The following is a 281,471-nucleotide window of genomic DNA, read 5'->3' as shown; positions in this document are numbered from 1 at the left end:
CACACGGGTCAAGGAGGCCCGGGGTTTGAACCACGGACCTCCCATATGGTAGACGGATGCCCTAACCACTGGGCCAAAGTCCGTTTCCCTGTTTTGCATTTCTTATAGCATTGTTCCAGTGGTGACAAAGTCTCAACATTTTTCAAAATCTGGGAATGTCTTAAGAGATCCCTCATTTTTGAAAGACAGTTTTGCTGGATATAGAATTCTTGATTGACAATTTTTGGCTAGTAGCAGTTTAAATATATTTTTCTGCTACATTCTTGCCTCTATGGTTCCAATGAGAAATTGGTACTCAATCGTATTGAGGGTCTCCTGAATGTGACATATTGCTTCTCTGTTGTGGCTTTCAGAATTCTCTTTTATCTTCGCACTCAATAGTTTTATAAAAACATGGTGAGGTATGGGTCTATTTGGGTTTATCCTGTTTAGAGTTCGTGGAGCACCTAGAATGTGCATACTCATGGCTTTTATTAAATTTAGAAAGTTTTCAGCCATTATTTCTTTGAACATTCTCTCTACTCCTGTCTCTCTTTCTTTGCCTTCTGGGACTCCCACAATCCATGTATTGATATGCTTGAAGGTGTCCCACAAGTTCCTGAGACTCTGTTCATTTTTCTGCATTATTTTTTCTTCTCAGGCTAATTTCAATGGCCTCATCTTCAAGTTCACTGATTCTTTCTTCTGCCAGTTCTAATCTACTGTTGAACCCCTCTAGGAATTTTTTTTTAAACTTATTTTTCTCTTGCCCTCCTAAGATGTCCCCCTTGTCTGTTTGCTTGTTGTTTTTGCTCATTGTTTGCACTCATTGTCTGCTCATTGCCTGTTTATTATTATATTTTCTTTAGGAGGCACTGGGAACCAAAACTGGGACCTCCCATGTGGGAGGCGAGTGCTCAGCTGCTTAAGCACCATCCATTTCCCTAGGGAATTTTTAATTCCTGTTACTTTGGTCTTCAGCTCTGTTTGTTTCTTTTCACAATTTCTATTGATTTTCTCTTTGTGTTTGTCTATCGTTTTTCTGATTTCCTTTAGTTCTTTGTCTGTATTTTCCTTTAGATCTTTCTGCATATTTAGGAGCATTTTTAAAGTCTTTGTCTTGAATGTCTCAGGTCTGATTCTTCTCATTGATAGTTTCTAATGCTTTATTCTCTCCTTTGCCTGGGTCATCACTTCCTGTTTTGGTGTATGTTTTGTAATCTTTACTGGAAACCTGTACATTTTTATAATATGCTGGAATTTAGACTCTGAGGTGTCTGTCCTTAAGCTAGTCTCCAGATAGTGTTACGATAGAGCATTCTTTGAATGCCGGGAGTTAACAAAAAATAATAAAAGAAGGAAAAAAGAAAATCCCTTTCCCAATCTTTTCAGATTGACCTGTGCTAGTATTCTCCTTCAGGCTTTATCTGTACAGTGAGTTTAGAAAATAGCCTCAGACCAAAGTGTAGGGGCCCCCCGGTCCTTTCTGCACAGTGTCTTGCTTTGGGCTGCGCATTTGGCCTTAGGAATTCCCCCACTTACATGGGTATGAGTGGCCCCTTCCCCAGGTTCTCAGGCTCTTGGGCCCTGCACTGCGTGTCCTCCGGCCAGCAAGCCCTTGCCCTGGGCAGCCACGGGACTGTGCTCCCACAGTGTGCCGCAGGACCCTGTGAGCCGCCTTCCACTTACAGGGCAAGTTATGAGTGCTGAGTGCCTTGGGCCACCACCAGAGACATGGGGCCAGACATATGTGTTCCTACTATGTGCAGGAGAATTACTCTGCTCCCTCCAGAACCAGGACCAGGGAGTCGCACTGGGAGTGCAGGCGGGCTGTGGTGAGCGGGGACAGGAGGGCCAGCCAAGGTGCCATGAGATCCTAACCTTTAAAGTGGACTTTACCTTAACTTGGCACTCACCCTCTTATCGCAATCCTTTAACCATTTTTCTGGAGTTTTGAGAAAGATGTTTCTGCCAGTTCTTGCTGATTGTTCAATGTTTCTGTTGGGGGGATGGTGCCCTGATACTTCTCTATTTGCCATTTTTTAAAAATATATTTTTTATTTTTTAAAAGATACTGCGATTGCATAAACATTACATAAAAAATATAGGAGATCCCCATATGTCCTGCTCCCTACCTCTCCAACATCTTCCCATCTTAATGGCATCCTTTATTAGTGTGGTACATTTGTTACAATTGAGGAACATGTACTGGAGTATTGCCACTAAGCGTAAATTGTAGTTTACACTCTCTCCCACCCAATTCTGTAGGTTATGGCAAGATATAGAACGGCCTATATCTGTCATTGCAATGTCATTCAGGACAATTCCCAAGTACTGAAAATTCCCTCACAATACACCTGTTTTTCACTCTCCCTACCCTCAGAACCTCCAGTGGTCACTGCCTCCACATCAATGATGTAATTTCTTCTACTTCTAGAATCACAATAAGTCTATAGTAGAATACCAGTAAATCCACTCTAGTCCCTAGTTCATTCCCCAACCCTGAGGATTATGGGATGGTGATGCCCACTCCACATCTAATTGAGGGGTGGGTCTTCAGTCCCACGGGGCTGATGGATGGGGCTCTCTTGCTTGCAGTTGTAGACTCTCAGTTCTTGGGATGGTCGTTGGCCAGTATCATTTCCTTGTTAGTTGTCCTGGGTGAGTCCAATGAACTGGAGAGCAGGGGTTGCAATTCTGTTGCGATTCAGGGCCCATCTATTTGCCATCTTGATTGAAGCAGGGCTCATTCCCTGCTTTCATTTTGAGGATAAAATCTAAGAAATGGGTTCCTACCCTTAAAGCACCAAGAATTGTTTCTAGCACACTGTGAGCCCTGTATCCATATGAGTTTTTTTTTAAGTTATCAAGACAATGCCCTCCTTTGCAGTGATAATTCACAATAGAAAGACATTTCCCTAGACTGAAGGTTTTGGTTCTTGGGATGGTATTTCTCAAAATGAGGCTCTGGGCCTGGGGGCCCCAGGGGCCCCCTGGACACATGTTTCTGCTGTAAAGGGAGTCTACCTGCTATTCAAGTCTGAAAAAGCAACCCAGGTCAGGGCTTCTTGAAGGGCAGGAAGTGGGGGGCTCCCTTCTCTGCTTTCCCAGCTTCCTTCTAGCTAGGGGTGACTTGCTTTTTTCCTGAGGTCGGAGGAGACTTTGGAAACACACTCACCTTTCCCAGGAAAATGAGTCCCTGCGGAGTCCTCCCGGCCTGCAGGCTCACTCCCGCACCTGTGCTGCGTAACGTGGCCCTAATTGAAATCACATTAACATTATGACTCCATTACGGGGAACAAGAGGCTGGCTGCAGGAACACACCCCGCGGGGCCTAATCAGCTGGGCCGGATCATTTATAAAGGGCTGTGCATCTGCTGGGAGCCTCAGTGTTAAGTAAGGCAGACAGGGGCCTATTCATTATTAACAAGGCTTTCTGCATTTGGCAAGGCAGGAGCACAAAGCCGCCCACAAGCGGTGTCTGAGAGGGGAGAAGCATTAAGGGGCAGACTGCGAGGACCCCAGCTGCCTTGCCTGTGGGCGGAGCCTGAGAAGCCTTGGCCCAGGTGGAGGGGACCCCGTTTCCAAAGCCCTGTCCAGCACGGCCCACCAGGCGGGTGATAGGACAGGCTCAGTAACTTGCTCCAGCTCACGCCGCTACTATGTGGGGGAGTCAGAACTCGAACCCAGGTCGCTAGGGCCAGAGTGCACGTGCTGAGCCAATACAGCCCAGCCCTCGGCGGGTCACACCCAGCCTCCGTGCTCCGCTTGCTCGAGGTCTCTGAGGTGGGGATGGAAAGGAAAGGTTGGCGGTTCAGCTCTCCCACTTGCCTAGCTCATTGGCTGCGCTAACTCTGAGCACAAGGGGGGTGCCAGGAGCTGTGCTAGGCGCCCCAGCTGACCGGGCTAAGGCGCGGCTCTGCTCTAGTGGAGCCTCAGGGCGACTTGGAGACAAGGACCAAGGGGGGGCTTGTTGACTCCTTCACTGTGACGAGGGACTCCTTCATTATAAAGTAACGCGGCGGATCTGTAAATAGAGAAATCAATGAGCTGGAAGTACCTCGTTACAACCCATAAGCACACATCACTAGGCACTAAACTAACTGCACGGGCCTGGAGACAGCCTTGCGTGCTGGTCAGCGTGCAGGCTCTGGAATCCGACAAACAGTTGCAATCCCGGATCTGTTGCCTCCACAGCGTTGCCCTGATCACGTTACTTCCCTTCCTCCTGCTTTCACTTGTTCTGAGCACGAGGGGTGGGGTGAAGGAGGGTGCCCAGAGAAGCAACAGTGACATCTTGTAGGGACAGTTGTGTGCTCACCCCGTGCCACTTGGAGTGGGGAAAGCTGTTGGTCAGTCGAGGGTGGTGGCTGAGAGTCTGAGCTCTGAAGTCAGGCTGGATCTGCCTCTGCCCTGAGTAAGTCCCCATAGGACTCAGTTTCTCCACCTGTAAAATGGGGACAAGACTAGCACTTACCTTGCAAAGAGGATTAAAGGAGATGACGTGCCGAGGTTTAAAAAACCGTGGGTATCATTTTAGAGGAACATAAACGTGCGATGGAAGCGCGCTTGGATTTCCAGCAGCTGTGACCTTAGACAAGTCCCTGGTCCACTTACGCCAGTAAAATGGGGGTGGTACCACCAATCCTATGGGACTGAAGGGGAAATAGCAGAAATGGACAAGTTTTGTAAACAGTAATGCAGTGCCCAGAGGTGCGATTCTCTGTGCCAGTGCAGAGCTTGGTTCTGGTCTCCTGTCCTCCAGGAGTTCCAGGTGGGGCGGGGAGAGGCATTGTGGCAATTCGGAGTGGCTCCCGTGTGTGGTGTCACCTGGGACAGTCCCCTAGAGGGGAGCGAGTGCCCAGCGGGGCAGCCGAGGGCCCGGCCCACCCGCTCCTCCCTGCCCCCCTGCGGTTGTCCACCCGCATGCGAGCAGGACCTCCCACGCCCCCCAGGTTCAAGGGGGGCCGTTTGGCTCCCTTCCCTCCAGGGTGCTGGCTACATCGATCCTGCCCAGAGACTATTTTTTCAAAATACCCTCCTTTATTTTGAGCCAAGCCTGACTTAAGCCCTTTACGTTAAACCATAACAGCTGTGCTGGGAGGATCTCACGGATGAGGAACCTGAAGCTGAGAGAGGTAAAGGACTTGTCCCTGCGCCCAGAGCCGGGCGGCGTGGCCTCTCGACCCCCAGGTGCAGGCTCTAGCGCATGAGGCTGAGCTGACCAGCTCCCCTTCCTACCCGGGAAAGCATTTCCAGACCCTGAGCGGCATTTCCCAGGCCATGGATCACTCCAGTAACGAGAGACGAAAGACCAAGTCGGGGGTCTACCCTGCAGCAGTCTCCTCCCAGCCCACAGCCTACCCACCAGCGGTGCTCGGGGTTGCCGCTCCTTTACCCCGATCTTTCCGTGCATAGCAGTAACGCCAAAGATGACAGTGACCACAACAGCTCCCGTCCACCAAGGCTTACTACGGGGTGGGAGCCGTACATGCTTCGTCTCCCTTAGCCCTGACGCTGGCCGGAGGAGGTAGACGCAGTTGTTAGGCATATTTGACAGATGAGGAAACTGAGGCTTAGAGAGGCTAACACACTCAAAGCCCCAGAGATGGTGCAAGGTAGAGTCAGGATCTGAATCCAGGGAGCGGCCCTGGACTCTTGGCTCCGTTTCCTTGAACGTTCCCTGAGTACTTCGCCCCTGCAGGTTCTGCGTGTGCTAAGCGTTGCACGCCCACAGTCTCGCTGAATCCTCAAAGCTTCCCTGCAAGGGAAGTGCAGCCCTTACCCCACTTCACAGATGGGACAGGGACAGTTCAAAGAGATTAAGCAACTTGCCCCAAAGCACATGACTCAAGTGGCAGGATGGGGGCTTTCTGAGGTCCCAACACAGGCTCTCCAGTCCTCCTGTGCACAGAGGAGGGCCTCCCAGGGCCCTTGCTCTGGAGGTTGCGGAGAAGCAGCTCTGAGAAACCGGGCCCGAGCAGCCCTGCAGAGAAGACCCGGGCAGAGCTCCTTTCCGAGGGGACCCAAAGGACCCAGATGTCTTCACTAAACAGCCTCTGATTAAAAATAGAGCATGCCAGCCTGGCTGCCCAGCCACCGAGCCAAGATCAGAAGGCATTTCCAGCAAGCCTGGGTCTTTTAACTTATTTATCCGTCTGCATTTTTCATCGTTTGCCATTGATTTGCAGGGGCCCTTCCTGAGAGCCCCTCCGGTGCACGCCTGGCAGGGCAGCTGGCCCGCGCCTCCCTCGCCCTGGGGTTCGTCCCTTTTCCTGGAAGGCGGGCCAGCACCAGCTGCCCGCTCAGCGGTCCCCAAACCCGATCCACCGGTACCAGAACGGCCGAGGCTGATGGGCCTTTGTCCCTTTCTCCTCCCCACCAGCACCAACCCACAGCAGGAGGGTGCAGGGTTCAGGGGAAGGTGGGCCTGAACACAGACACGCTCCTGCCTCCTCGCTCACCCCCACCCCCCATCCATGTTTTGCCCCTCCTGCCCCAGGAGCCCACCTCCAGGGGCCCAGCTCCCTTGCTCTGGGCCTGTGGTTGGCAGAGGCAAGGGGTTTTTCCACCGAGGCTCTGGGAGTGGCTACAGCCCTCCGGCCCGGCCCCGCTCCCTCCCTCGTTGCTGGCCCCGGCTGCCTCAGCCTCCCTAGCCGGTTCCCTTTCCCCTGCCCACGCCTTTGTGAAGTCCCTTCCTTAAAAATTCTGCAAAGGGAAGCAGATTTGGCTCAGTGGATAGAGCGTCCACCTACCACATGGGAGGTCCAGGGTTCAAACCATCAAACAGGCCTCCTGACCCATGTGGAGCTGGCCCACGTGCAGTGCTGATACGTGCAAGGAGTGAGGTGCCACTCAGGGGTGTCTCCCGTGTAGGGGAGCCCCACGCGCAAGGAGTGCGCCCCGTAAGGAGAACTGCCCTGTGTGAAAAAAGTGCAGCCTGCCCAGGAGTGGTGCCGCACACACAGAGAACTGACACAGCAAGAAGAAGCAACAAAAAGACACAGATTTCCAGTGCCACTGACAAGAATAAAAGCGGACACAGAAGAACACACAGCGAATGGACACAGAGAGCAGACAACTTGGGGAGGGGGGCGGGGGGAAGGGGAGAGAAATAAATGAAAAAAATCTCCGTAAAAATCCAGCTGACATGAATTTTCTTTCCTGCCAAGACCCTGAGTGATCCACGGGAACTCCTAGTTCTGTGAAAGGCAAAGCATAGGCAAAATAAAAGCTCCCAGGACAGTGCTGCCAGGGACCCAGGAGAGACTCAAGTCTATTTCTGGTTAGAGGACACAAGCCATGCCACTCCCACCCGACACCTTAGTAAGTTGTCTTCATCCCTTTTTTATTACTTGAGGGATAAACAGGAAGGTTTTGTTTTATCAAAACTTTCTTGACAGCTGCTTTGTCTAGAAAGGTCTTGGGGCAGGCAGAATCTCATAATGGCAGAGTGAGCTTGGGTCACAGAACTCCTTACTGGGGCTATGGCCTCCCACTGTCCCTAGCCAGGGTGTGACTTCCGGCAACTCTTATCACAAACCTCATTGAGTACATCACTTGGTACGTTTTGGGCTGCAAGTGATAGAAAGCCTAATGAAAGAGTTTGAATAATGAGGAATTTATTATCTCCCCTAACAAGATATCTGGAATAAGTAGTCCCAGCATTGGCAAATTCAGCAGCTCAACTGAGGGAGGACTCTCAGTTGGCTTCTCTTGGCTTTCTCCCTCATGGTCACAACATGGCTGCCACAGCTCCAAACATCACACCCTTTCATAGCAAGAACTAAAGACAGGAAGGCAAGAGTCCCTGTATTAGGTAGGGCACTGGTTTTGCTTTTATAACAAGGTCCAAAATCATGGTGTTTTAAACAAGATGGAAATGTATTTCTCTGTCCCTTTATAGTCCAGCCAGTTCAGGGTTAACATGACAGCTCAGTGGTGTTGAAGACAGGCCTCTCTATCTTGTTGCCCTCATCTGCAAGCGTGGACAGGGCTCGTTCTAGTCTGCATGAAGGAGGAAGAGGGAGCAGAAGGCATGCCCCTTCTGCTTCTGGGCACAAGTGCAAATGTCACACACATCACTTATACTGACATATCATTGTCCAGACCTTGTCTCCATGGCCCACCAAGCTGCAAGGAAGGCTGGGAAATGTAGCTGAGCAGCATGTGCCTAGCTGAAAAGTCCCCCAACAAGGAAAAAAGAGGGAAACAGATCCTGGGGGACAATGAGCCATCTTTCCACAGTCCCCGCCTCACACCCTCTTTTATAATAAGGAAAACCTTTCCGAGTACCCCCACTACCCCCACCCCCACCTCCAGACTTCCCTTTACGTCTCACTGGCCAAGGTTCACACCACGCCAGGCCGCTATCTGCAAGGAAGCCTGGCCGGGCTGCAGGCTCTGCCGGGAAAAAAGGGCAGGGCTGGCAACTCACGCTGTCTACCGTAAGACACAGCCTCACAAGCCTCATTCTTGCTGGAGAAGTTTTGTTTTGTTTTTGGGGTCAGCAAAGAAAAGGGCTCAGCTTCACTAGGTCAGTGGAGAAATTTATTTGATAGGGGGATATGGGATCTCCCACTTACAGAAGGAAGGGCCCAACCAAATGGTGAAAAGGCCGGGGATGTCTCTGGATCTCAGGGACTGGAAGCAGAAAATCTAACGTCACGGGATGGGCTCTCTCGCAGGCCAGCCTCCTTCCCGTGGGGCCTCGGCAGCCGCATCTGCTCAGGTCGTCCATTCCAGGTTCCACAGCTGAGGGAGAACGCTGTCTGGTCCAGCTGGACTCCAGCACCCTCCCCTGGACCAATCCCCTGTGACCGAGGGGGCGGGGTCAGGTAAGGACAGGGCAGCCCCTCCCAAAAGCAGGACGTGGGCGGGGGGAGGGTGGTGCCCCCAGAAAGAAGGGTCGGAGGAGCCTGCGAGGGTACAGCGGTAGCTGTGCACCTCCATTGCTTACTAAGACGGGGTGGCCTCTGGGGATGGGGGTGACAGGGCCCTGGAAAGCTGCGCAGGTCCCAGGGGAACCTGATCGAACTTTATGTGGCTCATAGTTCTGATGTGTTTTCCCTGGTTTAGGTGCAAATACGGTATTGAGGACTGGTTTTCAAACTGTGTTCCAAGGAACCCCAGGAGGCTGGAGGTGTGGGTTGGGGGTGGGGTGCCCACCCGAATCAGAGCAACATCATTTTTATCTGACTATGCTGTAGCTTCCTCATCTATAAAATGGCAATAATAATAGCAGCTATTCATAATGTTCTTTAGGATTAAATTAGATAATGCATGTTAGGTGCTTAGTGCAGGGCTTGGCACATAGGAAGGGCTCAAAAAATTGTTGGCTAATGGAACTCGGTATTTTATATATTTTATGCAGGATTTTTCTGTAAACCTATAAATTCCCCAATAAAAAAATTTAAAGAAAAAAATTGCTGCCCAGTGTTATTATTTTTTATATTTTACACAAGATACTGAGACAAGGGTTCTGCAGCTGAACCGATTTGAAATGACAGTTCTCTTAGAACAGAGGTTCCAGGAGTCTGAAAGCCTGGCTCAGATGCCAGTCCTGTGCCCTGGCACGCACGTGACCCTGGACACACCGTCTCCCGCAGGGCAGGGCCTGCCGACACAGCGTTCTTGTGCCGCCGGGAGAATGGGCGCCCCCTCCAGAGGACACAGCCTCACACAAGGCATGTGGCTTGGGGGGAGTCCCCGGGCTTTCAGCCCCTCCTGGCTCTCGAGCGGCGCACTCCGTCTGGCCAGCTCCACACGCGGCCGTGTTGCCACTCGGCGTCCCATTCGGCTAGGTGAGGCCCTGCAGCGCCCCGCCCGTCTATTGGGGTGGCTGTGTCACTGGTGATGACCGAGCTGGGGTCCTGCACTCACTGTGCCCTTGCAGGAAGGGGGCGGGTTGTGGCTATCCTGGGTGGGCAGGGGCTAGGGAGGGCGCAAGCAGGAGCCCCGGGAAAGATGAACCGGGAAGAGCTCTCGCCTGACCCCAGGGACTGGTGTGGGGGTTTCCATCTGTCCCTCCCCACCGGGCCTCGCCCTGGGGGGCTGACAGACCCCATTGATCTGCTGGGCCTGGAGAGCCTTTTAGATGAGGCCTCTGACCTTGTGCTCTTCCCAGGAGGGGGCAGGGCTAGGATACCCCACCAGCCCGGGCAGCCTCCTGTCCACCCTCCTGGGGGCTCTGTGCCGCAGGGAGCCCCTCCCCTCCCCACTGTTCCCGGGCGATGGCCCTAGAAGCCCAATGCTGCTGTCTGGGTCTGTTCTAGCTCTTTCCGGGCAGATTCCATGACGGTCCAGCACAGGACTTTCCAGGCATGCCTGGTCCCAAGGATCATCTGGTGGGCTTGTCCCAAGCACGGCTTCCAGGCCTCCCTTCCCTGGCCTTCTGGTCCCGTGAGTCAAGCCGGGGCCCAGGAGTCTGCATTTGACCGGCACCTCCGATGATTCGGACGGACCCTGGAGTTGGAGCGGCCCTGCCTTCGGGACTGAGGGGTGCTCTGCACCCCTCTAGGCTGGATTAGAGGCCATGTGACCTTGGGCAGATGACACCCTCCTGGGTTCCATCAGAGACAAAATGGGGTCAGCGTAGGAGCCCCTTGGAGGGGCACTGCGATGCCAGGCCAGGCCGGGGACACCCGGAGCTGTATCTGGGAAGCATCGGGAGGAGGTGGTGGCCTTGGTCCTGCTGTCGTTGAAATCATTGCTGACCCCTGCCTGCACCATGCCGCCGTGTCCTGCAGTGAAGGGGCGGGGCCTCCGGCCACGTGCACCAGCGCGGGAACCACACAAGCCCCTCGGCCCTGCCTGCTCTCGGGACCTTTCCCCCCCACGCCCCCACACGGTCTGCCGCACTCAACACCTGCCCTCCCCAGAGCCCCATCAGGCAGCCCCATCTGCTTCCCCATCGAGGCTGCTCCGCGCTGTCAGCGCCCCTCCAGGTGATGAGCGGACAGCTGCAGCAGACCCCAGGCCAGGGAGGGGCTTCGGGGAGGGGCGGGTGGGGTGCAGGAGGGTTCCGCGGGGAGGGCCACCCCTTCAGGGCCTGCCCTCGATCTCGCGCCCGCTGCTGAGTCCAAACCCTCCCGTGGGCTTTGCGGAGGTGGGGACGAGCTTACCGGAGAGGACCAGAAGGGCGTGGACAGAAAAGACGCCAAAATCCTATCCCACCAGCCCTCTCCTCCACTGCCCTCAGCTAAGGGTGCGGGGTCCCAAGATCCAGAAACCGGATGTCTCTGCCAGCTCCGCAGCCTGCGGGGGCCTGCAAGCCGCGGCCCCTGCGCTCCCGCCTCTGACAGCACTTTCTCGGGGAGCAACTGGGCAGGTCTGCGCTCCCCACCTGCTGGGGAGCCTTCGCCCTCCCTGGGCCCACCTTCCTCGTCTGTAGAATGGGGTCCCTACAGAGCCCACCCCAGAAGACTCCCGTGGGGACAAAGTACGCACACGGGGAGGGGCACTTAGCAGGTGCCGCCACGCAGGCGGTGCCCCCCTCACACCCGCGCTGCGCAGACCTCCTTTGTGAAAACAAAGTGGAGTCACGAGCCCCCCCCAGCCTGCTGCCCGGTCAGTCTCGCTGGCCCGGTTCTCCCTGAGCCTTCAGCCCGCCGCAGGCCCGGTGCGCACAGCGTTGCCCTCTCGTCCGCAGCCGGCTCCAGGTGTTTTCCGCTTCAGCTCCCGGCACCGCTTGCTTCCCGTGTACAGCAGTACTCATTCATTTAAGAAACCTTCCTGAGCACCCCTCACGCGAGAGGCCCCGAGGCACGTCTTGAAGAACGTGGGCTCCTGAAGCCCGACGGCTCGCTGCGAATGGGGCGCTTTCTCACCCCCACTTTAAGATGAAGCGGGGAGAGCGGTGCGGGGGGCTTGCCCAGGGCGCTAAGCCGAGTGGGGGAGGCGGACGCCAGAGCCCGCGTTTGCAGCGCCGGCTCTGAAGGTCAGAGGCAGGCCCCTCCCGGGAGCGCTCAGCCCTCTGAAGGGCTGTGGACGGCGATTTGTCACCGCTGCTCTCAGGGCCTCCGAGCCCCAGATCCGCGCGCTCCGCTGTGCTCCGGGGGGCCCTCTGCGTCGTCTCTGCTTGGTGTTTTTGTCTCCCTGTAGGAGTGTGAGGGTTCTGAACTGCTCCCGCGGTCCAGGCCTCTTCCCCGTGCTGGGGACAGGTCCCTGGGGTCCAGCGTTTCCACGCCAGGCTGGAAGAGCAGCGGGGAGTGCGGTCACCCCTCAGGCTGAAGCGTGGTTTGCTGGCCTGGCGGGGGAGCGGCCGCGGTAGGCCAAGCCGCTGCCCCCATAATAGGGTGGCTGGTCGGACTCACCGCCACCCCTGAAGGAAGCTCGGCATGGGCGCAGAGTGCCCTCGGGTCTCCCCTTCTCGGCAGCCATGCTTCCGCGGCCGCCCCTCCTCCCGGATGGCGCCACACGATGCCTTCTTTCTCCCTGCGCAGGCGCAGGGCAGAAAAATCCAGCCCGCCCTTTTCCCTTCCCCAGACAGCAACAACAGCCAGGCCTAGGCGGGAAACTCAAGTCTGCCCTCCACCCCAGCAACAGCAGCCACCAATCCCTAAACCCTGCCCCTTCCCCCAGCAAAAGCGACAGCCAATCCCTAACCACCACCCCTCCCCCGTCCGGTACCGCCCACTGACCTTTCGCCGGCAACCAATCAGAACGGGGCGTGGCTTCGACCAATCAGCCTTCCCCAGCCCCTATAAAACTGTTGCCTCTCCCTCAATAAAGTGGACTTGCGTGTTTACCTCATCTCCGCGGTAGTTCTTCTGCCGTGCGCCCTCCAGTCCTGAGAGCCCCTGACAAGGGCCTGGCCTCCCTTGTCCCCAGTTCGTCGCCGGCTTCGCCGGGCGACCCCGTCAGCCGAACCGCGCAACCCCTTGTGAGACCGATCCCTCGTCTGCTGCCGGACCGACCCCTCGTCCCATGTGGGACCGACCCCTCGTCCCAAGCGGGACTGACCCCTCATCCCAAGCGGGACTGACCCCTCGTCCGCAGCCAGACCCCACCTCTACCGACCGAGCAAGCCGCCGCAGGGGAGGACCTCTTGGTCCCCACCCCAGAACGCTCCCTGTTCCGGTGGTGTTTGCACTACGTACCCCTGCATAGACAAGCCCTTCACCCTAATGCACACCCCTCTCGAGTGAACCCCAGGACCACCTTGGCGTGGACCACCCGAGCGCAGGTGGGCTTCAGTCCAGGCTACTGGAGTCCTTTAAAGAGAACCGGAAGCCAGGGGGGCCCCAGGGGAGAAAGGAGAGGACATAGCCCTGTGATGAGAAAGCCACGGAGCCCCGGGGACTGCCAGCAGCCAGCACCAGAGGGCTGCAGTCTCTGGGAAAAGGCAAGTCTTATCAATGTATTTGATGTGGGACTTCTTCTAGCCTCAAAAGTGTGAGCCAATAAATTCCTCTTGTTTACAACAGCCCACTGCGTGATATTTGTCATAGCAGCTCAGACAAACCGAGGCGGTTTCACAAACCACTCTTCCTGCCACATGGTTAGGAAGAAGACGTAGCAGTGGTGGTGGTTGGCATGGGGGGACAGTTGTCCATCTCAGCCCTCAGACTTCCAGCCTAAAGAGGTCAGAGGCTAAGAGCATGGACTCTGGAGCCATACTGCCTAGGTTCAAATCCTGGCTCTGCCATTTACTAGCTGTGTGACCTTGGGCAAGTCACTTAGCATCTCTGTGCCTTCATCTCCCCACCTGTAAAATGGAGATAAAAGCAGGACGGCCCCCATAAAGCTATTGTGAGCATTAATTGAGTTAATACCCAGTAAGGAATAAATGCTTGATCCACTTCCCAGCTCCAGCCCCCTGTGGTCAGCTTGGCCAAGACTCTCACCTGAACAGAGGTTCTGCAGGCCAGACTGAGAAGAACTGGCACATGTTCACAGAAGTCCCCAAGCCACCTGGATTCTGCTCTGGCTGCAGCTGCGCCTCACTGTCAAGCAAACACTGTTTCTTATTCTGAATCAGACCTTGACCAAAGCCCTTGGAATTGTGCTGCCAACTCTTGTCCCAAAGGGATCTGATCTTGTTTCCTGTTTCCTGTCTTCACCATCACAGTGATGAAAAGAGCGTGGGATTTGGAGGGGCAAGTCATGCCTCCAAGCCAGGCCTTCCTACTCCCCATTTGATTCTCCTTCTTCTCTATCATGATGAATCTGAACATCCACAGCAGAGACACGCCTCCCACTTCTCACCACGATGTGCTCCTCCCTTTCACCTCTTCACAGTCCTCCTCTTGCAGTACTCTCTAAAATTACCAAACTTCTACGCCTGACTTTGCTTACTTCTCTCCCTCTCATTATGCTGTGTTCTTGGCTTGGAATTCCCTTTCTACTTTTCTGCATTTGACCAATTCCTACTCACTCTTCCAGACTTGTTCAGGCATTCACCTTCTCCTGGAATTCTTTCTGCAAATGCACAGAGAAGGGATACGTTCGAGTCGGCACTCAGGATTCTGTTGGTTACAAATGACAGAAACACGCATCAAACTGGATGAAGCTCATTAATGGAACTGGCAACAGGTGGGGCTTCAGGCACAGCCGGATCCAGGGGTCTGCATTATGCTCTTGAGACTTGGCTCTGAGTCTCTCAGTTCTCTTGCCCTCTGGGTTGGGTACTCTCATCCAGAGGCCAGAGAGTTCCCCACAGTTCCAGGGCAGTCCTTCTCGGCAAGCTCAGCAGAAGGGCAGCTGCCCTTTCCAGAGAGTTCCAGCAAGTTTCAGGGTTTTTTTTTCTATTTTGGGCCTTGGGCCACTGAGTTGGATTGGTCATCATCCTTAGTGCATGGCACCCTCTTGAAGAAGTTCAGGAATGGTTCTCCTTTGTTTGTAGTTGGTTTATAATAAACACTCAGGACCTGACCATCCAACCCGAGAAGCAGAGCCTTCACCAAAACTCGCATCAGTCTGTGGGCTTCTCCCCACTCCCTAGGTCAGCCTCCCCTACCCAAGGAAAGGCTATCGGGAAGCCTGCTCAGGTCCCGTGGCCATCCCTAAAGCGAGCACTGTGGCCCCTCGGGGGCCCTGGGTCCTGAGTTGTGGGGAGAGAATTAGCCCCACATGCATTAAGTGGGGGATGGATGGTTCCCCAAAGGCAACCTAAGGGGGACGGGATACCAAGTGGGAAAACAAGGGCCATTGCCCTCACTTAGACCCAGGCTTGGTGTCCTGGAAGCTAGTCCTTCCACCGTCAGGTTCAGCTGCCCACCTTGCCCCAAAGCCAGGCTGGAGTTCCTGGCAGCGAGGACGACAGGAGGAGGGACAGCCTAGCATCCTCTCACAGCGTGGAGCCACCACCCGGGACCCCACCCCAGGGGCCAGCACTGAGCACGGGATGGGAGGGCAGGGGTCCAGCCGGGACTGCAACCCAGGGCCCCCACCCACCCCGGCCTGGTGCCCTCCTCCTTCACCAGTCGCCCAGGTGCTGTCCTCACCCTCTCATTTAATTCTCCCCTGCACTCTCCTAGGGGAGACGGTAATCACCCCGTCTTAAAGAGGAGGCGCCTGAGGCTCAGAGAGAAGGGCCTTGCCCAGGACCCCACTGCTGAGTGGGATCAGGCCGTCGCAGGAAGAGCCAGGAGGCCCTTTGCAATCGGCCTGCCCTGGAGCCTAAGAGGGTCTCTGCCTCGGGCTACACCGCAAGCCCCTGCCAGACGACCTCCCAGCCCAGGCCCCCCACTCCTAATTCGGGGCCCATCCCACGCCCCCCACAGAGAGTCTGCCCGGAACACGTGGCCCCTGCTCCGAGGTGGGCGTGGGAACTGGCTCTCCTCTTCTGATTTCTGAACAGGTCTGTCCCCCATTTCTTTATCAGGGCCCCTCAGGAGCCCCCCGAGGCCCTGTCGAGGTCCCACGTGTAAAAATGCCCGAGCACAGCGGGGCTCAGCAAACGGAGCTTGATCCTGAGGTGACGACCTCACCTGTCTCCTTCCTCTGCACCTCGGGAGGAGAGGCTCCCGCGAGCGACGGGCTGTGGCGGGCCTGGGAAGGCCTGGGGCAGGCGGGATCGCGGCTGGGGGTCAGCGTGGCGGCTACGAACGTGGGCCCTGGGGCCCCTGGCGCTCTGGTCCCTGCTCTGCCGCTTATTAGCGGAGTCATCTCGGGCAAATCCCTCAAATTCCCTGTGCCTCAGTTTCCTCCTGGGGACCACAAGCATTGCTGTTTCCTAGGGCTGTTGTGAAGGTCTAGCAAGTTAACCTCTGCGCAAAGTGCTTTGAGTAGTATCAGCATATGGGGAAAGACTTTAAGAGTGTCAGCTAGGACTAAAAATGCTGGTTATTAGCTTTCAGTTTTGCAATCAATTATGTTTGCAAAATAATTATAAATAGATTATCAAGTCATTGTAATTATAAGTTAAGCAACAATAAAACAATTTAAATGCTATGAACCTCAGAAATATAAAATAAAATCAAGGGACCAACAAACATTAGGGGTTGATCACTAATTGCCTCCTTTATCTTAGAGAATTGTCAGTAGATATTCAAAAGTGGACGAAGTGGGAAGCGGACTTGGCCCAGTGGATAGGGCATCCGTCTGCCACATGGGAGGTCTGAAGTTCAAATCCCGGGCCTCCTTGACCCGTGTGGAGCTGGCCCATGTGCAGTGCTGATGCGCGCAAGGAGTGCCCTGCCACGCAGGGGTGTCCCCCCCATAGGGGAGTCCCATGTGCAAGGAGTGTGCCCCGTAAGGAGAGCTGCCCAGTGCAAAAGAAAGTGCAGCCTGCCCAGGAATGGCGCTGCTCACACGGAGAGCTGACACAACAAGATGACGCAACAAAAAGAAAACACAGATTTCCATGTCGCTGACAACAGAAGCGGACAAAGAACACACAGCAAATAGACACAGAGAACAGACAACCGGGGTGGTAGGGGGGAAGCGGAGAGAAATAAATAATCTTAAAAAAAAAAAGTGTACAAAGTAAGAAAGAGGAGTAGGTTTTTTTTTCAAGTTTAGCCCAGAAAAGCAAAAAGCAGACTGGGAGTGTTTGGGAGAAGAGAGAAATTTACTTTTTATTATTTTTAAGCCATACACGTGTATTTGTTCTATCAGGAAAAAAAGTTAAACAAAACATTTTCAAAACAAATAAGTGAAGGTTCAGCCACACAATCAAGCAGCAGTTGAAGCAATTTCTCTTGGTGTGCATTCAAGAAAAGGTGTTCACAGCCCATTATTTAGTGTAAAAACAAATTGCGGAATAATAAATTCACTGTGATGTGAGTTTTGTGGGAAAAATTATACTTCAAGTACGTGAGGTTGGGCATTCAGCAACAATGTCTTTCTTGAAGGGCGCACCCTAAATTGTAACGGTGCCAGCAGCGAGAAAGGGTGGACAAGCGAGATTCTACCCTCCTGCGCCCTGTGGAGTTCTTCTGACACCCAGTGTCGAGTACTTATAAAGAGGAAACATGTAAATAGACTAATGATGCTGAAGCGAGCGGGGTGGGCTGTATTCCCAGGAGGGAAGGCTGACACACGGCCGTTCCCCTGCCCCTGCCCCTTCCACTGTGTGGGCCGGAGAGCCCCACCGCAGCGCGCCACTGCGAAGCTCCTGGAAGGTGGAACGGCGGGCCTCGATGCAGCCCCGGCGGGGCCTGCGACTCCCGGGGCGTCTTCTCTGGCGCCCCAAAACCAGGGCTTGAGTCACCCTGAGTGATTTCCTCACCCAGAGAGGAGCCAACTGGCTGCTGGGGTCAAGGAAGTCCTGAGCTTGCATGGCCCCATGCAAGGTTCTGGAACTGGGAGCAGACAGGCCCAGGTAGGCCTGCGCAAGAGGCCACAGTGTGCGGTGACACGGCGGGCACCGAGCCTGCCTCTAGAGGTTCATTCATTCCTCCGCCAAACACATGTGAGCCCTTAATAAAAAACGTCTGAATTCTTCCATCATCTCAGGCTCCAGCCCTGGTTCTCAGCCCTCTCATACCCAACACCTTCTTTTCATATTAAAATGTGTGCTCTCTCCCTTAATGCCCTGAAAGGAACCGATGAACAACGTAATCCACCTACGCGCCTAAAAAAATCCACGTAATGCCCCAACTCTCACACAAAGGAGAAACACAAAGAACATCGCACAGAAGGAACACGTACGTGCTCAGGCCCAGCTGCCGGGGAACACACGGTGAAGTGGTCACGTCCCCGCAGCCTCCGTTGCACCACTGAGACGGCGACAGCGACAGAAGCAGATGTATGTGGGGAGCTGAGCGGAGACCCCGGCATTCCAACGGTGTCCCATCGGATGTGCTTTTCTGAAATTGCGAGCCACTCTTGGCATGTTCTGAATAAATCTAAATATAGACTTCTCTTGTTTTTGTCTTTAGCTGCATCCCTGGAAAATTCCGTGGATATTAAAACTGTGCAGAGATGCTTTATGTTTACTTGGAAAGCCGAGTTAAAGTCTAGACTCCTGCAGCTATAAACAGATCTTTTCCTCCCCGTGAATGTCCCGCGGCACCTGTGAAAACCCTGTGGATCACGAGGAAGTCCCTCGGGGGGCAGGACTGTCCCACTCTTTGCTGAGCGCTTGCCTTCCCTGGCCCACCACCTACTAGATACAGCTCCACACCTGCCCTTGCTGTTGTGTCAAGGCAAGATGTTCCTACCAGTTTCCAAAGCGTCCCCCGGACTCCGCGCCATCCAGTTAAGAACCACTGCACACAGGCATCGTTCCATGAGCTCAACAGCCGAGGAAACAGAGCGCCCAGGTAGGAGGGGCTCCGCCGGCGCGGTTCAGTCCACCCAGCCTGGCACGCTGCCTTCCCTCCCTTTTATCAGGCAAAGGATGGCCCTGAGAACCCCAAAATGAGACGAGAATAAGTCCCGCCTTTTAATCACCTGTGGGGTAATCCACCTGGTCAGAGGAATGCGTGCAGTGTCAGGGATGTGCAGTGGGAGCAGTGGAGTCAGAGTTGTGCGGGAGCAGCCCAGGTAAGGAAGGGGAACATGCACTGGAGGAACGGCATTCCTGGCCGGGGGATCTACACGAGTAAAGGCAGAGAGGACAGGGAAGCAGGGTCTGTGAGAGGCGAGGAAACAGGCTGAGAGGCGATTCTGACATTGTGTCCAAGGCGCCTGGCGGAGCAGCGTGGTTTTGGCTGGGTCAGCAATGGGGAGCCATGGAGGGTGTCTGAGCAGGGAAGCAGCCACGCGATGACGTTGAGGGTAGAACAATCCCTGGGAGCAAGGAGGGGAGAGATGGGCTGCGGGACTCGTCAGGGAGTATGTCAGACACCCCAGCAGGGCTTGGGGTGGAAGAGGCCAGACCACTTCCGAGCCAGAACTAGCAGCCTTCGTGACAGATGGCTCTGGAGCAGGGCAAGGAGGGGCCTCGAGTGGCCTGACAAAGAAGGTAATTGCTGCAGGAGAAACAAATTCGGGCAGCCACAGCCGGGGTTTGACTTTGAACTCTCACACAACTCGGCATTTGCTTCTCTGTGGGACGTCGCCCCAGTCTTCAGGGTGCTGCACGCCTCTTGTTAATCCCGCAATCTTTTTTGCACGTTTCCTCCTCTTCGAACGGCCGCCTCGATGGTCCTGTCTCAAGTAGCCATCCCCTCTGTTACTCCCAAGAGTCTCCTTCTACCCTTTATAACCCTGATCGCAAAGGGCGCTTATTGCTAGTCTCTCCCTGATTGTTTCTCAGGTCGCTTCTATATGCCCGGGGCCTAGCACTGTGCCTGGCACACAGTAGGCATTTGAAAACGGAGCTCTCAGAGACGTTCTGCTGTCTGAAAGCCTCCCATTGGAGTCCCTTTCCTTGATGTCAGCCCACCTTCCTTTTTTTTTTTTTTTAAGATTTCTTTATTTCTCTTCCCTTCCCTGCCCAGTTGTCTGCTCTCTGTGTCCATTCGCTGTGTGTTCTTCTGTGTCCACTTGCATTCTTGTCAGCAGCACCAGGACTCTGTCTCTTTTTGTTGTGTCAACTTGCTGTGTCAACTCTCCATGTGTGAGGCACCACTCCTGGGCAGGCTACACTTTTTTTTTGCATGGGGCGGTTCTCCCTGAGGGGTGCACTCCTTGCACGTGGGGCTCCCCTACGGGGGGACACCCCTGCGTGGCATGGCACTCCTTGCCCACATCAGCACTGTGCATGGGCCAGCTCATCACACGGGTCAGGAGGCCCTGGGTTTGAACCCTGGACCTCCCACGTGGTAGGCGGATGCCCTATCAGTTGAGCCAAATCCGCTTGCCCCACCTTCCTTTTTAAAGTCACAGAGTGGGGTGCCAGCACTTCTCTCTGAGCTGCCTCATAGGAAAGGATCTATCAGGCCACTGTGGCCGCCCGGGGCTGGGGGAGGGCTCTGTGGACTCTGCCCCATCTGCAGCAACAGGGTGGTGGGAGGCAGGAAGGAGGCAGGAGCCCGGAACTGGGGTCTTTCTTGGAAGCCGGAGGCAGGATGCCAGAGGCGCACGCCCAGGCAGTTTCGGGGCCCAGGGGAGGGATCAGCAGACCTGAGCTCAGCAGGTCCTGGCGCTGCCCGGAGGCCTCGCAGGCCAGCGGCACCCCCCGCCCCTCCCACAGAGCTCCTGGAGGGACCACCGGGCCTTAATAACAGAAGTAAAATGTCCTCAGCGGTGCTGTGACTTCCCACACCAGCCCTGGGAGACCTCCACTCCACGGAGGGGGAACTGAGGCTGCCGGAGGCCCTGTGTCGCGCCCAGGGCCTGAGATGGACAGAGGACGCCCGCCTGCCGGTGGCCACGCTGCCGGCCTCACCCTTCTCCCCGGGCCCCCCCAGGCGCCGTGCACTGGCCCAGGGAACAGGCTGGTGGGGCCCTAGAGCCCTGACGGCCCACCCTGCCCTGAGAGCCTTGCTCCCCCACTGCAAACACGCACAGGAGGGTCTGCCTTTTTATCGCTATCTGCCCGGGCAGGAAACTCGGCCAGCAGAGAGATAAGGAGAAAAGAAAAGAGAGGGGAGGCCTCTCTGGAGCAGGGATGTGGCCTCCTCACACACGGGGAGAAGAATAGAAGGAAATGGCCTCAGAGAGGCAAGTGTCTGTGGCTGGGGCGGGGGGGGGGGGGCAGAAGAGGGGGGTTATCGTCTATAAATAGCTCTAGCCCCATCCCCAGGAGAGGGACGGAAGGGGCTGAGGCCAAGGGGTCTGGTCTCCGTGGCCGGGGTGGGGGTTGGGGTGGCGGCGTCTCGCTGGGACAGAGCAGAGGGATAAGGAGGCGGCTGGCGCGACCCAGGGCCCACCCCACCTGCTCCACGTGGTTGCCTGGCCCTGGAATTGGCCAGGCGGGTCATGCAGCCACCCACGCATTCCTGGATCCTTCTATACCCATCTATCCGTGCACCCATCCCCATCGCACCAGTCTTGCCTTCCTCCAGTGCCGCCCACCCAGCCACCCACCTCTCCATCCTGCCCTCTCCCTGCCCCTGAACCTCCCCGTCGGCTGTCCTTCCCAGCCTCCTCCTTTCTCTCTACCTCGCTGACTTGTCCTTCAGGTCCCAGCTTAGATGCAGTATTCTCAGGAAGACATCCTAGACCCCCTCCTCCCTCCCCAGGCCTGGGGTCAGGAACACGGCCCACAGCCCACAGCCCTCGTCTTCCCTTTCTGTGGCACTTGTCACAATTAGAACCTCATATTTCCTGTCCACAGGTCCGTGGGAGCTGATAATTCTGCAGCACTTAAGATGGCACCTGGCACGTAGTAGGTGCTCAATGAGCTCATCTAGACTCTTTTCCTGTCTGTCTCCTCCCTCTCCTCCCCCTCTCCCACTAAAGTTTCTGAGCGTGGATCCCGTGCCAGGTCTGACTTGCCACTGCCCTTGAGGATGTCAGCATCTAGAGCGGAGAGAGGGCCTGTCCACAAATGGCACGAGGTAGAAAGATCCATGGCATGACAGAGGAAGGAAGAGGGCACGAGAGAGAGACTCTCTGGATGTCAATCAGCTTTGGGCGAGAAGCTGAGGTGGAAACCGGGGAAGGCTTCAAGGAGGAGGTGGCGCTTGAGGCAGTGGGTGGAGGGACCAGCTCAGCAGGCCCAGGAGACATAAGGACAAGAAGCATGGGGCAGCTTTAAGGAGTGCGTAGTATGTGGAGGAAGAAGCTTCCCTGACACCAAGGGAGGCAGAGGATGAGTGATGAAGTAATAGCAAGGGGACAGAGAGAGAGAAACAGAGAGAGACGTTAGAGAGCCGGGGGGCAGCCAGCAAGACAAAGCTGCAGGGCAATTCGGAGACCCACAGAGAGGGAGATGTCCGCAGACCCCGTCCCATGCCGGGGTGTTTGCCGAGGGAGCCAGAAGCGAGTGCAGACACCCGGAGATGGCGTGTTCCGGCTCTGCGGGCGCAGGCTAGCCCGGCGGGTGGCTCGTGGCTGGCTCCGATTCTCCTAGGAGAAGAGGTCATCAGGCCTTAATGGAGCCTGTGAGTCACGCCGGGGGCCGCTGCTGCGCGAGCCGCGGGGGAGGCCCGTGCAGACGGCAACTCCAGCCGCAGCCCTGGCTCCCAGGACGCAAGCTGGAGCCAGGCCCCGGCGCCCCTGCGTCCACCTACCGCCCGGACGCCGCTGACGTGGGGGGCTGCCCCTCAAAGGGAGAAGAGGCCTGGCTGGGCCTGTCTTGGAGCCTCCGGCTGGCCCGGCCACCCCTTCCTCCATCCCCGACCTCTCTGGGGCTGGGAGGGGGTGGTCTGGAGGCTTCCTCAAGCCGGCCGCCTCTTGGAGGTGGCCAGAAGACGGGGAGGAGGAGGGAACAGGAGCATAAACCCTGATGCCACTCAGGATGAGGCGGGGGCAGCCGGACGTGCAGCCCAGGCTCCCAGGCCGAGCGGGAACCTACCACGCGCGGCTGCAGGGCGGCTGGGGCTGGGCTAGCCCTGTGCCCAGCGTACCATGTCTGAGTCTGGCCCAGATCTTAAAAAAACCAAGGCAGAGCTCAGCCTCAAAGTCCAGGGAGAGCAACTTCCCGCTCACCCTCCAAGAGGACTAAAGTATTAGGAAGAAAACAGCTACTGTTGATTGGGCATCACTTCATGCCAGGCACAGGGCTATGGGCTTCTATAAAACATTGGGTCTGATTTTTCAAACAAATATTGTGGCAGGCATAAGAATTACCCCTGTATTAGTCATCTGCTGCTGTGTAACAAATTATCCCAAAGGTTAACACCTTAAAACAACACACATTTATTAACTCGTAGCTTCTTTAGAGCAGGAAACCAGACACTGCTGTGCTGGGTCCGCTGCCTCTCATAAGGCCGCGGTCCAGACATTGGCCAAATCTGAAGGCTTGACTGTGAAAGGACCCACTTCCAAGTTCACTCAGGGGTTGTTGGCAGAAATCCGTTCCCTGTGGGCTGTGGCCAAAGGCTACCCACGGTTCCTTCCCATAAGGCCTCTTCCGCCCGCTGATGGCTTCATTCAAGCATGCAAGTCACGAAGGCAATAGAGAGGCTCTGCTGGCAAGACAGAGGACGAAGTCCCTGCAACGTAATCATGGTCGTGACAGTCCCTCTATGTTGCCGTATCCCATTGGTCAGAAGCGGGTTACTCAGAGTGGGAATGCCAGGAGAGGGACCACGGGGCTTCATCTCGGAGGCTGTCTGCCACACCTCCATTTTATAGCTGAAGAAACAGAACCACAGGCAGTTAAATCATCCAAGGTCACAGCTAACCAGTGGCAGGGCCAAGGTCTGGACATGGGTCTGTTGGACCCCCAGTCAAGAGTGAGGCTGAGCCCAGGCTCTGGTAACAGACTGGCTCTTGGGCCAGTTACCACTCAGAGCCTCAGGGTCTTCTTCTGTAAAATGGGAGTAACAACATCAGTAATGACAGCAAACCTCATACAGAGCTTTCTTTTTTTTTTTTTTTTAATATTTATTTATTATTATTATTATTTTTTTAATTACATTAAAAATATATATGAGGTCCCATTCAACCCCACCGCCCCCGCCCCCCACTCCCCCCACAGCAACACTCTCTCCCATCATCGTGATACATCCATTGCACCTGGTAAGTTCATCTCTGAGCATCACTGCACCCCATAGTCAATGGTCCACATCATAGCCCACACTCTCTCACGTTCCATCCAGTGGGCCCTGGGGGGATCTACAGTGTCCCGTAATTGTCCGTGAAGCACTATCCAGGACAACTCCACGTCCTGAAAACGCCTCCACATCTCATCTCTTCCTCCCGTTCCCCACACCCAGCAGCCCCCATGGCTACCGTTCCCACACCCATTCCACATTTTCTCTGTGGACATTGGATTGGTTGTGTCCATTGCACACCTATGTCAAGTGAGGGCTTAGATTCCACATGGGTACTGGATGCACTCTTCCCGCTTCTAGTTGTAGACACTCTAGGCTCCATTCATACAGAGCTTTCTGTGTACTTCTTTCTTTGGTGGGATAGCTCATTTTATTCTCACGAGCACCTGCATGAGCCCTCCTATTCTGCGCACAGTGAACCATACCATGGCATTCCTCTACCAGAACTGCCGCTCAGAACGAAATCCGAAGTCCTCAGCCTGGCCTCCGAGGGCCTGCAGGACTGCTCTGCTCACTCGCAGCTCTCTGGCCCCCGGCTTCTGGCTGTTTCTGGAACACGGATATGCCAAGCACACCCTCTCCCCTCAGGCTCTTGCCAGTGTGGCCCCCTCTGCCTGGGACACTGAACCCCTAGCTGGATCCGTTCCTTCCTCACTGCCCCAGGGGTCTGCTCCAGGGCCATCTCTCGGAGAAGACTTCCTGGAACCCCTGTTTTAAGTACAATGCCCTCCACTTTCCATCCCCTTACCCTCTTCTTTTTCCTTCATAACACCTGACATTATGTTACATACATTTTGCTTTGTTTATTTATTGTGTCTCCCGCACTGGATTGTAAACTCCATGAGGGAAGGACTTTGTTCACGATCATATCATTAGTACCCAGAATAGTGCCTGAACCACATAAAGGTATTTGTTGAATGAATGAATGAATGAGTGAATGAAAGCATTCGGCCATTGAGAAGCACAGCCATTTTGTTGAAAGTCATCTCTGGCAATTCCATCCAGTCTGGCTGCTCCTCTCTCGTCATTCCTGGTCCCTTCCCTCTGGGAGATCAGACGAGAGCTATCCTCTGAGGATGGCTGAAAGGAAGTCCCCCACCCCGTAACTGCCAGGGGAGGGGCATACCCTGGTATCTTTTATACACCAGCCCAGGCTGCTACCAGCTGCCATGCCTGAGGCCCCCCAGAACCTGGGGCGACCCACCAAGGAGCAGGGGCCTGCCAGCCTTGCCCCCTCCCAGGAACTGCTCTCTGCCTTGCTGCCAAGTGGCCCCACCCCAGGCTGAGAAGCCCCTCGGCAGGTAAGGCCACGAGGCCAGGGGCTGGGCCCCCAGGCTTTACCCAGCAAAGCAGGCAGGAGCCAGGGGGGAGCAAGTGTTCCCTGTCCTGGGAGGACACCCCATCTGAATCCTGAGAGCAGCGACTCCTCCCCGGGTTAGGAATTTTATTTGCAAGCATTATCTCTTACACAATCTTTTAATTTGGTTTAAATAATTCAGTCAGGGCAGGGACTTAAATTTCCATTGTCGAGATGGGGAATGCAATAATAATAATAAAACGCAAATGTGAATATGAATGCAAATACAAACACTAATAGCTTCTTGTATTAGTCAGGAGTCTCTCGGGAAATGGAATCAGCAGGAGATATCTGTCAATAGTAAGCAATTTTGTAAGAGTCTCTCACGTGACCGTGGGATGCGCAAGTCCAGGTTCTGCAGGCAGGCTACAGCCAGGGCTCCGAAGAAAGTCCAGGGAAGGTCCTTGATGAGTTTCCGGGAGACGTTGAAGGCTGAAATCACTTCCCCTTTTAAGACATTCAACTGATTGGATAAAGCCTCACTCATTGCTGACAGCAATCTCCCTGGCTGATGTAGATGGAATCAGCTATCTATGCAGTAAAGTCTCTGATGACTAAAGTCCATAAATGTCCTTGTATTACACTTAGCCCAGTGCTTGCTTGACCAGACAACTGGGCAGGATCACCTGGTCGAGTTGATGCATTTGCTTAACCATCACACTTTGGTTTACTGAATACTTTCCAGGGCTAGGCATGGAGTTGGAGCTTCAGCGAGTCACTCCCTGAATATCTTCTCCACCCTACAGGTGGCCGGGGAGGTGAGGCCACTTGCTCAAAGGCTCACACACGCAGCCATGGTGGTGGAACCAGGTCTTATCAGTGTCAGAGCAGTGATCTCACCTACCATCGCCGAGGTTCCCAGATGTGAGAGTTCATAAGAATCACCCAAGACGCGGGTTAAATGAGGATTCCTGGGCCCCATCCCCTCTGGTTCTGGTCCAGCAGGTCTCTTTGCCATAAGCACCTTGGGCTGTTCCTGTTGGTGTTTTGTGCAGCAGCCACTCCCCCTTGAATCAGGATAAACCAGGTTATGCCACAAAAAGAAAGCAATCCCAACGTGTTAGTGACCTAAACCACTGAAGCTTACTTCTTGCTTGTGTTGTGTGGCCCTAGCAGATCAGAAGGAGGCTTTGCCCATTGATGCCATTTAGGGACCCAGGATAGAGCAGCCACTGTCTAGAGCCTTGCCGGTCACCTTGCCAGAGAGGAGCAAGGGCTCTGGCAGGTCTTACCTCGTCAAGTAAATGCTCTGGCCTGGAAGTGATACATGTCACTTCAGCTCACCACTCACTGGCCAGAACTGGTCACACAGCCCCACACAAGGACCAGGGGGCCAGGAAGTACAATTCTATCAGGTGCCCAGAATGGGAAGAAACAAAAACATTTGGCACACTGTCCTCATTACCACCCTCCCTCCTTCCTGGCTGAAGCAGCTCCAGCTGTGTTCAGGTGTCAGGTGATCATGCCCCTCAGGGAGGCAAGGCCCCGCCCCAGCCCTTAGGGGTGAATTTGATGGGGCAAAGTCATCTCCACAATCCTATTGCCCTTGCCAGGGGTCGGTCTGAGCAAGGGCATGTGTGCAGTTCTGGTCAATGGGACCAGAGGGGAGACCTGATTGGGTGCTTCTGGAAGATTTTTCTTCCCCTTAAAACGGGGCAGCAGGAGGAAGGGCCTACTCTCTTCAGGCCTAGGGACAGTGATGTTTGCACATATTCTGCCCAGAGCTGCTGCAGCCACTTCACCATCAGGAGGTGTGCAGAATGGTAGGAAGAGAGATGGAGGGTCCTTGACGTGAGCACTGAGTGCTAGCTCTGGACTTCTATCTATATGAGAACATGGAATTTCCTTATTGTTGAGCCCACTTTGAGCTGGGCTGTTATTTGTACCTTGGTCCCTCTCTGAGCCTCAGAGAAGTGAAGTGAGGCATCTCAGATCAAACAATGAGCGAGTGGGACTTGCGGAGACTCGGGCCCTGTCTTTCTACTCCGAAGCCTTGTGTCAGGCTGCCTTGGCCTTGGTGGTTTGTATGGGTCAAAATCCCTGTAATCTGAAACCACTTGGCCTCCCGAGCTGCCACAAGCAGGGAAGACCCAGGGGGCAGAACCAGGGCCAGTGAATGCACATTTGAGGGGAGCATCGCGGCCTCAGGGAGAGCCAGGACTCGACCAGATGCAGGGGCAGCTGACCACGGGCGAGGCTGCCTCAGGAGGCGTCCGGACTCAGTTTCTTGCATTGCACAATGGGAACAATAATAGTACCTATCTCTTTGGGCTGCCATGCAGATTGAGAAAATGCAAAATGCTTAGGACCATGTCTAGCCCAAACTAAAAAGCCATAGGCCTTAGCTATTACTGTCATTGTGTGGCATCAGCCTATCACCTCTGTCTTCCGGGCCCTGCGTGGGACCCGCCCTCCTCCCACCTGGAACAGCAGCATTAGCTGAAAACCAGCTTGGGAGGTGTCGCTTAGTCCTTCAATTACAGGAGTTAGTCTCAGGTAGCAAAGCAGCTCTTGCAGTGTTGTATCTTGAAACTCAAGAGCTCCACAGGCATGAATGGAATTCAGGGGAAGGGTCCCTTGGGATCCCCCGCATGGCTGCCAGGACCACCCAGTTTCTCTCTCTCACTGTGTCAGCCTCGCTGAACCGTGCCGGGGGGCCCCACTGGGGTTAGAGGAGCCACGGTTCCAGATGATAATCATCCTTCTAACTTCTGTTTATGCACTGCCTGCTGTGCAGTTCATTTCATTCCTCAAGACAACCCTCCTGGATGAGAGGTATCTTATTTCCCTTTTCCAGAAGAAGATACTGAGGCTCAGAGTGACGAAGTCGCTTTTTCACAGTAAGTGGTAGAGTCGTAATTTAGAGCCAGGGCTCTCTGGATCCAGAGCTTGTGTTTTTCCCCACTTTCTCGTGCTGGCTGAAAAGCAGTCATTTGACCTGACCGGGTCCAAATCATGAACTGGTCCCAAAATTGTGCATTTAATTAGGAGTCTACTGAGCGTGGAGCCCTGTGCCAGGAGCTGTGTTCTAGACCCATTTTGGGGGAGTCATGATTTACTTAGAACAGCAGAGGCTCTGAGAAGCCCTGCTTGAGGGAAACTCTTTACCTTTGTGTCACTACCATTTACACCTGACGACGAGCTCTCTCCGGAATCCCATTTGCTTCCCTTGTACAGAACCCGCTCTGAGAAAGTCCAGTCTAGAGAAAGCGGGTGCTAGGGAGAGGCCTTCCCAGGCCTCAGAACAAACCCGCCCAGCGCGGCCACTTCCTTCACACTGGGAACAGACCTTTACAGGGTCAGTCACTGTTTGTTTCATTCTTCTCCACTGCATTCGTCTGCCTTGGAGAAGCAATGGCTCAGAGATGGCAGAGAGTGAAACGGGGTAGACTCGTGGCTTTGATCTTCAAAAGGGTAAATTACTCGGGAACCTGAATGGTAGAGGCAGTGGGGGTGGGGGTGAGGGGCGGTGAATAAAAAGCTAATCTATAACCCCCCAAGGTGGCTGCTGGAAGACCCTCCCCAAGATTCTGCCATTCAGAACAAAGACTTCTGGAAGCCAGGAGAAGCCCCACGTATTCCCCAAGGACTTTGTCATTGGGCCCTTAAGGGGACTGGGGGGGGCGGTAATCAATCAAAACAGCAAGCAGCTGGAGCCCCTCCCCCGCCATTAGCAAAGGCGTGGAATAATTAATGGTTCAAAAAGCGGGTGGAGGCCTGCTCCTCGCTAGCCTTTGGAGCCTGCTCCTGCCCTCTGCACCCCGCTCTCGTTGTTTTCCCTCTGCCACGTGGCCACGCAAGTAAAACCTGGGCATTTATATTCTATAAAGGGGAATTGCAGCCTGTGAATCAGCCCGTTTGATCACTTTTGAGCCCCTCCTCTCTACCTGGGACCTATGATCTGTTATTTTCTCCCATATCTCGTCCTTCCCTACCTGACTAAATTACCAGCCTAACTTAAAAAAAAAACAACTTTAATCCACCCCCACGTCTCCAGCCAGAAATAATCGAGGAGGCAGGAGGGGGGAGCAAGGTGAGGACGTGGTAAGGGACAGGGGCAGGGGAGCCCTGGCTGATAAGACGGACCTAACTGCAAGGGGTCTGTCCAGGAAATGGAAACCATTCTAAGAATTTTAAGCAGCAAGAGAGTTAAAACAGGAATGAGGTGTTTACAGAATTGTCGGGGGTGGGGGAGGGTAGCTGGAGAAGTGACAGTCAGGGGCTGGCCCTCGACTTTTGTTTGGATGGCTATTAGACCACAGCTGTGATTCAGAGGTGGGGAAGTCACTGGTGCCGCCACAACCAGGCACACGGGTGCCCACCCTTCATGCAGGTGCATCTGACTGTAGAACCTCATTCACGGCCAGAATCCTAGAGGCAAGGGAGTCTGGGAAATATGGCTACTTTACCTTTCTCACTCCCCCAGAGAAGGAGAGTGAGATACCCCCTCCAAGATGTGCTGCGTCAACCGACAGGAGGTTAAACCTGTAGGGTTTTCTTCTTCTCACACATCAAGGAGTCTGGACGGAGGGACGGGGGTTCATGTCGTAACGGCATTAGAGCTGCTGGCATCTCTGCTTATCTTGACCTTTTCCTCAGGTGGCAAGATGGCTGTCACAGCTCCAGACATCACACAGGCAAGGGTGGCAAGGAAGATGGGGGTTGGGCATGATTTGGGAGGAGCCAGTCAGCAGTGTCTGTCACAAGACACTGTCCAGCCAGAAAAAGATTGGAAGCATCTGGAATGCCTTTTCCCTGCACTTTCTCCCTTTTTCAACATCTCAGAGCCACCAAGTCCTGTGCATTTTTACTCCATATGATTCGATTCCCCCAGCCTGATCCATCCTCTTCCTCCTCTGTAGGCTATAAAGGTCAACAAAAGCCTCTGTTTCCTGTCACCTCCCCCTCATCCGGCAAAGCTGACTCAGTCCCTGCCGCAGTATGTTGGATGGTGGCCCCCCAGAACCTGTAGGGCCCTTATTTGGAGAAAGGGTATTTACAGGTAGTATTAAGTCCAGGAGTTTTAGGATGAGATCGATGGATTCTCTGGGCGAGTCCTGAACCCAGGGACAGCTGTCCTTAGGGGAGGATGTCCAAGGGAGAGCTGAGTTAGAGGGGAGCAGGTGGTGTGGAGGTGGAGGCAGAGAGCGGAGAGGTGCACCTACCAGCCAGGGGACGCGCAGGGCTGCCGGCTGCCGCCCGAAGCTAGAAGAGAGGCGGCGAATGGATTCTCCCTCCAAAGGGAACCAGCCCTGCCGACACCCGGATTTCGGGTTTCTGGTCTCCAGAGCTATGAAGGAATAAATCTCTGTTGTCCCAGGACACCAGGTTTGTGGGTATTTTTTACAGCAGCCCTAGGAAAGTAAGACACCTCTTATGTGTCAGGCACTGATCTAGGCAGCTGGAATATATCAAAACAAAGCCCTTTCCTCATGGGGCTTATATTCTAACCAGGGCAACAAGCATCAAACAGTAACCATAGTAAATGAGTAAGGGACCTAGCGTGCTGGTAAGTACTGTGAAGAAAGAAACAGAGCAGGGTAAGGGAGATCAGAGACGGAGAAGGGGGGTGTAATTTTAGATTTGGTGGTCAAGGGTGGCCTCGTCGGGCAGGTGACTATTAAAAGAAGACGTGAACAGGAAGTGGACTTGGCTCAACAGAAAGAGTGTCTGCCTACCACATGGGAGGTCCAGGGTTCAAACCCAGGGCCTTCTGATCTATGTGGTGAGCTGGCCCACGTGAAGTGCTGCTGCGTGCAAGGAGTGCCATGACATGCAGGGGTGTCCCCTGCATAGGAGAGCCCCACACACAAGGAGTGCACCCCACAAGGAGAGCTGCCCAGTGCGAAAAAAGTGCAGCCTGCCCAGGAGTGAGGCTGCACACACAGAGAGCTGACGCGGCAAGATGACACAACAAAAAGAGACACAGATTCCTGGTGCCGCTGACAAGAACACAAGCAGACACAGAAGAACACACAGTGAATGGACACAGAGAGCAGACAACTAGGGGGGAGGGGGGAGAGAAATTAAAAAATAAAATAAATAAATCTTTAAAAGAAAAAGAAGTGAAGGAAGTGAGGGAGTGAGCCTCGAGGACATCTGGGGCTAAAGAGCAGGTCAGACAGAGGGACTAGCCAGTGCAAAGGCCCTGAGGCAAGTGCTTACCTGAAATATTTGAAGAAAAGAAAGTCCAGAGTGGAGTAGGGGGAAAGTGTTATAGGAGAAGAAAGCAGAGGGGAGATGGGCCCTGTCTTAGTTTGCCAAAGGGCTGCATTGCAAAGTACCAGAAATGGGTTGGCCTTCATAGTGAGAAATTTATTAGGGTAAAAGCTTTGTGTCCTTTTTGTTTTTGTTTTGTTTTGGGTGGAGGGTAAAAGCTTCTGAGGCTGTGAAATGTCCAAATCAAGGCACCATCAGAGATGCTTCCTTATCAAAGTCAGCAGCTAGAGATTCCATGGTCCTGCCAGAGTGGGTGATCAGGCATAGCGCTCTTCTCTTCCGCCTTGAGCTGCTCCGCGGGCCCAGCCTCTCAGGGCCTATTTCCATGCCTCTGTGCTCAGCTGATTCCAGACTCCAGGACCCCTCTCAGCCCTTGGGGCTTCTCTGTTTTCCTGCAGTCCTTGCTCTCACAGGGCAGGATCAATCCGGAGGCGCTCCCTTTTCCTGCGTGTCTCTCTCCCTATCTGTTTTTATCAGCTCCAGTAAGAAGGCGGAGACTCAACCTAAGTCACACCTCACTGACGTAGTCCAGTCTAAAGGGTGTCACACCCACAGCAATGGATTAGTTTCAAAAACATAATCTTTCTCTTTTTAGTATTCATAAAAGAACTTCAAACGGTCACAGGCCCTTATGCCATGGTACCGACTTCAGCTTTTTCTCAGCATGAGTAGGAACGATCACAAGGTTTTGAGCTGAGGAACGAGGTGATCTGACTTACGTGTCAATAGCAGCCCTCTGGCTGCAGTGCGAGAAGAGATGATGGGAGAGAGGGCAGGTAAGGGTAAAAGAGGAAAATTAGGGGCTCAGGCAAGAGCCCAGATGAGGCCAATGGTGTGCTGGACAAGATGGTGGCGGTGGAGGAGGGGAGAGATGGTTGAATTCCAGGCACATTTTATGAGCACAGCCAACAGGATTTCCTGATAGAGCAGATGCAGGGTGGGAGAGAAAGCTGTGGGTCCAGGACAAGGCCAGGGGGTTTGGCTGAACAACTGGGCTCAGATTTAGACATGTTGAGTTTATGTGAGTTCAAACTCCTGTTCATCTGCAAAAGAGCTGCCAGAGTGATATTTCTTTAAAAAAGCAAACCAACATAAAGCGCCTAGTTACTTCAGGCATGGAGTCCCAACTCTTTAGCCTGGGTGGAAGGGTTTTTAATAAAATCTGTCCTGTCACATCTCTCCAGCTCTTCTTCTACCCACTCTATTAAGTGCATGCCCTCCAGCCTCAACTGAACCGTTTGTAATTGATTCATTCATGCATTCACTCACTCACTCCCCATTTTTTTGGCATCTAGTCTATCAGACATGGCATCGGGGCTACCAGCCATCATGAACTCAGTAATCTGCCCCCACATGGCATTTTCCTACACCCCAGTGCCTTTCTATAAGCAGTGTCATGTGCCTCAAATCCCAGTCACCCCTTTCTCCCATCACTCTTCTTCCCTTAAGGCCCAGCTGTTAGCCTCTCCTCTGGGAAGAACTCCTCGATGCCCCAGACACAGGCAGAATGGCATTTCCAGAATCCTCCACCTCTCTTGTTATGGGGATTCTCAAAGGCAGGGACCTATCTTTGTTCAGCTCCCTATCCCTAAGTCTGCCCGAGACCCTTGCCAAATGTTTGAATGAATGAATGCATGCATGCATGAATGAATGGCAGCAAGGATTTAGCAGCTTGGCTAATGGTGGCGTCCAGCCTGGCTCTGGGCCCCGCGGAGATGCGCCAGTGTCTGTGGGGTCTAACTTCTCTTTTCGAAGGAACTACTACCAATGTTCTTTTGGGAATTGTTTGGCCCCTGTAGCAGTTTGATATTATTGATGAATTCCAAAAAGAAATATTGGATTATGTTCGTACACTGATTTTTTTCTTCTGGGCATAGTAGACTATATTGGATTCATAGCTTTACTTATTATGTAATTATGCAAACCTCTTGTACCAGGAGGGTGTTAAGTCCCCACCCTTTGGTGAATGGGGACTCACAGATAAAAGGCATGGCAAAGGACAGAGTTAGGGGTTTTTGGTGTTGGAGTTCTGATGTTGGAGTTTGATGCTGATGCCTTAAGCTGGAGCCCCAGGAAGAGAGGAACCCAGGAAGCCTGAACCCTCACAGACGTTGGCAACCATCTTGCTCCAATACACGGAAATAGACTTTGGTGAGGGAAGCAACTTATGTTTTATGGCCTGGTATCCATAAGCTCCTACCCCAAATAACTACCCTTTATAAAAACCAACCAATTTCTGGTATTTGCATCAGCACCCCTCTGGCCGACTAATACAGAATTTGGTCCTGAGGAGTGGGGAAGTGCTTTTGCAATTAAACAAAATGCTGGATTGGTTTTATAAATGGGTAAGGGGTGTTTTTTGGAGGAATTATGAGATGTTTGATGGAAACGACCTAGGTTGTTTTGAAGAGACTGTTGATAGCAACATGGATGCTAAAGAGAAACTTTTATGATGCCTTAGAAGTAAATGATGAAACGATTATTGGAAACTGGAGGAAAGGTGATCCGTGTTTTAAAGTTGCAGAGACCTTATCAAAATTAACTCCTGGTGTTTTATCTAAGGCAAAATTTGAAAATGGCAAGCCTAGGCATTTAGCTGAAGAACTTTTCAAAGTAAACTCAGAGAATGTAGCTTGGCTTCTCCTTGCAGCTTATAGCAATATGCTAGATAAGTGAGATAAGCTGAGAACTGAATTGTTGGGCACAAAGAAAACAGAACAGATTCTGGAAGTTCCAAGCCTCTGGAAATCAGGCTCCCAGATGGTGGTGCCCCATTGGAGGACTTAACTAAACTTGGAACTTATAAATCAGGATTGAAGATGCAGTTATGTCAGAAAGACTTGTGGAAAGTCTGACTGTCTGAAGGCTTGGACCCCTGCTTCCTGCATGCTAAACCAAGACTTTTTGAGAGAGCTGTATGAACAAAACCACTGTCAGCCTGGAATAAAAAGGACATGAAAAGGAGAGCTTGAAGGAGAAATAGCTTCAAGAGGAAAACCTTGGAAGCTGAGATCTGGAATTAGGACATCACCTTGGGCCAAGAGAGGAACCCCACCGTGTGTACAGAGAGGGTGAGTTTGCCCCAGCAGTTGAAGAGGGTGGATGTGTCTGTCCCACGCTCTGGGAGAGTTTTGCTGCCCCAGGGTGCAGAGAGGGTGGAGCACATTCCCCAAGGATTAGGGCAGTTAAGGTCGGCACCCCACAGGTCTGGGAGGGGTGGACCTGTCCCCCAAAGGTTAGGGAAGGCCAGGTGGTCAAATTGTTGCTCTGAGAGAGTCTGTATGCCAAAGGTTAGGGGGAATGTTGTCTTCACATCACTGTGGTAGGGAGGTTAAGAATCTAACCCAAAGATTGGGTGAGGTGTGGCAATCACCCCAACACTCTTGGAGGGAGAGGTCTGGAGCTTGGTTGACACCCAGATGCTTGATGAGGATGGAACCAAGGAAATAGCCATTGGGCAAGCTGGTGGAAAGGGTGGGTCCCCATGTGGTCCCAAGGAGAAGAACCCATCTTCTTAAGAATGACTCCCAGACTTTGAAATCAAACAGAAGATTCCCTGCAAGTCTCCTGAACTGTAGAGCAATCATGACTCATGTTTCCCTCCCAATTTCTCCTTATTGTAATGAAAAGGTTTATCCTTTGTCAATTTGTGTATTGGAAGTAGATGAATTGCTTTGTAAGTTTCAGAGGTCTATAGCAGACAAGACTTTGCCCCAAGACAACCTGTATTTCTTTAAATTGATTGTGATATGGTTTAGTAATTACACTGTAACTGATTTAAGGTTTTTTTTTTTTTAATATTGTAATGTCTTTTTGGAATTCAGCAGGTGGAGTGTAGCAGTTTGATATTACTGATGAATTCCAAAAAGAAATATTGGTTTATGTTTGTAAACTGATTTTTTTCCACTGGGCATATTAGATTATATTGGATTCATAGCTTTACTTGATTATGTAATTATGTAAACCTCTTGAGCCAGTAGAGTGTTGAGTCCCCACCCTTTGGTGGATGGAGAAAAGGCATGGCAAAGGACAGAGTTAGGGGTTTTTGATGTTGGAGTTTTGATGTTAGAGTTTGATGCTGAAGACTTAAGCTGGAGCCCAGGGAAGAGAAGAACCCAGGAAGCCTGAATCCTCACAGACATCGGCAGCTGTCTTGCTGCAACATGAGGAAATAGACTTTGGTGAGGGAAGCAACTTATGCTTCGTGGCCTGGTATCTGTAAGCTCCTACCCCAAACAAATACCCTTTATAAGAACCAAGTGATTTCTGGTATTTTGCATCAGCACCCCTCTGGCTGACTAACATAGCCCCCAAGAGAGAGAGGGTGGGTTCTCAAGACTGGGACCCCTTAGGGAGAAGGGGGGAGCCGGGTGAGGAGAGGAATGGGGAGCTGGGGAGCCGAGTCTGGTCCCAGTTAGTCGGAACCCTCACCACCAGCCATCCCCAGGGCCTCTGAGGAGAGCTGCGGTAACCATGGCAACCAGGCACAGGCGCCAGGCGCGGGATGGAGCCAGGCCATTGGAGGGCCTGCAAGCCAGGCTGGGCTACAGGGCCGCTCTGTGATGTGCGTGCTGGGGAGGGGTGGTCCTGGGGGGTGTCCAGAGACCAGGGGGGTGAACTGTGTGTAGAAAGAGGTATCTGTAAGATGCAGATTCCAGGCTCTGGGTGGGTTTGCCTCGTGCATCACGCAGCACAGGTTTCTCTGGGCTTCCTTCAGCTCCTTCTCTGAGAATCAGGAAAGAGAGGTGGAGGCAGAAGTATAAAGAGTCAGATTCCAGCAAAAGAGAGGGAGGGACCCTGGGAAGAAGGGCGGAAACCCCTCGGTGAGCAAGAGGGAGAGGGAGAGAAAGAGAGAACGAAGAATCAGGTGCCCATATAAAGTACTGAACAACGACCAAGAAAATCAGGGACGTGCAGCCTGGGAGACACACAGAGAGCTGGATGGAGAGACTGATAGGAGGGGAAAAGGCAATCAGAGATGGAGTGTGACAGAGAAAAGAGAAGATGAGCCAGTGTTAGAGAGACAGGTACAAAGAGTAAGAGGGCTGGGAGAAAGCTGTGGGCAGAACGAGTCAACAAGAGGGAAGCAGGAAGATCATAAGCCAAAGAGAGAACAAAAGAGATAAGATAAAAAGAGACAAAAATAACATAAAGAAAAAGATGAGAGAGACAGAGAGAGAGAGAGAGCAACAGGCAAGAAGGGAGAGGAAGGAGATCTGAACAGAAAGACGATTGAATTGGCAGAGGGCGCTGGCTCAGACCCTGTGGCAGGCCGCCGCCCTGCCCCACGTAGGCCATGAGCTCCGCTCCGGGAGAGAGCCCCAGTCTGCTCCAGAACATGTCACCAGGACTTGCTCCTTCCCTCCCCAGGAGAGTGGCCAAGCAGAGAGCCACAGGTCCAGACACTGTGGGCCAGGGATATTCCGTGGGGACACCTAGAAACAGCAGCAGCAGCAGCAGGCCGGCTACGGAAATGCTTCCGGGGGTGGCCACCCTCGCAGGGCCCTCCGTCTGTTCCTCGCATATGCTCAGCGACTTGCTTCAGAACTTCTAGGACTGTATTTACACCTGGGGCTGGTGACAGTCTATGGTTGGGGAAAGGAAGCTGGCAAGGCTTTCCAGTTCAAGGTGGTATTGCCATCGTGGCAGGTTGGGATTTCCAGGCAACCTGCAGCTCCTGCTTAGCAAAATAATAAGAGCTGCTGCTTTGCTTCTAAGAGAGGAATTTCTCCCAGATGGTGGTGGCAGGAAAGAGATTTTCTCCTTTGAAGAACTTAATGTACTATATATTTTAATCCTGTGGGCAAATGCGAGCTGTAGAACACAGTATCTCCTTTTGGCTGTGGCTGCCAGGAAGCTCAGAGCTAAGTTGCAATGACATATATTTAAAACTGGTTTCTAAATCAGAGATTCTTAACTTGAAGTCCATGTATCCCAAAGTCCCCAAAATTGCATGCAAAATTGTGTCTATTATATTTTTCTGGAGAAAAGTTCTTCAGCTTTGTCAAGGTTCTCAAAAATGTTCATGAGCCTTAAAAGGCTAAAAAGGGGGATGGTTGGGGTTAGGCTTGCAATACCCTATCTGTTGGTTCAAGCCACACCCAGAACTTCCCAGGGACAGAGGATGCTGGTGGTCCACCATGGCCCCACACTTTTTCATCTGAGTTACAGAACGATAGGTGCATACAAGATTGCCGGGCTGAACCATGTTTCCCATCCTTTTCTGTACCTGGACATGGACACTGACCAAGTTTGGCCAATAATCTGTGAGCGGAAGCGATGACTGCTACTCCCAGACTGGGCCTTAGGTCACAGGCTGGCCCTTCTCCACTCTCTTCTCCCTTCCCCCTAGCTAGAACCTGACTATGGCAGAGGCCCATTTTCAACCAGGCAGAAATGACAATGACCTCAGTGGAAAAGCAATCCAGAAGACGCTAGGTCCTGTCAACGTTGAAACTGATACTCGAGGGAGAAATACTTTCCCATATTATCCGTCACTAGACTGGGGGGTCTTTTTACTCCAGGAGCTTAGACCTGCTCCATCCGGCACACCGTCTGTGAGTTTCCGCCCTACTCTGAGCCTCGGTCTCCTCATCTTGAATGGGGGATGATAAATAATAACCGCTCTAAGGGTTGCTGCGGCGATGGCACAAGCCAATGCACAGCAGGCTGAGCCAGCACGGGGCAAAACCTCAGGAAACATCCTCACTGTTCTCTGTCTGCATCCAATCTGCCCACCCACTCGCTCCACAGCCGTCCTTCCTGAGGCCTCCTTTCCCGATGCCCCTGCCCAGCCAGGCCCCGCTCTCTCCTAAGGAGGGTCCCACAGTCTACCACTTCTCTAGTGCTACAAAATCAGCCACCCCCTAATTTCGTGGCATGAAATGACCTTATCTCCCACAGTTTCTGTGTGTCAGGGATTCATGAGGGTTTGGCTAGGATGTTTTGACTTGGGGGTTCCTCAGAAAATCGACATCCGGCTATTCCTGGGCTGCAGTCTGTTGCAGGCTGGATGGGGGCTGGGAGATCTGAGCCTAAGACGGCGCCTCACACAGCTGCTGGCTGGAGGGCTCAGTTCCTGCCTTGTGGCAGCTGGCATCCCCCTACTGTGAGTCATCTCGGTGAGCAAGGAGGAAACCAGAAGATCCTCGGTGTCTAGTCCCAGAAGTCATGGCTTCTGCCACATTCCATTCATTGGAAGGGCATCACATCACTAAGTCTGGCTCATGTTCAATGGGAAGGGAATTAAGTGCCAACTTTTGAAGTGAGGAATGCCAAAGAATTGGTGGACATATTTTAAAACCACTACGCACACATTGTCCCTGAGCAGCCTCTGCTTGGGTTGTGAGCAGGTGACGGACATGACTCCGTCCCACCTGTGTCCTTCCCTCAGGTACAGGCCTCCTGTCCTCTGATAGGGTGGTGGTCAAAAGCACAGGCTCTGAAGCCAGTCTGCCTGTTCAAACCCCAACTCTGCCCCTCGGACAACTAGCCCTCGCTGGAAGCCACAGCTTCCTTTTACATGAGGGGAGTGAGCGATAGCAAGGCCTCCTGCTAAGAGCCGTCACGTGGATTGAACGGTTGACGCGTGCAGACCCGGGGCAGGGTGTCTGGCTAACTGCAGGAACCTGATGGCTGCTGGTTATCACTCTTGTTCAAACACAGGGCCCCGTACACAGGAGGTGCTCAATAAGTGTGCACCAGCCTTCCTGCTTCACTATCCAGAGCTTCCCTGTGTCCCTGGGTGCCTCTGAGGGGACTCAGGGCCGAATGAGAGAAAATGGAAAGGAAAGGGCAGGAGTCAGAGAAGATTTAAGTAAAATAAATCACATGGACGCACCTAAGCCCTTCCCAGGAGCACTTGCCTGTCCTGGCTTTCCTGTCCTGTCCTGTACTCCACAGGGGACTTGAACCTGGCAGGAAAGAGGGGGCACCAGGAAGCAAGGAGGAGCCCGCCTCCCTCTCCCAGGAACAGCAAAGCCGGATGAACTCAGCGACGGGCTGCCCTGCGCCCTTCTCAGTGGCTTCGATTATCAGCCGGGACCCTCATTACCACAAGAACAGGCGGCACTTGGCTTTTCCTGTGTGTTCCGCTTCACTAGTGGGTAATCTTCCAAGGACCATCCAGGTCTTAATGTGTCCTCTTCCTCATCATTCCCTTGTGGGGGGTGGCCAGAGAAAGGAATGCCTAGAGGATGCAGAGCTTCCATTCGATGTCTCAAAGTTCCAGTTCTAGGGAGCTGAGTAAAGGAATGAGAATCATCCGTTCATCTGTCCATCCATCCAGCCAGCCATCCAACCATCCATCCATCCATCCATCCAACCATCCATCCATCCAGCCATCCGCCCATCCATCCATCCTATTAACAGGCAATCAGAGAACCCTGCTGGGCCTCAGGATTTGAACGGGGCACCTTCCCTATTTGCTAGAAGTGACCAAGCACAGGTCCCAGAATCCAGACTGTTGCCTGGTCCATGACAAACATTTCAAAGCTGTTTGTTGAATGAATGAATGAATGAATGAATGAATGAATTCACTTCCTTGCTTAAGTCCCCAGCCTCCAGAACTTTTTATAATTTCTAAGATAAAGCTCAAACTCTTCAGTTAGTGTTTTACGAGGTGCCACTACCTACTTCTCTAGCTTTGCCTGTCACCCCTCCCATATCCCATGAAATAAGCATATAAATCCCTTACAATTTCCAAAGGGCAGCATGCTGTTTCTCACCCTCCTCCCTTTGCCTTGGAACACTTTCTTTACCTGTGAACTCTTATACATCCTTCCAGACCCCAGCAAAGCCTCACTTCTCAGGGTAAGGCTTTCTTGGCCTCCTGGGTCATCCATGATGTAAATATCTCCTCTTTGCTTGCTCAGCATGCGTGGCCTGCTGCAAGTGTGACTTTTCACAAGTATGTCTCCTCTACCACTCTGTGAGTAGTGCAGACTCTGGGGCTGGACTTCTGTGTCCCTAATGACCATTGTAGTTTGGGGAAAGTTACCTAACTGCTCTGGCCTCAGTTTCCTCATCTAAAACTGGGGACAGTTTTCACTTAGGATAGTTGCAGGAATTAAATGAGCGAATGAATACAAAGCACTTAGAACAGGTAGTTGTGAGGGTCACGTGTGAGCTCCTGTTGCTATTCCAGTGGCGGCAGTGATAGCTCAGCTGGATTCCTGGGGCCTTATACCGAGCTCAGCACATAAAGGCCCCTCCGGCAGGGTCTTGGCTGCCTGGAAACAGACTCTAAAGGGCTCCTCTGCTCCCAGAGTCCTTGGCCAGGCATTCATGCATTCCTCCATCCAGAGTGTACTTCGTGCCAGGCTTTGTTCTAGTGCAGGGAGTCAGGAGAGAACAAGGCAATGACCACTGCCCCCAAGATGCCTACCTGCGAACATAAGTTAATTGACACAGAATCTTAAGAGATCCTAAGTGATGAAAAATAGGTCTGGAAATGTGGGATTAGGATTGTAGTTTTAGGTGCCCAGGGGAGTCTCTGCTGCAGAAGTGACACTGACGGGAGATTTTAGAGACACAGCAGTGAGCCATATAGCGATCTGGAGGAAGATCATTCCAGGCAGAGGGAGGTGTGAGTGCAAAGGCCCTGGGGAGGGAACCTGCCTGGCATGCTGGTGTTAGAGGAACGGCCAGGGGCCACTACAGCTGCGGAAGAGGGGGAACGGGAGGAGACGATGTTTGGGCAGCGAGGGGGGGCAAGATCAGGTTGGGCCTGCTGGGTCATCGCCAGGACTTTAGCTGTTACTCTGTGAAGCAACAGGGACACGTGCAGGCCTCCTGCTGGGATCCGTGTTCTGCCCTGGTTCTCAGAGGTCTCTGTGGGGAGTGGGTGCTCTGGAGGGCCCCCTACAGCTGACAGAGAAAGGGCCTGGATGTGAGGTCTGGCAGGCTGCAGGTGGCCGGATGTGGAGAGTCGGGGGTCGGCCTGAGCCATGTCCTCAACGGCAATTCAAGCCCATACTCGGGTCTCGAGGCTTCTGTGCTGTGCCCAGACAAAGGTTCCCTCAGGAAGGTGCTCTTTCCGCACCTTTGCGGAAGGAGCTTCAGGCCCCTGCGGCTTGCGCTGGGGCGAGAGGGTGGATGCTCCTAGAGGGATGCCACCTGGGGCAGAGGGCTTGGGCCTCTCCAGCCCCACAGAGTACTACTGAGGCTGGGTGGTTTTCCAGGAGGCCCCAGGAAGAGGAAGGGGACAGGAGAGGGAAAGAGGAGAAGATGGAGGGGTGATCTAGGTAGGGGGACTGTATAACATGTTATCTAAGTCAGGACAGTTTGATTGGGCCCTTTTGGGGCTTACCTGCTCCTTTGAGTTCTTGCTAGTTTGTTCGATTTAGGGGCAGTGGCTCCAGGCTGTAGAAGGCGAGATACGGGTGGTTCAGTGGGGTTTCATCTATAAGAAAGTTCTGTTGCGTTCCTTGGCTTGGCCTCCTGGGAGGGGTGAGGAGCCCCTCATGATTCCCATAGGTGGTCCTAGGGGTCTTTCCCCCCGCTTGGAACATGGGGAGCTGCTGGGGCCGCTTCCACCTTCATGGGGCAGCTTCACGCCAAGCACATCACACAGCAGGTCATCTGCGAGCGCCCCAAAGAGGGGCCACAGCCTCATCTGCGGGAAGCTTTCTCCAGCACAAACACGGTCAGCACTCCAAAAGAATGAGTAGGTGAATAAAACCTCTGATCTGAGGGCGATTACCCGGACTGTGGCATGGTATCTCTGAGAACGGGGTGATCGGTGGCATGGATAATCAAATGAGCAATGTTTTCTTGGCCAGGGAGGATATGCTATTGGATTTTTTTTCCCTTTAGAGGACTCAACTTCCTAATTTGGTTTTGCTAAAGCTAATCTTTATTGATGTTTCGATTCATTCCTTCATTCACTGGCTGTTTTTCAGGCCCCTCCCAGGTGCCAGGTTCCGTGAATTAAACCACACAAGGCCAGTCCACAGTGGCTGGCCCACACGCACCCAGGCGGGCGCTGCCTGCGGGCTGCTCTGCTGTGATCATCAGAGCGCACCCAAGCCTTGTAACCAAGGTCAGCCTCTTACAAAAATGGAGCCACTAAGCAAACATTCTGGGGGAGCTTTATGAGTTCAGCTGTTTATGCTGGGGAAGCATTTCTAAAAACTGCACATGGGGCCTTTTATCCACATTCTAATTGGCTCCAGTCCTCTGTAACTGCGGATAAATCAGGCATAAGCCTGTTTCTGGCTTTATTAGAGGTTTACATATTCGGAATAGAAAGCAGGCAGTAGCAGAGGAGGAAAACCTGGGAAGAGAGGAGAGAAGTGGACACCTGGGCTAAGGGGCCGTGGCTGGTTCTGCAGTAAATCCGTGGACGAGCGTGGCCAGCCTCTTGCTCACTCCGGGCCTCGGGGATCCTTAGTGGGCAAATCACTCTCAGTTATAGTCAAACACTCTCCCCCTCCTCTGTCCTGGGAGTCCTGGTTCCCTGTCTTCCTTCACAAGCTCTCATACATTCCCTACGTGGAGGTCAGCAGGCAAGGCCGCAAACCAAGAAGTAAAAGAAAGCTGACCGCTGTCCAATGCTTGTTAACTCGAGAACAAGATACGCTTCGTGTTTTTCTGGTGGAAGGTCTTGAGGGTCGGCTCGCATAGCGGCACACGGACTAGCTGTCCCCATTAAAGGAGTCAGTCACGATGTGAACACTAATTTGAGTAAATGAATCAGCCTCACTCTGGAAAAATGATGCCATCAAGCAGCATGGATGTGTATCAACACACACAAGCACAGACAAGTACCACTCACACAATACAGAAGCCCCGACTTGTTCATCACTCACACACCAATATACAAGCACGGACACATGCCACCGTTCCACTCACAGGACACACAGACACACAAGCATGGACACGTACCATCTCACACATACACATACACACACAGCCCAGACGTGTACGACCACACACGTGTGTGGACGTGTACGCTCATGCACACACACTGGCACGCACCACCTCTCACACACATGCATGCACACATGGACATACACACATTCAGACACACATCCACACATTGACATGTACCACCACTGAGGCACACACGTGGGATTACCATCACACACATGCAAGCCTGAGCCTGGCAAATCACCAAGGTTTTTTCCAACCTCAAGGCTCTGTGAGCTCCATGGTGGGAACTGGGACCCCGGTGCATGTGAGAGGCCTTGATTTTCTTCCGGCGGGTGTAAGTGTTCCCATTTAACAGATGGGAAGGTGCTGTAACAAGTTAATGCTATTTGAGGCAGCAAGGTAGAGTGCTTAAGAGCCAGATTGCCGGAGTTTGAAGCCCAGCTCTTCCACTTAGCTGTGTGGACTTCATCTAATTACCTAGCCATTCAGTGCCTCAATTTGCCATCTGTAAAATGGGGATAATAGTAGTTAATGCTTGGAAGGGCCCTTGGCACACAGCAAGTGCCGTATACTATTTGTTAGATAAATAATAAGCTGGAGAAGGCCTCTGGGGTCCTCTGCTTTTGTGATCTGTTCCAGGACAGCAGGCACAGAGCCCATTTGTCACTGAGAACCAGCATGGGGTCATTTCTTCGTAGCCTTGTCACCTTGAAGGGTATATTTAGGGGATGGAGGCTAAGTGGGGGTGAAGAGAGAGGAGAGGGAAGGAAGGCGTGGGGCAGGAGGAAGAGGGGCTGAAGAGAGAGGGAGCAGCCACCAGCCTGTGCTACCTAGGTGACAGGAGCTGGAGAGGACTCCCGTCCCCTCGAGGGGCCTGTGCTGACACACGGCCCTGTCACCGTGACAGCCAGGTGCAGCAGCTCTGTCCTCAAGCCTGGCGATGGCCTGGCAGGGATCCAGTTTCTTCAGCTCTGCTCTCTGCAGCTGACAGGCACCCTAGAAGATGGAGCAGACACCAGAATGACAGGAGCAGACTGGCCCTCTCGCCGCCACTCCCAGCATGCACCGTGGTCACTTAGCTTCCTGGTCGGAGGGGACCCAGATGCCCACGGCCTGAACTTGACCTCAAAGCCTCGGCTGCTGCAAACAGAGTGCCCAGGACCCTTTCTGGCCCTGGGTGAGTCACTCTACCTCTCTGAACCTCAATTTGCTCATCTGTAAAATGGGGGCGATTCTAATAATCACAGAGTTTGGGGAAGAACAGAAGAGATAATGGGCATGAGGTAGTGTGAGTCAGAATACAGAGTCCAGGCTCTGGAAAACCACTGCCTGGGTTCAAATTTCAGCTCTGCTACTCACTGTTGGTGATCTGGGGAAAGTTACTTAACTTCTCTGAGCTTCAGTTTCTCCCTCTGTAAAATGGGGGCTATGATAGAGCCTTCCTGGTAAGATGGTTGGGAGGAATAGAGTTACAATGTTTAGCAAAATGTCTAGTGTCCAGTAAAATCACTTGGCTTGTGGCCATCATCGCTTGGCCTCCCTTTAAGCATGCAGTAGACAGACTCACGCATCAATGTGACTTGGTCTACAAGGGAAATAGATACAACAGTCATTTCTTTCATACTTACTGTGTGCCCTGTGCTAAGCACTTTCCATGTGTTATTTCAGTTAACACCCACAGCGGTAGTTACTCTCTCCTTTTTGCAGAGAAGGAAACTGAGCTTCAGGGAGGTTGAGCTAGTTGCCCAGGGTCACGGTCGGTCGAGATTTTAGCTCGAGTCTAATCTGCTCCCAGAGTCCAACAGCTGCATCATTCTGACAAGTCAAGGAAATTCATCTTAATTGCCTCTAGAGACCCAGACGAGGTGTCCACTGCACACCCGCTGCTGAGGCTCTGGGGGAGAGGGGACTCTTGGGTATTGCCCGAGGTCCCTGGTTGACTGATTGCCTCCCCGTTCCCTCTCCTTGGGAGAAGTCTGCATCCGAGAGCAGAAAGCCTGGACAGGAGAGGCTCTGGGGAGGGGGAGCAGACGTGGGCACCTAACAGTTCCCAGAGGGAAGGGGCGTCCTCGAGCAACTGAGGCTCAGAGGGCAGAACACGAGGTGGGAGGTTTGGCCCAAACTCCCCTAAACTGACCTCCCCAGGCTGGGGGTCTTAGGTAAGGGGCATCTGTCCCACTCCTGGCTCAGCCTCAATGTTCTCATCTATAAAACGGGGGTGTTGCTGCATCGGGCAAGTCTTACATGAACATTTCTCTGATGGTGTTGATTGTCCCCCATCAATCATCCTTTTGAGGGTGGGGACCACCCACATTCTTGGTTCTTATTCAGGTGTGGGTGTCCAGGTACAGAGCTAATTCCCAGCCCATAATTACACCTTCACAGATACCTGTTGCGTGACTGAGTTGTGCCAGGTGCTCTGGGTTCCAGGCTTGTAATCTCAGCCTCTCTACACAGGTGATAAAGGTGATAAAAAAAATACCTTACATTTGTTACATGCTCTCTGCAGAAGTCCCTTTGCAGATGTCACCTCCTTTAGTGTTTTATAACCCTGGGGACAGGTGTTAGCACTTTACTTCATACACAGTAGGTTCAGAGATGTTAGGCCACTTGGCCAAGGCCACAGAGCAAAAAAGGTGAATGCCAGTTCTGGCCCCCAGGTCTTCCAACCTTCGTCCTACCCACAGCTCTCTCCCTGTGTTCATGGGCATAGGCTCCCAAAAAGAGAAAGGATTGAATCCCAGCTCTTTATTAGCTGTGGGGCTTGGGGTAGATGTCTCATCCTCTCTGAATTTCTCCTTCCATATGGGGGTATTTGGAGGCTTAAGTGAGCTGGTACTCTAAGGGCCTTATCACAGAACCTGGCATACAGTAAGGCATTCCTCATGTTAAAGATTAGGCATTGAAAGCACAGAGAAGTGAAGTAACTTGCCCAAGGTCACACAGGTGGCGAGCAAAGGAGCCGGGTTTTGAGCATGGGTCTACCTAACTTTACAGCCTGAGCTAACTACTCCATAAATGGCAGGCACTACTATTGATTCTCAGTTAAAAAAGCAAAGGAGCAGGATGAAGGGTCCCGTCTGCTTGCCCGGCAGAATCTGCCCTTGCTGTTTCTGGGGACCTGCTTTCTGGAGGCCGGGCCTCAAAGCCCTGGGAGGAAGCTCTGCCCCGGGCCGCTCCGGCAGAGCCGTCCAGACTCTAGCTCTTTTCCTGCGGCGGGGTGGGGGTGCCGCACGCCATCCCTTCCTTTCCCAGCTCGCGGGCCAGCGGCATTCCTGGGGGTGGAGGAGGACCTTGGGGGCAGGCCCTTGGGCCTTGGGCTGAAAGCACTCAGAGGCTGGTGCTGCCTGCGGAGAGCTGCTAGAAGAGAAAGTGGGGGAGATCCCCAGACCCCGCAGGGTCAAGGACATGTCCTTCAAGCCCCTAGTTGGATTTCTTGGACTCACAAAGGATGTTCCTAGCATTCGTGAATTTATTTATATGAAAATCATTGCAAAGATAAACAAATTCAATCACATTTAGTTGTACATTTAATGAACTGTCATTTTTTTGGAAATGATTGCAAATTACATAAAAAAAAGACAATTCAGAGAACAAAAAAAACCAGGGGAGCAATGATTAAATATTTAAAATGCAGACTACCAGGAAAAGCTAGGCTGTGAGATCAGCCTGTCTCCTGGGAAAGCGCTGACCGGGCCAGCACCGGCCAGCGGCAGACCACACAGCTTCACGTCCACGTTCACCGAGCACTTATCCCGTGCCAGGAGCCTTTCCTACGAATCCACAGCCACCCAATAGCAGAGGAGTCGTTACAATCCCCATTTCAGAAACGCATCCACTGAGGCACAGAGTTTAAATGACTGGCACCAGGTGGAACAATTAGGAAGTGGCATCTCACACCCCCCAGAGTATCCTGGTAAACCAGAGACCAGCAAGGCAGGGCCCCAGCCCTAGAGAAGCTCACAGTACAATCAGCCAGGATGTCAGAAATGTTGGAAGTGAGAGGTTACCTCTGCCGGGGCTTTCAACCTTTTTTTTTTAAGTGCAGGACACTTTTTCCTTGAACTCTGAGGTGAGACACCATCACGCAAAACAGATGAAAAGAGAACCTGCTCTGGCTGAAGCTGGAGGGAGATTTCCCTTCCTCTCCCCTGGGTCTTCAGGCACCTTCCAGCAGGACCTTCTGGTACAATGTGAAACCTGCTGCTCTCGTCCAAATGCCTCATTCTACAGATGGGAGCACTGAGGCCAGAGAGGGGAAGGGATTGCCCAAGCTCGCCAGGACCGGGGCACGGGTCTGTCCGGGCTGGGACTCTTGGCTCTGCGTCCTGGATGAGTGCTCCCGGGAGACCGGCATCCCCAAGTCACCCCTTGAGGGCCCTGCTGGGCTCTCCTTTGTCATCTGGATGGCCAGAACTAAACTCTTGGGATCCTTCGCTTTAGACAAATAGTACTTTGTGCCTGGTACACTTAGAATCGCGTTTCCCCAAATGGGAGGCATCAGGGATCTTTAAGGAGGTTTCCACCCCTGGGCTGGGCCCTCAGCACTCGTGGCAGGCCTGCCCGTCCCTCCCTTTCAAGCCTTCCCGCTACAAGAGCGAGAGCCTCGGTTGCTGCCACCGTCCATAGCACCTCCCAGCCCTTGCCCTCGTCACTTTTCAAGAGAGAGGGCGGCCTCGGGCTCAGCTCCTCTCTCAGGCTGGGGTGTCTTGTTAGAATTTAATAACACTGTTTTATTTTCAATATATTTTCTTTTTACAGTTACCTTCTATTTATAGTAATGTGATGCTGATTTTCCATTTATGGTAATGATATAACATTTCTTTTTAAAAGCAAGCCCATTTAAGTTAAAAAAAAAAAAAACACAACAAACCAAGCACAACCAAAACAGGAGTTGATTTAAAGGCAGCTATTAAGCAGACGGCCCTATATGGTGCAGAGAGGGCAGAAATTCTCGCTGGAACAGGAGAACGGCTGAGCTCCGGGGCACGCTGACATGGAAGTGGAGCTAGCCTCCCTCCAGATGTCGGAGTTGTCCAGCCCTTCACCTCCTGGGTACTCTCTGTCCTGCTCCCTCCTGCTCAGACCCTCAGAAGCTTTGCGATCCTCTCTCTGGCCCCCACCTCCCCTGCCCCTTCATCCTTGCTGTAGGACGACGCTGGTTTTCTCTTTAAATTTACCTGGCGCCTTTTCCAACAGCATCCCACCAGCGCAGGCCTGCAGGGCTGCTCAAGCATGGAGTTTCCCTCTTACCCAACCCTGCGTTGGCAGCTCAAGGGGTAATGTGGGGCCCCGAGCCCCTCGAGTCTTCCTTTTACAGGAAACGTGCAATCAGAGATTTTTCTCCCTGTGGGGTAAGCACTGCTCACCCTGGGTCCTTTTTTCAGCTGGCCATCCAGGGTTTTTGCTCCCAGCCACCAGAACCCTCTTTTAGCCCCTCCTCGGCCTACCTGGAGAGGCAGTGAAATGGCTGAAAGGCCAGAGGAGCCTGAAGTCCTTAGAGGGACCTCTCCTTTTCCTGGAATGTGGGCAAGGCCAGGCAGTGACTTCCTGCCCCTGGAAGCTGCCCTGAGGCCACATCCACAGCATTCATACGAGAAAGGAGGCCCCACTGCCTGTCCCTCACTTAGGGCAGGTTACGTGGCCCAGGGACCCAAAGTGGGGAGGGGCTCAAGGGGAGCTTGTGGGGGCTTGGGTGTCCTGGGGCGCAGGAGCTGGCACCAAAAGGGAGTGGCCGAGGGAAAAGGCTGAGGGAAAAGGGCAACCGGAGGCCCCATCCTCTGGGCAGTCACCAGGCACTTCCGCCTGGGGTGTCAGCTTTGATCTGCTCTCCCAGATGTGGGGCAGGGCGGGGGCCTGTTTCACAGAGGAGGCAGGGGTGAAGGGGGGCCAGGCCTGGTAAGCCAGGCTGGGGAGGGGTGAGGGGCGGCGGATGTAGTACAAAGAGGAAAAGATAAGGCCCCCTTTCTCCCTCCCTAAAGAGTCCCCAGTCCTGAGGCAGGAGACCAGAGCCTGGCCGCGAGCCACCCAGCCATGTGCTTCTGGCCGGCGGTGCCCTCCCAATGCGGCCCTGGCCAGTCGCCTCTGTTATCTGCAATAGCAGGAGACAGCCCCGGGGAGGCAAATCCCCCTTGCTTTCTACGTGTGCTGCCAGGACAGCTCCTCCCGGCCCTGAGAGCAGGAGGCCAGGGGTGACGTCTGGGTGGAGGGGGAGCCCACCCCCAGCCCTGCCTTCAGATCGGGGGAGGGGGGCAGCGTGAAAGTTTCCCTGAAATAAATACTTCGGGTCTAGCAGGCCACTCTCCCCACTCCCCCCACAGGAGTCTGAATTCAGACGAAGACAGGTCCCCTGAGCCAAGTGGGGAGGCGGCAGGCGGTCTAGGAAGGGCAGAGGGTGGCCCCAGGGGCCCCTGCTGACCCCAGAGCCAGGCCTGGATGCTGGACTGAAGGAGACTCGAGGCAGAGGACAGGCGGGGGGCAGCTCGCCAGAGGAGACGTGCCTTCACCGCGGCCGCCACAGCAGCGGCGGCGGCGGCGGCGGCTGGAGACTGAAGGGGAGGAGGTTTGGGGAGGGGAGGGACGGAGGGTGGCTGGGAGGTGGGGCCGGCGGGCGGGCGGCCGGCTGCAGCTGCTGCCGGCGTCTCGGGGGCTCCAGGCTGCGCGGCGGACGCAGCGCCGAGCGATCCACAGCGGAGCCGCGCGCGGCCGCCCGAGCCCCGGCCCCGAGCCCCGAGCGAGCGCCGCCGCCCCCGCCTCGCGCCAGCCGCGTCCCCGGACCCGCGGCCGCCGAGGAGCCGGCGCCGAGCAAGTTGCGCGCGCGCCTCTCCGCCCGGAGAAAGTTTCCCCCGCGGCCGCCCGCGGGAGTTGGCGCGGGGTCCGGCCGCCGCCGCTGGAAGGTAGGGGGCTCCGCACTCCGCGCCCGCGGTGCCCGCCGCGCGCCGCGCCGCTCCGCTCGCGGGGACTCGGAAGGCCAGCGCGCTCGCCCCCCGGGAGACGGCGCGACGCGGTGGGGGTGGGGGTGGCAGTGGAATGGGGGCTGGGGAACCCCAGGGCGGTCGCGGGGAACCAAGTTCTACTCAAACTAGCGTTGGGGTGGGGGGCAGAAGAGACCTGCTGGCCCCAGATCACTGCCCCAGATCTGCGGCGGGCAGGGGCCTTCGCCCGAGACAGGTGCAGCGCCTTGTGGCCCCGAGCGCTCGGGGTGGGTGCGTGGCGGGGAGGGGGGGGGGGGTGTCAGGAGACTAGAGGGAGGGGGCAGGTGTGATTTCGGGGTTCTGGGTGTCGGCGAGGACTGCGCCTGGAATGGGCGTGTGTGCGACCCACTGTCCTGTCGGAGGCCAGGTAGGGACTAGGGGGTGATTGAGGAGGGGGTCCGCGCCGGGAGGACTGTTGAGCCCGGCAGGGGCGCTGAGGGCGGGCCTCCCGCGGGCCCCTGGCAGTCGGGCGGGCAGGGTCGCGGCGTTTTCCTCCCGGGCTTCCCCACTCCCTTTAAGGCGTGAGCGGGTTGGGGCAGCGGAGAGTCGGGGGAGGGCTGGGGTCTCGGGGCGTGCGCTCCCAGGCTTGCTCCGCTGAGGTGGGCTCGCGCCGGCTCGGGGTTCTGGCTGGATTGAGGTGAGTTGACTCCCGCCAGGGGGCGCCTTTCCCCGGCCCTTTCACCCACCGTAAGGCGAGTCCTGACGCCGGCGAGATAAAAGCACCGAAAACGGGAAGACAAGCTACGGACCCTCCAAAACACGCGGGCTCTCCGGGAGGAGGTCCCGTCCCTCGGCGCCCGCCAGGGGCTTGGGTGGCCCAGTTGTAATTGCAGCGTGTGTTGGGGTGCTTGGTTGTCCCGAGGTGGTTTTCCTTGGGGGTGCTGGCTGGGTAGCTGGGCTGAGTAAAAATTCACCCCCAGAAAAACCACAACGAATAAACTTTACACTAACAGCGCACTGGTGTGGAGAAGGTGGGATGGGGAATTAGCCTTTTGAGGTTTCTTGAAGTTGATGAAACCCAAACCACTGAGTGTACCCTTTTGACCCCTCCCTGGAGCGGGCAGGGTGGAAGTCTCTGGGTGTCCCCTCTTCTCCCCTTCTCTGGGCTTCAGATGACTGGAGCAGAGGGTGTGGGGATGGGGCCCTTACGGTCTTTAGCAGTCAGCAATCTCCGAAAGCCCCCCCATCCCAACCTTGGGTCTGGGGTCCACAGGCCGTCTGCATCCAGTTATCTCACAATTATTGGTGGAACTGCTCGGCGTCCCCCTCTGTCGGAGCCCAGTGTCCCCGAGCTTTGAGCCTGTGTGTTTGGGCTGAGGCCTTGGAAAGCAAGACGTCTGCTGGCGTTCGTGAAGGCTTCCTGTCATCTTTGTCATGTGTGGGCTGTTTGACATTGAAGGGACACTGGAGGGATTGTTACCTCATCTTTCTCTAATTCCCTCTCTCCCTTTCCCCCCACACCTCAAATGAGTACAAATGAGCAAATCAAAGAGCGTGCAGAAGCCTCACTGTGGCCGGAGGAAGCCGTTTTTTTTTTTCTTCGCTCTTTCTCTGGCTTGTTGGACAGCCCCCTCCCACTTCCTCAGAGTCCTCTGCGGAGGTGATGGGGCTGGGGCAGTCCCCCAAGGAGAGGGGAGGCTCTTGCAGGGTAGCCACCAAGCGTTTTTGTTGGATGCCACCACCATGCCTTAGGACCAAGTTGCCATACAAAAGATCAGCATTATTTGTATTTTGAATAGAAGAGGAGGCTGAGAGAAAGAGTAAAGGGTGGAGAAAACCCACTGTCTCTGGATGAGTCTGCGAGACATTCCATGGGCCAGAAAACAAAAGGAGTGTTTTGTTTTGAACGACTCTTGTTTTTCGGCTGAGAGAAGCGTGTCCGCCAACAGCCCTGCCCTCCAACCTGTGTATGCGCACTGGGGGCGTCCAGAAGGCTGGCGGCAACTGTGCACTGGGGTCCACTGCTCCTTTCTGCTCCCCCCACCCTGCAGCCCACCTGCACGGAAGAGAAGGGGGCATTGAAATTCCTGGGGACTTCTAATGGCAGCGTTTGGACAGAGGATATCCTGTGCGGACTCGGACTTCTCCCAGGCAAACTCTGAGATGTCTGATTCAGCAAATTTCAAGGCTCGGGAATTCTGTCGACTCGTCCTCCCTCCCCCTGTCCCCAAATCCCTTGAAATGGCCGGCCCTGGGGATGTTGCCGAAATGGCCGTTATGCAAATGAAAGCTCTAGGACACTTTCTAGAAGCAGAAGTTAGTTTGGAGTTGGGCTTAGGACATCTGAGCTTAACTCAAGAAGGGATCGACCTCCCCTTAAAAAAATCTCATGTCAACCTGGAAAAAGCTCCCTATGAGAGTATGGCCCTGGAGATGCTGCCGGGCCTGGCGACTTAAAATCAGGAGCCTAAGCTCCCGAGGTGCTGGCGGCGCCCTGTGCCCCCCTGCCTCCCGTACAGGGGAGGGCGCTCTCCCGGCCGCCTCACCCCTACCTCGTCCCCTACACAGTAAACTCCTGCGGTGAGTGCAGTCCCCTACACAGTAAACTCCTGCGGTGAGTGCACGGCGCGTTCACACACCGCAGTGGTTTGGGTAGGGAGGGTAAGTCGGTGGCCGGGTCCTGCTGGGAAGTCCCACGTTGCCTTTCATTCTCAGGCCCCACTCCCTCCCCTTCCCTGGGAAGGGTCTAGGTCGGTGGCTGGGCTGCCCGTTTTAGGGGACCCCACGCCCAACTTCCAGAGGGCCCCTCTTCTGGCCTATTTCATCAGCTGTTGAGAAGGAAAATCAGGAACATTTGTTCGCGCTCAGCTGGGGCGCAATGACGGGAGGAGGGCCTTGGAAACAGGCACGTTAGTTCCCTGGAGCAGATGACACTGTGGATGGGGCGTTTCTGCAACCTGATGCCACTGTGCAAACGTACCAGCTTGGGCTCCTCCTGCCGCACGGGCTGGCACCTTGGACCCGCATCCTAGCTGAGATTCGAGGGGAGCCTGCGAGGAGTTCATGGAAGAGTTTTCTAAAAGGAGAGGAAGATTGAGATGGTGAGGCACAGGGCGTGCAGCTGCCAAAGCAGACCTTTCGGTGCGCGTTGTTTTGAGGTCCAGCCTTTGTCTCTACCCAAGACTGCCGGTTCCTTAAGTAACTTGGAGAAGAGCAAAAACATGTTCACTGGTCCTGTGCGTGCGTGTGCTGAGAGGCAGCCGAAGGGCATGGAACGGTTAATAAGCACAAGGATTAGGAGACTGTCCTAGCCTTGGTTCTGTTAAAATGGAGCTGGGTGAACTTGGGACAAGTTCACTGTCCCTCAGTGAGCCTTTTCTTTCCCTTTTTCTTTTGAGGTTGAGCTGCATGGTGGTATGACTGCCTGGGTACGAATGTTGGTGTAATCCTACTTATTAGCTATGTGACCTCTGAATCAACCCCTGGGGCCTCAGTTTCTTGATCTGTGAAATGGAACTAATAAATAATATCTCACTGGGTTGTTGTGAATAGTCAATGAGATAAAACCTATAAAACATTTAGCACTGCACCACGGCACATGGTAGGTGCTCAACATATGTTCACTTCTGTCATTATCATTATTACTATTGTTGTAAAGTAATAGGATTCTAGCTTTGATCTGTTCCAGCTCTGATATTCTGGGACATGGTGTGTGTATGTGTCAGTCTGCTTTTGGGATGGGAAGGCAGACAAAGGTGAAAAAAGCAAGTTGCTTTTTTTCCCCCCCTCTCCTTCCCTTCCTCATTGAGAGAAGTAAATCTTGTGATTATTCTCATGGTAGCCCCATCCCCGTGGCAGGATGCCCAATTTGACGTCACTGAAAAAAATCCTGGTTTCTAGCACTTGAAGGATGATATTTCATCAGCCAGCGTTTGCCCATCCTTTCTCTTCCACCCTTTGTTTCCCGCACTAAACCATAATACAAAGACCATATGTGCAGATAATGAGTTTAGACTGATAAACAACTCCCAGGTTCACCCAAATGAAAGGCTGTCTTTCTAGAAGACAGTTTTGGCCTTAACATAAATAACCTAGGCCTTCTATTACATTGCATTGAGTCTGACTGGCCCTGCTTCCCTCTGGTCTGTTGCAGGGATATGGGCTGGGCTAGGTCTGTGGTCTAAGATTTTGAGCTTTATCAGTGATGTTGTCTGGGTGGCCTCCTCCGACTGCTTGGGAAGGGACCACAGCCAGGCTGCTTCTCTGCCTCATCTGCCTCCAGCAAGGCCGTGAGTGACCCCAGGGATGGTCATCGTGGTGGCCGACATCTAAGGAGTGCTCCCTGGGGGCCAATAGCTAGACAACACTTCCTTCTCCCCTCTGCCCGCAGGGTGGATCACCCACATTTTACAGTTCAGAAAAATTGAGGGTCAGTGGCGGGACTGGCATCTGACCCGAGGATGATTGCACTCCCAATCCTGGGCTCCAAATCACTTTGTGGTATCTGCTCTTCTCTGTTCCTCTTGTATCAAAACCTCCTGTGACCCCCCATGGTCCCAGGAAAGATGGCCCTGAGCTTCGGTTAGGCTCCCTCCTTTCCACTTTGGACCATCGTCAAGGCTTCAGTCGCCTTATGAGATTCTCACTTTTCATCCTGCATTGCAAACGCAGCCATCATGGGGACAGTGAGGGGTAAGAGTTTTTTGGGACATGGCTGAGTGCAGGAGGAAATGATTCTGTGAAGCACTGAAAAGTTGTAATGGGAAGAGGATGCATGTTGGAGTCACAGATATGAAACAGAATCTGGTTTCTGTCACTCACTGGCTGTGTGGCCTTGGTTTCCTTATGTGTGAAAATCAGAATAGTACCAACCATGCTACTGTTAAGCTAAGACACAGTAGCTGAGACAGCAGGTGACCTCCACAGCTCAGTCGCCTAACACAGCTGGTTCACCTCTTGCTCACATTCCCTGTCTTAACATGGCTCTCTGCTGCACACACTGTTACTCAGGGACCCAGGCTGATGGTGATTGCCCCGTGCTTTGTAGTTGCACCTTCTGGAATATGTGGCCTCCAAAGATACTGCAGAAGGAGAAGAGAGAGATGGAAAAAGCACACTAACTTTTAACAGCTTTGGCCTGGGAGTGACATATACCACTTCAGGTCCAGTCCCTTGATGAGAACTAGTCACATTGGCCCCAAACCAGCTGCAGGGGAGGCTGGAGAATGCAAGGAAGCACGTGGATATTTGCTGAGCACTACCCTCTTTACCTAAGAGAGTGCTTTGAGGATTAGTTGAGATGATGCATTTAAAGCTTCTAGCATAGAGCTGGTATGTAGTTGGTCTCTAAAACATGGGAGCTTCCTTTCCCTAATCATCCCTGATGTGTGTTATTCTTTATAGATTAAAGACTGTGTATATGGAAATTATTTCAGTTGAGCCTCATGACAGCCTTCTGAGGTAGACCAGATGGACAGACCATGTTGCGCCCGCAGCACACTGGAGGGAGGTGTGGCTCAGAGAGGCCTGGCCACTGGCAAGTGAGCATACAGTTTGGGAGTGAACTTTCTGAAATTTAGTGCTCTGAGGACTTTTTCCAGAACTCATTCCAGCTTCTTCCAGAACCGACCTCTGTCCCTGTCTCCTCCCCCCATTCCCTAATGATGTGGAGCTTCTGTATTCATCTTATGAGTATGGGTTGCTGGGGGAGGGGAGACTGTAGAGCCGCTGAAGGGGAAGGAGGCATGAGGTAGGGAAGCTGGAGCTTTACGTGTTCCTACTGAAGGCTGTAGGACTTTGGGCCTCACAGACACTGCGCGGGAAACTGCTGTGCAGTTGAGCTTTGAGATATCTCCCCGACATGACTTGGGGGGGCCTGTGGTTCCTGCCTCTGCAGCCCAGGCTGGCCTTTCACTTCCCTGTGGCATGGACAGGGAGGGAGAGGGAGCTCGAGGAGGCTTTCCAGCCTCGGTTCAGTAAGAGGGCCAGGCCCCTAGGCTTAGCACGCATTCATCCTCTGAGCCTCAGTTTCCTTCTCTGCCAACTGGGGGAGAGGTGTGAGGCTCCTCGGGCGCCTGGCTCATAGTAGGTGTCTTCCTGCCTGCCCATCTCTCCTCTTCCACTTGAGGTGGGCACACCTGCTCCGACCTCCCGCCTCTTGGACCAAGAGGGGGTGGGTCCCCGTCCCCAGCAGCGTCAGGGCTGGGCTCCCATGTTAACACAGATAAGGTCTCCGTTGGAAATGGGAGCAGAATTTGGAGCCCAGCTCTTGGACGGAGGCCCGTCTTTTCCTGTCTAATTACCACTTGGAGCAGGGAGGGCTGCTGACTGAGGCTCCCCTCCCTCCCCGCTCACCCGAGTTGCTGCCTCTCGGCTGGGACAGATTGCGGCAGGCGCTCGCTGGCCAAGAGCGGCTGAGCCTCCTGCGGAGCGGCCCCCGCCACCTGGTGCCCGACATTTAGCGCTCCTCCCGGCAGTGCGGGCCGTGCGCTCAGCAGCCACAGCTTTGCAGCCCGCGGGAAACGAGGCATCTCTCCATCAAAACGGAACCGTCACCGAGACAATGGGGGGCGGATGGGGGGGATTTACAGCCCTGGAACCACTGCACTAGCTGAGTGGGCTGGAAACAAGAAGGAACTCGCTGCCCGAGGCTGGGCTCCTCGGTGACCTGCCCCCCATTCGGGCAGGACTGAACGGGCACCTGGTAGCATTGAAGAGAGGGGACTTCTGGGAAAACTGTGTCCAAGACGCGAGGGAGACTTCCTGACTTCCCTGGAGAAACCTGGGACAAGGCAAGGCATGGGGTACACCTGTGGGTTGGGCCTTCTGGGATCCCTCCAACAGGCCTCATTTGCTCCTGCCCCCCGAGCTCGCTTCTGCGTCCCCCTCCCACCTCGCGCCCACGGGCCGCGGCAGGGGCTTTGGAGCCCCGTGGCAAGTGTTACTCACATCCTCAGTAGCCCTACCTGGCGGACTCTGTCATTACTCTGCTTTACAACCAGGGAAACGGAGGCAAAGAGATTAGGTCATCTGCTCAAGTTCACACAAAGTGTAAGTGATCCATCAGTTATTGTCTACTTTTCAACTTTCTCATCCATAACGTGCAGATTTACACCCACCTCCTAGTTACAAAGCAAGACAAAAGTCTGCAGCAAACCACACTCTAACCAGCCAAGCATTTGTCAATTGCTGTCACTCCTCCTTACTGCCTCTCAGGGGCCCTGGAAGGGCTGGGGTGATTCGTTTGGCCTCAAGAAAGAAACACCAAGATGGGATCAAATGTTTTCTCGACTATGACCTGAAATGACTTAATGCAGGGCACTGCCTGCATCCCTTCACCTGGTCTTTCTGGAGCTGCCCGCCGTCCCTCCCCTTCCTGGCTGATAGGAATTGTTCTTGCCTGATATTTACTCTGGCTTCACCTTTAGCACCTTTTGCGCTGGAACCCCGTGCCTTTTGCAGGTTGGTCTCTTCTCCCAGGAGCAGCGTCTGGGCATCTGCAGCGGGAGGGGGCCTCGTAGGGCTTAGCGACTGATTCTCAGCTCCAGAGTCTGTCCCTGAGAGGCCCAGGAGGGTTTGGGGCTCAGCCAGGGGAGGCTGGAGGGTTCAGATATGCAGCCTTGTCCTGTGCAAAGGAAGCATGTCGTTGAGGGGTAGGCGGGCAGCTTCTGAGCACAGCTGCCTGGGTTCCTCCCAGTTCAGCTGCTTCCACACTGCGTGGCCTCTGACAAATGACTTAACTTCTCTGTGCCTCCATTTTCTCTCAGAGGGTTTTGGGGGGACTAAAGGAGATTCAGATGCATAAATGTATCTCTTAGGATGGAATGTGGCACACTGCAAGTATTCCATGAATATTATAATTACATATATAAGTACTTTATCATCTGTTACCCCTGGTAGAATGAGGGCAGAGACCTGCCCACCCAGGTGTAGCTCAGCGCGTGGGTCGAATAGGTGTCCAGTTCCTACATGACGAGTGAGTGAATGAATTCTTAGTAATAGTTTCTCTGGATCCTTGAGTTCTGTTTCACATCCTTCCTTGCTTTGCACCGAGGTACTCCCCATAAGCCCTCCTGCATGGGGGCACAGGGGAAGCCAGGGGAACAGACCAATGGGGAGCCCTAGGGCACGAAAAGCACACAGGAAAGGCGCTTTACATAGTCTGGACTTGGAGGATGAGGAAAAGCGCCTGGAAGAGTGTCATCACCACAGGGAACAGCATGTGTGGCGGCTCAGTGGAGAGATCCAAATTCAGTGTTGGGGCTTCTCCCCTGACTTATGGGCCGGCAGAATGGCACGGTCCACTAGAGACAGTCCCCCACCTTTCTAACACACCAAAAAGAGGCCTGGGTTCTCCAGCATCATTGCCCAACAGGTGCACCTCATTTTGGGGAGCCCGGATCTATGGATGTGGCAGCTGGATTAGAGGGCCACTGTTCAGTGTTCAGACACGTGAACTTCAACATTCTTGTTACTCCCTACTTGTTAAAGAGAACACTTGCCTTCCAGAAGCTCCGCTTACACACTTTGTCAGGGAGACCATCTGTCCAGTAATGGGCTCGTGTTGGCCACCTGGCTGGAAACCCGTCAGTGGGTTCTCAGATGGGTTCAGAATGCTCTCAGGACGCCTGCGCCCTCTCCCCTAATCAGGCGCGACTCGTCCCCTCAAGCCCACCTCCCGCCTTCTTTCCTTCTCCTGCCTCCACCCGCACAGAGCCCCTGCACGTTCTCTTCCTCACCCTGCAATACTTTCCCTGCCTCTCTAGCTCCCCAACTCCTCCTCATCTGTCGAATCCCGACCTCTGCACCGCCTCCTCAGGGAAGCCCTCCCTGACCCTTGAAGGAGCCAAATTCCCCGTCACGGGCTCTGATCGCTCTATGAACCCCTTCCTTCTGGTGTTTTGTCACCGTTGGGAGGCCGTGTGTTTGTTTCTGTGGTGCACACCCATCTCCCCACTCTAGTGCAAGCCCCGGGGGGCTCAGCCCTCACCCCAGAGACCTGCAGTGTCAGGAGAGGGCAGGCTCTTCTCCTTCCTACCCTCCATCTCCTCCTCTGCAGGTCAGGCGTTTTCAGGTGTTTGGTGATAATGATCACAGCTGGGACGTCCTGGGCACTTGCAGTGTGCCAGGCGCTTACGGCTCTGGGCTCGTCCGATTAGAATGGCTTACGGTGTGGACTCGAGCCCGTCTGGTTTGAGTCCCAGCTTTCCCACTCATTGGCTCCACCTCCTCAGGCAAGTTACTCAGCCTCTCTGGGCCTCATTTTCTTGACCATAAAATGGGACTAAACAATGCCTGCTTTATTAAGTTGTTGTGCGGACTAAATGAATTCATTCGCATCAAGCACAGTACCTGGCACACAATAAGTATTTAACGAACATTAATTATCGTTATTAATCCTTAGCAGCCCTTCTAATTCAGGACTATGATTGGCACAGAAAGGTTTAGTCACTTGCCCAAGATCACACAGCTGATACAGAGGTGTAGAAATGCAAACCCAAGGTGGTCTGGACCCTGCTCCCACCCTGTAGCATTGCATGGCCTATTTCCCAGCTCCACTCCTCTGCGGGACTCCAGGGTCCTTCCTACTGGAGCTGGATTGTTATCCCAGAGGAAATCAGGATCCAGATAGGCCAGAGCCTCTTACTGGCCCTTTGCTTCCTCGCAGCCCTTAATTTCTTGAACATGGCAGCTGCTGACCTGCATGGGAAGCGGGGCCTACCCTCCTGCACCCCGAGGGGTGGGAGGAAGTGGGGGGGGTCTAAGAGGTGAGGGAGATTATTGATTCCAGGGCTTTCTCCCTCTTTGTAACTTTTTGTTTGTTTCTTTGTTTGCTTGCTTTTCTAAGAGGTATCAGTGGCTCTTTGAAAATAATCATGTTTTACTGGTGAAAGGCTTAGGAAAAAAAAAAGCCATAGTAAGAATATATGTAACTAGAACACAAGCGGATTCAAAAAAAAGTAACTCCCATCTTCCCCTCTTGCCCTGCCCCCGGGAAAGCCAGTGTTCCCAGCTCCTCACCTCTCCTGGGTGTTCTCTCAGGTAAGGAGCACATACGCGTGTCCATCGTCCTTTCCCCCCACCGTTCCATCCGCGCTACCCTGCATCTTGGAAGGAGAGCCCATAAATAAGAGGGGTGCTAAGGGGCAGCTCACCCGGGCCCCTCATTCCCCTGGGGAGCTCTGAGCCTCTGGGCAAATCATGCAGCCACGATGATGAGTGGGGCTGTTTGTTCGCCACTCCTGTCTCTCGTTGGTGGAGGGCTGTCCATGGGGACGTCAGCTTCCCGGGGCTTGCTGTGCAGAATGGGTGGAACGGACGGAACGACCCAACGGGTGCTGGCGGTGGGGGCTATCAGAGCGAGCAGCACTGTCCCCCGGCCATCAGGGATCTCCAGGCAGGCAGGGGACGTGGGAGGGGTACACCTCATGTGCCTCTGCTCACCCCCTCCTTTTTCGTGTTGGCTGCATCGTATTCCACTGTCTGGATGGCCGTGATGCGTTTGCCTGGCTTCCAGTCCATCGACTGAAAGTTTTTCTTGCACGCACCCCTTTCCTGGCGTTCCGCCAAGCACTCAACATGGGGGGACTCCCTTCTGCAGAGGGGCTGGCTGGGTCAGTGGCCATCCTCTCCCTGAGCTGCGCGGCCTTCTGCAGCCTCTTCCTGCCCCCTGCCCTGTCCCACGCGTCATCCCTCGGAGCCCGCGGGCCTGGGCTAGGTAGGGTCTGGGAATGAGCCTTTGGGGCCTTTTGGGGAAGGGCTGGAGAGGGGGAGGCCAGAGGGTCATGACAGAGGGCTGTTTCCACCTTCCCCCAGTGTGCCATGTGGGCGTTGCTCGGCAGATCAAAGGGCCCTTTGCTGTTGTTTTATTTTCCTTTCCAGAGGCTCCTTGCTGGGAATGCCGGCTCTGCAGCCAAGGCAAACAGCCCTGTGCCTGCTTGTCCCGCTGGAGGGAAGGGCTGAGCGAGGAGGTGCCTGGGCGCTGGTGCTCCTGGGGGCTGGGGCTGGACCCCAGGTGGGCGCTTTTCCCAAGGGGCGCTTCCCTCCTTCCCTCTTCTGAGTCTGGAGCCAGTGGGGACGTTGGGGCCGAGTTCAGAGCCTGATGGGGTTCCAGGAGGACCGGGGGCCTGAAACTTGGCGGTGTCATGGAATTGGGGAGCCCCAGAGAGCTGGGCTGCCTAGAACCAGCCTACCACTGGACCCCGCAACAGAAGCGATGGGCAGAGCACTGGACTAGAAGTCCAGAGAGGCAGAACCTAGCCCTGGTCTAGCTCTAACTCGCTCTCATTTCTTCTGTGGACTTCTGATTTCTCGTCCCCGCAGGGGGGCCGATGTGGCTCGTGTCCCCCCCCCCCCCGGAGAATGTGCTCAGGAAGCTGAGGCATGGCTGTTGATGGAAGTGGGGGTGTTGTTTAAATAAATTAAGAGCGAAAGAGGAAAATCCATCGGCTAGCATTATTTTCAATAGCTGAGATGATATGCATAACATTTCCTCCCTTTCATTTGATAATTTTCCCTTCTCAAAGTAGTTTGAAGAAAGAAAAGTGTCTGATGATTTGCCACACAATGAGCTCAAATAAAAATATTCTTTTTAAAAGTCCCGTTGCTATGTAATTGAATTTAAATAATGAGCAATTTTTGTTTCCAAGTAGCCCAGCCACTCACAAAGGACTATTCAAACCTGTTTGAGAAGGTTGAGCATGTGCTGGTGTGCATGTGCAAAGAAACATATAAAGACCCCACTAATAGAGACTTCTTGGCAAAGTAATAAAAACGATAATAAAATTAAGTAAGGTTACATGTGGACGTTCATGCAAGTCTGCTGGCGAGAAATAGAGCCACACATTGCTATCGAGGATGGGATTGAAACTGAACTCCCTGCTAAATGCAAGTGTTCTGAAGGCAACTACTGAGTCTGTGTGGTATTTTAATGGGGGCTGGAAGCGAGGGAAGAGAATCTGGCTTCTGGAGTCCCTTGGATCTGGGTTCAAATCCTCGCTCTGCCACTCACCTACTGCATGACCTTTGACAAGTTATTTACCTTATCTAAGCCTCAGTGTCCTCATCTGGAAAGAGGGCACAGCAGAACAGGGTCCAGTGCCTAGCTGGGTACGAGCGAGCCTGAGAGCAGTCCGCCACAGGCTCAATTCCCTTCCCCTTTCTCTCCAGAAGCACAGCGGAGCTTGTCCATGGACACCCACAGCCTCATGTGTTATCTTCTTTGAGGCTCAACAATCTGATGGGGGTGGGATTTTTTTTTTCCCCCCATTGCAAAGAGGGGAAATGGGAGGTGTCGAGGTCATGGGATTCCCGAAATCTCCCAGGTATGGGAAATGGGAAGGATTTGTCTCGATTTTCACAAGGCGGGGCCCTTTCCATTGTGAGAAATGTTTTGCTCGTCACAGGCAGAAATGGGTTCCTGATGTTGTTTCTTACAGGCTTGCACTCATGCATTCATTCATTCTTTCATTCGTTTTTTCATTGAGTGCCCTAGACTTTTACTGAAGATTTGAGGGTGCTGGAGGTGCATTCCCAGGTGTCTGCATCTCCATCCAGCCCAGTGCACAATTGAGAATGAAAGGTGAGCCCTTCCTCTTAAAAGCCTCTGGGCCGAACCTAGCGCCAAGAGTCTCTCCCGGCCTCTGCTTCTGACCGGGTGTCCCCCTCCTCTCATCTCCCAAGCGGCTCCCCCATCAAGCCCTTCGAGTTTGTCATGCAGAGGGTCTCTGCTCTCCTAGTGGGTTCTCACCGGGAGGACGCCCTGCTCACACTGTCCTTACGCAGAGCCGTGAAGGAGAGGCGGGCCCCCTAGTACAAACACTCCCCCTTCCCCAGAGGCTCTTCCTTACAGGTCCAGTCCAGAGTCTAGGGCCTGGGCCATCTAGCAGGCCGCCACCTCCCTGGGGCAGCAGCCTGCCCTGGACCTGCAGAAAGGCAGGCTTCACGGGGCCCTGGTGCCAGAGCCCACGCTCCTCTCCACGCTGCCCAGTTCGCTGAGCCTGACCTGTGCCCTGATACTTTCTTAAAAAGCATTGCTCTTAAGAGCCTGCCTGTGGGTAGCTGCAGATTTTCTCCCCACCCTGACATCTGTTTTCTCATTTCCCCTGTTGGTTAACAGGGGCTGTGATGAGAAGTAGCCTGCCCCTGCCCCTGCCCCTGCCCCTGCCCCTGCCTCAGGAAGAATTCAGGAGCTCGTGACGGGTATGTGGGTTCCTATGCCGGCACCTGTGGCTTGCAGCAGGGCCCTGAATCTGGGTCTGAAGGCGTCACCAAGGGTCACGTGGGACATCGGTGTGATGTTGAAGGCAGAGGACAACCATGCCTTTGGGGTGGGGAGGAACGGGAGTAGGTGAGGGCCCTTCCCGGGCTTCAGGAGGTGATGGAAAGGGAGCCGTGTGGTGCAGTGGTCAGAGCCGGGGCCTGGGGTCGGGCCACCCTGGGTGGAGTCCGGCCCTCCACTTTCTGGTTGTGTGACCTCTGGCAGGCTAAGTCCTGGGGCCTCCTTTCCCTCGCCTGGGACACTAGCTGCGGGCGGTGTCTACCCCGCAGGCTGTTGGAGGATGAAGTGCCTGAGCTCACGCAGGCTGAGCACAGAGCCCGCCAGGGCTGGGCCGCTGGGCACGGCAGCTGGGCCTCGCCCTAACAGCCGAGTCCCAGGGGCCTGGGGAGGTGAGAGAGCCGGGCCTCTGCACACGTGCCTGCCTGGAGCTAGGGATTCCCCACGGTGCCAGCTGCCCTTGGGTCCTGCCTCCACTTCCCGGACACGGAGGGGCGTGTGGGGTGCTTCCTCTGCCCCAGACAGCAGCCCCAAAGCTCTGTACAAGGAAAAGACTTCGGAGCTGAAGATACAGCTGCCCCCGAGGGAGAATACGCTGTTGTAATGCAATCCGAGGACTCAATTTCAGGCACATTTGCCAATAATGGCCTCAAAAAGGCGGATTTGCAGATATTAGGGGACTTTTAGTTTTAAGCTCTTTTCTTTTTTTTAAAAATTTCCAGCATGAGTGAGGGGACTAGAACAAGGAGCCATCTGGCCTGGTTGAGGGGAGAAAAAGAGATTGCTCAGTTTTCATTTGCAGTGAAATGCACTGTGAGTTTTTCTACAAATGTTAATAAAGACGCAAAGTGGTAAGACAGCAGAGGCCTCCTGGGCTGCTGCTGGAAACACCTCCACACGGGAGCCCCCTCTGCGGGTTTACGGGTAGGATCGCTTCAGAAAAGGGCAATTTCCAGCCGTGTCAGATCAGCGAGCTCTCTGGGGAAGCCGCTGCCATCGCCCGGTGAGCGTGGGAAGGACGCCCCTGCACTTCTGGCTGCAGCCTCGTCCTGCCCCGAGGACCCCAGCCTGCAGCCAGCCTGGGCTCTGTCTCGGCTGTTTATTGCTTAGCAGGGAAGAAGGGAACCAGATGTGATTGGCTTTGAGATGAACGGGGTTCCTGTCAGGTTTCTGGCATCGCCCGTGGTTTCTAATTGCTTGCGAGAGGCCCATGGAGTGGGGAGAAAGAACCACGGACTAGAGGTGGGGCTGTGGGTTCAAGTTCCAGCATGGTCATAGCCTAGCTGTGAGGCCTCGGGCAAGGTGCTAGCCCTCTCTGGGCTTGTGTGCCAGCTATAAAGTGAGGGCAAAAGCCAAACAGAATCCAACATACAAAACACCCCAGGGCAGGGGATGATTATTATCTTCACAGCTAGTTTATCAGGGTTGGTGTGGGAGTCAGAACCAAATAAGCTGCAGAGGGGGCCGGGCTTGGGCTTGGTTCTTTCTGTTTTCCCGGAGCCTTCCTGGGTGTAGGAAGGCTGGGCTGCCTTAGATGCCAGCAAGGGCTCCTTGGGGCACATGCGGCAAACGCTTTTCATCTCAAACGCCAACTCTGATGGATGAGTTGGCCCTGCCTTGCGCCCGGATGAAGGGTGGATGAGGGCTGTTATCCCATCCTCAGCAAGGAGGAGTTCAGGATCAGTTATTGATGACTGTCATGGTTGGAGGGGCGTAGAGCGATAGCCCCCAAAGTAGATTTGGAGAACCCAGGGGTGGGGAGCAGAGCCTCGATGCTCGGCCACTGGCTTTGTTGCTGCCTGACCTAGGATGACTGTTGTCAAATGGACTGGATTTCAAAATATTCATGCCAGGGCATCTCTCTCCCTCAGAGACTCGGCTTGGTACTCTGGAGTTGGAATTTCTGGGCATGTGTATTCTAGAGAGGCTGCTGCACTGATTTTAGCCTAGGCTCACCCTCGTAGAGAAGCACCAGCTAAGGTCAGCTGCCGGTGGCCAATTTGGGCTTCCATTCTCTCATCACATTGTGGGTATTAGAATTTGTCCGGGCTATGTTGTGTGAGTTTGTGAGTGCCCGTGAGCTCATAAGGAAAAGGGTCTAGCCAGTGGCTAAAATGAATGAAGCACGCAGGCCAAGGTTGCGAAAAGGCGGCTGTAGGTGGATCTAAGCTGCAGATGTGTTTTGTCTGATTTGCATGATATGTAAAAAAATGAAATTGACCCAACATGAACAGGTTGGGAAATTAAAGTTGACTCTACACATACCAGATGACTCAGCAATCACACTCTTAGGTATTTACTCTTCAAAATTGCATGCATCTGCTTCCCCAAAGCACGTAAAAGACTGTCCATAGCCTCCTAATGCATGATAGACAGTAACTGGGTACAACCCCCATGTCCATCAGCAGTTGCTTCCCTGATGCTTCATCTCCATCTGCTGCAGAAGCTGAGTGAGCAAAGTACCTGGGATGGTGTAAATGCCCCCACCCGTGTAGAGTGGGTAAAAGAGAGGTACAGTCACGCAGTGGAATGCTACAGAACAAAGAGTGAATGCTCTCCTGCTATCAGCAACGATGTGGGGGAATCTCAGCATCATGTTGAGCAGAAGACATCTGATGTGACAGTACCCAGTGTGATTCTGTTTGTATAAGGTTCAGACTCAGCAGAGTGCGTCTATGATATCAGAAGTCAGGGTCGTAGTAATCTTTGGGGCCCAGCGAGTGTTTGGAAAGGGACGTGAGGAGCTTCGGGTTGCTGATTTGGTTTGTTTTCTTATTCTAGTTGGTGGTTGGGCAGGTGTGTTCGGTTTGTGAATATTCTTCGAGCTATAACACTTAATGTTTCTCTAACTTTTCTGGATATCTGCTATACTTCCATTTAAAAATTCTATTATATCAGCAAAACAGAAAACCTTAAAGCTGATTCTAACTGCTAAAAAATTCGGAGCTGTGACGTAGAACCCTGGCCTTCTGCTCCCCTGGCCGCTGGGGCGCTCTGAAGCCCGGGCCTGGGTGTGGTGCCCGTGGGCAGGGGGCCCGCGGCTGCTGCCTCTCACCCGTTTTGCTTCAGGGTCCTCATTGGAATTTGCATGTGTGTCCCATGGCACACGCTTCCCTCCGGGACTCCTGGCGGCCACCAGAGCAAAGGACTTTGAGCGAGTGGTGGAAGGAGGTCTCTGGGTCATGCTCAGGTGCAGTCCTGACTCTACCTGTACTTACTGTCTCCATGACTTTGAGTTATTGAGTCTTTCAGTGCCTCAGTTTACCTATTTGTAAAGCGAGCATCCACATCCAAGGGTTGTTTTGCAGTTAAAAGAAGATGAGAATTAGGAAACGCCCTGCGCCTGGTGGACATGGATGCTTGGTAGGCCTGTGTGTGCCGATGCCCGCACCGCCTGCCCAGTGCCAACCCCTCACGACCCTTGGCAGGGGAGGCACAGCTGCGGGGATGTGGCCGCCTTTGCTGACGTTGGGGTGCGAGACGGGAGTACCCTCCTCCCGGCACAGCCCTGCGCGGCAGGACCCAGCGTGCAGCAGGACAGCTGCCTCTGGCGGGCTGGGGTCAGGTGCCAGGGCAGGCGGTGCCCCCAGCTCCCAGCAGCAAACGCACCAGGTGCTCCCCCAGAGGTGGGCGTCTGCTTCACCTGCTGGGCGGCCGGCACCCAGGAGCCTGCTTTCTCCTCTACCAGCTTGTGGCTCTGCAAGGAGTCCAGGATCCGCCTCCATCCTGCTCACAGCAGCTGGGAGCAGCCCCGCGGGGAAGGGGTGGTCCTCGGGGGTGCAACGCTTCAGCGGGAAGCTTGCTGCTTGAGTCTCTGCTGCCTATCCCAGAAATTGCTTTGTGCGGTTCAGATGACTCCCTGTCTAGAGCCTCAGTAGCCCTATCTGGAAAAGGGGCGTGAATGACACCTGTCTCTCAGGGCTGCTAGAGGAGGGAGTGCTGGTACCGGGCCTGGTTCACCCTTGCTTCGCTAGGGTCCTCCGTATAATCATGAATATCATCTTCACTGTTATTACTGGTGAAGGGAAAGCAACAAGTGGGGCCATGGGAGGTTGGCTTTGGTGTTCAAGGAAGTGGTTTGTAATAGCCTCTTTGTCTCAGGACAGTCTGTTTTGATTTATTTAACTGTGGGAATTTGAAAATGGCCCAAATGTTTTGCACGTTCCTCTCCTGCCCTCTTCGCACTCACATTTCCTCCCACTCACGCACACCCCTCTTGCACGTTCATTCTCATCCATTCACTCATCTATGCTCCCACTCTCTCCCACTTGCTCTCACACTCATCCCCTCACACCCCAGTTAAAGTGCAAGGGGAACGTCAGATGATCCAGACACTTTCCTTGCTACTTTAGAGGCGGACACTGTCAACTACTCCCACACGCGCACAGCTGTTCTCACGCTCAGTCTTGCCCTCCTTCCTCATTCCCTCACTCCCTGCTTCTACCTCTGTCTTTTTTAATCAACCAGTCGCGTGGCTTTGTGACATAGGCCGAATCACTCAACCTCTCTGGCATCTGTTTCCTCTCTCTGAATTGAGGCAAAGCTGCTGGTTTACATATAGAGAGATCATCACTTTCTCATACAGTATCTCAGATGATCTGAGATAAGGTTCTTTCTGCTTCTTAAATCCCATGACCCCTGAAGGAGTGGGTTCGATCTCATCAAGCAGGCAGTGTGTCAACCTGAAATTACTCTTTTCCTGGTACTGGAGAGATATCATTTTATTTTGAGCTAGAAATGAACACGAGATCGGAAGAATTTCTTGATGATTCCAAGATGATGATTCACTTTGACTTTAGAGGAGACACACATTAGAGCATCTCGCTCGGCCTCATTCCTCCCCCTTCCTCCTGATACCCCTGCAGATTTGAATGGGGACACAGAGACAGTGGTGAAGTTGCCACTTCCTGTGGGGGAGGAGTGGTGGACAAAGACCCTTTGTTCCCTGCACCAAATTCACCAGAAGAATCTGCTTCATTTCGGTGTGCCTTCCCATCCCCTCCGAGTTCCAGGGATGAAGAGATCTAGCGTTTATCAAGAATGCAACACATGCCATGGACTGTCCTGTTTAATTCTTGCAACAACCCTCTGGGTTAAGTGTGGCTATCGTTCCCAATTTAAGGATGGTCAGGCTGGGGCAGGTGAGGCTGCATGGCTGGGCTAGCATCACACAGCAGATCAGTGGTTTGGCCACCATATCAGGCCGTCCTGAGTGGCCCAGTGGTGCCAAGGCATGGGTGGAAAGGCTCAAGATTTAAAGGTGGGAGTCTTTGTTTTACTCCGGCTCTGCTGCAAACTCATTTTGAACCTTGGGGAAGTCCCTTTCCCTCTTTGGGTCTCAGTTAACCCTATTGGAAAATGAAACAGAGGAAACACCCAATCCCTAGGCCCCCTCCAGCATGGGATCTGGTGGCTCTCTGGGGCAGTATATTTCACGCAGTGATTGAGAGTCAGGGCGCTGGGGCTGAAGCCCAGCTTAGGAGCTGTGTAGCCTCGGGCAGGTTACCCACCTTCTCTGATGCTTAGGTTCTCATCTGCTGCCTAAGGTCGAGCGAGGTAGAGTCCCTGGGATAGTGTAAGGGCTCGCGCACCTGCTTTTACTGTGGTTTCAGGACCTGTCCTGGCGCACTCTTTGCTACCTGTCATGGCCACCCATGCCCAGAGTTGGAGGAGTTCATCCCCAAGTGTCTTTGTGCGTGGGTCAATACGATGGCTTTCCATAAAAGTCATTAGGCTTAATGACAGGGTTTTTTAACCAAAGCATCCTCTTTGGTGTTCTAAATGCTCACATGGAAAGGACCTGGAGGTGGGTTGTCCAGTGGTGTTTGGCTTACTTTTAGCATTAGGATCCACAGGAAATTCAGCCTGGAGCCCCCCACATGAAACAACTCTGGCTGGAGCTGCCCTGTTGAAGCGGGCATGGGGCTGCCCCCACCCTCCCCGGGTCCCCCGTCCACTTTGGCATCTCGCGAGGAACACCTGGGAAGCCTATTTTGAAAACCTGAGGCTATGCGACAGGGAATGAAACTAAGACCCAGGAATGGGCAGCAGCAGGCCCAGCAATCGGAGCAGGCGCGCCACTAGGATCGCTTTCATCACAGTACCGTTTTCCCTCTTATAAGAGGGCCCTCCTGTGTTTCTAGTCATTGATCTTAATTACTCCCCTAGAGCTGCGTCTTTCAATATTGACACTTACTTCGTGCCTGACGTTTCTGAGTTATTCCTTCTACCTTGTGCACAGCCACAGGTAAAGGTTGGTTGGGCATTTATTGTTAAATGAAGGAAAATTGGGCTTTTTATCTGGAAGCATTTGAATCACAGTGTTTACCCAAATAATGCTGCCTGAGCCTGCAGAGGTTTGGCGACCCAAGAAAATATACTGGGCAAAAAGGAAAAATTGTGACCACAATGAATTCACCAGATGGGTGGTTTGTAGGGGCTCTCAAGAGCCCTATTTAGACGAAGCACCTCTCTAACTCTCTGGGGCCCCCTTTGCAGCTCCCTCCCCGCTTTGGCTTTCCAGACCACGTGGTATTAGTCCCTCAAAACCTAATTTCTGCATGGATTTAGCTGGCAGTGACTCAGTGAGAACCAATAGGCTGGGGGCCCTGGTGAGGGCGGCACGCCTGCTGCCTGTAAAACACTCCGGCAAAGAGGAGGAGCCGTGAAAGATTGATGTTTTCCTGGCCCCAACCGTCAGTTTTAAAGATGGGGTGATGTGGTCCAGAGAGGCTTGGTGACTTGCCCAAGGTCACACAGTGATTTAGAGGCAGAGCCTGTGTCCTTATTCCCAGATTGGGGTCCTTTCCCACACACCCAACCACTTCTTGCTGCAGCCAGGCTGCCCTTGGCTTTGTCATCTAGAAAAACCTTTTCTTCAGTGCCTGTGTGAGCCAAGGGAAACGGAGTGAACCGTTAAGCAGAGGCTGGCTTTTGGAGCACGTAGGTGGGCTTAGCGAGACACCGTCAGAACAGGGAGCGAAGTGGTCACAGGCATGTGTCCCAGTGTGATGGGGACGCTCAAGGATGGTCAAGGCCCAGCTGCTGACCGCAGCGGTGGGTGAGATGCCCGTGAATTCCGCTCCGGGCTGGCGAGGCTTGTGGGGGCTTCCTGGCCGGCTGGGAGCCTGGCGCGTGGGTGGAGAGCCCAGCCCTGGAGGCCGGGCAGCTGTGTTTACTTCTTCCTTTTCCACGTGGGAGGCAGGCGTCTGGCAGGTGCTCAAGCAGCAGGCTCTGGCCCGGGCGCCTGGGGTTCAGATCCGGCCCTTCCTTCTTAACTGTCTGATCTTAGGCTGTCACCTCGTCCTCTCTGGGCTATGTAGGACAGGGTGTAATAGGGTGGTGGAGAGGCCCTACTGCGGTCACCTGTAAAAGTGCTTGGAACAGAGCAGGCTAGGGTAGCAAGCAATCCGCGTGAGCTGTTAGTGTAGGGAATCTTTAAGAAAAAACACTGTTTACTTTTTCTTTTCTGATTATAAAAGTCACTCGTGTTCCTATGCCAACTACCTTAAGATATCCAGTGGTAACATTTTGCCATATTTCTTTCCAGTTATCTTTCACTGAGCGTTCTGGGTGTGTAAAACACTCATATATAGATACAAATATAAAATGCTCATCAATACTGTGGTAGATTCCATCATCTACCCCAACAAAAGACATGTTCTTAATCTTTTTTTTTCTTTATTAAAAAGTTGTGAGTTTATGTAAACATACAGGATTCCCATATACTACTCTATTATTAACATCATACATTGGTATGGAATATTTGTTACAATTGATGAAAGGACATTTTTATAATTGTACTATTAACTGCAGTCCATGGATTAACTTAGTTTTGTGTGGTGTAGCTCCATGGATTTTTTTGAAAAATTTTATTCTGTTACATATATACATTCTAACATTTCCCTTTTTAATTACATTCAGATATATTTTTCAGTGCTGCTGATTACGTTGACAATGTTCCGCTGCCATCACCACCATCCATTAACAAAATATTTCCATCCTTCCAAATAGGAACCCTGCCATGTTCGTAAACTTAATCTGTGTTCCTATGGGCATGAACCCCTTTGTAAATAGGATGCTTGAAAATGTATTAGCAGTAAAGACATGGACTTTCTCGTGAAATAGCATCCTCTGAAATCCTATTTTAGTGTGACCAGACTGAATCAGGCTGGGCCTTACCTCGTATGACTAGGGGCTGTAGAAAGAGAAGCCAGAAGTTAGTGGAACCGAGGAGCAGACACAGGGAGATTGCTATGGGATGGGAGGTGGAGATGCCAGCCAAGGAGCCCCAAGGATTACGGCAAACCAGCACCAGAATGCCACAGACATCAGGGAGAGACTGTGGCCTTGCTGATGCCTTGATTTTGGACTTCTCACTTCCAAAGCCACGAGGCTGTAAATCCTCTTGTTGAGCCAACCCACTGTGTGGTATTTGTCATAGCAGCCTTGGCAAACTAAGACACACACATATAATTACACCTACGCACACACACGTAGTTGGGCATGTATTGTCAACATATAATTTTCATAACATTAAAAACACAAGTCTCACATAAATCTAGAATGAACATGGGTCAAAGTTTTATTTAGCTCATTAACAAAGGAACCAGCAGATGGAAGAGCTGGTTCTCAGAAAATTAGAGTAATAATGGCTATATAGGTATGAGAGCAAGAATGCTGGAACAGGATGGCAGGATTGGATACAAAACTGGTAATGCCCCATAGGGCAATAAAACCATTACCTCGGGGGTTATCTTTTTTTACCAGACAGAAAAGTCTACATGTGTAACTTGTTTAAACTGTGCTTTTAAAATGCAAGTCAAACAAAGTTACATTCCTCTAGAATACCCTAGATAATTAAATAATCCTTGGGTGGGCCTGGTAAACAATTCTCCAATATGATAGGCCTCTCCTTGCCTTATTTCCAAGTTTTGGGTGTTTTATCTTAGCAATATACACGAGATGACGTTGTGTACTTTGCCTTTTAAAAGGAAGTCTTGAGGAAGGACCAGGAATCCCCCACAGGGTGTGACCTGCCCCTAAACCCCCTGGATGTGACGGGAGACATCCCAGGCAGGGCCCCTGCTCTGGGGCGTCCAGGGCCCACCCCGTGTTGCTGTGATCGTCAGTTTCCGGTCTCTCTCCCCATCTAGTCTGTGAGTTCCTTGAGATCAGGGATTTGTTGATCTGAACTGCCTTCCTGATCCTTTCGGCCAGAGCACCTAATATGGTGCTGGCAGAGCACACAGCTATTCCTTCTGGAGGCGCCTGCTGGGAGAGTGACGCTGATGCTCCGAGGCCTGGCGTTTGTCAGCTTGAAGATGAACTGTGCCTTTAGGAACTGGCAAGGGCCCCTCCGACTGGGCCTTGTCCTTCCGTTGAGTCAAAGCTCCCAGCCCCCAAAGCAGAATGACAGCCTTTTCACCACCCCTGTTCCTGATTCTGCCTTTTAATTGCCTCTTGAGGTCCTGGACACGCTCAGTCTAGAGAATCCGTCTCTTTTTGCAAGTCTCGCCTGAGCTCTGATTTCCTGGGAACTTTCTTCCCTAATCAGGGTCTTAAAGGGGTAAAAAGTTCTTGGCTGATCTCAAGCTGGGGAATGGAGTAGTAAGTCTTGAAGGATTAATCTCCACCCTATGAATTTTAAAGAGCTCTTGTTCCACGTGTTGGGAAAACCCATCAAAATGCTAATGGTTCTGCAGTCTCACCTCCTGCGGACCCCTTTCTGCATTAGAATATATTTACATGGACTTGAGTAGGGAAGAATTACAAAGAGTTGGGTGCTGATTGCCCAGATTCCACCGCCACTCTGTGGGTTTTGAAGTCTGAATTAATAGCCCCAGGTTGTGGCAGAAAGGCCCCCTTTCACTCCACTCCTGTTTTGAGAGCCTGGCTTCCTTGCAGGGTGGCCCATCCAGAAACGACTCTATCATAGCCTTATGGCTTTTTAACACTGCGTCTTTCAGAGGCAGAATACCCTTGGACATGTGCTCCCGTATTTGTAAGACTGCACGTCGGATCCTCGTTGGGTTCAAGGTCTGGAACGTGTTGAGACGCAGTTCCTACCCAAGCCAATTTCAACACTGAACACGTCTTCGTCTTCTTGGACTGTGTGCCAGAAACACTGGCTGTTCTTGTGGACTTTAGAATCCTAGGTATCTCGGCTCAAACAGTCTGGTGACCTGAGAACCTCCCAGATCCACCCCTGGGGGGACGTCGCTACCGTGTTGGCTGCCCGTGTCCCTAATGCCGCTGCATGCAACGGGCACCCTGGCTCAGTGGATTGGAGCTGCAAAATCCGGGGTTCAGGTCCCCGTGTGTGCCTGGCTGAGCTCCGTGGCTGTGGACAGGCCCTCCAGCTCTCTGAGCCTCAGTCCCCTCCTATTTGAGTGAGGAGAATAGCACTGGCCCACTTGGCAGAGCAGTCCTGGGGCTCACACATCTTTTGTGTGTTTGTTTATGCGATGACACAGTGGGAAGGGGGTGGGATTTGGAGCTGGACAGCCCGGGCATGCCGTGCTTTGCCTCCAGGGAAAAGTCCCTTAGTCTATAGGGTTTGAGGGACCCTCTGGTATGAAATGGCCAGGCCCTGGGCAGCTGGACTGCTTGCCGTCCTTGAGAGCATGAGTGAGTCTTAGTAGACATAGTTGGTAGGCTCATGTATGTTTGCTGTTGAAAGAGCAACTCCTTTTCTCCGTGAGTAGCTCATCAAAGTTGAGTTACATGGCGGCGGACGTGGCCCAGTGGTTAGGGCGTCCGTCTACCACCTGGGAGCTCCGTGGTTTAGACCCTGGGCCTCCTTGACCCATGTGAAACTGGCCTATGCGCAGTGCTGATGTGCGCGGAGAGTGCCCTGTCATGCAGGGGTGTCCCCGGCGTGGGGGAGCCCCACGTGCAGGGAGTGCTCCCCGTGGGGAGAGCCGCCCAGCGCGAAAGAAAGTGCAGCCTGCCCAGGAATGGTGCCATGCACATGGAGAGCTGATGCAGCAGAATGGCACAACAAAGGGAAAACACAGATTCCTGTGCCGCTGATGGCAATAGAAGCGGACAAAAGAGGAAGACACAGCAAAATGGACACAGAGAACAGACAACCGGGGTGGGGGGGGGTGGGGAAGGGGAGAGAAATAAATTAATTAATTAAAAAAAAATGTTGAGGTACCATGAAAATGCTGCAGTTTGCTGTCCTCGTCTGTGAAATGGGAGCATGTTACTACTCACCGTTGTGGATTGAATTGTGGCTGCTGCAAAAAGGTGTGTGAGAGAAGCGGACTTGGCCCAGTCGTTAGGGTGTCCATCTACCACATGGGAGGTCCGCGGTTCAAACCCCGGGCCTCCTTGACCCGTGTGGAGCTGGCCCATGCGCAGTGCTGATGCGCGCAAGGAGTGCCGTACCACACAGGGGTGTCCCCCGCGTAGGGGAGCCCCAGGCACAAGGCACGCGCCCCATAAGGAGAGCCGCCCAGTGTGAAAGAAAGTGCAGCCTGCCCAGGAATGGCGCCGCCCACACAGAAAGCTGAGACAACAAGATGACGCAACAACAAAAAGAAACACAGATTCCCGTGCCGCTGACAACAACAGAAGTGGACAAAGAAGACCCAGCAAATAAGACACAGAAAACAGACAACTGGGGTGGGGCGGGGTGGGGGGGAAGGGAGAGAAATAAATAAATAAATAAATCTTAAAAAAAAAAAAAGGCATGTGAGTGACCCCCCTGGGAAGTAGGCTCAGTACAGCTGAAATTAGGCCATTAAAATGAGGTCACACTGGAGAGGGGCAAGCCCCTTGTAAGTAGGGGAGGGATGACCCGGAGGGAGAGGACGGCCGCCTAGCAACAGAGGCAGAAAGGTCTGCCACAATTGAAGGAACGCCAGCATCTCAGGCCACCGCAGAAGCCGCGAGAGAGGCAGGGCACAGAGCCTCGCCTCGGACTTCGGGGGATGGCCCAGCCGGCCCCGCCGGCCCTGCCGGCCCCGCGTCTCCAGCACCCAGAGGCAGTGCGTCTCTGCTGGTTCAGGCACAGTTTGCGGTGCTTTTACAGCAGCGCTAGGGCACGAGGACACTCCCGTGCAGTGCCTGGAAGAGGGGTGAAGCTCAAAGGCCCTGAGGGCCAGCGTCCTCCCCCCGCTCCCTAACGAGAAGAGCTAGCAGACAGGGCGAAAGGCCGGGCGGGGCCTCTGATGACCAGGGGTCTCGGGCTCCTTCCTGCTCACTGTGTCTGTCTCATGCAGGTGTGACGCAGATGGGCCCCGAGGGACCCTGGCTGGCGTGTGCCATCTGCAGAAAGGCCCCAGACCAGCTGGGAGGCGCAGAACGAAGGGAGGTGATTATTAATAACAGTTGCGCCGAGAATAATCAGCTTCATGTGTTTAATTTAGGGAGTTGGTACGTCCCCTCCTTCCAGGCCTCTCCACCCTCCCCAAGCCCCCAAGTGCTAATGACTCAGCTTGGGGGTCCTGCATCCGCTGAGCAGACCCTCTGGGGACCCTCGCTAGCTGTGCCCAGAGTGCACGGCGCTGTGCCCACTTACAGGTGGGGAGCCACCCCCCCTCCTGAGCAAAAGTACACCCGTCTTGTTGGGAACATCACAGCTCCCATCTCCCTCCCAAAGTGACCCCAGGGCACCATTAGCAGCTGATTCTGGGACTCATTAAGAGAACAGAGGGCGATGGGGCTGAGTGACAGGGTGGGCACCGGTGGGATGTGTCCGCCCTCCCCGGCGAGACAAGTGCAGGTGGAGAGATGACGGCAGAGACCCGGGATGCGCTCAGCAACTTCCTTAAGGGCCACCGTGGGGACTGATGCAGCAGGAAGTTGTCCTGAACACGCCTTGGCGCCTCTCCCTCTCCCCCACCCCCACCCCATGCCCACCCCCTATGTTGTTAATTTAAATCAAAGCAGAACAAAGCCCCAGCTTTGCTTTGGAGCCATAGACTACAGAGCTTTTCTCTGTCAACAAGCAATGCAGCAGGCTGGCAGGGCCCCAGCCTGAATTCTGGGGCCTGGTCTCAGCCTGGGGGGATAGGCCGAGCTGGCCTCCAGGCTCTCTGAGGAGGCTGCCCCTTCTTGGGGTGCAGGGTCAGGAGTGCTTGTGGTCACAGGGCTCAGAAGAGGGGCTGTTCCACCTAGGAGGCAGGAAGAGGTGTCGCTGGTGAGGGTAGGGAGTGCAGAGCTGGGAGGCAGGGTGGAGGGAGGGAGGGAAGGAAGGGAGGGAAGAGGGAAAGGGAGGGAAGAGGGAAAGGGAGGGAGAGAGAGAGAGATTGAGGCAGGAAAAGACTCCTCTTCAGGCCAATTTCCTTCCTCCCCCCTCCTCCAGGAAGCCTTCCCTGAATACTCCAGTCTTCCCTGCTTTCCTCCTCCTCTGAAAGCTACTGACTTGAGATTGTGGGATGTCAAGAGAATCTAAACCAGTGGTCTCCAAAATCATTTGGAATTTAATATTTAAAATATTCACAAGCCCAGCTGTTGTGGATTAAGTGTGGGACTCTGTGGGGTGTGGGCCCCAAGTATTCTCTGTGTAGACCCCTGAAGCCGGGAGGGAAAGAACCACCGGTCTTGGCCACTGCCCTTGGTACAGAAGGTAGCAGCGTTTCTATTTTACATACTTCCTGTTTCCTCCAATTCTCAAATATTTGTTAAGTGCTGGGCTTGGTAGGAATCAGTTGACATACAGTAGCTCATCCAGTACTTGTGCAATAGGACTATGCTTCTCCACATTTTGCTGTTAAAGAATCTGGGGTTTAGTGGGAGAAGGAACTTGACCAGTGTCACACTGGCGGCAAGTGGCAGAGTCAACATTCATGGGATTTCGGTCATATCTGGGCCCGGGAAGCCTGGTCTGTTAAGCACTGTGCCCCAGTGTCTCCCATCTCTGCCTCCCCCCACCCACGATGCAGAGAGCCAGCAGGCTGGACTGGGGCGCTCACCACCCAGTGCCCTCGGCTGGCTCTCCAGCCATCCCGAGCTTCCTCCCAGGGGCGTCTCTGCAGGGTGCGTGGGACTTCCACCAGCAGCTGTCCCTCCGCCCTACCAGGCGGGTGGCCCATCCTATCGCTGCCCACATGACTGACTGCAGAGTTGGCAAACCACCTCTTGTTCGAACAGGGTTTGACTCAGACACAGGAGCGCTCTGGGCTCCTTGTGGCACTGCTGACTTTACCATCTGGACTGCTCACAGGCCAAGGCAGTAGGGAGCTCTGACCCTCCTGCCCGAAGGCCTCCTCTTGTAGAGTCACAGGTAGAACAAGTGGGGACACGGGGTGGGGCTGGGGGCTGGCAGCGTTTGAACACATGGTCGCTGCCCAGATCCACAGACTCTGGAGGCACCTTCATAGCTGTGAGAGTCTCAGGCCCTCAGGGTCCAGAGGAAACTACAGCAGTAATTAAGAGGAACCCATTGCCTCTCTTCTCTTCATTAACCTTGTTCTGCCTTCCTCCTTACATAGATCTGTTTACTTTCTATCTGTCCTTCTGTCCATCCCTGCAGCTACCCATCAATCCACGTTTGTAATGAACTCTCTGTCCATACATCTGTCCATCTCTCCATCCAGCCGTCCAGCCATCCTTGCAACCAGCCATAGCCCCGTTCTTCCTTTCTACCGTTCAAGTTCTTTTAAGATCTGCCCATGCATCCATGCATGCATGCATCCACCCACCTCTCCATCCTTCCATCTCTCCTAGCAGCTATCCGTCCACCCGGCTATTACTTGCTGAGTCAGGAACTGCAACTACAAAGAAGAATAAGACACTGTCCCCATCCATGAGGAACTTTTTGTCTGGTAGGTGAGAAAAATCACATCAACAAAAAATGTACTCTGCTGCAATGTTGACTTCCCTACAGACAAATGGTCATGGGAACCAAGATAACAGTGATTTATCATGCCTGTGGGGGTCTGCGAAGATTTCTCAGAAGGAATAATTGAAGGAAGGTTTTGAAGGATGAGTAGGAGTTTGCTAAGTGTTTGAGGGAGCAGTGCGAGGGGTGCAGCTCAGGGTTAGGATAGGAAGAAGGTAATTCTTCCTCACAGCAACCAACCGTTGGCAGCCCTTGTCCCCCGGTTTCACCTGTGAGCAGCGGAGACATGGTCAAGGTCACAGAGCTAGTAAGAGCCGTACTCAGGACTTCAACCTGTGCCACTTCAAACCTGCGGGAGGATCTTCATACAAAGCGAGAGCAAAATTTAGGGCTGGGAGGGTGGTGGTGAGGTGGGAGATAAAGAGTCTATCTTTTTTAAAAAACCCTCAAGTGAACCTTGTCCAGCATGGCCACTGTCAGCCAGGCACTCCCCGCCCCCCATCTTCCAACACTGCCTTTGGTTTTTCCTGGCACCAGTCCCCTCTCCTGGCCCTGAACTCCGGGATTCTTTCCTCCCTATCAGAACGCTGACATCCACAGTGACCACCCACCTGCCCCCAGCTCCCAGAGGAGGAGCTGGGATGAGATCTCAGGGAAAAGGGGAAATCCCAAGGCCAGCTGGTTTCCCTTACACAATGCAGATTTGCTTACATGGGAATTCGGATTAGTGTGGATTTTGCCTTTCCTGGCAGGCCTGTAACAAGCTAATCTCCTCTCGGGCTGCAGGAAGGCAGAATTCCACCGGAGACAGTTTAAGGCTGGGGAGTGCAAAACCTGGAGAGGAATTCTGTTATCGACGCGCCTGCCCATGCGCCCTGCCACGGAGCCGGCAGCGCCTTCCCTGCTGGCTGCGGCCTTTAATTTTGTCAGTGTGTGACACTCATCCGGGCTGCGTGGCCAATGGGCACGCTTGACGTTAATACGTGTTCCGAGCCATCACCAGCGCTCAGAAAAGCTCGTTATGCGTTCTGAGCCAGTAAATGCAGTTCCCTACTCAGGTGGGCCCCGGTGCCTCCGAGAAGCCCCTGGGGCAGTGGGGCAGTACACCTCTGCTGAGCTTTGTCCAGGGGACTCGGCTTCCCAGGCTACTGGGAGGGACCAGGACAACTGGTCACGAGGCAGTGCCCTGGCTTCAACTGTACCTCCACGAAAAGGGGCTCCCTCCATCCTGGCGGCCGAGGTGAATTGATCCAGCAGTTTGGGAAGGCAGTTTGTCCTCTTCTGTCCAGGTGTGGACTCTGCCCAGCGGCTCCACTTCCAGGCGCCCCTGCTATGGAAATGCAGGAGCAAGGCCCAAAGATGAGGCACCAAGAGGATATGGCAGGAAGCTGCTAATGGTCTACAAGGGAAATAACCCATAAAGTCTGGTCTCCACGCACTATGGGAGATCTGTATGTCCTCTCACTGATGGGTGGACACGCTGTCGCTGATAAGTGACCTTGTAGAGCAGGTGTGGTTAGATCCCTTGTGTGTAAAAAGTCACAGTGTCTGCACACACGCACACACACTCACAAAGACGTGATCTAGAAGGTCACGTTCCAAAGTTTTTGCAATGGTTCTTTCTCTTGAATAAGATTGAGGTGTAAGGAAGAACTTTCATGTTGGTCATTAGAAATGAAAATTACAGGGAGGTGGCAACCGGCTTTAGTGAGACGATCGTGGTGGCTCCGAGGGCCTTGAGGGTGGTCTCGGGATGCTGTCGGGAGGCCAGGGCTGCGCCCGAGCCCCCGTCCACCGCAGGCACAGGGTGTCAGCTATTTAGCTTCCTGTAGCATTTGGATGAGCAGAGCTCTTCCACTACATACCTCACTTATGCCTAAGGAGATGCATGCAAGAACTTTCTTCGAAATTGCTGCACCGTTAATAAACAAAAGAATATTCAGAGGAGAGTTATAGGGTATTCTATGCAGGAAATGTATGATGTGGTATCACGAGTGGACGATTATAAGCATTTTGTTCCTTGGTGTAAAAAATCAGATGTAATATCAAAGAGATCTGGATACTGTAAAACATGATCAGAAATTGGGTTCCCACTGTGTTGGAGCGATAGATCCCAGCAGTAACCTTGGTGAAACCACATTTGGTAAAGGCATCCTGTGTGGATGGTAGACTTTTCGGTCATTTGGAGACAGTTCGGCGTTTTAGCACGGGTCTTCCTGGCGACTCAAGAACTTGTACTTTGGATTTTTCAATTTCTTTTGAATTTCACTCATTTCTACACTCTCAGCTTGCCACATAGTTTTTTTGATGAAGTTGTAAAACAGATGGTAGCTGCCTTTGAAAGAAGAGCATGTAAACTGTATGGTCCAGAAACAAATATACCCCCAGAATTAATGCTACATGAAATTCATCAGATGTGAGGGGAAAGAAGAACTGGTGTCACCTCCTTACAGCTAAGTTTGTTCACATTAGTGAAGTGCTTTCATCGTTGACTTTTAGAAGTTAGAAAGTATTTGTTCAACCCACCTGTAATGAAAAACCTGCACCATTAAAAATTTGCACATAGAATATAGAACCACATGTATATAGGATTTTCTTCAATCAAGTATAATTCAAAGTAGTGTGAGCATCAGTATTCTGCATTTATAATAGGAGGTCATTACTGTTGCTAGAACGCTGACATCACTCTTAGAAACAGAAGTCGAAACTAAGTTTAAACTTTTAATTATCACTTTACTTGAAAGAGCTTAGTTTAGATACTCATGCAGTATGTATGTATTGTATTAACCATATCATATTTAAGTTATTAAATTCAGATTCTTTGTAACTTATTGTTATAGGGCTGGCCTTGTGGCTTAGTATATTTGAGTAATCGTCAGATATTTTAAAACCTAAAAATACTTGCTGTTGAATTGTTCTTATGAATGGTAGTAGAGAATTCAGTGCTAGTTAGCTTCCAGATACAGTGAATACATTTTGGCGAGTGATCCAGAACTTCAAGCTCTTTTTCTAGTAGTTTGCAACCCTCCCATTTGCTTTGGCTGCCTTTTCAACAGTGCTAATTGTGCATCAAATTGTCTTTGACGATGAAGATGATTGATCCATCTCCAGCACTATGCATCCCTATTTTCTATTTATTGTGTGTACTCACTTAGGTATTAAAAAACATATTTTTTTAAAAAACAAATCAATGTAAGGCCTGAAGTGGTAACTTAATAAAGGTAATTTGTTTATTTTTTGTACAGTTAAAAAAAAAAGAAATGAAAATTACGTATGTATATGGAGGTACACGTATATATGTGTTTGTGTGTGTGTGTGTGTATATGCTTAGAAACATACACACACACATATAAAATGAATTCCTCTGATTGCGCCCTGGTTTGGCCCATGATGCGTGAGGTCCCCCTGGGCTGACACTACCTGGATGAACACCCGAGGCCGAACTAACCAAAGAAAAAGAGGCCAGGTGCTCCGGCAGGCCCTGCCACCCTCCACTTAGCAGGGCGCCCTGAGAACCCCGTCTGTGCAGGTGCCAGGGCGGTGGTCTGTAGAGCAGACCTGAACTCACGCCTCTCCTGTTGGCACTTCTCGCACCGTGGAGAGGAGCTCGCGCCAAGTTTGACTTTCCGTGGCCCAAGTTCTAGTTCCTCCTCTGTCCCGTCGTAGTGCTATGACCTTGGGGCCGTCTTAACTCCTCTGAGCTCAAGACCCTCATTTCGAAAGTGGTGGTACTTTCTCTTGGGGTTGTTGAGGGCATCAGGATGACTGTCATGACCCTTTGAAACAAAATGAAACCTGATCAGGGATGTCCTGTGCAACCCAGCTGTGAAGTGTAGAAGGGGCCTGGGAGGGGAGTGGTCAGGGACCTGGTACCCACCCCCCCGCCCACCCTCCTGGTGGAAAGATTTGCTTTCACGTTTCTTGGTTGTGCACGAGGAAGCCAGCTTCTGGGACTGGCCGAAACCTTGGCCGGCTGGTATGTGGCCTGGACACGGTGATCCTCTCCTATGGCCTGGGTCTCCTGGTCAAGGCGGCAGAAGGGAGGATGCAGGGGGCTGGACTTCCGGTCCCCGTGCTCTTGGGCTGCTCTGTTTTGGCATCATCAGAGACCTCGCTTCTTATTACTCCTCTCTCTATGGATAACATATCATGGAAGTGTTGGTTTGCTCAAAGAGCCTGCATTCATTAAGTAATGATCAGTTCTCTTCCCCATTTTCAGGATTATTCAGAAAGTCTTTTTTTAGCCCAAGGAAAACCAGAGTTCCCACACCGAGTTGATGATATTCTAGCTAGAAGCAAAGAAACACGATGGCATGTTTCGATGAGAATGCTCCGTGTCATCGCATGGACGCTGGACAGGCTTCTGGGCTGCTTTTGGGGCATTGTGAATATTCCCCCATCTGTGGACTCAGACCCCATCCCGGGACCCCTGGCTGGTGTGGGTGGGTGCTTGGTTCTGGCTTCCTGCTGACGGGTTCCCTGTCCAGCTTCCACACCGGTAGAGCGGGAAGGAGGGTGTGGGCGCCTCAGAGAGAAGTGCACAGCGGAGGCGAGGGGTCCCCCCAGAGGCCCCGTGCCCACTGACCATTGCTTCTTACATGTTGTTTCTTTCTCTTCTCCCTCTAGGCTTTATCCTGAAGTCTCCATCACAAGGAGGCCTCAAGAGACCCTTGACACCCTTCAGCTGGAAGGGAGAGGCACCGGGTGGAAGAGGTATGCTCGAACCTGGTGGGGCGGCATCGTCTCTATTTGAGTAAGAGGGTCTAGCCCCCTCCTCGCTCTGTCCGCCGCCCCATTTCTGAGCGAGAAGGCGCTCAGCGTGCAAAGGGGAGGCACAGCGAGAGGACTGAGGCGGAATGGGCCTCCCCGAGGGGGCGGCTGCTCCGCGAGGGGCCGTGGGCCCTGGTTGTTCTTTAGAGGTGACCCAGGAAATGAGGGTCTACAGATGGAAGCTCCAGGGGAAAACAGTTCCTGGGGGTTCACTGAGGGCCTGGCCTGTGTCAAGGACCCCTCCCACGCCCCACCCTGGCCCGCCGCAGCTTCCTCCCACCTGCCACGGTTTCAGCATTGCAGCAGGAAAATGCTGGTCAAGGTGAGCCTCCAATCGGCCACCACATTCCACATTGGGATTGACGGTGGAGAATCTTTGGTCTGCTTCTGGGGCTCTGGGAAGTCCTTTCCTGGGCTTCCCTTGATCCCTGGTGGCTGGCTGGGTGGGCGCATGGAAGTTTCCAGAATAAGGATCTGGGGCGTCCCCGCTCTGGTTTGGCCTCTGCCACCTCGGAGCCCTAAGCATGCCATTTCCCTCGTGGGCCTCGTCTTCTCATCAGTAAAACGGGGCAGCGGGGACTTCGAGCTCGTTTGGCCGCACGTCTCCAGCTTCTGAGGTTCCAGCCCCGGCGGCACTACAGGAAATGGCAGGTGTGGGGGGCCTGCCGGGGCACGGGGCGGAGTGGGGGCCCGAGGAGGCCCGTGGGGAGGAGAGGGGCTGGAGCGCTCCGAGGGCGTCGCGCTGCCAGGCACGGGTGAAGGACGGGGACCCAGGCCCTTGTGGGAAGACCACGGAGCCTGAGAGCAGGCGGGCCTGGGTGTGAGTCCCAGGCAACAAGAAGAGTGAAATAAAAACCTGCGTGGCAGCTTCTGTATGCCAAGGGCAGTGCTAAGCGTGCTGCAGGCATCATCTCACTCAGTCCTTTCAGCCACCCTGCCAGCTTGGCGCTGTTACCACCTCCATTTTAGGGAAAAGAAAACTGGGCCACAGAGAAGTGAAGTGACTTGCCCCAGGCCACACAGCAGGAGGAATGCAGCTGGGATTGAAAACCACTGCCTGAATTACTGTACCGTTCTCGTGTCCTTTGCTTCCCAGCTCTGTGACTTGAAGCTTAAGGTTAAAAGATAACTTTTTAGCTAACTCGCCTCTCTGAAATTCCATTTCCTGAAAACGACAACAACATAAAAGCGGCTTGTTTCCTTGCCTTCCATTTTTACGTTTTAAAATTTGGAATCTTATGAAACCACTGTGGGTCTTAATTTTCTTGTCTTAAAAGCACCTACCTCCCGGGGTTGTTCCAGGGAAAAGGTAAGATGAAGAAGGGGTGTAAGCTCCCCAGGCCTGGGATCGAAGGCTGCCCTGCTCAAGCCCCCTGGGGTGCTCAAGCCCCCTGGGGTGTGCAGGTGGCATTTTCTCTCTCGCTGATTCTGGTGCTGGGGCTGTGAAGTGCTTGGCTGCTTTTCCAGCCTCTGGTCTGTTACCCCCGGTCTCCACGGCCACCCTCTCCCTTTGGGAGCATGCCAGCTGCAGGCTCCAGGCTGGCAGGCTCTGTCCTGGGAGTCTGAGGCTCCAGGCCGTGGCTGGGGGCAGCGCCGAGGAGCAGCGAGGCCTGGGCCCGGGTCACTCTCACGCACAGCGTCGTGCCGCCGGAGCCATCGGCCCTGAGCCTGCAGGAAGCTGCTGCCACGTCCACGAGCCTGGGTCCCTCCTGGTTCTCCTAATCAGGAGAGGGCACTTCCCATCCCCGGAACCTTTCTTCTAAGGGTGTTTCTCCATCTGGTGAAGCTGTGGGCCTCCGTGTACGAGAGGGAAGGAGCTCTTGAAATACAAGAAAACGCAGCGAGGGCGCCGTTGGCTTAGCTCACCTGCAGGAGGGGAGCTGAGGGAGCCGCGCTCCAGCCTTGCCTCTCTTGTTAGCCAGGAAACAGATCAATGTTTCAAGCCACGGGGAAGGAGAGAGGTGACCTCCACGCAGCAGGCGGAGAGCAATGGGGAGAGCTTGGCAGCCAGAGCGCAGAGCCCTTCAGGAGCTTTCCGGATGCTCCGCGGCCTCGGCTTTGGGTCTGTACAATGGGCACGTAACGTGCCCCTCGCTGGGTGGCTGTGAGGCCGAGGCGACGCCTGTGGGAAGCGTCTGTGACACTTTGCATGTTGCCAGCCCCCTTGGAATAACGTAGCCTCCCCAGGGGGCCTCCATGAAGAGGCTTGGGCTGCCGAGACGTAAGGGCTGGGTGTTCGTGACCCGACAGCGGACTACCCTGGAGACACACGCCTCGCCCTGTGTGTGGGGCTGGGACAGGCAGTGCAGGGGGCCTGGGGTGCGTCGGCTCTCTGTTCTGACCTCCCTGGGGTGCGTCCTGGGTGCGAAGGTTCTTCCCAAGCCTCCTTCCCATGCCTCCTCCTTTCTGTAGAAATTAATCACTAAATCCTCCCCATACTCAGGGAGATGTTAATAAGCGCTCCGCAGAGGACAGCTGGGGTCAGAGAAAGTGGAGTGACTCCAGCCCTCACATCTAAAAGGCAGCAAGGCTGCGTTCCAGCACGGGGCTCTCACCTCAAGGACAGTGAGTTTGCCGTGGCCCTTTAATTGAAGGCTGCTCTAGGCCAAGTGCAGTGCTGAGTCCATTGCAGGCATCATCTCACGCAGACCTTTCAACCACCCTGGGATCTCGGCATTGTTATAACCGCCTTTAGAGAAGGAAAAACTGGGCCACAGAGAAGTGAAGTGACTTGCCCAAGGTCACACAGCAGTGACAAATGCAGCTGTAGCTTCATCCCACGGCACTCATGGCATCGTCCTGTGGCAGCACCCCACGGCAGCCACATAGCTCCTCACAGCACCACAGAGGCACTCCTCCACGTGTCCCAGCCACACCCAAGGTGCTGCTGAGGGTCCTCTGGTACCACTGGCAGCATCCACCCAGGCACTGCAGCTTGCCACAGCACCCAGAGAGGCACCCAGGCAGCCGTGAGGCACCCCTGAACACACAGCAGCACCCCATGATGCCCCATGGCACCCCTGAACACACAGCAGCACCCCATGATGCCCACAGTGCACCCCCGAACACACAGCAGCACCCCATGATGTCCACAATGCACCCCTGAACACATAGCAGCACCCCATGATGTCCACAGTGGCACCCCTGAACACACAGCAGTGGCACCCCTGAATACACAGCTGCACCCCATGATGCCCAGTGGCACCCCTGAATATACAGCAGCACCCCATCATGCCCACAGTGTACCCCTGAACACACAGCAGCACCCCATGATGCCCACAGTGGCACCCCTGAACACAGCAGCTCCCCATGATGCCTAGTGGCACCCCTGAACACACAGCAGCACCCCATGATGCCCCATGGCACCCCTGAACACACAGCAGCACCCCATGATGCCCTATGGTACCCCTGAACACACAGCAGCACTCCATGATGCCCACAGTGGCACCCCTGAACACACAGCAGCACCCCATGATGCCCTATGGTACCCCTGAACACACAGCAGCACTCCATCATGCCCACAGTGGCACCTCTGAACACACAGCAGCACCCCATGATGCCCCATGGCACCCCTGAACATAGCAGCACCCCATGATGTCCACAGCGCACCCCTGAACACACAGCAGCACCCACGATGCCCCGTGGCCTAGTCCCTGTGTTCTCCACCCAGCCTCGCACAGAGCTCGGCGCTCGGGCAGAATGGCGAGCCCCGGATGTGCTCATCTCCCTGCCGGCCCTCTGCAGCAGCAGGCCAAGTGAGCAAAGGCGACGTCTGCGAAGCATCGTGCCCTTCCCCTTGCTGAGACGTGACGGCAGGAAGGAGGTGGCAGAGGCCTGGCTGTCAGGGCAGAGCCCATCCCTGGGAGCCGGGCACCTGCTAATGTCACCAAAGGTGCTGGCCAGGCAGGGCTGGGCTTCCCAGAAGACAGAGGAGGCTGGAAAGCACGTTCCCCATGGGGAGGTGTGGCAAAGGGCTCCGTATGTGAATTAGGAAACAGCGTCCTTTCCCCCAGCATGCCTGGTAGCTGCGTGCTTGGTCCACAGCCTCCTCGGCCAGGTGCCTCTGGTGCTACAGCCCTGCTGGGCAGGGTCGTACCAGAGAGGAGCCTCTGTGTTTTGTGGTGGGTCTAGAAGTTACTTCAGCCATCTGTCCACCCATCTGTCCCTACTGAGCAAATTATTGCATTTCCACAATGTTTTCTAGAGCAATGGTTTCTTAGCTATGACACCCAAAGCTGAAGCAACAAAAGAAAAAACTAGGTAAATTGGACATCGTCAAAGTTAACAGCTTTTGTGCTTCAAAGGACACTATCAAGGAAGTGAAAAGATAGCCATAGAACGGAAGGAAACAGGAAGCAGATTTGGCCCAATGGATAGGGCGTCCGTCTACCACGTGGGAGGTCCGCGGTTCAAACCCAGGGTCTCCTGACCCATGTGGAGCTGGCCCATGCGCAGTGCTGATGTGTGCAAGGAGCGCCCTGCCACGCAGGGGTGTCTCCCGCATAGGGGAGCCCCACGTGCAAGGAGTGCGCCCTCTAAGGAGAGCCGCCCAGCGTGAAAGAAAGTGCAGCCTGCCCAGGAATGGCGCCACACACACGGAGAGCTGACGCAGTGGGATGGCGCAACAAAACAAGATACAGATTCCGGGTGCCACTGTCAAGAATACAAGCAGACACAGAGGAACAAGCAGTGAATGGACACAGAGAGCAGACAACTGGGACCGGGAAGGGGAGAGAAAAAAAATCTAAAAAAAAAAAAAGAATGGAAGGAAACGGGTCTCGCTGGGACCTGGGCCCCATGTGTGCAAGGCTCCGTGTGAGGAGTTGAGGAAGAAGAGGTAGCTGTAGGAATAGGAGTTTGCTCCCGAGAAAACGATAACGGCTGTTTCAAAAGGAATGTAAGCAGAGGCAGTTTCATTTAGCAGACACTCCCTTGAGGTCTTCTCATGCTCTCACTGGGGAGAAGGCTCTTGCCCTCATGGGAGTCTTAGTTTAGTTGGGGTGAGAGATACACAATCACAATTAGGGTCAGAAGGAAGGATGTGTGGCAGATGCAGGCGGCAGGCAGGTGGAAAGGGCATGCGTGCGCGTGCGTGTGTGCGTTTATATCCCTCCTCATTGCAAGTCGGGTCTGAGGATTATGAGAGTGCATGTGTTACCAGAAGGCCCAGGTGAAATAAGACAAGGAAAACTAAGCTGATGCTGAGGCAGTTAGTTCTCAGGGCGGGTTGAGTTAAAACTCTGCTTGGTGGGGACGGCCAGGAGAGGTCAAGGAAGGCCCACAGGGATACTGATGGCTGGCGTTGGGCAGTGAAGGATGGGTAGGAGTTTGCTGGGGGAACGACCGGGGAAGGAGGGGCTTCTTGGTGGAAATGGCAGCTTTCCCAAGGCAGTGAAGCTTGAGAAAACCCAGTGACTTGAAGAGATGGCAGCGCTCCTTAAATCTGGAGCAGAAGCTGGAGTGGCACAGGGAGGGGCGGGGTGGGTGAGGTCGGGTTTCCAAGAGTCTTGTGTGCCAAGCCAGTTAGACTCTGTCGAAGGGGAAGGACTTTCACGGGAGAGGAAGCAATCAGATTGATGTTTTAGGACCATCTCCAGGGTGATGGCCTGGGAGACAGTTTAGAGCAGTGGCTCTCAGCCACAGCCACAGCCCAGGACAATTGAACGAGCAGCCCTGGGGCTGGGACCCAGCGGCAGGAGATTTTAAAGCTACCCAGGTGATTGCAGTGTGCAACCAAGGCAGAGAAGGGCTGGTTTTAGAGGAAGATGAGGCACAGTTAGGGAGGCTGGGGGGGGGGGTGCAGTCCAGGGTGAGAGGATGTGGCCCCAAAGCCAAGCCACAGCCGTGGGGGCGGAGAGGTGGAGGTGGAGCTGAGAGGCTAGTAAGGGGGAGAGCCCCATCCTCCCTAAAGCGGGGGAAAGCCTCAGAGAGGCTGAAGTTGGAGGCAGAAGCCAGGGTGGCCCATGGGAGCTTGACTCGTCCCACCCCTCACCGCCCCCTCCACCATTTGTGACCGGGAGGGAGACCTGGCCCGGTCCCCGCTCTGCCGTGCTGTGTGGTGACCTTGGCCCAGGCACTCGGCTTCTCGGAGTCCCTTGCTTGCTTCTCTCAGGTGGATCAGTCTTCTCCACCTGATGGAGCAGAGGCTGGGTGGGCGTCAAATGTGGGTCAGCCATGCCGAGGCCGTGACGTTCCCAGCGGCGGCTGGATGCCTGGCGGAATGTTCCCCCCAGGTGGTCCTCAGTAGCGGCTTACATGCCTCCGGGGCCGCGGGGTTCACTGCCTGCCTTTGCCGCCTGCGCTGCCCGCGGCTGGACCTGACAGGTGAAACGTGACTCCTTGTGCTGAGTTAAGTCTCTCTTCTTATAGGCTGGCTGCTTGTCCCAAACCCGCCTTTGGGGCTGCAGAGAACAAGTGTGGTTTCTCTTCCTGCATTCCTAGCCCACTCTTCCTCACCTGCAGGCTCAAAGGTTGCAGCTGCTGCCACTGCCCTCTGAGGGTCCAGGCACAGGCCCTTCTTGATGACCCTCCTCTGGCTGGACTCCAGCCTGTACCTGGTACTTTGTTTCAGCCCCCAGAGCCAAGGTCAGAGCACCAGTTGTGTTCCGACCCTCCCCGTCCCCAGGGTGGTGGGACCGTCACCTCCCCCTGTCTGGACCTTTTACTTCTACCCGTGCAGCTGGAGCTGGAGTTGGGGGTCCCGTGATCCACATCCTCATGGAGGCACACTCCCCGACTGCTCATTGACTAGGGGGGAGAGGGGCTTACTCTTGCTACGTGCATCTCATTTATAAATCGTAGTGCATCTCATTTATAAATCGTAGAGCAGGTTAGCCCTGCAGGGAGAGCGGAGCTTTGGTGTTCGGTGGGTGCCAGGGCTATTTTTGAGCTAGTTATTAGCTTGGCCATGTGAGCTCAGTTTCCCCTCCTATTAAATGAAGGCAGTCACGGCCACTTGCAGGCTTTGCGGTGAGATGATGGAAACCACACGAGTAGCCCAGAGCCCCGGGAGGGGTCAACATTCCAGAAGACGGCGGCTGGCGCTACTGTCCTCATCCAAACCCCAGCCTTCATTCTTCCCCAGGTCTGGCGCAGGGCACTCCTGCCCCTCCTGGCTGTTCCCCCTCACTCGATGTTGGGGACCGCTTGTCAGGGGATGTGATGCACAGGCCAGCCCTGTGTCCTCCTGTAATTCACAAGCGCCTCTTGGTTCTTTTCTGCCTTTCCTGAATATTTGCCATCCCAGACCTTTTCCTTCTCTTCTTTTTCAACTTTCGTTTTAAATTTGCACAAGGAGGCTCATCCCAGGACCACCCACCCATCGTCCCTGAGCGGGTGGTGGAACTTCCCCCAGGATGTCCCCGTCTCCCTGGCACCGCTGGCTGTGAGCACAAGGCCAGGCAGACCTGTTCACTCTAGGGGTGACTGCTCCTAACATCCTGGGGAGATAGTAGTAAGTCCTTGCTTTTCACTTTAGGCAGCAAAAATGAGCAGAGTGCCCTTAAAAGGCTTTATTATTGTCTTTAACAATCACATATATTGTGTGGTGAATCACAGCTTAAGAAGAACTTCTGAGCAGCCAGTGTGACAAACAGGGAAGGATGTAGGAACCCTCTTTTCAGATGCTTTAGCAGCATCAGGGAGGGCAAGGGACTTTCCCAAGGTCACACAGCTATAAATGGTAGAGAAAGGCCTTGCCTGCAAATCTTCAGACCTAATCTGGTCACGTTCCACCATAGCCAGCGGCCTCTTTTATTAGTTGAGAGTGTGCGAAAGTAATTTAGATATTTTAGTTAATAGGCTACAAATAAAGAAAAAAGACAGCATCAGCTGGCAGTGCTGCTTTGTTGGCTGTTGCGGTTTATTACCTGCCCAGAGCTGCTGATGTACGAGGAAATGAACTGTGCCATTCCTTGTGCTTTAGGGTTTGCAAAGACGCCTGCCCCTGTGGGCATGGGCCGGACCATGTTAGGAAGGAAAGGCACTGCGAGGCAGAGAAAGGAGCTCTGGGCGCCTATGTTTAATCGTGGCTATGTGGCTGTTGATCTGAGGGAGCTCAGGCTAACTCCCTTACATTCTCTGAGCCTCAGTTTCCAGGCCTGCAGAATGGGTGTTGTGATAATACCTAGCCCAGCCCTGGTTTGAAGGCAGATGCCAGATGTGAGTATGAATTCTTTTATTCAGTACGCATTTGTGAGCCAGGCACTGCTGGGGATATCACGGTCAAGGCCAGTTGGGGAAGAGAGACCTGGAACAAGTAAAACGAGCTGTGCACACTGAGTGTCGGCCAGAATAGGCGCTACGAAGAGGAGGCAGGAGAGGGAGGCGCCGAGCATGGCTGGGGTAGTGTGGCCAGGTGTTACTGGAGGGTGAGGCTTGCCATCATCTGGGGGAAGAGTGTTCCTGGACGAGGGGGCGGCGAGGGCGAGGGCTGTCAGGTGGGCGTGTGGTCCGTTGTTGGAGGACCAGCGGGGAGGCCAGGGTGCTGGAGCCAGGCACAGTGTGCAAGGAGAGAAGGTCAGGAGGGAGTGGGAGACCAGCTGGCCTTGCAGTCCAGGGCGAGGACTTTGGACTTGGCCTTCAGTGTGGTGGAAAGCGACGGAGCAAGGAAGAGACAGGACCCTGTCCGCGCTTTACTGAGACCACACTGGCTGGCTGCTGGGTGGAAAACAACGCAGGGGCAGGGAGACCAGCATGGAGGCCGCGTTTAGAACCTGGGCCAGAGGCGAGGTGGTTGGGAAGGGTGAGATGGTGGTGGAGGTGCCGAGAAGCCGGAACGTTCAGGATCTGTTTTGAAAGGAGAGCTGACGGGACTTGCTGGTAGGTTGGATGGGATGAGAAGGAGGGAGCCAAGGCTGACTGCAGAGTTTCCGCCTGAGGTGGAGGAGCTGCTGGGGGGCTTTGGTGGTGGGTGGGGGGCATACCAAGCTCTGTTTGCGATCGTTCAAGTTGAGATTAGCCCTCCTGGTGGAGGTGGCCAGGAGGCAGATGGAGAAGGTTTGCCTGGAGTTTAGGGGTGAGACTGGGGCTGGAGAGACCGATTTGGGAGCTGTCAGCTCATAGAGGGTTTTTCAAACCTTAAGCCCAAATGAGACCACCAGGTTGGGAGCATAGATGGAGGAGAGGTTGGGGATGGAACTGAGCTACGAGCAGAGCGGCGTCCGCGAGCCCTGGGGAGGTTGCTCCTGGCGGCTGCCTGGAACTTCCCAGAGGGCGGCTCATCCAGGTCATCAGGCAGGAGGTTTGCTCAGTGCCCTGAAGAGCTGTTGGGAGGCACGGAATGAGCCTCGCCCTTTGTATTTGCTACCCTTACGCAGCTGGCCCAGATGGGTTTGAAGACAGAGGTGAGCCCCAGGGAAAAATGTCCGAGGACCGTGATTCCAGCTTATAACTCAAAGAGGAGAAAGTTCTCCCCCACAACCACCCCATGGCACCTTCCGCATGCACCAGGGCCCGGCAGTGGAGGAGAAGGGGCATCCACGTTGGGGCCTGCTGTGTGGCTGGATTTGAGGATGTCCATGGGCCTGGGCTGGTGCATAGTCTAGATTAGTCCTGCTTGGCCATCCACCTGCCGGTGCGATTTACGGGATAGCAGTGCCCCTTCCTGGGAGTCCAAATCAGGGCCCTCACTTCCACCCACCCCATGTGAAGCCCCACCCTTGCTCCTACCAGGTGGGCTCACCAGGTGGTGGGTGGCACGGCTGCCACAGGTGCTCAGAGGATCTTGAGACACAAGTGCTGGGAATGGGCTTTGTCAAGGGCGGTCGTTGGCTGTTGGAGTAGATTCTGGAGCTGGCTGAGGGCTGTTGTGGCCACAACAGAGGGGGAACCTTAGGCCAGGAGAGAAGGGAGAGGCTTGAGGAGGGGGCGGAGATGAAGGCCTGTGCCTTGCTCGAAGTTTTGGATAGATCCTCTGACGTCCTCGCTATTCCTTCACCCATTCCTTCATTCACCCAAAGCATTTACCCAGTACCCCTTTGCCCCAAGCGTGAAGCTGTTTATCTCTGGGTTCCAGAGGTAAAATGACACCTAGTGTCTGTCCTGAAGAGCACACAGTTCAGCCCAGATGCTGGACGTAAAACAGAAGAGGTGTGACAGGGGCAGACCTGGGGTAGCCAACACCTGGGCCAGATGATGTTTCAAACTTGCCTCCTCCATACAAGCACAGTATTTTCAGTAATTATGATGGGAGACAAAAGTAATTATAATACTAGGCAGAAAGAAACCCAGATAGGGGAAATTTTCTTTTTGTGAACTTCATCTGTATAGCCATGCCAGAACACAAAGGAATAAACAGTGTAGTATTAAAAAGGAAAAGAGAATGGATTAACTCCCTTTAATTGCATTAATCTGTATTTTGGGAAAAAGAGGAAAAATGACATGACACATAGACCTCCAAAAAAGTGAACCCCACAAAGTGCGGGGAATAGTTTGCAGAGAGAATGAGAGCCTTGGCAGTGATTCACCTTCTGTGCCAACGTCCTTGTAATCACCGGGCTCTCTCCTTGTATGCTTCAAATCGACTGTTTAAATGCAGGAATGTCTAGTACCTTAGGGGTTGGAGATGCGATCTGCTCCCAAAGAGAATCCAAATGATTCTGAATCTTTATTCTCCCAGTGAACACACACAGCAGAGTCTGCATGTGCCAGGGCTTGGCTGTACAAGTGGGTGTTCTCTGAATTATCTTCCATGTAGGCACAATGTTTATTAAAGGATAAGTAATAAAAATGTGTTCATTTGAAGCTTACATTCATATTACTAAAACTCACCAGTGACTGCAGCAATTGTTTGGAACTTCAACCTTTTCTTTTTTCAGAGCAGAGTATTTTATCACTGGCATTATTTAGAATTGGCAGCTTTTAGGTGGTTTTATGTTTGTTTTTAAATTCCCTACAGACAATTAATTCCCCTTATTGCATGGAGCCGGGGCAGCCCGTTCTGACTGGCCCACCCTTGGCATGCCATTAGCAAGGTGGTTCCAAGAGTGTTGTTCTGGGGGTGGGAGCAGGGGGAGGGTGGGAAGGGTGGGGGTGGGAGGGGTGGAGGGGGCCCGCATGGGAACCTGAAGACTTGGAGCAAGAGCCCCTATGCCTGAGTCTTGCATATGACTAGGTGGTTTCCAGGGAGAAGAGATGGAGAAGGGCATAGAGGCTGGGCAGACCTGGCGTCCCGGGGGACTTCGGCTCCAGCTCCTGCCCGGGTTCTGGGCACTTCGGGCATTGAGCGCTCCATCCTCACCACGAGTCTGCCCTGTGGATGGGGAGGCAGGCAGCATCTGTCCTGGGGAGCCGGTCCCCCCTGCCCAGTGGGACCCCTGCCCTCTCCTCCTCTCTCTGTCCCTTGCCCTCTTAGCAGAGCAGTCCATGGAGGCAGACCTTCTAATTAAAAATCTCGTAGATATCAGGAGGTAAGCATCCAGGGGTTTTGTTTTTAATTTCTGCCGAGACTCCCCAGAGAGTCATTTCGGTAGGAAATGTTGCTTCAGAGCTGAGGTTTTCTCCCAGACTTCAAAGACAGGCACTTGGGGCTTCTTGGGAACACATCTGTTTAAACTGAACTTGCACCAAGAGGCAGGCCTGTCCCCAGGAGAGGGATGGGGTAAAGGCACGGGGTGCTGAATCTGTTTTCTGTCTCGGGGAGAATGCCCCAGGCTTGTTCCTGCACCTTGCCAATGTGCCCCTTGCTGGATACAGACTCCCCGTAAATACAGGGGAGTGGGTAGCAGCAGTCAGGCTGGAGACTTGTTTTTTTTTTTTTTAGCAAAAATTTTTTGTTGTCTTTTTTTAAAAAAGATAAATAGATCACACAAAACGTTACAGTAAAAAACATAAGAGGTTCCCATATACCCCACTCCCCATCCCCCCAACTCCTCCCACCTCAACATCCCCTTTCATCAGTGTGGCACATTCACTGCATTTGGTGAATGCACCCTGGAGCACTGCCACATCGCACAGACCATCGTTTACATTGTAGTTCACACTCTCCCCTAGTCCATCCAGTGAGTTATGGCAGGATATACAGTGTCCAGCATCTGTCCCTGCAATTTCATTCAGGACAACTCCAAGTCCGAAAGAGACTTGGTTTTGTGATGTCTGCTGTCCACACAACATCCAGGCCCACGACTCAGAGGTCTCCCCACGCAGAAAAGAGAGCAACCAAGAGCTGGGACAACCGGGCTGCCCCTGCCAGCCTGGCGCACTGCCGGGCCCTCGGGAGTCACTTTCCAGTGGGGATTTCCCAGGTCCTGGCACGTTGCACTAGCAGATGCTCCTTTGCCTTCCCTCCCTCCCTCCCCACTTTCTTCTTTGCTTCCTGTCTCCCCCAGTCACTGAGCATCCACTGGGATACCAGAGATTAAAAATTCCCAATCCCCGTCCTCAGAGAGCTCCCAGTCTGCTAGGAGAACCAGGTTATCCTCAACAGATAAGAAAAATCGAGCACCTCGGCTGCATGTGCGTGTGTGTATGTTTGTGCTACTGTTGTTAAGATCATAAAACTTTACAGGGAGCTTGGAAAATCGAGGGAAACGTAATCACTCAGTCCCCCTCCGGGCCAAGAGACCCGTTTGTTTCCTGCCTTTGTTCACACACAGGTGCGTGCTTGTCAGGCGCCCTGCCGCTGGGAAGTCTGCGCAGTTTGGCTTCCTGCTCTTCCGCGCTCATCGCCTCCCGCTGCCCGGTGGCGGCGGTGGGAGTTCTTCCCGGGCTTCGCTGGCCTGGGAGGGCTCTGCAGGCAGGCCGTCGGGGCGGCGGTGCCAGATTCAGCGAAGAAAAATGCAGGGCGCCCAGTTAGATTTGAACTCACGAAGTCAGTGAGTAATTTTTAGTATACATGTGTCCCAGGTCCTATTTGGGATAGAGATGGAAAAATTAATTGTTGTTTATATGAAATTCAAATTTAATGAAGCTCTGTGTGTTTGAACTGGCAGCCCCACCTGGCGTATCTCTGGTTGCATGGGGTCAGTGCCACTTTATTTAAGGACAGCAAAAACGATCTGGCTGATCATTAGGTGGGAAACACCCTTGCTAACTTGAGTCTCTTCCTTTCTGTCCCTCCCGCCCTGGCTGGCAACTCTGATCGCCACTGCTCTATGGTTTAGCAGACGCGGAGGTCACTGAACCCAGCTCCTTTGGCCCCTCGAGGCACAGCCATCCCTTCCCAGCCTCCTTCTTGGGAGCCTCCAATGACTGCAGGTGCTCGGTTTGCTCCTTGGAAGTGGGTGGAAGGGGCTGGTGGAAGATGGGGGCTAGCACTCCCTCTTGGGCCACAGAGCTGCTTCCTCCAGCACCCACCAGCATGCCTGGCAGCGATGGAAACAAGCAGTGTGTGCTCACTGCCTTGTCAGAGAGAGAGCACCATTTGCACTTGCTGGTTTAGGGCTGCAAACCACAAAGGTTGGTAGCATCTTTCATTCCATCAATGAACTTACCTTCCATTCTAAAGCAGCTTCAGGATGCTAAAAATATAAATCTACATGGCAGAAAGTAAAAAGATAAAGCAGTTGACAAGTCGGGAAAGACAGGGCGTTGCCTTGTGGTTAAATGGACTTTCTGTTGAACTGAGGGTTAAGTACAAGACTCGTTTGGATTCAACCTCTGTGCTGCAAACCTTTCTAAAATGTATTCGCCACTTCCTGTTTTGTCTGAGTGCACCGTAATGACCGTAATCGAACCTCTTTGCTGCTGGAGGTTCTGGTAGGGCACCGGGCTCACTGCTGTAAACGTCAGTCCTCGATGCCTGGACCAGTTCCTGCCTTCGGAACGTGCTGCGTAGGCGGGTGTGCTCTGCGGTGCCTCCACATCCACTGCCGTCCTCTCGCTTCCCAGCTCCCCTGGGGCAGTGGCTTAGGACAGGAATGAATAAATCCACTTTAGGGCCGTGGGCACCGAGTTCCACCAGGCGAAGGATTTGCCCCAGGTCACGTCAGGCTGGTGGAGGTCCCGGGCCTGAAGTCAGCAAAGGCAGCTGGGCTGAATTTGCCTTAATTTAAATCCTGACTCTCACTTGCTGGCTGGAGACCTTGGAAAACTATTAGGCTTCTCGAGCCTCAGTTTCTTCATCTGTGAATTGGGCATCATAACCTTTCCTTGCAGAGCTGCTGCTGTTTAAGTGAGGGAATGATGTGGAAGGGCTGCACATCAGGACCTTCATATATGTGAAAGGAAAACCGTGCCCCTATTCCCCCACCCCCAATAAAATAAGACACGTCCTGGTGTGCCTGGATGCTGAATCTGGCTGCCTTCCATGTTGCTGTCCTTCCTTCTCTGTGCGCCAGTGGTTTCGTGCAGGAACAAAACGTCTGGACTTGGGGAAGCGGCTGTGGCTCAATCAGATGGGCTCCCGTCTACCATATGGGAGGGCCTGGGTTCACGTCCCAGGGCCTCCTTGTGAAGGCAGGCTCACCTGCATGCTGCAGAGAGCAGCCTGGCCCGCAAGCGCCACCAAGCCCGCAAGCGCCACCCAGCCTGCAAGCGCCGTGACTCAGCAAGGTGACACAACAAGAAAGGGAGACAAGCAAAAACACAAAGAATGCGCAGTGAATGAACACAGAGAGCAGACAAAAAGCAAACCGCAAATGGGGGAGGGAAATAAATAAATAAATGCAGACACACAGGAGAACACACAGTGAATGGACACAGAGAGAGACAGCAAGCAAGATGCGAGGTGGGGAAATGAAAAAAAAATGTCTGGGCTTGAATCCCGCCTCCACCCCCTCCTCACTCTGTGACCTGGGGCAAGTGACCTAATACTTCTGGATTTCAATTTTTCATCTGTAAAATGGGGTCGTAATTGTGACTTGCCTCCTAGGGCTGCTGTGAGGATTAAAAGGAAGGGATCTGGGCCTGGGGCAAATGCTTAGAATCGTCATTCTAAGACTTGGTTTAATGAGTGCAGGTTAACTACAAGCTGCCTGGGATTGGATTCGTGTCTTGACCATCTTAAGAAGCTTGAGATTTGGGTCTCAGCTCCCTGTTGATGCCCCAGGAGTTTGCACGCCAGCTGCGGGGAGGGCAGGCGGCCCGTCTCCCTTGGGCCAGCTTCCTGTCTGGCTGATGTTTACCCCTCCCTGGGTGCTCCCTGGGCCTGGGGAAGGACACACCAAGAGCGACCTGCTGGCGACTTTTGGGGACCCGTGCCCCACCACGGACCCTACCAGGAGATGCTGGGCCTCAAATAGCCTCTCTGTTCTGGATCTTCTGTGCTCCCTCCCCCAAAAGTCATACGTTTCTAGCATTTCAAGAAGGCATTTGTTTTTCTCCTCTAAGGATCCAGGGAGCACAGAGGTCTATCTGTGGGAGACCCCTGCACCCTCCATGGGAGATCAGGGTGGGGTGGGGAGGACGCTTTGCCAAGCCTAACCTGGCCAGGGAGGCTCCTGTTCTGGCCTCAGGGCTGCAGGTCAACGGCTCCTTGGGTTCTGCAGGCAAATCTGCTTCAGCTCCAAAGTAAATGATCAGCGCACACGGTGCCCGGCCACCTCCCGTCCTCCAGTGCACACACTTCCAGACACCCTCCAGGGGCCTTTGGGGGGATGGTGGCAGCTCAGTAAATAGTCACCCTGGTATTTTAGGAGAGGAGCGACAGCCTGCGTGCAAAGCCCCGGGGCAGGGCTGCTTTATTTATGCATTTATCTTTAATGGGAAGGCTGAGAGAAACTGCATGGTTTGTGAATATTTACAGGCAAATTACTAGAGGGAGGAAATGAATTCATTCTCTCTCCTCTCCCATGGTTAATAGATCACACTGTGGTGCCCCGAGTGCCTTCCTCCCACATCCCTCCCTTTGCTTTCTTTCAGTTCATTGTAGAATTTATGCCAGCTCTGGAAGGGCAGGCTGGGCAGTGCATCGCCTTAATTTGCCCTGCACTGATTAAGCACCTACTGCATTCCAAGCCCTCATTCAGGTGCTGGGGGTAATCAAGGTGAATAATGTGTCTCACCTTCAGGGATCTCCCAGGCCAGGGGACTGAGAACAAAGAACAGCGCGCTCTACTGAGGGAACTCTGTTCTTTGAGACCTCCGAGGAGGGGGCAGGGCTCGACAAGGAGTGCCACTTGCTCTGGGCCTTGAAGGATGCTTTTCCCAGCCACCCAGGCAGAGGAAAAGCACGAGGAAACACTCAGAGGTGTCAAAAGATGGGACTTAGGGGGGCAAGGGGCCGTGAGGAGTCTGGTGACCTTCAAGCATAGGACCTGTGGGCGGAAGTAGCAGGTAGAGTTAGAAATGGAGGTTGGGCTGGATTAGTTCTATTTTCGAGCTAGGGGAGGTTGCTGGGAAGAGACGCGATCGCCCACAGTTGCCCAGTTTCCGATAGCCAGGCTGAACACACCTCCTCTTATAAGGGACTGAGCTGGGGAGGGACTTAGGGGAGAAGAGGATTTCTCCCTCGTCTCCCCTTTCCTTGGGGCCAGAAGGAGCACTGTGAGGCAGGATGTGCTGTCCCTCCACCCTCCCTTTTCCATGCAGACATCACTAATCATATGTGGCCCAATTGAGTGGGCCGCAGAATCTCCAGTAAAGCATGCTGGGCAGGCACTACCAGTCGATAAGAGTTTGCCCTCCAGATAAAAGGTGGAGGGTCTTAGAGTGGGGAACTAGACCTCAGAGCAGCCTTGGCAATGGATTTGTGTGAGGAAATTGTGCCTTCTCTCTGGGCCTCAAATTGCTCACCTGTAAAATGGGGAGAGGGATAGCCCAGTTGATCTTGGAGGAATTTCGCAGCACTAGCCAGCCACTTGTTTAGCCCCATCATTTATTCATACTCTCCGCAGCGTTACTGTGCACCTGCTAGGTGCCGGCATTGGCTGGACCCCTGGGAGTACCTTAGTGAACAGGTAGCCAAGGCTGGCCAGGTGGCGCTCACAGTCCTGAAACCTGTGATTCTGAGAACATCGAGCATGCAGGCTGACCGTGACTGTTCCAGACAGACAGCAACCAGCAGCGCAAGCCTGCCCAGTGGCTGGGAGGCACGGGAATCCCTTGGGGCATCGGTCACGGTCCCTGGGCCCACACGCCAGGCAGCCGCTCAGGGAAGATGAGATGCCATGGGCTCCAGTCTGCAGTCAGAGCCACGGCCCAGGCTCCTGCTAGGCAAGGCAGGGACGGTGTGCAGCCACCGGTGTCTGGCCTGGGAGCCTGCCCAGGACTTGACCTCTCGATGCTTCTCAGCAGGGAGGAGCTTCCATCTCGCTCGGTTTCCTTCTGGGTTCACCTTTTCCTCCCTTGCTTGCTGCCCCCACCTTACGTCTTGAGGTGTGCCATGGATGCGGGGGGTGGTTCTCTCTTGCTGGCTTCCCACTTTACTCCCATCACGTGAAGGGAGCAGGGGAATTTCAGAACTGACCATGGACTTCTCAGGCCCTCTAATAAAAAATAAAAATAATAGTTAGCTCTCAAATGCTAATATAAACATGAAGTCCTTTTTTTTAGTTCAGTGAAGGCCCCTCCTGGACCTGCTATGGGCAGAGGGAATGGGACAGACGGCTGCTGTTGGCCCTGGGGAAGGGACAGTGAGCCTCCGCAGCTGGGAGCCTTTCAGATCAGGAATGGGGCTAAAATTTGTCCACCCCATGGAGAAAATGGCCTATGCCGCCTTGGCCTTGTTAAAATGCAGTCTACCTTCATTTGCTTCAGATGGGCACGCACACACTTGCTGCATGCTCTGCCTGCACGCTCACCTTCCCATGCACACGTCTATGCACACACCTACACGCAGGCCTGTGCACACTTATGCACACAATTGCACATACCCACACATACCTGCTCGCTCGCCTGCACACATCCCAGATACATGCACACACCCGCCCGTGCAAATGCCTTCACACCTACATGCCTGCCCCCACCCCCTCACCCACTCCCATGTCCTTCCCTGCACACACTCCTTCCTTCACACCAGGCCTGTGACTTATGTGCTTCCTGCTCATTCCCACACACTCACGCATGCCTTCACATGCCGCAGCCAAACTTTGGGCTGACCTTTGTTGTTTCCCAGCTAGAGGCTACAGGACCTTAGGTTGTCCCCCTGTAGCCAGAGCACAGCAGGGTCTCGAGAGAGGGTGGGAAGTTTGAGTCAGGGAACAATCTTGGGCCCAGTTCAACTGCCCTCTGTTGGTGATTACATTTTCTGACCCCTCCTGTTTCATACCTCCCTCTGTCCACCCCTTCATCCATCCATCGATCCATCAATCCATCGATCCATCCATCCATCCACCCATCCACCCACCCATCCATCCATCCCAGCACATATTGATAGCAGCAAACCAGACAGAAACCTGGCCTTTGCCCTCTGGTACTTACCTTCTGATTATAGCTCACTGACCTCATCATTTCCTTTTTGGTTCTGAGTTTTATTAAGGAGAAAACATGGAAACTTGATACTTGTTTTTGGACCCGGAAACTCTGGAGCCCAGTCTCAACCCCTTGCCATCTGTGTATCATGTCACATACCCCCAAGCCTCAGTTTCCCCATCTGTAACATGGGGTCATAAGACCTCATTCCAGCGAGGCCATGGATTCTGGGATGGCAGTTGTGAGCACGGCCTTGAGGACTTCTGTATCCATCAACAAAAGCCTCCTTAAAATGCAGGAGGGAGGGGATAAAATAAACTGACTGTAACCTGCCAGCTTCCTGGTGCTGGGGTGAGAACCAGGGGACGTTGATGAGGAATTTCGAAGTGCTTGGTGAGCCTCTGAGCCTGTCTGTGAAATACCTACGTTTCATGATATCTTGGTGTGACAGGCATGGCTGCTATAACAAAGCGCCATGGGCAGTTGGCTTAGACAACAGAAGTTCATTATCCCTCAGTTCTGAGACTGAAAGTTCAAAAGCAAGGTGTCACCTGAGCCATGCTTCCTCTTCAAGGGGACGATCTGTTCCATGCCTGTCCCCTTCTGCCGGGCACCTGGCAGTCCTTGATGTTCCTTGGCCTGTGGCAGCATGACAATCTCTTCCTCTCTCCAGTGGTGCCCTCTCTCGCTTACCGACCATCCAAATTTCCTCTGCTAAGGAGGACACCAGTCATATTGGATTAAGGTCCCACCTTAATCCAGTTTGTCCTCCTTTTTTTTCTTTTATTTTTTTTAAAGAAATTTTATTTCAACTTCAAAAAATAAAATAGCGGACAAAAGTCAGCTTCATAAATTATGGAAGCATTACTTTTAAAAAAATCCTATCCAACATAACCATCCCAGGGTCCACAGGATGGAGGAATAGAGTATGGATTAGAGTGGACTTACTGGTGTTCTGCTGGGGAACTATTGTGATTAGTAAGGGAAGAAATTGTAGTCGTGATGTGGAGAGGGTGGCCACGGTAGCTGCTGAGGGTAGGAAGAGGGAAGAAGAGATATGATGTGGGGGCATTTTCAGGACTTGGAGTTGTCCTGGGTGATACAGCATGGACAGGTGCTGGAGACTGTGTGTCCTGTCGTGGCCCACTGGGTGGACTGGGGGAGAGTGTGGACTACAATGTAGACCACTGTCCGTGTGGTGCAGCGGTGCTCCAGAATGTCTTCACCAGGTGCATTGAATGTGCCACGGTGATGGAAGAGGCTGTTGATGTGGGAGGAGTGGGGTGGGGGGGGTGGGGGATATATAGGGACCTCATATTTTTTTGAAAGTAACATTTAAAAGAATATAAAGAAGGGGAAAAAATCCTATCCAGGCACATTTATCTTATTTAATCCTAAAAACAAGCTTAATTGTTTCTCCAGTGTTCCAAAAGATGCATAAATAAGCACAGATTAGTTAAATGGCTTGACCACTCTCTCCTTGTTAGTGAAGAAAATGAAAAAAAATAAAGCTTAATCATATTCACATCTCATAAAACTAAACCCCATATTCTTGTTTTGATCCTTAGCATTGATATAGTACCTTCTTTGCCTTTGCTATAAAAATATTACAATATTATTAACTATAGTCTATAAGTCACATTATTAACTATAGTCTGTAAGTTACAATATTACAATATTAACTATAGTCTATAAGTTACATATTACAATATTATTATTAACTATAGTCTGTAAGTTACATTAATATTATTCCCATGTATCATGATATTCTTAACACCTTGTAATAGAGGAACATTCTTGTATTTGTATTATTAACGACAATCCTTATCTACCCCCCAAATCACTGTATTACACAGTCCCTAGATTATCCCTTAGCTGTCTTTCAATTAGCATGAACCTCATTGGCCTCTTTTTAATAATGACATCTGCAAAGACCCTCTTTCCAAATGGTGTCACATTACTGGCCCTGGGGTTAGGACTTGAATGTATCTTTTAGGGCAAAAAATTTCAATCCAAAGCAGTTGAGAAAGGACTGGCTTATCACACACATGAAGGAAAGAGGATAGTCTAGCGCTTCCTCTGAGAGGCCAGGAGCGCAGCCAGAGCTGGTGGCTTGGTCGCAGTGTATCCGCCGCCTCGCTGGACACGGGGCGGGTCGTGCCTCTCGGCCAGTCCCGCCGTGTCTGTGGCGCATAGGCGGTGAAGCCTGCTGGTGAGCGCTTGGAAAACTCTCCTGCCTGGTGCATGCCCAGGGAGCGTTGCTAGATGGGCCCACAGCTACCCCTAACCTGGTCCCTTGGGGGAGGAGGAGGCTCCTAGATCCCGTCCAGATGCTGGGGCTGCGGGGGCCTGGGGGGACCTGGGGGTGGCTCAGGTATAGGACACTGTTCCTGGGCACTGGAAACCCTGATGAAGAACTTCTAGGGCAATGAGCCTCGCGCACTCACGTGCAGAGGGACGACCGTTAGCTTGTGGGTGGCGGGGACACTGTCTTAGCCACCTGTGCTGTCCAGCGCTTGTAACAGCACACAGTAGGCAGTCAACGGAGCTTTGCTGGATGGTGAATAAATGGCCTCTGTGGCAGCATGGCCCATGGCTCGCTCTCTTCTCTTCCTCAGGCCTCCCACGTCCCTGGATGTTAAGTGAAAGAGTCGAAGCATTTTTACATACTGTATCCGTCAAGGTTCCCTGGGGAAACAGAACTGACAGGAGAGTCTGTGAAAAGTGTAAGACTTTATAAAATTGTCTCACACGACCATGGTATGCACAGGTCCAAATTCCGTAGGGCAGGCTGCAAACCAGGGGCTCAGATGGAGGTCCTCAATGAGTTCCCCAGGAGATGCTGCCTGTCTGAAGCGGAGATAGAAATTCTCTCCCAGAATGAGGAATCACTTCTCCTTTTAAGGCTTCCAACCCTTTGGATGAGACATCCTCATTGCTGATGGCAGTCTCCTCAGGTGATTGCAGGTGTAACCAGCCATCTGTGCAATCAACTCGCTGATGATTAGAGTCCACGAGATGTCCTTCTATTACAGTGAGCCCAGTGCTTGCTTGACCAAACAACTGGGCACCATTCCCTGGCTGAGTTGACACCTTAAGCCATACTTAATGGCTTAATAATAAAAGCAGTAAGAGACGTATATATATATTTTCACCTAACAATACTCAGCTGTCCTGTGTACAAGTGGAAAAGTACTAAATCCCTCCAGAATAGCATGTAAATCCATGGGAAATGGTCACTCTGAAACTTGACAGCTTTCAATACTGTGGCATGAAAGTAGTACAACTTACATCGTATGATAAGGGGAAAAGAGAGGGAAGAAAACAAAGATGTTTGTTTTATGCACATATGCAAACATACTCAAAACAAGGGAGAAATTTCTGTAACTGGTCGCGTGGTCAAAATTCCTATTTATCACTACCTTCTTCAACTCCCATTCCATGTTCCCTTTGCCCTCAGCAGGCTGCTCAGCTGGCCGTGGTTCTCTGCCTGGTGGTGATACGGGCTATGGGTGGGAGGCTCTTTGTCTCTTCACAGATAACCTTAACCTAAGCTGTCTGTCCTGACTTGTGGGTGTGGGATGATGAGAGGCTGCAGTCCTGCCCTTGGTGACCATGGCAACGACTCCAGTCCCAGGAGGCAATTTAGCAATGCAAACTCTATACACATACCAGTCAGTCCAGGGAAACTCTGATGGTGGTGATGCCGAAACGTAAGGGAACTTGGACTTGGCCTCGAATGGGAAATATAATATAGCCTGTGCATAAATTCAGAATCATCTAATTCTGTATCCAAGTGTGCCTAGTCTCTAGAAATCCAGTTAAGTGATATGGGCTTTGAATGTTCAGAAAGAATGTAAAACTAAATGTATATTCAAAGTTGCATCCAGACAGAATGTGGTCAAGATGCTAATTCAAGCTCACCTGAGGTGTGGGCGGTATGTTAATTCAAAACCTACCTGGTACTCAGGAAAAGAATAACAAAGAAAGTAGTTTTCTTTGATAAAAGCACCATTTAACTCCCCACCCTGTATAAAAAGCACTTGAAATTCTTGTTCCGGGCTGGAGATTGAAACAGAAAATTCCCGAGTCCAGCCAGCCGTCAATAAATCATTTTTCCTCCTCAAAATCATTCCTGAGTCCTGGCCTTTCTGTACACAAATAATTAAACCTCTCTCAACTTCTACAACCGTGGGGGAACCTAAACCTTCATTCCTGAAGATTCTGGGCCATTGGTAGTCCTTCCTGGATTGGGTTGTTGCGGTTTTCCACTGACTGTAATCACAGGGCATGGTAGTACTTGAAGACCTTAAAAGGAGAGGTGATTTCAGCAGTCAGAGAAAATTCCCACCTCTACTTTAGACAGCCGTTTTCTCCTGGGGAACTCATCAAGGACCTCCAGTACCTACTGCTCAGGCCCCAAAACATGGAAGGCCCCTTGTATCCCCCTGAGCCCCCTGGGTGTCCCCAAACCTGCCATTCTCCATCCCAGAGCTTGGGCTTATTCTCCTCTCGCTTTTTTCTCCACTTACAACTTTTCTGCATGGCTGCTTAATATTTTTTATTCATTTATATATCCATTTAGCAAATACTTGTTGAACTCTGCTGCAACAGGTAGCATTACAGAGTTTCTGGATTCTGCCCTGCAGCTCTGCAGTTCTTCAAAGAGAGAAAAAAAGTAGGTGCTTTTTATTTATTCTGACCAAAAAACGTTCTGAAAGTATGTACCTTCCCTTGCCCTCCCACTGTTCCCCTGAAGCCAGCTTTGGCCCTCAAATGCCTCCTTTGTGTTTTGGCTGACACTCCATCCTGCTTGTGCGCTTTTCCACAAAGTATTTGTGGCCTTGGCAAGGAGTTCTTATAACGTTTGTCCTTTCCTTTGTCTGGAGGTTTTCTCCCTTTCTCTTCGACTGTAGACACCAGGTTATTTGGACTCTGCCAAGCAGAACTTTGGCTCCTGGGGCCTTGCACTCTTGCCACCTGGTAAATGGGGGTGCAGGAGCAGCTGCAGTGCTGGGTGTGGGTGCAACCAGGGCCACAGGCTGACTGGCAGAGGGTTGCAGCACTTGAGGCTTTATAACTACGTAATTTAGGAAGTGACTTGACCCTTTGCTTTGCCAGACTGCAAAGGCGGGTTCAAGCACAGGGCCTCGCGGGCTGCCCTGAGGGCTAACAGCCCCGTGCCTAACGTGCCTAACGGGGAGTGCTGAGTGCTTGTCAGCCGTTATTACCACCAGGTGAGATGCAGCACCTGTAGATGCCACCCTGCAGGCCCTCTCAAACCTCGAGTGGTTTGGAGCCTATAGAGCCTTATAACCCACTGCCAGCTCCTTAGGGCTCCTGACAAGGCCCGGCAAGTGTTAGTGTGATGGTTTCTTCAGGACGGGGAGGAGGTCAAGACTCCTTGGGACAGGCTGGAGATGTGGTAGTGCAGGCTTGACATTGGGTGGTTTCCTCCTCGGGGTGGGGAGAAGGTTGGAATTCCTTAGGGAAGGCTAGAAGTTGGGTGGGATGAGCTTGACCTTGGGTGGTCTCGCAGGGCAGACCATTCCAGGTTTATCTGGCAAAGTGTCAGCAGAATTTAGGGTTTCAGTGTCCCGGACACTGCCATCATCATTGACCCGTATGTCTCGTTTCAGTCCTCAGGATTCTACTCCTTTCTATCCGTGCCCTCACTGGAAGAGCAGACACCCGGCAAAGCTGAGATTTTCTTTTCTGTTGTACTTCTGCTACTTGTACAATGAGATTCTGAGTGGTTTTCAGAGATCTCAAAATCTGTGGCTGCATGAAACAAGATTTTCTTTCAGAGCACTTGTAGAAACTTTCACATCATTCTTGCAATGCTTAAGTTGCAAATTTGAAGCCTTCATCTCATCCCTTTCTTTCATAACTGGATCCAGCGTATTTAGGAACAGCCAGCCAATGTCAGTGTACCTTTCAGTTCCACAAAACACTGCTAAAGTGGTAAAAACACACTCGTCCAGATCCTTGCCTGTTATACACATGGAAGTGGTCATATCCAGTGGTAATATTTTGTGTGTCTCTGTTGCCACCTCGTGCCGTGGACTGTCAGTGGCCTCTTGATTATTGGAAACAGAGACATTAGTGTCCTTGATCCTACACAGCGTAGAGAACTAATTTCAAAAATCCCAGAACCAATTCAGAAATCCCATTTTAAGACTCTGTTTCTCAAGAACCCCACTCTTGGTAATAAACTGCATTAGGGTTCTCTAGGGAAACAGAACTGACAGGAATTATCTATAAAGAGTATGAGATTTTATAAAATTGTCTCACATGACTGTGGGGATGTACAAGTCCACATTCTGTAGGGGAGGCTGCAAGCCAGCGGCTCAGATGAAGATCCTCGCTGAATTCCCCAGGAGATGCCGGCTCTCCTAAGTAGAGGTGGAGATGCTCTCTCCGAATGCTGAGATCACTCCTCCTTAAAAGGCGTTTAACTGAAGGGCAGTCTCCTCAACTGATTGCAGATGTAACCAGCTATCTATGCAATCCGCTCACTGATGATTTTTTTTTTTAAGATTTATTTTTCATTTATTTCTCTCCCCCCGCCCACCTCGTTTTTCTGCTCTCTGTGTCCATTCACTGTGTGTTCTTTTGTGTCTGCTTGCATTCTTGTCAGTGGCACTGGGAATATGTGTCTCTTTTTGTTCCATCATCTTGCTGCATCTGCTCTCCGTGTGTGCTGTGCCACTCCTGGGCAGGCTGCACTTTTTTTTGCGCGGGGCGGCTCTCCTTGCGGGGCGCATTCCTTGCGTGTGGGGCTCCCCAATGTGGGGGACACCCCTGTGTGGCACGGCACTCCTCGCGTGCATCAGCAGTGCAGATGGGCCAGCTCCACACCGGTCAGGAGGCCCTGGGTTTGAACCCTAGACCTCCCATGTGGTAGGTGAACACCCTATTGGTTGAGCCAAATCTGCTTCCCCCACTGATGAGTAAAGTCCATGAAATGTCCTTGTATTACAGTTAGCCCAGTGCTTGCTTAACCAAACAATTGGACACCATTACCTGGCCAAGTTGACACATTAGCCTAGCCATCACAGTTGGGTTCCCATTTGACAGATAGACAGACTGAGGCTCAGAGCGGGTGGGGGTTTGCCTGAGATCCCTTGCTGGTAAGGAGCAGAGCAGAGCTGGGGCTTCTCTCCTGGGAACTGCCTGCCCCAGCCCTCCTCTTGGGAGGGGCCAGGTGAGCTCCAGGAGAGGGGTGGAGGGAGAGGCTGCCAGGGAAAGCTCTGTGGTTCTGTGCTTGGAAATCTGGCACTGGGTGGGTTCAGAGTGAAATTCTGTGATGTCCTCCGTGTTTGCTTGCGTATTTTGTGGTGGCTCTTGTCCCAAGGGTACTATTAGGACCCTCTCCCCCACCCCGGGTCCCGCTGACTGATAGAAGCTGCACAGGGGACCTAGAATGGCGTCAAGGGTGGAGCCCTTTCTCTGCTACCTGTGTCCTGATGTCCACTTCCATTTTTGGCCCTTGCATCATTTCCCTCTGTTACTCCATAGGATGAGCTTAGAAATGCAAACCCTGTTTACTCTTGGCCAGAGCAGGGCATAATTAGGAAGGTGTATGCCTGCTGCCTGAGGGATGGGCCAAGATGGGAAGGGCCCAACAAAGTCATAGAAGGGATTCCAAATCTAAGCAAATCGGGACCAAAATTTCAACTCTTGAAAGTGCTCAGCATTTTCCCCACCTTAGCTCGTTTAATCCTGACGCAGTGCCGTGGAGCCTGTGCTTTCCAGCTTCCCAGTAGGTTGAGGGAATGGGGGCTCAGCGGGGAGAATTAACTCTCACGCAGCCGGTGAGGGGCACCCTTGGGATCGACTGCTGAGTTCCAGAGCCTGAACTCACACCCCCTGCCCCACCTGCGATGCAGATCCTTGCACAGCCACGGCTGGTAGAGCGCCGACAGAACCCCCACAGCGGGGCCGTGGACCCCAGACTCCATGAGATGGCGTGGCTGGCCGAGAGGGGCTGATTCTCACCCCCCTGGAGAGAACAGGAAGGTGAGGGAGAGGAGCCGGCTTGAGGGTAAGAGCCAGGCAGCCTGGCCCTCTTAGCTTCCCTGTGCCTCGGTTTCCTCATCTGTAAAATGTGAATAATAATAATCCACACTCATAGGGTTGTTAGGAGAATTAGGAGATACACTGCATGTCAAACATTTGGCACCCAGCCAGGCCCGAAGCAAACACGGAATAGATACTGGCAGGAGTGAATAACATTTCTGCTCAGGCAAAATCCAGGCTGCAGGGTGACTCCAGCTGGGTTTGGACTACTTTTGAGATGATCCGTAATTACCCAATCTTAAGGCTGCTCTCCGGAGCTCTCAGATGCCCCCCACCTCCCGCTGCTCATCTAACTTGCAATTCCCAGGCTGTGTGTCTGCCCTAAAGCCACTCATTGATGATAGCCCAGGGCAGAGATCGCACTGGCCATCCTCACGCTGGACTTACCAAGGGCCTGGCATAGCCCAGGGGGTGCCCACCTGCTCTCTGTGGCAGGACAGGTGTCGGTATTCCCATTTTTAAAAAAATTAAAGTTAATAGATCACAAGGACTGTTACCTTAAAAAAACATAAAAAAACAAAAAACATTAGAGGTTCCCATATAATCTACTCCCTACCCCCCACCACATCATTTTTGTAAATTGAAGTTTTGGGGGATATATACATCACAAAAAAATGTTACATTAGGGAAACGGACTTGGCCCAGTGGTTAGGGCGTCCGTCTACCATATGGGAGGTCCGCGGTTCAAACCCCGGGCCTCCTTGACCCATGTGGAGCTGGCCCACGCGCAGTGCTGATGTGCGCAAGGAGTGCCGTGCCACGCAGGGGTGCCGTGCCACGCAGGGGTGTCCCCTGCATAGGGGAGCCCCACGCGCAAGGAGTGCGCCCCATAAGGAGAGCCGCCCAGCGTTAAAAGAAAGTGGAGCCTGCCCAGGAATGGCGCTGCCCACACTTCCCGTGCCGCTGACAACAACAGAAGCGGACAAAGAAGCGGACAAAGAAGCAAGACACAGCAAAATAGACACCGAGAACAGACAACTGGGGGAGGGCAGGAAATTAAATAAATAAATAAATAAATCTTTAAAAAAAAAAGTTACATTAAAAAAAATTAGAGGTTCCTGTATATCCTCCACACACCCCACCCCCACTCCTCCCACACCACAACCTCCCTCATCATTGCGGCACCCTCATCGCACTCAGTGAACACATTTGGGGGCGCTGCTGCACCACATGGATAATAGTTTACCCTGTAGTTCACACTCTCCCCCAGTACATTCAGTGTGTTATGGCAGGTTATATAAAGTCTCATTTTGCAGAATGTAAAAGAATTAGGAACTGGCTAGGTATACTTTCATCATGCCTTTTTCCCTGTGAGTCGCACTGGGTGGGTTGAGGCTCTCAGAGAGCCGGAGAACCAGGGGGCATCCCACCTCCGGGGCCTCAGGGGAGTTTCAGTGGTGTGTCTGCTGCACCTCGGCAGTTCCCGGAGCAGCGCTGTACAAGATGAGAGGCACCAGCCACACGTGGTTACAGGACGCTGGAAGTGTGGCTAGTGTGACTGAGCGACTGACATTTTCATTTTAAGTTTCATTCATTTGGATTTAAGTAACCATGTGGCTGATGGCTGCCGGGTTGGATAGTGCAGTTTGGGGAGGGGGTTTCCTGCAAAGAGAAGGGTTTTGCAAGAGCTGGTGGGGCTTTGCTGGTGGCCAGGTTTCTCCTGTACCTGGAGATGCTGGAGAAGGTTAAGGCGGTCAGGTGTCAGTTGAGTTGACACCAGTTCCCTCCCTGAAGCTCCAAGGAAAGAGGAGAGGGCCAAGCGAAAGGAAGAGGTTGCGTGTCTGGCTTGGCCACTCTGTGTGGAGAAAACCCCAAGGAGCCAGGCAGTCGTGCTTTGTGGGGGACCCCCTCCCTGGCTTTCTGCCAAAGCCACACCTCTCATCCAGAGACACGCCAACAGCAAGGGGAGAAAAAAACAAAGATTTGCAGCAACCTTCTACCAACAGCCTCGTGTCAGTCACCCAGTTTCATTCACCCGGGGAGGAGAGCGTGCCATGAATTCATCAATGAATTCTTTTCACAGCTTATGTGTATTTATGCAAGGCGGAGCTGGGATCACTAGAGAAGCTGGGTTCTCCCTTTCCTGCAGAAATAATTCACAGGCGGGGGAATAAAACAACCACGCAATGCCAGATCTTGTAGGGCTTTCCCATCTTGAGCTGAAACAGGGATGAATTTGTCCAGTTTGGAGCTTCTGGAAGAAAAATAGCTCTATTGACTTTTTAAAAAAATTTTATTTTATTTTATTTTTTAATTCATTTGTAAAAAAATATTACATTCAAAAAATATGAGGTCCCCATTCACCCCCACCACCCCCACCCCACCACTCCCCCCACAGCAACACTCTCCCCCATCATCATGACACATCCATTGCATTTGGTGAGTACATCTCTGAGCATCACCACACCCCATGGTCAATGGTCCACATCATAGCCCACACTCTCCCACGTTCCATCCAGTGGGCCATGGGAGGACATACAATGTCCGGCAATTGTCCCTGCAGCACCACCCAGGACAACTCCAAGTCCCGAAAATGCCTCCACATCTCATCTCTTCCTCCCATTCCCCGCACCCAGCAACCACCACGGCCACTTTTTCCACACCAATGCCACGTTTTCTCGATTACTAACCACAATAGATCATGAACAGAATATCAGTAAGTCCACTCTGATGCTTACTGTATTCCTCCTTCCTGTGGACCTTGGCTTGGTTGTGTCCATTCCACATCTATGTCAAGAGGGGGCTTAGCTTCCACGTGGATGCTGGATGCAGTCCTCCTGCTTTCAGTTGTAGGCTCTCTTGGCTCCCTGGTGTGGTGTCTATTGACTTTTACATCTGCTAAGGAAACGGTGCTGAGATGGGTCTGTTCTTTTGTGAACTCGCTGTGTAACCTGGGACAGGTAACCTAACCTCTCTGAGGCTCAGCCTCCTCATCCGTCGAAGGTGGATCGTGATACCTCGCAGGGGGTGATAGGAATTCAGCGAGATGACAAATGAAGCTGGCCTTGACAAGCAGAGACATTCTGTCTCCCCGTGGGCAGTGGATGCTGTTATACGAGGGACAGTGTGCTCTAGAGGAGGCGCCAAGATTAGTGACACTGCCAGCGGTGAGCTGTGCGCCATAAACTTAGAATTATGGTATTTGTGGAATGAGAAGAAAAAAGTTCCCCAGATCAGTAGGAAGTGAGTCTCTATTTTCATAGACTGTCAGCAGGACACCACAAGCATTGGAAGAGGAAAAAACAATAATGGTCTGTGTTTGGAATGTATCTCCAGGGGCCCTGGGAGGGGCAGCCCTGCCCACCTCCTCCCCCAGGGCCCCTCTCCCCTGCCAGTGCCCTTTTCTGAGTCTTTGGGGACCTCGAGGATGGTCTGGCTGGAACGCAGGGGAGCCGGGTCTCTTGGGGTTTTCTGGTCCATCAGGAGGGTGTGTTCATCCCGTCCCCCAGTCGAGACCCTCTAGTTGTTGGTCATGGGGGCAGGAGGGGCTGGGAGAGGAGTCTAGCTGCTCGTGTGTGCGCATGTGTGGGCGCTTGCTATAGGAGAACAGAAAAGGGCACGCCGTCAACCTGGAACCTGGACGGGAAGACCCTCCAAGAGGGGAGACCGTGCGGTTCAGAAACCTCCATCCTTCTCTGAGCTCAGCGTCCTCATCTGCAAACTGGGACTGCGGCTGTCTGATCCTCGGGCTGGAGAGGAGTTCCGAGCAGGGCTGGACACACGCAGGATGGTGGCCGGGACGGGATGATGGGGTGACGTCATCCTAAAGCCAGCTTCCTCTGTCGGTGCCTTCAGGAAATGGCATTTTTGTGTTGGAGGCAGAAGTTTTCCTTCCGTCTGAGTACCCCCATTCTCCTGGGGGGGCGGGGCACCCAGTGCAGGGTCAGGAAGTAAAGGCCGCGCTGGCCTGCACTGCCCGGCGGCCAGCCTTTCCGCCCCAGACCCACGGCCTTCTGAGGGGCCCCGCCCCCCTGAGCTTTTGGAAACTGGGCCCGGGGTGCTGGACGGGCGTGAACGCCAGGGGGAGGAGCCCCTGAGCTCACAGCTCTGCCTTGGGCAGACACCAGGTCTAGGGTGCGAGGGTCGGGGCCAAGCTCACTGCAGAGTGGGGAGAGGCAAGCCTGAGCCACACCGAGATAACTTCCATGCATGTTGTCAGCTAATTGGCTCAGCTGCATAATTACCAATGGACACGTCAGGGCCCCTAAAGAGGCTGGAGAGCTTCCACCTGGCCCCCCAGTGTGGGATCCCAGGGTGGGGACCTGCAAGCCTCGGTGGGAATCAAGGGGCTGTGGGGCGTGTTTCTAACAGGAGTGATTACTGCCCGCGCTGCCACCATCCTCACCTCCTTCTTGTGGGTGCGAGAGGGGTGCAGGGGCAGCCTGGTAACCACTTTGGGGACTGTCTCCTCCTCCTGGCCCCCACTGGGTCTCCAGCCACTGGGGAGCCAAGCACCACGGTCTGGGTGACCTCTGTGGAAAGAGGTGGGCTCCAGAGCAGCGTGTCACATAGTGTTGCTAGAGAGCCTTCGTGATGAGGGCAAGTGCTAAGGCCCTGGGGTCACCGAACCCCGGGCTCCCCAGTGTAGACTCCCTGCTTTTGGTTGTGCTGCCTTGGGCAAGTAACTGAACCCACTGAGCTTCAGTTTATAGTAGCACCTGCCTCAAAGGTTGGTTTCTCAGCATTAAATATGGAGCTAGCATTTTATTCATCTATTTGTAAATATTTATTGGGCACCTACAGTGTACAGCAGACCCTGGTACTGGGCTTACCCCAGAGAACAAAAGTCCCGCCCACCCCGTGGGGCTCACATGCTAACCAGAAAGACGGACAACTAAATATATATTTTATGTAATAAATATTTATATAGATTTTACAAATATGTTTATAATTATTATGCATATGACTAAATATTTATTACTGGCTTATATAATAAGTATATTTAAATATACATTTAACTGTATGCATTCCACATGTAAGGTGGAGAGAGACATTCCGTGAGTGCTGATGGGAAGCCTGTTTCCACGGAGGGTCAGGGCGACCTCTCTGAAGACTGATGTTCAAGCAGAGACCTGAAGAAGGGAGGGGACAAGCCAGGAGTGCAGGCGGGGAAGAGGGAGCCTCAAGGGTAAAGGGCTCGGGGCGGTGATGAGCTAGTGTGCCCAGGGCGTGGGTGTGGAGTGGAGTGGGGGGGGGGGCACGGCAGGGAGTCAGGGTCATGGCCGGACCTTGGAGGTGTTGCAAGCGATGTGCTAAGGATGCGCTCCCAGGTGAGGGAAGGGGAGATCTCAGGAAAAGCCTGCTGAGGTTCAAGTCTCCTGAGCATACCTCAACCCAGCACCAACCACCGGTGCAGTAAAAGTGACGGAAGCATGCATAGAAACTGCAAGTAGGAGAATCCCACCCATCAGCCATGTGGGACCTAAGCCGCCTCTCAATTTAGAGGTGGAGTGGACATCACCATCCCAGGGTCCTCAGGATGGAGGAATAAAATATGCATTAGAGTGGACTTACTGGTATTCTACTATAGAATTACTGTGACTCTAGCAATGGAAGAAATTGTATCGTTGATGTGGAGACAGTGGCCACGGGAGTTGTTGGGGGCAGGGAGAGGGGAAAAAGGGTGTGATGTGGGGGCGTTTTCGGGACTTGGCATTGTCCTGAATGATATTGCAGGGACAGATGCAGGACCTTGTGTATCCTGCCATAACCCACTGAATAGACTGGGGGAGAATGTAAACTACAACATGAACTATAATCCATGCTGTGTAGCAGTGCTTCAAGATGTATTCATCAAAGGCAATGAATGTACCACACTAATGAAAGAAGTGTCGATGTGGGAGGAGTGGGGGGTGTGGGGAGTGGGGTATATGGAACCTCATATTTTTTAATGTAACATTTTGTGTGATCTATGTATCTTTGGAAAAAACAGAAGATAATGAAAAAATTAACACCCTAAAAAAAAAAAAGCCTGCAGAGGGTAGCTTCCGCCTGATCCCGCAGGGGAGCTCTGGTGTGTAAGTTACACCTTGAAGTCTGTCCTCTCCTGATGCAAGGACTGGGCTCTAGACGCCCCATGCCTGCAGACACTGGCAGGGAGGTGGGGTGGAGGACTTGAACTCCCTGCTCAGGGGCTCGAGGCAGGCTGCTGAAGAGTCAGGGGCAAGCGTTTGAAGTAGACACAGGAAGCCTGCAGGTGCCAGAAACGGGCAAGGGATGGGAGGGAGATGGGTGGGCCAAGGGAACCAAGCACCCCACTTCGCCAGGCACTGAGGGTTCCCCAGGACACGGGACTTTCAGTGCTAAATCCAGGATGGTTGGTTGCCGGGAACACCAGCAAGTGTCTACTGCAATGAACTAACCTCCTTTAGCCTCAGTTTCCTCTTCTGTAAAACGGGGATCAAAATAGCACCACCTTCGCGGGGATGCTGGTGGGATTCACCTCGAGGACCCCAGGCAGAGCACACTGCCGGCCTTAGAAGCCACCTGCACGTGTCCGTGGTCTGAGCTTACCCGCTGGCTGGACACCGGGGGCCTCTGAGCCCCTGCAGGATGAAAGCCGGCATTGCCACAAGCCGGGGGTCCTGCTAGTTCGCTGCTGCCACCACGCTCCTCGCCAGCCTCTCGCCAGCCCTTTGACAACTGCCTGTGGCCCGAGGCCCCGAAGAGGAGGAGGCTGTGTCTTTAAGTGTGCAGAACAGCACTGAAATGTTATGACAGTGCATCTCACAAGGGATGCAGTTTCCACGGCAACCCCACACTCAGATAAGCAAGCCGCCTGTATTTTTTTCTGAAAGGTTCAGGAACAGGGTGGGGGAATTAGGCGATCTGTCAGCGGGTGGGACTCGAAAGCAAGAGCCACGTCCATTAGTCCTTGAGTTCTGATTGCTTCATGCGGGAATGAACGTGAGCTGTTAGAGGAGGGGGAAGCCAGCCCCTTCCCCTGGTGCTCCATCCTGTGGGCTCCAGCGGGGGCTGCCTCTGGATGCCCAGCAAGAAGAAGAAGAAAGAGAAAGAGCCCCGGTCAAGTTGTGTTTGAGAAATTGCAGCCCTCTAGACTCCAGCAGCTCTATTCCCCCCCACTCCCCTGTATTTCCTAGTACCCGGGGACTTAAAGACCGAGCAGCCAGGTGTGTGTGTATGTGTTTGTTTGCACACGCACATGTGTGCGTGCACCTGCCAGGGCTTTGTGCTCAGGCATACATGGATTCAAATTCCAGCTTTGCCTGTGCTGGAACATTTTTAACCTGTTGGAGCCTCAGTCCCTTCCCCTGTAAAATGGCGTGGGCATGAAGATTCAATGAGAGAATGTACATAATGTGCTCAGCGTAGGGCCTGGCACACAGTGGGTGCTTAATAAATGCTAGTTTTTGACATTTATCTTGATTAACTGAATTAATGAGGGGAAATGGTGCCATTTTGATTGATACATGAAAGAGGGGTTGTAACTGGCTTTGAGTAGAAATGGGTGTTATCCAAGCCCCACCTAACAGCTGCGGCCACTTCTGCCCTTGGAAACCCTCCGAGGTCCTCCGTCACACTTAAAATCAGATCAGCCCCCTCCCGTGGCCCACGAGGCCCCGCCTGGGCTGGCCCCTGCTGACCTCATCGCCACCTCCCTGCCCTCGTTCACGCCTCTCCAGCCACGGGCCTCCCTTCGTTATTGCAACACGCTGGGCCCGGGCTGGGTCCTTGCTCCAGCTGCCTCTCTGCAGGGAACACTCTTTCCCCACTGGCCCACTCCAGTGAGAAAGGCCTGACATCATCCAGTGGGTGCCACTGCCCAGTCTCCTCGCGCTGATGTGGGTGTCTGGGGTTTAAGATGCTTGCCCTGGACCCAGCCTGCCGGGGTTCAAATCCAATGTCCCACTGCCTACCCGGGGAAGTAGGAGCCAGGGGATTTCTCTAATCCCCAGTTTCCTCTTCTGTGAAATGGGCATAATGATCGTCCTGCCCCCACTCATCCTGCCAGATAGGGGGGCAAGGGGGGCAGCAGGAGACAGGCAGGATGCTACTGCAACAGTCCAAGCAAGCGATGGTGGTAGCCAGCCTGGGATGGATGAATGTGAAGGTCAGACCTGCACCCCACTTCCAGTAAACACACCTAGTGTGGAAGAGTCCTGCGCCTGTGTAACAAAGTACCGCAGACCGGGGCCCTGAAAACAACAGGAATTTATTCTCGCGCGGGTCTGGAGGCTTAAAGCCCAAAGTCGAGGTGTCGGCAGGACCATGCCCCCTCCAGAGGCTCTGGAAAGAACCTTTGCTTCCTCTTCCAGCTTCCGGCGGGTGCCGGCGGTCCTCGGCGTCCTCGCCTCGTAGCTGAGTCACTGTGGTCTCTGCCTCTGCCGTCGCCGCCTTCTCCCCTGTGTGTCTGTCTGTGGCTCTTATCTTCTTGTGAGGACGCCAGTCATCTGGATTAAGGGCCCGCCCTGCTCCACGGTGACCTCATTGTAATTTGCCTAATTCCATCTTTCACAGCCCTCTTCCTAAATGAAGTTAATACTGAAGTATTGGGGTTAGGACTTCAACATGTCTTGTCGGGGGACCCAGTTCAGCCATAATGGCCAGCCTACCCCACTGCTTCTGTCACTTCTGGGTGCCAAGGTCCCTGGGACCTAAACCCCCACTTCCTGCTCTAGGAGCAGGGAGAAAGGTGGCATGTCTGTCACCGGGCCCCCGTGGAAGGGTCAGGCTTCGCCTCTTGAAATCCGATCAGTTCCCAGGAGGGGCGGGGCAATGTGGGGCACACTCTCTTAGCGGGGAGACTGGGCCCCCTGTGCCTCGAGCCCACTGCAGGCTCCGGGGTGCTGATCAGGGCTCCCTGCTCTCAGGCCTCTGGAACGTGGGGCCGCAGCCCTCAGATGCTGTCGCTGTGCCCCCCAGTCCTCGGGGCCACGGCTGCACTTCACCCAGCGATCCCTGCCTGTGTCCCCCCACACCCTCAGGCGCCCCCCTCTTGCCCTCTTCGCATCGCGGCTACATGTCACCCATTTGCCCCAATGCCCAGGAGCCCCTTTGCCTGAGATCTGCTTTTATAGAACAGTGAACTGAAACTACCAGGATGGCAGCAGGGAGGAGAAAACGGAGGCTGCTCGTTCTTCACTAATTCTTCTTGACAACTGTAATTTCATTTTAATTATTTATGATCGTGCTTCACTGGCAAATGACCCAAGGTGTGTGTTCTGTGAGATGGAGAAGTGACGGCAATAAGAGATTTGTTTTTGGCTTTGATGACTTTTTGCTGATTCATGGGAAAGGGATGGCAGGGTCCTCTGTCCCACCCCTCACCCCCCCACCATTTTTGTATCCCTCCGTCATTATTGAAGAATGAATCGTTTTCACACGATGGAGACCTAAAACAAGACCCTGGCACTCGGGGGTATGTTGGTTGGCCAAGTTGCCGTCCCTGGTTCCGGCTGGTTTCCTCTTCCTTTATTGCTCACCCGTCCTGGGGTGCAGCCCCACACAGTATCAGATCGGAACCCCGGAATGGCAGGGCAGGGAGAACATTGGAGATCACGGATCTCCCCCGTTCTTTTTGTCATGAGGGAAATAATGACCAGAGAAGGGCACAGATAAACTCAAGGTCACACAGGAACACGCAAGCCCATGCCTGCTCGGCAAGCACCCCCCACCTCCTCCGTCCGCCCTCCGTGCTCCTGCCCTAGTTGGCAGGTGAAAGCGGCGCCAGGGGTGCTCGTTCAAGTGCAGCTCCCCGGACCCAGCCCAGGCCAGCAAGGGCTTTCTCAAGCAGATGTCACGCACTTTGAGACACCGACTTGGAGGGTACGGCCAGGGCTGTGGCTTCACCAGGTTCGAGGCTGGTGAGGTTTTATGTTATCAGCTTTGGTGATGCCAAGAATATCCTCCGTTCCCCAAAAAAGCATCCTCATCTCATTTTAGACATCATGGGTCTGAAATTCTACAACTGGAGATGCTTTCCTCGGGGTAGGCATTGATGGCCCTCCCTGTTCTTTCTAGTGCAGGGTCCCTGGGGAGCAGCTGGGAAGAACCCGAGGCTTTCCAAAGCCACACCCCTCGTGTCTCCCCAGCACCCGGCACTGGTGGCCCAACCGATTTCTCACGACAACCTCTGAAGGTGGACAGAGCAAGGCTCCTGCCCATTTTACAGATGAGGGCCTAGAGGCTCCAAGACACTGACTCCTCCAACGGCACATGCCAGGGAGGTCACCAAGCAGGACTTGACCCACAGACTCTGGACACTTCAGCCCCACCTGTACCCTGACGGGAGGGTGTTAAGGAATAGAAGAGGCAAGGCTGAGGGGTTGGGGAAGGCAGGTGAGGGAATGAGAGGGGAAAGGCTCTGGTGGGGGGCTCGGAAGGCCCTTGTGTTTATCCATCCGTCCATCCATCCGTCCATCCATCCGTCCATCCATCTGTCCATCTGTGCATCCCAGCCTTCAGTGGTAGACTGGCTTTGGGGTGGAGAGTCCTGCTAGGGAGCTGCTGTCTCATGTGCTGGCTGTGTGGCTTGAACTGTGATCGGGGAGGAATCCTCCTTGGCGGGGTTGTCGGAAGGGCTTACGGTTACCTCCTGTGTGTAAAAGTGCCCAGCGCAGCACTGCACACATGGCCTCAGCGCCAGCCTTCCAGGTGGTGCAGACTCCCGGCTCTGGCTGGAGCTGGAGCCCTTGCTATGGAGCTCTAGCCGGCCTGGGGGGCGCTGATGTGATGGGAGCATTCCCCCAGGCCCAGGCCATCCTCAGCCTTGCCACAGTTGCTGTCTGCTCCCACCGCCCTCTGCCGGGCCTTCTCTCTCATTTCGCCTTTAGGGGACTCTTGATTGAACACGGGCTATGGATGGGTGCTATGCTTTGAACTGAGAATAGATCAATAAATAAGACAAAGTCCTTGGCCTCGTGCAGCTTCGTACATTCCATTGAGAGGAGAGAGAAAATAAATGAGGAAACAAATTAAATAGGCAACTTTCCCTTGGAAGTAAGCACTATGAAGGAAATACAAACAGGGAAACGTGACGGCAGCTGACTGGGATGGGAAAAGCTAGTTTGGATGGGGTGGTCAGGGAAGGCCTCACTGAGGAGGTGGACAGTTAGGGGGTGACCTGATTCTGTGTGAAGATCCAGGGGAAGAGCTTTCCAGGCAGAGACCAGCAAGTGCAAAGGGCCCGTGGTGAGCTCCGGAAGGAAGCCAGCATGGGTAGAACACAGTGAATGGGTGAGGTAGGATCATGACAGGCATTAGAAGACAGAGCAAGGAGGTAGGTTTGGTCTACTGTGATAAGAAACCAGTTTTGGCCAGTTTTAAGCAAGGAAGTGGCATGGTATGATTGTATTTAGCTTCATGGAGAGAAGACTCTGGCAGAGCAAGAGTGGAAACCAGGAGATCAGTGAGGAAGCAACCGAGCATCTAGGCTGGAGATGATGGGGAGCTGGACTGGTGCAATAGCAGTTAGAAATGGTGAGCAGTGGTTGAATTTGGTGTGTGTTTTGGGGTAGAGCTGCAGGACTTGCTGATGGACGTGAGGGGCGATGGAGAGTCAAGAATGACTAGTAGACTTTGTCCGTGAGCATCTGGGAAGAGTCCTGCCCTTAACTAAAACCTGGTAGGCACAAGCGTTCACCTCCGCTGAGCCTGGAAAACCCTTAAGGGCGCTTCTGTGCCAGATGCATTGTTTCCTCACCCTTGTGCCTCGCACAGGGTCTAGCTGCTAGAGACTCTAGCAGTATGAAGCTTCCAGGACTAGTCTGTGAAATGAAAATGTGAAGCGAGGAAGGGGAAAAGTCAATGAAAGTCTGAAAATGTGAATACAAGAACGAATGGACACGTCCATGCCTCAGGTGAAGCAACGGCTGGCCTTTCCCTACGTGGGTGACACAGACCACTAACCCATGGCTCTAAAGGACCCATGGCAGTTTGGGAGCCACCCTATCTTCTGTCTCCTTTTCTGGAGAGTCAAGTTGTACGTTGGGTCAGATAAATGCTCTGATAAGTCCTGCACAAAGGAAGCCTAGTTAACTCCATTTAAGCCAGAATTTCCCAGACTTTGTCGATCACAGAGCTTTTAATATTTATTTATTTATTTTTTACCATCTTATTAACATCTGAACACACTTGAAGAAGGGATTTTCAGGTCAGCCCTGTCTTGTGTGTTCTGCACGTTGCTGGTGGTAACTGAAGGGGTCAGAGGGGTCCAGTGCCCGCCCACGTTTGGCTCTGGAAAGACACCATCTGGTGTTGAGAATGATTCTGAGGCCGGTGCCATCATTAGCCTCCTACTGATAGCTATCAGGGCCTTGGTCCTAACCCTGGCCCAGCGCTGCTGTAAGCACTTTCCAGCGTCTTTCGTTTAAGGCTCCTAAAGCTGGCTGATGTGGACACTGTCGTCACCGTCCTCGTTTCACAAGACTTGAAAAGAGTAGGTCACTCGCCCAAGGTCACGCAGCTGGAAAGTAGCACTCCCTCCCCAGCCTCACTGCTGCACTGTCCTGCCAGGGGCCCCCCCCCCCGCCCCCCCCCCACCCCCCCAGGCCCCAGCCCAGCCACACCCCCAAGCCTGGTGTCTGCATCGCCAGCTCCAGCTTGGCCCCAGCCACCCCAGGGCCGACGTTAAGCATGTCAGAAGCCCATGGAACTGGAGATTTTTAAACAGGAAGCTGGTATAATTTTGGTCAGGAGCTCAGGCAAGAGGGGAAGCTCTGCCAGGCACAGCCGCGTCCAAAAGAAATAAAGAGGAAGGGTTTAGGGTTTCAAGTTTGTGCATTGAAGGCATATTAAGACAAATAAAGGAGTTTTATTCAGCCCCGTCCAGCCTTGGCGCCCCTTTGCTTCTCTCCCGCGTCCCCTGATTGAGTTGAGCGGGGTCGGGGTCAAGCGGGGAGCACAGCACCCGCCCCATTTGTCCACCTCCCTTGCGCCCTGCCTTTGTGACTTGGCAGGTCGCGCCCTCCCTCCCCGCCCCCTCCAGCCCCTCTCCCAGGCGTGGGCCCAGCCAGGGCCTCCCCTCTCCCCACCCTTCCCCTCCCTCGTTTTTTGTTCTTCTGGTTGCTCCCCAGAGCCCGGGCCACCCTGGGGGCTCTCAGTGCCCAGACACAATGAAAGGCCTGTGAAGCTGAGACCCCTCTCCGCCCCTCCTCACGGGCCTTGTGGAACATTCCTCTGCCTTGCCCGTGACTTCCCTGAACCCTGGTCCCCTTGCAAAACCAGAAGAAACCGGGCCGGCGGTGAGAGCTAGTTTTCTCGGCTCTGGGAACCTGCACCTCCCCACCCAGCGTCGGCGCCATCCGGCCGCCCTGCGTCGTACCAGGCCTGTGTTCCTAAAACACAACCACAGCACAGCGCCAGGCTCATCAGATGAGCCGCTTCGTTCTTCTCTCAGGCTTGCATCCTGCCTCCCCAGCCCCCATTCAAGGGCATTTCAATTCCACAAACGTCTATGGAGTCCCACCCAGTGTGGGAAAACAAGCAATGGCTCCTGTCTGGGGAGGAGGCACCGCGGTGGTGGCGGGGGTGGGGGGCCACGCAGCCCACTGCACCGGGCACGTTATTCCTGAGTGTTTATTATGTGCCAGCTGTATGAGCACAGCACCCAGTGAGGTGGGAACTGCTGCTGTTCCACATCTGCGGAAGAGGAAGGGCAGGCACGGGAGGAATGGTCCTTGTCCAAGTGGCAGAGTCAGGATTCGAACCCAGGCAGGCTGTGCTCTTAACCGCCCGCTGCATTTATTCGATGCTTAGTATCGCTGGAGCCCTGCTCCGGGCCAGGCGCTCTCTTGGGCACTAGAACTTTCTCTCCCGGTGTACATGCTCTAAGATTCAGATTCATTTTTAAGATGGCAGTCTTGCAGATGACCACACAGGTGTATTTTGATGAGGAGGAAACTGAGGTTCAGGGAGGTGAGAGGAATTGCCGGAGGCCCCACAACTTGGGGATCTGGCAGGCCTGGGCTTGGAGCCTCTTCTGGCTCTCTTGAATTTCCACGAAGCTCTCAGCTCAGTATCAACACACAGTAAATGTGCTGTGAATGAAAGTCCAGTTGAACGCAAGAGAGCAGGGCCCAGCTCTGGGCGCGTGCCTCTGTCCCTGTGAGCTGGGCCACCCGGGGCACCTTTTTCTGGTGGTGCTAAGTCCCCTTCCAGAGGACTTGTATCTGCTCTGCATCGGGAAGCTTTGCCCAAAGTGTATTTATAACTCTTCTCCCAGAGGGGCCTTTTCCTGGGCAGTCCACGGGATTCTGGGTGACACCTGATTCCGGAAGTTTCTGGAAACTTCCTCGGGCCCTGTGTGGCAACCTCTCTGAGGGAAGGGGGACATCCCAAGATTGGGGAAGAGTGGGGGCAGGGTCTTCTCAGGCAGTTGGTCGGGTCATAAATCTGGGCTAATTGGAGTTTCCCACCACAGAGGCAGTGTCTGCCCAAGGCCCGCTGTGAAGAGCGGAGAGGACACAGCGGCCTTTCCCACTGCAGGTGGAGGACCCCACCCCAGCAAGGCGCAAGACGGTGGAGGGGCACGCGGAGGGGCACGCGGTCAGTCCAGGGCTGAGGCAGGACCCAAACCCACATCTCCTCACACCCAATCTGACACGTTTAAAGCTACAATTGGTTTAGTTACTTATTTCTAAAAAGCATCAAAATAAGAATGGCGGGATTGTCAAGGCTGAGCAGTTGGTTTGTGGGATATTCTCTGACTCGTGGGGTATTCTCTGATTATGGGCATGCTTGAAAATTTCCAAAATTATTAGTAACAGTTAAATAAAATAAATGTTACCTCCTCAGAAAGGCTCTCTCCGAATGAAAATATTAGCTTGCCATTCTCCTTTACTTCTTTGCTTCCTCCCTAGAATTTACAATAACTTCCAGTTTTTTAATTATTTGTCTGTTTCTGTCTGTCTCTGTCAATGGAGTGAGAGCTTCCGTCTGGGTTGGCTTTGTTTACTGGCGTATCCGTGCCTGCCAACCCAGCGTCGGGCATTTAAGAAGATACCCAATAAATGTCTGTGGAGTAAATGAGAAAAAAAAATATAGCAGCTGGAGAAACCACACTGGCTTCGGGGAGTCGGTGGGGGATAGGAAGAAAAAATTTAAGTATCTCTCCGTGAGTATCGGGGCGCCTCAGGGCGGTGGTGAAGGGCTCAGAGGATAGAAAGAAGCTGCCTGGTTTGAATCCCAGTGCCAGCCTTTCCTGGTGGCCTCCGGGAAGTCACCCACCGGCTCAGCCTCAGCCTCTTCCTGTGAAATGGTGACAATAGTGGTTCTGCCCCATCAGTTCCGGAGGCCGCAGCGCTGCCTCCGTGCAGGTTATTTTGCGCTGCTGTCCGCCCCGACGGCTCTTGGAGCTCCCTGACCTCCATGAGGCAGGGCTGGCCGTGCCCTGCTTATCGACGGGGAGGAGCTGGACCAGGCTGCGTCCTGGGTCCCTTCCAGCCCACACAGCCCTTTGTTGTCAACCCCGCAGCCCGCCCGTGGCCCCTCGTGGGGCCGCCTTGAGCAGGGGGTGCCTGGCGCTGGTGAGACGCGGCTTTCCTCCGACCAAAGGATTTTGTCTCTGGCTTGGCTCTGGCTGCAAAGGGCCCCCCCTATGTTTCCCAGAACCCTGGGCCCACCCCAGACTCCCGCAGAGAAAGGAGAAGGAGCGCGGGGCCAGGCCTGGAAGAGGTGGCCCCCGGGCCACCCGTCTGGGGTGGTGACCGCGTGGGCAGCCAGCCCGCGCGTCCCGCCTCTTCCTGCCACGTGGCATGGGGCCAGTCTTCCCCCCGCCCCGGCCCACCCTCATGCCCTGCCCCTCCCCGTCTGTCCTCACGAGCCTCTTGGCCCCTCTGCAGACCTGAGGGGCTGTCCCAGACTCCCTCGGGGCCAAGAGGGAAGGTCTTGTGGGCGGCAGGGCTGGCGCAGAGCTGAGCCCTGGGGGAGGACGCTTTCCAGGCGAGATGCAGGGCCTGGCGGGCTGCGGAGAGCCCTGGGCTGCTGGGACTCCTCTAGTGGCAGGGGCATGTGCTGAGTGCGCGCAATACGCTTTATGAGCACTGCCTCTTTTATGAAGCCGGTCCCATCTTTGCTCCATTTTGATGAGGAAACAGACTAGAGAAAACGAAGTCACATGCCCAGATCACACAGTCTGTGTCGGAAGTAAAGCTGGGATTTGAACCCGCGTACTGGATCTAGAGTAGACGCCTTAATGATCCGTTCTTAACACCCCATGAGGTGCTGGGCAAGGAGCGATTCCCCGGTCCTGCCTTTTCTGTTCGGTCCCCACTTCTCCGTTGGGCTTGGAGCTGCCTCGCGGAGGGGGTGGGGGGCACTCCGTCCACAGGAGTGGGCAAGGCAATAGGGGGTGCATGCAGGGGCATCGGCTCTGGCGTTGGGCACACCTCTGGTGGCATTAGTGAGTCTGGAACCATCCAGGAGAGGGGACTGCAAGCACAAAGGCCGTGGGCTGCATTCGGGTCCCACAGGAGCAGAGCCCAGTGTGGCTAGGATGGAGAGGGAGACAGTGCTGGGAGGTGGGTGAGGGGCTGGGAGCTGGGGGCCTCGAGGAGTCTGGGGTTTTATTTTCAGTGCAATGAGAAGCCTTTGGAGGGTTTTCAGTGGAGTTGCTCCAGGTTCTAATTTGCATTTTACATAGATCCCTCTGGCATGGAGAATGGATTATAGCGGCAAAAATAGGAGTAGAGAGACGAGAGGAAGGAGGTGGGCAATGGGGGAGAGGCACAGAAGTCAGAGCTGCGCCTGCACCCTACTGGACGGACTGGCGGTGAGGGGCAGTGCTGGGACACACACGTCTTGCTTCTGAGGGGTGGGCTCAAGAACCTAGGGGAAGGGAGCTGGGGCTTTACGGGGGACCCCAGGACATCTAGCCGGGAGATAGGTAACCTCAGTTTGTCCAGACTAGTCCCCAAAATTGTGGGAGAGGAGGAAATGGGAAAGAAGTGATATTGAGGGTGCTGCTAGGAGAGCCCTGCCCTGAGGCTGCAGGAACCTCTTCATTTTATTACTGTCTATGCCATCAGTGGAACGTGTAGCTGCTGTGGTACTCCGCTGAATGCCAAGACCCCCAGCCGGTAGGGGGTGGCGGTGGGGTCCGTCTATGGGGAGAATGGTGGAGGCATGGGGGACAGATGATTAACTTCACTTATCATTAATTGTACACCTGATGTTTTCCAGGCCCTACTAGGCATTAGGGGTCATTCACCGTTCTCCAACACCGTGTTTCTGCCCCCTAGGAATTCAGCTTAGTAAGAAAATTAAGGAAGTAAATACAGTCTGTAACACAAGGTGGGTATGCTGTGCCACCAGCAAAACCCACAGGGCTTTTTAGTGGATGAAAGTTGGGAGAAAGGTGGGGGAAGAAGGCATTCCAGGTGGTGGAAACAGCATTCGTTAATGCTCGGAGAAGCTTGGGGTGTATATTTTCAAGAAAAAGGGAATAGTCCCTTTGGTGGTAATCCTGGGGAAATATAGAAGAGTAGTGAAGTATTAAGTTGGAAAGGTGCGTTGGGGCCAGATTGCCAAAGTCCTTGAATGCCAAACTTGGGCTTAATTGTTCAGCCATGGGGAGTCTTTGAAGGTTTTGGATTAGACCAGTGCTCTGGGAATCTTGCTTTGATAGGGGTGATGATGCACTGAAAAGGTGAGAGATTGGACCAAGGAGTCTACTGTAATAGTCTAAGCAATAGACCATGCAGGCTGGAAATAGAACAGGGACACCGGGGTAGAGATAAGGGAGAGAGATGCGAGAAGCAACAGGAAGACTCTGTAGGACTTCAGAATGAACTGGATGGGGCAAGGGCCGAAATGAAATTGTTTCTGAGTCTCTGAACTGAGGTGCCCAGGAGATAGTTGGGACTATTAAGGAAAATGGCAGGAATTCACAGAAAGGGAAGGAGCTACTTCTGGGGGCCAGAGAGAGGATGAACTCAGTTTAGGGCAAAGAAGTTATGATTCTTACTCCAACACCCCTCCTGCATCAGAACTCCATCCCAGCAGTATTCTCTTAGACGTTTGACCAATACATATTAAGCCTCGAACATACGACCAGAGTGTGACCAGCCCACAGAGCCTGTCTGTGCTGTCTTTATCAGGTTACATTGTTATTCATCTTCACTTTCTTTCCTTGTCTCTTTCTGCTTTTGGATGATGAATTTCTTTAGGATTACAAGGCAGGGGCCGTGCCATTTCTATTTACTCCTGTCCTCAGAATACAGTACAGTGCTTGGCATGGAAAAGTTCAACAAATATCTGGAAGGAAGGGAGGGAAGGGTGGGAGGGAGGCCTTATCCATCTCCGTTCAGCACAGGGCCCGGCCCACAGAAGCCCCTTAATTAATATTTGTGGACCCGTGAGCTGTGGATGAGTGATTCTTTGCAGGCTGGCGCTTCAAGAGCTCCTCTCTAGTAGCTGCAGTGCTTGCATTTATCTTTATGGTTTGGATCTAAATTTTTCTTTCAAGTCCAAAGGCATTTACAAACCCCAGCCTAAAACAACAACTGGATTGCATTTCAGCGGGGGACGGGGGCGGGGAGCGGGGTGTGAGGGAGGAGAAGAAAGCGAGAGACCCTCTGCCCCCCCCCCACCCCCTAATGGTTTCTCTGGGCAGAGGTTAGAGCTCTAAAACAGAGCCGGGTGTTTAAGTGAGGAGAGCAGCGAGCCCAGCCCCCAGGGAGCGCCGCGGGGGAGGCAGAGGGGAAGAAATCAGTTTATGGAGCAATAATAGACCTTGTCTGGGTTGGCTGTGTTTAGCAGCAAAACCGCAGCTGCCCCGGGGAGTGGGGCGGGTGGGGATTGGGAGTGACTGCTGGCACCACGGCGTCTGCCACCTTGTCAGGGGGAGCGGATCCTAACCGCAGGCCGAAGCCGCCCGGCACTGGACACTGCCCAGGAGAAACAGCGATGGTTATCGCTTTTCATAAATTTCATCAGTGCCTGGGGGAGGCTCTTTGGCAGGAGAAAAGGCAGCTCTCCCTGGAACTCGCGGCTGCGTGCGTCTGTCCAGGAAGACCATTGAAAACATACAGGAGGGCTTGGCTGATGACAGATAGCATTTCTGGCCCTTTGCACAGCTCTTCGGGAGGCAGAAGAACAAAAAAGCTCCTTTCCCGGCGGCAAACTCAGCCTAAGAGATTTTCCCAGCGTTGCAGTTCAGTTTGGGAAGGTTCGGGTGTGGGATCGCGGTGCCTACCTGGCGCGCTGGCTGCTGGTTGCTAGGAAGCTGCTGCTCCCCTTGAGAGCAAGGACCAGGGAGAGGCAGGAGTTCAAGCCCGAGGGCCGCGATGAACTGTGGGGTCTCAGCTCCGTCCCTGGGCCTTCCTGGGTCTCTGTGTTCCTTAAAGGGTTGGGTGCTTTGTAAAGTCAAACACATGAAGGTCATAAATGATCATCAAGTGCCTGGTAGGTGCAGAGATCTGGGGAGGGGAGCTACAAAGACTAGGAAGACAGTGGTCTGGATTCGCAAGCCTCACTCACTCATACCACGTCGACTCCAGCTGAACTTGCACTAGCCCTGTTAGAAGGGCAGCGATGGTTCCGGGAAGCAGGGGCGTTTTCCAAGAAATGTTGGTGGTTAGCGCTAACATCTGTGGTGTTTTTAGTGGACAACCTCAAATGTACTTGGACGTGTAAAGAAAATTGCCAAAGCTATACTTTTTGTGTCACTTGTTCCATGATAAAACTCTAACTTGGGGCTAAAAGAGGCCACAATGACCTTCCGAATGCCGCAGACTCTCTCGCCAACAATTGTTGGAACGTTGGCCAGATAATTTAAGGAGTCTTTGGCAGACCTGAGTCAATCATAGCTTTGCAACACCTCTAGGGCAGGGGGGGCGTAGGGCAGTGATCAGGGGCATGTGGCAGGTGAGATGACTCTAGGTGGCGTACTCGTGCAAGCTTCTTATTTTACGTTACAGATTCATTTGAATGGGTATTTGATAAACCTTATCTGGCACATCAAGCTCATGGTTTCCCGGATGGTATTTCTTGAGACAAGGTGAAGTTTCAAAAACGAGTTGGTTTTTATGTCAATTCAAAGAAAGAGATCCAGTAAGTGAGAGTAGAGATGGGAAAGAGAAAAGGTAACATGAGTGGTGGGAGTATGCACTGGGTATGGAGGTTGCAAAAATCGTGAGGGAGCTATGGGGGTCACTCAAGTTTGGGGAGCACTAGTTGAGTGGATTAGAGAGTTGGGCATCGCACGTGCCTGGATTTGAATCTGCTTAGCTGCCTACTGGCTGTGTGGTCTAAGGCGAGCCTGTTAATGCTTTGGAGCCTCAGTTTCCCCTCTGGAAAGTGGGGAGGTGGGAGCCCCTGTGGAGCCTCAGTTTCCCCAGTTTTAAAGTGGGGGTGTTGAGACCCCTGTAGAGTATCAGTTTCCCCAGCTGTAAAGTGGGGGTGCTGGGAGCCCCTGGGGCCCAGGTGGGCACGGAGGGAGAGCTGATATGGGCTGGGTGTGGTTGTCAGATCAGAAGCCCCTCCCGTGGGACAGTGAAACTCCAGTGACTTAGGCCGAGCAATTATGGGAGGGGGCCATGTGGGGCCAGGTTCTGGGGCTCTAGCTGTTGGGGGCCCTGGATTGCCTGACCCCACAGTGTGGTGCCAGGAGGAGAGACTGTTTTAGTAATTCAGGCAGCTTTAGTTTGAGCTTTGATTTTTTTAAGGTGCCTCATATGAATTGTTATTGCTTCTGCAACATCTCTATGAGGAAAGCGATATTATTCCCATTTTCCAGATGAGGACACTGAGGCCCAGAGAGGTGAGGTAACTTGTGCAAGGTCATACAACTAGAAGAGGTGGAACTAGGATTGGAAACCCCCCCTGTCTTCCTCTAGCACCCTGTTCCTACCACCCTGCCTGGGTTCAGAGAACAGCTGTGATGATGGACGAACCTGGTACAGAAGAGGGAACAGGCCACTGATCAGAAACTCCTCCACCCTGTAAAAGGAGCAGCCTGAGAACAGCGCCTGTGGCTGCCCTGGTTAGAAACACCCCAGGCTTCTGCTCTGCCCTTCCCCTAGAGGCTCGGCCCCTGGTCTTGCCTTTCACGTTTCTCTGCAGCATTGTCCAAATGCATCCCACAAGACACATCTCGGGATTAGAAAGCAACGTGGGGAAACGGATGTGGCTCAACCAATTGGGCTCCCATCTACCATATAGGAGGTCCAGGGTTCGATGCCCAGGGCCTCCTGGTGAGGGCAGGCTGGCCCGTGTGGAGTGCCGGCCCATGCGGGAATGAGGCCCCACGTAGGAGAGCCGCCCGCATGGGAATGCTGCCTCGTGCAGGAAAAGCCGCCCGGCACAGGAGTGCCGGTGGACGCAGAGAGCTGGTGCAAGATGATGCAACAAGGGACCCAGGGGAGAGAAAATAAGGAGACATAGCAGAACAGGGAGCTGAGGTGGCGCAAGAGAATAATTGCTTCTCTCCCAGTCTAGAAGGTCCCAGGATCAGTTCCTGGAACCGCCTAATGAGAAAACAAACAGATACAGAACACACAGCAAATGGACACGGGGAGCAGACAACGGGGGAAATGGGGGGAGGGAGAAATAAAAATTAAAATAAAATCTTAAAAAAAAAAAAGGCAATTTGAATGTGAAATTACCCTCTGGGGTCTGACAGCTACACAGGGAGAGGAATGTAATTAGACATCTCTTGATGTTGATCTTCACACTTCCCTGTGATCTAGCTTTGTGGACAGTCTTGTGGGTTAGGTCTCCCTCACCGAGGTTTGGGGTAACTGGCCTTGCCCATCTTCCGACATCCCATGCTTCCACATGGACTTGTCCCTCAACAGCAGGCCTGAGCTGGTTTGGTATTTGGATCTGTTACGGTTCACTGGGCTTCTTTCTTGAACTTGGTGCCTTAACCCTTCCCCAGCCTGCACTATTCAGAGGTCATAGTAGTAATCAGAGCAAACACTAGGTATCTAGCACATACCATGTGTCAGTCCCTGCTCTAGGCACTTCACATAGCCCAAATCATTTCATCCTCTCCACAACCCTTTGCGGTGGAGACAATTCGCCTTGTTTTACAAATGAGGCACAGAGAGGTGAGGTGACTTGCCCAAGGTCTCCCGGCTCATCTGCTAGAAACGAGAGCCTGCTCTTTTAACACTACACTATACTGAGTTTCCCAGATGTTCCTTTTATGCACACCCATCACAGCCAGCGCGGATTTCTATTATTGAGTTTATAATACTTCGGAGCATTTATTTGTTGTCCCATTATCGTCACTGTCAGTCCTTTGAGGCTGGGCTGGGGGCTGGTTTGGTGCTGCATCCCCTGATCCCAGCACAGAACTTGGCACATGGAGAGTGTCCCATCACAGCATTCTTGTAGCAAAAGGATTTGAATTTGAAATTCACTTTCAGAGAAATCCACATCAGTGGGTGCCAAGGAATCAGGAAGAAGCCACTTGAGACGCAAAGACCCACAGGCCCACGGATGCGGCTCGTTGGCGGGCCGTGGGGCAGATGGACCCAGCTCCTTGCGTGAAGCCGAGCGCTAGTGTTTCGCTGTGGGGGGCCAGGAAACTGCAGCAGGTCGGCTCTTGGCGTGTGTCTCGAGGTGGGCTGAGCACAGGATTAGCCAACTCTTAACTCCGGGAGTGAGTGTGCTGTGGGCAAGGTGGCATGACCTCGTGGTTTAGAGTGGCCTGGATTTGAAATCTGGCTCCACCTCTTCTTTTCTTTAGGCTCAGGTTCCTCTTCTGCTAACCTGGCTTCGTTATAAGGGTGACATGAGCTAAATCATGAAAAGTGCTCAGCGCATGATAAGCCTTCATTAACATGAGCTTAATGCGGCCTGGCATTTTCAAAATCACCTTCCCACCCAGCGCCTGCTGGACCCTCACAAGACCCGGCAAGGCTCTGTTTTACAGAGGAGGAAACTGAGGCTGAGCGAGCACAAAAGCAATTGCCTTCAGTCACAACAGGGTTAGAAAGTGATAGAGCAAGACTGAATTCAGGGCTCTGGTGGGTAGGCAGTACCTTTACCCCACACCAGCCTGCTGCCTTCGAATCACACGACAACTCAAGCTTGCCTGAAATTTTAAAAGTACGGGCAGATGTGTGCTGCATAGTCATTTCTTTTTTTTTTCTTTTAAGATTTATTTATTTATTTTCCCCCCTTCCCCTCCTCCCACCCTGACGTTTCTGCTGTCTGTGTTGTCTTGTCTTCTCATTTATTCTCCTCTAGGATTCACCAGGATTCAATCCTGGGGACCTCTGATATGGAGAGAGGTTCCCTGTCAATTGCGCCACCTCAGTTCCTGCTTCCTGCTGCACTTCACCTTGACTCTCCCCTTGTCTCTCTTTTGATGCGTCAGCATCTTGCTGTGTGACTCACTTGCGCGGGGCACTGGCTTACCATGCGGGCACTGGCTTGTCACACGGGCATGCTTTCTCTTCTTTTTCATCTGGAGGGCCCAGGGATTGAACCCAGGTCCTCCCATATGGTAGGCAGAAGCCCTATCACTTCAACCACATCTGCTTCCCCATAGTCATTTCTTAATAATATTGCTAAAAACAAGCAGGTATTTAGAACTAAAGAATTTGGTTAGTATCTGTCTCATTGCAAATAACAACAGACTTCCTATTCTACAAAGGCAGCTTAAATTCCTGCACTTCCTTGGTCAATAACTGAGGCTTTAAACACACATGTGTGCACGCGCACACACACATACACACACTTGCCCTGTTATGCTGTGGCCATCGCTTTTCCACTGGCTGCTGTCCAGTTGGGATCATATCTCCGTTGATGATTATTGATATAATCTATTATGTTTTTGTTTTTTTGTCTCCATTACGCACTCAGCACCATGAAAAGGAAGTAAAAAGAGAAAGAGGGAGCGAAAAGCACATTCTACAGTTAGCCTTGGAAACGGAATCAGAAATATAAAGTGTAAGCACAGTTAGTCTTCTCACAATGAACTCCTTGATGACATGGTATGTGCCATATTTTATGCTTTAAAAAGATTTCCTTTAGCTCCGAGGGTAAAGCTGGGGCTCCGCCAGTATTTGTTCGATGAGTTAATCAAACACTGTTTGGACGTGCTAACAAGCTCCTTAATGAGGATGCTGCTGTTGGTGAAATAAGGAGGCCCAGGAAGGAGGACAGAGGGGCAAGCCCACTCCCCGGAAGACAGCTGCCCTGATTAAGCCCGAGTGGGAAGGGCCAGCGATGCCATGTGCCATGTCCACCGCTACTTCTCCTGGTGGAAACGGGCTCCATGATTTCCCTCTTCACACTGTTCTCAGTGGTTAATCAAAATAAACCTGCCAGGCCTTGACCAGATGGCCTCCAGGCAGGGGACATTTTCTTTGCTGATAGGCGGGCCCTGGTTCAGATCCCAACCTAGCCACTTCCTCCTGTGCAACCTTTGGCAAATTATTGAACCTCTCTGAGCCTCTGTTCCAAGTGAGTCTGGGCTTGTGACTTGCTTAGTGAGGTGCCTGGCACATACGAAGGGCTCAGTTCTGCAGCTGTCTTTCTCTCTGCCCTTTCCTTCCCTCCTTCCTTCCTGCGTCCTGCGGACATTTTCTGTGCCTTTTATCCACCAAACGCTGTGCTTACCCAGAGAACTCAACGGCTGCTCTGCCGTCCGGGGGTGTACAGTCGAGCGGGTGATAGATATCCAAATAAACATAACCGCAGAGCGGGTGCCATGTGCTGTGGGGACGCGGGGGCAGAAGCAGCAAGTCCTGCTGGGGATGTGGGTCTGGCTTCACAGCACGGTGACCCCCTACTCTTGCTCCAGGTGGAGAAGGGTTGGCTGTCCCAGCGGAGGGTCTGGCTTGGGCAAAGGCAGGGAGGAGGGGCTTGGGCAAGATGGACAGCGGGGCCAGGGCCGGGGGTGGGTAACGCCAAGTCTCCAGGTGTACTGACGGGGGTGTGTGTGTAAGGTGGGATCTGATAATGCTGTGTTTCATCAAGCCTAAAGCAAGTAGTCAGTTCAGGTCCAAAGTTAGGCTTTGCCTTTGCTTGGGGATTAGCACTTAACTTTGGCTCTTGAATCCTGCGGAATTAGCCAGTCCCAGCTCAGAGGGGTAGGAAGGAAGGCCCCGGGGCAAGGGGAGCCCAGCTGAGGACAGGGTTGCATCCGCAGCTGCCTGCCTGCAGCACCTCCTCTGAAGGCTCCGGCGTTTGGTGCTCTCCAGAGTCCAGGGGGCTGCAGCAGGGCCTGGTGGAGACATGGCCAAAGGGACATCTTGGAGGGAGGGAGAGGGGGTGCCACGGGCAGCCCCCAGCCCAGTGAGGCTGCTGTTGGCACCAGCGGGGCCTCTAGGGACCCCGGGGATCAGGGACGCATCAGTGCACACACACACACACACACAGCCCAATTTACTTATTTTGCTCTGTGGCAGAGATAAATACTCCATGTGTGTTAGTTAATTGGCTAAATGACAGAGCACAGCCCTGTCTGTGCAGCTGCCCGGCGCTAGGCCTCCCTTTTCAGACACTGGACAGGCTCCCCGCCTCGCTGCCGCCTGTGCCCAGCTCCCCAGCCTTCACAGCACACGGGGTGACATGAGGGTTTGAGGTCTGCAGGCCCCAGGTTTGCTCCAGCCCCCGCAGTTCACCCGAGGCCTCAGCTTGGAACTTCCTCCTTTGCAAGGCAGGGCCCGGCCAGGCTGAGCAGAGGAAGGCCAGCCAAGGGCCTGGGCGGGGGAGCCCCAGCCGCTGTCAGGCGCGGCCAAAGCTCAGCTTTACGTGGATGCTGGTTTCGATCCCCGCTTGGCCACACGGCACCTCTCGCCAAGCCTCAGTTTCCATAGGGGAAAGTGGGGACCATAATACTTAATTGCACTTGTGGGCTTGAGATCATGTAAATAAAGTACCTGGCACAGGCCAAAGGCTCAGTGCACGGTAGCTATTAAGCACAGAGCAAATAAATTGGTCACAGGCTGACATTTTCTCATGCCCGGGAGAGGCTGCCAAAGGACTCTAGAAATTTCCGCTCAGCGGGTGCTGCTGGAAGAAAGAGCTCTCGGAATTGGCTCTGTGCCTTTACTTACCGTGTGACCTTGAACAAGATGTTTGGTGTCTGAATGAGGTTAAAAATGGGGATCGTGCAGCCACTCCCAGAGCCTGGGTCCCAGGTACAAACATGGCAATATACACATCAGATGCTGTACTATGCCTTTTTTTTTTTACAAGATGCACAAAACCCAGTGCAGGAGAGGCGGGGAAGGAGTGTGGAGGCCGGACCACTGCAGAGGCCCTGGGGACCCACCCCTGGCTCCGGTTCAGGAGAGCCCGGGCCCCCGCCACGCCCCACCCCCCAGGAAAAGTCTGAGAAACTGCAGCGGCCATGGTGGGAAAATAACCATCACGAGAGTGCGGGGGCCCTTAGACCTGTCTCCTTCAGAGACCGTCAAACTTTATAAGGCAGTAAAACCGCTTTTTTCCAAAGGAAACAAAATAGAAAACAGACAAAAGCGAAAAATAAATAAAAGAGTCCTCAGGCAGTTTAATTCTTCCTTGTTGGGTGGAAAATGCCTCATTGTTTGTGGCATCTCTGCAGACACCAGGATGGAGGCTCCCAGACTTCATTTCCTTTACCAATAAAATTTTTTAAAAATTGGGGCTGACATCTGCATCTGGTTGCCAACCTCTTCCCGTTGCAGAGTAAGGACGTTTTTAAAAAGACAACTACAATATCTGATCACCATTATTCCCTAGCAGAAAGTGTATTTGCAGCCCCCTCCCCATAGAGAGAAGACGACGATGCTGGAAGGACAGGGCTCTCCACGAGGACGCTGGCTCCGGGGGAGTGTACCACCTTGTCTCCACGGCGCCCCGTTTGCTTGCGGGGCCTCAGGAGCCCCTCCCTCAGGGTTCCCAGCCACACGGTCTGAAGAGCACCGACATGCCCCAATGCCTTATTCTACAGGTGTGGAAACCGAGGCATGCAACCGAGCCTCATTCATTTAAAGAAGCTTCAGGGCAGCTCTGAGCCATGCCTTGGTCTTAGCTCTGGGGCTCCTGAGAGAAATAGCATCTGGAAGAACTAGATGCCACAGGCAGTTGGTGATGGAAGCTTTTTGCATTCATTGGTACATGCATTCTTTTATTGATAACTCACTGAGTCACTATAAGTAATGAACAGGGCCTTCAAGGCCGCTGGCTAAAGGGCTTGAAACTCCGATGGTGTTACAGATGAGAGGACGAAAGCAGATAGAGAAGGTGATGCTCGAGGGGGAAGAAGATAAGGAAACAGCCGCTTGAGGGAGTGCCAGGAGGGGGTGGTAGCTGGGTGAAGACCTGCTCGGTGAGAAGCGGCTGGCCCTGCAAAGATCTGGCAGAACATTCCAGGCAGAGGAGATGACGAGAGCGGCGGCCTTGAGGTCAGAATGGGCTTGGAGTTGGGGAAGAGCAGCACGGAAAGTTCCAGAGACATGGGTGGTGGGTGGGGGGAGAGAGGAGGCAGGAGCAGGTTCAGAGGCTCTTCTGCTGGCCCTGGGGCAGCAAGCCCCGGGGCCAGGAAGTGACCAGAGGCCTTGCGGGGGAGGGTCTGCCTTTGGGGGTGGGCACTCCTGGGGGGTTCCTGGCGCCCCAGCTGGAATCTGCCCTCCACCCTGGCACATGGGTCCAGGCCCCACGTGGAGTGAGTCTGGATGGGCACGTCTCCCATCACCTCAAGGCCCTTCTCAGCCATCAGTGAGGATCCCTTGGGTCTAAATCCAGGCCCTGGAATAAACCTGCTCCCGGAAGGAGAATGAGAACCAAGAGGCCAGAGGCTCAGGCCCGCCACGCCACTCCTGACCCGGCGGATCCCTCTGCAGGGGCTGCTGGACTCTGGGCTGCGGGGAGTGACCCTCAGAGCTGGGGTGTGGGGTCTGGAGGTTTGGCCAGCTGAGGCTTGGCTCTTGTCCCCGGTATGTGTGTGTGTGTGTGTGTGTAAAAGGGGGTCGGGGGGTCTGGGTGGTTGCAGATTGATGAGGTTTATTCATTCATTCAGCAAATATTTATTGGGCACCTACTCTATGCTGGGAAATGTTCTAGGCCCTGGGGATAGCATGGTGATGATGATAAATTCGTACCTACTTAAGGCTGCGGTGAATACTCTGAAGAAAATGAAATGATTTATGGAGCAAAATGCTGGGGTGGGCTGGGGGGAGCCAGTTCAGATAGGGTGGTCAGGGAAGGCCTCTTCTTGACAAGCGGGCAGTTGAGAGCTGCTTGAGGGCCCAGCAAAATGTAAGGGCCGGAGGTGAAGAGGTCGTGGGTTCCAGAAGGCTGGGTGGCTGGAGCGCAGAAAATGGGAGGGAATTGTGGAGCAGATGATGCAGGGCCTCAAAATTGGTTGTCAATGTGAAAAACACTGGTGGGGTGGGGAAAGCTCCAGAATCTAGAGACCTGAGTTCTTGTCATGCCTCCCTATGTGAACTGGGGCAAGTCTGTTGTACACTCTGGGCCTTAATTTTTCCTCTGTAAATTGAGGCTACTAGAAAAGACAAGGGTGGGTAAAGAGGTTTTATTGTTAGCACTAATTCCAAGCCATGAGAGCTCTGGGCTGAGAAGGATTCTGAGGTCACAGCTGGGCTGATCAGAAAAGGGTGTGGTAATCAATTAGTGATGTCTGCCATGAAGAGGAATAGAAGGTGGTGGCACGCATGCCACACATTTGCCATTCCTGGATCACTCGTGACTAAATTTGTCAGAGATTATATTGAGTATGTGTGTGCTTATACTATATTCTGCATCTGTGTATTTTTCCCTTGTTATCAGAAATCAAGGCTGTGTGTGCCCCTGTTATGGACCAATATCAGAAAATAAAAGCTAACGTATTATGTTGCCTTAAAGCTGACACCAGGCTTTGGTGCTCATTACCCATGCAGTCCTTAAAACAACTCCAGTGGTGGGACTTAACTCTCTTCTCCACATTATACGTGGCGTATTGAGGCCCTGGTAACTCGTTTCTGGCCACACAGCCAGCAAGGGGCAGGGCTGAGATTAGGACCCATCTCACGGCTAACGCTGCACTCTTCCTGCTCCGCCAGGCTACCTCCTTAGAGACGGTAAAGGCCCTGCACATATGTGGAGACTGCGCCCTATCAGATAATCACTTGGGAGTGAGTTGATGAGAAATCCATTATGACTGCCACTTTCCTCTGTCCCTCTCTCCCTGAGCCTGCCTACCTCCAGGGAATTCTGCCGTCAAGTTGAAGTGAGTCTAGACTTCCTGGAAGGATCTGGCTCCCACGCTGCTTGCACTCTGGGTGGGGGAGGAGGGCGCGGTGGAGAACAACCAGCAGGACCACCGAGAACCAGCCCAGTGCCCGGCCTCCCGAGCAAAAGCCCCTGCGCTTCCCCTCCCTGCTGCTGGGAGCTTCTCCCCACCTCCCCTCCCACCCCCATGCCCCTCAGTTCTGTCCCTGCCAAGGGAGCCTGGGAGGGTGATAAATCAGTGCCCAGGCCCAGGTGAGGCTGCCCTTTTGCGGGCAGGGGCTTCTGGGACCTGCTGGGCTCTGGTGCCAGGGCTGCCGTTGGCGACCCGGGGGCGGTCCTGGAGGAACTCCAGCGCAGGCTTCCTCTTGGGAGTGGGAAGTGGAGCTTCTCAGGGTGCTCCTGACTATCCCCTCTTCAGGCTGCTGGAGAAACAGCTGAGGGGGGGCTCCAGGGAGCCTGGCCTCCGGTCCTGGCTTTGCTGTGTGCCAGCAGAGTGAACCTGGGCAAGTCACTTAACCTCCCTGAGCCGCAGTTTTCTCATATGTAAAATGGAAGTTGTATTAGTTAGCACCACAATAATGCCACATAACAAATGACCCCCCCGCAAAAAAAAAAAACAAAAAAAACCCACCTCTCAGCGGCTTTAGGTGACAAGCGTTTATTCTCATGTTTAAGAGCTGGGTTGCAACTTGGCCGGGCTGTGCTGGAGTCAGCAACCTGGAGCCTGTGGTTAGCTTTTTTCTGGGGCCCAGGCTCGAGGGACAGTATCTGCTGAGGCGTGTTCTTCTCATGGCACTTGACCAGAGTGCAAAAGGCCCTCCCGGCCATGCCGGCACAGTTGATGCCTCTGCTCTGACATCACATCGGTCAAAGCAGGTCAGACAGTCAAAGCCAAGCCCGAGGGGTGGGCCAGGGACTGTCCCCACGTGAAGCCACAGCGAAGGTGTGGGCGAGTAACTGTGCAGGGGATTGCTGGATTAGGAGCTCCAAGTCAGGCTACGACCCGGGAATGGAAGGACCGGGGTGCCCACAGAGCCCAGGCTCACTGAGTGCCACAGGGTGCCAGGCACAGGGCAAAGTGCCTCCCGGGCGACATCTGGGAGGTGGCTGTCCCACCCACCAGGCGTTCGTGGGAAATGGGGCCCCGGGAGCTGAGGTCACCAGCGCAAGGTCCCACAGCCGGGAAGCAGCAGTGCTGGGATTTGCACCCGGGCCGTCAATCTCTGGGTGGGAACCCGTGGCCGCTCCGGCCCCAGCTCTTCCACCAGGGGCTCCCCTGGAGTCCAGCCTGGCTAGGGGCCTGGGAGCGGTGACTCCGGCTTTGTCCAGGAGCGTTCACTGCTGCGATCACCCATCCGGGAAGTGCCTCCGGTGCTTTCCACGCTGAGTGCTGCTATCTGTTCCTGTTAGCCCTCAAGGCTTCTTAAGTAGGAGAGCCAGGAGCATGGGCCGGCAAGCCAGGATATCCAAATTTTGCCGCCGGCTAGCTGTGTGAGATGGGGCAGCCTTTGTCGTTTGACTTGGCGGGTTTAGAAGTGACGGTGAAGGGCAGGAAAGCCTGTTTCCCGCTAGGAGCTCGGCCGCTGCAGCCCTCCCTGGGCAGGGGACACTATTTCTATACACCCTCCAGGGTGCAGCCCTTGCCCTTCACCTTCCGCTGCCCCCAGCCCGGGGCTACAGAGAGCCTGGGACCCGTGGGCTGCAGAATTTCCTGGCTCAGCCTCCACGCCCCTCCCCACCCCCAGCCGGCCAGAGAGCGGTTGGCAGGGCCCCACCCCTCTCCTCAACTGGGCTCTCGGTCTCCCTTTCGGGAGGGGCCATGCTGGGACTTTGCTGAGGGGGTGGCTGGCCCAGGGTCCTGCATTCGTCTGGGACCTGGCTCCCTTCTTTCCTCTGAGAAGAGAGAAGATCAGTGCCCACTTTCCTCTGGGAAGAGCTGGAGCAGCCCCCCACCTCTCCGCCTGACCTCCTCGTGTCGTCCCCAAGTCCCCAAGGTGGGAAGGACGGCAGCCAGCTGCTGATTCTTACCTCGCAGGGGAAGAGAAGAGGCGAACTGTTATTTATTGCCCTTTTATGTGCCAGACTGGCATAATGGTATAGAATATAACGTGTCCTATGTTATCATTCCGTCGTTAGAAGAGCCCCGGGGGCCTGGGCCTGAGCGCTGGCCCTGCCACTGAAAGCACGTGGCCTGACTTCCCCAAGCCTCAGCTTCCCCGGCTGCCAGGGTCCCTGTGACCTCTCGCATCCCTCTGACCCTGACACTCCAGAATCAGGCCTGACAGGCCCCTCTCGAGCAATTCCCACAGACCTCTGCTCATCGGAACGGGGAGTACTGTGTTCTCAGGTCCAGGCTTCGTGGCTGGTCTAGAACATTCCCTGGTTCAGGGCTGGCTTCAGTCCTGGAGATGGGGACACCTTATCCCCTGACTCCAGTGGCGTCCCAAGACAGGGCCTTTCTCTCGTTTGCTGTGGTCTGGTCTTGCCCGAGGCAGGGGGCTGGACAAGGTAACCCTTGCTTTTGCCTTGGGGCTCCAGTTCTGTGCTTCTCGGGAGGCATTTGCACCCAGGCCAGCTGCTTGGTGCTGATTAGAGAGTTGAGAGGCGCTGGTAATGACAGGGAGCAGAGTTGGGGTATCGACTTCGGGCGATGGGTGGTGGGGGCGGCAGAGGCAGCATTTCATGCCAATCGCGGGGGCTCAGGGAGCCTGGCTGAGTGTGTGGGTGCGTGTGTTGGGTTCTTTAAAAGTGCTAATTGTCAGGGTGAAAATATTTTCACGCATTTTGCTCTCCAGGAGAATATTATACCTGAGCACTCTGGCAGCCTCAGTGGAGTCAAACGGCCACAGTCAACATGGAACTCCTAATTAATAGACGTTCCTGCTGCGCTCGGGCACGGCAGCGGGAGTAATTATCGTGATTTAATTGACTTTTCTCCCCTCTGTTATGCGTTCTGCTTTTTCCATTTTCTTGAGCTGGAAAGGTTTGGTTTTTTTACCCTCTTTATCTTAGTTTCCTCTCTCATACAGTCTCTCGCACCAGCTTCTATGCGTCAAATCCCATTACAATACATATTGTCACAACAGAAATCTCTATATTACAGAAGAGTTCCGAGCCAGGCTCACTTCCTACCAGCGCCGTGGTTTTATAAAGGTGCCGTCGGATCCCACGAAGGCATCCGGCAGAGGGAGGCGGAATCGACTGGCTCAGAGGTTTTGGTTTCGTCGGGTTCCTGGGGACCACCGCACTAGCACTGGGCGAGGGGTGCTGCTGTCGAGGTACAGTCGGGGCTCAAGGAAATCCAAGGGACAAATGCGGATACGTCTGAGCTCCTGGGGCCAGGACATCAGAAGACTTCTGCCTCTCGAGCTGGGCGCGCTCAGGGTGGTGCATTGCTCTTTGCTGTGACTAGCGTGGCCTGTAAGTGGCCTTGACTTTCACCCTTGACCTTCACCCACCTGGTGCCTGACCCTGGGTCCCCACAGCTTTCAGTTCAGCTCCTAACAGCCAACTAGGGCTATGCTCTCGGAGCTTCTTTGTGCAAACCCGAAGGCCTGGCCCTGCTAGGCAGAGCCTTCTGCACCAGGCCCTGCCACTATAGACCCCCTGGTCTAGTTGGCTGTGGTTTGCAGACTGGATCACATGAGGTTCCCTGCTCACTCTGCAGGCTTCTGCAAATAGATGGTGGGAGGAGCCAGCATAGCAAGAGCTGGTCTGCATAGATTTGCATCGTGGTTCTTCCACTATTTGCTGTGCATCCTTGGGCAGGTTACTTAACTTTTCTGGGCCTCAGTATCCTCATCTATAAAATGACAGTACCTATCCATACGGGTGCTATGAAAGATAGATGAGTTAAATTGCATGTTGCTCCTGATAAGCACTCAATAAATGTTAACTGTTATCGTAGGGCCAGGATGACAGGTAAGGCAGCCCCCAATGTCTGCTAAGCAAGTGAGAATATTCTAGATTCACAAACACTGAGGACTGCAATGAATCTAAGCAGCTGATGATCTGGGTCAGCCCTCTCCTTGTACACATGGGGAAACTGGAGCACAGAGAGGGAATGTAACCTTTTTTTTTTTAAGGTCAAATTTTGGCTAACATGATATTGGACTATGTTGCGTGGTACTAAAATTAAGACCAAGTCATTTCCTTGGATTTCTTTGGGCATTCCTGAGAACCCTTGACTTTTAATTAGAACATTACAGATTAGAAAATAAGGTTGCTGAAGAGAAGATGAACCTGGAATTGTTCTATTTTTTTTTTCTTTGATGCCTTGTGGGAATTATGGGCTAGCTTCATATAAAAGGTTTTAACCTTTTTCCAAATGATTCCTGTGTTAACTCAGTGGGCAAAATACCACTTAATCAACTACGTTATTTTAGACACTTAGCTCCTCTGAGCCTCAGTTTCTTCATATGGAAGTGGGGAAACCCCCTATTCTGCCTGCACCAAGAGCTGAAGGGCCATGAGGCTTTCTCCTTTGTCTCCTCCTTGTCCTCTTCTTCGTCCCTGACTAGGAAGGTGTCTGATACACAGGAGGTGTCGGTGAGAATTTCTGGAAATGAGCGGCCTAACGGCTCGAGGTCGTACTGAGGGTCGAAAGGAATCAGATGTGTGGTTGGCTGTCGCAGAGCAAGGTGGCCTTAGCTGAGCCTGTTCCTGAGGATGCCTGGGGACAGCGGCCAGGCTGGAGGGGCTTGAGAAGTGAGTAGGGGATCAAAGGACCTAAGGCTTGTCCCGAGCAGGCAGGGCTGAGGGGGAATGCTGGCTTCTTCACCTGCCAGCCTGAAGACATTGGGCAGGTTCTGACATTTCGAGTCTTTGGAAAATCATCCCTGGGTTGCAATGAGGATCAGCAGGATGCTCCAGGCATGTAGTCCACTTGCTGCCCATAAGTGTCCATGTCATCTCCCCTCTTCACAGCATCAGAAATTAAAGTCATACAGGCCCTGGCTTCAGATCTAAGGCCAGCGCGGCTAGAATTGACATCGTCGTGAGCTCTGTTTGTCTGCAGCGTTTCCCATCACTCTGAGACCATGAGAGCAGCTCGTCTGAGTCAGGTGGCTGGAGCGGGGAGGCCGTCAGGGGGAGAAGGTGGTCAGCTGCTCTGTGCGGGGTCTTCAGAGCCCCCTCAGGTGAAGACGGGGATCCTGCCTGTTTCTAGAACAGGCCTTGGGCCTCTGCTCTGTGGCCAGCTGCTGTCCATCAGTTCAAACACGAGGCTTCCTACTGACCCTCCACCCGCTTTCCAGGTGGTCCCCTAACATGAAACTCATGGCCCCATCCCCGTCAGCCCCTTGGAGTTAGCCTTTTGATTCTTTTTTTTTTTTCATTTTCCCTCCCCGCCCCTACTGTTTGCTGTCTGTGTCCATTCGCTGTGTGATCTTCTGTACCTGTTTCTTTTTGTCTTCTCATTTTCCTCCTCTAGGCTGCACCGGGATTTGATCCTGGGGACCTCCGATATGGGAGAGAGGGACCCTGTCGCTTGTGCCCCGTCAGTTCCTGGTTTCTGTCACATCTCGCCTTGACTCTCCCCCGTGTCTCTCTTTTGTTGCGTTGTCATCTTGCTGTGTCGCTCGCCGCACGTGCGGGCCTGGCACACCTTGACCAGGAGGCCCCGGGGATTGAACCCGGGTTCTCCCACGTGGTAGGCGGAAGCCCGGTCGCTTGAGCCACATCCGCTTGCCAGGCCTTTGCTTCTTTAGCTGAGCTCTCAGAAATTGCCGCGGGTGCTTTGGCGTTCTCCCCTCACTCTTCCCCCCAGCTGAGGAGGGAAGGATTGGCACCCCTCACCTCAGGCCACCCCCACTCCCGTTATGTAGCATCTAATTTATTGGCGGTTTGTGGACCCAGTTGGCCTCTTCGGAGGCCTGTGCCCACCCGTCAGCTGGGAATGGGGGCAGGGGCTATGGTGGTCCCTGAGGAAACCGGGCAATGAGGGGCGGCCGGGAAAGATTAGGAAGAAGCGTTTCCTGGGAGGGGAACTGGGCCGTTCCTGCTCTACTTTGTACGACATCTGGGGCCCTAGGGGCAGCGGCTCTGTGACCGCCACACAAAGCCGCCTTTGGCCCAGGGCTGTGGGAAGCCAGGCAGGACAATGGCAGGAAGGAGAGAGGGCACGGGGTCTGGGCCTGGGATCCCAGACTGGTGCTACAAAGGAGAGGCGATTCTTTCAGTGAGAAGGTGATTTATTGCCAGTGCACAAGAAGCTGCGGAAATCTTCCCCAAAAAGCGTTCCAAGTGAGAAGAGGGGCTAGGGTTTTTACGGGGGATAAGGGTGGGGATCGAATGATGACTGAATGATACTTTCCTGCCGTGTGGGTGATGGCTCTGGACATTGTTTTCCAGGGTCGTCTGTGTCATCTCCTGTATGCGAAACTCCTGTTTGATGTCCCAGTGCTCAGCCTTTTATCTTGGGTTGTAACGCGCTCCTGGCACCATTCTGTGATTTTGCCGAGATGTTATCTTATTCCTGACTTTCCTGGGAGTAGAACTGGGAAGTTCTGGTTATTGTCCTTCTAGGGACTGAGAACAAAGTAAATTACTAAAATTGGGTTAATAGAAAACCAGTTCAACAAGATCTGGGGAAACTATTTGAATTTTTCAGAGCTCCTTAAGAAAAGAAATTTTTAATCCAGCACGTTTTCCAGCTATCACCTTTACAGATCACCCGAGTGACCCCTTAGCTGTCAGGACCCCCTAAGTGGTAGGGCTGACTTTGATCCCCATTTCACAGATGAGGAGACTGAGGCCCAGCCAGGCTACGTAACTGGCCCAGTTCACATCGCTAGCAAGGGGACAGCTGGGTGCAAACCCAGGGCTGTGGCCCTCTAGCACCCTCCTTCGCAGGGGTACCCCTGCCTTTTGTAAGGCTCGCCTCTTGGGGTTCACTCCCGCAGGTCTCTCCGTCCTGGCGTGGCCCTCTTGGGACAAGGCTGGTCTGGCGGCCCTTGATGAACCCGCCCTGCAGTGAGGCCTCCGGATGGGCTGGAGCTGGGAGGAGGGCGGGGCCCGCTGTCTACAGGATGCAGGAATGCTGCTGGGCCAGGCCTGGCGCTGGGCAGTGAGGCAGCGCGTGCTCGTCTGCGTCTCCCACCACCTGCGTCTTGTACTCTTACGAGGCAATTTCACGGATGCTCGGATTCCCCGGTTTATGGGAGACCCTGGCGGGCTGGTTTTTCCCTGAGTATGCTTCGGGCTGGGTGCTGACGTGCCTCGTAGCACCCGCAAGCAGGGAGGCCTGGAAAGCCAGACTGTGCACCCCTCGCTCTGTCCCCTTCTGGCGGGGGGCCTCGGACCTCTAGCTTCTCCTTTCTCAGCCCACGTGCCCATCGTGTCCATGGTTTAAATGGAGCAAGGCCAGCACCTACCAGACAAGGGTGGAAGAAGGATCCCGAGAGACAGGGGATATAAAACACTTTTTACACCAAACAGTTAGGAAGACATGGAAGAAAGAAGGGCTTTCCTGGAAGAGGGAATGCTTTAAAACATGGTCATCTACCTGTGCATGAATGGCAATCATTTCTTGATTTGTCCATGTGTCTGCTGGCTGCGAGTATGACCAATAGCACATTCTAGGTTCCCAGCACTCACTTGCTGTGTCAGGTCCTGTGCTCAAGGCTTTACATGCCTGTCTCCTTCCACCTGGTTTAGAGATGAGGACATGATGCACAGAGTGGTTAGGTAACTTGCCCAGAGTCATACAGCTTGTCAGTGCTAGAGCTGGGATTTGAATCCAGGACGGTGACCTGAAAGCCGGAGCTCGCCGTGGCATGGGTCTCAGTACCTGTGTGTCTGTGAACAGTCAGGCACAGATGCTGGACTCTGAGCAGAGCGTGGGCCAGTGTAGTGGAGGAGTTACTCTGGGCATCTTGCGGAGGGGTCTGGTTTTACTCTCTTTCTGTATAACGTCCTTTCTCCTGTGTGACCTTTTTCGCTTCTTGCCCTGCTGGCTCTTGTGCCCAGCTTGCCGGGACCTTACCTGGATCGGGGGTTCTGCCTTCCTACCATGGTTGGCCCAGGAACCTTTGGCTTAGAAGGGCCGTGCCTGGGTGACCAGTGGCTCTGGGCTGGGCCGGAGCCGATGGCAGAGCCCGCCCTGCCACTGTGCCCCTCCCCTGCCCCCAGGTCTCCACTCCCTGCTAACCCTTCCAGGTAGTCTGATGCCTTCCCAGCTTGCTGCCACATTCTGTCCTCTGGGACCCCTCCTGGGAACTCCCCGTCCTGGGCTTGCTCTTCAGGTCCCTGAGCCTCCGTAACCTACGCTGGGGGTCCCCAGTGGGAAGCCAGGGGTCAGACCAAGACCAGTGATGCCTCAGGCATGTTGCCCAGTGACCTGCGAGCCCAGGAGGGGCCTCTCCCTTGGAGCACTCATGTCTTGAATGGCTTCTGGTGATGAGCCCATGTCGGGGGGCAGAAGAGGGGTACAGTGCTCGGGAGAGAAGGGGGACTTGGCATCTGAGATCTGGGCTCCTGGCTCACTCAGAGACTTAAATGTGTGACTCTGAAAATCTTTTTTTACGATTTATTTTATTTATTTATTTCTCCCCCGCCCCCGTTGTCTGCTCTCTGTGTCCATTCACTGTATGTTCTTGTATGTTCTTCTGCCTCTGCTTTCATTGCAAGCGGCACCGGGAAAAGTGCTTCTTTTTCGGTTGCGTCATCTTGCCACGTCAGCTCTCCATGTGTGCAGCGCCACTCCTGGGTGGGTTGCACTTTTTTTTTTCACGTAGGGCGGCTCTCCTTGTGGGGTGCACTCCTTGCATGTGGGGCACCCCTGCATGGGGCGCTCCTGCATGGCACAGTACTCCTTGCACGCAGCAGCACTGCACATGGGCCAGCTCACCACACAGGCCAGGAGGCCCTGGGTGTCGAACCCTGGACCTCCATATGGTAGGCTGACGCTTCCCTGAACATCACTGACCACCCCTGAGGCTCACGCGCCTTCGGTTCCCTATGCTGTGAATCACGGGAAGTAATAGGGGAAGGAACGGAGGCAAAAGGAATGTGGATAAAATAGTAAGTGGGAAACAGAACGCGGAATGAGTATTTGGTCGTCCAGCCCTGCCAACGTGCCAGCATCTAGCAGGCATGGACTCCTGGAGCCGGCCCCCCTGGAGCCTCCTCTCAGCCTGGCACCTGTTCCAGTTCCTACCTGTCCCAGCTTCTGCCCCCACTTCTTTGAGTCGGAACTTCCTCTTCTCCCCCGGGCCCTCCCAAGTGCTGGGCGCCCCACCCCTGACCGGATCCCGGAGGATGTCAGCCGGTGCTGCAGGGACGTGGAAGATGGGGGGATCCAGGAGGAGCAGAGCGGGGCCACAGCAGCCTCGGGGTGATGTTTGCTTTGTGCTGAAGCCTCAGTGGCCGGCACTGGGCGCCGCAGGGCCTCGGCTGGAATACAGGTTCGTCTTTGCCACACCCTGACCAGAACTGAGGCTGGATGGTCCATTTTCAAAACATGGTTTCTTTCCCGGATGTTTTTTTTCTCTGTAAACCTACAACTTCTTTCATAAAAACATAGGAGGGTGACAATAAAACACAGCGTATCCGAATCACACATGCTTTAGAATACCTCTCAAGAGACTTCCCCACGCTTTGCGGCACTGCAGAGGGTAGCGTTCCAGGTAGGAAGCTCAGGTGTGTGCCCGAGAGGGGTGCCCAGGGGGTGGAGGCAGGGGCATGGGAGGAGGTCAGTGGAGAGTTGAGGGGAAGAGCTGGCAGCCCCGCCTCGCCCGCACGGGCTGCCTGGGGGCCTCCGGCGGTTCTCCCGTCTCTGGGGTCCCGTTTCCTTTCCTGTTCAGGGATGGGGAGGTGCTCACCGCCTTCACAGGGCTGGCATCGCTAAGTTTAAGTCGACGACGTGATGCGCTCTGTGACAGGGACCCCAGAAAGGCCGTGTGGATCCAGCCTACAGGTGGGCGCCCGCGACGCGGCCGCCACGGTAGGATGGCCATCCCTGATGTCCAGTGCACTCTTCCCTAAGCCCCAGCCTGCATCTGCAGTGTTTGGGCATACCACGGAGGTCTGGGCAACTTAGTGGCTCTCCCAACCCCATCCCGTACCCCCTTTTGAAGCCCGATGTCAGTCCCCCCTTTACCCTCCTTGACTATCCCCTCCTCAGCCCCGCCCCCCCATATCCATCCCAGCACCTCGCCCTGTCCATTCCCACTCCCAGTCTGTCTGCAGTCTGCCCCCTCCTCTCCATCACTGCCCTCACTGATGCCCCGCCCAACCAGGACAACTGGAATACCCTTGAACTAGCCTCCCTGCCTCCACCCATATCCCTTTCCACTACAGCCCAGACATGAAAATAATTAATAGACTTTATATTTTTTGGAGCAGTTTTAGGTATACAGAAAATTGAACAGAGCTCACAGAGAGTCCCCATATTATCACCATCTCACATAAGGATGGTGCATTTGTTAAAACTGATAAGCCGATCTCGATACATTAACTCCTGTCCATAGTTTACATCAGGGCTCTCTTTGCATTGCTCAGCTCCATGGTTTAGACACACGTATGTCATGTATCCACCACAGCAGCATCATACAGAGCCGTCTCATCCCCCTAAATCTCGCCTGTGTTCCACCCACTCAACCCTCATCCCTCCCTGCACAGTCCCCTGGCAAATGCTGATTTTTTCACTCTTTCTTTAGTTTTGCCTCTTCCAGTACGTCATACAGTTGGAATCAATGCTGTATATAGTCTTTTCAGACTTCTTTCTTTTCACTAAGCAACATGCATTTCCTCCTTGTCTTTTTGTGGCTTGATGGCTCATTTAATTGTTGGGTAATGCTGCACTGGATGGGCACACTGCAGTTGCTTTATCCATTCACCTTTTGAAGGACGTCTTGTTTGCTTCCAGTTTGGGGCAGTCATGAATAAAGATGCTGTAAACATTTGTGTGCAGGTTTCTCGTGGACATCAGTTTTCAATCGGTTGGGTAAATACCTAGGAGCGCGGTTCTTGGATCATGTGGTAAGACTATGCTTTGCTTTGTAAGAAAATGCCAGACTGCCTTTCAAAGTGCCAGTGCCAGTTTGCATTTCCACCAGCAGCGAATGAGAGTGCCTGTTGTTCCACATCCTCGTCAGCCTTTGGTATTGTCCGTTTGGGAGCGTTTAGCCATTCTGGTAGGGGTGTAGGGGTCTCTCGCTGTTGTTTTACAGCATGGACAGTCTGAAAATGGTCGCTTGGGGCCATAGTGTTGCTCTCAGTGTTCCGTGGCTCCCGCTGCATTCAGACTAAAATACCCGCCCCGTGGATAGTCTCAAAATGCTGTGTGTCCAGCCCCTGTCCGCTTCACTTCATCATATCATCTCTGCCCCTTGGCACCCACGCCAGCATCAGCTGAGTTCCTCGAACAGTGCAAATCCTTTCCTGCCTCAGGACCCACACACAGGCTGTTCCCTCTGCTTGGAGCACTTGGAGGCCTTTCCTCTGGCACAGAATTAGGTATAAGTGTGGTGCTCAATATTTACTTGCTGAATGGAGAATAAATGACTGGGCCCTTTGGCTGGACAGGAAACTGGGGAAGAAGGAAATATTTATTGAGCATCAATTAGGTACTAGCCACAGCCCGGACACAGTCCTGTTCATTACAGCCTTTGATCTTCGGAGAGAAGATAATCTGTCCTTTACAAGTGAGGCAAATGAGCTTAGACCAGGGATCACTCGGATTCCCATCACACAAATAAGTGAGCTGCTGGAGTACAAAACAAAACAAAACCAGCAGCCAGGCTCAGTTATAATCAGTATTGAAACCATGGCTTTTCTCTTTGGAAGGCATAAAGGAATAGTAGAGACTGCAATGAACTTGGACCCATACTCCATCGAAAGGTAGTATCCACTTTTTGGGTCCATTATTTCCAGATCTTCTGATTTGTTTAAAAGAAACTGGGAACTCAGATTTTTAAAGATACTCTCAACTGCTAAATACGACCAACTAATGTGGAATTTTTAAAACATGCCCTATGCTGTGCTGTGTTAAACCAGGGGAGCTGTGTGGACCAGCCATTAGTTTTCAACTCTAGTTTGGAAAACAGAAAAGAGAAAAACTGGAGCCGTTCTCTGGGCTTCCTGCTCTGTCTAGCCATCGTCAGATCCGTGGAACGGTTGTCTTCTACCTCAAGGAACTGGTGAATAAATGCTGTGTGTTCAGAGCTCCGGAATCAGTCAAGAGATGCGGCCCAGAGAAGAGGCGTCAGAACGTCATGGCGTGGCAGAGCTGACAGGCATGACATTTCTTGGTCCCTTACTTTCGAGGTCCCCCCCAGGCCTTTTCGAGCCCCAGGGGAACCTGGAGCTTGGCTTGACACCAGCAGGTGACGTGCTTGTGCTTCTTCACACGGCCCGCTGCGTATGCGGAGTGTCTGGGCCGGCCATTCCCTCGTGCCCTGTGCCGGGCAGTATTCCACGTGCTGGGGAAACCGTGGACAGAGTAGAGTCCCTGCGCTCAGGGGGCGTGCCTGCTGGTGGAGATGATGTGTGATGTCACGTCGCGGTTAGGCCGAGAGGAGGGGCGTCAGGGGGTCGCCAGCGGGCGGGGCGCTGTCTGAACCGGCAGGTCCAGGAAGGCCTCTTGGAGGAGGCACTGTTTGAGCAGAGGCCTCCGTGGAACCAGAGAGCGCGTGAGCCAGGACCTGGGGTACGAGGTTCTAGGAAGAGGGACGGCGGTGCCAAGGCCCTGAGGCTGGAGCATTTTGGGGTGTCCCAGACCCAGCAAGGGCTGATGACCGAAGAGGGTGGGGGAGTTGGGGCCTGAAAGGAGACCTCTCTCCCCTCTGCTGTGAGCTTGGCAGATGCTGGCCGCAGTCCAAGCACCTCATCTATCTGATTGCCTGCTTGATCACAGGAGCACCCCATCCTCACTTCTTCAGGGGAGGGCTGTGAGGCCCAGGGAGGGTAAGCAATTTGATCCAAGCCACCCCCCAGGTCCTGAGTGGCCAGCACCCCTCTTTATCACTGTCTATTTCTGCATCTTGCCGGTGTCTGAGTTTCTGACCCCCAGCACCATGCCTAACCCAGCCTGTGTTACGAGTGAATTAATGAATGATTCTGTTTTCCTCCTCCGTGGGCAGCCAACTTTTACCCTCAGCTCCCTGCTCCTCCTTTCCCCCTCATTCCTCTCTTCCCTCTCTGTCCCTCCCCAGCCAAGCTTCTGTTTCTGGATCTCAAGCCCAGGCTCTCAAATTCAACATCCCAAGTTTGACTCTCTGCAGCCCCCAAAACGTTTTCCCCCACCCCCGAGCTGCTTCTCTCTGTGTTGATGGCTGGTACGTAAGCCCGAAACAGCCTCTCAGATCCCCCCCGAGCCCCCACTGTCCCAGAGTGGGGTTCCTCTGGGTGGCCCCGTCATTCTCCTGGGAACCCCCGAGCGGAGCCTTCCCCGGCCCGCCCCCTCCTCTGGCCCCAGAGCTGCCCATCTCCCCGCCTCGCCCTCCCCGCGCCGGCACCTGCTCTTCCCTGGCCCCTGCAGCAGTCTCCAGCTTGTCTGTCCTTGACCCAAGAGCCTCCTGGCTTCGGAGATGCTCACTTAGCCAAAGAAATCTCATGGCCCCCCAGTGCCAGCCTTCATGCTGGTTCCAAGACCCGGTGCGAGAGACGGGGCCCCACTGTCCTGAACACCCTGGCTGTCAGTTCTTCTGGCAGTGCCCCACCGCCACCCCGCCCTCTGCTACCTGCCCTTGCTGACGGTGCCTCCTCCAGGACTGCCTTCCGCCCTTCTCTGCCTGCCGAAAGCTTCCACGTTGTAAAGACACCTCCTCCAGGAGGCCTGCCTCCACGGATCCATCAGAAACAGCCTCTCTCACCTTCGAGCCCCCACCGCATGGGGTCTGTCTGTAGTTTCCACCCCGTGCCTGGCTGTCTGTGACTCAGTGGGCAGGGCATGGGGGCTGCTCAGACACCTGGCCCTGTGTTCAAGTGTGAGATTTATTTCCAGGATGTAGCTTAGTGGCCTTGGCAAGTAGCTTACCCTCTCTGAATCCCATTCCTTCACCTGTAAAATGAAACTACAACTTGTTGGGTTGGTGAACCGCTAGAGACAAGTAAAGCCCCACTCCATGCTGGCCGGCAGTAGATGATAATTAACTCTTTTTTGACTCCAGCTGTCTCGATGCCCAGGGCTTTATCTTCCACCTCCTCCAGGAAGCCCTCCCTGACTTTAGTCCTACCTTCTTGTCGTTACCAACAGCACTTCATCAATAACCAGCCCCTTTTTCTCCTTAGAACAGTTAGCTGAATGCTTTTATCTTCCTTGCTAGACTAGGCTTATGAGGATGAATGACAATCTCACCTCCATGAGCCCACCTGCTGTGGCTACATTTCACTGAGGGTCATTACAACTCCAGAAGGGTGGCCAGGCAGCAGAGCGGTGCTGGCAGGTACCTCTCGCCTGTGAGCACGTACCTTACCTGGGCTTTGACTTTTTTCCTTTTTTAAATTCACCCCTGTAGATCTAGATAAAAAACACCCCTCCACCCCCAAACCCCCCACCCTGCCACCCCCTCCCTCCCAGCTGGCACAGGAGGCTGCTTTGCCTATAACCCAGAGAGAACCTGCTGAGCAGGTAAATAACACCAGGTGAGGCCTTTCCTTTGAAAGGGAGTTGATGGCACTTTGAGATAATTAATCCCTGCTGCCCCCCTCCGCAGGGCCACCTTTGTTTCCAGGACTTAAGCCCAGGCAGGAAAGGATGAGATGGAGGAGGATGAGATGGTGAGGCCCGGAGCAAAGAGGGGCTTTTATGACTCTTCTTTCTCCTCTTCAAAAGGACCCGCGGGACCCTGGGGAGCTGGAGGGAGGGGTGGTAATTGGGACGCAGAACAGTGAGTTGCTAGCTCCGTGCAGCCCACACCTGGCATAAGAGACTGTGGCTCCTGCAGCCGCCCTGGAGCTTCTCCACTTGGGAAACAAACCCCTGCCTGAGCTGGGCCTTTCTGTCGGCTCTGTGGGAAGAGAGCCACACGGGCTCCTGGGGGGTATGGGGGTGGGGAGCAGCCCCGGGGAGAGGCCCTCTGGTTGGGTTTCAGATCACAGCATGTGCTCCTGGGAGGGGGCTTGGCAAATGATGACTTTTCTTTTTCACTTTGTTGAAACCCAAGGCCCCACAGGAGTTCTCACCATCCTCCTTTATTAAATGCATCTCCCCTTTCTCATGACTCCAGGGAGTTCGGGAAGTCAGAGACAGGTCAGGCCTGTGGGCTTGATGTCAAACCTATGTGGGTTCGAATCCCGCTCAGCCACTTACTCGCTTTGTAACTTGGGCGTATTGCTTGACTTCTCCGACCTTGGTTTCCTCATCTGAAAAATGGGAATAATCACAGCACTCACATCAAAGGGTTGCTTATGGGATGCCAGAAGTAGACCTTGAGGCAAACACTTGTGAATGACTGACTTATTAAAGGAAGGAAAGGGGAGGAAGGCAAGCAGAAGAGCAATGTCAGGCGGTGCTTTGGCGGTCCTGCAGGGGATCTCTGGGTGTGAGTTGCCCCTTCGGGCACCTCTCCTGTGAGCGGAGAGCTGGGCTTTGGCCTCCCACCTCCACCAAACCTTGGCTAAGGGCCACCCCGGGGTGGGGGAGGAGGCAAGCTTCCAGGTGCTTGTGGCTCCTTGCACGAGGGGCCAGAGAGCTCCGGGGGCCCCGGGGGCCCCTCCCTGGAGAGCGGCAAGTGCAGGCCTCCAGAGGAAGTGGCACACAGAAGGGGGTCCTGGGAGGAGTCCGACCGTGCTGCTCCCAGGCTGGGTCATGGCCCCTAGCGAGGGCACAGTACACGGTGCCTGTATTGGGACTGCTGAGCAATTCATAAAGATAAGGATCGCAGAGAGGTTAGGACGCTGACCTGCAGATGCACAGCACATCCAGGCTGGGTTGGGTTGGCAGGCGGGCTTCCGTCTCCTGGAGTTCTCTGGAGTTCTAAGGTCTTCTTCCTGTTTCCTGAGAGTCCTTCTCGTGCCTTCCCTGGGGGTCTCCTGGGTGAGGCTTTATTGGGGCAGACCTGATTCTGCTGCGCCCAGCTCTGAGGAAGCCCCTCCCACCCCGCCCACACTTCTTTCCATGGTCCATCATCTCCTGCTGCGGGTGGGTGGGTGCCAAGATGGACCCACGCCACTGATGAGCATTTGGGAGGTGTGCCAGGCAGAAAAACGGGCCCCAAAGCGGCCCATGTCCAGTCCAGGGAACCCCTGAGTGCTTCTCAAGGCTAAAGGGGCTTGGCAGAGGTATTCAGTTAAGGACTTGAGACAGGGAGATTCTCCGGGGTTATCTGGGTGGCCTATGTAATCACGTGGGTCCTTAAGAGAGGTCAAGGGCACGTGACCACAGAAGAGCAGTGTCAGAGCGACGTTGCACGAGAAAGACTCAGCGGGCCAGTGCCGAGCAGGAAATGCTGAGGAAGGAAGTGGGCCCAGCCAAGGAATCAGGCAGCCTCTGAAAGGTGGAAAGGGCAAGGAAATGGGATCCCCCCTAGAGCCTCCAGAGGGGAGATGACCCGCTGCCACCTCGGTGTTAGCCCGTGAGGCCCACTGGAAAGGGCTTCCTACTTCTAGTCCATCCGTAAGAGAAAACCCTCACTGGGCCTTGAGCCACCACAGCAGCTCTAGGGAACCGGTGCAGATGGCGTCCCGTCATTTGGGCTGTAGCGAAGAGGGCGGCTCTGAGCGTTCTGATGGATGTACTGCAGCAGCAGAGAGAAGTCGAGTGTATGCAGTATCGAAGGCCAGGACGCGACCGGCGGACTCAGTGGACTCTTGTCCTGATAAAAACCGAGCCCCAAACAGAATTTTTGGGTCCCTTTTATACAGAGAATATAAGAGTAGGGAGTCAAATGGTGCTTGTATGCAAAAGGCCTTTCTGTTAGTTTCTTCAAGTGTTTTATCTGAGTATTAGATAGGTTAGTTCCTCCAGGTAAGCCTGAGGTAACACATATCTCCCACATTCCAGGTAGGCTTGACACGTTTGCCTTGCATCCTCTCTGACTATCCAAAGCCTATAGTTTCTGCTTCTCAATTGGCTTTCTAGGCATATTTGGATAGAAAATAGGTTTGAATTTATGCACAGGCTGTATCTGTACAGACACGCTTCTGTTCGTTTTACTCGGCTGGAGAAGCCGAGGTGCAGAGCTCAGAGGCCCACACCCTGCTCGCCCAGCTCCGTGCCCCGGGAAGGCCTCCCTCCACCGCCTGCAAAAAGTGAAACCAGTTCCCAGAACGACTCTGGAATAAGGACAGAGACGTGAGCCGGCGTCGTCTGTCTCCCTCGTTCTTCTTTTCCCTTTGCCCTCGGTCTCTGTGTCCAGCGCTTCCCCTCCCGTGAGGCCTGGGCTGCCCTAGGCTCTCTCGCGGTCTCTCCCCCACATCTCTGGACTCCAGATCCCTCTGCGCAGAGCCTGCCTCTGCTCTCTGCCCTCCCTCTTTCCCCACACCCGAGGGTCTCCCTTTGCCCGAGCCCCCCCGCCAGCCCTCCTTCTGCCCCACTAATCTTGTCTAATTGCTTCCTGGAGCCAAGCCTGGCCCCGCCCTGGAACAGAGTGTCGAGGAGCCCAGAAGCTCAGGGCGATTTGGGCTCAAGGGGGTCTCCGGCCATGCTGGCCTGAGCGGGTAGGGAAGGCGAGCTGAGCCCGATGCCCTGGTGCCCTCCTGGCAGGCCGGCTCTCCCCAGGCCCGAGGCGGGGGTCTGTCCACCCACGCAAACGCCCTCCTTCCTGCCATGCTCTGGGTGTGGCCTCCCGAGGGCGCGACCTCAGGAGTGAGCACCTTCCGGGGTCCACCCGGGCTCTGCTCTGCAGGACACGAGCGCCCTGCCTTGGCCGAATCCTGCCTGGGGCGAATGCGCCAGCGGCCACCTGCGCTCCCCGACGACGGCCAGGCGTCTTGAGCAAGCCTATTCGAGGCTCACTTTCCCCATCTAGAAGACCGGGCTGAGAGGGCAGAGCGCCCTGCTGCGCGCATTGAAGGAGACTGCTTCGCGGTCCTTCCTGGAGGGCTTGGCCGGGTGGGGGCTCCATGCAGGCTCACTCCTGCAGTCACCCGGGGTGGGACGCAGCCCTGAGTGTCCAGGCTTCTGCTCGGGAGGCTTCTCCTTCCCTCCTTGGGGGAGTTGTTTAATAACAGCCAGATGATGTCATCGGACATCAAAAGAGGAAGCGACATTTGCACGACACTTTGGAAGGAATAAAGCCCTTCTCCTAGGTGCTGTGGCTTAATGCTGCTGACAGCCCTGGGTGAGGGAATTCGTCTTCTCCTTTTCCAGTGGAGAAAGCCCAAGTTCAAAGAAGTGAAGGAACAAGCGTGCCTGAGGGCACCCAGCTCTTTGGTGGGTGGGGGCAGCCTGGCTCCTGAGGCCTGGGGGGGGGGGCGGCAGAGGTGGGGGGCTCAGACTTTAATGGGGCAAAGTTTCTGTTTCAGCATCAGGGCGGCTGCAGGCTGCTTGGTGGGACCACCTGAATCATCCCGCCGGCAGTGCAGACAGGAGTTCTTGGCCCCATTTTGCAGATGAGAAGCATGAAGCCTGGAGGGATTGGGCCTGGTCGCCCGCACCTCCACCAGCAGGTGGCGCACGGCCATCTGCCTCCAGGGCCCGGCTCCTGGTGTCTGCTTGGGGGGCCTGGGCCCCTCTCTTCACAGCTCTCATCCCGCCTCCCACCGGCCCTGCTCCACGGGTTGTAGTGAGAATTGAATGACTCAGGGTGCAGAGTGCCTGCCCCATCCTAGGAGCCCCGGGTCCTCAGTACCTGAGCCTTTTCTTCCCTTGGGGAAACTCTTACAATTACATAGACCTCTGAGAGCAGCAGGAGCTATGGACTACTGCGTGGGAGGACTGAAAGTTGCACAAATATTCATTGAGTGCCTACTGTGTGCCAGAAGATTCAATGACAGTGGACACAGTAGCTACCCACATGGGACTTACACTTCAGTGTGCAGGAGACAGGAAGCAAAGAAGCCAGGAATCCATCAGATGACTGCTGTTGTAATAGGGGATACTGGGCAAAAAAAAAAAAAGGGAGGGGACAGGAGAGGATGGGAGGATGGGAGGATGGGCTGCTTTTTGGAGAGGTGGTCTCCGAGCTGCTACTCTAAGGGATCCAAAGCCAGACTTGCAGGACTGGGGAGAGGAGGGTTCCTGGCTGGGAGGGCAATATGCACAAAGGCCCTGGGGCAGGGATGAGTTTGGGGCACTCAAGGAAAGAGGGGAGAGCTGGGACCAACTGAAAGATGGGGGAGTGGTTTCAGCTCAGGGCAGGGAGGTCACAAGGATCGAGTCACCAGGAAGTGGTCACGTCATGGGTTTGGAGAACCCATATATAAGGTTTTAAGCAAGAGCAGGATATAAACTAGAGTTGAATAAGTAGGCAATTTATAAGTTCGTGGACAAAATTGGAAGGGTCCATAAGATTTATCTAGCCTGCCCCTTCTCTGTGCAGTGGGGAAACTGGGCCCACAGGTAGGAAGTGAGTTGCTAAAGTCACACAGCAAGTCAGAGCAGAAGCAGCCCTCCAACCCGGGTCCTTAGACTCCAGCTCCAGCGCTGGTTTCTTTGCGAAGCTGGCAGGAGCCCCAGGCTGGACATCAACTTAGTGTCCTTCGAGGATGAGCCCTGCGTGGCTTCCCCTGACCCAGCAGACCCGAGGGGCCAGGCCAGCATCCAGCCTTCCCGGGTCACACGCAGGAGTGTTGCCTTCCCATGGCACCGTTTGCTCCGTGGCCACTGTCTCAGGGTCCTGCATGCCAAATAACACATGTGGGCCAAGTTTGGATTTAGACCACACCCTCACCCTAATAACTGCAATTCTGCCTGAATGTACTTGACCCCATGCAAAGATACATCTGCTAGCAATTCTGGGAATGTATTTAGCATTTTTGCTCTATGATGCACAAAGCATTTCCCATGCATGACCATGTTTCTCTCTCTTGGAGGGGAGTCCAGGAAGCACGGCCCCCTTTTTGTGGATGGGGTGCTGAGGCCAAGAGTAGCTGATTGACTTACCCAAAGTCAGGGAGAGAGGGTGGGCAAGAGAGAGAGCCAGATGACAGAGCACAGAGAAAGAATAAAATGAGCATCAGATCTCTGAATCCCAGCATTAGAACCTGAGAATCAGGCTCCAGAATCTGAGCGTCACAGATTTAGAATCATAAAATGATAGAGTTGCCAGGCCTTAGAGACAGGTTGATCCAATCCATCCTCTAGTCTGGTAATTAAATTAAAAAGTGCATAAATCTTCAGTGTACAGCTCAATCACACACACACAAATATATATATACACACACACACTATGTGACCACCATCCAGATCAAAATAGAGAGTATTCCCATCCCATCAGCCCAACAGCCTCTTGTGCTCCCTCCCATTCAATACTCCCCACCCCACTCCAGCCACTTTCATGGCTTCTATCACCATCCACTAGTTATGCCTGCTCTTGAACGTCATATAAATGGCATCACATAGCACGTTCTCCTCTGTCTGGCTTCTTTAGTTCAACATCAAGTTTATATGATTTGTCTATTTTGCATATAGAAGTAACTTGTTCTCTTTTTATTGCTGTGTGATATTCCATTGTATGGATGTAATACAGTTCACCTCTTTTTCTGTTGGTGAACATTGAGTTGTTTCCAGTTTGGGCACTTATAAATAAAGCTGCAATAAATAGTCTAGTATATGTCTTTTTGTCAGTGTATGATGGCAGACATTTCTCTTGGGCATATACCTGGAAGTGGAAATTGCTGGGTCCTAAGGTGGTCAGGTCGCAGGTAGATAGGTGTGTAGCTTGAATAGATACTGCCGAGCAGCTTCCCAGAGTGGTTGTACCATTTTGCAGTCCTGCCAGCAGGGTATGAGGATTCCAGCTGCTCTGTCTCCTCGCCCACAGTTGCCGTCGCCAGTCCATTCTGTTTGTAACTTTCTAAAGGACCTGTAGTGGTATCTCACTGTGGTCTTTAATTTGCATTTCCCTGATGAGTAATGATGCTGAGCACCTTTTCATATGCTTATTGGTCATTTGGCTATCTTTTATAAATCGCCTATTCAAATCTTCTGCCCATTTTTGAACCTGGTTGCTTTCTTTTGCTTATTGATTTGTAGGAGTTCTTTATATATTCTAGATCTGAGTTCTTTATCGTATGTATGCACTGCAACTACTCCCAGCCTACGGTTCTCACTCTCTTAATGGTGTCCAGGGATAGTCTGAGAGGGAAGAGAATTGATGTCCACTGGGCACTTCCTCTGTGCCAGCCTGGTGCTGTCCACAGCCGTCTCCTTACCTGTGTAACCCTCACCACCCAGTGAGATGCAATGATCACCTCTCCACCCGCACCCCCACCTGACGGTAGAGGATTTAAAGAATTGGCCCAAGATTTCAGAGTTGGCACGTGGCTGGACTAGAGTTCTCTGGTCCCAAAGCGCCTCTCTGTGCTTTGGGCACTGCTGGGAGAAGAGGTGCTTCCTGCCTGTAGCCTATCTCACCATCAGCAGGCCAGCAGAGAGGCCCACGGCTCCCTCTCTTCCTGGAATGCCGACTTCCAAATCTGGCTGCTTTGTTTCGTTTGAGGTGGATTTCTTGGCATCTTTTGTTCACAATCCACTGCAGATTTAAAAGAACCTATTGAGAAGGTTGGCATTGTCTGTTGTTTGGGATTAATTCTTAATGCCAGTACCTTAACTGTATATAATCCCTTTCGTGCATAAAGCTCTGTGATGGTTGTCTTACTGGATATGTATTAGTTTAAGCCAGTGGGGTAAGCACAGCAGTGATTATTAGAAAGATCATGTTCAAAGCACTTTTACTGAAGACTGGTCCAGGGCTAGGCAGGGGGACACAGTTGAATCCTGTCTTTGGGGCATTTGAGGCCCCATGGGAAAGACATTGAGGCCAACAGCCAATGTAGGGGTGCGGGGGTAGAGACCCAAGTGTTATTCAGTGAGTTTTTACTGTATGGTCTGTATGTGCCAGGCAATATGCTCTGGATGGCGAGGGTCCCAGGCTGCGGATACTGCAGAGAACAAATCAGACTCAGTCCCTGCCCTCTCACCGTTTGCACAGATGAAAATTGCAAAGGGATCACAGCACACCAGTGGCCACCTTGCCCTGGGAAAGATGGGAGGCTTCACTTAGGAAGCAACATGTGAATTGGGTCCTGAAGGATGAATAGGAGTTCAACAGATGAGGGCAGAAGGGTGTGGCATTCCAGACTAAGAGAACAAGTGGACAGAAGCCTGCACCTGTGATTTACCCAGGAATGGGTGGGCTCCTGCCTAAACCAGGCCTTCTGGCGTCCAGCCCTGTGTTCTTTCTGTCCTCCATCTGGTCTCCCTTGACACCTCTCAGGACACAGCACCAAGTGGTAAGCACGGCCTGCGGTGCCTCCACCAGGCAGGCTGGGCCGTCACCAATACCAGGACCAGGGCCGTTTGCCAAGGCAACAGGCACCACACAGGGCGTGCCTCGGGGAGGGGAGGGGCGTAGCAGCAGCTCCGGGCTCCAGCGATGCTCAGACTCCGTCCCTGGGCCTCTGACATGGCACTGTAAAAGGAGCCTTGTCCAGCCCTGACCACGTCCAGCCCTGGCCAGCGCCAAGTGCACTGCATTCAGTAGCCCCTTTAACCTTCCCAGTGGCCCTGACAGGTGGAGGTCGTGCTATTCCCCCTTTCCAGGTGAGGCTCCGAGAGGCTGAGTGCTCGCCCAGCATCTGCAGAGCGGGAAGTGGGGACTCCGCACGGCTCCCAGCCCTGTGACCCAGCTCACCCCTCACAGCTAGCACGGCTTCCACTCGTGCCCCACAGACCTCCCAGCATTTAGGGGCATTACACGAGTGTCCGCCTCCCACATGTCCATGTCCCTGCCAGCTGGGGTGTCGGCAGGGGGCGGGGGCCGTCTCCCGAGAGGCAAAGCACCGCGACTCAGTCGGGGCTCGGCTGGTCCAAGATGCCCCAAACACTTCCCAGAAACAGCCAGGCCGGGGCGGGGCTCTCGCGAGGACCACCACAGACAAGCCTGTGCGCCGGGGCCGACCCCAACCTGGGAGGAGATGGGGCTGCGTTCATGACAAACCGTGACGCACGACAGGCTCGCTGCCCAGCAAGCCAGCAGGCCCCGGGTAGAAAGGGCCCCCGCCGGGGCGTTCGTCTCGCTCTCGCCGCTCCTCCTGCCGTCGTTTAGGGAGTTCCGCTGGGAGCGGGGCCCGTGCCGGGGAAGCTGGCGTGAGCCAGCAGGACCCAGCTTTCCAGGAGCCAGCCTAGCCCGACAGCGCCCGCGGTGCACCGAGGGCGCCAAGCAGAGAGCGGGCGCTCCGCCAGCGCCGTTCCCTGCCCCGTGCAGGGGCCCTGCGAGCCCCTCGCTGCTGGGGGGCAGAGGGGCAGAGGCCGGGACTGAGGGCTCCGCGGTGGAAGAGCCCCGAGGACATCTGGGATGGCCTCAGGGACCGGGTGGCTTTTCACCGAGGCCCTCGAGCCTGGGTAGGATTTTGACAGCAGGCCCGGGGGACACGGGGCTTTCCTGGAGCAGGGGGCAGAGGCGCAGGCCCCGCGGGGGAAACGCCCGGAGCAGGCAGCAGAGCGTGGCGCCGCCTGGCTGCCTCCCTCCCCAGCTCTTGGACCTGAGCCTCCGTTTCTGCGTCTGTGAAGTGGGGGTAACAGTGGCGGGTGTCTCGTGTGGGCTGGGTGGAAGGGGCTTGAGGATTAAACGACTGTCAGGTGCTCAGGGTCGCTGGCGCCCCGACTTCAGGGAGCGGCCGTGCTGAAGAAGGCTGGTGGGTTCTGGGAAGAAAGGAGCGGGGCGGAGGCCACAGAGCCAGGGGCCGGGGAGGCGGACCCCAGCCCCTTCCCGCTGGTGGGCCCCCGGCCCTCATGCAGGGCAAAGATGCACACTCGGGGTCCCCCCTGTGCAGTTTGCCCCTCTCTCTTCCCCCCTCCTCATCCTCCCCTCCTTCTTTCGGAGGCTGCTGCAGAGCTGTTCAGGCTTGGCAAGCAGCGGGAGTTCAGAAACCAAATTAATAGGTAAACATCCCCATTCCGTGCTGGTTACCCGCCTGGCTGAGCCACAAAGTCTGCTACATAACAGGCATTGGGGGGGGGCGGTCCAGTGTCTGAGTCCCTGGAGGGGAAGAGCCCCCTGCTTGTGATGTGGGGCCAGGGGGCACCCAAGGAAGCAGTTACCAGGTAACCCCACTTTTCCCAGCCTGTCGCCCCCCGATGCCACAGGCAGGAGGTGGCAGAGGGGGACAGCTGCCTCCTTCCTCTGCTTGATTCAGGACCCCTCTGCTGGCGGGAGGCAGCTTCCTGGAGCCCAGGAGTCAGGCAGAGCAGGGCTCCCCTGTGAGCTCAGCCACTCAGGAGTTGCCAGTTGTGATCTCGCTGCGCCGCTGCCTCCTTGTCCGTAACCCGGGAGCGAGCAGAGCCTCCTCGCCAGGGCCTCGTGGCGTCCAGGGAGCTCAGGAGGGGGCATGCGCCGTCCAGCCGGCACCTGGTAACCCACGCGCGCCGGAGGGGGTGGGAGCCGAGCCGGGGCGGGAGGGGTGCGGCCTCGTCAGGTTCGACTCCCGCTGGGCAGTCGGTCCTGCGAGGCAGGGACCGTGTCCTGCTTTTTGACCCCTTGGCGCCTTCCGTCGGGTTCCCTAAGAGCAGAACCTGGGGGGGCTTCCAGTGCAAGGGAGGTGTGGAGGGGGCTGCGCAGGGGAAGCCCGAAGCCCAGGGCGGGAGGGCCAGGCAGGAGCGGGAGCGCAACGAGGCTGAGTGCGGGGAGCCTGGCCTCCCCCGCGGGAGGGTCACCACCTGTGTCCCCAGCAGAGCGGGGCCTGGGTGCTCACCCCTAACCGCAGGCACGGCTGGGGGCTGTGCCGGGGAGTTCCCGTGGGCGCCCCCCACAGCCAGCCAAGACAGCCAAGAACAACCCCCGCGGAGGAGGGTGCTGCGGCTGGGGGCACCCACGGCGTCCGCTGGCCCTGGATTTCCTCACTCGGGGGAGTGAAGTAAGCACAGGCTTTGGTGCCCGACAGACCTTGGTGTGAAGCCACTTGCTGGAATCCTTGAGCTCCCCACGTCACCACCGACTGCTCAGGGCCCGCGCGAGGACGCGTCAGGTGACACACAGGCTCCGTGGAGCTGGGGCAGAGCAGCCCCCCAGCCCCGCACCTGTTGAGTGTGGAGTCAGGTTTGCTGCTCTTGCCTGAGGAGAACATCCCAGGCTCTCTCCCGCCTGACCCGGCCGAGCTGCGCACCTTTCTCCTAAAGGTGGGAGACGGCGAGGTGATGGCCAATGATCCCCGGCCCCGAGGTCAGAGAAGGCCGTTGTTCTCGGCTCCCTTCTCCCAGGAAAGGGAAATTCGGCTGGAGCCTTCTCTGGGGTGGGCAGAGGCCTGGGGTTTCCTGGAGGTGCTGGTGCTCTGAACGCTCCACAGATCCCCGTTAGCCCCGGACAGGTGGCGTAGGAGTACGTCCTGCCTGTAGACGGGACGCACTCGAACGGGGCAGCCTCCTCTCCACCCGCCCCAAGCACGGCCGCTGTTCGCGCAGGCAGCGGATGCCAGACCTCAAGCAGTGTCAGGCGGGGGGCTGGGTGCAGCCGGGGAAGCTGCCCTGCAGGGCTGAGGCTGCCAGGCTCCCACCGTCCAGGTGAGGGCCAGGGCACACCACCCCCGGAGTCCCTGCCGGCCCGGGACGGCACGGAGGCCAGCGTGAGCCGCCCGGCCTGGCACACACTCCAGGGTGCATGGGTTATAACTAGTGCTGGTAAGAGCTTCCGTTTCAGAAGGTCGGTTCTGCTCCAGACTCTGTGTTGGGCAATCTCCTTTTATCTCCTAACTCTGTTATTGTCCCCATTTTACCCGTGAGGGAACTGAGGCTCAGAGGGGTTTGGAAAAGGTGGCCAAGGTCACATGGTGAACAATGGGGCCGGGCTTCAAATCCAGCCTCCCCACCCCACATGCCAGGGTTCAGGTGGCCTCGGTTCTTGTCCAGCCCACACCCAGTTGGCTTTATCGCCAGGCACACGTCATCGCAGTCCCTGGGTCTTAGAATCTTCTGACCGTCCTCTATCCTTCCTGAACTATCTTTGAATGACCCCCTCCGCTGGAGCCCCAGCCCCCCTGGAAACCCTGTGGCATTTCCCAGTGGTCACAGGACAAAGCAGCAGCCCTGCGGCCCCACCTGCAGTCGTTCCCAACAGTCCGCCCACCTGTAGGTCCTTATTACATGTTTTTGAACCGATGTGATTAAATCCAGGTGCACGCAGGTCTCCAGGCCAGGAGAGAAACTTCCCAAATCAGTACAGGGAGTTGGATGGGCTGGGCCAACTCTGAGGACCATCAAGGGCTAATTTTCCCAGCATAGCCATGGCCTTTTGCCCTAGAGGGAAGCTGGCCTCCCCTTTGGCCATCTGAGGGGCTCAGCCCCCTTCCTTTCACTCTGAGGGTTGAAGATCACTGAATACCTGTCATTTTAAAGCGGAAAAAGTGGAAACCCAGAGAGGGTAGGTGACCTGCCCCAGAGCACACAGCAAAGCTGTCCCAGAGCTGTGACTAGAACAGAGGTTTCTGTTGGTCAGCATTCACACCCTTTTGAGTTTTACACTTTAATCCATCACCAGACTTTGCCATGTGCGTGTGTGTGTGTGTGTGTGAACATGTGTGAGTGTGAGCGAAGGGCTGGCACGGGAGGGGACAGGCACAGGAGGCCCGTGGGGAAGGCAGCTGCTGTCCTCTCCTCGGTCACCTTGCCCTCGTGCACCGAGCTCTGGACCAGGACAGGAGCGGCCAGCCTGGCCGACCCGGAGGGAAGACTGCGGCTGCGCCCTGCCCGCGCCCCTCGCCGCTCTACCGGGGGCGGCGGCGCTTCCCGTTCCCCAGGCTGGAGTCAGAGGCGGGAGTCCTTTCCCCGCGGCGGCCGCGCCCTGTGGCTGGCTGTGCAGGAGCGTTCTGCAAACCCCAGGCAAGAGAAATACATCCCATGTTGCCCTGGAAACGTTTCCATCAGCTTCCTGGGAGGGGGCTTCGGAGCTCCGAAGACCAAAGCCGCATTTCCAACAAAGGGGAAAGCCCTGGAGCCCCAGGGGCCCTTTCCTAATTGGCCCAAGCCTCCGTCTCAGCATCCACCGGCCTCCACCCTCTGTCCCACCCCCCCTCCCCTCCTCTCTCCTCCCACGCCTCTGCCGAAGTCCTGTCTGCTTGCTGCTCCCTCCGACGGCCGCGCAGGTGGAGGCCGCTGGGCCCTGGCCGTGCGCGCTGCTTGGCCTGCCTTCCCTGCTCTCCGCCTCCCGTTGGAACTGTGCCTTCCCATCCAGGGGCCGCCTCCCCATCTCAGCAGCACCTGGTGCCCAGGTGCACCGGGCAATTCGGGGCGCTGGGCAAGGCAGCCAGCAGTTCAGAAGAGTCCCAGCCTCGGCCTTCTCCCACACGTCTGTGAACTGATTTTCCACTTGGCTTCACCGCAAAGGCAGTGCCCGCGCCCCTTTCTGCTCCCCTGGCTCCTAACGCAGCGCCTTATGGAGTGGGCGTTCGTGAGTGTTTGATGAATGAATGAACGAATGAATATTATTTCTTTCTATTATAATATCTCCTCAGGGACTTCTCCACCCACTGGTTGAGTTTGGTATCCCATGTTCTGTCCTTGGTACCAGAGTCTCTGTGTTCCCAGAGTTTATTGCTGTTATCATTTATTATAAAACATTTTTAAAAAGCTAATATTGGTCAGCCTCTTCCCATGTGCCAGGCACTGATAAAAATGTGTCGCATATAGTAATGTATAGTGCAAACAGCAACGCTCAAGGTAGGAGCTATGGGTAGGGGCTGTGATTATCCCCAGTTGACAACTAAGAACTGTGGCTCAGAGAGGTGAAGGCATTTGCCCAGGGTCACACAGCTAGGCGGAGGTGGAGGTAGTGGTCTGACTCCAGGGCCCAACAACAACTTAGGTTTATTGAGCGAATGAACGAATTCTTTATATTTTGGTAACTGAGAGAGTTAACTGGCCCCAGAGGAGGCTGCATTGGCCCTTGTGCTCGTGGTAGGCACCTCCAGCACATGCGTGCACGTGTGCTCACACACACACACACGCACGCACACACACACACACAGGCAGGCCTTTCTTCCTAACGCAGGCCATCCATGCTGGAGAGGCTGTCCCTGTCTCCCTGTGCTCGCCTCTCAAGCAGGCCATGCACTGGTTCCTGCTCCCAAGGGTCCTAAGATGGTCTCTGCTTGGCGGGACTTGTGGTTACTGTGCCCGAAAATTCCCATCATTCTTATCTGCAGGTGGTTTAGGGAGGAGGTTTGTCAGCAGGAAGGGCAGGGAACCGAGCTGGTCAAGAACTAGACGGTGAGGTATCAACGCAGCATTCCAGGAGGCTGCTGCGGAGATACTCAGGCTTAGCAAATGCTCTGGCTTGGCGGGCGTGGAGGCTTCTAAACGCCACCAGAACATTTATTCGTTCAGTCGGTCAATCGTTCACTTATTCCTTCATCAAAAATTCAAGCGCTCAGTAATGTTTGTGACTAACTGTGCTATTATGTGGGTATGACAGTAGTTGAAAGGGAGAGTCTAAAGGTATGTATATTACTTGAAGGAAAGCCAAAAAATGTCATGTGGGACTGTATAATATAGTGAAACCTCGTGTGAAATATGAATATGGGTAATACTGCATATATGACTGTTTTTACAAAATACAAATAAACTAGAGCGATGGAAAAAGAATAGCTATGTGGGAATAATAGAGAGACTGAGAGGTGATGAGGTTTTTTGGGTTTAATTATTATTGGAATAATGAAAATGCTCTAATAATGACTGAAGTAATGAATGCACGACTATGTGATTATACCAGATAGCATTGATTGTACACTTTGGATGGATTTATACTTTATTAATATGTATCGGTAAAATTTGTTTTTAAAAAATTCAAGTGCTGATGCTATGCCAATGCCCTAAGAAATGAAGGTGGGAATATGAGCACTAGTTTTCTTCCAGGGCCTGAAACACCAGAGGAGGTGGTGGGCCTCGTTGATAGGCGATGTGAGTTATGGAAGGTTGTTGAGCTGGAGAGGCACGTGGTCCAAGCTCCACTCCTGCAGGTCTGTCTACCTCCTTGCCAGGGGGGGGGATGAAGCGGAGGGGCAGCAGGGAGACCGTGTGGAGGCTGTGACCGTGGTGCAGGTGACGGCGGGTGAAGGCTCGGCTTAGGGACTGGGGTCCGTGGAGGTGGTGGGTAGAGAGGAAGGGGTAACGTAAGATGTTTCCAGTAGATGGGACTGAGCAGGGGATTGGCTCTGAGGGAAGCGGGGAAAGTGGGATCCAAGAAATCTGCACATTTGGTGGGGGAACTCTGTGATTGGGGGTATTCCCGGAGGGGCCATGCCTGGAAAAGAATAACCATGGCAGTTATAAAAGACCTTCCTCTGTGCCAGGCTCTGTCCTGAGTGCCCTATGCATTCTATCGCGTTAAATCCCCACGAGAATCCCCTAGGTGGTTAGTAACTGTTATCATCTCACCTTTTAGATGGGGAAACTGAGGCACAGTGAGGCCAAGTTAACTCACCACAGCTCAAACTGCCAGTAACTGGTGGAGCCAGGGTTCAGGCAGCTGCCCGCAGGGCTGCAGGGGGAGACCGCCGGCCCACGCTGCCCCCTCCCGCCCCAGCTCTGCAGGAGGCTGCCTTTGTTTCTGGCAAGGACCAGCATTTCCAAGCTGAAGAGCTTGGTAGGAGAGGACTCACCGGGGGTTCTGGGCGATTTAGGGCTTATATTAAAACCAACGTGAGTGCAGAAGCCGCGCCTTGGGGCGGAGGCCGCAGCCCGCTCGGGGTCGCTGTTGAGGGGGAGGGCATCAGCGGGGGACCTTAATGAGGGGGCAGCGTTGGGACAAAAGGTAGGAAGACAAATCGCTGCCCATCCTACCTGTCCTTTGGCAAGGCTGGGCAATTAGCAAACCCTCAGCAATGAAATATTTCATTTTGGTATAATTGCGAAGTAATTATGTGGTATGGGATGTGTGTATTAATCCTATTGATTAATCCTATTGTGTATTATTGTGTATTAATCCTATTGATTAATAATGCTCAGGTAGTAATGAAGCATCTGCTTCACGATCGTGTGCAGCCTGAAGCTTAACGCACACAAGTCTGTGAACTTGGTACACACACACATGTGCACACTTGCTTGGCACACTTGCTCATGCATGTGCTTGGCAGAGCCTGGATGAGGCCCTCTCCTCCCCCCATACAGGGAGGGCCTCAGGGAGGAGCAGACCTGCCCTAGGCTTGCCACCCTCGGCCCTCTCAGTGTGGGCCTGGACGGGGCTGCGTGGCCATGCTGGCTGGGGCTCGGGTGCTGCCGTCGGGCAGGACTGTAGGTGTCTTAGAGCACATGCAGACTTGGCTCATCAGCCCCTTCTCTGCGCCCCTCCGTGTTTTTGGCTTTGAGGGACCTTTCTGTAGCAGGCAATTTGTCCCCAGAGCTGGGAGAAAGTTCCCATGGCAGGAACAGCTCAGGCACAGCGGGTAGGATTGGATTACGTGGTCTGATCCCCGAGGCAGCAGGGACCATGCAGGACATTGGCCTTGTCCAGGAGCCCTGGTTCTAGCCCGGATCCTGCCCTCGTGTGCTGCGTCATCTTGGGCAGGTCGCTGCCCTTTTCTGTCCCTGGGGTTGCAGATCTGTAAAGCAGAGAGAGCTGAACTCAGAGGCCTCCAAGGGCCTTTCCACTGCTGCTGAGCTTAGATTCTAAATTGGTTTGTCCTAATTAGGAATTGGAGACAATTTAAATTCAATACACATGATCCTTAGTGAGTAAACAATAGGAAATAATTCCTTCCTTTATGACTTCTCAAAGACTCACTCATGAGCAATGAGAACCCAAGCTAAAATCAATAGCTCTTATTTTTCAGACAGAGAAATTGCAGATTCCTTGAGCTGCTGGGCATTGCAATTCATTCTTGTATTTAAAAATTTTATGTTTATGTTTATGTACTGCCATTAGGTAATATGCATCCATCAAGAAGGTAGATTTTTTTCATTAACTTAACTCATTTTACTTATTAGTTCGCATTTATAGCTTGGGTTTAATAAGCACACGATGTGAAAGTCATAAAGCAGTCTTTTCTTTAACAATATTTTAAAATCAAGACTCTTCTCTGAGTCATCCCAGGTTTATTTGCTCATAACTTCCTTCGCCTATGATTCAGGGCCCAGCACTGCCAGTTCCAGCTTGTCATTTGACCTTGAGCTTCAGTGTCCTCGCTTGTAAAATGGGAAGGGCATCATTTGTTAATAAAAGCAATAAACCTTAAAAACACACACAGAAGCATTTGACAGAAGCTTTCTGTGTTCCAAGTGTTTCTCAAGTATTATCTGAAGTTCCACATCCTCACCAGGTGGCTTTATTTTCATTTATTTTCCATCTTATAGGAAAGGAAACTGAGGCCCAGAGAGGCTAGGTGACCTGCCTGAGGCCACGCAGTTGGTGACAGTGGCAGAGCTGGGACCCAACATATCAAAATTCAGAGTCGTCATCTCCCCTCCCACACCTGTCCCCCGACCCCCTACAGCCTGCCAGACCATCCCTCTCAGCTCCTCCCACCTCTGTCATCCCTTTATCCCCCCAACTAGGCCCTGCCCATCCTTCCATCCTCTCATCACTTGCTCGCACTTGACTTGCGCTCCTTGCTGCTTTTAATCTGTCTGAAGCACACTTCTGCTCTAAGACCTTCGGTGGCTCCCCATTACCTGTGGATCAAGTTCATCATCCTTTGTTGGATCTTGACGGACTCAGCCATCTAGCCCCTGCCTTCCCTTCCTCCTTTGTTCTGAGGCGGCCTTGGCTCACGGTCCTGAAGGCCCTCCCGACACTTCGGCACCTCCGTGCCTTTTCTCTCCCGGGATCCTCTGCTCAGGTGCTCTCCTCTCAGTTGCACAGATACACGTCTGCCCCTTCCACCTCTGGGAAGTCTTCTCTGGAGCCCAAGGAGGAAGTAGGCCTGCCTTCTCTGAACTTCTGTAGCAGCTTTACAAAGCCTCCTTAGCCACCGTGAACTACAGAGGGCTTTGTCTTTTCTCTCCCCGTAACACCGAGCTCCTTCGACGGCTTGATCTGTGCCTCACTCATTTCTGGCATCACTAGCATCCCAGGAATACAGCAGGTATCCAATTAAGGCTTATCTAATGAGTAAATGCTCATATTCCTTGTGGAAACAGAACTCCCTGCATCTTCTCTTAAATTCAGGGCCAGCCCATTACAAACTTAGGGAAAGATTTTGTCTATGTTCCACCTACTTTCAGTAGCTCCGCCTCCCACGCTCCACTGCATGCTTGAGAGTCCCCAGTTTTTTATAAACAAGGAAACCGAGTCCCTGGGGAACAGGGAAAGGCCTTGGCTGGATTGTCAGTCGAGGCTTACTGGGGAACTCGGTAGTAGTTCCTAGGTTATCTCAGTCACTGGGATTAGAACCGTAACCCTGTCAGAGGGTACAGCACTTTACAGTTTGCGTGCACTTTCCCTTTGGTGGACATCTCAGTAGCTCTGTGAGGTTTCCACCGGTGAGTCCGAGAGGTGGGTTGCACGCCCAGATCACACAGTAGCTAGTGGTGGGGCCAAGGCTAGACCACAGGTCTCCTGGCCCTCGCCTGCCATGTGCACACTTGCACACGTGTGTAGCACGCACACTCCGGGATGTCTCTAGTCCACAGTCTATTTGAAATAGGCTGGTGGGGCAGCATCCTTCAGGGACCAAGAGCTTCCCTCTGAATTCAAATACAAGTTCACGTCCAGCCGGGCTATTTAACAGCGTGTGTCTGCTGAGTTACTTGACCTCTCTGAGCCTCAGCTGCCTCATTGGCAACATGGGAATGTGAGCACCTAAGTCCTAGCACTGCTGGCTTCCGGGGAAATGCATGCCAAGCAGCGACCACGGGACCTGGGTCTCATTTCCCACCCGCCCCCTCGTGCTTCGCGGTCCTGAATTCCTGCCCCACACCCGGGCACCTCCAATGTCCGGCTCCCCCGATCCCTCTGCCCACAGCAGTCTCTTCTCATCTCCACCCATATGCCTCCTATGGGAAGCCGCAGTCTGTCTGCTGTCCTTATCAGGGCCATCTTTGTAAGGTGAATTCGAGGCAAGGAGCCGTCTGTTGGGCATCTTTTGCTGCATGTTCTTAGGACCATGGGCTTTAGAACCGACTGCTCGATGGACTCTAGAGACTGACCGTGGATCCAAAAGCCCTTTCACAGATGTAGAGGCCAAGGGGCCCCAAAGGGACCCCAAGGGACCCCTTGGCACTGGGACCTCCTGCCTGGGGGTCTGTGGGGGTCCACGGCTGTCACCCCCTTCTGGGAGGAAAGGCCACTCTTCCATGCATCTGTTAACTGAGTGGGTGATTTGCTTCTCTCTATAGGTTTCAGGAGCAAGAGATGGGACAGAAATTGAAGGTGGAGGCTGGGGACCCCCCAGGTGTGTGTATGTGTAAGAAAGAGAGAGGGAGAAGAGAGGGAAATGCTGGGAGACCAATTGCCCAGAAAGGCCGAGAGACAGACACGCTGGGACAGGCAGGGACTGTGGGTGACCGTGGCGAGCCTGCCAGGAGGGCACAGCCGCATATCATCCTGCTAAGACAATCTCCACCGTCACCTCTTCCCTGCAGCCATTTATTTCCTTCTCATACCCTTTTGGAAAAAACCTGAGATGACACCGTGCCAGGGAATTCGCCCACCCGCCCCTCCCCAGTTTGGGCAGGCTGGCTGCCGTTTGGTGTGGCATTAGTACTCACCAGCTTGCAAAGCACTAATGACATTTGCATTTTGTCAGCTGGTAAAATGCAGGCCATGCGTGGTAGCTTGAGCTACCCACGGGTGGGTGCGGGGTATGCAGCCTAGAGGGGCCCCTCACGCTTGCTGGGCTGGGGGCTTGCTGCTAGTCTAAAGGATGCAGAGAAGGGCGAGGCAGAGGGAGGGAGTTTAGAGCTCCTGTTTGTCTAAAGACTTCCCAAGGACACCAAGCCACTCCCAGATCAGTGCTCCATCCCTCTGCCCTCCCAGCACAGACACACTATCTTCTGTGTCACCTAACATTTACTGAGCAATTGCTATGTGCCAAGTGCTAGGCGGGGACTTCGCGCACTCAGGGAAGTCACTTGAATTCTCAGCGACCCTTGGAGGGAGGTGCCGTTCTTCTCTTTTATAGCTGAAGAGACTGACACTCTGGTTGGATCGCTGACTTGCCTGGGGTCTCACTTCTGGAAAGAGGTTGCCCCAGCCTGCAGCTAAGTTCCTGCTGCCTCCAAAGTCCACGTTCCTGACCATTCTGGGCAATACCTCCTGTACTCGTCCAGGCTGGAACACAGCCAGGAAACCCTTCTCCTCTCTGGCCCAGGTCTGGGCAGAGGTGGCGAGCATCCACCTACCAGGCATGGGCAGGCCCCGGCTGTGTGCCAGGACCGCTCCAGGGACTACACATCTGACATTCACAAGGGAAGGTGCAGCTCTGGAGAGAGCATCCAGCCAGAGTCAGGAGAGACCTGTGATTTAGACCTCATTCTGCCACCAGCTTGCTGGGTGGCTTTGAGCAAGTCACTGTCCCTCTGTGTGTGTCATGTTTTTCGTTGGTAAAATGAGGCCATTGGTCTGGAGAGATGGAACATTCCAGGAATGCATTTACAGAAGAGAAAGGGACTTTTCTCCAATGTACTCAGACTCTGGAGTTTTCTCCCACTCACTGAGACATATAAAATTATGTTTCACTTCAAAGCCAATTGTCAAACGTTTATTGAGCCTCCACCCTCTGCAAAGGGCACTGTGCTAGACAATAAGACATGAACAGCCACGTGCTGACATTTGTGTCTTAGATTTGTTCCCAGGCCGGAATCTGGATGATGGTTCCCACAACCTCAGGCTCCTGCCCTCTTTGCCTCCTCACGCTGTCTGCTGTAGGGTTCGGAGAGCATTTCAGACAAAAAGGAGTACCTCTAGGTGGAGAGAAGAGGTGGGCCCTTCCCCTCTTAGGCGGTCACGGCCGTTCTGCTTGTCTGACAGGTGGGCATTTCCCGGACAGCCTTGAACTTGCATTGGCCAGAGCTTCTTTTGCTGTGATCGGAGGAACTTGAACCCTTTGAATTTGACTCCTAGGAATGTGGGCACAAGCCTTTTCCAGACTTCCTACTGCTGCACCCAGGTCAGGAAGTTCAGGTTTGCTCTGCAGAGAGCTACAACTTTTGTTGTCGCAAAGGGCGGCCATCAGCAGGGCGCCCTATCATTCTCTGTCACAGTGTACTGTCTTATCCACTCACTAGCGGGCAGGCCCAGGGTTTATGGCTCTAAAATCCAGCAGCCCTCACCTCAAATCCTGGAACCACCACTTACTAGCTATGTGAACAAGGATAGATTACTTAACCTTTCTGTGCCTCAGCTTCCCCATCAGTTAAATGAGGAAGTCTTGAGTTTGTGGTAAAGATAAAATAGGGAATATATAAAAAGGGTTTAGTACAGGATTGGCACGCGGTAAGTCAAGAACCTAATGTGAATTTTCATTACTAGAATCCTGCGCTCATGAGCTCACAGTTGGTTCATTCACCTGCTGATAATCTGTCTCCTGTGCTAGAATGTGGCTGCAGGAGTGCAGGGCATTTATCTGTCTTGCTCTTAGTCAACTCTCCAGGGCCCAGCACAGTCAGCTGGCCCATGATTAGTTGAATGAATGAGGGAGTGAATGAATGAATGAGTGCATTACATTGCTTTACCTACACCCTACAGAATCCTCAGAACAAACCTTGAAGGTCCGTGTAAAAGTAAGGATCCAGGTTTGGCTGTGTGTAACAAGAACCTCAAAGACCAGTTTCTAAAACAGCATAGTGATTGATTTTTCTCTAAGTAAAGTTCTGAGATGGTAAGGCAGTTCTTCTAAACAAAACATTAGGGGCCCAGGTTCCTCTGCCTTGTCTCTCCGTCATTTCTTGTCTGCATGACCCATGATGGCCTGCGACCGAGGGGGAAATCAGAGGAGGAGCATGCTTCTCTTCCTTTTAAGAGGATGCACATCCCTTTGGCCAGAGCTCAGTCATGTGGCACATCTAGCTGCAAGGGAGGCTGGGAATTACAGTGCTTGTTCAGGTGGTCGTCTGCCCTATTGCAATTCTGCTCCCATGGAAGAAGGGGAAAATGGATACTGGGGGATGACCACCTCCATCTTACTAGATAAGTTAATTCCCCACCTCCCCTTTTTTTCACCCTTCCCTCTTTCCTCTCTCCCTCTGGCAACTTGTGATCTTTTGGCTTTCACTGTAGATTTGTCTTTCTCAGAATCTCACATAGTTGGAATCATACATCTTGGCTACTTTCACTTAGCAACATGTATTTAAAGTTTTTTTCACGTCATTTTGCGGTTTGATAGCTCTTTTTTTTTTAAAGATTTGTTTTATTTATTTATTGCTCCCCCCACACACACTCTTTGTTTGTGCTTGCTGTCTGCTCTCTGTGTCTGTTCATCATGTGCTCTCTGCTTGTCATCTTCTTTTTTTAGGAGGCACCAGGAACCAGACCTGGGACCTCCCATTTGGAAGGGAGGTGCCCAATTGCTTGAGCCATATCCACTCCCTGCTTGTGTCTCTCATTGTGTTTCCTCATTGCATCATCTCATTGTGTCAGCTCGCCTTGCCAGCTCACTGTCTTGCTCGTCTTCTTTAGAAGGCACCGGAAACGGAACCTGGGTCTCCCATGTAGTAGGTGGGTGCCCAGCTGGTTGAGCCACATCTGTTTCACACTCATTACTTTTTTTTTTTTAAAGATTTATTTTATTTATTTCTCTCCCCTTCCCCCCTACCCCCCCTCCCCCATTGTCTGCTCTCTGTGTGCGTTTGCTGTGTGCCTTCTGTGTCTGCTTGCATGCTTGTTATGCAGCACCGGGAAACTGTGTTGCTTTTTTGGTTGTATCATCTTGCTTCATCATCTCTCCTTGTGTGCGGTGCCACTCCTGGGCAGGGCTGTGCTTTTTTCATGCAGAGCAGCTCTCCTTGTGGGGTGCACTCCTTGAGCGTGGGGCACCCCTATGCATGGGACACCCTTGTGTGGCATGGCACTCCTTGTGTGCAGCAGCACTACACGTGGGCCAGCTCCCCACATGGGTCATGAGGTCTTGGGTATCGAACACTGAACCCTCCATATGGTAGGCGGACGCTCTATCAGTTGAGCCATAACCACGTCCCTTATTACTTTTTATTGCTGAATAATATTCATTGGATGTACCAGTTTGTTTATCCGTTCACCTTTTGAAGGACATCCAGTTTTTAGTGATTATGAATAAAGCTGCTATAAGCATTTGCATACAGGTTTTTGCATGTGCATAAGTTTTCAATAATTTGGGAAAATACCTATGAGTATGATGGCAGGATGTCTGGTAAGCCTGTGTTTAGCTTTGTAAGAAATTGCCATACTGTCTTCCAGAGAGGCTGTACTAATTCTGCCTTCTCATCAGCAATGAAGGAGATTTCCTGTTGCTCAGCATCCTCGCTCGCCATTGGCATTGTCAACTTTGTGGATTTTAGTCCTTTGATTAGGTGATCTAGGGTACAGTGAATCACCCCATGTTAAAGTTGAGGATTCTGAGCTTAGAGAGGGTGACTTGCCCAAGGAGGTACAGCAGGGAGAGACCTAGGAGAGTCCCCAAATGCTTGACATCAGAGCTCAGGGCTCCCCTGCCACAGCCCATGCTGTCCCCATAGCAGATTTCTCTGAGACTGGATCAAGCCCTAAGGTGGCCCTCCCACCCCAAGCTCGGGAGAGGCTGGATTCCAGGACCTTCATTCATTGTTTAGTACCTGTTGTCCCCATTGGAACCAAAGGCCACGGGGCAGGACAGTGAGGGGTAGGGACAGAGAGAGCAGATCTGAGCCAAGGTCGGCAGCAGAGCCCTGACCACAGCTCTAGACGGACATCCTGCTTGTTTCAAATCCAATGGAAAGAGAACTTCTTTTTTCCCAGGACTTCCAACGAAAGTCCCAGAGCCGAGGCTTAGTGGCTGGTCTTGGTCCCATGACCATGGCTGAGCAATCCCTGTCGCCAGCAGGGTGCAAAGTGCTGGTTGGCCAGACCGGATCAGTGCTGGGAGGGGGGGTGGGGTGTGCGCTGTGGAGTTAGCCCCTCCCCAGGCACACGGCCCGGAAGGGAGAGGGGCTGTATCCCATGGGGAAAAGCCACCCCGTGCAAAGGAGAAAGGAACACTGGGTGCACTTCTGACGGTCCCCAAAGGGTCCTTCCTGTGGTTTCTGGTGCCAGGGTCAGCCTCTGGCAGGTGTGCCTCGTTTTCAGTGCATCTAGTCTCTGGAAGCCTGACTTTTGCACGTGGCAGAGTTTTGCTTTACTTTCTAGAAGGGTTGCCCCAGGAAGCCCTCCCCCTGGGGGGGCCTGTGCACCCCAGCAGCTGCCCGCTAGCTCAGCCCACCCGCTCCGGCTGCCTCGGGCTGGCCTGTTTGCTGGGAGGGGCCTTTCCTTCCTTCTCCACCCCCAGCTCCCTCCGTGCTGGGGGAGACTTTGGGAGCCACTTCAGGGTGATTTCCCTACAGCACCCCTCAGAAGACTGAGGCCTCTGATGGACCCTCTTCCCAGAGGACCCACCGCTGCCCTCCAGCCTTACCCACCGCTTTTTGGAAGCCTCCCAGAAGCAGTCACTTACTGAGCAGGAGCTCCGTGTCTGAGGGGCACGAGGGAGCGTGCGGGCTTCCGGGGTCCACGTGAGCAGGCCAGCCTCCCCAGCCCCGGCCGCCGTCCACCACGGCAGCTCCGTTACGCCTTAGGGTGCGGTGTATGATTTCATTCTTAAAAAGCGATTGCTCTGCAGGAAAATAAAAAGATGGAAAACCGCAGCTTGGGACGCTGCCTTCCAGGCAGCTGCGGCCAGACGCCTCGCAGACCCGCCCCTGCCTCGGCTTTGGTCAACCGCAAGCCCCTCAGCCCTGCACCCAGCGCGCTCTCTCCCCCTCGCCTGTGGTTTCTGCGACACCGAGTCACCACCCGTGCCAGCTCGGCGCTCAGCAGCACCCTGCCTTATATGGTGGGCTCAGCGTTCCTGGGTAGACGTGTTTTCCTTCATTTATTTGGCCCGTGGCTATGGAGCCCCTACTTTTTACAGGGCCCTGTTCCACGTGCTGGGAATTGAGAGTGTGTGAAGCTGAAAGGTCCCTGTCTTTGGGGAATCCCTGCCCTGTGTCCTTTCCCCTGGGAGATCCTCTAAGGGCAAAACCCCTCTCCGGGCATCATCTTTGTTTCCTTTGGGAAATGCTGCTGCAACACAGGGCCTCCAACCTGGTGGCATCCAGCAACAGCGATGTATCGTCTCAGCGTGGGAGGCTCGGAGCCCAAGAGCAAGGTGTCGGCAGGGCCCCTCTGCGGTCTCTGGGGAAGACTGTTCCCTGCCTCCCTTCTGGCTTCTGGTGGCCCCGGGGGTGGCATCTGCCTCCAGCTCCCATGGCCATCTTCTGTCTCCTCTCCCCTTCTTACAGCGACAGGAGCCACACTGAATTGAGGCCTGCCCTTGTCGAGTGCGACCCCATTTTGACGTGCCTTATTCCATCTGTAATGGCCCTGTTTGCAAATAAGGTCACACCCTGAGGTCCTGGGGCTTAGGGCTGCCACAGACCTTCTGGGGGAAACAAAATACATGTCTTGCCCCAACCCCTCGTCTCATGCTTCACGCAGTGCCAAACCAGAGCCTGGCTTGGTGGCTGTCGGTTCATTATATTTCACGTGATTTTTTAAAAGCTCCCACCTATGGGCTGATGTGTAGAAATACTAGAAAATCTTGGTCCTCGCCTGTAGGACTTGGAGTTTGAAATATACTAGAGAGGAAGGGCTGCTACAATCCTGGTTAGGGGTTGTGCAGACATGAACAAAAAGAACTTGGCCAGCCTCTCGAGTCCCCTGTGCCCAGCACCGAGCCTGACTCGAGGGGGCATTGGTCAGTGGTCGGTGAATGGATGGACAGATGGACGGAGAGTGGAGTCACTAATACACGCTTTCCCAGCCTCAGGCCAAATTTCAAAGGTGGCAGGAGACACCAGTCTCTTTGTTGTTTCCCTGAGACACCTGGATTTTGGCTTCTGTGGGATGTCAGTCGTTTTCAAGCAGTGGAATGAACTCAAAACAAATGGCATTTGAATGTATCAGTTTCTCGGTTTCAGCCGAGGCAGGCAGCAGGGTGCTGCCCCAGGCTCAGGCCGTGAGCTCTGCCTTCAGACGGGCAGGAGTTCAAACCCCAGCGCCAAGGCTGGGTGACTTGGACATGTTATTTAGTCTCTCTCAGTTCTCTTTTCTCGCCTAGGAAATGGCAACACTCATAGCTCCAACTCATAGGCGCTGAGATGAGCATTAAGTTAAAGAACGTGTAATATATTGTAGCAGAACTTTGGGTACGTACTAAGTGCTCAAGAAAGGATGCTCATGGCGTATTTAATGACCCCTTAAGCTTTACTTTGTCTTGCAGACTTCTCTTCTCCAAACAATTTTTGTGGGCTACTTTGCGTGTTTAAGACAAATTATTTTTAAAAGTTATCAATTACAGAAATAATATAGGCTCTAAAAATTCAAGCAATACAGAAGGATTGAAATAAAAAACAGAGGCTCCCCTGCCAGCTCCATCATCCCCTTTCCCAGCAACATAAACTTTGAACTTGGAGCTTCCCGAGTCTAGGAGTCTGGAGCTTTTCTCCTTAGGGCCAGGAGACAGGTGCACAGTCAGGAGGGGACAGCGGCCAGCTGGCTCTTGGGTAGACTTGTCGAGGCCAGAGTCCTCGGGCTGGTGTCTGGGGGGTTCCGTTGGAGCCAGGGACAGCCTGGTATCCCCGGGGCAGCCTGGCGTCCCCAGCACCTGTTAGCTCGGAGGCCTCCAAGTATCATTCTCAGCCGACCAGAGGCCCTGGGGAAGGGGGTGGCTGAGCCGTGCCCCCTCGGGGCTGCGCTTGGGATGCCAGGCTTGCAGACACCACGGCTGGTCACTGGGCCGTGCCCCTCTTCTGTCATGGCACCCCAGGGCCCAGTGCAGCCCACACCATCCACACTTGTCAGTCACTCACTCCTGCCCACCTTCAGGCCATCTGCTCCTCCACACCTGTGCCCTGCATTCGGCCACAGCAGGGCCTAGACGGTGCCCACTACAGAGTCCACATACATGTACAGGTAGCAGGTTTGAATCTTAACCTCCAGCACAGCACTATAGCATGCAAGACATTCCATCTGCCTTTATTTCTCTGTTTGATTTAGTCTGTCTCTAAGCCTCCTTTCAGCCTATTTGGGAAAGACTTTCAATCCCAGTCACATTGGGGGGAGGGGGTCCTTGTCCCCTGGACCATGCAGGAGTCTTGGTGGTCCTCTGTGGACTAAAACCTTTGGAGAAGGCTCCTGGACTTGAGCACACACTGGGTCCCACAGAGAGCCTCCTTTGACCAGCCCTGGGGGTCCGGTGAGGGCTGCTGGGCAGTAGGTGCTTCCATGGCAAGCTGGGCACAGCTGCAGGCTGCAGCTGCAACTCTCAGCCATGAGTTTTGGTGTTTAGACTCCCAACCCTTCTTGGACATCTGAAAGCTCCGTCACCTCTTGGGAGGAGGCACCTGAGCTCACTGCTCTTGGATCCCACAAAACCCTCTTCTCCTTGCTGGTCTTGGGGGATGCTCTCCAATCCTGTCCCCAGGCCTGGTACCTTTGCCTTCCGCCCTCCCAGGTTCATGGTGCCCCTCCTCCCACCTTTGCAAGCTCCAGCCTATGGCCCCTGAAGGAATTTCCACAGCCCAGAGGGTAGGCTGTCTTTGTGGACCCAAAACCTTCCATGTCTGGCTTTGGAAACTGGCATCCCCCAAGGTGTGGGACCCAAAGACTTGGCTACCATCTTGGTTTTTTTTTTTTAAAGATTTATTTTTATTTATTTCTCTCTCCTTCCCCCCACCCCCAAGATTTCTACTCTGTGTCCATTTGCTGTGTGTTCTGCTGTGTCAACTTGCCTTTGTCAGGAGGCACCGGGATTCTGCGTCTCTTTTTGTTGCATCATCTTGCTGCATCAGCTGTTCGTGTGTGCAGTGCCACTCCTAGGTGGGCTGTACTTTTTGCACATGGTGGCTCTCCTTACGGGGTGCACTTCTTGCACATGGGGCTCCCCTATGTGGGGGGCACCCCTGCATGGCATGGCACTCCTTGTGCACAGCAGCACTGCACGAGGGCCAGCTCACCACACGGGCCAGAAGGCCCTGGGTTTGAACCCTGGACCTCCTATATGGTAGGCAGACACTCTATCATTTGTGCCACATCCGCTTCCCTTGCTAACCATCTTGTGCTGTGAGTTTGGGCTTTTTCCCAGGAGCACTGGGGAGACATGGCAGGGTTTATGCGGAGGAGGGGGAAAGAGCTGTACACTGGGGAGGTGGCAGGGAGGTGGGCGGATGATGATGCAGGGTCCCTGGACTCCGTGGTAGTCATTGCAAGAACCCTGGCAGGTGACAGCTGTTTTCTATAGAGCAGGGCTGGATGGGGGGAGGCACAGCAGAGCCCGGATAACTTGGGTCATGGAAGAGCCCTGCCCTGTTGCTAGAACATTCCCTCAGAGGAGCTGGTTCAGGGCTGGCACCCAGGCAGGCACCCTGGCACCTTGGAAACTTTCAACAACTGTCAAACTTCGTAATTCGTAATTACTCTTCAGAACTTCTCAAGAAGGAGTCTCTGGGTACATGCCATCTACCCCAAGTCTCCTGAGGCAGGAGACACTGAGGTACATCTGCACATCTGGGTTCTAGCTTGAGTGGAGGCACCAAGGAAATCAAGGGCCAATCCTGGGAAGCGGACATGGCTCAACTGATAGAGAATCTGCCTAACATATGGAAGGTCCAGGGTTCAAACCCAGGACCTCCTAGCCTATGTGGTGAGCTGGCTCACGCGCAGTGCTGATGCGTGCAAGGAGTGCCATGCCACGCAGGGGTGTCCCCTGCGTAGTGGTGCCCCACATGCAAGGAACGCACCCTGCAAGGAGTGCGCCCTGCAAGGAGAGCCACCCCGCGCAAAAAGCACAGCCTGCCCAAGAGTGGCTCTGCGCACATGGAGAGCTGACGCGGCAAGCTGACGCAACAAAAAGAGACACAGATTGCTGGTGCCACCTGACAAGAATACAAGCGAATGCAGAAGAACACACAGCGAATGGACACAGAGAGCAGAAAGTGGCGGGGGCGGGGGGGAGGAGGGGAGAGAAATAAATAAAATAAATCTTTAAAAAAAAACCAGAGCCAATCCTGACCCACCCTGGGTGTGCTGCTGGTACGGCCCCGGTGAGAGTCTGTGTAGGGGGTGGGGGATCACAAGGCGGGAGCTGGGGTACGGGTTAGCGGGTTAGCGTGGGTCTGGAGGGGAGGGAGCCCCCTGGCCTCCCTACCTCGTTCCTGAATTAGGGTGCCCCGTGGGGAGGAGGTGGCAGGGAGAGCCCCAGCCCCGCCTGTCCTCCGCAGCCCCAGCCTCCCTCACTGCTTTCCCAGGGCCAGACAGACTCAGCACAGGGAAGGGGCCTCTCCCAGGCCGGGGGCTCCCTTGGGGGAAGGGGCCTCCTCTGAGCTCGTCCTGCAGTGATGGTCCTAGGAGCAGGGACTTGAAAGCTGCAGCCAGAGCTTGGAGTCCTAGGGTGGCCAGGGGTGGGGAGGGTGGGGTCCCCGACGGCAGGGGAGGGGGGGGGCAGGTGCCAACAGGCGGCTGGCTGGTGCACTTGGCAGCCATTGCTTCCTGAACAGCCACTGCTGGTGCCAGTTTAGACAGACACGTGGCTGCTGGGAGCCTCGTGACGCCCCCCGTGTGTATTCAAGAATCGTGTTAGCCCGACCAGCCCTCGGAGCTGATTCCCGGTGAGGGCTCAGAGGAGCTGCCGTTCCAGCTGAGAAGGCTCCGACCTGCCCGCTGGGCCCCGCCCTCAGGATGGCTCAGCCTTTTTTTCTGCTTTGCTCTGAGGACAGAATTACCTCTCAAGGGAAACGATTGGCATGGATATGTGGCCCCACAGACTCACTGGACTGAAAGGGGATCTCAGGATCATCTATTTTGACCCCCTGGTCATTGGGCCTCTGCTTTCATACCTCTTGCAATGGAGCACTCACGACCAAACAAGGGAGCAGGGCTCAGACTGCTCTGAAAGGACTTCCTCTGCTTTGCACAGGCACTGGGTTCAAATCCTGCCCCTGCCACCTACTGTGTAGCCTCAGGCAAGTGAGTTATCTTCCAGAGCTCTGGTTTCCTTTCCTCTCAAATGGGTTTGATAAATGCCTGCCTCTCACTTGTCGAGGGGTTTAAAGCAGACATCCTCACGATCATCAGCAAGTCGCACCGCTGTCCAGTGCATAGGTCTGGAGCTTCAGCAGGTCTTCCCTTCTGGCCTCCGGATGCCGTGTCCAGAAGCATCGCCAGGCACGTGGAATCTCCTCCCTAGCCTGACACAGAGCAGGTGCTCAGCACACACACGGCGGATGCTTCCCCCTCATCCCTCACGTGGACCCGTGTGAGCCTCGGCGTTAAGGCCGGGCCCTGCCCTTGGCTTTTCTCCTTTCAGCCTAACCTCTAGGCTGGAAACCACAGGGCGCCCTGGTCTCCGAAGGCCCCGGATGTGCCTGTGGCTTCTGAGAACACCCAGGCTCCTGCGGGCCCCGATCCTCGGGCCATCCCCTCCCCAGGCCACCCTGACCTTAGGCGGGTCTGTGAGCCCCAAACCCACCCTTCTGCAGGATCCTGCCCCCGCCACGTCCAGGGCAGCGCAGCCCACCCAGGAGTTACTAGGCTCCCCGGGGACGCTGGGCATTGGGACCCGTCACCCCGCTTCTCCTGAGGTCAGCTGGGGGTCTGCTCCCTTCCCTTGCACCTCACAGGGCAGGAAAAGACGACAAAGTGCCGCGTACGAAGTGCTGGGAAAGAGGTGGGACACTGATAGTGTCCTTGGGCCTTTTCCTGCCGCTGCTGTCACACTTCCACGGGGTGTGGGCACCCCCTCAGCCACCCCGTCCGCCCCTTTGGACTCCTGCCTTTTTTTTTTTGGTTTTCACATTACCTATTTTTTGGTCCTTTTTTTCTTTAACAAGCCATGCATTATATCAGTATAATTTACATATCATAAAACTCACTTATTCAAAGCTTTGTAGTGAGTTTCCATCACAACAATCTAATTTTACATCATTTCCATTCCCCACAAAAGAAACCTGTGCCCATTGCGGCCAGTCCCCCACCCCCAGCTCTAGGCAACCACCAAGCTCCTCTCTACCTCTGTCGATTTCCTTTCCTGGACATTTCCTATGAAGCGCCTCATACAGTGTGTATGGACTCCTGTTTTTTACAGGCTGTTAATGGTGGGTGTAGACTTTGCCTGCTGAAAGCCAAGTCACAGACTGTGTTTATTTTAGAGTTGGAAAACCTCTGAGTGCAATCTTTTCTTCAGTGCAAGAAAAAAATCCTCTGTATCCATTCTCCTCTGACTTCCGCTTGAATACACCCAGCGCCAGGCAGCTCAGTACCCAAGAGAGACCAGAGGGGACTCGTGTGTCTGGATCCCGTGCTCAATGCCAGGCCTAAAGATGCCATTGGTCTTTGATTTCATCCTCTGAGATGGACTCTTTTTACAGCTGAGAAAATTGCAGCTTCGAGAGGTTGAAGCACTCACCCAAAGTTACACAGACAGTTTAGAGACGGAAACCAAGACTTAACCCCTGGTCTCTCTGATTTCAAATCAGGCTTTGAACTACTACACCACCTCTCGCCTGCTGTGGCACCCCTTATCTTCATATCTGGGTAAGCTCTGTCTTCCTGTAATTTCCAGTTACTGTTCCTTGTTTTGCCAACTAGACTCATGCAGACCACCAAGCTGGACATGGGGGATAGGGTGGGGCAGTCAGGAAGGACTTCCCAGAGGAGGTGATATCTGAGCTGGAACTTGAAAGAGGGGCAGGAATTAACAGGCGGTGCTGGTAGGGGAGGTTTCCAAGGACTCTTTGAACTACCAGCCCTTGAAATATTTCACAGCTTCTTGAGGCTGGAGGGAACTGTTGAAAATACCTACTCTTACTGTCCACTCTCCCCCTAACACCTGCACTAAGCGGTGGCCTAGCAGCAGTGCTTGAATGCCTGCAGAGACAGGGAACTCATCACCTTACATGAGAACTCATTCTATTGCAGAGCAGTTCTGATGCTAAGCTGAGCTGGAGGCAGCCTCCCTGTAGCCGCAGCCGGCTTGAGGCCACCTGGGATGGCCAGTCCCTCTTCCTACCACCAGCCTTCAGGGACCCGAGTACAGCAGGAGGGTCCTCGAGGCAGCCTTTAAGCCTTGGCAGGAACGTGCCTAGTTCCTCGTGCACTCTTCATGGTGTAGATTGTAGCCGCTGCTCAGGCCTGGCCCCCTGCCCCTGTGTTGCCCATCTGAGGCCCCTAGATTCGGAGGCAGATTCACGGTGTGATTATGGGCCTGGACTCCGGAGCTAGTGCCTGTTTCACATCCCAGCTCTGCCACTCACCCGCTGTGACCTTGGACAAGTCCCTGACTCTGTTCTTGAGTCAAATGGGGTAAGAGGAGTGCTGCACTAACCTCATAGGGTCATTCTGAGGATGAGTTAATGCATGGAAAGCATTGAGAGCAGTGCCCAGCACGCTGTTCTGTATTTGTGCTCACTCTTGTTGGAGCATTCAACATTCAGTGCAGTGGGTGGCAAGAATCCACCTTCCTTCCTTGCCACAAGTCTAGACTCTGAAAACCTAATGAATACACACGTTGTTTAATAATAGCTGATATGATCTTGTGCTTGCTCGATCCCAGGCCTCATCTGAAGGGCTTTACGTAACTTAAGCCTTACACCAGCTTTCTGAGGTAGATACTCTGAGTAACCCAAATGTGCAGATGAAGAAACTGAGGCACAGAGAGATGAAGTAACCGGTCCAGTGTCACATAGCCATCAAGTGCCCGGTAAATGAATGGCATGTAGTTATGTGTTCAAGTCACGCTCACCAGGCGCCGTCTCCCCAGGCTGGGCTCCCGGCCCCTGTCCTCCAGGAGCTCACAGGCTGGTGGAGGACGTGGGCACGTGAGCGGGCCGGGGCAGCGCTGTGTGCCGAGGGCTCTAGCGGGGGGCACGCAGGGAGCTGTCAGGGAGCACATGATCCATATGCCTGTGGCACCTCACAGGGCCTGGGGAGACACCAGGAAGGACTTCCTGGAGGAGGCAGTGTTCAAGGTGAGGTCAGGGGGGGTGGAGGAACAGCTTAACTGAGGAGCTGGAGGTGGAGAGAGCGGGATGGTGAGCAGTGGGAGGATTCACTACCTGACGGCTTCCAAACCAAAATATTCCGGCGTCTCAGGGCGGCACCGGGTCTGCAGCACCCCGGGAGTTCTGCACAGCCTAGAGCTCCTGGGGCAGCCCAGCGTCCCTGGCAACCTGGCGGTGCCACGTGCCCAGTGCTCCGTGTGGTCCGACCGCACCACGGCATCGCAAGGATTCTCTGGAGGCAGGATGACTCTCTGTACCCCGGGGTACTGGGCCTGCTCAGGGCCCTCCACACTTTTTGAACCCCAGGATTCTGTGGCAACTCCAGGGATTGCTTGGCAGCCCCAAGGAGCCCATGATGTCCGGGGGACTCTACAGCAGCTCCAGGCTCCGTGGCCTCAGATCCCAGGATAACTCTGTGGGCTGTGGCTGCAGAAAGAAGAATAGGCAAACTCAGAGCAGACGGCCCCTTGTCTGGGGAAAAAGGTAGCGGCGGGGAAAGAGGCTGCACCCAGAAGCACATTGACAAGGCGGAAGCGGGAGGAAGGTCTAAGGAGGTGTGACCTGAGGGTTCCCTCCCTTTCCTCTGGGACCCGGGGGAGCGGAGGCCTCTGGCCTCCCTAGAGTTTGTATCCTGCCAGAAAGCTGACAATGGGCCACCTCAGGGAGGCCTGCGCGAGCGCCGTCCTGACTTGTAGGCACGTGAGCGGGGAGGACCGAGGATGCTCCGGTTGCCTGGAGACGGCGGCCGGGCCTCAGAGCCGCCCGCAGCAGGCAGGGCAGGCGGAGCTGCGAGCGCCAGGGCCTGGCGCCGCTCGCCCTGCGCACAGCGGGCTGGCCCTCGGAGGGGCCGGAGGAGCCGCCTCTCCACGCCGGCAGAGCTGGGCTCCAGCGGGGCGGCCTCCCGGCTCGGGCCTCTGGCCCTGCGTCTCGGAATGGAGAGGGTACCACGGGGAGCTGGAGGTGCTGGGTGGGGCGGGGAGAGCCCTGGAGGAAAGCAGGGGAACAAGTTCCTGCTGCACCGAGGGAGCTGTGTGTCCCTGGGCCAGGGCCTTCAGACCCCTGAGCCTCAGTTTCCTCCACTGTAAAAAGCGGATGACGTTGAGGTACCACACGGGAGGGTTTGTGCGGTGTAGGACGCACAGTCCTGGCTCAGATGTTGGTCCCACCCCCAACACCCCTGCCCCAGTGGAGATGGCAGCCAGACGCCTGGAGCAGGGGGAAAAGGTGATTCTCCAGAGGCAGGGGCCCCAGGCCCTGCAAAGGTCAGTGGTCTTTGTGCCTTCGCTCTGAGCAAAACCTCCCTTTCTGCCCAGAAAAGAGCCAGGATAATAGTTACTGTGCTTAGAGTGTTGCCTCATGATCTCGTTTTGTCCTCCCTGCAACGCTGAGGTCATACCGTTGTGGGCCCCATTTGCAGACAAGCAAACTGAAGCACAGAGAAGGCAAGGAAGTTGTCCGAGATCACACAGCTAGAACAGAGTATGGATTCATACCCAGGTCTTTTTTTACATTTTTAAAATTTATTTGTCTCCCCTCCCCGCCCCCAGTTGTCTGCTCTCTGTCCATTCACTGTGTGTTCTTCTGTGACCGCGTCTATCCTTATCAGCAGCACTGGGAATCTGTTTCTTTTTGTTGTGTCATCTTGTTGTGTCAGCTCTCCGTGTGTGCGGCGCCATTCTTGGTCAGGCTCTCCTTATGGGGCGCACTCCTTGCGTGTGGGGCTCCCCTACGCGGGGGGCACCCCTGCGTGGCAGGGCACTCCCTGCACGCATCAGCACTGCGCATGGGCCAGCTCCACACAGGTCAAGGAGGCCCGGGGTTTGAACCGCGGACCTCCCATGTGGTAGACGGACGCCCTAACCATTGGGCCAAGTCCGCTTCCCCCCAGGTCTTTCTTGATTACAAAGCCTAGACACTGACCTTCCTCCCAGGAGGAAACTTGTGACATGGGAAGCAGCCAGCAGACAAGCTGGACATGCGGCACCTGGGCTGCACCATGTCTGTGGCCCTGCAGGTCTGTGTCTAGCCAGCAGTTTCCAATCAGCAGCCGTCCCCAAAGGGTATAAGGAGGAGAGGGGAGCCTGGGGCTGCGGTCAGCCCTGCTCTTTGAACCGTTTGAGGACCTTCTTCCCCCAGCATGGAACCTGCTGGGACAGAACCCCTCTCCTTTAGTGACCATTTCCTAGAGATATTGGTGGGGTGGAAATTTTGGAAGATTCTGGAAGAAGCATTTCTTCCCACTCTTCAAAGGAAGAGGCAGGAGGGAAACGAAGATGGTAGGTGGGAGAGAAGGAGAGGTCCAGAAGCCTACTGTCCCATTTGCTTTTCCAACCATAGGGGATTATCATTAAACAGGAGGGCAGGCCCACCCCCCACCCCCTGCTGCAGCTAGTGCCCCCTGGGGCTGGGGTAGTAGACTCCAGGCAGGAGAGGGACCCCTCAGTCCAGCCCTGCACCCCAGGCCTGCACGCTTCCCCTGGAGGCCCCAGCCCAGCGTGGGCCTGGCCAGCCAGGCAGCCAAGGCCAGAGCCAGCTTCTCCGATACCAATGCCAGAATACGTACCAGGCTTTCCCAGAGAGCCCCAAGCCTCCAATCGGGAAGGCAGCAGAGGGCTTAACTTTCTCTGGGCTATAGGCTTTTCAGTGGGAAAGATCAATTTGGTCTGGATTAAGCTGGAAGGTAAAATAATATTTATCCTCAAACAATATTCTGATTAGGAGCAAGTGTGGGTCCTGGGCATGAGCAGGGGCTGCCAGGGGAGTCTGCCACCCACTCCCAGGACTTCTCGCCTCCCCACCCACCCTCTGCCAGGCTGGTTCCAAAGCCCACCCTTGCGGCTCTTATTGCAAAGTGAAAACGAGAAGCCGGCACAGAGCACATGATTATCTGCCGAGCACTTGGCCTGTGCAGTTATCTCATCAAATCCGTGCAACTGACTTGGGAGTCAGGCTCCTTTCCCCCAACAGATCCACTGTGGAGTCCCAGCTTAGCCACTTCTAGCTCTTGACCTTGGAGAAGTGGCTTCATTTCCTGTGAGCCTCAATTTTCCCCCTGTAAATTGGGGCTGAAAGTAATTCCCTCCAACTGTCATGAAAACGAGCAATGGTTTATATCAAATGCTAATCAGAGCGCTGGCTACCTAGCAGAGCTTAATAAATGATAAAGTGCATTGTTAAATATTCGTATTGCAGGTTAAGGCTCAGCCGTGTGAGCAAGTTGCCCCACGGTTATTCAGTGGCAAAGCTGGGATCCAGACCCAGGCTGGGATGGCCTTGATTGAGCCAGGCCTCCCACCCGCCCTGGTGGGCAGGGGGCCCTTCCTGACCCGCGGAGGGGGTGGCCTTTCAGACACAGCCTCGAGCACCGGAGGCGGGGGGAGGGGGTGGGTCCCGGGGCTTCCTGTCCCCACTTCCCTTGTGGGACAACAACCAGGCCATTCTCCTCTCCTCCTGTGCTGAGTGATTTGTGCCCCTGGAGGCTGGGGGAAGACAGCTCTGGCCCATTCCCTGAGAGAACAAAGAGTGGGGTCAAGGCTGGCCCCGGCAGGGCGGGCGCTGGCTCCAGGGAAGGGAGGGCAGCGGGTGGCAGGAGGGGCATGCGCCAACCGCCCCGGGCCAGACGCTGTGGCAGGAGCCCCTTCTGGTGCCGTGCAGCCTTGGCCACCTGCCAAGCTGACACGAGGCCTGGGGGGGCCACCGTCCCTGTCGGGGCCTCGTTCCCTCATCCCCGAAGCCAGGGCGTTGGGACTCAACAGAAGGGCCCGGCCAGACTGTAGAAACCGGGCGGGTTCGTGCTAAGGAGCCATCCAGCTGGCCGTGAGAGGGAACGTTCTCCAGGTGGACGAAGGAGAAATGTGTTCCCGGAAGAGACCTGCCTGCTTTCCCCGTAGAATGTGGGGTTTGAATGGCCCTTTTAAAACTGTTTTAATTACACAAATAATAATGCATGGTTCTCCTAAAAAAGAAAAAGAAGAAAGAAAACTCTATCACCTGAGTATAAAGTATAAAATGAAAATCATCAATAATGTCAGTTAATATTTGGTATCATTTCAACCTTTTTAATGTGATCAAGAAAGTGGCCTCTAAGCGCCCTGATATGCAAAGCCTCCCAGATTCTCAAGGAAGAACAAGAACTGTCTCCTGGAAGCGGGGGCCCAGGGAGATCACACGGGGGTCCCTGCGGGGCGGACACGCGGTCACAGCGTTTGTTGCTGGGACAGGGCTGTGCGTCCTCCCCACAGGCCCCGTGAGGGCTGCCACGGGACACCAGGGAGGGGGTCTGGGCCTCTGAGCAACGGGGCGGGGTCTTTGTGCGTGTGGAAGTGGCCTCCCTGCAGCTGAGGGGTCCAGGCAAAGCCTCCACTGTGGTTTCTGAGGCCCCTGACCGCAGGCCGGGAGGTTCCCACTGTCATTGTCAAGTCCCTGCGATGATCTTTGCGGCTCTTCGGCTGCCAGGAGTGGGGGTGGGCAGGGCAGAGGGGGCAGCGCAGGCCGGAGGCGTTGGTGGGCCAGCGCTGGCCTGGAGTGGCCCGTCCATGATCAGGCTGAGGAAAGGGGTACAGGCCGCAGAGGCCTCAGGCCCGGGGCCCCCCGAGTCTTCGTGTCCTCCTGGGCTCCTGCCCCAGCACGCCCAGCCCCAAACTGCGGTGAGTTTTCTGGAGGCCTCAGCCAGGCCCTCCCCGCCTAAAGGGAGCAGTTACAGCCTCGCACCTCTGTGAGAGGTGCACCTGGGCATCCAGGGGGCAAAGGGGACTCCCACTGCCTGGGGCGGGGGGCAAGGCTCACAGGGACCACCCGACTGTCACCACCTTAGCCGTGAAGGCGGAAGGGGTGCTCCCCTCCCTCACACCCTGCGAGGTCTGTCAGGGTGCTGACGGAGCTGTGGGGAATTCCCAGGCCTGCTAATTAGTGTTAATGGGGAAACAGAGGCCTTTGTGTTCTCAAGGCCGGCCCGGCTTTCTACCTGGCTGCCTTTAGGTGGGACGTGGCTGGATCCTCTCCTCCCCCCGCCCCGCGGCCCCACGGCCCTGCACGCGCTAACGATGAGCGTGCCCCCAGCCTCACGCCCGCCGCTCCCCTGCACACTCACACGCTCCCACAAGGCCGCATCCCTCAGTCCTAGATTAAGACATCGTTTTGCAGAGCAAGCACCGAGACCCAAACAGCCTTTCAGCCCCACTCAGCCCCTCTGGCGATTTCATTAGAAGCGCCCCCTCCTTCCCAGCGCCACCCCCACCCCGGAGACCCCAGCTGCCGGCCTCCCCGAATCAGCCTGTGTTAACACGCCATGACGTGTTCCGATTAGAGCCGCGGCGGGACGCCGGGCAGGGGAGCAGCGCATCCCTCCTCCAACCCCGCCGAGCCTCGCTTCCCCGGGCGGGAAGGAGCTAGGCCGGCTCCCCTGACTCTGGAGTAATGAGCTGCCCTCCGCTCGGCCCTCGAAGCTCCCTGCTCTCTGGGGCTGGGGCTGTCCTGGGGGATGATTCCCGTGGACCAAGCAGGAGAGAGGCAGTGAATGAGGGAAAGAAGCGACGTGCGTTCTGCAGTAACTGCACAGGTGCTTTTACATGGGAGCGCACGTTTCACACTGAGCACGGGCGCCACTAGGGCCCTGGGGCCCTCCTCCCCGAGCAGGGCGCAGGCGCAGTGTTAGCCCCGGGGCCTCCGACTGGAGAGCATGCAATTCTCTAGATTTGGAGGATAAAGCCTCATTTTTATGTTAAAACACTTGTGGGTGTATTCTGAAGAAAAGTGCAAAAATAAACTGCACATATAGGTAAGATAAAACAGGAGATTTAAAAGTAATTTTGCTCTTGACGCTTCTTTTCTCTGAGCTGGGTCCCCAGCTTTCCAGAGGTGTGAGGGTAACATATTTCCTCCCATACACACTGCAGGAACTAAAGAGAGAGAGTTTGTAAGCTTCCAAGTCATGAAATAACAGCCTGGCCCCTTCCACGCTGTATGATGTTGGGTGAGCCTCTATACTTCTCTGATCCCTCCTCAGCAGTACAATGGAAATGGTCATTATACCTCCCAGGGCTGGCCTCGTGGGCACATAACCTGCACTGCTGAGGAGGGCCCCAGGCTCAGAAGGGTTCCATGCTTGGTTGAATACACTGTTTACGCCATCTGAAATTCTTAATTTTTCAAAAAGGGACCCCACATTTCATTGGACCCCAAAGGTATGTTCCTATACCTCCCAGTACAGTTACAGCAAGGGCTAAATCAGAAGCATGTGAAAGAAGCCCACGTAAGATTCCTCCCTCCCTCCCTTTCCCAAGCATCCGTTAAGCCCCCTCTCTGTGGCAGGCACTGTACTAGACACTCAGACTCAGCAGTGAACCAAAGTCCCTGTCCGCTGGCATTCATGTGGAGAGAGATGATAAACAACAGGAAGAAAACATTGTTGGAAATAAGTGTCGCGATTAAGGAACAGTGACTGGGGGTGGGGGCGTGTGGGGGGAGGCGGCTATTTTAAGCTGGGGATCAGGGAAGATCTCTCTGAGAAACTTGCCCAGAGACCTGAACGGCATGAGGGAACAGCCATGTGGACTCTCGGGGGTGGGGGGGCGGGTAGAGTCCCAGGCAGCAGGCCCAGCAGGTACAAAGGCCCTGGGGTAGGAACGTGCTCATGGAGGAGGACCAGCAAGGGGGCCGGTGCGGCTGGAGCTGGCTTCAGGGAGGGGAGGGGACAGGAGGGTGGAGAGAATGAGCTCAGCAAGAAGTGGGGGCGGGATCGTGATGGGCCTTGTGAGCGCTGTTGTGAGGACGTGAAAGGAAGAAAAGAAGAAAATGATATGGGGTAGAGGGTTCCTTCTGCCAGAGCTAGGTGTTTTGGGTACCCCATGGTTAATGACTGGAGGGACAGGGGGAGCGTGGAGGGGGTGTCCCGTTGTCCCCTGGAGACTCTCAGGGGACAAGTTGTCTCTGAACAAGAGATGAGCGGTGGCCTCTGGGCAGGGCCCTCTGTGCTGGGAGGGAGGTGGCTCCTCTCCAGCTCTGTCCCCACCCCTCGCATTGGGCAAGGACCGTCTGGCCCAGTCAGCCCAGTGCAGCCTCGCATGGGGTGAGGTTGGAAGGGGAGGAGGGTAGAGGAAGGGCCTGCCTAACTTTCTGGAATCCCCCATGCCTGGCCCTTCCTCCCAGACAAGCCGTGCAATCAGCGGCCGCCCTGACAGCGGCTGCACCGAAGGAGCCCCCGGGGGCCGTTTCAACGCAGCTTCGCAAGCCTTAGCCCCTTCCTCTAAATGATCTCCAAGACGCGGGCCGGCAGGAGGGCAGGCGGACGGCTTGAGGCTCGGTGCTGAGCTGGCCAGCCCGGCCTGTGCTTGCAGACCAGCCCCGACCCCTGCCGGCAGCCCAAGGCCGGAACCACAGCTCTTCTTCCAAACGTTGTGCCCCGGCACTTCTCTCCCCAGGACCCCATTCCCTCCTGTGTGAAGTGGGAATATGAACAGCCCTGTAAGGATTAAATAGGATTCAATGAGACGGCGCAGAAGCATCCAGAGTGTCTCCCGGCACGGGGAGAGGATGCACTCGTGGGAGACTTTGGTGCACGAGGCCAGGCCTGCAAGCCCTCTGGGAGCCACGAGGACCTGCCAGGCCAAAGAAGTGAGCTGCAGAGAGGGTGACACAGAATCTTAAGACCGAACCGCCCTGTCCTGCCAAAGGCCGTTAGAGCCTGCTGGGTGGAGGGGGCCCTCAGCGCCATCCCCTGTGCAGCAGAGGGGGTGGGCTCGGTGCCTCTGGGTCCCCATCAAGCCCTGACATTCCCTAAGATGGAAAGTGGTTGATTCCTTGATGAGAACCCCCGGGGGCCCCAGAGGGCTGCCCAGAAAAGAGACTGGCCAGCAGGGGGAGAGGCAGCACCAGGCAGGGGTTAGGAGCCCAGACTCTATAGGCAGATCGCCTGGGTTCAAATCCCAGCCACTTTCTAGCTGTGGGACCTTGGGCAAGTGACTTAGCCTCTCTGACCCTCAGTTTCCACAGCTGGAAAATGAGGATAATGATAGGACCTACCGCTTAGGTCTGCAGCTCAGGCAGCTCTGTAGGAGTTCAAATGGCTCTTCTTGGTCGTTCTTCTGACACTGAGTCCCCAGTCAGGTCCGCTCCTGGTGAGCTGGTTCCGTCGTGGAAGGTGGGGCTCTGTGCCAGGCCCTGCCTTTTCAGACCCCAGCCGCCCTCTGACCCTCTGCCAAGGCCCCTGCAGGCCAGTCCCCGCGGGGAGCAGCTGGGCTGCCCTTCCCTTGTTACCAGGACAAAGCATTCCGGGAAGAAAGGATTTCTTTGCGCATCCCTGATGGGGTTGAGCAAAGGCGCACTAAATCCACGTTTCAGTGGGAGACAGGACCTTTAGGTGGTTCGTGGTAACGGAAAGCAAGCCTAGAGAAGGGCCAGGGTGGAGGCCTTCGATCACGCAGGCCAGTCGGATTTCAGCGTCTCTATCCTGGTCTCGTTACCTGTGCAGTGGGGATACCTAGCCATCGCCAGGTGGTCACCGCGCTTCAGGGAGATGTGGGTGAAAATGCACACGGCACCATCTGGAGCAAGTGAGCCCCCCCGTGTGGTGCCTTGTGCCTAGGCACGCTCTAAGTGCAGCCCACACTCGTCCATCCCCGCTTACAGGCAGGCACCAAGAGGCTCAGTAGCCTGCTGGGTCACACAGCTCGGAGGCGGTGGGAGGAGCTGAATTCAGACCTCAGGGAGCCTGGTTCTCCACCCCATTCCACTCTTGTGGAAACGTTTACCTGAGAAACCCTGATCTGAAGCCCAAACAGGAAGTCTTTTTCTCTTAGAATCTCTAATGATGTTCCTTATTCAGAGTTATACTGTGGAAGAGGCATTGGTGGAGTAAGAGCCTCAGGCAAAATTCAGGCTCCTTTTTCTTCTCACTTTAGCTACAGGGTAGCAGGCTATATCTAACAGCCATGGCTCCTGAGGTCCTCTGGGGATGTGACCTGGCTCTGTGACCTGGCTCTGCACAGGCTGAGGCTCTGGAGTCACCTTGGACTTGCCCAAGGTCATCCATCACCCAGGAAAGGGTCTGAACTGGAGCGCAGCACAGTCTCTTTCTAAAGCTCCCAGCCCACCCCCAGCAGCACACGTGGCCCTGTGAACCCTGCCCGTGCCCCCTGGCACTTGCTGAGGCTTCCTCTTTCTTAATTACTGGGCAGCCAGGGGGAAATGAAACACCTGCCAGGTTCTTCCTTTTCCCAGCAAGGAGGCTCCTGGAGCCGCTGCTCCCAGCAGGAGCCTTACAGTCCTGAGGCTGCCTGGGGCAGGCGCGCTGTGCAGGAAGGCTGACACATGCAGAGCCTCTAAATTAAAACGGGGCCACCGCCTGCTGGGGGTCACAGTCTCAGGGCAGGGCTGGGGGATCGATAGCCAGGTCCCCGAGTGAGGTGTCATAAGAGAATGTGTTCCAGCTGAAGTTTGCAGGTAGCCTTCCACCTCTCCAGAAATGGTCAGTGCGTGAGTGCGTGTGTGCGTTTCAGACAGGGGCGAGAGAGAGCAGACAGAGAGAGCAAAGGGAAAGCGTGGCCGGCTCAGGACCCAGGGCGCAGAGAGCAGGGCTGGTCTGAGCAGCCGAGCTAGCAGCCTGGCCGTGAAGCCTAACTTGAACCTAAATCCTTGTGCCTTTTGCCCACCCATCCTTGGGAACTGAGCCCAAGGAGCCAATTTGCAGACCTTGAGCCTGGCTGAAGCCCCTCCCGTAACCCTCTTCCCAGCACCCTTCCCCGGCCACAGAGGGGACACTCGCAGTAGTCAGAGCGGCGTGCTCTGCGGAGTGGCTTGAGGGGTGCAAGTGGGCGGGGGCCTTCGCTGCCCAGCCCACACCCCCCACACCCACTTGGCGAAGGAGTAGCAGTCTCCGCAATCCGGCACTCCTAAGGGACGAGAGGCCCCCTGCCCCCTGCTCCCAGGAGTCTGCTCTCGTGGGGCCCCCTGAAAACCCAACCCCTTTATTCCTTGACATTTCTTAGCCCTGGGGGCCACAGACTGGGCTGCGTTTACGTGGTGAGTGCTGAGGTCTGCTCAGCCACTGTGCAGAGAAAGGACGATTCCTGAATCCTTTCCGCTCAGAAGCTGAGCCGCCGGCATTGGGAGCCTTGGCGCTGGGAACCACGAATCCGTGACCCGCGGCCTGGGCTGGATGAGCAAACGGTGTGGTTTTCAGGGGATTGCGATAACTGCAGGTGCTTCCGGAGAGTGCCCGGATGCCACGCAGGGAGCAGAGGCCCCGCACGGGGTGCGGTCTCGACCGGCTTTCACCGCAGCCTGTGAGTGTAGAGGGTACCAAGGCTCAGAGGGGCCGAGTCCGCACACGTGGCGAGCGGGGAGCCAGGATTTAACCCCGTCACCCTGCACACCGCTCTGGGCCTCAGTTTCCTTGGGTATAAAATGGGCATAATTATACCTGCTTCCTAGGTTGCCATAAAGAGTGAATGAGTGAATAGCTGCACAGCAGCATTTAGAACTGCGCCTGGCACATAGGGAGCGCTCACAAAGTGTTAACTTGATCATCGCCTCGTCCTGCCTTCTCCAGGCATGCAGAGGAGAGGCCCTGGCTCGTTTGCCTCAGTGCCCCAGCCTCCCCTCAGCCCCAGATCTGCCAGCACTGCCCTGCTGCCTCCTCGCCCCTTTGGGCCACAGCAAAGCAGGGAAGAGAACTTCCTGGGCAGGACAGGCCCATCAAAGGACATATTCTTGGCTGATCATACGCTCTGAACAGGTCATTTGTCACCCACCGTGGCCTCAGAGAGGGGGCCACAGCCTGCAGCAGGCAGGTGGACAAGGCTGCCCCGACCCGGCTCGGCACAGCCGCTCTATCCACCAGCTCGCCAGTGGCCAGGCTCAAGGGTCAGCCTCTCCTGGCCATCCAGCAGCCCCATGTGGCCAAGCCCCCCTCCCAAGAGCCTTTGGCAGGGATGCAGGCTGGGGAGGGGGCCCTCTTCCTGCGTTCCAGCAGGGCAGCAGGGTTAGGCCAGAGGCCACAGCAGGCAACGAGCTCTAGTTCTTCCGGTTCCTTCAGCCCCTTTATTGCAAAGAGCCTCCCTGTGCTGTTCGTTTGGACGCTTGCAGTATCTGCTCAGCACTGTTGGCCAGGCCCCCCAGCTCCCAGGAGGCCCCGCAGAGCTCCCACCTGCTCTGGCTTCGGTTAGGCACCACTCACCCAGGGTTCCTAACTGCTGAGGGTATTCGTTGCCTATGACCCAAAAGGGTCTCCTTTATCCTCACGGCAACCCTGAAGAGGGGGGTAGTATCCTAATCTTCATGCCCAAAACGTGGCCGTGGAGGCTCAGAGAGGTGCTGGGACTTACCAGAAGCCACACAGCCAGAACAGAGGGCTTGAACCCTCCAGCTCTCCAGACATGCCGTTCCGTTCTCTCTGCCGTCCTCGGCCGCCTGCACTGCGGGGGCAATTATAACCCTCTCCTTCTGCTCGTGACCGCATCGTTTAGCCCAAGGGGAGTCCCTAAACGTGCCCTGGAGTCGGGTGGCAAGCTGCACGTAGTCTGTGGGCCATGTCCCGCCCAATCACTTTTGGTCATTAAAGTTGCACTGGCCCACCGCCTCGCCCATTCCTTCCCCTGTTATTTCTGTCTGCTTTCACATACACGGCACAGGCGAGCACTAGTGACAGAAACAAGAAAGCGGCAAAGCCTAAAATGTGTCCTTCTGGCCCTTCAGGGGGAAAAGCCAGCCAGCCTGCTCTAGATCCAGCCTTCCCAAAGCCCCTTCTCCCCTTCCCGCCACGCCCTCCCCTGGCCCCTCCGGTCCTGCCCGGGCCTAAGGGCTCAGCACGGCGAGGCCCCTGCCCCGTTCTGCAGGTGCAGAAACAAGACCTGGGCAAGTTTCACTTGTTTGTTTTTCCTTTTGGCTGAAAGGAAGTCGAAACCTTCTCCCGGAGCTCTGTAAGATGTCAATTCTTGCCCGTCCCTGAGACTTCCAGCCTCCTGGGAAACTTGTGCTGTTGGGGAGCGCTCCGTGACCAGGCCCCGGAGGCAGCCCTGGAGTCCCCGCTCCCCTTGTCTCCATCCAAGCCCAGGCCTCCCCTGCGCCCACCCGCCGTGCACCTTCCCTGTGGCTCCAGGTTGCAGCTGGGCTTCTCTCCCCCTGGGCAGGAAGGAAAGCAGGACTTGACTCCACCTGTCCATCCGATCGGGCCCAGCCCCCCGACTCTCCTTTGGCCTCATGTCCTCACGGGCTTTTCAACAGCGGGGGGGGGCACCTCAGTCACAGCCTCTGGTTTTCCTCTTTTGCCCTCTGTAACCTGCGCGCCGGATGCCTGTAGTCGTTCCTCTTATAGGAAGGGGCTGGGGCCTTCCCTAATTCAGGCCAGCGACTAGAATGACTGCAGTGCGCCGAGAAGGTGCTCCGCCTCCAAGATTTATTACCAGGCAAATGTGGGGGGGGGGGACCACGCCAGTTGGGGCGAGGCTCGGGGCTGGGGCCGGGCTTGATTTCTGCTCCAGGTGGCAGTTCCTGGGCCCTGGAGGGTCCGGGCAGCCGCCAAGGAGCTGGAGATGCCGTGAAGAGGAGAGATACCTCCCTGGCCTGCCCTCAGCGCAGGCCTCCCGCTGTCTCTTCTCTGGGGCGGGAGATGGCGTCGTCTCGGTCCAGGAACTCCCAGAGAACACAGGGCCTTGAGCTTTTTTTTTTTTTAAGATTGATTTATTTATATATTTCTCCCCCTCCCCTCGTCTGCTCTCCATGTCCATTCGCTGTGTGTTCTTCTGTGTCTGCTTATCGTCTCTTTAGGTGGCGCCAGGAAGCAATCCTGGGACCTTCTGGAGGGGGAGAGAGGCACTCAAGCTCTTGTGCCACCTCGGCTCCCTGGTCTGCTGCATCTCCTCTTGTGTCTCCTCTGTGTCTCTTTTCGTTGTGTCATCTTGCCGCGCCAGCTCTCCGCTTGGGCCGGCTTGCCACGCAGGCCAGCTCTCCATACAAGCCAGCTCATCGCACTGGCCGGCTTGCCACACAGGCCGGCTCGTCTTCCCCAGGAGGCCCGGGGGTTGAACCCTGGCCCTCTCATATGGTAGGCAGGCGCCCAGCCGCTTGAGCCACACCGGCTTCCCGGGGCCTTGGGCTCTGAGAGGCTGGCCATCCACACTGCTCCCGGCCAGAGGAGGGGTAAACCAGGCCAGCGAGGCCCATTCGCCCACCACCGACAGGCTGAGGCCTGAGGATGCTCCTTGCAGAGAGGAGGAGACCAAGTAAAACTGATGGGACACTGACGGCAGCCTGCTCTAGTTGAAGGAGCAGCGAAAGCAGCAGGAAAATTAAGGCAAAAAAACCTGGGTTGAAGCCCAGCTCAAATAGGAGCTGTGTCAACTCAGGCAAGTTCCTTAACCTCTCTGGGCTCCTCTCCCCATAAAGTTTAATCATCTCTACCCTGGATGGTTGTGCGACTCAAGCAAGCGTAAAAATGGAAGCCCTTTAGCGCCTGTAAAGCAGTGTATTGAAAAGAGTTGTGTTGTGATCGATGTAAAGCAGGAGGGAATCTGGATAGATGCCAGGAAGAACTTCCCTCCTTAAGGGGGAGACATCCAATTGAGGTTGTGGGGTTTGTTCTCCTTACTGAAGCCCTTCAATAGTATCAGTTTGACTATTTACAAACATGCTTGATTTGGCAGAGGCGTTGACTGAATGACTTTGCATGTCTTTTTCATGACTCTAGAGGAAAGTGACCACTGGTCGTATCTGTATGTGCCTGTGTGTGTGTGTGTGTGTACGGGATCGGTATCTGTATCTTGGTGTGCCTATACGTAGGTAACTACACGCATGGCCCTCTGTACCTTCTGTGTACCTGTGTGGCTATGCCCGTGTGGTGTCTGTGTCACATCTGTGCACACAGCATGTCTGGTGCCTGTCCTGTAGTCTGTGTGGATTTGTGGATGTGGGTTTGCTTGTGTGTCTCTGTGTGTAGAGCGAGTTGTGGAAGCCAAACCTTGGACCGACTCATCTCTTACTAAGTTACTAGAAGAATTTCCTCTTGCTGCCCTAACCAACTGGGGAGGGTTTGGACAAAGCGCCAGGGTGAAAAAGGATTTAAAGTTCTGCCTTTATTTACTTTTGCTTCCATTTATAGTCTAGTTAAAAAGAACGTTCTAAATTTGGACTAAGAAGTGCTGGATGAAGAGCACCGGCTCTGAGGTCGACCACCAGCTCCTGGATCCAGGCTCTGCCACTTACCTGGGATCTGGGTGTCTCACTTCCCCTCTCGGCGCCTCAGTTTCCACATCTGTAAAATGGGGGCGACAGTACCTCCTCCCTGGGGTCCTTGGGGGTAAATGAATTGAACCCGCCAGGCCCTTGACGCCGTGCTTCCTGCGTGCCGCCACTCCTGTTCTCGGCTCTCCTCGGTGTCTCCCTCCCCAGGCCCTGACAGGTGGCGTGGGAGCCTCGCCGCCCTGGGTGCAAGCCTGCCAGCAGCAGCGTGTCTGTGGCCACTCTCTGCTGCCCGCCGCTCAGCTGTGCCTGCCCACAGGATTAGCGTGACTTTCAGAGGAGCTAATGTAGGAGCTTAGTGCAGGAGCCACTTGACAGCAGGCACTGAAGAAAAGGAGCTCGCCTTTCTTCACTTCCCAGTGAGCACTTACCGGGGAGCCCAGGCCCCTGCACCCGCGGCCCTCGAGGTTCCGCCTTGGGGTTCTGGGTCTCCCTCACACCCGGCCCTGCGCCCGCGGCCCTCCTTGGGGTTCTGGGTCTCCCTGACACCCGGCCTGCGCCCGCGGCCCTCCTTGGGGTTCTGCGTCTCCCTGACACCCGGCCCTGCGCCCGCGGCCCTCGAGGTTCCTCCTTGGGGTTCTGGGTCTCCCTGACACCCGGCCTGTGCCCGCGGCCCTCCTTGGGGTTCTGGGTCTCCCTGACACCCGGCCCTGCACCCACGGCCCTCCTTGGGGTTCTGCGTCTCCCTGACACCCGGCCCTGCGCCCGCGGCCCTCCTTGGGGTTCCGGGTCTCCCTGACACCCGGCCCTGCGCCCGCGGCCCTCCTTGGGGTTCTGGGTCTCCCTGACACCCGGCCCTGCGCCCGCAGCCCTCCTTGGGGTTCTGGGTCTCCCTGACACCCGGCCTGCGCCCGCGGCCCTCCTTGGGGTTCTGGGTCTCCCTCACACCCGGCCCTGCGCCCGCGGCCCTCCTTGGGGTTCTGGGTCTCCCTTACACCCAGCCTGTGCCCGCGGCCCTCCTTGGGGTTCTGGGTCTCCCTTACACCCGGCCTGTGCCCGCGGCCCTCGAGGTTCCTCCTTGGGGTTCTGGGTCTCCCTGACACCCAGCCCTGTGCCCGCGGCCCTCCTTGGGGTTCTGCGTCTCCCTAACACCCGGCCCTGCGCCCGCGGCCTTCCTTGGGGTTCTGGGTCTCCCTGACACCCGGCCCTGCGCCCGCGGCCCTCCTTGGGGTTCTGCGTCTCCCTGACACCCGGCCCTGCGCCCGCGGCCCTCCTTGGGGTTCTGCGTCTCCCTGACACCCGGCCCTGCGCCCGCGGCCCTCCTTGGGGTTCTGCGTCTCCCTGACACCCGGCCCTGCGCCCGCGGCCCTCCTTGGGGTTCTGCGTCTCCCTGACACCCGGCCCTGCGCCCGCGGCCCTCCTTGGGGTTCTGGGTCTCCCTGACACCCGGCCCTGCGCCCGCGGCCCTCCTTGGGGTTCTGCGTCTCCCTGACACCCGGCCCTGCGCCCGCGGCCCTCCTTGGGGTTCTGGGTCTCCCTTATACCTGGCCCTGCGCCCGCGGCCCTCCTTGGGGTTCTGCGTCTCCCTGACACCCGGGCCTGTGCCCGCGGCCCTCCTTGGGGTTCTGCGTCTCCCTGACACCCGGCCTGTGCCCGCGGCCCTCCTTGGGGTTCTGCGTCTCCCTGACACCCGGCCTGCGCCCGCGGCCCTCGAGGTTCCTCCTTGGGGTTCTGCGTCTCCCTGACACCCGGCCTGTGCCCGCGGCCCTCCTTGGGGTTCCGGGTCTCCCTTACACCCGGCCCTGCACCCACGGCCCTCCTTGGGGTTCTGCGTCTCCCTTACACCCGGCTTGTGCCCGCGGCCCTCCTTGGGGTTCTGGGTCTCCCTTACACCCGGCCCTGCGCCCGCGGCCCTCCTTGGGGTTCTGGGTCTCCCTTACACCCGGCCCTGCGCCCGCGGCCCTCCTTGGGGTTCTGAGTCTCCCTTATACCCGGGCTCTCTGCACGAGCTGTTTTGCCCCCGCCAGACACTACATGCAGCAGCAGCTTCCTGTGGCCTTCCTCACCCTGGCCCCTGGGGGCCCAGGTGGTGGCACCCCCTTTGGCACCCTTTCCCGCAGGCCGGGGGGCTCCCGTACCCCTCGCCCTGGCCCAGACCTGTGCCCTTTCCTCCCAGTTCCCAGGCCCCCTTAATACCCGTGAAGCCATTCAATATTTAAATCTGAGCTGTGTGGCAACAGTCCAGCGTATTTGGGGATGGATTATCCAGCTTTTCAAAGAGTCTCTGGCTAGTTGCTCCAGACCCTCGGGGTGATGAAAGAAGGGGAGGGTGGGCTGGGGGCCCCTGCTCCCCTCTGAGGCTTAAAGATGCAGCTGGTGGTGAGAACCAGCGGAGGGACTGGGGGTCGGAGAAGGACTAGGCTTCCCCCCAGTGTTCAGAGTCTGAACTTGAACTCAGGGCTCGTGCCTGGCAGCTCGTCCTCTTCACCGCTTGCTTCTGCCTTGTCGGCCTGGTGTCCAGTAGCCGGGTCAGAGCACTCAGCAGCCTGGTGCCCGGGGACTGACGGGTGTGGGGCGAACCCCAGAGCTGCCCCTCACTCACTGGGCCCCCTTGGGACGCTTACCCACCTTCTCTGAGCCTCAGTTAACTCCTGATGACTTGGGGATAATGCATCTACCTTCAGATGATGCCGGAGATTTGCTCAGCAGGTTCCCGGCGCACGGGAAGCGGTGGGAGGCACTCTGCTGATAATATTGTATTTACTGAATTCCATCTGGGGGAACTGGCCAGGAGACTGTAGCCCCTGAAGGGACTCCTGGGTAGTGGGAGAAGGGTCACGGGAAGGTTTCGGCCCTGGTGGGGAAGGGCAGACAGCTACAGTAAGTTGCTGTTTTCCCAGCTCCCTGCCCCTCTCACGGGCTGGGAGCCTGGACACCGAGGTGCAGCCCTAGCGCTCCTGCAGGCGAGGCCCTCCCTCCTGGCAGCCCTCTCCTCGGCACTCAGATGGGGTCACCTCTAAGTTACCTTCCGGTGGAAGGCAGCCCCGGCACCCAGCTGGAGCAGACCGGCCAGGGACCCCTCACCCAGGCCCGTTCCTCACACACTGCGTCCTGTGGGTGCCCGTCCTACCGGTTCCCCAAAACGACCTCTTTCTACATTCGATTCCCAGAATTTAAATTTAAACAGCCTCCCCTGCCCGTCGCAAACCTCTGAGGGGAGCAGCGAAGGCTGCTACGTCCCACCCACTCCCAGGCTCCCTCCAAAGGCAGGAGGGTTTCTAGAGAATTAAAATCTCCCAAGGGTGTGGAGTGAGGGTTTTAATTCTGTGGAAAGCAGCCAGTGGCATCATAACCTGTGCCCCGGAGGGGAGGGGCCAGGGAGGAGGCCCTGAGCCAAATGCGGGGTACTGGGTGGTCAAGAGAACCCAGGCTGGGCTGCGGGAGCGACCGGACAGGGCCTGTGGGGTCGGCGCTTCGGGGTGGACGTGCTTTTCAGCCTTGCCAGAGCCCGACCCCAGCGGGACCTCAGCGTCCCCGCCTCCCCCCGCAGTCTCTGCACCTGGCCACCCCGACCCCCCGGGAGTGCTCCTGCTGGGGTCTGGAGGCCCGGGGGCGGGGTGCACACTGACGGACCCTACAGAACTCAAGGGGTCGGGGAACTTGAGGAATGCATGTCTTCATTTTCACTGTCTACTTGGAATTCAGCATTTCCGTTACGAACATGGGCAAGAAACCACGATGCTATCGGCAGTACTTGTGCCTTGATCATCAATCGATATAAACAGGTATTTTCCTATCACTTAAGACCAGTTGCAGATTCCTGGAGTTATCAGACTCTCACTAGATCTTGAACTGAATGCCCTAATAGAGCATTTGCATGACTCTATTGCAAATTTGTTCTTTAAAAAAAGTCTTGATAGTTGAATTAATAGTTCGGTGTAATTGGCTTCTGTTGTAAAGCTGTAATATTTTATTTTATGCCTTTAGAGGGGGTCCATAGACTTCATCAGACCATAAAAGGGGTAGGAAGAAGGTGAGGGACCCTGCTGGGGAGGCGGGCCAGGTGGCCCTTGCAGCCTGGCTGAGTCTCCCACGGCAGGTTGCCTGTGGTCTCTGAGCCGGTGCAGTCACAGGTCCGTGGGGAGCATTCCCACCTCCTAGGTCTTGGGAAGATCAAGGCAGGCTCTCCGTGCCCTTAGTTCAAGGCCAGGTGTAAGCTGAATGGACAGGTGGAGCGTAACAGAACCTTCCCGGTGGCTCCCTGGGAGCGGAAGCCCGGCTCAGGGCAGGTGAAGCATCGTGTCGCTGGAAGCCTGTGCTTGTGCGGGGATTGGCGGGACTGCCGCGGCCTGGAGCCCACGGGGGCCTCCGGGAGGCGGGGACCCCCGTGACCCAGCGGCATAGCTGGAGCAGCAAGGACCAGAGGAGCTCCAAGGCGGGGGGCCGGCCCTTCCTGCCCATGTGGCCAGTGGGGTTCCCACAAAGGCCGAGGGTGCCACTAAATGGGGAAGGAGTGAGAGAAAGACCGTAGGAACAAACGGCTGAAGGAAAGCCTCGTGGATCGGGGCTGGTTCCTGGAGAGCAGCGTGCTCGCGTCCAGGGAGTCTGGGGGCAGGCGCGCTCTGAAATCCCGCGAGGAAACAGCCAGGCTGCCCCCTCCTGCCCACACCACTTTCCCCAGGATTTTGGGGGTGATCGTGGGGTGGTCTGATCCCCCCAGCCCCACCCCAGCAGTCTGAATCTGCCTTTTTCCTCTCCGCTGGTGCCCGCGCCAGCTCCCAGAACCCAGCTTTCACACCGTGACCCGGGAGCGTTTCCCGGGCGGTGCCCGCCTGGCCCCGTCAATGCCCGCTCACGCCCTCCTCGCACCTCCACGCCCTCAGCTCGCGGGGCAGTGGCAGCAGGGGAGGCTTTCCTGGGGCGCTCGGCTGGGCCCGAGGGCAGGAGCCTGGACTGGCTCGAGCCGGGGGGCTGCCCTCCCCCGGACGCTGACCTCGGTGCCTCCTGCTGCTTCGGCTGCTCCTGGGTAATGGGCACCGGCCCGGGCGTGGGCTCTGGCGTCCTGGGCCCAGGACCTGCTGCACAGAGTGGCCTCCACTCTTCTGTGCTCACACCCACGTCCAAACTGCCCGGGTCGCCTTGCCCTCCACGCCCTGAACGCGGCAGAGCAGGAGACTCGCAGGAGGGGCGGGGCCTCCGCAAACGGGCACCGCCGCGCTGGTGCCGGCGGCAGGGGACGGGCACCTCCCGTGGCTTAAGTTCAGCCCAGGTCCTCGGGCGTGCACTGGGGCGGGGGTCACCCTGGGAGCAGCGGGCTCGAAGGCCCCAGGGACGAAGCCACGACAGGAGAACCAGGAGCCCTATTTGGTTCCAACATATTCTTTGACTTTGGGCAGGGGACTTCGTCTATCTGAGCCTTAGTTTCTTCACCTGTAAAACATGAGCACCCACGGATTAAGATGTCTTATGAGGCCACCTTAATATCCAGAGCTCCTGGTTCCAGCCCTGCTGTGTGACTTTAGGAAGACCCTGCCCCTCTCTGGGCTTTGACACCCTCGATGTGAAAAACGTGAGTCACTGCTCACTAAGGGTGCTTCTTTGTTGGAGGATCTGATGGAGATGGCCTCGCGTGCGAGCTCTGCAACAGAGGAAAGGGCAGGTGGCAGGGACAGAACACCAGGAGCTGGGTCAACCCACAACCCAGGGCGGGGCCTCTCCAGCCCCCTCAGCATTCACGGTCTGGTGAGTCTGGTTGGGGGGCCCGTCATCGGCATCTTACTGCATCCACAGCCCGCCCCGCACAGGGCACCGTTAACCCCCGGCGCCCAGCCCTCAGGAGCCTAATTAGATCTTGTCCCCGCTCAGCCGTGGCCACGTCTCCGCATCTGTGCCGTCGCCCGGCACGCCAGGGTTTCGGGCCAATTGCTTGTTCACGAGACTGTCTTCGGATGAGGCCCCGCAGGCGCAGCCAGCGAGCCGATCGGTCGAACCCCCTCGCAAGAATCCCCGTGACCCCTACGAGCCTCGGCCCCAAAGTCCTGACAACGCCGAGGGTGTGGGCTTTAGAGGCGGGTAAAATGTGGGCGTTGCGTCCTGGCTGCGGGACCTGCCCTGCCCGCTGGGCCTTGCTGTCCGCGTCTGTAAAGGAGCGCACCCCTCGCCTGCTAAGTCAGCGCCCACAGCACAGTGCCTCGCGCAACAACGGTGGTCCCTTCCCTGCCCTGCCTGCTCCCGGCCTCCCCGCCTCCAGGCTCCCCCGCCAGCCCCCTCGAGCAGGGAGCAGGGCCGTTGGCGCTTGGCTGCTTTACCCTGCCTGTTTAGCCCAGGCCCTGGGCTGCTGGGGCCACCGCCCTCTTCTCAGCAGCCTGTGGGCATCGTCCTCACTAGGCCGGGACTCCCCGCGGGAGCGGCCCGTCCAGGGCTGGCTGCGGCAGGTGACAAGGCGGCACTAGAGGTGCAGTCTGTAAAAGGCCTTCCCCTGGGTCATCTCGTTCTCACAATGACCCTGGGAGTTAGGGCTGCCGCAGAGAAGAGGAAATGGGGGCGGGGGGCGGCGAGGAGCCGGCCCGGGTCTCCCAGCTTGTCTCCGGCAGAGCCTGGCCTGGCTGCTGGAGGGGAAGGGTCCTGCTGGGGGCCGCGCCCTGGACCACAGCGCCCTCACCTGGCCGGGGCCGGCAGGAGACATCGCAGCCCGCCCAGGCCTCGTTGGCGGAGGCAGATGGGACCTCTCCAGCCCTCATATCTCTTTAGAAAGCACGCCCCGGGGCTGGGGACAGGAAGTCAAAGGAGTGATTTATGAACTGAGCTGTTCTTCTTAATCAGAGAGGCCCCCCTCCGCCCTTGCCCTCGCGGCAGATGGGCTGCACCGCCATCTGGAACCGCCGGGAGGGCAGAGATTATTAAAGCTGAGGGTTCGGCGTGACCCCCATGGAGGAACACACTGATAATGCCTTCTCCCAGCCTCAGTTTCTTCATCTGTAAAATGGTACCCACCTTGGAAGTGGAGAGGACGTGAGAGCACACCTGAGGAATGCACAATGCTGTTGGATAGTATTAGACTCGGTTATCACAAAATGTAGCCACTAACCTGAACTGGGGATTATTTAGGTGAAAAGTGCTGTCTCCATCCCGACCGAGCCATATGCCTGCGATTCTCCCCGTGCCCACCTCCCCTGGTCGCGGGGCATCCTCCTCTGTCCTGCAGATGACGACGCCTGTGTTAGGAGCAGCCCCCGTGGGAACAGCCTTCACAGACTCCCAAGTCTTTTCATATCCATGGTATCAGGAGCTCTTACAACCACCCAAATCGATATTCACGGATTTCCAAGGAGAACCTCGCATCTCAGGGAGGGGAAGGGACTTCCTCAAGGTCTCGAGGGGACTGGCCAAGGCAGGCTCCGTCCCCGGCTCTGCGGAGGGACCCCGCTGTCTTCCTCCAGCTGCCCGGGAGCAGATCCTCCCTGATCCCCAGAGAAACAAAGAGGATCGGCTCCTGGGCGCGGCGAGTGGGGAAGACAGAAGGAAAAGGAGGTTAGTTCAGGACACTTGGGGCTCCAAAGGGGAGTGAGCCCGGTTCAGGCCAGGCGACCCCCGACGGCATTCGAGGGGGCAGAGCCCCGTGGGGAAGACGCGGCGGGCAGAGCAGCGGGCGTCGGGCGGAGCTCAGCTTCTCTTCTGTGCCCCTGCTGGCTGACCTTGGGTGCCGCCGCCTGTTTCATCCCAGCCTCAGTGTCCAGAGGATGAGGGGCCCTTCACAGGACCGCTGGCCTGAGATGCCAGGCAGAAGGGTGACAGAGGGACCGGGGGAGCTCGGGGACAGGAGAAAAATGCCCCCCTCCCTGCTTCTCCGAGCCCTGCGGTGGGCTGCGGGGTGCAGCCCCTGACACTGACCTCAGGGCTCCCATCCCCAAGGCCGCAGAGACCCGCACTCTGAGGATGGAGTCTGCACAGGCCCCTCCCAGCCCAGCGCTCCCCCCTGGACAGAGCTCCAGCCCGAAGCAACTTGGGTCTTGTTTAAACCCAGGGCGTGCCCCCTGGGTGGCCGTCCCCCCTGGGTGGCCGTCCTGCTGGCAGTGTCCTGCCCAATGGGGAGCAGAGGACGTGGGACCCCCTCCCAGGGCGGATTTCAGGGGCTTCGTCACTACGCAAGCCAAATGGGGCCTGGCCGTCCCCCTCCGCCCCTAGCACCTGGCTTCTGTGGCTTCTTGCCTGCAGTTGCAGGAGGAGCTTAGGCTCTAGTTGCAGGAGGACTCTCGGCTTTGCCACTTGAATCTCGAAGCCGTGGTTTTCTTCTGTGAAACGCAGCGGTAATCTGCCGGTCAGGGCTGTTGGGAGGATTCAGGCTCATCCCCAGGGGAGCAAAGCACTTCCTGTCCAAGCTAGTTATGATCCGACTCCTGGGTTTGAATTCCAGCTCCATCACTTAATAGCTGTGTGGTATTGGACAAGTCATTTCCCCTCTCGAGGACTCAGTTTCCCCATTGTAAAATGGGGATGAAGGTACCACAGCAGATATGGGGCAGGCAGATGAAGAGCCTGCCGCGTGTTTATTTTTAGACCAAATACGGGTGCTCGCCCAGGGCGCTGCGAGCTCTGCCTTGCCACCTGCCAGTCTCCACCCCTTCACTCCCTAAGACTCACCTTCACCTTCCTCACTGCCCCCAGAGGAGTTAGCACCCCTTCCCGTGGCTTCCCCAGGCCTCTAGGATTATACATTTTCAGATGCTTACTGCAAGTCTCTTGGTATCTGTTTCCTTTCTCCCCATACTTCCTAATGTCGCGACCACCCACGTGCTGAGTGTGTGCTTGTTTGCATCTCCATTGCATGGCTCGATGCCTGGTGTGTAGTAGGCGCTCAGTATATGTCCACTGGATGGTGGGTGGGTGGACAGACGGATGGACAGATGGATGGGTGGATGGATGACGGATGGACGGACAGATGGATGGGTGGATGGGAATCTTTCAGGCACTACTTCTTCATTGATCTCAGGCTGGCTTGAACTTGAATCTGAACAGACATTTTGAAACCCAGAAATCTCCCCCTCCTTCCCCAAGGGCATGCCCGCCGCTTCTGATCTGTCCCCTAGCCCAGCGCTCGGAGCTCCCTGCGGGAGCGATAGAGCAGGAGTCGCCATAGGGGCTCGTTTGACTTCTGAAATCAAACCCTCCTCTCCATGGCGGGGGGCCGGCTCTCTAAGGAACTTCTGGCAAAGCCTTATGCAAGGCTAAGGAACGCTTTCCAACATCGCATTGCTCTCTCCTGGGAGCTGGGGTGTCCGGGGAGTGGAGGAAAGAGCCCTGCTGATGCCCTCTCTACACGAGCATTGCCGCAGAGGCCCAGGTGGTACCCAGGTGTGTGGGCCCCCACGTGGTCACGGTCCCACGCAGCCTGGACGAGGCCGCTCTGGGGCTGCCGTCTGGGCAGAAGGCGGGTACGCCAGGCAGGGCCGCCCGCCCGGAGTGGCCCCAGGTGCTGAGAGCTCTTCATTAGCGCTAATGGGCCCCCAGATTAGCCGGGCACTTAGGCTGAGTGTGTGCACCGCAGCGTCTTTAATGTGGCTGCACCTCAGTGACTTACTGTAGTAATTCAATATTTTCTCTTACAGGACAAGCTGGGCCAATAAAAGAAATAGACAGCAGCGCCTCTGACCGGGAGACTCCGTCCTGCCAAGGCCCAAAGAACTGCCCAGGTGAAAACTCAGCAGTTGCCTCCGCGCTCTCTGCCGCCTCGGCCCCATCCCCTGACACTGCGCCATCTCCCGGGCTGATTCTTTCTTGGACTGTCTGTCTCTTCCTGTGTCACTTCTTGCTGCTCTGACTGTCTATCTTTCCTTGATTGTCTTCTGTCTTTCTCCGCCTTTCCGTCTTTCTGGCTTGTCTTTTTCTAGTTCTCTGATCCTCTCTGCTGCTCTGTTCCCATTGTGTGCATTCATCCAGAGGTATTCTCTGATCACCCACCATGTGCGAGGAGCTGCTCTAGGCACTAGGACAAGTCCCTGCCTCTTTGAAGAGGAGCTTCTAGTAGGGGAAACTACATGTGCCCAGAAAACAGAAGATTGTGTGTGCTGCATCCACTGGGCACTGGGCTGGGCCACAAGAGGCAGGGCTCCAGCCCCAGATCCCTCACGAATTGGCTTTGCGAGTTAGCCAAGCCCCCTTTTCCTCTCTCAGCCTCAGTGTTCTCATTTTTGAAATGAGGATGCTGGGCCAGATCGGTGCTCCCCAACCTTTTCATGGCCAAGAACTTTTAACATGCTGGAGACTTTGGCCCTACGAGGGCTGGACCCTGCAGTGGCACTTACGCGAGCAGCAGTGGAGAGTAAAAGCTCTTAAAGACTTGGTTTTGTCATGCGCAGAACAGCTGGCTGCGTTGGGGAGTTGTGTTGTATGATGGACACCCATCTTTAAACCCGGGACCCTCACGTGGCAAGGCGAGGGGCCGCTGTGAGAGGTGCACAGGCCTTGAGGCTGCAAGATCCGTGGCAGTGGCTCCATGGCCCCTGTCATCGTCACTCCAGGGCAAACGCCCGTGGAAGGGCAGGTGGAAGCGGTCACAGAGCCTCAACCACCGCCCCTCCCTTGCTTGCCTGTCCTGTCCCTTGTTTTCCCGCCCGTGTGGACTTGAGCCCACACTGAGTCACACGCTATCACTGCCTATGATACCGGCTCTTGCGTTTCATCCCTCCAGGCCCCAAGACTTAAAAGCGCTTGTCTACCGAGCCACACTGCCTTTATCGAGGCATTTATCAAGTGTTTGTTAAATGTTCTCCTTATTTTTTTGTATTGCAAAGTCATAGATACCTGCTGGCCAGAGTTTCTAAACAACCTGCAAAACACAGCGTCCTCACCCTCAGGTCCTTTATTTTTTTTAATTTTTTTAAGGATTTATTTTATTTATTTCTCTCCCCTTCCCCCCGGTTGTCTGCTCTCTGTGTCTGTTCACTGTGTGTTCTTCTGCATCTGCTTGTGTTATCAGGCGCCACTGGGAAACTGAGTCTCTTTTTTGTTGTGTCATCTTGCTGCGGCAGCTCTCGGCGCATGCGGCGCCACTCCTGGGCGGGCTGCACGTTTTTTCACACGGGGCGGCTCTCCTCGTGTGTGGGGCACCCCTACGCAGGGGCGCCCCTACAGGGTACAGCACACCTTGCGCGCGGCAGCTCTGCGCATGGGCCAGCTTACCACACGGGTCAAGAGGCCCTGGGTATCGAACCCTGGACCCTCCATATGGTAGACAGATGCTGTATCAGTTGAGCCACGTATGCTTCCCCCGAGGTCCTTTAATTGTTCCCAAACCCAAGACAGGTGGCCCTTGAGCCGGTCTGGTGAGGGGATGATTTCTGAGATGTAACCTGAAATGCCGAAACCACAGTAGTTTAAATTCGGACTCTGGCCCCAGGGAATCCCGATTCAGAACCACTGAGCACAAATCCCGCTCCAGAGTCCTCCCCTCCAGGGCCCCCGTCCCCTGGCACGTGGTGGACTGCAGCGAAGGTCCCCGGTGTGCAGAGGACAGCGAGGGGAGCACGGCCGGGCGGGAGGGAGGAGCGGCAAAGGGCCGGCCGCCGCGGCAAGGGCCGTGCGCAGCTCCCCGCACCCGGGGCCCTAGGCCCGGAGTCCACACAGCCAGGACGGCTGGAGGGCGGGAGGCCTGCGCTGGGCACCCACCCACACTGCCCTCTCCCTCCAGGCCCCTGTCGACGCAGCGGAGCGGGCAAACCTGGGGTCTTTCAACCCTGACCCCGGGGAGGGCGTTTCATTTCCCCTCAGCAGAGAGACCCTCTGCCACCTCCACAGGTGCCTTTTGAACATCTTTTGTCGGGGACCAACAGAGCCCCTGGACCCCAAGTTCTCAGGCTTCCCTCCAGCCTGCCCTCCAGAGACCCTCCCTGTTCCCACTGGCGATCAGGCAATGGGGGACTGTGGGGTGATGCACGCAGCTTCTAGAAGGCTCCATGGGTGAGTCGAGCTAATGGCCAGATCCTGGCGGGGATCGGAGGCTCTGTGCCTCTGTCACTCATCCGGCCAGTTAGTTGGCTGTGGCATGTCCCAAATTCAGAAGCCCCTTGAGGGGAGGGAGCAGGCAGGCTTTGGCCTTTTGTCTTGGGCCTGGCAGAGGATGAGGCTCAGGAAACTGTTCCCCTGGACGGTGGGAAATAAAGTGGCACAGGAGGCTTGAACCCAGGCTTGAGCCTTGGAGGAGGACGGGTGGGGCCGAGGAGTCAGCATTCCTCACAAATGATGGTTAAGACTTGTGGCTCCAGATTAAGACAGACTTGGACTCAAATCCTGGCTCCAGTACTTCCTTGCTGTGTGATCTGGAATTGGTGACTCCACCTCTCTGAGCCTCCGTTCCCTCCACTGACGACACCTCTTTCCTAAGCTTTATGAGGATTAAAGGGGATTGTGCCTGGAGGATAGTAAGAACTGACCCTCTGCTGCCTGTTACTATCGCCAGCCACAACACACCAAGTGCTGCACTCAACACGTTCCATACGTTATGAAGGCGGTGTTATTTTGATCCTAATTTTACAGACAAGGAAACTCAGGTGTGCACCTTTCAGGAGCTTGGCCCGGCCCACCATCCACCCCTGTGGGCCACCAGAGCCCTCTTCCCACTTGCCCCTTGCCCTGGAGCTGGCGGGCGGGCCTCCGCATCTGCCCTCCGCCCTCTGGCTCACACCATCTGTTTTTCTACCTGACTCTTCCCAGGAGACACGTCGCCTTTTATTGCATTTGTCCGGGAGCGCAGCGCGCCCGAGCCTGGCCCATTGGCTGTAGTCTGTAATGGATGTGGTAGATAATAAGTACAGGTAGCTCGTTTATGAGCTGCCGTATTTATTGTGCCCCTTAATTGCTAAACAGCCAGAGCTGGCTGAAGCCAGATCCTGCCCTGGGGAGGAGCTCTGCCTCGGTGGGCGGAGGAGAGAGATGCCCAAGTCTCGCCTCCTGCGCGGCCTTCTCAGCATCTCACCGGGGCAGCCACTTCTGCCCTGAGGCCCCGTCCAACTCAGGGCCTGATGGGAGGCTGGGCCTCAGGAGGCTGCCCTGTCGGCAAATCCCTGCTCAGACGAAGGTGTGGAGGCCAGAGGGGGAGACGGCCTGCCCCAGGCCTCACAGCAGGGGCTTGCAGAGCGGCAGGCTGGGCTCCAGGTTCCCAGCCCGGGGCTCCCCTCGCCCCGTCCAGCAAGCCTCTGGCGCTGGGGCCGTGAGCGCAGGACGGGAGGCGGCCGCTGGCTCTCCACCGCCTGGAGTCTCGGCCTGCCACCTGTAGAGCAGACACAGCGCCTCTCACCTCTCGGGGTTTGTCTTAGTTTCTCGAGGCTTCTGTAACAAATGACTGCAAACTGGGTGGCTTAAAACAGCAGAAATTTACTCTCTGGTAGGTCTTTGGGTCCCGAGGATCCGTTCCTTCCGGAATTCGGAGGGCAAACCTTCCCGTGCCTCCCTCCTGCTGCCACCCCAGCTCTGCCTCTGAATTCTCATCGCCTCCTCCCCTTCTCTCCTGTCTAAGGACAGTTGTCATTGGATTTAGGGCCCGCCCTGGTGCAGGATGATGTCATCTCAGGGCAGAGCCCCCGGCCCCTGCATCCTGCGCAGCTCAGCTCTGGCCTCGAGATGATCTGGAGAGAAGGGCAAGCACACAGGACCACGTGGGACTGTCCTCACCCTGGAGAAAGCCACGGAGGGGAAAGGAAATGCAGGAGGCAAGAGCCAGTTGCTGCTTGAAATCCTCCGCCTCTGGTGCTTTCTAGCTCTGGGAGATGAGGGCGGCGGGTGATGCGCAATTAGCGTTCGCCTCGTGCGGAGGTTTACTTCGGTTGTGAACCACGTATCAATCCTGCTGTGTTCCAGGAGGATGCTGCAGGCTCTGGGGACACAGACATGACCTCGCACCTCTGACTGCTCACAGGAACACCGCTGATGGCTCTCTGGGCACACAGTGTGGTGGGGGCAGTGACAGAAGTCAGCAGAGGCCATACGTGGTCACACGAGGGAAGGCACTGAGCTCAGCTTGGTGGGGACAAGCAGGGGGAATCAAGGAAGGCTTCCTGGAGGAGGCAATACTTGTGACACACCTTGAAGGATGAGTGGGAAGGGAGCAGGTGGAAAGGTATCCAAGCAGGAGGGACCAGCATGAGCAGGGTGTCGAGGAAAGACCCCTGGGGAACTCCCCTTCGAGGTGGCAGGGGGAAGTCAAGGTGGGGAGTGTCAAGAGGTGGCTAGGGGAGGCCCCGAGGGCCTTGTGGTCCTAGCTGGGGAGTGGGTGGTGTCCTGTAGAGACACCCATCCTGGGCTGGGCGGGGGGGGGGGGTGGCGTGGCCCCCGTGCTTTGTGGAAAGGTCCCTCTGGTGTGGGGAGGTGACGGAGCAAGGGGAGAGGCTGGAGGCAGGGAGGCTGGTCCAGAGCCCGTGGCCGTGAGCGAGGGAGAGAGCAGGAGGCCTGGGGCGTCTGCAGGGCCCCTGGAAAGGAGGGGCCGGTGTCCCCCAAAAGCGCAGGAGGCAGATGACCTTTCATGACCTTGGGCCACTGCTCAGCTCAGAGAAGAGCCTCCCTCGACATTTGTCCTTCCTGGAAGGACCCCTTATGTCACCACTCTCGGGCTGTCCTGCCTCTCTCTGCCTCGGTTTCCACGTCTGGAAAATGGGCGCGACAATGGTGCTTACCTGGTAGGTTGTAGTGTCTTCATCTGGGATGGAGCCCGGCACACACCGAATGCTCAGGAAATCGTAGTATTTGCCAGGTGACCCCAGAAAAGCCCCACACTCCTCCTCCCCGCACCCGATTTATGAGAAGAACCTCAGGGCCAGGTTCGCTCTGTGATCCTTTTCTTTGAATGACCTTGAGTTTGTCACCTGGTAACTCAGGGCCTCAGTTTCCCCTAGCGATAAAGTAAGGAGGCGCTCATCGAAGGCGGGCTCTGAGTATCCCACCCCCTGGCTTAGCTGCTCTGCGACCCTGCTGCGCGTCCCCACTCGCTTCTGCCGCTTTCAGAGAACAATAAACCCAGGGAGCAGCAGGAGGCGGTGTCTCCCGCCCGGGGCCAGGGGCCGGGTGCCCGCTGCCCCTGCCCCTCACCGTGGGCTCCAGGCGCCTGCGCTGCGCCCTGGCCAATGCCGGGCCGACGGGGAGGACCTGAGAGGTGCCGGCCCGCCCCCCACCCCCAGCGGGCTCTGTCTCTGCTTTTCTCTCCACAGATTCAAATGCCCTTCTTTTGGATTTTTTTTTTTTTAGTTGCGGCAAAATTTATGAAATGTGAGATTAATCGTTTCAAAGTGTGTATCATTCGGTGGCATTCAGTACATTCACAATGTTGTGCAGTCTCCCCTGTAACTCCAAAACGTTTTCATCACCCCCAAAGAAACCCAGCGCCGGGCTTCTTGTACTCAGCGTAAGGCCGGTGAGCTCCCCGGCACGTAACCCCGTCGGTGCTTCGTTCCTGTCTGTGGCTGAGGGACCCTCCACGGCCTGGACGTACCCCAGCTCGGCCGTTCACCCGTGGCTGTACATCTGGGCTGGTTGCGCCTTTCGGCTGTTTGAGTAATGCCACGCGGTCCTTGGTGTACAGATTTCTGTCTACACCTGTTTTCTTCCTTGCGTGTACACGGAGTGGGATTGCTGGGTCCTACGGCAAGTCGACGTTTACCTTTCTGAGGACCTGCCAAACTGTTTTCCGCGGCTGCCCCCTTTTCTGTTGCCACCAGCCATGCACAGACGTTCCAGTTTCTCATCAAAACGTGATGAGTTTTTATGGTGACCATCCTTGACGGGGTGAACCAAATGCCCTTTTCAAAGACTCCAGCTTAGAGCAAGACGCAGCCTGCCCTTGGCCCTGTCCTGCCCGAGTGGGGCAGGGCTGGAAAGAGCGGGGTGTGTGGCAGGCCCCCTCCCTGTGCTATGGGGGTGCCAGCCTTGCTGGTGGGGAGAGCATGCTCGGGGCGGGACAGGACAGGTTTGCCGAGTGCCACCATGCGCCGGGGACCTGGAGATGCTGGTTCTAACCCTGGCCTGCCTGCACCCAGCTGAGCGGCTGTGGCCCTCAGCACCCCACCCCCCAGCCCCTCGACTGGACCTCCAGCTGCCGGCGTGCAGGGAGTCACGAGAGTGCCGGCACCCTCTCCACCTGCTGCTGCGGGAATAGGGGAGAGAACACCCACAAAGCCCTGGGCACGGGGCCACTGTCTAATCCTAGGCCCCGGAGCGACGCTCTGAGGTGGGATTTATCAGCCTTACTCTGCGGATGAGGAAACTGAGTCCAGCCGTGTCCTGTGGGAAGGTGTGGGGAAGCAGCCGGGCGCCACCTCCCCCCTCACCCACCCCACTCCACCAGCGCCCAGGGCCCCTCCCGAGCCTGCCACAGAGGAGCCAAGCTCCGCTGGGCGCCCTGGAGAGAAGCTTGCGGCTGGCTTGACCCTGGCCTTGTGGGACGGGGGCGTGTTGCTTTCTTTGTGTGTGTGTGCTTGCTGTCTGCTCTTGGTGTCCACTCGCTGTGCGCTCTTCTGTGTTTTTGCTTGTCTCCCTTCTTTGTTGCGTCGCCTTGCTCTCTGCGGCGCTCGTGGGCAGGGCGGCCCAGGGCGCAAACCCAGGGCCTCCCATATGGTAGACAGGAGCCCAACTGATTGAGCCACGGCCGCTTCCCTGTTGTTTTCATTTTGTGCCTCAGTTTCCTCACCTCTAACAAGGTTCTCCAATCCCTGCTCTGGACAATCCCCTGGAGTGTCATGAAGAAAAAGTAAAAATATTGAAGAGGAATGTGGCTTGTGCATCGTGGGGTCTGTTTGACCGCACTGGTGGGTGCTGTCTGCTTCCCCCCGGGGTGCAGTGGGGCTGCATCCCATTGGTCCCAAACCCCAGTCCAGGCAGACAGTAGATGCTCAATAAATGCTAGTTGAAGAGGATCGTGCTCAGGACCCGCTGCCATGGGTATACTTTCAGGAAGGGACAGGAAAGGCTCGGGGGGAGGGGAGGGTTTAGCCCCAGGAGGGGCTGGGACACCCAGTGGGGCTCGCACCTCCTCTCCCTGAGTCCCTCCGCGCTGCGCCCGGGGCTACCCTGGCCGATCCCGCGGTCTGGAGGTGCCGGGGGGCGGCGGGGAGGCAGCCCTGAGTCCTGATCCTGGCTCTGTGACCCAGTCCCACGTGATTCTGACCCTTCGTTTTCTCGTCTGTTTAACTGAGCACTCACACCTGCAATGGCATCGAGTCCCACCGCCGAGCACGCGGTGCTGCGCTCTTTCAGGAAATCATGGCACCCTTAGACAAAGGTTCCAGTGGATTTTTCGTGTGTGTGATGAAATGCACATAACATAAAATTGACCATTGTCGCCATTTCAAGGGGTATGATTCAGTGGCGTTAATTACATTCCCAATGTTGTGAAGCCATCACCAAAGCCTCTGTTTTTAATCTCCATTTTAAAGATGGAGAGAGCAAGACAGAGAGGTGGAGTAACCTGCTCGAGGCCACACAGCAAATGAATGGTAGAGCCAGGGCTCGCACCCAGGCCGACTGTCTCTAGAGGACTCACCCCCAACTCCCACCCCACGGGGCAAAGTGTCCGTGAGAAAGCCTCCCTCGTTCTCCCCCAGCTGCAAGGGTGGGGCTGGCTGCTGGGCCCCCGTGGGGGGGCGAGGAAGGGGCAGGGGTCCTTTCCAGGTGGGTCGCCTGGCGGAAGGACTGAGGCGGCCTCGCTCTTGCAGGCAGAGCATCATGGAAGGTGACTGTCTGAGCTGCGTGAAGTACCTGATGTTTGTCTTCAATTTCTTCATTTTCGTGAGTAGCCCGCGTTCGCCGGCCTCCCCGGGCCTGCTGGGTGGGCGGGACTGGCCACCGCGTGGGAAGAGCGCCACTGCGCCGAGGCCAGGGGCCAGCGCGGGCCCAGCAGCAGACCCGCTGCCCGGCCAGGGGCCAGCAGGGGAGGCCCCAGCAGCTCCCGCTGCACCCCAAAGGGCCCCCGGCAGGGGAGGGGGCTTCTGAGCAGACCCTGGGGTGTCTCGGCTCCCCTGGCAGAGGGGGGCTCGGTCCTGGCTGGCGTCTTGGTGGCGGAGCCTGGTGAGGAGTGGGGGCGGGGCAGTCAGAGGGCAGCCGGGGGGAGCCCCGCCGGCCCTGACCCCCTGAGCTGGAGAGGCTGAGCCGGCGTAGCCCCCGGACGGAATTAGAAACGCCCCAGGGATTGAGGGCCTGGGAGCAGCCCCCCAACACAGAGGAGGAGGAGGGTCCTGCAGGCTTGCCCTTAGCCAGGCCCTGGAGGAGGAAGGTCCCTGCGAAAGCCAGGCTCCTCTGTCTGTCCGTCCGCCTCTCCCTGCGTTTCCACGCGCTCCGATGACTCCCCGGGTTGCCTTCCTGCCCTGGGGTCCTGCAGGGCGGGCTCGGCCCACTCGCCGTCTAACCACCCCCCGCCCGAGCCAGTGCCCGGCCGGCTGCCCCTCGCCCGGGCCCTGCCGCGAGGCCGGGGGCCGAGCGGGCGGCGCAGCTTTCGTGGGGTTTCTGTAGGGGGCGGAGGAGACAGGCTTGGCCCAGCACTCGGGCCACAATGGAGGCGGCGCCGACAGCCGGCCCCGCGGTGCCCCCTTCCCCGCTCCCCGCTGCTCGTCCCTCAGGCCGTCCGTGCCCCCACGACACTCGGACGCCGTCCTTTGCGCCCAGCCGCCCGGCCCGGGCCCTTGACCGGCAGGCCCCTCCCCGCTCGGGCGCAGCCCTGCTGTTGGCCGGTCACCACCATCTGTTCCCTCAGGCGGGCCTCTCAGGGCTCCGGCTGTCCCTGCAACAGATTCGCATCCAGTACTTACCTGTGCCCAGGAGAAATGGGGCAGATATTTTATTGAAACCTACTAATAAGCACGTTCACATCCATGCTGCCCTTTCTTCCCCAGGGCTGCTTTGGGAAGGGCAAATTATTATTTCCTTTTAACCATGAGGAAGCTAAGGCTCAGAGGGGGTAAGCCACTAACCAAGGTCACACAGCTAGTAAGTGGCACAGCCTTTTCCTCTGGACTAAGCTGCCTCTCTCTAAAGATAAGTAGGCACGGAGAGAGATGGGCCATGCAGACAAGGACATAAATAAGTAGGCTTCTGAGCCTCAGATTTGAAGCTGGGAAGCCCACCCTGACTAAGCGTGCCCAGGACAATGCAGGGGCCCAGGGACAATCATGTTCAAGGTCCTTGGGGCCGGGGGTCAGGAAGCCTGAGATTCAGCTCTGGCTCTGCCAGGGATTTACTGTGTGACCTTTGGCAAGTCGCTTGCCCTCTCTGGGCCTCAATGTGGAATGGGAGAATTGGACTAGATGCCCCATAATCCTGTAGCTCTGACATTGAAAGAGAGTGCAGAAGTGGCAGGTATCCTCCGTGCAGTCCTCTGCAGCCTGGATTTAGAGGATGCATGCTACACTTAAGGTCGGGCTAAGGAGGAAAATCAAAGCAGTTAAAAGCTCTGCTGGGACCTGGGCTCCTGGTGCAAAGGCGCTCCCGGCCCAGCTCACCCAGCTCGCTGCGCCTCTGACCTGGGCGTGGCGCGGGAGCACGTGTGTTGTGGGGCGGCTGACCTCCACGTTTGCCTGTTTCTTCCTCTGCCCCCGCCCCGCTGGCCCTGGGAGCAGCTGGGTGGAGCCTGCCTGCTGGGCCTCGGCACCTGGGTCCTAGTGGACCCCACCGGCTTCCGGGAGATCGTGGCCGCCAACCCCCTGCTGGTCACGGGCGTCTACCTCCTGCTGGCCCTGGGGGGCCTGCTCTTCCTGCTCGGCTTCCTGGGCTGCTGCGGCGCCGTCCGCGAGAACAAGTGTCTGCTGCTGCTCGTGAGTAGCCCCTCCCCCACCCCACCCATGGGTGCCCCGGGGGCGGGGGGGGCTGCTAACCCCCAGGCCCTGCCCGGCTTCCCTTCAGAAACTGACCCGTCCTTCCCCAACTGGAGGCTGTCGACGCCAGAAGGCGTGCGCGCGACCAGCGCATCCACCGCCCCGCCACCCCCACTTTGCGTCAGTGACCCCGAAGCCCAGAGAGGCTCGGGGACCTGCCCAGGGTCCCCCAGGTTGCTGGAGGCAGAGGCGGGCTCAGGCCAGTGCCCCCCGCCCCACCGCGGGCCACGTCCTCGCCTCTGGGGAGCTGCTTTCCTGCAGCAGCACCCCACTCCTCCTTCCTGCCTCCACCCCCCCGAGGATCTCATCCTGCTCCCCGGGGGCGGGCAGGTCGTCAGCCTTTTCCACTTGCCTCTGTGGCCCCGGCTTCCGGGACTTGCTCTCTGCACCAGGTGTACGCCTGAGATTTGGGCGAGCTGTCCCCAGGTCATTTTAAATGGGGAAACTGAGTCCTCGAGAGGGGAAATGACTCATCCGACGCCACACGGCTGTGAAGTGGTGGAGCTGGAATCCAAACCCAGCAGTCAGGGTCAAACCTAGCTTGGACAGGCAGAGCTTGTCCCCCAGGGGATGGCACTGAACCTCCCCAGCCCTGAAAGGCTGACCACTGCTCCAGTTTCCGAAGGAGACCAAGGCTCCGGGGTGGACGTGGCAAAGCCGAGAGTCCTCAGGGTCTCCGTCGCTCGGGTCTGAACGGCCAGGCCCCCCTGAGGCTCGGTGGACCGAGGACAGGCCACAGGGCGCGGCTGGGCTACTTGCTCGCCTTGAAGAACTCTCGGAAACAGCTAAGATGCTTCGCCGCTGGATAAACCGTCTCCCCTCCCGGATCTCCAGATCGTATCCAGGGACGACGGGCTCGCGGGAGCGTCCTCGGTCACTCGATAAAGGTCCCCGAATGCCTAGCACGGGCCGAGTTCACCGGGTGCCCACGCTGCTCGGCGATCAAGGGAGCCCGCCCTCGCTCAAGGCCAAGTAGGCGGCCGCGGAGTGGCCGCGGATGAGCCGGCCTGGGAGGCCCTGGATTTGAGGTCCAGCTCTGTCCCCTGACTGTGCGACTCTGCGGCTTCTTGACCTCCCCAAGCTTTAGTGCCTCTGCCTGTTAAATGAGGCGGTCGGCAAGCTCAGGCCCGGGCTGGAGGCAAAGCCAGGGAGCGTTGGAGAGCTGCACGCTGGAGCGTGCTCTGGTGCCCTCCGCTCTCCCTCCGTCCTTCCGCTCTCGTTGCTTTCCTGGCTTTGCCGGAAGGGTTCTTTCCTCCCCGCAAAGGCCCGTGGGCCCCCAGGACTGGAACTTCCGGGTCGAGCCTTGTCCTGCTACAAGGTCAGTTAGAACAGAGCAGCGGGTGTGGGATGGGCCAGGGTTAAGCGATGGGAAGACCCAGCTGCTCAGCTGGGGGAACGGACCTGCAGGGCTTTTGCTCTGTGCTGTGGGTGAGCGAGCGCCCGGGGAAGGCTGGGAGGCAGCGAGGGGCGCCAGGCCTTCTTCCCGGATCAGGGCACCCCGCGCCGCCCCCATTCGTGCCTCATCGAGAAAGTGAAATCGGCTGGGAAGCGAGTGGCTCAGGAGCCTTGAGGCCTGTCCAGCAACAGTGTGCAGTAAACCCACAAACTTCCCTTCGAGAGACACAAAGAAAATGCACGCACGCCCCCTGGCGGACGCGCTCTCCGGCGCCGCTGCCCCACGCGTGGAAAAGCCTGGGCTTGCGGGGCCCAAAGGGACTTCACCCAGGGGCTGGGCTCTGGGCCCCCGGGCGCACCAACTCTCCCCCGCCGCCTCTTCACCTCGGCCCCCGGGGTTCCTTCACTGTTAATGGGCTCACCTCCCAAGCCAAGACGGGAAGCCAGGCTGGCGCTCCTGTCTGGGAGCAAGGCTGGGACCTCTCAAGGCTTCCGCTAAGTGCCTCCCTCCAAACTTGCCAGCTGGACACGGGCCTCCTCTTTCCCCAGCACCCAGGGAGGAGAGGACGGGGCCCAGGGAGCAGGTGTGCCCAGAGCCCCCGGCATAGCGCCCAGGCGGGCGGCCAGGCGCCCCCTCACCCACTCCTTCTGACTTCTTTCTCCCTCGTGCTGTCTCTCCCAGTATGTTTATCCCTATCTCTTTTTCCTCTCTCTGCCTTTCTCCCTGTCTCTCTCTCTCTGCTTTCTCTCTCTTTTCTTAAAGATTTATTTTTTATTTATTTCTCTCCCCTTTCCCCTGCCCCCAGCTGTCTCCTCTCTGTGTCCATTCGCTGTGTGTTCTTCTGTGCCCGCTTGTATTCTTGTCAGCAGCATTGGGAATCTGTGTCTCTTTTTTGTTGTGTCATTTTGCTGCGTCAGCTCTCTGTGTGTGCAGTGCCACTCCTGGGAGCTTTTTTCACACTGGGCGGCTCTCCTTATGGGGTGCTCTCCTTGCACGTGGGGCTCCCCTACGTGGGGGTACCCCTATGTGGCAGGGCTCTCCTTGCACACATCAGCACTGCATGTGGGCCAGCTCCACACGGGTCAAGGAGGCCCTGAGTTTGAACCGTGGACCTCCCATGTGGTAGGCGGACGCCCTATCGGTTGAGCCACGTCTGCTTCCCTCACTGCTTTTCTCTTGATCTTTTTGTTCTTATCCCAGCTCCTGCTCCTCTCCCTCTCCCTCTTCTTGTCTCTGCACCCCTCTCTCTCTTTTTCCATCCCTGCTTTTTCTTTCTTCTCCTCTCTCTCTGTTTTTCTGAAGCCCAGGTAAAGCACGCAAGCCACTTGCCCAGGGTCACGGTTTGGTTTGGAGGAGGGACTCTGGGACCCAGGACCACCGTCTCCCAGACCAAGGCTGGTCCAAGGACTCCCAGCCTGGAATGGATGCGGGGGTCCCAAATCCACCCAAAACTACATGCAGAATGTTAAAAGAGGGCCGGGGATGTGTATGTCTGTGTGTGTGCTGCAGCTTCTGGAAGGTTTTCAAAGAGGTTCATACCTAAAAAATAAGAACTATTCTTGCTTCCGACTTGAACCTAGCTTTGTGGGAGTTCCTGCTGAAGAGGGGTGTGATGGTTAGGCTAACGTGTCAACTCAGGAAGGTACTTGTGCCCAGTTGTTTGGTCAAGCAAGCACTGGGCTAACTGTAATACAAGGACGTTTTAGGCTTTAGTCATCGGTAAGTTTACTGCATAGGTGGCTGATTACATCTGCCTCGACCAGGGAGATTGCCATCAGCAACGAGTGACGCTTTATCCAATCAGTTGAATGCCTTAAAAGGGGAAGTGATTTCAGCATGGAGTGAGAATTTCCCAGCTCATCTTTGGACAGCCAGCATCTCCCAGAACTCATCAAGGACCTTTACCGGGCTTTCACTGGAGCCCCTGGCTGCAGCCTGCCTGCGGAACCTGGACTTGTGCATCCCCACTGTCGCGCGAGAGACTCGTGTACAATCTCATACTACTGGCAGATATCTCCTGTTGACTCTGTTTCCCTAGAGAGCCCTAACACCAGGGGCAGCGAGCCTCACCTCTGATGGCCCTGCTAGAACCACAAGGCCAAGGCCTGGGTCTGCCGGGAGGGTGGGAAGACTTGTCTTCCACAGGGCGAGGAGAAGGCACAGTCAGCCCCTCAGGAGCCCTGGTCTACCGGGCCGCGGAGGAAGCAGTCCTGGAGATGGAGATGAGCTGAGCGTCCTCCTCCCTCTGCTCTGAGGCCGGACGCTCCCCACGGCCACAGGACCCTTAGATGGGAATAGGCACCTAAGGACCTCATGATCCATCTCTAAGGACACATTTCCCAAACTCTCCTGCGGGGGCATTGTACAGCATTTTCACATACAGTGGTCAATTTAGCCCAGCCAGTGATGGAAATCTGGTGGCATCTCTTTTTCCTTTTTTGCTTACCTTTGAGCATTTCAAGGATTTTTTTTTCTTGCCAATTTATCTAAAGATTCTCATTTTTTAAAATAGTGTATAAGAAAGGCATGCTCAATGGGAAAGTGATCTGCACAAAGAGGTGAGTGTCTTGAAAAGAGGTAAGCGAGCGGAACTGAACAGGAGGTCAGTAAATTAGGTAAATATTTATGAGAAATGAGAGGGGAAAGCAGACGGGCCCTTAGGCAGATGGGTTGAAAAAGACGTTACCGCCCCACGTTAAGTTTTTCCATCTCAAGCAAAGGGTTGTCGATTTGCAGTTCCGGAATAACTGGCGACTGTGCATCAGGCAAGCAAGAGTGAGGCTGGGTCAGCACACGCCAACGGGCCCTGGGGAAGGCTGGGGACACCCCTGGAAGCGTCGGGGCACACCCAGCCCAGTCCAGGGCGAACCCCTCCAGAGAACAGAGGCGGCCTGTGCTCAGCACAAGGAGGTGCTTTCCCGCTGGAAAAGGGCAGCGGGTGGAAGTGGCACTGTGACTGACGCCAGCATGCCATGCCCCCTTCCTTCTGAGACACGCTCGTGTACACGTGGGTCGCCCCTTGGTCTCTGCGCTTGGGACCACGTTCCAAGTGGCAGCAGTGGGAGGGAGGTGAGCAGAGCCCCTCTCTGGGGAGTCCCGCTGTCCCTATCCACACGTTACTCTCCAATTTATCTCCTGCTGCTTCTGCACAACGGAAGCCCTCTGAGCACAGGGCCCATCTCTGCAGTGTGTGCATTTGTTTGTCAAGGCCTAGCGGGGTGCCTGGCGCTTGGTGGGTGCCCGATAAACAGTCCTGGAGTGAAGGAGCAGAGAGGAGGCAGTTTCAGAGGTGTGGGGAAGAGCGTGCATGGGCACTGGGTCAGAGAAGCCTGGCTACCAATCCCTGCTCTGTCACCTCCTGGCTGTGTGGCCTGGGACCAGTTACTTAACCTCTCTGGACCTCAGATTCCTCGTGTGTGGATGAGAATAACAGTACCGCCTCCCCCGCTGCCTTCATTTCCCAGGGCTGCTGTAACAGACTCCTGTACACTGGTTGGCTTAAACACAGGACTCAGGTGGCCCCCAGTTTGGAGGCTAGAAACCCGGCATCCAGGTATTGGCAGGCCAGGCCGTCTCTGAAGTCCGCGCTGTTCCGGTGGTGGCTTGCTGGCGATCCGCCTCTACCGCTGGCACATGGCGATGTGTCTGTCTGTCTCCCCCTGGGGCATGTCCTACTCTGGTGTCCAATTTCCTTGTGGATAAGGTCTCCCGTCAGATTGAGCTAAAAGCCGCCCTGATTCTTTTTGGCCTTCACATCTTCAAAGAGCCTACTGTCCAGTGCGCGCACACCCCCAGGAGGAGCTCGGGGCTTGAGCAGGGCTCAGTGGGGGTCCTGGGTCAATTGACCACGCCAGCCTCGCGCTGTGATCACCACCCAGTGAGAAAAACGTGCGTCTTGCTTAGCTCTATCCCTGGCACACGTCAGCACTGATAAAAGGGGAGGCTAAAATAGTGGATGTCACCCCCCAGGGACCCCGAGGGCCGTTTGCAAGTCTAAAGACCTGGAGGCTCTGGTGGTGTCCAGGATAACTTGGTGAGAGGCCGTGGTCTGCAGTCAAGTCCCACCACTAGGTCCAATGGCCGGTCCTTTCAGAGCCACGGTTTCCCCATCAGTGCAACGGGGGTGATGACGATACCAGCTCCCACCTCGCCAGGCTGCTGAGAGCCCAGTGGAATGACCACTGGGAGCCTCTGTGGTCAGCGCTCGGCTATTTTGGCAGAGAACACCGGCGCCGACGCCCGGCTTCAGGAAGGACGTGCTTCCTCTTGGTTCTGAGCCACCGTCCGAGGAGCCCTTGGTGGTGCCAGCTTGAGCTCAGCACTCCCCCTGCCCTGTCTCGCGTGAGCCGTGCTAAGTCATCCTGGGCAGCACACACTCCCAGGGCAACGAGCTCACCGGGTGCCCAAGGCTTGGGACCTGCCTCAACCACAGGCGGTAACTGGGGAAGGGACAGTCGGTGGCCAAAGCCAGCCTAGCCGCCTTGCCATGGACAGAAACCATTTCCGGGGCTGCTCTTTGCCTGTCTGAGGATCTGCCAGTGGCTCGGAGCGGGCGGGAGGCAGAGGTTCTTCGTAGAAGCTACACAAAGTGGACCCGGGCAGCGCTCCATCACCAGCCGAACGGAGGTGCCGGGACCCGTGCAGGGACCTCGCCTCTATCGCTGCCAGAAGAGGGGAGGGGCCACAGAAGCTGGGGACACACCCAGAGCCCGCCAGCCTTGGAGGAGCCGCGGGGACGGAGCTTGGATCCCAGGGAGCCCCGACCTTGAGGAAATGCAGAAGCTTCTGTCCTGGGGAGCGACCCCCCATGCAGATTCTCTGGGCGGGCTGCACAGCTGGCCCCAGCAAGGGGACCCACTGACCCCTGGGAACCAGACCCCCAGAACTCAGCCACAGGCTTCATCAGACAGAGACGAGAGTCATGGAGCTGTGGAGGGAGCCCTGGATTAGGAGCGCGGGGCTGGCTCTGAAGTTCACCAGCTGCGCACCTTTGAACTTGTCCTTTCCCTTCTCTGTGCTTCAGTTTCCCCCACTGCGGGCAAAAGCATCCGGCTCGAACAGCAAAACGCCTCCATGAGACCCAAGATCTGCAGCACAGGTGGCTTAAGCCTGGTGACAGCCTTGTGGAATCTGGAGGGATGGTGGCAGGAGGGACAGCCAGATGAGCGCGCAGAGCCGGACGTCCTGGCTGAAGGCCCATGAGCAAAAGGAGGGCTGCGGTCGGGCCACACCCACGCCTCGTGCTCGCCACGCGGTTCAAGCACGGGTTTGACCTTGTGCCTGTCACGCGGCGATTTGTCTGTGTCCCCCTGTGGCTTGGACAGTTAGGAGACAAATGAAAAAACAACTGCTCGATGGTGCTAGGAGATGTTGAAGATGTTCCAGGCACAATGGAGTTTGTCTAAATCCGTCCTGGCATGCTCTCCCGAAGCGTCCAGAGCCCAGGCAGTTGGGGACCAGTGTGGCCTTGGGGCAACTGCACCCTCTACGGGCAGCTCCTGCTTGAACTAGAACAGGGAAGGAACATAAAGGGCCTTCCAGGGTGGGGTAAAGGGGCTGAGGACCCTTCTTCTGGTGGAAAAACAAGTTCCAGAAGAGATGCCTCCAGGCGCACAGGAGCGTCTTAGGAAACCAGCGCCAAGCGCACCACGGAGAAGCGGTTTGGGAGGCTCGTTTAATACCTCTGCAGGCGGGCTGGCCCCGCCGCCTCCTGCCCTTGTAATAATCTCGACAGTGGGGAGCGCTGCTCAGGCTCCTGGACGTGTGAAAAACGTTCACATCGTTATTTCATTATTCCCCACAATAACGAATGCCCCACTGGGTGGGAGCTGCCAATACCATTTTACTGACAAGGAAACTGAGGCCTGAGGGGGTGTGAGGGATTGTCCGAAGTTGCACAAATCAGGCGGGCGGGATCAGGCGGCCTTCGCCGAGCGCAGCCCGCTGCCCCCTTGCAGCCCCTGCACGTCCACTGCCGGCTGGTGATTCCGAGGACAGTGATGCCAGGGTTCAGGTCTTGGGTGTGGCCAGGCCAGGTGACCAAGAGGGTGAGCGAGAACCCAGTGCCTGTGTGGGCAGCAGAATCAGCTTCCACGTCTGGTGGAAGACTCCAGGGTTGCCATGGAATCTGTAAAGGTCAAGGACATCGATGCCAAATAACGAGACAGAGCCGTTTCCTCTTTCTTCTGCCAACAGTCCTGGGCCCAAAACTGTGCCCACAGGGCTGAGATGTAGCAGGAGAGCAAGGTCACCTCCTGCCATCACGCGAGTCGTTCGCTCACCTGGTAACCCAGCAGCGCTGCCTGCGCTGCCCTGGGCCCTGGAAGTGCAGAGTGCGGATTCCGCCCTGCGCCCAAGTTAGGAATCCGTGCAGGCACAGCTTCTGCCGCGTGGACGCCTCCACTGGACGCTGAGGTGGGGGGGCACCCAGAGGGAGGAGGGCTTCCTTCTGCCTGGGCGTGTCAGGAAAGGCTTCTCCCCAGGAGAGGGGCTGGGGGGTACTCTGGTCTGGAAAAATGAGGAGTTGGTGGGGGAGGAAGGGAAGGGCATTTCTGGCAGAAGGAACAGAGTCTGTGAAGGCCCTGAGGTAAGAAGCATCGTGGTTAGTTTGGCAGCATCAAGAAATGCAGAAGTGAGTCAGGGCGGGCTGTGTCAGAGCGCAGACTCCAGCCCCGGAGTGTTCACGTGCTGATGGACGCACCACCTTTCCCCGAGCCTTGCTCTTTTGTTGGGGCTGCAGATCAGCATCGCCTTCCCACTTCCTGGGAAGGAGGGGTGGAGAGCAGGAAGGCAGGTGGTGGCGGAGTGGGCAGGGAAGCTGCCGGAGAGGCAGACCCCCAAGTCTCTGAGACGTCAGCACCTACCAAGGGTCCCCTGAATGTCAGCGGGGCAGGGTGCGGGTGGCAGTTGGGGTGGGGAAGCCAGCCCGGGACCCACAAGGCACCCAGGATTCCCACAGCTTATGTAATCCACCTGGAGGGGGAACAAATGGGTTTCATCCACAGCTTCCTTCCAGGGCTGCCTGAGAGGGTTGTTCAGGTCGTGCACTGCACCAAGGGGTACCGTTTGTACTAAAGGCATATTTGTGTGTTTACTTTTCCCATATTTTTCTTACAACCTTGTTGATTCTAAGGATAGAATGTTGGAATGTTATGTTTTGAAAGACGGCTGGCCGGTGGCAGTGGCGTGTCTTACCAGATCAACACCTTACACCAACTGTGTGACAGATGGAAGGGCACCACGGCGCGGCATCAGTGCGTGCCCGCCCGACCCCTCCCGGGGCGCCCCGCTGCGCTGGCTGCCGCGGGGCTCAGGAGCCTGCCCCCTCTCTTTGCAGTTCTTCCTGTTCATCCTGATCATCTTCCTGGCTGAGCTCTCCGCAGCCATCCTGGCCTTCATCTTCAGAGAAAACGTACGTGCCACCCCTGCCTCCCACCCCCGCCAGTGGGAGGGCAGTGCCCCCGGCAGCCCCGCCCCCTCAGCTTCTCAGAGTGGCGGCCTGAGAACTGCACTTGCAGCACTTCCACCCCACCCCGTGACACCCCAGCCCAGCGAGGGGCCCTGCAAGGACTTTTCCAGAAGGTCACAGTCAGAGGCCGTCAACGGTCTCAGCCTTTCCAAAGCAGCCGGTGCACCCCACGCTTGCTTCTGGAATCCCCATCCATGCCCTGCCCCGCAGAGGTCAGCAGGCATCCTCAGGCCAGCGAAGGAGAGTCAGAGGGGCCACGCCTGAGCCCCAGCACGTGTGACGGGCAAGAGGACGTGGGAGAGCCCTCCGGAGGGCCCCGGCCAGCGGCCTCCTTTGCCCCCCGCAGGCCATCGTCCAGGGGCTCAGACACACCCAGGGCACCAGCGGCTCCCCTCAGGGGCACCCCAGCCAAAGTGGGGGGAGGGAACGGTGAAGGGGTGGCCCTGGGGTGGCGGGCAAGCCGTCTGCCGAGAGGAGAAGGTGGGCCCTTTGGGCAGAGAAGCCCCGTGCTGGCATCTGCCCGGAAGCTGCCCTCCGTGGCAGCCTGACGCTTTTAGAGCAGGCCCGGCCTCTGCAGACGCCTCTGGAATCCCCTCCTCTGGCTCTGGCCCTCCAAGGACCCCTGCCTGCACCCTGGCTTCTGCAGGGCCTGGGAGTCAGGGCCTCTGCTTGGCTGTCTGGGGCGTGGCCCGGGGAGGGCGCCCTGGCCCCGGGTTGGCCCAGCAGGTGGCTGGCCTGCCTTCTTCAGATGGGTGCCCCGGCAGGGCCTCCTCGCGTGGCAGCTTGGGGGGCCCCGGGACACGGATCACGGGGAGGCGAGGGCCAGATGGCTGCCGGGTCCCAGCCCACTGCCCGCTCTGTCCCCAGCTCACCCGCGAGTTCTTCACCAAGGAGCTCGCCAAGCACTACCAGGGCAACAACGACACTGATGTCTTCTCCGCCACCTGGAACTCGGTCATGATCACAGTGAGTGACCCCCGGGGCACTGCGAGCAGGCAGGGCCAGCGCCCAGGGTCGCAAACGTCTAGCCACCAGGGCCCTCTCCCACCCGCGCCCGTGGCAGACATTAATAATCGATTGCCATACCTGGTGCCGCATTTCGGGTGGACATTGCTAGGCAGTCCGATCAAGTCAAAACTGGGGATGACACCCGAGGCTCGGGTGCTCAATGAGCAGTACCTGTCATGGAGGAGAATTCCTCACACCACCTGTTTATTGAGTGACTGGGAGTAAGGTAGGAGTTGCTATTATCACCCCCATTTTGCAGACGAGGACATCGAAGGCTCAGAGAAGCTGAGCGGTTTTCCCCAGGTCATACAAGATGAGTGGAGCCGGCATGTGACAGGCCTCCTGACTCTGCGTTTAGTGCTCCTCTGCTGTGGCCTCTGCAGAGGCTGTCCCTCCCTGCCCCGCGCTGGTCCCGGCCCACCCAGCCCTTGTCTTTGCTCTCCTCCTAGTTTGGTTGCTGTGGAGTCAACGGGCCTGAAGACTTTAAGTTTGCGTCGGTTTTCCGGCTCCTGACTTTGGGCGGCGACGAGGTCCCCGAGGCCTGCTGTCGGCGAGAACCCCAGAGCCGGGCCGGGGTGGTGCTGAGCAGGGAGGAGTGCCTCCTGGGAAGGGACCTGTTCCTCAACAAGCAGGTATGGGCCCCGCTGCCCCGGCCGCAGTCCAGACCAGCCCTGGGGTGGCGGGGGCGGCGGGCCCGGAGGGTCTGGGGGCACCCAGGAATCCCACGCGAGTGCTGGCTGTGGCCTCTGACCCGGGGCTGATGGCGGGCGCCCGAGATGCAGCCACAGGGCGTGAAGCGTGAGATTGGCGGGTGGTCCGGGGATGGCCCGGGTCAGAGGAGCGGGCAGTGTCGGGCTGGCACCAGGGGATGAGTAGGAGTTTCCCACTTTCCCAGGCAGAACACTCCCTGAGCTCCCAGGAATAGAGACTGGGGACCAGGACCAGGATGTCACGGCGAGGGGGCCTTTTATTTAGAGAAAGCTCACAGGTGGCAAGTGGGGGCACCTTGGAAGGAAGCCTTCCCTCCCTCTGCCACCTCTGGGAGAAGCAGGGACGTTGCCCCTCTCCGTGAGACCAGCATTGCCCTGGCATCTGAACGCTCTCCTCGCCGATCAGCCCCACCCTGCAATGTGTGAGTGTGTGTGAGAGAGAGGGAGGGAGAGGCCAGCTGGGCAGGAAGGCAGGAGCAAGAATGAGGGCGAGCCGAGCCCGAGCGCCAGCCTCTAACTGGGTGGCATGGGGAGAGGTGCAGGTGCAGGGGACATAGCAGGGGACAGAGGCAAGGCCCGCCTTCCCGTGGGGCTCACGCTCTAGTTTGGGAAAGCAGATGCTAAACAAGCAAGAAGTAAACAAAGAGCAATCATTTCACATGACAATAATTGCTGTGAAGAAAAGAAAATCAGATGATGGGCTAACGGTGGCCTGGGGCGGGGGAGCAGGGCAGGCCTGTCCGGGTCCCGGAGGAGGTGACAGTGAGCCGAGGCCTGACCCTGGCCATCTGATGAGGCCCTTTCCAGCCCCACCTTTGCTCCATGAACTCAGCGCCTCTGTCCCCGGCACCCACCCATGTCAAGTCACGGGACGCGGCTGACCCGACAGCTGCACCCCCTCTGCCCCACGCATTCCTGCCCTCCTAAAGTGGGAGCAGAGGCATAAATTAGGAGATGAAGGTCCTGGAATCTAGCGTAGGATTCCAGCTGGTGGGCTTGGAGCATGGAGGACGCCACACCAGAGGTTTGGTGCACAGGCTTGGGGAGACCTGCCTGGGGAGAGGCCAGGGGATGTGGGGAAGCTTCCAGGCTTGGGTGTGAGGCAGCCTGGCTGGATTCTCAGCCCCTTACCTGCTGCATCACCATGGGCCAGGCCCCCTCCGGACCTCAGGTGCCCCCTCCCACGGCATGCTTCATTCCCTGCTTCCTCCTTGGAAAGAGCGTGCTTATTGCCCTCCGTCAGCACCAGCAAACACTGCGCTCCCCGGCTCCCTTGCAGCTAGGTCACGGGACTGAGTTCAAAGCGAGGTGAGCAGAAGTGATTTGTGCAGCTGGAGTCACCTCCTTAAGAGAAAGCACCCGTCCCTACCTCCTCCCCCCGGCTGGGAGGCGACCGTGGGGACGAGCCCTCTCGGTGGATGAGAGCAGGCCCCTGGGCTGGCGAGGAGGAGCCTGGGCCCCTGACAACTCCACGAAACGCAACAGCTGCCATGGCTCAGGATCGTACACGAAAGCCGAGAGACGTCCAGCTGGTTTGAAGGGCTGCTGTGTGGGACAGCCAAACCTAGAGCCTCCCAATGCCGCTTGTAATTGTTCAGGAGGCTTTTCGTGGGGCCCTGTCCGTCGGGTTTCATCTGACGGTCCCCACTGCTGGATTCGCCCTTCACTGGGAGGCCTCCTTCCATCTCCTGGGCACGGCTTTGAAATCAGAGCTCTTCAGAGAAGTCCCTGCAGAGCCACATGAATTCTTCATAATGCCCTTCCTCTTTTCCTCATGAGGATCATTGGAGATTGACTTCAGGGATTTCTTTTCTGACACACTCGCCTCGCTCCTGAGCACTCTTCCCTTTTGAAAGCTCCTGCTGGGGCATGATCTCCACTTGTTTTGCTCCCAAATCCCAGGATGCATTTCTGACTTGGTCTCACGTCCCCAGCACAGGGCTTGAGTCAGCAAGCAGCACATTCGACTTCCGAGAACTGAAACCCTAAATAGAGGTCTTATGTAACAGCCAGTTCACATTTCAGACGTGGCAAGAATTCTGGAAGAAAGTGACTGGTTGCATTTATTTATGAATGGGTCTGCCAGGTCAGTCATGAGTGGGTCTCTATTATCCTTGTGCCTTCCCTTGTAGTCATCACTTCGTGGTGGCAAAATGGCTGCCACGGGGAAGCGGATGTGGCTCAACCAACTGGGCTCCCGTCCACCATACAGGAGGTCCAGGGTTCGATGCCCAGGGCCTCCTGCTGAGGGCAAGCTGGCCCACATGGAGTGCCGGCCCACATGGGAAAGCCGCCCCACGCAGGAGTGCCGGCTGACAACTGAGAGCTGGTGCAGCAAGACGCAAGAAGAGGCACAGAGGAGAGAAAATATTAAGATGTAGTGGAACAGGGAGCTGAGGTGGTACAAGAGAGTGATCGCCACTCTCCCACCCCGGAGGTCCCAGGATCAGTTCCCAGAGCCGCCTAATGACAGTATAAGCAGACACAGAAGAACACACAGCAAATGGACACAGAGAGCAGACACTAGGGGGAATGGGGGTGGGGAGGTAAATAAAATAAATCTTAAAAAAAAAAAAAAGGCTGCCACGGCTCCAGGCATCCCATCTGTGTTCAAGGCAGGGACTAAGGGAAAGTGTGGCGCCAGCCACTTGCCCAGAACCACACTAGACCACTCTGCATGTCTCGCTGGACAGACTGTATCCCTTGGCCACCAAGAGCCAAGGCAGAGGGCACCATTCGGAGGGTGTTGACTTAGTCAATCAGCCCTATTTACCATTGAACTCCAAACGAAGAAATCCTGAAAGAAGGTGACCTGTGGAGAATTCCCAGGCTCCCCCACTGAAAGGAGTGGAGCCCCCTGTGGCAGGTTCTCCAGCTTAATTTCCCAGCTGCCTCTGCTTCAAGACAGTCACCCGGCAAGTCAAGACTGTGTCTTCCTGCTACACAAAATGAGGGGGTTGCCTCGTAGATGGTGATCTTGCTAGACCTGACTCCAGGCCAATATGGTGACTACCAGTAAGAAGTTACCATATTCCCCATTTGGGTAGGTGGTCTTGAATCTTCTCTCCTACAGCATCACCCTGGTTCTCTGCTTCAATCCCACCCCAGTGCTCCCCACTTGCTCCTTCATCGGCTATAAGGGTGGGTGCCACTCTCCTTGACACAAAGTGCTACAGCCTCCTGGCAAGAAAAACCACTGTAGCTGATGAGAGAGACATGTGCAAAGGCCCTGGGGTGGGAGGAGGCCCGCTGGGTTCCAAGAACCGAGAAAAGACCCCTGTGGGTGGAGCCCAGTGAGCAAACAGGGCAGGGCTCGCTCGCGGTGAGGCTGTCAGCAGGGCCGGGCCACAGGGGGCGAAGGTGCTGCAGGAGCAGCGGAGGCCAGGCTGAATTCTCTGTGGGGAGGGGTGTGGCCACGTGGGCGCTTTGGCTGCTCCGGCCGGGGACTAGAGGTGGGCCCGAGCGGACAGAGGGATTTTACACTGGTCCCAGTGGGAAAGGACAGTGGTTTGGACAGGGTGATGCAGTGGAGACAGACAGGGGTGTGTGGATCTGAGAAATTTTCAGGAGTTGAAATCCAGCAGCCCTGGGGATAAGCCAGCTAGCGGGGTGAAGGCGAGCAGGGACTGTGGAGGATTCTTGGGGCTCTGGTTTGGGGGACGATCCTGAACTGGATTTGGGGCATGTTGAGTGGGAGGTGCCCTGGGAGCAGCCAAGCACAGGCACCCAGTGGGCAGCTGGATGGGGGGGCTGGAGCTCGGGGCAGGCCCCGGTGGGGGCTGTCACAGCGTCCTAGGGCAGCTGTGACGGAGGACCCAGGCTGGTGCCTTCAAACAAGAGACACGCGTTGTCTCGTGGACCGGAGGCCACCGTGGGAAATCCAGGGGCCGCTGGGCCGCGCTGCGTCGGGTGTGGAGGGAGGCCTGGCCCTGGCCTCCGTGGGCTCCCGGCCTCCCCGCCTTGGCCAGCACACGCCCATCGCCACGCCCGTCTCCCCACGGCCACCTCCCTCTGTCCGCCTGCGCCTGCGTCCACGCTTCCCTCTTCTGAGGACGCCAGCCCTGGTGGGTTGTTTAACCAGCTTGGCTTCGCCTTAACTAACAACACCTCCAGAGGTCACCCTTCCAAATAAGGTGGTGCTCCCAAGAGGGCTCGGGACTTGCACGTGTATTGGGGGAGCTCAAGGCAGCGCAGCAGTGGTCCTTGTGGTGGCAGCTCTGGCCTGCCTGCCGCTGCCCGGTTAGGCCAGGAGGGTGGGGGTGGGTGCCGTCGGGGTGGCGGCTCCCCGCGGAGACGGGGGGTCGAGTGCTGGCAGCTGCACCCCCAGGAGCCGGGGAGGCTGTCGTGGGTGGGGGGAGGAGAGCGGTCTCCTCTGTGTGACTCCCGGGCAGGGCCAGGGAAGGGATGGGAACCCATCATGAAGGGGAGGGCAAGATCGCGCCCAGGGTGTAGACCCAAAACCCGAATTCAGAGCGGATGGGGCGACGGCCGTGGACTGCAGCTCCGGGCGTTGCCATTTCTGTCTGTCTGTCTCGGTCTGTCTGTCCCCAGGACTGCTGAAGCAGCAGTAACAGCAGGGGGCGTAAGTCCACGTAGGGGCTCCCCGTGGGCTGGGCTGGCCCTTGCAGGCTGGGGCCGGGGTGTGAGCGGGGACTGAGGGGGGTTGTGTGTCCCTGGGGCAGGGTCTGAAGCTTGGAAATCCCCCGGCATCCAGGCTGCTCGTAAGAACGAGTAAAGGGGTGGGGGCTCCAGGAGGGAGAGCTGGGGGCCCCAGGGAGCACTTGTGCCATTTAAAGGGAGCAGCTGCTGACAGTGCCGGGCACTGCTCCGTGGAAATGGCTGCATCGTCTAGTTTTTTGAGCACGGCAGCAGAATTTTCACAGATTGCTTTGTGAAATTTCCCAATGTTCAGTCACGTGGCACTGGGTCTGTGATCCATTTGGCCCTGTGGCCAGCAGCTTTCATCCGCCTTAGGGGAGCACCACTGCCCGTTCATGGTGTGTGTGCACCCCTGGCCCCTCGGGGACCCGCCCGCCCTCCCAGGACTGGAGGTGCCAGCTGCTGGCTGAGCTGCAGGGCCCCCGCCAGCTCCCAGGCTGGCACCAGTTCTGACGCCCGCCCCTGACCCCAGGTAACCCCTCTGTCTGTGGTTTCGCCTCTGTCCTCCCCTCCCAGGGTTGTTACACCGTGATCCTCAATGCCTTCGAGACCTACGTCTACCTGGCCGGAGCGCTCGCCATCGGGGTGCTGGCCACCGAGGTAAGTGCACCCCCTCCCTCCTGCTGCTCCCCAAGAGCAGGGCTCAGCGTGGCCTGGGGAGGAGCCCCCACGGCCTGCATCCCCAGCCACCCCATCTCCATTCCTTAACCCAGGGCCAAATGTGCCCCCCAGTAGGGAGAACACGGGTGGTGAGCCTGGCTATGCCCGTCCACTGCCTAAAATCGTCACCGAACCCTGGGGTGACACAGCCTTCTGCAGTGGAGATGGCCGCCTGCAGCGGGGACGGCAGGCCCCTCGAGGTTCCAAAGCATGGACTTCTCGAGGGAGAGCCGCTGGTTCTAGACCAGGCCCTTTCTCAGTGGGACGCTCAGGGCCGGTGTGGCCTTGTTAATGTCACCACGTGGTCTCAGTCCCCAAGGGCTCGCGAGCTCCCGCAAAGGCGGGCAGCTGCAATCCTTCCAGCCACCACCAGGGGGCGCCTCTGCCGCAGGAGGAGCCGCCGCCTCCCCTTCCCGCCCTCTCCGTGATGCCCACTTGGAGGCCCCGTGAGGTGGTGGGGCAGCGGTGCCCACCCCGCCCACTTCCAAGAAGGGGCACTCGGGGGCCATAGCCCGCCCGCGGTCTGCGGGGACACAACACCAGGCAGCCCGAGCCACAGCCTCCCGGCCCCACTCTGCAGGACCGCCCATAGGGGGCCCCCAGGACGCCTGCCACCTCACACCGCCTGGCACAGCGCTGGGTCCCCAGCCCTGCTTGGAGCTGAATGGAGGGAACTGAGCGCGGGGGAGCAGAGGGGTCTTCGCTTCTTTCAATTTTCCAACAAACGTACCGAGCCCCTGCGGTGCGCCAGCTCTGTTCCAGCTCTGGGGTGAACAAGACTCCTCCAGAGGCAGGAAACACACAATGAGCAAGAAACAAGCCTGCACACAGACCTGGGGACGCCCCAGGAGCAGCGTCCCGTGCCAGGAAGGGCACCGGCTTTGGAGTCCAGCTCCCGCCTCTGCCTTCGCCCAGCCCGCTTCCTCCTCTGCGAGATGGTGCTAAAGGCTCTGCGCCGGGGCTCCGTGGGGGCTGCAGGTGGCGGGGGCAGCCTCCCCGCGTGCAGGGGGCTCGGCGGGGCATCCGCCCAGGCGATCCCACCAGCACCCGCCGCCCCACACCCAGCCCACAAGCCTGTGCAGCCCTAAGGCAGGAGAGCCCTGCCCTGTGCCCTGTCCCGCCTGTCCTCCAGTGCTTCCCAGGATCTGACCCCTGGCTGCAGAGCATCTGCAGATCTGGTCAGGACGGCCACCCCGGAGTCAGGGCCCTGGCATGGGTGTTAGTGATTGTGCTCTCACAACTCCAGGAAGGCAGCGTCTGTTGCCTGTTAAAAACGGTCCCAGGAACCTTTCACACAGCACCTGCCATGCAGTGGGCACCGTCCTGTCGTTAGATAGCAGCTCATACTTAAATGCCACCACCTCCCTGTGAACTAGAACGGGGAGGGTGCAGGAGCCGCGAAGGGGTGGGAATGCCCGGACTAGCACCCTGGTTCTGTGGCTTGAGGCTGTGTGACTGTAGGCGGGTTACATGACCTCTCTGTGCATTTCCTGGTCTGTGAAAAGGCTCCCAAGAGTGCAGGTAGAAAGGTGTCTGGCACACAGGGAGCTCTCCGTACGTCCTCAGGCCTAGAGAAGGGCAGCGGGTGGTCCAAGCTCCCTGCTGGCGAGGAGGGGAGCTGGGATTCAGAGCCACATCTCGGTTTCCAAAGCTCCCCTTCTCACCGTGCGCTGCGTCGCCTGGAGGGTGTGAGGCGGCCAGGTGGGCCCACCCCGCTGGCACATCAGCAGCCCTGTCCTGCCCAGCGGCAGTGGGCCCCTTCCCCGGGGGCGGGCGGCAGGGAGGCCTGTGGGCTCGGCCCACAAGCCAACTCCTGCTTTCTTTGCAGCTTTTCGCCATGATCTTTGCCATGTGCCTCTTCCGCGGCATCCAGTAGAGGGTGTGACTGAAGACTGCGTACTTGCCCGCCCACCACCACCCAGCACCCCGCCCCTTCTCCCCCACCCCCAGCCCTGCCCTCTCGGCCCCTGGGGAGAAGGCGAGGGCACCGGGAGTGGACAGGAGAAGGGGCAGGAGGAAAACAGCTATTTTTTTAACAAAACACAATGAAGACAGGGACGGAGGCCCCCCCACCCGGGCTCTCCACGGGGACCCCCGCGCCTGACCCCAAGGTGCAGCCTGCGCTCAAGACCGAGCGAGCAGTGGCCCCAGGGCCTCTCCTCGGGAGCCTGGGCCCTCTCTTCCTCCCGGTTTCAGGACCCAGTGCCAAGAAAATGAGGATTTCCGCAACGAGGAGCTGAAAGCAAATCTCGGAGAGAGAAGTTGCGAAGCCCCGGGGAACCCCCAGGGGACTCAGCCACCGTGTCCCTGAACGCTCGGAACCTCCGGGGTGGACTTGACCTGCCTCTGGGCAGGGGCCACGAGGGGCTGCACACACTGGATCCAAGAACGGCCCAGCGGGCAGGGCCCGAGCTTCCCCCATTGGTTGGGCCAGACGATCTCGAAGGCCCAGAGAGGGGCATGACTTGTCCACAGTCACGCAGCACACCCGTGACAGTCACAAAAGCCTCCGGGCAGCCTGTGACTCCACCCAGCTCTGTGGTCTCAGCAGATCTGCCGACCACGGCCCTCGGTGGCCCCAGCACGGGGGGGTCCCTGGGCAAGAGGCGGCGGGCAGGCCAGGAGCCACCTCTTCCCGGCTCTGCAGCTAAGAAAACTCTGGCCTATGAGCCCACGGCCCTCTCTCTCGCCTCCCTATGGCTCTCTAAGCCCCCCAACACACACACACACGTGCACACGTGTCTTTTCCACACTGCCCACCTCTCCCTGCGACCCTCTCCCCTTCCTTCCTTGTTCTCCCCCCAGCTCCGTGGTTCCTGGGGCTGGAAAGAACCCCCAAGGCCATCCCTCTCCCCCCACCTCCCCGGAACTGAAGTCGGATGTCCTCCACAAGCTCCTGCCAGGACTTCTCCACGTCCACTTTCTCGCCTCCAGGGACGGAGAGCTCACTACCTCCCGAAGCAACCCTCTGCCTTTGGACTGCTCTGACTGTGGCGTCGGCTCAGTACGCGGAAGAGCGTTTCGGTTTTGGTGCTTTCGTCCGCAGCATCCCACCTGCGCTCTCTGCCCGACGCCGTCTCCCCGTGTGCCCGCTGGTCTCCGGGCGTCTCGCCATTCCTCCTGCACACGTTCCCTGCCCCCTCACCATCTGCGGCCCATTGCTGAGTGCTCCCTCCAGGCTCCGGCAGAGGGAGGGTTTCCCACCGACTCATCTGCACCCAACTTTGGATCGCCCGGTCCGCCGAGGTGCGGGTGGGCCCGGGCAGGGCAGCGGGATCCTGGCTAATGCCGCTGCCCGGGGAGGGGATGGAAGGCGCAGCATTCTGCCTCATCTCGTCTGCACGGTCCCACCTCGGGGTCCTGGGAAGAGCCGGCTGAGTCTCACAGGCCACCAGCGCCCTGTGCCAGCGCCTGGGGGGGCCAAGCTGTGGCGTTGAGCCCCAGCACTCCCCGGCCCCGGCCCCTTCTGGGATGCGCCCAGGTGCTCTGCCTGCTGTAAAGCCCACGCTGGAAGGCCACCTGCCCCGCGGCCTTGCTGTCCTCACTGGTCCTGGCCGTCTCCGGGCCGCCTAGCTGGGTCATTTCAACTTGTCCCCGTGAAAGCCTGCCGACGCCCCTAAGATGCCGCGCTCCCCGGTGGCCCCACGTCCTCCATGGAGCCAGGAGCTGGCGCCCAGCCCAGGTGGGGAGGGGTCAGGATCTGCCGCTATACCCCCACACATCACTCCAGCTGCCTGGGAGAGGCCCACGGCTGGTCTGAGTTTGATTTTTTTTTCAGTCCCAGGCTGAGTGGAGTTCAGGGTAAAACGGGCAGCCTGTGGCTCCAACCCAGGGGCACCCCAGCCTTCTGGGGCCTGCAAGGGAAGAGCACTGGACGCCTGGCCCCACCGCTCTCCTCCAGCCTCTTCTCCCACCCCCTCCTGGGCCCCTTAAAAAAGTTAGAGAGGGAAGATGGGAAGGAGGAAGTTGGGGCACGAGGCAAGGGAGGCCATGGAGAAACATCTGGCCAACATGGGCTCAGGGGGACCCAAGACTCAACTCCAAGGGCTTTCCTTCAGGTGCCAGGGAGCCTGAGCCAGGCCCTGGCTCCCTTGCCATTTGATTGCATTCTCAGGCCGGGAAGGGAAAGCAGGCGCTCTGCTCCCCCGAGCATCAGCCGGGCTGGTAGCTATTTGCAAGGCTGCCCGAGGCCATCCCTAGAAGGCTAATGGCAGCCGTTTGACTGCTTTGGGGTGGGAGTGGAGGGGCTGCCCCTTCACTACCCCCCCCCCCAGGACTCAACAGTCCACAGCTAGGGCTTCCTCTGACCCTACGAGCAGGGAGAGACACGGAAGGCCTTACGCTGCTGACGTTTCACCTTGTACTGAAAGCCAACTGCCTCTTCCAAAGCTGCCTCCCCTTGGAGAAGGGGCGTACGTCTTGCAGGCTGAAGTGGGGGCTCACCTCCCCCCCAGGGCTCCATCCATGTCCAGCCTGTGCTCGGGCCCCTCCCCAACCCTCTGCTTCTCTCCTGCCTACACCGGAAGGGCCCAGAGAGCACCCCCAAAACCAGCTGTGGCCTCAGCGCCCCCTGCATCCCCGGAAGCCCCCTCCCCTCTCCGTGGGCCCCATGTTGAAAGTCTATTTTGAAAATTGTCGATGTTCCCAGCAGTAGATAGAGCTAATTTATCATGTTTATCTCCTGTGAGACCCCCCCCTTTTATATTATATATCAAGAGGAGTTTTTTGTAATATAAAACAGGACACTCACACACTGATGGTTTTGCACTGGTTTTTGTGACTGTTTCTTACAAAAAGAAAAAGGACAAAGAATAAATAGTGACCGTGAAGAAAGATGGCCTGACCTGGGGTGGGGGCACGGGCCGTGGCAGGAGCCGGGAAGGGGGGCGCTGGGTTGTAGTCACAGGAGCAAGACACACACTAGGTTGTCCCCAAAGCTTTAGAGTGGAGAGCTGGGACCAGACATGGCATTCCCCGCCGGATCTGAGGCTCCCCTTTCCAACCGTGAACCCCCTGCCTTCGTGACTCCCAGCCTCGACGTGCCTTCCTAACCGACCCAGCTCCACGAGAGCCTGCCGGCCGTCCGGGCTTCACCGCGGGCCTTCGTGAGCAGCGCGCTATTTCACGGGCGCTTCCCTCCGCCATGGCTGTGACAGTCCCTGTCCCGGCGGGCTCAGGCCAGCCCACCGTGCCACTCCACAGCCGAGACAGCGGCAGCCTGGGGGGTTTGACCCAGGAGATTCCCAAAGGCAGCGCCTGACTCCAGAGCCCAGGCTTCCCACCGCCCTGCCCACCCCCGGGGGGCAGCTATCCGCCGTGGCCAGCAGCTGCTGGGGGGGCCACCCACCCATCACCCACTGCGGCATGAGCCAGACCTCACAGGCCAGGGGTCGGACGGGGCACTGCGCTCTAGGGGCAGGGGCACAGCCCACCAGCAGGCGACACCTCCCCCAAAGAAAGACGTGGGCGCCCGGCCCACCCAGGGCTCAGGATCAGGGGCCTGGGCTCCGGGGCAGAGGCACAGACAAGTGATGAAAGACAGATGCCAGGAGGAGGCAGGGCCCTTCAAGTCCTGCTCCTGCGTCAGCTCAGCCCGTGTCCAGCAGCACAGCCTGGGCCTAGCGGCCACACGGCAGGGGCCGTGCTGTGTCCCTGGGGCGGGGGCTGCCAGGGCAGGGTGCAGGGCAAGGTCGCCGAGGCCCCAGGCAGGGCCGCGCTGGGCAGCAGCCAGAGCAGGCTGGACCCGGGGACCCCTGGCTCCACCCCCCACTGCTCCAAGAGGAGAGGCGGCTTGGGGGCCCTGGGACTGCTCTCCTCGCCTCTCCCCAGAACACGCGCTGCTTTGCTGGGCCTGACCGCCCGCTGGAGGGAAGATGAGAAGCACGGACTGGGCAGGCGGCTAACTGCAGGGGCGGGCGGGGGCCTGCCGTCAGCCGAGGACCCTGGGGGCTGCTGGGTCCTACCTCAGGCCTCCCTGAGGGTGGTGGGTCAGGAGGTGCTGGTGGGAGGAGCTGGTTGCCGAAACGAGGGGTGCCAAGTCCTCCCCAGCCCTCCTTGGAGGCCGTCTGGGCGGGGGTCCAGAGGACAGCCCCCTGGGGAGGGGCTGGGGGGGCTGGTGCTGAGCTAGGCGGTCTCGAGGCCCAGGAGGGGATGCCAAGGGTCAAGGAAATGCCCCTTGCTTTCGTTGCTCACTTACAGGGGGCCTGGGTGTGGAGTCCCCGTGTGGCCACTTGTCCAGGAGGCCCTCTGGGCCCAGGCCGGTGGGGGGGGGCTCCCAGGGCCGTTTGGGGGCCTGGGGCAGAGGCAGCCCCAGTGGAGGAGCAGCCTGGAACCATGGCCCCAGGAGAGCTCGGGGGGGCCCGGCCTGGGGGTCCACACCTCGGCGGGCAGAAAGGGAGGTGCCAAGTCCAAGACGGCCCACCCCGCCTCCACCGCCCACGGCCGGGCCATGGGAAGGGGCGAGCGGGTGCGTGCGCAGGGTGGGGGGGGGGGCCTCCACGTGTGGGCAGGGCCCAGGGTCAAGTTCTCAGGCTTTCCAGGTGTGGACAGAAGCCCCTCTCGCAAAAGAAACAAGGGGTTCCCCCTGACCTCACCCAGCACCCCCAAGACTCAAGGCCTTCAGTCAGCGTCATCGAGGGGACCTGGAGGCCCAGAGACCCAAGAAAAGGAGGCGCTGCTGTGAGCAGGGGACGGGGGGCACACACCCCTGCCCCTACCCGAGCAGCTCAGACCTGGAGGCCCAGGAGTGCGCAGCGTCCAGGGAGGAAGGGCCGCGCCCGCCCCACCCGCCCTCCCCGCCGGAGCTGGGCCGGGCAGGGTCCTTCCAGCCTTCAGGAACCAAAGGGAAACCGAGGCCCCAGCGCCAGCCCGCCCCAGGCACGGGCGGGGGCCAAGGGCCGGCGGCTGCTAGACCTTCTTGGCTCTCCGGCCGACCTGGTAATAGTAATAAACGCTGACGGTGACGAACAGGAGGCGGCTGGCCAGGAGAAGCAGGACGCCCAGGGACACGAGGCCCGTCTCGGCCAGCGAGGCCGTGACCACTGCGGGAGAGAGGCCGGGAGGGGACCGAGGTCGGGGGGTGCACCCTTGCGCCCACAACGGGGCGCCACGCGGAGCCTGGAGCCCCGGCCGCCCCACGATCCCGCTGGCTGGCGAGAGCAGGCGCTGCCCCTCCCCGAGATCCCCAGGCATTTCTGTTCTGATGTCTCCCACGTGACACAGACTAGGACAAAGAGCGAGGACAGAATGCGCCAAGGATGCACGCGAGCAAGGGACTGTGGGAAGCAGGCGGTGCACGTGTGCACGGGAGGGCGCGAGGCCGCGGACCGGCCCAGGGACAGTCGTGAGCACAGCCCCCTGCCCCTCTTCCCTCAGACAGATCGTCATCGCTTCCGGGAAACCCAAGAGGCTCGAGGTCAAAGGCCAGGGCCAAAGCAGCCCTGCCCGCAGCCCCCACGCAGCCCGCCTCCCTCATGCACCTCAGGGCTCACCCAAGAACTGGACCCCGAAGTAGCAGGCTTCAGTGAGCAGCGTCCACCGGATGATGACTTTCTCGGCAGTGTACAGGGCGTTCCACATGATCAGGGAGATGCCTGGGGGGGGGACAAAAGGCAGGCTGGGGGGCGGGGCGGCTGGGCCCACCCACCGCTGGGCGCAGGGAGAAGACAGCCAGGGTCAGGCACCCGCCCCCCAGGGTACCCCTTTAATCAAAGCCTATCCTTCCCCATCTCATCCCCTCCAGGCTCAGCTCTGCTGCTTCAGCCAATAAAATCATTCCAGCTCAGTAGGGAACACTGGCAGGTCCCTTGCCCTCCCGGGGACTCGGTCTCCCCCCTGTGGAAGGCAGCGCTGGGCTCCAGGCACCCGGCCCACACCAGTGCTGTCTCCCCACGACTGCTGATGGGAGCCGTGAGTTAAAGGGCTGCCTGATCCTACTATCGTATTTTCTTTGCACACAGACTCCTGGACACAGTAAAGCCAAGCTCGTTAAGGAACCACTTTTTAAAAATTCCCTGAGGGGAGTGAGACAACCACATATGGAGTGGAATAGCCATCAGCTTGGACCCTACCAGGCCGGCTTGTTCAGAGCCCCAGGGTCGGCTGGCTCTGAGTACTAGACAGGTACGCGTCTCGTTTCAGCACATCTGGACCCGTAACTCCAGCTCTCCCACGGCGTGGGCGCTGTGCTAGAAGCTGCGCCAGGCCCCAGCACCCCTGCCCCAGCCATAGCTCACCTGGCCCTTGAAGGCTGCGTCCAAGTGCAATTGGCACAAGCCTGGGGATTCGGCATGTGCAAAGGCATGGGGGCCTTTTGAAACTGGGGACAATGCATCATCGGTACAGTCGGAGGCCAGGACACACGAAGGGATGGGGGGGTAGGCTTGGGAAGGCAAGCTGGAGCCACCCCACAGAGACCCTGAGTGTCAGGTAGAGGAGCTGTGACTTTCTTCTGCAGGCAATAGGGAGCCACAGAATGTTTTGGAGAAGGAGGAAGGACATGACCTGTGCTGAACAGCCACTCCGTGTAACTCATGTTAGACATAAAAGGTGGTTCAAAGGAGACCCAAGGAGGCCCGCACCCAGGCGGGCCCGCACCCAGGCGGGTCTGCACCCAGGTGGCAGCTCTGTGAGGGGTTTTGCAGACACCACGTGGATTCCGCCTCGTCTTGTAGGCTGTGAGGCTGTGGGGGCGGGGCCTGGGCCTCATTCGCCTCTGTAGCCAGTGCCCAGCACGGTACACAGTACACAGCAAGCACTCAATAACTGCTAGCTAGTCCCAGGTGATGGCAAAAACGGAGCCCCCTCCACCGGGTGCATTCTGCCAGCGGCCACCAGATGGCAGTACGCGCCCAGGAGAAACAAACAGCCGCGGGCGCGCGGGGCTTGCGGCGGCAGCCCCTACAGCGGGGAGGGAGGCGCCCTCAGCCCCGGGGGGCCCCCCAGCCGCCACCCCTCCTCCAGCCACACTCACTGAGGAGGGCGCCGCCGTAGAGGCGGATGGGGGTCTTGTTGGTCACCTCGGCTCCATCGAAGATGGCGTCGTAGAGCTGGTCAGGGAAGGTGAGGGCCTGCGGACACCGGACAGCACCAGGGGTCGGACCGGCCCCCAGGAGAGGAGGGGGCCCTGTCGACACACGCCCAGGACATTTCCTTCCCTGGAGCAGGGCTGACGTCTTTGGGGGGAGGGGCTCAGGGTGGACCCGACAACTGCCCCCCGACCCACTCCGCGCCAGGACAGAAGGCTCTGGGGCTCCCGGGAGCAGGAAGCCCAGGCGGGACCGGGAGTCGAGGACACGGGTGGGGACGAGCGCCAGGAGGCCGGGCCCAGGGCGGAGGCCTCAGCGCGACGGCAAGGCTGGGAGAGGCGGCTGGGGCAGGGCTGGGGGCCAGGGCCAGGGCCAGGGGACGGGCTGGGGGAGCCAGGACCAGGGCCAGGGGACGGGCTGGGGGAGCCAGGACGAGGGCCAGGGCCAGGGCCAGGGGCGGGCTTGAGGTGCCAGGGCCAGGGCCAGGGCTGGGGGATGGACTGGGGCGGGCTGGGGGTGCCAGGGCCAGGGCCAGGGCCGGGGGCGGGCTTGAGGTGCCAGGACCAGGGCCAGGGCCGGGGGATGGACTGGGGGCCCTAGGGCCAGGGCCAGGGCCGGGGGTGGGCTGGGGGCGCCAGGGCCAGGGCCAGGGCTGGGGCCAGGGGCGGGGGCGTGCTGGGGGCGCCAGGGCCGGGGCCAGGGCCGGGGGCGGGCTGGGGGCTCACCACGATGGCCATGCCGGAGAAGAGCACAGCAGACAGCAGCTGCCAGACCCTGCGGAGGCGAGGGGGCGGGCGTGGAGAGGAAGGCGCGCCAAGCCCCTGCCCACCGCCTCCCGACGCCAGCGGGCCTGGCCCTCGCCAGCCACCATGCGGGTGGATTCCAAAAGCAAGAAGATCCCGGCGCAAGACAGAGCGGGGGGTCTTCTGCTCCCCTGCCCCACCGCCCCAGAGACCCCTCAAAACACCCTCAAGCGCTCACCTGAGGCCCAGAGGCTCCCGGACAGTAAACTTGATTTCATTGCCCAGGACCTGGCTGATCTGTGGGCACAGAGGGTCAGAGGCGACGCCCAGCCCAGCCTTCCTCTCTCAGAGGCCCCGGCGTGCCCAGACACCCACCTGGGCACTCAGGCTGGGGCTCAGACTGCAGGTGCCCCCGGGCCCACCTCCCCCGACCTGAAAACCTGGTGACCGAGGGCAGGCTCAGGAGTCTGCCAGCCACGAGCTTGCACCCTGACTCTGCCCCTTACTGGTGTGGCCTCGGGTGAGTTGCTTAACCTCTCTGAGCCCGTTTCCTCATCTATCAAATGGGCTAATAATTGCACCTAGGTGCTCAGGCCTAGTGATATTAAATGACGTTTGTAAAGTACTCGACATAATACCTGGCACATAAGGCTCAATTAATTCTAATTCGTAATACCTAGCACATAATAAGGCTCAATTAATCTGTTTTCATTATTATTATTATTCCCCAGCCACTCCATTACATTTTGAGAAAAATGCGCTAACTCCTGGGCCCCCGCGGCTTGCCGGGACTGCGGCGCCTTCCCTCGGCACCCCGGGGCCCACCTTGGAGCGGTGCACCTCCCCGTCGTCGTCCTCCCCGCCCACGCCCAGGATCTTGCGCGTCTTCAGGCGGCTCACGAGGTCCGTCTGGCTGTGCTTCTTCATGAGAGGCGGGGGCTGCTGCTTGGCCGCCATCCTGCCCCGGGGCCACCTCTGCACGGGGCCAAGGGGAGACACCGGCCTCAGGCGCTGCTTGCGCAAGGGCTGCCAGGGCGCAGAGCCTTCCCAGACCCCAGAGAAGGGTCCCACGGGAGGGGAGGGCCAGCCCCCCCCCCCACACACACACACGGCCTGCTGTGCCCGTCCTCCGCCCTCAGCCCAGGCAGGGGCACGGGACAGCAGCCGGGAGCCAGCCCCAGACTCGCTCTGCAGTTGCCCAGGCGGGTGAGGCCGGGTGAGGCCCCGCCCCTCGGCGGCCTCGGCTTCCTCATCTGTAAAGGGTGGGGCAGGTGCACCTGCTGCCCGCTGGCCTGGCACACCCGGGGGCCTGGGCTGGAGGGAGTCTCTGCAGGGGGGCAGTCAAGACTTGAGGAGAGGGAGGGCCGGCCAAGCCAGGGTCTCGGCCCACCACTGAACTTCACCCAGACACCCCCAGCACCCAGCAAGGACCCCTTCCACCCCCACCTTTCCCAGACAACCTCCTTCGAACCTGCCAGGACTGAAGAAGGCGGGGAGGGGGAGGGGGGGGAACGGTGCTTGGGTCCCTCTGGGCCCGAGGAAACAGCCAAGAGCGCAGGCAGGGGCTCCGGGGAGGCAAGCCAGGCACCCCGCCCAAGCCTCACCCCCTCCTGGCCATCAGTGCCCCCCACCCATCCCTCCATGGCGGTCCCCAATCCCCGGGCATCCCCAGGCCCACCCAGGGCCAGGGCTTGAGCACCTACTGTTTACTGGGTGCTGCTCTGGGTGCTGGAGATGCAGAGATGAACCGCGGGCCAGTCCTCACCCTCAGGCAGCACAGAATCTCTGCAGTGAGACGGGGCGTCAGTGGAAAAGGCCCGCGTGGCCGGGGAAGCCTGCAGGGGCAGCCCAGGGCCACCTTCAGGCCTTGCGCCCTTTAGTCCCAGCCCCCTGAGACGGGTGCTGGGCACACCCACTACAGATGAGGAAAGCAGCTCAGCAAGGTTTGACAGGACCAGGCACCGTTCTCCCAGCATCTCCTCTCCACTCACAGCCACGCTCTGGTGAGGCAGGACAACGAGCCCATTTAGAGAGAAGGCCCCCGAGTCGCCTGTGCCCCACGAGGCCTCCCACCCGGCTCGGGTCCAGGCCGCCCCCACTGCTTGGCCCCCAGCAGGTCGCATCCTTCCCCCACCGGTCAGGGTGCAGAGGCTTCCCTGGGGACCCCTCCAGTTTTTGAGTCTCCCAGAATCTTAAAACAAAATGAAGCATGCAAACAAATAAACCTCAGAGCAGAAAATCAGAAACTGGGGTGTTCGAGTGAGGTGGGGCTGGCAAAGTTAGCGCCGCGCCCGCTGGGAAGGCAGGCTTTGACTCAGCAGCACAGTCCTGCGTGGGGCTGGGGCCCTGTCCCAGCGCCTCGGCCGCCTGCCTCCACCAAACCACTGCCTTCTCTTGGGGCCGGAGAGAAGCTCCCATAGCTCGGGGTGCCTGCCGCAGCCAGGAGGACCTGCTCCAGGCTGCCCACGGAGGCCAGCGAGCCCCGGCTGAGAACGGCCAAAGGCTCCCCAGGCTGGGCCGTGCCTTGCCTGGCCTTTTTATTTTCAAACTTACTTAGAGCAAAATTGAGCTTCTTTGTTGTACAGGTCTACGAATTTAAACAGAGATTCAGGTAATTATCACCTTGCAATCAGGACACGGAGCAGTTCCATCACCCTAAAAAACCTCCCTTGCGCTGCCCCAGGCCAGCCCCCTCCAGCCCCCGGGGACCACTGATCTGTTGGCAGGTCCCATGGTTTTGTTTTCTCCGTGCTAGCGTAGAAATGGCATCGTACGGTACAGAACCTTGGGAGGCTGGCTTCTTTGATGCAGCATAATGCGTTTGCGATTCCTCCGAGCCGTTGGGTACCAATAGTTTGTTCCTTTTGATTGCTGAGTAGCATTCCAAGGCCTGGATGTAACAGCTGGTTTATTCATTCACCCACTGAAGGACATTTGGGACGTTTCCAGTATTTGATGATTATGAATAGAGCTGCCATAAACCCCTGTGTACAGGTTTTTGTGTGAACAAAAGTTTTTATTTATCTTAGGTAAATACCCAGGAGTGGAATGGGTGGGATGTATGAGAAATGCATCCTTAACTCTAAGAGAAAGTGCCGAATGGTTTTCCAGAAAGGCTGGACCATGTTGCTCAACCTCCTCCCCCGCCACACACACCCAGTAACGTAGGAGTGTTCTGGCTCCTTCCAACACTTGGCACGGTCGATCTTTTTATTCTACCCCTTCTAACAGGTTCCCAGGACGGCCATGCTATCTGATTCGTCTTGCTTTGTCCCCTGCTGGCCACGTGACCTTGGCCAAGTCATCTCCCTGCTGAGCCTCAGTTTCCCCATCTGTGAAATGAAGCCATAATTCCCACTTTCTAGGGATTTTGGTGAAAAATAAAAAGACAATGCACAGCACCGCACGTTCAAATGAAGGAACAGCATTTGGTGAGGACCTGCTGTGAGCCGGGTGCTGGGTGGGAGTCAGGGCCCCTGCCTCTAACGAGCTCACAGCCCTGTGGGGAGGGGGAGGCGATCCGATCACCACTGATGTTAACCGGATTCTGGCAAGTCATTTTCCTCCGTGAGCCCTGGTGAAAGGAGAACAAGGGCCCTTACCGTTCCCCTGGGGCTGGTCTGAGGAAAAGCAAAACAATGGACAGTAACTCCTTTGTAAGGTGCTGGCCAACTGCTAAAGCCCCCAGGCCGGACGCTTCAGAACTTAGCTGCTAAAGGCAATCCTTTGGGGTCCCATCCCGGTCTACGGTCTACCCGTTCTTCCTGTATGGCTATAGGGAAGTCACTTAGTCTCTCTGTGCCTCTGTCTCTGTAGTTGGGAAAATGAGGCCCCACGCCAGGAGACTATTGTGAACATAAAAGATCCGTCTCCATGAGGGTGTGGGGTAGTGCCTGGCCGTGGACAGTACCCAATAAAGATGAGCGATTATTAGCCGCTGGCCCCCACCCCTCCCAGCGCTCCCCGGGGCAGTGGCTCTGGGTAGAGGCCAGGGACTGGGGGATCAGGAAAGGGACCCAACTAGGATTTCCTATCTTGCTGACCCCATTGGACAAAGCTCCCAGACCTGACTCACACCGCACAGGGCTGGGACCCAAGCCGCAGCCCTCCAGGCCTGAGCTGTCAGTGACCCCAGCTCAGAGGGTGGGAGGCACCCAAGGATTAGAGATGCTGATGCCCCCCCACTGCCACCACCCTCGGCACCCCAGGCTCGAGCCCACCCCCCTGGCCGCCAGCAGCTTCCCTTGCAAAGCAAAGCACGTGGGGCACGGAGAGTGCCAGCCTGAGCCAGAAGCACGGGGAGGGCAGGCTGGGGGGTCGGGGTGCTGGGGATGGGGCTGAAGTGGGACTGCAGCACCCTGGGCTCCACGTGGCATCCAGCATCACTCACGGGAAGGACAAGTCTTACCCACAGGCACTGCCAGCAGGTCCCAGGGGCAGGTGGGACCCACACTGTGGCCACCCAGGAGCCCAGCCCCAGCAGTGAGCTCATCACCCATGAGGGCCCCTGCTGCCCACCTGGGAGAACGGAATCTTGAACCCTAATTCCAGGGAGGGGGAGCCCCCACCCCTGAGCACAGCTCTCTGCTCTGAGCAGTCGTCTTGTCTCCTCACTCCCCAGATGGGGTGCAGCCCGAGGCAGGCAAGCAGGCAGCTCCAACACCCGGGCACACCCCGCCACCGCCCCAGTATGCCCCACTCCCAGGGCAAAGCACGCACGTGCCTGAGGCAACTCCTTTAGGCCTGGCACCATTTTAAGCTGACAGCACCCAGCGCCTGCACCCACCCCTGCTCCCTGGCCAAGCGTTGGCTTTGGGGCTGCCGGGTCGGGGTTCTGATCCTGGTTGCGCCCTCCGAGCAGCCCACCCCGTGGTCCTGCGGGCGGACAGAGGGGTGTGTGCAGGCGCCTGAGGGCAAGGCACCCTGCCCAGGGCGGGGCCTGGCTCGCTCCATCCACTTCCCTTTCCTTCTCCCTTCAGCTGTGCACGATGGAAAAAGCCTCCCTGCCTGCCAGGGCTGGCCCGCTTCCTCTCCTGACCCAGCTCTTTCTGCAGGGCCCCCAGGGCACCCCCAGGTGCCAGGCTGCGGAGGCTGTCGGGGACAGGGTGGGAGGACCTGCCCAACAAGGAAAGGGAAAATGGGGCCCTGAGTTCATGGCCCCCCACATTCTGTTCCTGGCTGGCCTCCCCTGACCACAATTCCCACGGCCCCCCAAGGCACCCAGCAAATCGGTCCTCTCCACGGCAGTTCCCGCTTCTGAGCCTTTGCCCATGCCCCTCCCCAAGCGGGAAGGCCCTCCCTGCGCCCCCACTCTCCCCACTGAAATCCTGTTTTAGGGCCACCTTTGCCCCTGGCTACAGCGACCTCTTCCTCCTCCGGACTTGGATGATGGGTCTCAGGGCCACTGGCCCCTGGCCGCCTCCAGCCTTTTACTCCTAATCATTTCGTGGGTCTGAGTCCCGGAGGCTGTGAACGGGCTAAAGGCAGGTGGGTACGTGCTCAAATGGCCACCTTCCCCAGGGTCGTGGCCTGGGCACTGTGTCCACAGGGGAGGGACGAGTGTCAGTCGGGCTAAGGCACCAGGCCCCTGACCCTCCCCGCATGTCAGATGCACACGCCCGCGGACCTGGCAGGGCCCACGGAGAAGCCCAGCTTCATCCCGCACGTCACAGAGCCGGTCTGTCTACAGTGGCATCGGAGCAGGAGACCAGGAAAGATCTGCCAGGAATCCTCAGGGGCGGGGAGGCAGAGAAGAGGTCAGGATTGGAGAGAGGCCAAGCAAAGCCCCAAAAGGCTAAAGGGAAAGGTGAGGGTGGGGAGAAGGGACTTGTCAAGAGGTGGAAGTGGGAAGGGAGTGACAGAGTGGGGCTGGGGGACACATACTTAGTGAGTGGGCAAGCTTGGGCTCAAATTCCCGATTTCTCTTCATTGCTGTGTGACCTCAGGAAAGTTACTTAACCTTTCTGAGCCCTCATTTCCTCATCTGTGAATCCAGACTACTTCTATTTAGCTGAGAAAACGCAGCCTAGGGACCTGGCACCTGGATGTGCTCTATAAAGGACAGCAATTATTATCAACAGGGAGCTGTCCAGGCCCTGCCTGGGCAGACCAGGAGGGGCTGGGACATCATTCACATGCAGATCCTGGAAGACCTTCCCCACCCCCTATGTCGCCTTTCCAGGAGGCTTGGTTTCCATAGAAACAATGGACCACAGAGCTGTCCCTGACATGGAGACTGCTGCACCCACAAAGGCTGGCTGAGGAACCCGGCAGTGGGGGTAGGGGGGCGGGGGCAGAGGGGTCCTCGGAGCCCAGAGCACCCAGCAGAGGCCGAGCCTCCTGGTGAGGAGTCACTGGCCCTGAGCGCGGCAGCCAAGGGCCAGCTGCCTTCACAAACCAGACTCGGGGACAGCAGGCCCGTCCTCCCCCACCGGGTAACGGAAGTGGGGCAGGCACGGCCCCAGGCCTGGGGATGGCACAGACGGGGAGCCAAGCACATCAAGGCCAGAACCCTGTAACCCCACCACAACCCCCTGAGAAGGGCTGTGCTATCACCCCCATTTTACAGAGGGGGAACTAAGGCTCAGGTGACCTACTCACGTGTCCTGGAGGTACGCGGCAGAGCCAGGATTCAAACCAAGCCAAGTGTGCTTTAACTGGACACCCTGAGAGGAGCTGGCCTGGAGGTGGCTGGTGAACTTGACCCCCCTCGAAGCCGTCGACCCCATCACGTCTCTCCAAAGTGGGAACGCCTCCCTCTACTTAGGCTGCAAACGTGGGCCCTGCGGGTCCCTGGTGGGCTGCCAGCTTCGAGCCCCCACCCTGGAGGCCAGCCTCCCTTGGGCTAAGGACCTGGAAGGCCTGCACGGAGACTCATTGTTCTGTTATCACATTGGAGCAAAATAGCTGGAAATGGGGTCTGGGACAGGGCAGCGCAAGGAGGGGGCAGTGGGCAGAAAGCTTCGAGGCCCAGCGACAGAAAGAAGAGAGGGCAGGGGGAGCCTTCTGCTCCCGGCGGGGGGGCTGCGGCCCCAGCCCAGGAGGCTGAGGGGGAGGCCGTCTGGAGCTCAATGAGCTTCCGGGCAGGTCTACCTGGGGCAGCCCTAGAGACCCAGAGCCGTCAAGGGGAGCTCAGGCCCGGGGTTAAAGAGATCTGTGTTCGAGTATCAGTTCTGCATATCTTTGGGCAGATAAACCTCTCAAAGGCTCAGTTCCTTCCACCGACTGAATTGCCATGATCATGCCTACAAGGCGGGGGGGGGGGAGGGTTAGAGCTAATCCTGGGAAGTTCCAGGGGGAAGGGGGGCTTCGCTGACCTCATCACGGCCGCCTCTGGGGGGCAGGTTTGGCCGGAGGGTTGTCAGGGCACTTGGGCTAAGGGGGGAAGTGGAGCGAGGCTGCGGAGCCGCAGGGCCCACGGCTTGCTCCCTGGGCTCGCTCGCCTTCAGTCCCTCGAGAGCAAAATGATTCCACCGGCCCGGCCGGGCTTAGTGGGCCAGCCTTAGTCACACGTGTCTCTCGAGGAGGCCGCCAGCCGGTCGAGGGCGGGGCTGTGTCACCCATCGCTCATCGCCCCGGCATCACCGCTGGACTTGTCATCCGTCATCCGAGGGTGACAAAGGGGCCGGCCGGGGGGAGGGAGGGAAGGGGACAGGAGCGAATCCTGCTGCTGCTGCGACCAGCCCACCCTGTGACAAAGTCAGGCGGTCAAGAAAAGGCTGGCCCACCCCCCACACCCCCACTTCCAGGACCTTCTGGAACACCAGCCCGCTGGGGACTGGGCGCTGGGCGCTGGCCCCGAAGGAGGGAGGCTGGTCTGTGTGCCCCGAGCCCCTGGGCTGGGAGGACAGCTGAGGCTATGGTCAGTTCCTGTCATCACTGCTAAGCGGCAGGCCCTCTTTGGGACTCTGTGTCCTCGTCAAAAAAAAAAAAATGGGAATGTGGTCACTGGGCCCCATTCTGGCTCTGAAATTCATGATTTGGCTTCCAAACCCTGCCTCTCGCTACCCACGCTCAGGCCCCTTGCTCCCACCCCCAAACCCCCTCCGCTGCGCTCTCGGCAGACACATATACTGCTCTCTCCGTCGCTCCACTGAATTCTCTCTCCTTTGAAGGCACTCAATCACCAGAAAGGCAGAGGAAAGCCCAAACTTTCCTCCCAAACATCGCTGAGGCTTCAGAGGCAAAAAAATAAACACTCCCCACCGCGTGGAGAGGGTGAGGGCAGGGCAGAGCAGGCGCAAGACGCAGGGGACACCCTTGGGACCCCTCCCCGGGGCCTGAAGCTGCTGCAGTGTCCACGGCAGGGGCTCCAGCCCCCCGACCACCGTCCACCACTCAGAAGGCCCCCGGGAGGCTTCCCCATTCCAGTGGGCGGCCACAGGAGAATCTCGGCCCCTTTCCACCCAGGAGAGACCGTGTCCCGGCCCTCAAGGACAGCTGGCTTCCGGACTCAGGGCTCTCGTGCAGCAGGCAGCTCCCACCCCGGCCCCCTCAGCTGCTCGGGAACTTGGAGGGGGGAGAAGAGGAAGGCAGGAGGGGAAGGGAGGGGAATTTCCTGGAAGGGATGCTCCCCAATTTCGAGCCAACTTTTTTCAGAAGCGAGTGGTGATTTGTCTGGTGGGTGAGTTGGAGGAGGCAGGCGGAGGCGCCTGCACTTTTCCCAGGACAGGGAAACCGTGTCCCCCAGGATTTGGGACTGTGGCTTGGCGGTTAAATGAGCGAGGGGGTCACAACTCAAAAGGCCTGCGCTTTGATCCTGCTCTACCACTTTCTAGCTGCATGGCCTTAAACCAGTGGCCCTGATTCCCTGTGCCTCAGCTTCCTAGTCTGTTAAATGGATATAATAATGGCATCGACCGCACAGATGAGAAATACACAAGAAGCATCTAGAACACTACCTGTTTCGCGGTAAGCGCTCAATAAGAAATGTTGCTGTTGTTATTTTCAGACTTGGAGACCTAGCTTCTTTACCTCAGTTTCCCCCTTGAACAAAGCAGCTCCAGAACAGAAAGCATGCTTAGAAGAGGGTGGCCACAGGAAAGAAGAGGGGAGAGAGAGAACAAGGGTCACTTTGGGTCAAGAGAAAGATGCTGTTCCCACCGGTGGGCGGGTGAGCCTGGAGAGGGGCTGGGAACTGCTCCCAGGAGACTTGGGGTCCCTTGGGGACACTAAGCCTGGGGGGCTCACCTCCACGTCCCCAGCACTTGGCCCGGCCTGGCCCTGGAAGGGAGGTAGCCAGTTGCTGAATGAATGATTGAGATGCAGGGTGCAGGAAATGTGTGCTGAGCCAAGCGTCCGAGCATGAGGCACTCGGCCCTGCCACTGCCACTCCCCAGCTGAGCCCTGGGGTGACTAAACATACCATTTCTAGCATTACTTCCCTCATCTGGAAAATGGGGAGGCTTCGTCCCTGCCCTGTCAGCTTGGACAATCTCTTTCCCCATCCACTTCCTCCACCCCAGTGGCACTGCCCTCAGGGCCTTTGCACCAGCTGTTCCCTTTGCAGGCTCTTTCCTTCCTGCAGCTGTCTGCACAGCTCACTCTCTCACCTCCCTCAGGTCTGGGCTCAAAAGTCACCTCCTCAAGGAGGCCTCCCTGAGGGCCCTCTTTTAATGGTGACCACGCCCCAACAGCCCCCACCCAGCACACTACATAGATGGCTTATTTTATTGGTTGTCTGCCTCCCCCTTTAAACGTCAGCTCCATGAGGGCAGGCATCTTCATTTTGCTCACAACTGTCTTCTCAGTGCCTGGAACTGCGCCGGGCACCTTGCTCAATAAGTCATTTTTGGCTCAGTGATCACAAACGTTTTGTTCAGTGAAAAGTAAAGAACAGGACTGTGACTATGAGGGATTTCTGTTAATCCCACCCCTTGCCCACCTCACCCCCTCCTTCCAGCAGGGAAGAGCCCTTCCTCCAGCAAACGGGGATGGCCCCACTGAAGGTGGGACTGGGGAGGGGGAAGGCAGGAGTCATGGCCCTGCAGGGACCAGCAGGTGGTGACAACGAGGCATGGGTGAAGGGGCTTTGAGCCTCCGTCCTCCACTGCAAATTTGGAAGGATGACGAAGTCGAGGACTTGTGGGTAAGAGAGAAAGTCCCGCTGGCTCTCAGGACGTTGGGGCCCGCGGGCCACCGCAGGGACCAGGCAGCCCCATTACAGACGCGACAAAACAGGGCTGGAGAAACGCGCTGTCTTGTGTCCTAACAATCCAGCAAGGAAAATCCTTCTCTCCTCTCGGGTGGGCTGAGTTTGTCTGAGCTGAATGCGGGGCTATGGTCCCGCTGTGGACATTGCCCCCTCCCGGCTCTTCAACCAAGCGACCCCCGTGCCCCTGGGATCTGCGCACCGCAGGAAGGGCTGCCTGGGGTGGGGTCCAGGGAGCGACAGGGTGGCGACAAGGCGGCGGTGGGCACACCTGAATCCCCGGGCCTTTTCTCCCCTCAGGCCGGCCGCACGAAGAAAAGTTGGAAGGAAACAGCCAGGAAGCGGGGGGTGGGGGGCGATTCGGCCCCGGCTGTCCGCGCCGGCCTTCGGCGGGGCCTCGGCTTTTCCGCCTCCGCCCGCTCCTGCCCCGCCCCCGCGCTCCCGCAGAGAACCCCGCTTCCCCAGGGCCGCGAGCAGGCGGCTGGAGCCCGGGACTGGGCTGGTGGGGACCCAGGGGTCCCCGAAAGAGCTCGCGACCCTGGCGAGCGCGCCGGCGGTGGGGGCGAAGGTTCTGTTTTGCCAGACCCTGGCCGCTCCCTTGCCCGTGACGGGGGATGGGGGTGGGGGCGTGCAGGGTTGAGGGGCGCAGCCCTCCTAGTGCCGGGCCAGTGGCCCACACTGCCCCCTTCCTGCCGCTCGCGCGGCTTAGGGAACGTGGCGGTGCTGGTTCCCTCGCCACCTGTGTCCCCTCTCCAACTGGGGTGAGGCGCAGCCACCGTTTCCGGCTGCTCCTCCCCAGGCTGGGGGGGGCGGGGGTCTCTCCCTGCCTTGCCCCTCCTCCCTCCAATCTGTTCCTGATCTCGGGCTTTAAGACACCCACTTTCTGAGACCGGGGGAGTGAGGGCTGGGGTCCCCAGGCCCGGAGCTCCGGCTGGCTGCTCCTTCCCCCGCGCCCCCGCCACCCCGTCCCTCCGGCCCAGCGCCCCCACGGCCACGCAACCAGGCGGTCGGGCCAGACTTGCGGGCAGCGGGCACACGGCCCCCTCCGTCCGCCAGGCTGCGGGGGTGGGGCGGGGGCGCGCAAGTTTACCCCACGCACTCTCCGGACCCGGGAACAATGGCGGGGGCGGGGGGAGGCAGCGAGGAGAGAGGGAGGGGGGGAGGGGACAAGGAACCGAGCGGGAGGGACAGTGTCAGCCCCCAGGGGAAGAGAAACTGCTTTTTCGTTCTGTTTCTCTTCGGCTCAGGCGGGGAGCGCCAGCCCGAGAGGGGGAGGCCGGAGGCTGAAAGAGACGGTGCGAGGAGACGACGGAGGGAGAAAGACCGGGATGAAAGGGAAACCGAGTCAGGGGACAGGGCTGCGAGAAAGAGAGCGCGAAGGAGAGGAAACAGAAGGGGCTGCGGGACAGCGCCTTGGAGAGCACAGCCCGGGCAGAGAGCGCCCCCGGTGCCGGGGGAACCTGCCGGTGCCGAGAGCTCCGGGGCGCCCGGCCCGCACGCACGGGGGTCCTCGCTGCCCCCAGCAGCCCCAGAATCGGCGCTGGGCTGCGCTGCGCAGGCACCGGCCAGCCGGCGGCGGGAGGGGAAAGTGCGAGGCTGCGAAGCCGCGGCGGCGAACAGAACTTACGTTCCCAGTGCGCGCTGGCGCGGGCGCGGCGCGGGGCTGGCGTGCGGGCGGGCGGTCCGGCCCTCGGGCGCCTCACATCGCGCCGCCCGCGCGGGGCAGGGCAGAGCCGAGTCGGGCTGCACTGCGCGCGGCGCCCTCCGCGGCCGGGGTTTACCCTCGTCTGGCGGCCCGCGCTGGTCCCTCCTCTCGGTTCCGCGCGCAAGCCAATGGCGCGCCTTCCCCTCCCACGCACCGGGCTGCCTCGCCCCCGAGGGTGGCCGCCGGGGCGGGCGGGAGAGAGGGGTTGGGGGGCCCGCGCTCCCGGGCTCCCCGGCCGAGGCTTTCTCGGGGACCGCCTGCGGGTGGCGCACTCACGCCCCGGGAGGAAGGTGCCTGGGAATCGAAAGGCGGGCGGCGAGAACCTGCGCGCCCCGCGCAGCCCAGAAGCGCAGCCCGGGAAGAGTTTCTGGGCGAGTTGCGAAGACTGCGCCCCTTGCTTCCATTATCAGCGCTCCCACACCACGCTGTCTTAAATACCTCTGCGGTAACCCCCAGAGCCAGGCCAACGGCTGAAATGGGTCTGCCTTGACTGGCGATCCCCAGAGTGTAGTAACACAATGACAACAAAGGCCACCGTTGGCCGCGCGCCTGCTCGGTGTCTGGCACCGTGTGCTAAGCGAGTTACACGTATGGACTCATTTAGTTCTCAACGCTCTGGGGTCGGTCTGATTTAGTCCCATTTTACGGTGGTGGTCACTAATGCACGTCATCTAGCCTAGAGCTTCCAGCCTCGGCCTACCGTTCCTGGTGCAACCTGTTCGGTGGGACTTTGTGGAATAGACTGATCCTCCCCAACTCCCTTCTTCTCCATGCTTCACCCTAATTACGGCTGTCGGGATGTTGCTGTAAATTGCACTGCGAAGGGACTAAGGTCTTATCTGGGACTGCAGGATGCCTGCGGGCGGGGGTGGGAGGGTGGGGGGAGCTCGATTGTTGCGTCTATTTATCTCTGCACATGGGGGGGCGGGGAGTAGAAGGAGAGAGGGTCCTGGAGGCTCTCTGGGAGACTGCCAGGCTGACCCCGATGTCAAAAGAACCAGGTTCCTACAAACAACACACCCCCCCTCCCTGCCATTCTGGGTTCTTTTCAAACCCCTCTGGTCCATAATTGTGACCCCAGTCCTAACTCTCACCACTCTGTACCCACCTTGGAAAACTGACTTCTGGTCTGAGGCTTAAAATGGGAATGGGGGTGGGGGAAAGGGGATGGGAAGGAAGTCAAAGGGGTGACATGCTCCGATTCACAAGATAGGTAAATAATGCAGAGAGAGGTGAGTGGCTACTCCAGGCATGTAGCTAGGTGGGCATTTTGACTCCAGGTCTGAGCGCCTTCTCCACCTGTTCAGTAAACCTGGCACAGGCTGTGGAACCAGACTGCCAGGGGTCAAATCCACTTTGGGTAAGTTACTTACCCCCTCGGCATAGAGTTTCCTTCTCTACAAAACGGGCCAGCAGTATGAGCCACCCAGGGATGTTGTTTATTTAGTTCCTAGGAGTTCAACATTTAGGAACTAAATGTTGTTTATTTAGTTCCTAGCAACACTTGTGGGCCGTAGCCAGGCACTCGGAACTACAGAGCCAGCCAGACTCTCCCACTGCCCTGGCCAGAGCTGGACCTGGACAGAAGAAGCTCAGCCCTTTCCGCTGATAACACTTAGCACAGTGCCTGGCACATAGTACGTGCTTAATGACTGTTCGCTGCCCTGATTACCAAGCTGACTAAACTCTGACCCCAAGACAGCACTGTAGCCCACAGTGCCAGCATCCCTGCGCCCAGCCCAGCATCTGGGCAGTCATGAATAAATGAATGAACAAATGAGTGGAAGTATGTGACTCCAGATCAGGATTGTTCCTAGGAGCGCTGGGTGAAATGCAGAGCCAGGATCCTCCCTGATTCAGGCTCAGTAGTTGTCTTCACCACAACTCTGACTCTCAGCTTGCGGCCTTAACAGAGCTGGGTGAGGCTGGGATGATGAACCCATATGTCCCTTCCTCTTCTGCCTTCCCAGAATGCAGGGCTTTGAGTTGCTGAGGGAGGGCACGAGCTCACTAGTGTGCCATGTCACCCCCGACTGCCCTCCCTGACTTGGAGACACTAGACATGCTCTCCTTAGTGTTACCCTGAAGACCAGAAGAAGGACCAGAAGTGGGTGCAACTACCAGAGAGCCTGGCCTTACATCAGTAGGAAGGTCTTTCTAACAGTCACTCCAAGCTCTGCAGCCAGGAAGGCGAGGACTTCGTGGTGGTGAGTGCTCTGTCACCAGCAGCGTTTAAGCAGATAGGGGGAGAGTTGAGAGATGCTAGAGGAGGGATTCAGGCAGTAGATGGTGGCTGGTGTGGATGATCTTGGCGCTCTGGGTGTCTTAATTCTGTGTTCCCTCAGTTTCCCAAGCCCTTCCACTGGGAGGCTGGGACAGCAGGCTGGAAGAAAGCCCGCCCCACTGTCCTTCACAAAGAGCATCTTGACTTCACAAAGAGCTTCTTGGGCGCCTGGCAAGAGGCGGGGTGCAGGGGCCCTGCAGGCGAGCAGGACCCAATCCCTTTCCTAGGGGTGCTCCCAACCTCTTGGGAGACACATGTCTGCTCAGTCGGGAGCAGCCGGAAAAGCAGCTCACTGTCACAGGTACACTCAGAGAAGGTGCTCGGGAGCTGAGGCGGCTCTGTCGATTCCTCCTGCACCCATTTTCCCTAAAGCACCTATTACAGAGGCTCTTGCTCTCTTCCTTCCTACACCCTTCCCTAAAGTGATGTGCGTCTAGCTCAGGAACATTCCTGAGACAGCCATTCTCCCTTAGCCTCTCTGAGTTACCTCACCTTTGCCATGGGGATAATGCTCGGCACCTCGCTGGACCGTTGCGAGGTTTAAATGTGTGTTAAGTGCTCCCCCGATGCCGGGCAGGAAGAGGTGCTTGGCACATGAGGTGTCATCATTGTGTGCAGTGCAGAAGCAGCAGTAACTGAGAGGGCGAGAGAATGGGGTTGAGCTGGACCGTGTCCCTAACTCGCTGTGTGACCCTCAGCTGCACCCCCTAAAAAGTGGAAATATGCAAGCATCTTCTTTGCAGAGTCAAGTGAGGTGATTCAATGAAAAAGTTTTGCCAACTGGAAAAGCTGATTCCTGTTGTGATCATTATTATTGCTACGTTCCCTTTCAAAGGCCCCAGGAGGGTGAGGGTGGGGATGGGGTCAGGAGATGGGGAGCCTCGGAGGGGTCACATCCCTCCGCCCACAGGAGCCTGGGAGCAATTGGGCTCCCATGTGCCCCAACTCCCTCCGCAGGGGCGGTGGCACCCCCTTGATACCCATGTGTGCGAGTGAGTGTGTCTGAGTGTGCCTGTGTGTGTGCCTGTGCAGGCGGGTGCTGCGGGCAGAAATCACTTGTGGAGTACACCTCCCTGGGAGGCTGCGGGCAAGCTGTAATCAGATTTCAAAGATGCTGGTGGCGAGACAGGCGTGCTACCAGGGAGACGGGAGGAGAGAGGCTGGGAGGGGTCCTCGAGTCTTTGGGGCTAGAGGTCTCAGCAGCGACCCCCTCCCCAGGGATGGGGGCTATTGTAGAGGAAGAGGATGGGGTCAGAGGCCCATTGCGGTTGAGTCCAGGATTTTGAGAACTGAAGGCTTGGGTTCAGATCCTGGCTATGGGACTAGGGGCCAGTAATTTCCCTTCTCTGCCTCATCTGTAAAATGGGGCTAACCCCTCCTAGGGGTTTTGAAAGATTCGCAGAGAGGATGCATTCAAAGCCCTTCGGTGGAGCAGGTGCATGGTGAGCGATCCTTGCTGGCAGTGGAGATTATTCCTAGGCAGCCCAGAAGAAGGGGGTTGGGCCTCAGGGGAGGTGCTTGTCTTTTGCAAACTGTCAACAGCAGCTCTGGGGTGAGAGCTGCCAAGCCCGGTTGGCTGAGGCTGCCACAGGAAGCACCACTCTGGCCCAGACAGAAGGGTCAGAGGGAGCGAGCCATGGAAGCTGGGCTTTCACAGTTCTTTGCAGTTCCACTTCCTGGTTTCCACTCACTTTCTCCAGAGCTTTCTTCCCTGTGAAACTGCCTGGTAAGAAGGCTTTTGGGGCTCTCGTCCCCACCCCGGTGGTCCCTGCTGAGCACAGCTTTGTGGACTGGGAGGAACAGCTGGGAGCATGGCAGGCAGCACCCCTTCACTCCCCCAGCTTCCTGGGCCCGCCCCCAGCCTGGGGAGACGGGCCAGGCTCCCTGCGCCCCTTGGGGCCTCCTCTCCTCCTGCCTGCTTGTCCTGCTGTGACATCTGCAGGAAAGCTGTCCTCCACCAGCTGGGAGGGAGAGGCATGTCTGGGGACCTTATCCTCAGCCCAGGATGCCCACTGCTCTGTGCCTCGGCTGAAGGGAGCTGTTTCCCAGACTCAGGATGGAATACAGGTTTCCCCTTGTGGGCGCAGCTGACACTTGTGCAGGCCAAATAAGAGTCTCCGGCTAGGCTGAGATTCCTTAAAGCTGAGCCCCGGCCAAGAAAATCATGGTTGTTGAGAGGTAGGGGAGTTGTGCCACAGAGTTGGACTTGGGTGACCCCCAAAACCCCTTCACAGTGAGAGCCATTCTGGGCAATGGGGTCAGGGCCTTGGACCCTGGGTGGCCAGCTTGGGCTGTGACCAGCACCTGACCTCCCTCCTGACCAAGAGGATGCCCGGGCCACGTGGGACCTTATCATTATCTCACGAGATAGCATTCTTGAACCCTAATTCTATGCCAGACCTTGGTCTACCTGCTTTACATGTAATTAATCTTAAGAAGTCTCCCTGGGGGAAGTGGACTTGGCCCAATGGATAGGGCGTCCATCTACCACATGGGAGGTCCGCGGTTCAAACCCCAGGCCTCCTTGACCCGTGTGGAGCTGGCCCACGCGCAGTGCTGATGCGCGCAAGGAGTGCCGTGCCATGTGGGGGCGCCACCCCCCTCGTATACGGGAGCCCCACGCGTGAGGAGTGCGCCCCATAAGAAGAGCCACCCAGTGCCCAGGAATGGTGCCACACACATGAAGAGCTGACACAACAGGATGACACAACAGAAAGAAACACAGATTCCCGTGCCACCGACAACAACAGAAGCAGACAAAGAAGAACACGCAGCAAAATGGACACAGAGAACAGACAACTAGGGTGGGGGGAGGGAAAGGGAGAGAAATAAAAAAAATAAATCTTTAAAAGAAGTCTCACTGGTATCACTATTAGCCCCCTTCTATAGATGGAGGAACTGAGGCCCACTGAGTTACATAACTTGTCCAAAGCCACGCACTAGAAAGCAGAAGGTCTGGGTTGAAACCCTGGCAGATGACTCAGCTGTGCGGCTGCGCAGAGCAGGGCTGGCCCATCCTCCTGCGCCGTGCTGCGCTGGCCTTATCCCCTCTCCAATCTGGTCGGCTAACTTTGGGGCGGGAATCACCTGCGGGACTTGTGGGGACATCTGCCAGACAGAGCCTAGTTTGCAACTGCTCTAGAGAAGTGGTTCTCGAAGCCTGGCTGTGGGAGACAGGTTAGAAACGCACGGTTTCCATCCCGCTTGGGGCCCGTTACAGGGAGGGCTTGGAGGAGGCAGCAATCCGGGTTTCAGTGCGCCCTGCAGGGGAGGATGCCCGTGCTTGCTCAAGTTGGGGAGACATTACTTTAGAGTTTGCAAAGCAAATTCCTAGATTCTTAGTTGTTACATTGGTAAGATTCGGCCCATTTTACAGGGAAGGGCAACAAGTCTCCTTTTGCCACGGGGAAGTGGCAGACAAGGACCTCGAAGGCACTTTTTTCTTTTATTCTGGAATAATTCGGTTTGCGTTTCTGGGACCAGGCTGTTGACCGGGGAGGGGGTGGGGAGACAGGCGCCCCGCCGAGGGGCCCTGGGAGGAGGCCGCCCCCCCCCCCCCCCCCCCCCCCCCCGGCTCCTAAAGGCAGGGGGCCGGCCGCGTTGATTCTTCCCTCCGAGGCGCCCCAACCCAAACCTACAGAAGTAAAGCCCAGCCTGGCATTTTGAGCGATCGGTTTATTAATTCTCGCGGGGCCGCTGCCGAGGCGGATCGCAATAACAAAGGCGGCCTCTCCGCCGCGCACCGGAGGCATCATTATGTAATTGCTCCGAAGAGAAGCTGCCGGCGGAGGCCTGGGGCGCGCCGGAGGCCCGGAGCGCCCCGGGCCGCGCGCTGATGCCGAGCTGGGGGCTCGGGGGCCGCGCGCAGCCGGCCGGAACGCTGCGCTCCGGAGCGCGGGGCGCGGTGGCGGGTGGAGGGAGCGCCTGCGGGAGAGTCCTCACCCGGGTTCACCCCGCTCTCCTGCTCCCCTGCCCAGGCCGCGGCCGGGAGGCAGGTTAACTCCCGCATGGCTGGGTTCGGGCTCCAGGCGAAGGGGCCCCCGGCGGGAGATCCCCAGTCCCTAGAGAGACTGGAGGTGGACCCAGAGCCTTCACTCATCCGGTAACCACCGCCCCTACTTGCCCTGCTCCCACCCTGAGTGAGGGCACAGGGAGAGAAAGGACCAACAGGTTGCAGGCCTGCAGCGTGTTGGATTCTCGGTTTGGATATGGAACTCATGGAAACCTCTGAGATGGCCCCTTTTATAAACGGGAACTGAAGCCCAGAAAGGACCATCTTCATGCACTAAGTCCCCAAATCTGTCAGCACCAAAGCCCACATCTTCCCTTGTTCCCACAGGGGTTAAGATGATGAACCCCGTGGATCGGTTTTTTTGCCTCAGTTTCCCCATTTGGGGTCAAAGTGTCAAGATGCTGTTGATGGGGTAGAAGGTCCTGGCTGCATCTCCTCAGAGGCACGGGGAAGGAGGTCAGTACAGGGATGCGAGGGCCCAGCCCCAGCGGAAGAGACAAGCTCTTTGGGCCAGCTGGGGTCAGCACGTTGGGCCCTGCCCCCACGCTCCAGGCTCTGCCCAGACCCTGGGAACAACCCCCCCGCCATACCCAGGGACGTCAGCCCTGAGGACCTTTGCTCAGCCCGGGCCCTGTGCCAGTAATGGCTTCCTCCCACCCACCAGACCGTCTCAGCTTTGAGAAGTCCTTCCCAGCTCTCCACCAGCACACACTCACCCCAGGAAGCCTGGCAGGCTCTGCCAGCCCCTGGTGACAGCACCTGCCACGCTGCATCGTGGGAGCTATTGGCAGCTGCCTGCCCCTATTAGGCTGTGTGTTCTGAGATGGTGGCCCATGTCTGACTCATCTCTGCTGAGCCACCCCACCCTTCCAGGCAAGGCCCAGCCCACAGTAGGCCTCTCCCAGCACTGGGTGCATTCGAGGGGGCCTGCAGATGGGTTGAAGGCTCCGTGACAGTCTCCAGACCCTAGTGTCAGAGTTCCATTGGCATACCTCCCTAGTGTGGCCTCGGGCAACGTTTGTAGCCTGTGTGGGTGTCTGTTTCCCCATCAGTAAAACAGGCATAAAAGCAACCCCAGTCTCATCCTGAAAGTGTTAACTGTGCACTTACTATATGATGGGCACTGTACCAAGCACTCGTGGTGGGTGACATCATGGGCTCTGCATGCCAGCCCCGTGGGGGGAGCTGCTGATATTATCTCCATTTTATGGATAAGTAACTCACCAAGTCACAAGCCGATGAGGGACAGTGCCTGGATTCAATTCTAACCCTTGTTTTCCTAATCTCCCTCTCGGAGGATTATTTTGATAATTAGAAGAAAAATAGTTGAGAACCAGCCTACGATAGGTGCTCAGTGATGCCTGTGCCCTCCATTCTTCAGCTCCCAGGGCAACTCTCCTTTGGCCCTTCCGTTCTGCCCCCGACAGACCCGGGGAGGACTGAGGGAGGGGTGCGGGAAGACTTGGCAGAAGGAAGTGTTCTGGTTTCTGAGTATAAAAAAATTATTGTTTTATATCCTTATATGAAGACAAGGGCACAACCTGCATTTGCCAATCTAGCATGTTGAACCACAGCTTCCCTGTGTTTTGCCAATTACTAAATGACGTTGTTAGCCCAAGGCTGTCAACAGAAGGCCACAATGCTGGTCTCAGGGGGCCTGACTGTTCCCACCGTGCTCGAGTCGGGAAGGACATCCGAGCCCAGGATGTCAGGTTGGCCAGCCAGGGCTGAGAGAATGGGTGTCAGTGGGGATACTGAGGCAGGGAATGAGCGCTGTGCTTCTCCTGCAGGCCCTGAGAACTTCAGCAGGACTTTCCACTTCTCTGAGCCTTAGTTTACACAGCTGAGAAATGGGGCTATTTGAATGCCTTGTCCATTTCACAAGGTGAGAAAAGCAACTGTTAAAGTGCTTTGTCCTCATAAATGACAACAGCAATTATTAATATTATTAATAACTATCATTAACAATGATTAATAGTTATTATCGAGAGCAGCACTTTAAGAGTACCCAGCTCCAGTTTGCCAATCTTGTCCCTCTCCAACTTGGCCGGTCCCATCCACCCTAGCATCCAAGCCACTGTCCTCTCTCACTAGGGCTGCTGCCTTCCTTCCTTCCTGGCAGTCCCGCCCTCCTAGTTCTTAGCTTTACCTTCTCCCAGCCACTGTTCACCCAGCAGTCCAAGACAGCGTCTAAAAAGCAAATCAGATCATGAAATAAGGCTTCCCGTCTTGTTTAGAATAAAATCCAGACTCTTCACTGCAGCCACCACAGCCCTGTGTGCTCTGGCCTCCTCCTCTCAGTCCCTCTGCTCCAGCCATGCCGAAGCTGCCTCCCTTTTTTTTACATCCACTGAACTTATTTCCACTGTTGCCATGCTGTTTCCTCATCCCCCAGGCTCTGCCTGGCGCCTCCCTCTCACCACTGGTCCCAGCTGAAAGAGCACTTCCTCGGAAAGGCCTTCTCTGATCACCGAGTCACGGTAGACGCCCATCACTCAATTGCTTCACCCTGTTCCACTGCCTTATAGCAGGTACCACCACCTAACATTACCTTTACATCTTAACATTTACCTGTTTGTCTTCTCTGCTTCCTTTGGACCCTATCCTCCTTGAGATAAAGACTTTATCTGTCTCATTCACCATTGTATATGCGCTTAGCAGATACTCTATAAATGTTACATAAGCTGAGAGAGAACGACTACTTCTAGATGACAGTGTAGAGCAGGGCCACAGGGTGCCACTCATACCACAGATGGAGCAGTGCAGTGCACAGCCTGTGCAGCAGTACATGGCGGTCCCAGGGTAAAGGCCATTGTAGATCTGGCACTTCATTCTGCAAGATTTGTAATGAACTTGAAATTGCTCCAGCTAAAATGAAGGGAGGAATACGTGTGTACCTACATACATACATGCATGATTCAGACACGAATGATGAGCTGAATCTCATTTTTGTATCAGAAAAGCTCGTAGTCTGGGGGAGACAGCCGTGGGAGCAGGTGCTCCTCCCAGGTCTTTTGTCCTGTGTCTGGCCTGTTTCCTTTGCTGGGACTCTTTTCGCCCACCGTGCCCCAGTCATCAGGAGCCGGCTCTTGCTCAGCGCAAACATCATTTCCTCTGGAAACGTTTTGACCTCTGCCCCAGACTTCTCCCCACACATTCTCTAGCCCAAGTTTGGGCTGGGGCCTCCTCTCAGGGCACGCACAGAGCCCTGAGAGACCCCAGCTCCTCCCTGGGGGCACTTGCAGGACATCTGCCATCTAGGTTCCCATGCCCTGAGCTACTTCGGGTCAGGACGGTGGCTATCCACTGCCCTGTCTCTGGGCCTAGCACCGTGCCGGGCACATGTGGGTGTCCTGAAAGCATGGGAAGAGGGAAGGTGGGGCAGGAGGGAGACGGGCGAGAGCAGGGGAAAGGAGAAAGAGGTGCAGGCCCAGCTCCCCTGCCCAGGCACTGATCCCGGAGTCTAGGGAGCCTGTTGAGCACTGCCTGTGGGTGCAGCGCCCCCACCCGCCCACCTGCTGTCGCCTCCTCACCAATAACCCCCCTCTCCCCCCCACCCCCCACAGGGGTCCAGGGCAGCCTTGCAGATGGTGGGAAAGCCGGCGGCCTCTTCTCTGTCCAGCCCTCCAGCCCCCTCTCTTTTTCTTTCCCTTTCTTCTGGTTTGCTTCACACTCAATCCCCTCCCCCCGCCTGCTGAATGCTAACTGAAAAGAAAAAAAAAAAGAGGCCCACATGGCGTCAACAGTGAAAAATAACCAATTTAAGGAGTAATCGCTGCTGCAATGATTGGCAAAGGCCTGAGTCATTGCAGAAAATCGGGCCGAGGCTCTGGGACTCCCAGCCTGAGGCTCCCGGGCTCCCTGAGCTGAGCTGCCTGGGTTGTTTAATATCGAGAAACTCTGTCTCCAACTGTGAAGTAGAGGGAAGAAGACCAGCCCAAAGGAGCTACCACAGGGTCCCCTTGTGATTCTCCCTGGAATCTAGAGGTTAAGGTGGCACCATAGCCTGGCCTGGGAATCAGCATGGAGACATTCTTTCTGCACTCAGCCAGTGGAAGGTACATGGGACTTGGGTGGGGGTGGGGGGTGGAGGTGGGGTGCCCAGTAAGACTCACAGCTCAGGGGGTCTCGGGAGGCTTCCTGGAGATGGTCACGTTCCACAGAGCCAGGAAGGACAAATGGGAGCTATGGAAAGTGATGGAGTGATGGAAAGTCAGCCCTGGGAGGGAGCAGAAATATCATCTGGCTTCATAATCTCTTTTTACAGTTAGGGAAATTGAGGCCCAGGAGGGCTGGGGGACTTGTCAAAGTCACCCAGCCACTTAGTGGTAGAGCCCAAACCAGAATTCATACACCATGACTCCTGTTCCAGTGCTCGTCTGAGGATGCCCAGTTAGCTCACAAGGACCGTAAGTTCAGCGAGTGGAATGGTCACTGTGACCAGCCTCTTGTGCTAACTGCCTTTCATCCTTGGAGCAATCCTGGAGAGTAGGATTAGGATATAGGCTCTGTTTTACCTTAATCGGGTTCAGAGGGGTGAAATGACTTAGTCAAGGATACACAGCAGGGCTTTCTTGACCCCGGCAGTCCCTGTTTCTCCGTTCTCCAGCAGCATCAGTCATCCACAATCCCAGGAGGAGAGATCAGCTCCAGCCCTGGGTGGAGCTGCCCTTCTCTGGTCATCTTGTCCCTCAAGAGGGCTAGAGTGGGGCCCTGCCCCCGACGGGCAGGGAGGGAGCTTGGGCCTTCCCTTGAAGCGCCCACAGGAAGGAAACCAGGTAGTCAAGGAGACAGGAGGCATAAATTTAAACTCCCCATCAGTGAGAATCTTCCTTGCCAGGGCACCTCTGAGATGCCCGGCTCACCGGGTGAGCGCGTTCCAGCTAAAATCCGAGCTGAACGAACGGAGGAGCTGGGAGGGACCAGGGATGGAGCAGGGGCCTGGGGGGGGGGGAGGGTGGCACAGGATTGGGTACCAGGGGCGTGAGACATCTCCTAGGAAACCGGGAGAGAACTGGGATAGGCAGAAGCAGGGCCACCAACAAAACGAGGGGGAGATTTTTAAAAGAAATTAATATTTCAAAAAAAAGTCTTCAAAGTACTGTTGTCAACCTAGGGCTTCCTTACAGTTACTTTAGAGTGGAGTGTGGTTTTTATTTAGAATTGCATTGGGCATAAGGAGAGAGATCATAATCTTTTCCGGGTTTGGGGCCTTGTAACTCAGGGGTGGTGGGCAGGGGTGTGGAGGATCTTCTTTTTTTTCCTAGGTGGTACCAGAGATTGAACCCAGGACCTCCTACATGGAAAAGCAGGTGCTCAACCACTGAGCTACAGCCACTCCCCAATGAGAGCTGGTTTTTTTGTTTTGTTTGTTCTTAGGAAGTATCGGGGACTGAACCTGGGACCTCATACATGGGATGCAGGTGCTCAACCCCTTGAGGTACATCCGCTCGCGGAGGGTCATGTTTAAGGGCCATTTCTCATCTCTGAGGTTGGCATCGAGCTGGGGAGATGGTAGGGCTGTTGACCACAGGCCATTAACCAAGGAGCTGCAAGTACTGGGGTCTAGGCTTGGCTCTTGCAAGAATACATTGTGTGAAATTGGTAAGTCCATTTGCCTTTTTGGGCCTCAGTTTCTTCCCCTGTTAAATGGGAGTAGTTATTCCTGTCCCTGCTGCGTCACAGACCTTTAACTGAGGTTGAAGCTAAAAATAAACAGTGGCAGCCCGGTGGGAGCACCCGTGAGGCCTTCTGGGAATGGCCTGTGAAGTGTCTTAAGGATACAGATTCACAGGCCGATCCCCAGACTTGCTGGGTCAGGACCTGGGAGGCCGGGGCCCGGGAACCTGCATTTTAACCGCCCCACGTGATCCTGCTGCACCCCGAGGACCAGCGCCGTGAGCCGGGAGCTCACCCGGAGCCTGAGCAGGCTCAGGGTCCAGGCCGGGCTGACCCTTCTGAGCTGTGGCCTTGGCTGGCAGCTGACGTGAACCCGAGGGACTGGCCTGGGTGGCACGGTGCCTCTCGGAATGGCCAGGGCTGGGGCTGGCTGGACAGCTGTGGGCGGGGAGGGCAGAGGAGGGTGTCAGGCCTGGCTTCCCGGGCCAGAGGCCCAGTGAGGTCAGGGCCCCGGCTGACCGCCTCGATGGCGCCCGGATGACAAGGGCAGACCCGCCCCCAGCTTCTGGGGGGGCCTCAAGGCTTCCGAGCCTCCTCGGAGGGGGGCGGCGGGGGGTCCAACTGCTCGGGCCTGGCCGGCGAAGGGGGCAGACACAGGCCACCACTGAGGGCTGAATGGTCTCTCTGTTGGGGCACAGCCGGAAGAACAGATGGCCTGGGGGCCCTCTGCGGGCGAGGGGGTGGAGGGCGGCCAGGCCCACCCCTCCCCCTGCCAAGCCGTGAGTCCTCTCTCCCTGCGAGAGGAGGCCTTCACTGCCACCCCGGCAACAGCAACCAGGACGAAGCGGGTTTAAGCGGGATTAGCAGGGCCCAGCGGCGAGCTGCCCGGGAGGGCTTCAGAAGCCGACAACACCTGTGGCCTCAGCTGGGGCTTGCAGGAAGGCCACCCAGATTCTCCCGGGGGGGGGAGCAGAGGGGGGGGCGGGGGGAGGGGGCTACCCGGCGCCAGAGCAGGCGGAAGGGAGCACGGGGTTTGCTCACTCCAAACCTCTCCCCCACCAGTTTTGCAGATGGGAAACTGAGGCCCAGGAGAGGACAGAGCCCTCATCACCCAGTGAGCCAGTGGCAGAGCCGGGACTGGAACCCAGGTCTCCAGATGCCTTGTTGGAGTGCCTGCCTGCCGCACCTGCTTCTGCCGACCTCTCTCCTCCCTTCTCCCTGCGTTTCTCTCCCTTCCCTCCCCTCCCCTCCACGCAGACTCCAAGCTGCCTCTCCTAAAACCTGGCCCGGGCCTCCTCACCTCCAGGTCTTTGCCACCAATTCCTCCTGCCTGAAAACCCTCCCAAATTTTCAGCTTTTGCAAATCCTTCCCTTGTCTCAAGATCAAATCAAGCCCCACCTCCTCCCGCAGGTCTTTCAGCCCATCCTCGGAGCCTAAACATCCAGAATCTGAGGTGTGTACACTGTCATCTTTGGATTGCCAAGGCCAATCCCTCTGTCCCATCCCAGGTCCACAGGATGGAGGAATAGAGTATGGATTAGAGTGGGCTGACTGGTGTTCTGCTGGGGAACTATTGTGATTAGTAAGGGAAGACACTGTAGTAGTGATGTGGAGAGGGTGGCCACGGTGGCTGCTGATGGTCGGGAGAGGGAAGAAGAGACATGGTGTGGGGGCATTTTCAGGATCTGGAGTTGTCCTGGGTGGTGCTGCAGGGACGGATGCTGGATGTTGTGTGTCCTGTCATGGCCCACTGGGTAGACTGGGGGAGAGTGTGGACTACAATGTGGACCACTGTCCATGTGCTGCAGCAGTGCTCCAGAATGTATTCGCCAGGTGCAGTGGATGCGCCACATGAGGGAAGAGGCTGTTGATGGGGGAGGGGTGGCGTGGGTGGGGTGGGGGTATATGGGAACCTCAAATTTTTTTAATGTAACATTTAAAAGAAAATAAAGAAAAATTTTAAAAACTAAAAAAAAAAGAACTAATTGAGCCCCGAGAAGAGAAGGACATCTAGAAATCTTCCTCCATCACTGCCTATCCCAGCCATTCTCCTTTGCTTCATTAAAAAAATATATATATATGTATTAAAAAAGGCTTCACTTCAGAAAGACTGACCAGGAATCTGGTAAAACAAGCATTCTTTTGGGCCCCTTTGTTGAAAGGAAAATATTTTTCCTTCCAGGATTTCCCAGAGGGTCAAATTTCCTTTCTTTTCAAAGGCACATGCATTGAGTGGGTTGAGGGAAAGGAGGGGGCGCATTCCTGCCTGCAGAGGAGATGCCAGCACCTGCCGCCCCCCGGGGATGACCACTCCCCTGCCTGTGACTTAATCATGGGCTGGCCAAGCTCTGCCCATCGCCCGACTCTGGGTCTTGCAACCGCTGCTGGTCTCAACAGCTGGGCTGGCAAGGGGGGGCCCTTGGTGCAGGAGAGACCCAGGCTCACCCATCAGTAGCTGAGTGGGCTTGCACAAGCCCCGGAGTCTCCCTGTGCCTCCCTGGCAGGGATGTGGCAAGGTCCCTGGAGGGCAGTGTGAGCAGAGGTCCCGGAGGAGCCAGGTCCAGCCCCTGCCCCGCCAGCCGCCCACCTCGCAGGGCGCCTCAGGCCCCTTGGACAACCTCTGGCTCCAGTCTTTTTACCTGAGATCCTGACGGTGCCCTCAGCCCCGCATTTGCCGGTGCGTTGAGGTGCGACCCTTCCCCCCTGGCCTTGCAGGTTCTCGGCCCTCTCACTTCTCTCCTTAGCGCTCCCACCCTTGGGAATCCATCTGGGCTTTTCCTGAGCTCGTTGGACCTCTCCATCCGACCTCCCTGATGTAAGGGAGCCTGGAGAGGCCAGAGGCCAGGGAGGTGGGAGGCTGTCCCCTATCTCCAGTAGCTTCCAGCTGTGGCCCAGAGGCCAGCCCAGCCCGAGTAAACATTGGCAGATAATTATTCACGAATTTATGGAGCACTGAGGTATACCAGGGACCATGCTGGGCTCTGGGGACACAGTGGTGAAAAAAATGAATAGGGACCCTCCCCAGTGATCCCCGAGCTTATAATCTAGTGGGGGTGACAGCAAAACAAACAGATTTACATAATGACAAAATGTGAGTGGTACTTTAAAGAGTATGAAGAAAGTACCAAGAGAGAGAATAATGGGGGGAGGGGTGGATGATATCCTTTAGAGCAGGGGTTCTTAACCGTTTTTGTTCCACTGACCCCTTTGCCAGTCAGGTGACAACCACGGACCCCCTACTAAGTCCACATTATATTCCATGTTAGTTAATAAATATATTATACCTGTACCAACACATCCCCACAAGAATGTTTTTTGAATTTCAGTTCAAGCTCATGTACCCCTTGTCAAGAACCCCTGTCTTAAAGAGTCAGCGGATCCTAGCAAGACTTCTGGATTTATTCACCGGCCAGTGACAGACTAGAACCCACGTCCCGGCTGGAGGAGAGAGCATCTCTGGTGCCGCACCCGGGAGCTGGAGCCTGCCCGCCCCACAAGGCCCGCCTGCCAGCTACTTGTACACAATGGCCTGCCTTCCCAGCCTGTCCCGTTCGGCACATTGTGCTGAGTGGTTTCTCTCTGCAGCATCCTGGCAAGGGGCTGCTGTGTGCCAGGCCCTGAGCCCACGCGGCACACGTGGAGCCACCCGTCAGCCCCTGTGGCCTTTCCCGGTGCTCTGGGCCACCTGCCCTACCCCTCACCCTGCACTCAGATCTGGCAGATCCTGGAAAGAAGATGCGTCTGGCTGGCTGCACCTGTGCAAAGAAGGCTTCTGTCCCCCAAAGGGAGCCAAGTTCCCCGGCTGGAGTGTCTGGGCACCAGGCTCCTTTCCACCCAGTTCCCTCCAACTCACCTTTTCCCAAAAAGGTCTCCACAAACCTCAGAGGTCCTTGGATGCCCCCAGCTGCCCTAAACTGGGCCATCTAGCCGCCTGCCTCCTTTCTCCCCATAGGTCCCCGTCTGTTTCTCCTGTCGCCACAATCCAGCCAGAAAAATCCCCAGAGCACGTTCCAAATCCTGTTCCCAGGCAGCCGTTTTCATGCTGTTGGCATCAGTGCACATTTATTAATAAAATGAGCAAAATAACCAAATGCTTTGGCAGCTCCTAAAGTTTGCCAGAGGCTCTCTGCATGCCAGTGGCACCAGAGGGTGGAGATGGGCCCGGGGTGGGGGGGATTGTCTGTGGGGAGCTAGTGGGGGGGACCTGCCCCTGACCGTTGGCAAGACCTTCCAGCATCCATGAGGCCTGACCAGCCCCCACTACTTTGTGACGGGGCAAAGGGGAGGCGAGGGGCCTGCAGAAGGCTGCTTGACGACCTTGACCCTGAGAGCCCTACCCAGCTCTCCTGGAAAAGAAAGGGCAGGACCTGAACGCCCTCCCCACCCCGCCCCGGTTCTAGGGGATGGCAGAGAGTGGGGGGTCAGTGCTGGCCCACCAGGGAAGGGCCCTGCCTCAGTGTCACCCCGCACCCTGCCTCTGCCCCTTCTCAGGGCAGGGGGGCTTTGCCAAATCACCTAGCCCAGCAGGTGTCCCAAATCACTGCAGCCATTAAAGACTCATCCTCTGGGCTGTAGCCTAGACCCCTGGAATCCTCCTTTGTAGGCTCCAGCCCAGGAACCTGTTTTATTACATGTTCTCCATGTTTATCTGGTAAAGTCGGTATTTAGGAACCACTAATTTAATCTCTCTAAATTTTCATTTCCTCATTTTAAAATAATCCAGGGTGGTGTCAGGTAGAGGATGATGGCTCTTCCAGGGGCATTGTGAGTATTAAGCTGGCGACTATCTAGAAATGATATCCAATGCTGGCTAGCAGTCACTAAGGGCCGTAAATGCGTTAGCCCTATGACGTAGGCCCATTCACAGATGAGGGGACCGAGGCTCAGAGACATTGAGTAATTTGCCAAAGCCTGTACAGATGGCAGTGGCCGGGATCCAAGTAAAGAGTCAGTGCACTGTGTGGAATGTCCTAAGTACTCGTTCACTGGTGGTTTATTGAAGAAAAGAAAAGATTAAGGTCTGATCCTCAGGTTTTGGAAGAGGAGTGCTGCCCCTGCTATACATCTAGACCATTCTGCCTCATCCCTGGTCAACCCAGCCAAAAAGATCTCCTTGCAGAACTACCCCAGCTGCCCAGTTCTGTAGCCAGACCCAGCTGCCTCTGCCCCACGAACCCAACTCCAGGTCCCACACGGAGGATCCCCGAAGCTGGAAATAGCACGGGCCTGCCGCAGCAGAGACACCCACTCAGCACTCGACCGCTTTCCCCTACAGCCTGAGAAGGCGCTCTCACCAGGTGGGAGAAAGAAAATGCTTTCTGCTTCTCCAGCTCACGCCTGTGCGCTCAAGTTCACAAGTGGAGCTTTTCTTAGACTGGCGCGACTTTCATGCTAGAATCATGAGTTTGACACCAGGAGGGCTGCAGGTGGGAAGAACGAACATATACTAAGCCGGGCCCTGGGATAGGGGTTGGCATCTTGTCGCATTTTATCTTCCCCAAAACCTTACTCAGGAGGTATCATGACCCTCATTTTGCAGCTGAGAAAACCAAGGTCAGAGTTCAGTGGCTGGTTAGGGCAATAAATGACAGCTGACATTTATTGAGCGCTTACTCACTGGGATCATCACATGCATCGGTCAACTCCCTTAATCCTCATGAGGGACCCTTGAGGACTGTCATTGTCCTCCCAGAGATGCCCAAGCTCACCCTGGAAATGACAAAGCCAGGATTCAGCCCAGATCTGTATGGCTCCAGACCACTTCCATCTGCCGCTCAGTGTCCGCTTTTTAGCATTGCATGGTTTCTTCTAGTCGCTGGAAATCTGTCCCCAATTTTGATGCAACCCCCTCCTCCTGGAAACCCTGGGTTTGTTGTAAGGAGTGAGCTTGAGCCTCGACTTGCTGTGTGACCTTGGGCAACTCACTTCACCTCTCCGTGCTTTGGCTTCTTCATCTGGAAATGAGGGAGAATGACCCATGTTGACATTACAGATTTGTGAGGAGCCACCCGGGGGGGGGAGTAACCGCAAGTACAGATGCAAATACAGGCACTGTGTGAGCACGCTGGGCTCCTGGGGAGCAACAGGAAATAAGGCCCATTAGAATCTGGTGCCTGTTCACCTGCCCTGACATCTGCCCACGGGTCCCTCACTGCAGCCAGCCTGGGCCACCCCCCAGCTGTCGTCATACTGGCCTTGCCAATCGCAGGTCTCTCTCACATGCCTCTTCTCCACCTCCCAAAGCTCGGGCTCGCCCTTCCAGGAAGCCTCTCTCACTGCTCAGGCCCTGTGTGCGCTCTGACTCCTGCGAGCGCCCCCAGCCCATGGCACGGCCACCTGCTCACGCAGGCCTGGCGCTGAGTTGCCCGCTTTGGGGAGGCCCTTGCTAACTAAGCAGACTCCTGCAGGGGTAGGTGCCCTGCTCGCAGCTCTGTGTCCCCACGGCCACCAGCACAGAGCACTCTAGTTAGGAGGGCTCAGTGCCAGCTCTGCTGCTCCAGCACGGCACTGGCAGGTAACTCCCCCTCTCTGTGCGTCAGTAAAGTGAGGATAGTAACGGTATCTGCTTCTTAGCATTATTGTGAAGAGTAAATGACAATAATTTGTGTACAGGGCATCATCCAGAGCCTGGAACCTAGGAAGACCTCAATGAAATGGTAGATGGTCATCATAAGTATACAGACAAAAGCAATATTATTAATTCCACGGGTGGGAAAAGCTTTGGCTAATGACTTTATAGACTGCTTGAGACCTAGAGCCAGTGGAACATTCTTAAAAAATGTTCTTGGTGGGCATTTGTCCGGGGTGGGGAGAAGGCAGGAGGTGGATGCGGAGGCAGAGGCTTGGTCACGGGCACCGCAGGGGAGGCTCCCACAGCCATGAGCTAAAGACCCCCCTTACTATCGCCTCCCGCCTCCCCTTCCAAGGGAGGGTGCCGATTACACTGCACTGCCCGCCCCGGCTGCGGTGACTGGACTCAGGCTGGACATGGGACCCAGCTGGGCCATTCAGTTCTTTCTCCCAAACATTTGGCTTTGGGGAGGGAAAGAGGGCATGGCGCAGCCAGCTGGTCTCTTGCTGATGGGCTAGAGCCAGAACAGTCGACGCAGTTGCTCGGGCACCGAGGCCTCAGAGGAGAGGAAGGCGCTGCCTGGCCAGGAGGGAGAGGGGTGATGCCAACTGGCAGAGAGGAGCCAAGACGAGGGCAGGAGAGACAGTCTCCTGTGGTCTCCTGGCCCCCTCGAATCTCCCCAGAACTGGCCTTTCCTGCCCGCCAAGGTGGGGATCCTGGAGACACCCCTGGACCCTCGTAAGTACGTCCTCCTTTCTGCTGGCTCCAGCTTGAGGGGCCTCGACTCCAATCTCCAGAGCCCGACCCATTGTGCCCACCCCCGGGTCCAGAAGACCCCTCGGCGGGGAAACCTCCACTCTCCAGGCTGCGGCCGCATATCAGCGAGGCCGTGAGAGAGGACGAGCCCGGGAGGCAGAATGGGGGCTCCGGAACCGCAGCTGCCGAGGTCGGGGCTGCCCGCTAACTGTCGAGCATTGGGCAGGGGCTCCAGCTCGCGCTTGCTTCCATCTTGCTGTCTTTAAACCATTTCTGAAATTTGATACTGAGACTGAGCTCCTGGCTGTGTTAGGTGCTTAATGATACCTAACAAGAGGCCACGCTCACTCGGCTCTTTAAATGTACAAACTGTCTTGTCACCTCCACTGGGAAGGGCTCCTGGGCATTCTTAGCCCGAATTAGTCTTTCTTCTGTATCTGGGATGTCCTTCTGCTGAGCCATCTCAAAATAAGCAGGCTGTAGTCGAGGGCGAGGCACAGGCTTCGGAGCAAGGTAACGCTGGGCTCACAGCCCCGTCCCACCGCGGGGCCTTCGGTAAGTCGGCCGACTATTCTGAACCTGTTTCCAGTTGTAAAATGGGGGTGAAAGATCTCCTTCAGAGGGTAGTTTTAAGGATCTTATGATACTGTGTTTCTGAAGAGCTCATAAAAAGCCCCGCATTTAGTGAAAACTCCAAAAGCAGCTTTATTATTGAGAGTATGGTTTGTTGTATGTCTCTATTTTCCCCCACTGGATTGTGAGTGCTTTGAAAATAGAGACAAGAGCAGTTTTATGACTGCAGCTCTGTATCTAGCAGTGTCTGGTGCAAGGTAAATACTGGCCCAATCGATAACGCTGTGTTTTGGATCCACGCGATTTCCCTGGCGTCCCAACAATAAATGAGGTTGGACAGAGTGTTCTGCCTGGATGCTGAGTAGGACTGGAACCCAGGTCCAGCTGACCAAGTCCAGCTAGCCCCCACTTTGCCACACTGTATCTGGATGCAAGGCTCCATTAGTCCCATGCTCATTTGAAGCAAGACAAGCTGCAGGACCTCGTGCTCTGCTGGTGGATGGGCAACCCCGGTTAGTGACTGGGGCATCTCAGGCAGGCCCCGAGCCGAGCAGGAGTCAGGTGGGGACGTGGTGGACTTCCCTGCAGGATGCTCAGTCCTGGTACCCTGCCCGCCCCCCAGGCCACATGGGCTTTGCAGAGTTGTGGGGTATAGAGAAGAAAAGGATGTGCTCTTAGCACTTGACCCAAGTAGAGAAATTGCTTGTCACCTTTTAGTATCCTAGACTGCTCAAGCAAATGCTGTGGAATGGGTTTGCCTTAAACATGGGGATTTATCAGCTTATGGTTTTGCAGTTAAAAGAAAGTCCAAAATCAAGGCATCAAGGTGATGCTTTCTCCCCAAAGACTGGTGCTCTGGGGCTGGCTGCCAGCGATCCTTGGCTCCTCTGCCACGTGGCAAGGCGCATGGTGGTGTCTCCTGGTCTCTCCCTTCCCTCCTGGGTTCGGTTCATGTCCAATCCCTTGCTTGCTGTGGTTTTCTTGGGGTATCTGAATTTCATTCTCTTATAAAGGTCTCCAACGAGAGGATTAAGACCCATCCTCATTGAGGCAGGACTCACCTTAAGTCATGTGTCCTCATCAAAAGTCCTACCTACAATGGGTTCATGCCCAGAAGAATGGATTCAATTGAAGAGCATGTTTTTCTGGGGTGTATGCAGCCTCAAACCATCACATCACCCATCTGCTTTAGCTTGTCATCCACTGGATAAATCAGGATGCAGGCTGCAGGGGAGAGGGTGTGCATATGGATTTTAGAGTTTTCTCCAGTCTGGAAAATAACCCCAGTTTCGAGGGGTGTGTTCTATAAGGCTGACTGTGGAAGGCTTAAATTCCAGAGGTAAATGGGGTACAGTCTCTGCCTCTTCCTGATTCCCTCATGGGTAGTATGTCTGGCTTCTCAGCTGGTAGCCCAAGAGTTGGGTTTGTCCCAGATTGTTTGATCTTGGGCATATTGGTAACTGCTCAGAGCATTAGTTTCTCCATTTAAAGTAGTGAAACTTGGCAGACCTGGAATTGGAGGAAGGGGTGGTGGTGGTGACACATTTAGATGGATTCTTATGCCCTTTCTGCTGTGGTATAAATGTATTATAACAGTGACCAGAGTACTTTAGGCCCTTCCCAAATCCATTCTCTTAGCAATGTGACCATGCTCTTCCACCTATCAGGGGAAGTCCATTTGCCCATAATTTGGGTCTGAACTGGCCTTGTGACTTGCTTTAGTCAATGGAATGTGATGGAAGTGACCTGGCACCAGTTCTGAGTCTAGGCCTCAAGAGATGTCACTTTTATTTACTACCTTAGAACCTGCTGATGGCATGCGAGCAAGCTCAGACTAGTCTGCCATATGATGACATGTGGCCAACTCACCCCCACTCCCCAGCTGACAGCCAGTCAACTGCCAGACATGTGAGTGAGGCAACCCTAAACCAGCCAACTCCCCACCAACCCACCCGCTGACTGAGGATGCATGCGCGAGCCAAGCCAACATCAGCCAAGCCCAGCTTAGATTTTGGAAGAACCATCCAAGACTTTAGGAGAACCATCCAACTCACCCGCAGACACATGAGCAAAAGAAAAATGTTCATGTTGTTTGCCACAGAAGTTTTGAATTTGTTTGTTAGTAAGCATTATTGTTGCAATGTGTAACTGATAGAAACTCTGACCTGCTCTGATCCTAAAAACATGTTCTGGCTTGGAAGTGCTGGACTAGGACATATAGCTTTGGGAGTCAGAGGGACCTCCTCCAAGGCAAACCATGTAGATTTCAGTGACCCAGATCTGGGTGCCTCTGAAATGTGTATACTTTCTCCATTTTGAGTGTCAAAAAAGCTTTGGAGACAGACCTGGGTTCAGATAGCTATTCTGCCACTTTGAAGCTACTTAACCTTGGGCAAGACAATTATTGCTGACCTTCAGTTTTTTCATCTGTAAAGTGAGGATAAAAATGCCCAATTCATGATACTGGATATTCATATAAAGTACTTACAGCAGTACTCAATAGGCACTTAATACGTTTTGGCAACTATCATGGTATTTGTTTCATCCTAGCTCCAGGATGATTACTGACCTGGTCAGGGGCGGGCCTAAGGCAGAGGAGATGAAAGAACCTCAAAGAGCTGCCTGCTGTAGGGTACTTCTTTACACACACACCCCTCCCCAGGAAGGGGGCCCAGCAAGGCCAAAGGACCCCACATAAGAGGAGACTCAGGTACTTCCCAGTAGGAAGACAGAGTACCATGGAATCTGCCAGACTTGGTTATTTTTGTTTTATAATTTTATTGTGGTAACATATATAATATAAACTTTACCACTTTAACCATTTATAAGTGTAAAATTCAGTGGCATTAATTTCATTTACAATGTTGTGCTATTGTCATTTACCATCCATTATCAAAACTTTTTCATCACAGCAAATAGAAACTATGAACCCATTAAGCATTAATTCCCCATTACCCTGGTAACCTGTCATCTACTTTGTCTCTATGATTTTGCTTATTCTAGGTATTTCGTATAAGTGGAATCATACTATATTTGTCCTTTTTTTCTGGCTTATTTCACTTAGCATTGTGTTTTTGAGCTTCATCAAGTTTGTTGCATGTATTAGTACTTCATTCCTTTTCATAGTCGAATAATATTCCATTGTATGGATATACCATATTTTAACCCATTTGTCTGTTGGACACTTGGGTTACATCCACCTTTGTGCAACTATGAATAATGCCACTATGAACACTGGTGTGAAATTATCTGTTTGACAGACTTGCAACTCCTATCCTCTCGTTTATTGGACTTACCCCAGCCAGCTAACAGGGAGGTGAAGAAGGTCAACCACCACACCAGGGAGCAAAGAGTGCCTCCAACTACAAACAGGAGAACTGCATCCATCATCCAAGCAGAATCTAAGCACCCTCTTGATACAGAGGTGGAGTGGGTCCACAGAATGGAGGAGTGAAGTATGGATTGGAGTGTACTTGCTAATGCTCTATTCTGGAATTGTTGTGATTAGTGATGGAAATAAATGTGGCATTGAGATGGAGAAAGTGGCCATGATGGCTGCTGGGGGTGGGGAGTGGGAAGAAGAGATGTGATGTGGGGGCATTTTCAGAACTTGGAGTTGTCCTGGGTGGTACTGCGGGGACAGTTACTGGACATTGTGTGTCCTCTCATGGCCCATGGGGTGGACTGGGGGAGAGTGTAAACTTAAATGTGGACCATTGACCATGTGGTGCAGCAGTGCTCAGAGATGTGTTCACCGAGTGCAGTGACTTCCCATGATGTTGGAGGAGGTTTTGGTTGTGGGAGGAGTGGGGTGAGGGAGGGCATATGGGGACCTCATATTTTTTTAATGTAACATTAAAAAATAAATAAAGACCAAAAACAAAAAACAAAAAACATATATATGTATCTGTTTGAGTTCCTGCTTTTATTTCTTTTGGGTCTATACCTAGAAGTGGGATTGCTGGGCCATATGGTAATTCTATACTTGATTTTTTGAGGAACTGCCAAATAGTTTTCCACAGTGGCAGCACCACTTTACATTCCCACAAACAAGGTAATAGAGTTCCTATTTCTCCATATCCTTGTCGACATTTTTCTTTAACAGTGGCCATTCTAAAGGGTGTGAAATATTTCACTGTGGTTTTGATTTGCATTTCCCTAGTGGCTAATGGTGTTGAGCACCTTTTCATGTGCTTATTGGACATTTATATATCTTC

General features: G+C 55.7%; 2 protein-coding genes, 1 long non-coding RNA gene and 1 pseudogene across 3 annotated transcripts; 3 read left to right on the top strand and 1 right to left on the bottom strand.

Moving 5' to 3' along the window:
- The first annotated feature begins 50,067 nt into the window (after positions 1 to 50,067).
- Positions 50,068 to 240,571, top strand: TSPAN18 (tetraspanin 18). Its single transcript, XM_058305489.2, has 10 exons — positions 50,068 to 50,324; positions 83,039 to 83,125; positions 209,675 to 209,758; positions 217,763 to 217,835; positions 219,659 to 219,853; positions 228,646 to 228,720; positions 229,645 to 229,743; positions 230,235 to 230,417; positions 235,671 to 235,754; positions 237,643 to 240,571. The coding sequence occupies exons 4-10, from the start codon at positions 217,773 to 217,775 to the stop codon at positions 237,688 to 237,690; spliced, it is 747 nt and encodes a 248-aa protein (XP_058161472.1). The 5' UTR covers positions 50,068 to 50,324; positions 83,039 to 83,125; positions 209,675 to 209,758; positions 217,763 to 217,772; the 3' UTR covers positions 237,691 to 240,571.
- Positions 80,252 to 80,832, top strand: LOC101447786 (coenzyme Q-binding protein COQ10 homolog B, mitochondrial pseudogene; annotated as a pseudogene).
- TP53I11 (tumor protein p53 inducible protein 11) lies at positions 240,572 to 257,615 on the bottom strand. The gene is made up of 8 exons (XM_023592257.3): positions 257,361 to 257,615; positions 247,287 to 247,368; positions 246,409 to 246,558; positions 245,822 to 245,880; positions 245,566 to 245,614; positions 244,786 to 244,882; positions 243,305 to 243,406; positions 240,572 to 242,854 (listed from the first exon to the last, which is right to left on the bottom strand). Exons 3-8 carry the CDS (start codon positions 246,538 to 246,540, stop codon positions 242,721 to 242,723), a joined length of 573 nt encoding a protein of 190 aa, XP_023448025.1. The 5' UTR covers positions 246,541 to 246,558; positions 247,287 to 247,368; positions 257,361 to 257,615; the 3' UTR covers positions 240,572 to 242,720.
- A 9,955-nt stretch (positions 257,616 to 267,570) lies between these two features.
- LOC105747270 (uncharacterized) lies at positions 267,571 to 273,427 on the top strand. Its single transcript, XR_001119344.3, has 4 exons — positions 267,571 to 267,792; positions 269,114 to 269,174; positions 270,416 to 270,807; positions 272,681 to 273,427. It is a non-coding gene; the product is annotated as an uncharacterized lncRNA (long non-coding RNA).
- Positions 273,428 to 281,471: the final 8,044 nt, after the last annotated feature.

Source organism: Dasypus novemcinctus, chromosome 10, assembly GCF_030445035.2.
Source record: "Dasypus novemcinctus isolate mDasNov1 chromosome 10, mDasNov1.1.hap2, whole genome shotgun sequence".
NCBI classification, from domain to species: Eukaryota; Metazoa; Chordata; class Mammalia; order Cingulata; family Dasypodidae; genus Dasypus; species Dasypus novemcinctus.
The sequence above is the reverse complement of the archived record's forward strand: the minus strand, read 5'-3'. Positions and strand labels throughout refer to the sequence as shown.

Coding starts and splice junctions, on each gene's coding strand:
- TP53I11 (XM_023592257.3), bottom strand. CDS start 246,540: ATGGCGGCCAAGCAGCAGCCCCCGCCTCTCATGAAGAAGCACAGCCAG. Junction 244,883..245,565: donor TCTCCGGCATGGCCATCGTG/GTGAGCCCCCAG, acceptor CGGTGTCCGCAG/GCCCTCACCTTCCCTGACCA. Junction 243,407..244,785: donor CTACGGCGGCGCCCTCCTCA/GTGAGTGTGGCT, acceptor TCCCCCCCCCAG/GCATCTCCCTGATCATGTGG.
- TSPAN18 (XM_058305489.2), top strand. CDS start 217,773: ATGGAAGGTGACTGTCTGAGCTGCGTGAAGTACCTGATGTTTGTCTTC. Junction 228,721..229,644: donor CCTTCATCTTCAGAGAAAAC/GTACGTGCCACC, acceptor CTCTGTCCCCAG/CTCACCCGCGAGTTCTTCAC. Junction 229,744..230,234: donor GGAACTCGGTCATGATCACA/GTGAGTGACCCC, acceptor CTCTCCTCCTAG/TTTGGTTGCTGTGGAGTCAA.